Raw genomic sequence first — 266,928 nt, forward strand, 5'->3', positions numbered from 1 at the left:
AGCCTCCTGAAGCTGTTGCCATTTCTCAAGTCCAAAAAGTGACTAATGTCTCCATAGACTTGCTGTCATGTACTATGTACATTCTGATATCCTGATTCTTTTTAAAATATGGGTGTTTTGGTTGGCATTGGATGATGTATCTTTGAAGGAAATGTGAATGAAACCAGGTTTTGTTTACTGACCATGCTGTATGCAAATGAGAAGCGAGTGAAGTGTGGTTTAAAACTGCTGGATACAGACCTAGATGGAAAGCAAGGACAACCTGGTGGTTGGGTATGCTATTGACGGAAAAAGCTTGGGCCCAATCCTCAGCTGCCACTGAGGTAGGTTTGGCTCTACTGAATAAGAGATGGGCAAAGCTGTTCTTTACAATCCTAGAATCGCAGAAGAATGGGGCTGGAAGGGACCTTAGAAGGTCATCTAGTTCAACCCACTTCTCAAAGTGGTATTATTCCTATATAAACCATTCTAGCCAACATAACCTGCACTTAAAAACTTCCAGTGATGGAGACGCCAGAGACTCTCTTTTAAGTAATAATTTCAGTGCTTAAGCATTAGGGCTGTGCAAAAAGGCACTGTTCTGCTTCATTAAAACAGTGAGGCTGCCTGGTGCTGTTTTGACCATTTTGCTGGACCATGGGGCTGGGGAAAGGAACTCAGATTAGCTGGGTTGAGTTCCCAACCCCAGCCAGGGGCAGAGAGGAAGCCCAGCTGGGCTGCCTCACCACTCCCTGCACTAGATCTAGCGTGGGGGATGGGGAAGTAGCCCAGCTGAACTGACTTCCCTATGGTCGAAACATTTCAACTAACCTTATTTTTGTTTCGAGGCTATTTCAATGGCCTTTGTTTCATTTCCATTTTGCTGTTTTGACCTCAAAATGAGTGAAAATGGTATTGAAATGAAATGGCCATCAAAATTTTGCACAGCCTTCTTAAGCATCTTCATAGTTAGAAAGTTTTTTTGCACTATCTAACCTAAATTCTCCCATATTGCAATGTAAGGTCTTTACTTCTTGTCCTAATCCTTCTGTCTTAGATCCAGTCTGCACTGGGCTGCCTCCATGGAACAAGATGCAGCCATAGCCAGCTCTAAGTTGTTTGGGCTACCAGGGGTCCTGAGAGACTGTCATGGCAGCTGGAGGTCACTGAAACATTGTGTGTGTGTGCCTGTGCCTCTGAGCTAGTAGCTGAGGGGACTGTATACCCTGCTTCAGCACTGTAGGTCGCACAAGAAATGTCCAGCTCAGGAGAGATTCCCCCAGGGTTGCTGCATCTGCTAGGTTTGGGTGCACTTTGTACTGGTGGAGGGTTCAAAAGCAGCCAGGTGGTCAATGCAGCTTAGAATGACTTCTCTTACATTTATTTTTGTAAAAATAAATAGTGCTACCACAACCTTTGCTTTCCAAAGAATCCTCCCTGTGAGGAGGGAATAATACATGTAGAACATTAGAGATTTTCATGAGTATATTTATCCTTGAAACTAGAAACTGAAATGGGAAGAGGGAGCTGCTTGGTCTCTGGTCTTTGAGCTTATGACAGCTCTGCACAAAGGTGCTTCCTAATGATGTTAAGAGTGTCCCTTTTTCTTGTCTTTGCATTGTCCAGGACATAATCTCAGGTCTCATTTTGTAAGATTAGCTAGCAATTTTAACACATGTTCTTGCTTCTTATTTTTTCCCCTTTGTCAGCATTTAAGCAAATTTTCATTTCATATTTATCTCATATGAATTTCCTGTAATGCATCCTTGGTACTTAAGATGCCAGGTGCTAAATAATACTTTCACGTACCTAGACATTAAACTTAGAGAGCACGGTCCTTTGTTACCATCAGCTGGTTAGCTCATATCATGTGGATCTAGAGTTTAACTTTGTTTTTTGTAATTTTGTTTTGTTTGTATTTTGGTGACAGACTGGTACCACTTGAGACAAACAAGTATGCTGTAAATGCTTCCTTCTTTCTCCCAAATATGTAATTCATCCCTGTCAGAGATCTGGGACAGACAATATATTTAGCTCTGTTTTATTGACAAGCCTGAGGTCTGCATCACTTGAAATAATTGGAAAAGGGAGATTTGAAACTTCCCAGTGGGACTCCACACTTGTTCCTATGCCTGGAGCATCAGATTTTAATCTTGTACTTAAAACAGTTTCTCCTTTAATATTTTTGGTGCTTTTTACAAGTTTTCCATCTGCCTTGCATCAATGGATTCATGATAACAAGGCATTTGTTTTAAGGATAATGAAAGCTGTTCCAGTGAAAACAGCCCAACACTGAAATGGGTTACAGCAGACTTTCTGTAAGGTAGAAAATGTGTGCAATATACAACACCTAATGGGGGTAACATTTGCTGTCATTTGGGGAGATCTGCATAGCTCACAAGTGGTAAAGCCATTCATGAGAAACGTTGTCACCCTAAACTCCTGTAATAAAATGTTACACAACATCACATCATCCGTCTCTCTCTGGACTATGGCAAAGCCAGAGGATTGAGGGCCTGTTTAGATATAGAATTTTGGCATACTGTATCTCAGACAATTCTGTTTCTCTGAGTGTTTCCTACCAAAAGATAAATCTAATCTTTGGAGCAAGACCATGTACTGCAACAAAACCATTTCTGCTTCCTCTCAGATTCTCCTCATTTGGCTGCAGAGGCACACCTTCCATGCTTAACCATGCTACGTTCAGGGAGACAAACATACTATTCCTTAGAAATATTGCAGGAGGGAGAAATTATTGACTATGGTGTGTCCTGATTCATCAAGGACATATCAACAGTTAGGGAGGGACTCTGACTCTATTAGAGATGTGATCAATCTGGAAGGATACTTTAATGGCATGAAACTCTCTCCTAAATTTGCTGAAGCCTAGCCTTTCCTTGGGGAGCCACGGTATGTTCTGGGGTTGATAATGACATTTAAAACACTGAAAATTTTTCCATCCTTTGTGTTTCTTTTCTCATTTCCACCAGCTTTTATGAGCTGAGAGAGTACAACACTTGAAATACGTGCTAACACAAGAGGCAGGAATAATTGCTTCTGTGAATGGAACATCTGAAAGAGCTTTTCTGATATACTATCCATTCTTGCATTTGAAGGAGGGTAAAAGTTCCATTGACCTAACAGAAGATTTTTCTGCTGCCATGTGACTTCTGTTCAAAAAACAGCACAAATTGCCAAATAAAAAGTTAGAGATGAGTTTATAAATATTAATACATTTGAAACACTAGAAAACAAATTATAGCAAGCATTTGAAATTGAGGAAATTTGTAGTTTGGTGTTCTATATATGAATTTGCCTCCATATTCCTTTCCAGCCCTGACCTAGAAACCTTTATATCTATTCATCATTCCTCAAATGAACACTCAGTCTTGGCCACAAGCCACAGCCCATTTGCCAGACATGGCCCACAAAATTGTCTAGTTCATCCTCCCATCCTGAGCAATAAACACCAGCATTTGGCTTTTTTTGTTCCTGTTGGGATAAATGAGGACAAATCAGTGGAAGTTGCATGCACTTCCACTGGCAGAGAACTTTAGAGAGATTCAGCCCTCTCTCATCCCAACTTTCTACTGTGTTCAAGAGACTTTAGTACATTATGCATTTAATCTTCTTAGACCAGAAACAACATAGTCCCCTTCCCACCATTCTACTATGAACCAGATGCCTACCAAACTATTAATTATATGCCTTGGAAACCTCGCTGTGTTTGAGCACCTGCCCCACATGAACTGCCTCTGGACCTCCACATCCCTCCCCCCAGAGGACCATGAGGTCACCAACCTCCTTCTGGCTCCAGTTGAGGACCTGTGTGAAAGGCCCAGGTGTGCACATGTGGGCAGGGGTGGTCCTCAATGGGGACAACATAGTGGTACCTCCTGCACTGGCTCTCTGGGCCCCTTTGTGGCTGTCCCTACATGACAGGTCTTGCACTGTGGCCAGCAGTGCTCAGCAGAGGGTACAGCCAGGGACTGGGAGCCTCACGGCAAAGGCAAATGTACCACAGCACCTGCAAGCACAGGAGACAGTGCTGGGGGTGGGCAGCTGGGGGCAGTTGCTGGCTCTGCTGCTAAAGGCAGCCAGGCAGCAGCCCTGAGGAGGATGTCAGGGCTGGGCAGGGGGTGCAGCAGCCTACATCTCTTTGCAACATTCACCTGTGGCCAAGCAGGAGCTCTGGCTAGGGGACAGCACTGGCAGAGTTGGTCTGGGTCCTGTCCAGGGGCACACTGGACCTACAGTGCTCCAAGGTCTTGGTGCATGTGCCCCAGGGGACAAAATAGACTCCAGCTTTAATTGCCTGTAGGTAGGGGCTGCTAGTTCAGGAGAGGCAGCCAGCCAGGAGTCCTGGGGCTGGGCTTAGGGTGGTCTCCTAGTGGCTAGGCAGAACCGGCACTAAGTTTGGTGTTGGGTCGCATCTACACCTGCAATAATGCACTTTAACTAATCGCGCCTAACTTTGCTAAATTTAGGGGTGACTAGCCACTTTTACTGTGCAGTAAGGGCATACATGTGTAGACACATGCCCATACTATGCAGTAAATTAGGCTAAGGCACATTATCATATCTTGTGTAGATGCACCCTCAGATGCCCAAACAAGGAGAGAATATTCTGATAGAAAAATGTGACTGACAGACAACTCAGAGCAAATATGGTACCTGAAAATGCTTTTATCTTTTTTTTTTTTTTCAATTTGTCTAGACTTGTATTAATATTGCCCTTTTAAAAATACTTGAAATCGTGGGCTATAAGTACATTTTAAAGTTAAAATCATTAGAATATAAGTGTATGCCTGTTTGGTGGAGATGGAAATTTGAACAGGGTTATGATTCTTTGTGGAACTTTGACAGTGACTGACTTTACTTTTCAATGTTTGCTTTCATAAGGATAGTGGTCTAGTAAGGTTATTGAATTGATATTTATTTATAACCATCTCTCTTGAAAAGATTTGGAACTGGTAAATCTGTATTACATATTTTTAGAAGATATTTCTAGGTAACGAAAGTTGTGGTTCTCTGCGTATGAGTAGTAACTTACTATTACTAAGATGTTACTATTTTTTAAATGCCTCTACTAGACTGCAATAAAGAAACTGTATTCATCAAGGGAAATGGAAAAAACAGAGGTATACCCAGCAAATATTGTTTTAGTCTACTTTACTCTTTTGAACTGAGTTTATACTAAGCCAATGTTCCCCAATTCACAAAAAGAGCATGCAAGCCAGTACATTACACTTATTGTGCATGTTTTGCCTTCTCGGTGTCCCAGTTTTAAATGCTATACATTATAAATAGCTTATTCCACATTATTACGTAAATCTTAAAGTGTAGATTTTTTTTAAAAGCCACATTTTTATATTTCTACTTATAAATCTTCAGTATGCCATTGAGCTAGTTGAACAAATCTCTGCCTTTCTTCAGCAATGCATGCCTGCAGACAAAAACTCTCCTTACTATAGTGTCTCTGATGCCTTTTGATTCACAGAAGCTATGTCAATTAAGACTGACATAGGTACCCAAGTACTTTTGAAAAAGTCTGTCACTTGAGGTAAGCCTGAATCAGCTTGAGGACGTGGAAGAAAACTAGCTAACTAACTAAAAACTAGCTAACATAACTCAATAAAAATCAAGAACCTTTTTTTCTGTTGTTCCTAGGGGGACAAAGTCTAATCATTACAGCAGCATAGTTTATAGTGTAATTACAAAGATAATGAAAGTTCTGAAAAAGTTATTGCATATCAATATACATTCAAAATGAATAACTTCCTCTGTTTATGTGATCTTGGTGCATGGGAAGTTAGGCTTAAGAGCATTAGTAAGTTACATGATTAAGCCCTTGCAAATAGAGAGGAAACTCTACCCTATGTTAATATGCTGTATCTTAAAATGTTTAATATAATAATGCAGGCTCAATTTTACTTTACCTTTCTCTGAAAACCCCCAGATTATAAATTTATTTTGTCTTATTCGTTTCGCTTTCCATGCCCAGCCTTCTATTTATCCACTTTTATTAAAAGAAACAAAAGTTACTTCTCATAACCAATATATCAAATGACTAAAGAAGCATTTCAATGTGTTATTTAAACAAAGTTTATGAATAAATTGCTAAAAGAAGACAAGTAACAACCAACTACTAGTTCTTATATTAGGAATAGGTAGCACACTTTTAATTATTTACAACCTAAACACTAGAGCTGCCATAAGAAATTAGCTACCATAGTTAATCCTCATTGGCAAAACTGTACCTTGAGAGAGGATTCCTCTGGGGTAGCAGGTCTGTTCATGGAAGTGTTTACAGTATATTACTGAGGGGGATGGAAAAAAAACCTGCACCTGCTCAGTCCTAATATAGACAGAACCTTGGCTTATAAGCAAGAATTTAAAGCAGTTAAAAAATTATTGCTACTTTCCCCGCATGGAAGGCTTTCACAAGTTTTCCATTTCACCACCAGATGTCGTCCATGAGTAGGAAAATATGATGATCTAAAAGAGAGTCTGAAGCCTGAATCCACAGCGTTTTTGATGCTATGACAGTGAAAGGAAAGTTTGAGTGAAAGCAAATGTTACCACAGAGTTTTGGATGGTGTTTGTGTTGTGGAGACTCTTTGGCAGGTGAAAAATTCTTTCAGTAGCACTACAGTATTTGTTTAAATTAATTTTTTAAATGTGTGTCATGGTCTGCAAAAAATTACGTAACATATTTCTTTTGCATTTTCCCAGAGAAAGAGGTATTGCTCTCAATTCAGACATTCAAAAATCCATTTTTAGAAATGTGCAGTTTCAAATGCCACAACATTTGAAATTTATAGCTGTGGAACAACTTCTGTAAGGATACTTAAGCCTTTCATCTCTTCAGGTGAGTTTCTGAGGAAGCAGAATATAATGCACTTTTTTTTCTAGATCAAATGACATGGTCAGAATCCAAAGTCAGGCACTCTCACGTTGGTGGTGGTAGTTTTTCAGGGACACTATGGCAATAATTGTTGATATCCATAGCTAAGAAAAGGTCAGAGAATGACCTATAGCACCACGGCAAAGATTGTAAGTCATTTGTTAGGGAGAAGGACTCAAATGTCTATATAAACAAACAGGAAGATTAATTTTAAGACTGAGGTAATTTAGTACAGAAGTGTTGGAAAAATTACTCCATGTCTATGTCCCCACACTGCATTAGCCCTGGGTCGCTCAAATGCTGCCAGTTCTATAGCTGCATTGCTACAATAACACTCGAAATGGAACATTTCAAATATTTTTCTTTGAGAACAGAATACTTCTAAATGATGCAGCCCCATTACTGCTCAGAAAAGCAGTATTCAGTACCACAGCAGCTGTCTGACAGTGCCAAGCACTTTTCCCTGCACTTGTCTTCAAAAGGAGTTGACAGCACCTACATAACATGAATGTATATAAAAAAAAAAGTATATTTTTTCTGGTATAGAGAAGACATGGAGCAGAATCAAAAGGGCTTTTCTGGGAAAGTAAGGCAAACTTCATGTACACTGTGTAGATTATCAGGCCTAATATCTTAATGCTATAATATCAACTACTCCCCTTTCAGCCCATTTTCCCAATAGTTACCTGAATGGATGGTTTTCTAGGTCCTAAAATTTGGTTTGGGTGAATATACAAATATATCAGGACTTGTAGTAGAGATGGTAGAAGATACAATTTCTACTATGAGTCCTGATTGTCTTTTCCTTCAGACCAATACAACTACAACCTGGATACCTATACAAATATATTACAGCCATAAACCTCCTCTTCTTTCCCTTAGAAACATTCCTCAGCATACCCTTCGATAGTTTCATCTGAGCTTGGACGTGAAAAAACAATTGGAATGGAGAGCTTCTATTCTGCGCTCATTTCCATGGAACATAGGTTTTCTAATCCACTTCTACCCCAGACATCTACCAGCATCTATTAGAATTTGGCTCTTGGTTCCTATTGTACCTCTGAAAGCCAGTTTTAAGTACTGTGTAAAATCAGCATCGTTACTCTAAACCAAATTTACATTGAAAAATAAGAAAGACATTAATAAAAAACAGAGTTTAAAAACAGATGCATGACGGTGCCCCGTCATGCCCCATCAGTCTTTTGTGACTGCTGTTGCATGTGCTAGCTAGCGATGTGAGGAAAGAAAATGCTCAGATCATTGGGAGAAATAATCCCAACCTTCCAGCAGATGTGAAGGGGGGAATTGAGAATCCTTTTTTGGGGTTTCTGGGCAAGGGGAGTATGATTGAGAATTTGTACCACCACTGGAACAAAGCTGCCTAAAAATTTTAGATACAGCAGTTTTTAGGGTATTAATAGGAGGCCATTGGTTTTGGTCCCTACCACTCTGACTCCCAGTCCAACTCCATGGCAGCACAGCTCCATGTTTCTAAAGATTAATTTAACCCCAATCTCTTTCATATTTTACAAACATTCCACAGAACCGCTAATAAACTCTCCAAAGGCAGAGAGAATATGGGGTGCATCTTGGGTTGTGCCTCCATCCAACACATGACTGCCCATTTTCCAGAGATTCTGAAATTCCTTAGGATTCTGCTACAGTTCTTTAAAAAGAGGGAGTGTGCAGTCCCCCCTTTGGTACAGGAATGAGGAGGTCTCTGCATGGACCTAGTTAAGAACACAATCTTTTTGTGGGGGGAAAAAAGATCTTTAAAAGAACCTGTGTTAATATTGGATGTTCTCTGATTAGTCATTAAAATACCAGTGTATAGCCTCGCCTTCCTCCTGAATAAATATTCAAAGTCATCTGAACTTTTGAAAATAAGTCTTCAGTATTGAATGTTCTCAGCTAAGTCTCTGAGAAACTGAATGTCAACATAAATGTCAAATTCTGATTCTAATAAAGTCAGCAGATATTTTTCCAGTAACTCCCAATGGGCCAAAATTTGCCTATTAGGACCAAGTTCTATGCATTTACCCCAGTTTAAATATAGGGTAATTCCAATGATTTCAGGGGATCTAGCCTGAACGTTCTAGTAAAATGGAAGGGTATGCTGAGGAGTGTTTCTAAGGGAAAGAAGAGGAGGTTTATGGCTGCAATATATTTGTATAGGTATCCAGGCATGATTTAACCCAGAAGGATAGCTGACTAGCCACAGAGGCTTGTTCATTTTTCTCTCTGCTGAAATTCTACAGCTTTTTGCCAAAATTTGCTCTTTTCATAACGTTTTCTTGGGTTTTCAAGGTGGTTTGTACACAAAGTAATACAGCACTTGTTCACAGGGATTGCTTTGGCCTTAATTTGGGATGATCCAGTTTGACCAACTGCACGATGCTATATACTCACAAATCTCTTCCTACATGGCCCATGCAATATTATACCTTGTTAAAATTATCTTGTATATAGTATTTAGAATGAAAGTGCTTTAGAAGTAAATATAATTAAGGGTAACATAAATGTGTTCTAGGTGTTTGAAACAGGTTGGCAATGGAAAGCATCTAATGGTTTCAGTACCCAGACCCATTTGTTTCTTGTTATAAGCCTTCCAAGTCTGCCTATTATACTGAAATAGCAACAAAGCAAACTGACAACTTGGTTTATTTTAACAACTTGTTGGAAGTGCAAGGACTTTCTGTTAACCTATTCACAAGTTATTCCGTCTGAAATAAATTCTACTTGTTTCTATAGTGCCCTTCATATAAAAAAAAAAATCGTGGGAATCACAACTACCTATGCAATTATGGAGGTAATGCATTATGCTTGATCTTATGATGTGCGCTCCTCAGCCTCCTGAATCCTGTGGAAGAGGTTCATCAAACTTAGAGAGGGGTTCAAAATGCCCCTTGATTTATACTACTAACATGGTGCCACAAGCCGTTTTACAGAGGAAGATAAAGTTCTCAGCAGGGACTCAGTCTCTGGTGCTTGTGTGTTTTATGTGAATTAATGACGTCATAGACTCATAGAGAAGTTGGGCTGGAAGGGACCTCTAGAGCTCACCTAGTCCAACCCCCTGCCTGGGGCTGGATCACCCTTATCCAAACCATCCTATTATACAAATCCATAACCTAACTTCTTAGTCAAATGACTGTCACTAAGTTCAAGTCAGTGGTGTAATTCAGGCAGAAAATCATGTCTTCTGTAGGGCTCTGTGTGCATGAAGTACAGCCTGTGGGGATCACACTGCAGAAGGGAGGCTTCACTAAAATGTGACACTTCACGTAGCCATCAGGACGCAGTGAGGAAAGGACTGAGAAAGGGTAGCATGACAATGAGCTAAGGTCCTCTTGCCATCCTACTAGAACATAAGAACTGCCATTTACTGGGTCAGCCTAAAAGTCCAGTCTTCAGTGGCATACAGGGGTGTCCTCAGCCAGAGCTGCCACAACTCTTGTGCTCTACCTGAACAGGAAGGAGGCAATGGCTGCAGTGTTGTGGGGCCATTTTCCTGTCCCTGGTCTATTTGCATCTCTGGGCAGTGAGTTTCACTGGGCAGTGTCCACTGGCTCCTCAGAAGTATTTGGCTGTGTCCCACCAAAGGCCTGTGTCCCACCCTGGCAGAGAGTGCCTGCTTTCAAGGAAGAATGAACTAGGTCTCAGCAGGGCATCCCACCCCTCCCTCTCCCACTCACAGCCTCAGCTCTACCCCTCAGGCCTGGCCTGGCACCGTTTCAAGGGCCTTGGGCTCTTGAGGAGACCAAAGAGAAAGCTCCAGCCGCCTCCCACTCTGTCTCCCAAGGCCAGGGCCACCACGCTCCCCTGCAGGTCTCCAAACCAGCAGGGACCTGAAGAGCAAGGCCTGGCCGGGGGAGAGTAAAAGCCCCGCCGGGAATCAAGTCCCCCCCACCTCTGCCTTCACCCCTCACACGCGGCCCTGTCCTCTCATCCCACCCACACTTTCCACAGCGCCCTTCCGGCACGGCCCCCGCCCCGCGCTACTGAAGGAGGGGGGGGGGGGCATAGCACCCTCTTTGATGATGGCAGTGCTGCGTGGGGCAATAGAACCTGCTTCTATGGTGGAGGAAGGGGGGGCAATACAGCCTGTGTCTATGGGGGGGGCAAATCAATAGAACTAGCTTCTATGAGGGAGGCGGGGGCAACAGAATCCTCTTTTACTACAGAGGCGGGGCGGGGGGGCAATAGAACCCGCCTCTATGACGGAGGTGGGTGGGGGGCAGTAGACCCCTCGACAACAGCTGCGAAGGGGCCGTGGGGGGCAACGGACCCGTTGTGTGACGGCGGCACCGCCCCGCAGCTGCCAGCGCTGTCAGTCAAGGCGGGGGAGGCGGTGCTGGGCGGGGGGGCGTGTGGTACCTGCTGGCGTCGCGCAGCGCTGGCGGGGAGCGGGTGAGTCTTTGCCGGCCGCCGGGCAAAGACCAGCGCTCGGCTCCTCTCTGACCGGCTGCAGCTACTTCCGTCCCGCAGAAAGTTTGATTCTCCCCAGGCCAGCCCATCCCTGGCCCGGCCCGGCTCGGCCAGCTGCTGCGATCCGACGCGAGCGGGGAGCAGGGGCGCTCCGGCTGCACCTGAGCCGGGCCACGGGCTGGGCGCGGCGGGGCGGGGCGGGGCAGGCGGGCGGGGGCCATGCGGGAGAAAGGGAAGCGCTGACCCCCCCGCCACCCATGAACTGAGCCGAGCCGAGCCGAGCGGCGCGGGAAGGGAAGGGAAGGGAAGGGAAGGGCTGGAGGGGGAGCGGCACCAGCACGTCCCCGGGGAGCCCAGGCAGAAGCCGGCCGGCTCTTCTCCGCCGCCGCGGCGGGCAGCGATGCCCCCGAGGCTGGGCTGGCTGTGGTGCTGGGGGCTGCTGTGCGGCTGCTGCTGCTGCTCGCCCCCGCCGGCCCAGCTGCCCGCCGGGGGGCCGCTGCTGGCCGGCCCGCCGCCGCCGCCGCCGCCGCCCTCGGGCTTTCTCTACCGGCGCCTCAAGTCGCACGAGAAGCGGGAGATGCAGAAGGAGATCCTGTCCGTGCTGGGGCTACCGCACCGGCCGCGGCCGCCGCGGGAGCAGCCGGCGGGGCCCCTCACCTCGGCGCCGCGCTTCATGCTGGACCTGTACCATGCCCTGGGCGGCGAGGAGGGGCCGGGCGCCGCGCCCAGCCTGCAGCGAGGGACCCTGCTGGCCCCGCCGCGCCCCGCCGCCTCGGCCCTGGCCAGCGCGCACGACAGCGCCTTCCTCAGCGACGCCGACATGGTCATGAGCTTCGTCAACCTGGGTAGGTGCGAGGCGGGCGCGGGACCCCGCAGGAGGAGGCGCCTGCCTCGGGACCCGGCGGGGGCTGCACCCCACAGGGTATCCCCTCTAGACTGAGGGGGGTGATGATCTCCTGTGATCCCCTCTTTTGTCCCTGCAGCACCCCCACAGAGCATCTGCTCTAGGCAGTGGGAGGTGATGACCTCCTCTGATCTCCTCCTTGGCTCCTGGTGAGGGGGGTGATGATCTCCTCTGATTTCCCCCACCTTTGCTCCTGCAGCACCCCCCCCCCCCCGCAGTTCCCCCTAGGCTGCAAGGAGGTGATGATCCCCCTCCCTCCCCTTTTCTCAGCTTGGTGCCTTAAGAACCTAGTTCCCAATCAGACTTCAGCAGGAGCCAGGCCCTGAGCTGCTCCAGTTAGCGCAGTTCTGGAGGGTCCCCAGAGAGTCCCCTGTCTGGGCAGATCCAGAGGCTGGTCGGTGTTAAGCAGATGTTTGTGTGTTCAGGCATTTTTGGGTCCACTAGAGTGTTTGCTTTGTTCTCATCCAAAGGGACCTGTGTAGCTCTGCTAAGAGGTCAGTCAGTACGGGATGGTTTGGGATAGGGATGATCCTGCCTCAGGCAGGGGATTAGACTAAATCAGTGGTTCTCGATATCAGTGAGACTAGATCAGTGGAACTCTGCTAGCTTGCAAGAGAAAAGCCACGCTTTCCCACTTTTTTTCTCATTTAAGGAGAAGCCAGTTTTAAAGTTTGTTGATCCACTTTGAAAGGTTGTTTGTGACACTTTCATATGTTCTTGTGACCCACTTTTGGGTTGCAACCCACAGGCTGAGAAATGCTGGATTAGATGACCTCTCAAGGTCCCTTCTTGTCCTGTTTCTCTGTGATTCTACAATTCTCAGGCTGCGCTCTGTTGCCTCCCTATCTCCAAACTGCTTGAGACTAGGATTTCTTAAGGTGCTGGTTTTTATGGGAGCAGTTGCATGGCTGGGCTCATGCCAGGCAAGCTTTTCAATTCAAGACATTCTGCCTCCAGTCTCGGGGAATACAGGTTGAGGGGCTGCAGGAGATTCCCAGGGGGAGCCCACACACTGTGAGCACAAGGATAGATGCCGAGGGCTGGAAGATCGAGGCTTATGGAAAGGGGGAATGCATCACCTTCCTTGTGTGGAAAGTGTTCTGAAGCTGGATAAATTATAATGGGCCATATGGCCACTATCAGTGTTGAGTCCTTTGTTTCATAGTGTCCAGCTAGCTTACAATGTTTTTTTTCCCAATTTATCTTTGAAAGGTGTTAGGTAGGTTTCCCAGACAAGTGTGGCTGTTCTGTGAGAAATAGGATGCTCTGGTGAGAAATGTGCTTGAAAGGAATCAATTCTGATGAGGGATGGGCTCTCTGACAGCCTCTTTGGACAGCTGGAGCTACAGGTGACTGCGCATACATGGTTTGCCATATGAGTTTACCTTTCCAGCAGATCTCAGAGAGATGACGTGTGTGTAGTTATGTTTTTTCCAGGGATCCACAATACTTGTTCTTGAGTCACTGTTCAGTAACTCTCCCTGTTCCCCACAACCTCCTGCAAGATGGGTCATTAGGGTTCAAAGCAATTAAGGAAGAGAGAAAAAAAGTTGTGTTCCCCTGTATTAAAAAGCCATTTTCCCCTATATTGAATTACCTTTACTTTCCTGCCATACAGCCGTAAAGGGTAGAGGTAGAAAGGTCCTAATAGATCAGCAACTCATCTCTGTTACAGAATGTGCTCCTTTAAAGAGGAGCTATCTTTTTCAATTGCTGTCGTATGTTATATTATTCCCAAAGGCACTGTCACTCTTATTTGTCAGATCAAGTTAAACAGGACTTTGCCATGTTGCTTGTTTTTTAGGATTTTTTATTGCACTTGCAACAGTTTGATACCCACCCCTCCAGCTTTATTTGGCAATGGATGATTGTTTTTAATACATGGAGGATGATGTGAAATAGTAGACAGCAAATAAGGCACCTTCTGTGCAACTTGGCTCTCAGTTCAGTATGGCTGTTCCAGAAAGAGTTACTGTGCAGGTTAGGGAATGCATTGGCAGAGATGTGGATTGCTGTAAAGCCATAAAACACCTGCCCTGTCCAGCATAAGTTTTTATCCAGGGATGTAACTCTGTTTCATTGTGCTCCATGAATGTTAAGAATCATCCCCATCCTTTCATCTCCCATGAATAAATAACTTCTAATTACTAGCATTTATGTTATGATATGACTATAAGTCCTCAGCATGGATCAAGACACTTTGTTCTGGATGTTGTAAAGTACATAGTTAGAGCTGGTTGTGGAAATACATGCCTGCCCATTGCACTTGATTTGTGGCAAAGTCTAGTGGTGTGAACTTAAGCCTGGAAAGGAAGCAAAGAGTGTCTCATACTGCTGAACAATGATCTCTCTCTCTCTCTCTCTTAATGTGGAGTGACTTGGTACTCTTCTTAACTAGACCTTCTGTCTGAAGCATGATGACTGACACTTGAAACACAGGTGTGTCACGGGGGAGTGAATTTGGTTACATATCAACTTGGCTCTCTTTTTTTGAATGAATGCATGAATCACACTTTCAGAGCATTATTAATGACAGTGCAGCAAAGAGAGCGTTTCAACAGAAAACAGGCATTATACCCTGGACTGCATTTGTAAGAAACCTGGTATTGTGAAAACTCTGTATTGTGGAGAATGAAAGTCTGATGGTATGCCAAAGCATGTCAGCTTGCAAACTTAGATTCTGTTTTTTGTGAAGTTCTGCAAAGTCGGGACTTAATAATAAGAAGGTTCAAAATTATATCTTAAAATATGTATTCTGATAAATATGTTGGGCCGAGAGTTGAGCAATAGAGCTATGATGACTATGCAGGAAGACATTGCTTCAAAAATTGAATTGTCAAAGTACAGATTGTTAAGCATTCCATGAGTTTCCTAATCTAGTAAAGTATTATGATACATTTAAAAATCTAGTCGGCAGAACTCCTGCCATGGATAGTGCAATATTACTGACTGACTATATCAAAGGCAAATTTAGGTGAGGCTGTTTAGCCCAAAGCTTAAATGACAAACATAAAGGAAAAAATCTCTGGGCATAGGACTGTGGGGATTTGGGGCCATTAAGCATTTGCTTTTTAGAGGAGCTGTATATTGCAGTTAAACGTGGCTGCAGTTTATGTAGACATACTTTAGCTACCTTAAACTAGATAGCTTCGGCACTAATATCAACTTAGGTATGGCTGCATGGAGCTAGGAAGTGGATCTCGGAGCCAGTTGAGAAGCTGGGTAAGTATTCTTTTGCTGTCACAGCTATACTTGAAATTAGCTGACTTGTGTATGGTTACACAAGTTCTTGTCATAGCTTTGACTCCAGTGTAGACATACCTAGAGTCCAGTCAGCAGTGGAGTCCTTGCAGATCATACACAGAATGAGAGATATGGGGAAAATCTGTAATTGAGGCAAATAGGCAGAGCTTGCCTACATCTCCTTGCCCTCTGCTGTAAAAAGATAGAGCAAGAGTGCTTTGTTGTCCTGACCACCCCCTTTTGGCATATTTTTGCCTTAAGGGATTGATTCTGAAAGGTGCTGGCTTCTGTAGGAATCATGGGTGCTCGGCACTTTCCAGTATAAAGCCTTGGGGGAAATACTAGAGAGTAAAAGTAAAGGTACTGATTCAAAATGGTCATCAGATTCAAATTGATTCAGATAATTTGGATCCAGATGCTTATGTAACCACAAGGAAAATTATTTATGTAATGAATTAGAATAACACAGCTAAAATTCTAACTATGAGGAGCAGGAAGTATGAATCAACATTAGAAACTTCTCACCAACATCCAAGTTGTTGGGCATAAAAAATTATGTTACTTATACCGATTATTTCTTGATCTGTCAACAGTTTAAGAACAAACCAAGACTATCCAACTCATTTGTACTTCGTGTATCTTAACTGAACTTTTTGGGTTTTTTGGTATCCTAAAACTATACTACTACTTACTCTTTTCCACTCCCCTACTGAATTCCCCCATCTTTTCCTCTCTGATTCATGTGAGAAAACTGGAGAAAGGCTTGGTGTATAGCTCAAGCTCTAGACTGAAATGTTGATGGGGGGGGAAGGCAGCCTGAACTACTGCCTGTCAAAATGGGATGACATGGTATATCCTAAAAAAAAAAAGTAGCAAAATATATAGGATCTCCTTATAAAGGGACTGTTCTTTATCTTCCAGGGCACTAATTGTTCCTAGGAAGTATATGTTAACTGCCAAAACTCATAACTGAAGTGTCCTCACCTGCAGAGGTTGCCAGGATGATTATGCTAATGATGTCTGTATGCCATCAGGACTCCTATAAATAAAAAGGATATTTACTCAACGTCTGCTTCTTAACAGCTATTTTCTGTTAAATAATTGTGGGAAAGCAGACATTTTTAAGTAGCAGCTACCAAATAAATTGGTCTGTCCTGCTGTTTTCATAATAAAAACTGAAATAGAAATTCTTCTTTGACTGTATATCAATGTAGCACCTACTGTACCTGTGGATGGGTCTCAAGCACACACACCTGAAGTTCTGAGGAAGTCTTTCCCTTAGTTCTCTTACAACTCTGGGAGAGATGAAGACTCCTAAAAGCAGGGACAGGAGAGAGAGTTCAGGGATCCCCGGTACAACAGTTGGCAATCTTTTTAGGCTACAGTTTGGTGCAATGCAGTTCAGTTCAAGTCTAAGGTGGGTGGGAGGGCATACTAGGACTTAGCTATCATTCTCACTTCTCCCTGCTGTGGCATAGGGAAAGTGACTGCTGCCATCACTTCTCCGTAAAGTGGCACAGGGAAAGCGTATGTTGCTAAAGGGTCCCACTGCCAAATTCTACCAAAGGCCCATGTCCAGGAGCTAGGCCATTGGATCAGATGGCTCTGCAAGCTGAATCCATAGGCTGACCCCCTCCCTGCTGTAGAGTAACCAATGAAGTTCTTTCTTCAAGCAGCTGTCAGTGTATGTACCTCTCACAGTACAAGATTGACATTCTCAAGATGCTGGGAATGAGATGTTTCAGCTGCATCAGCTGAACAGTGATTGTTGTACTGCTCTCTTAAAGTTGGCATGTGCACTGGCAGCTAGGTATGGGATGGAGTATTTGAAAAAAGTTGGTTTACTTCAGGTGGTCGCCTTATGGATCTCTGATGCTGCCACATTGCTGAGACAGGTGGAAGATGTTGCTTATGCTTCATTGGACTAGGTCTTGATGTTCATTGTGAGCCAGTTGGCAGCCCAGTGAGAGCTATATTGTGTCATTCATTTTGGTTATTCTCTGAAGGAGACGGGTATGACCTCAAGAACACTCAGCTATGGTGACAGACAGATGGGCCAATACTCTGAATAGTATGCCCCTGTCACAATAATAAAGCAAAATCCTGGATGCACTGGGGAAGTGTAATTTCTTTTCTTCTGGCACTGAGTGCAGTTTTGGGAAGGAGACAGTAGGTTGATTGACTGGTTGATATGAAAAATGTCAGCTCACTTCAGGAATGAACATCAGGCATGGTCTTAGCACCATATTGTTCCATTAAAGCATTCTGTACGGGGAGCTGGGACGGGTGGGGATTAGCCCAAGGGCTTGAAGAGAAGCAGATTCTTTGACCAGTGGGTAAATGTGGAAACACCAGTTATACAGTGGGGTGACAAAGAGGTAACTAGGATTGAACAGGCAGAGGACATGTTGAAATCCCCACAAGGTGGACTTTAAAAATGACTTGCGTTTAGCCCTATTAAATGTAGTAGATAGTTTACAGGGGTGTAAGTGTTGGTCTCAGGACTTAGTCAGACAAGGTTCTTTAGGTGACTATGATATTTTTTATTAGAACAATTTAAATAGTTGGGAAAATATTATAGCAAGCTTTTGGGTTTAAAAACCTTTGTTAGGCTGAGGAAGTCTCTGCCTTTGTGTGCTCTTTCTGGATGGAATGAACAGTAAAGAAGCCCTTGTATTCATTTTATTTATTCCATCCAGGAAGAGCGCACACCAAGTGCAAAGACTTCCTCAGCCTGACAAAGGGTTTTTAAACCTGAAAGCTTTCTATACATTTTTTTTCCAACTATTTAAGTTGGTCTGATAAAAGATATCATAGTCACCCAAAGAAAGTTGTCTGCTGTAGTTTCCTATCTTGTTATCAAGGTCTGAACCAGGGCCAGACATATTTAGAAGCTCTTCCCTTCAGACAGCTATGCTCTTCTGAAATACCTCTTCCTGGTTTAATCAGGATTTCTAGGACCTGTAGAAAGTATCTAACAGCCCTGCTGTCAGGTTTAGAGACTGAGGCAGAGTAGGGTATGGCAGTTGTGTTGCAAGATCAGCTCTGGGGCATACCTATGGCAGGCTCAATCTTTCCTCCTCTCAGACAAAAGTTCTAATGTTTGTCAAACAGGTCTATAAGTAGGGGGTCTTCAGTGTCAGACCTCTGCAAGGAATGTTTGTGGTTGGTTCTGCTTGCTCAGGAAATCCATTGGCTTGTTGCTCATTACTAAGGTGTGATGGACCATTGGGGTCACTCTAATCAGAAAAGTCCCAGTCTGGAACTCAGTGGCTTATGGACAGAGAGGTGAAGAGCCAACATCTTATTTTCTTACGTATTTGCACTGTTGGGTACCATGAGGTACAACTGGGTACCATGCCAGCCAGACTGATAGCTCTGGGTTTTAGTATATTCACATGCAACTCTGTGTTGTGTGGAGGTAAAGCTGTCAGAATCTGTCAGTGGTCCAAGAAACTTAACAGCCTATTTAAAAGCATCAACTGGCAGGGGAGGGGATGGTGGTGTGTCTCTTGTGGTGGAAAGAGCAAAGTGAATCCAGTGGCTGGATATGATGCTGTTCTTCCATGGCTCCCAGTTCTTGGGTGCTGATCTCTAGCTCTACTGTTGGAACCTGGGTAACAATACTTTGAGGGAACACCCTTCCCACCTCCTCTTTCTAGAGCAGAAGGAGGGTGAATCTGCTGTGGGAAACCTAAGGTGACACTCCTCAGTATGACCAAGGCCATGTAAAGTACGGACCTGGTTAGAACTAGTCAATGTGATGCAACTTGCATTATCTTTGTAGTGGTGCCCTGAAAGAGGGACTCCTAGTACCAACTCAAATGCCCCCCTCAGAAGGGAGTGGGGAAAGATCCCTGCTTGATGCCAAGGCAAGGTGTAATCCAAAACCAGTGCTGAAGAGTAATACTTAGAATAGCAGCACTATGGGGCTGACTTCTTGGCTCCAGATTTCAGCACTACACCGATAGTGAGAATGTCCCAGCAATTCCAGGAAGGTGTGTTTTCTTCCCATAACAGTGCAGCTATAGTGCCTGGAGCATCCTTCATGCCTGTTTTAGCCCTATTGGCTTACTTTGTGCCACTCTTTTGGCAAAGGACTTGGGCAAGGTGTCCTTGGAGATGTGATGGCTTCCCCCCATTCTTTTGGCATCCAGAATTGTCTTGTCTTGGTTTGTCTCTTCTTCCTGGCGTTGCTCTTTTGCTGAGGTACCAATACGGCCCCAGTGATGATGACATGAGTGCTGAAGAAGCAAGTCAGAGTCTGTCTGTCCTTGTGCTGGAGTGGTTGACAGTATAAGTATTTGAATTGTGGTGGCCAACACTGAGGGTCCTACTGCCAAGGTAATCTGTGTCAATATGCTCAGTTTTCTTCTTCTGTCCTCCCTTTCTTTTACTATTGGCCACTAGGCTCCATTGTGTATTAAGTAGGTAGGGTGCACATTGCAGATGATCCTTTAGATTCTTTCAAGGCAGATGTTTACCCTGATTCAGGGATATGTACAAGATCACTTTTGTGGTTTTGGCTGTACTTCCCTCAGTTTGGGACTTTTCATTGTAACTCTTCCTCTAGACAGAAAGGGCATTCACTGTGCCTTTCCACTGAAGGAATAAGTCCATAATAGGTCAGGCAGGGCTGGAGAATGTCTTCATTGACTTTTAATTACAAAAATCAAAGTGGCTGAAGAAGGGTTTCTCTTCAAAACTAGTTCTGAAGGATGTTCAGAACTTGCAAATAAATATTGTGATGGATACATGCTAGGTTATCTCTCAGTGTTGTGTAGCAAGAGGAAATCATGGCAGGTCCACAGTTTTCAAGCAGTAGAGCTAAAATTTAAGAAAATACCTGAAGTACAAGCTGAAGTGGATGATGGCTTTGTGATGGCCTGTGGCCATCTTCAACTTGTACTTGTCAGTGGAAAAAAAAATGGAATAGATTTTTATGTCCTGTAATAAGAGCTGCACAGGGTCTAGATAAGCACAGTGGAAACGCTCTCAGAACTGTTGGTTCTAGGGTTTGTGCTGTTAAAATACTTGGGACCAGCTTCGTTAAAATGCCTTGTGGAGTATTCCATGTGTGGACTGTGCCTTGAATATGCCCTTTAAAGCTGAAACTTGTGAGAGACTAGAAAAGGGAGGGAAATGCTTTTCCCATCCTGAGAAAATTTTTGAGCTTTCTGAACATCTTTTTTTCTCTTGTTTTGGGCTCAAAAATTGAAATCTTAAAGGGGAGAGGGGTGGGAATCTCCATGAATAACTGAGTATTTTGGTTCAGGCCAATCAAAACATTTTGTTGGTTATGAACCGTTTCAATTCAGTCACAAAAGTTTTTTATTGCATAATTACATTTTTAAGTAGAAAACCAAAATGAGTTTCATGCAAATATAGAACATGAAATTCAAATCTTTTCAAGTAAAAAAACCAAACAAACCAAAAAACACAAATACCAAAAAAACCTGTCAAAGCTCACTCCCCCCCCCCCCGGGTAAAAAGTTGGTTTGGTAAATTGGAGGTTTTAGTGAAAAATGTCTGGTTGAAGAATTGAAGAATTTCTGGCCATATTTATCAGGGATACCTTGATTTAAAGCTATGGAGGTGACTAACCTTTTTGGCAGATGTGCCACATATTAGCCCCTCACTCTTCCCAAGTGCTACATTGATCCTCTTCACCTGCCCGATTTGTTGCTGTTGTCTGATTCCTGCCCTATCTGCTGCTGTGCCATCTGCCCCCTCTCTGATCTGCTATGTGCCACACACACAAGCTGTCTGTGCTACTTGTAGTGCACATGCCACAGGTTGGCCACCCCTGCTGGCCACCGCTGAACTAAAGCATACTGGCTCTGCAGATAACTCACTGCTGTGGGGACCTGCACAATGATTTATACAAGTGCAAGTCTTTGTTGGGGGTTCTGGGATCCATTCAAAGTGCACATTCCTTTATTTGGTTTACACTTTTAAAAAAAAATAGCTTCCAATGTGCGTGAGGGAAATGAGGGAGTAGATTAGCCACATGATGGAGACGGGATTAGTGCCCCATTATTGACTTGTACAGTTTATAGTGTTAGAAGAAAGTACACATTCATTAAGAGAGAACGTAACTCCATTGTTGATTCCTATGATTTCCCAGTAGTTATACAGTAACCATTATTTGAGTAGAATTCATCTACAAACAAACAGCACTTATATTTGATTATAATAATGGAGTTGTGTAAGAGCCGACCACAAAATTTTGTGCATCTAGAACTACCTGAGCAAATTGCCTGTGATGTTTCTCAAGTCTTGTCTATGTTTGTCGATTGTTCAGAGCTGAAGTAAGGAGCTGCCACAGAAAAGAGCCATTTGCAAGACAGCAATTTCTATTGAGCTCATAAAAGCTATGAAGTATGTTACATCAAGGGTGCTCAACCTCTGGCCCATGGGCCAGATGTGGCCTTTAGAACCATGGCATCAGTCCTGTGGGGCTTCCCACAGGTTGGGAAATTTGGCAGCAGGAGTGGCAATTAATACCATCACCCTCTCTGCTGCCAAATTCCCAATTCTGGTGTGATGCATTGGAGCTAGGCCATGCCCTCTTCCCTTTGTGTGTTTGGGTTGGGACTGGACCATACCCCCTTCTGCCTGCAGGCCTGTGTTATGCCCCCTCCCTTTTCATGACTTATTTGGGGTCACGTCACACTCCCTTCCTCCCACGGGGCTGGGTTGTACCCATTCCCCTCTGTGGGGCTAGGCTAAGTCCTCTTCCCCTGTGTGGCTGGATCAGATCTGGGCTACTTCTCCCCCCCCTCCTTCCCCTAACTACCTACACAGCCAGATGGGTCCCACTGCACTCACCTTGGGTGCCAGATTGGGACTACGGGCTGGATCCAGCCCACAGATGAACCAGGCACTGCACATCTAGCCAACTGGGCAGAAAGTTTGAGCACCAGTGTGCTACATAGTTTTGACCAACTGTAAACGGTACCTGGTAGATCTTTACTTGCATACTGACATAGGCTACTCTCATTAAAAGAGTGTTCTCAGCTCCTACCTTTGTCTACAGCTGCGGTAACCATACCACTGCTGACCTCTAATATCTGGCTATCGATTTGAAGTGGAGCTGTTTCCAGTTGAGATTCCCCTTCCAACTCTACTTTGGCAAGATTTGGGCTAAGGTTCCTGAATTGCTGGCATTTATTTTCCGCTGCAAGTTAGAATGATCCTGTCCTTTATTAAGTTGCCTCTGAAATGTTCTTGCTGGATGACAGGAAACAGGGCTTGTTATGATTTAGCTTTTAATTGCCTCAAAGTATTGGTTCAATGTGGTAGGCTTTCCTGGTTTGTAGCTTGGAAGGATAATTTCCAGTGCTGATTCTACTGAGTTTTAGGATTGGAGGATCTAACTCCAAGTCTTTATGGAAATGGCAGCTAGCTGAGGGGAGATGGAGGAAAGTAATAATTTTGAAACAAGTCAGCTAGACAACTGCAGAGAAGTATTGTGTTTTTGGTTTTAGTATTCACTGCTGCAGGTACTTCTTCACAGAAGCCGACACAATATTGTAGAAGGGGTGAAGTGGTATAGCCATGATGGCTCGGGGAATATGTGAGAAGCAAAGACTTTTTTGGTATTATCTTTTATTGGATCAACTATATAACTCTTGTTGGAGAAGATGTTAGACAAACTTTTGAGAACAATGTGGTCTAAGACCCAAAGTAGAGGCACTTTGTGCCTGGAAACTTATCTAACATCTCTCCCAACAGTACACTTGGTTCAATAAAAGAGGTTACCAGAAAAACCCTTACTACTTTCTTGTTACTTTAGAATTTTTATTCAAAAAAATCTGGTTTGCCCATTCACAGGCTAACATTCATAGGCTGTGTTCTACATTTTGACTGGTGCCAAAACATTAAGGGTACGTCCAGATGACCGTGGAATGCCCATGCCACGCATGCTTTAGAGCGTGGCAAGTTACCTCAGGTGGGGTAGGGGAGGCTGGGGCCAGCACTGAGCTGGCCCCAGTAGCCTTACCTTGGGTCCTCAGAGCCTCCTGGGGCTGCAGCAGCAGTGATTCTGCCGTGCAGAGCCTGGCCAGCAGCTGCAGCACAGCTCTAGGTGGTCCAGCTCCACCTTTGAGCAGTGTGTGCTGCCTCTGCATACACTGCTCTGCTTTTTTTTATTTTTGGATATCCAGGAGTCAAAAAAAAAACAAATCTGTGGGGGGAAAAAAACACGGAGCAGCACGTGCAAGGGCAGCACTCCCTTGCAGCGTGGAGAACTTATCATGTGTAGTATGTGGTGCAGTGTATGTGTTTGTGGTACCACATCCTGCACAGCTGTGCTTGTCTGGATGTGGCCTAAGGTGTCATCGCACAGATATGTGGCTTTTAGTTCTCAAAACCAGACTCTTGACATTTTGATAACTGTGTTTTGCTTGCCTTATCTCTCCTCTTATTCAGGAATGTCTCCAGAATCAAAATGTAAATGGAGAGAGGCGCGCGTGTGTGTGTGTGTGTTTGGGGGGGGTGTGATTTCTGCGAGAGTACTCATTCCCCTTTTAAAATTCAGCTTGTGTAATACAGAAGCATAGTATCATAGAAAATTAGGGTTGGAAGGGACTGCTGGAGCAGGACCATCCTCAACAAGTTCATTCCAGCTAGGACTTTGTTGAGCCAGGCCTTAACCTCCAAGGATGGAGATTCTACCACCTCTCTAGGTAACCCTTCCAGTGCTTCACCACCCTCCTAGTGAGAAAGTGTTTCCTGATATCCAACTTAAACCTCCCTTGCTGCAACTTGAGACCATTGCTCCCTGTTCTGTCATCTGCCACCACTGAGAACAGTCTAGCTCCAGATATGTAAGCATCTTGTTACTTAATAGGCCTGTTCACTGTGCATTTAAAGCTGTTTGCTTGTGAGACACAAATTTGAGAGGGACTTTTAAGAAATGCATAAGATCCACTTTCAAGAACTCTAAACGTGTGGCCTGAATCAAAAACCCATTGCACTCATGGGAAAGATTCCTGTTGACTTCTTACGTCCCTGATCTGAAATCCACTGGAGCCTATCAGCTATAGCCATTCTGAGATCTAGCTTCTGGAGCCTGTTTGTTGTAGCAGAATCTACAGTCCCAACTGAGGCACTTAATCCTAAGCAAGACCTAAAAAGAGTTGAGAATAAGATTGACAGAGAGAGAAATGAGAAGACGACGAGGGAGATACTTAAGCTAACCAGTAGGCAATGCTGGTGATAGGACTGGGTCCTGCGTCCTGCCCCTCTTAGAACCAATCAGGTTGGTTTGACGTGACGTGCCCCTAATGAAACCGTGCTGGTTGCCCTTGAGCATCATCCCTGAAGCCGGCCCATCGCAGAGTTCTAGTTACCTGTTGGGATCCTCCTACTGTTTGAGTATCTCTAAGCAATTCCATGAAAGAGGCTGAGTTACAGCTCTAACCTCATTTAATTTGGCCTCATTAGTAGCAGGAATGGTGGGAGGACTAAGTACACAAGGTGCTGGCAGCCACAGTGTTTTAATCCCATGTTGTCTAGACCTGCTTTGAACAAGGTTAATCAGCATCATGGCTGACATGTCAGCAGCTGCCTGGAGCCCTTTCTACATTAGAGTGCTGCTCATCCTGGCTGGCAGTGATAGAAACAGTGGTCGAAACAGCGTGGAATTTTTTGGCAAAGAGGAGGCTAGGATAGACAGAGCCTAAGTGTTCTGCAGATTGAAACAGTAGCTGCATTTTAAAAGCTAGACATGACTGTTTTGATCCAATGTGCCGTTAATCACAAGAATACATAACCACTTTGCTATGAACTTTCCTCTTTAAAACATCCAGTGATATCACCTGATGTTGTGTACTAATACTCACTATAACCAAAATCTGGAACAGCTGGCTCCTTATAAACTCAGATTATAGGTGAACCAATACTTTCCATTTTTAAAAATGGATACAAAAGTACAGTATGTGAAATATGTTCAGTATGTGGCTTTAAAAATTAATCAAGATAATGCGAACTTTTGTGTTGCAACACCAAATTTCCCCAGTACTAAAGGTGAAAGTTAGTTAAATGGTACTCCAAAGATGTATTGTATAATGATCCTTTATAATGGTTCATTTTGCCACTTTACTGTAAAACAATCAGTTATCAACAGTGTTGATGGAAATATGATATATTTAATCAAGTTAAACCTGTGCTTTTATCAAGCGGGAGTTACAATTTTTTTAAGTGTCTGTTTTTAAATGCCTACAACCTAAGTGGCCATGTTAGAAGTATACTTCTTTATGCAGGTGCACATACAGTATACTTATCTTGTCAGTTTTTGCATTACACTTGCCTTGCATATACTGTAAAGGTGTTAGACACTCTGTTTACATAAGGGCTAAAGGGTGACATAATGTCTATTGAAGCAAAGCCACTTAGCTCTGCACTAGGCAACAACGAGCATTTAAAAAATGAAAACAGATTAAAGCTTATAGGAAGGTTGTGATATTCATGCCCATGAGCAAAGAGGTGTTGGAGAAAAGTTCTCAAGTTTTTCTGAAACAGAGGTGCATTATTGCATCATTCTCTCTCTCTCCAGAAAGTTAATCCCTTGAGTTTCCAGGCCATTTGAAAGATGAATCCAGGAGAAGAAAATCATGTGCAGCCACTCCAAGGAGCCTGCTTAAATATGACTGAAATTGTCCAAATGTAGTAAACATGCAAGATGTAAAAATGCCATCTCCTGGGTCTTTGTAAAACTGCGTTATAAAATTTGTGCAGAACTGAACAATTATTATAGTCAGAGTTCAGTATATCAGGCATGCAGCAGGAACTGGGTCTTGGAATGTGGAAACAATTGCTGTTTTAATCCCATTGAAATTTGACAGGATCAGTCAAATTCATCTCAGAGGTGAGAAGCTTAAGATTTCACTTCACAAATTTTGAGTGTTGAAGGAGCTCAGGAATGAACAACTTCTTCCTCCAGCCCTTACATTAGTGACAGCTCTTGAATGAGGAGGGCTCAATAAAGCTTCCTACGGGACCTTAAACAGGATGTCTTGTACAGTCCCTACGCAGCTGAGGAGCAGTATGAGGAACTTAGCTTGGTGTCATAGTGATGGTCCCAGTCCTTGTTGAACAGTGGAGGAAAATAGATCAAATCTCTGCGACTTTTGTACAGCAGCAAAGAATGCTAAGCACAGAGCATGGAAGAGAGCCTTTTTAATGTATACCTTACATTAAGCATGGGGAAAAATAGAATTTTCAATCCCAGTTCTATATTTGTACCCCAGTACAAGATATGTGTTCATATCTTTAAGCATCCTTTTTTAGGCTGGACTTGGAAAAACTGAATTAGTAATGCCTAAGAGTGAAGGCTGGGCCCTTTACCAAGCTGTGGGCTGGAACAATCCAGTTTCAGTTTGATGTAGGCTGGGTTACTATAATGATGCATCAGCAGCAGGGGGCTTTGTTTGCACCCGCACTGGGTACAGGCAAGTGGGAGCTGTGCCTGTGCCAAAAGCTTCTCCAGCCCCTTGCTCCCTGGCTGCACTGTGGGCACAGCTTTCGGCTGATGGGGAGCTGCCCTGGGGCTAAGCAGCTGGAAACTCCATCTTTGCTGTTGCTGCTTCTCCCTGCTGCTCTGCTCCATGCTTCTTCCCAGCTGTGGTGTAGTTCCCTGCCCTCAGGTAGAAGCTGCACCCACACTGCTGCCAGGGAGTGGGGGACTGGGGAAGCAGCAGTGTCACAAGTGCAGCTTCCAGCTATCAGGCCCCAGTACAGTTTTTTGCTACCTGGACCTGGCATGGCCACAAACACAGACAAAGCCCTCCAGCTCTGTAGGCCAGATGCAGCCTCACAGGCAATCCGTTACCAACTCCTGCTTAAGATCATCAAGTGTGGTTATATTACATACCTGGTCTGCTTATGATTTCATGCAAAGTACCACAAACCCGGTTCCAAACTTTGAGCTGGACATGCTAATCAGCAGTTTATACTACAAAGCTAGTATATAATACCTGAACCCACATTTGCTCCCCAGATAAAGCAGCTGAGTGCCTAATTTTAAATGATGAAGTCTGAAAAACTAACAGCCTTGCTTGCAAAAAAGGCATTTTTTTTTCTTGTTCACAAGCCCCCAGTCTCTCCATATCCCCATAACCAATTTCCAGAATGCAGAGCTATGGATTGAGTTAATTATTATAACATCAAAAGTTTTTGACATGGGAGAGGAACTAAGCAGTGGCTATATCAGATAATGATTTGTTTATAAAAATAATTTTAAACAGCATATGAAAAGGATAAACATGTGTGTCCTGCCAAAATTTCCTTTATGTTCTGCAAGCATCAGTGATTGTGACCCTTGGCTTCCCATTTCAAATTTTCCTCCCTTCAAAATTAAGACGTAGAGGGTGAACAGACAAAAAGGAAGGTGAAAAAGCTGCCACATATAAGGAGGTTACTATTTAACATACTCTGGGGGTTAGCCAGCAAGAAAATACATGCTTATAAGGGAAAAGTAGCATTTAAAGATGTCTATATTTTGTCTCGTGTGTGCAATGGTTTTTACTCTCTAATGACTGTAACAGCCATCTAGTCCAAAATGTTCCACTCTGTGGTATGTGGAATGTTTAGTACTTATTAGAAAATGTAAAGATATTACTTAGTCCTTCATCCAAGGTTCTCAAAGCACTTCATAAATGTGTAAGCCTCACAATATGCTTTGAGGAAAGTAAATACCTATTATACTCATTTTCCAAATGGTTAAACAGAGGCATTGAATTCATCACTTGTAAGAGATCATCCAAAGTTGGGGGAAACCCAGAAATCCTAACTTTTGGTCCTCTGTTTGAAGCACCTAACTACATTCCCCATTACTGTATTGGGCACGAATCCAAAATACTTACAAGCACTGAAGAGCCAGTGGAATAGTGGAATCTTATTCAACAAAATCAGCCTACCTTCCCGTCCTGATGTTACTTAATTGGAAAGTGATTTAAAACCCTCCAAAGAATTCTCAATAGATTTATTCTTAGAGCTGAGAAGGCTAAAACTTGTTGGCATTATTGCAGAATGTATACACTGTACTGCCACTCTGCATTAGAGCTATATTTTGGATCTACCTGAAAATGGAAGCTTATTTGCTTAATAGGAGTGAAGGGTTTCTTAAGAGGACTTTAGTCCTCAGGTATGATGCTACTGGGGCACAGATGGAATATCAATTGTCTATGTCTGATTATTTCTACTTGCTGAAAGTGCCAGGTTTTTATAATAAGCTACTGTGGTCTGTAGGTCTTTAAAATTAAAAATAAAACCCCACAGTAGTATAGATTCTTATAAACTAGTGGTGATAGAGTTTCAAGGAAGCTGCCTTATTTTATCTACCAGCTCATGAGCTGCCTGGCACAGTAGAGCCCTGGCCTTTGTTGGGAGCTCTAGTTGCTACTCTAATACAAACAATAGGGAGTCTTACTTTTCAGGAAAACCTGGTAACAGTGAGTACTATGATTTTTATATGGTGTCTCACATCTGCATTCCATACATCCCGTAGGAAAATCTGTCCCCGGCACAGTCTACAGATGTATTTCAGTTGCAGGATCAGCAGCTTCTGCTCTATGCTCTTCCTGTTGTTGATGGAAGTCTTGGTGCATATTAGTGTGTAGAGACCTAAAATGTGGCTCTGTTCCTGATATGAAATTACTAAACTGTAATTCCCACCTGGCCTGTTTTTTGCATTTTTGTTAAAATGTAACTTTCTATAAGAGACAGTAGCTTGACCTTTAAGAAAAGCTCAATTAGGAAGTTGAAAAGATCATTCTTGCATTCCACACACCCCCAAATAAAATAGGCACCTTGTGTTTGGAAGACAGGATATAGAAAAAAAGATTTGGCCAGTCATGGCCTAGAGCTGACAGTTTTCATGAAGACACTGTTCTACAAGATGGCCTCCAGCTTCTCTGTCCCTGCCAGCAAGCAGGAGGGGCCCAGTCCAATGTTAACCCTTTCGCAGCTGCTCAGCCAAAAAACGATTCCAATTTAAGAGTGGCTGTGAAAAAGTTAACACTAGATATACATCCCTTCTGTTTGCAGGCTGGGAGGGGAACAAAAAGCTTGCAGCCCTCTTGAAGCACAGTGTCTTCATGCTTGTAGTCCCCTGCTTCTATTCTGGGCAAGAAAATTACCTTCTCTAGGTAAGATATGCACCAGTTTTGGAGGGCTGATTTTTTTTTTTTTTTTTGGGGGGGGGTGTGGAAATGTGTATGTGGTAAGTATGGTATCAGTGAAACTCTGAGTAAGAGGTTGCATGTCCTGTCCATTGAAGGTGTTGGTAACTTCTGATGAAGCGAAAGTTGTGTCCATGTTCAAAGAAGCATGGACACTGCTGAATATGTTGATTGTTAATTTTTATGTTAAAAGATTTTGAATGAAATGTAGCATAATGACTGCAGTCAGTATAATACTTCCTTTATATTGCAAGAACTACTGGAATTGGGGCTGTCCGATTTACTTTCATTATCATCTCTCTCAGTAAAAACAATTTTATGGGGTCCCAAAAACATTTTGTTGCTCCTGGCAGAAGTTTGCAGAGCTGGCAGTTCTGATTCAAGAAAACCTGAAGAGATAATTCATTAATTCATGGCACTTTCCAGAATAAACACCACAAACCTCTCAAAAAAATGTACAGTTAATCCCAGCTGTCATTCAAGACACTACGTTTGTCTTTAGAAAGGAATTGTAAGGGTAAACGTCCACCTTGAATGAGAAAATGAACAGAAGGTGAATTATTCATTTTATCTTACTTGAAACAATAAAACTCTTAGTAGAGAATAATATCGAACCTTGAACGATGTATTTTATTGCTGTTAAGTGTGGATACAATCCAAGTAATGGCCTAAGGGCAGATCATCAGTTGGTGTAAATTGTCATAGGTCCTGTGGGGGGTCTGAGAGCCTGTGCCCCGTTCCTGAGAGGTTTGGGTCATTTAGAGGTTCAGTTTTCAGTTTCTCTCAGGACTGGGGCTGTGAAGAGCAAAAATCTTCATTCTCTGTGCTGTACAAGACTTCTTAAGAGTTATTACAAGTTTGAATTGCTTGTAGTACCCAGATGTTTTGTGAAGCTTGTTATTTTCTATGTTGGAGGTTATGAGTCAGATTACTGTTACCAAAATGTTTATGTGAAATCATTTCTGAGTCATATATTTGCATCATATACAACCTGTCTGACAATCAAAACATTCAGCACTCAGCTAATGATTATACTAAGTTTTCCAACACTCTGCTCCAACATAACATAATTACACAGAAAAGTGTAATATATTACTTTGACAGGGTTCACCATGTGTCTTGTAATGTCAGGACATTGGAATCGGTATTATTTGAAATTATTGGATAAATATGCCCCTCATTGTATGAAACAAAGTTAAAAAATAGCAACACACTTCAAATGGAACTAAATATCCCGTAACTGCTCCTGAGAACCTGTGTTTGCAGTCCTCAAATAAGTGATGAATCTAAAAAGGTCAGTATTAACTTTGTTTTTCCATACCAAATAGGTATTTGATTAGGTTCTAGTAATGAACTAGTGGAGAGTCTTGTATATTTGTCTGGAAAAACTGCTTGACTACCAAAATCCTACAGCTGTCCAGAGCCTGTTTAGTAGTTTCTGCACAATACAATTTACAAGAGGGAAACTGGAGTATTTTTAACAGCTTGGAAAACATAAACAGCCTGTAAAACTATAACTTAATGCACACTGTGTTTATCTGTTGTGTAACTTGTCGCATAAATAGGAATTGCTTGCAAAAATACTTTGAGTAAATTTGACAAACATTTTAAAATATATTTACCTTAACTGTATGTGGAGATAGTGGCTTGGCTATTTGATTATATTTTCCTGCTCTCAAAGATGTGAAAACCAGTAACTCCTCTCGATTTTTTTTTTCCTAAGAAAACAGTCTTTTTCACTGTTTTACAGAGTGCAAATTGGAGATCCTTGGAGAAAACCTATGTAAATACATAGATAGAAGTTCCCGTGGTGGGATGGGGTTGTTGGTTGGCATGTGTGCATTTTACATATCTATTGAAAAAAAACATACTTGGATATAAATGGAGAATTATTTTGGGAACAGCATGTCAGATGCAGCCTGAAAGTTTTTTGGTTTATGCTTTTTTAGAATTGGAGCTGTTACATGTGTGAAGGGCACTGGCAGGTCCTTTTAACTATAAAACATAACTGGATTTCATCACTTTTACTAGACTGGCACAGTGCAAATGGCGAGATGGGTTATGATGACATTCTTTATGTCTGTGGTGAACAAAAATCTAGGATGGACAATACAGCAATGGCCTTTTCTAACTGCAAATGACTAGACCAGGTTTAGTAATTAATGAGTCTGCATTTGGAGCAATAAAAAAGCTTCCCCATGTGGTACCAGTGAGCACCGTCTTTGCTTATCCACTCCTTTTGGCTAGCGTCAGTGGCAAATGTATAATTGGACTATGAGGACCAATATATTGTAAAGTGTAGTGGAAAATGCCAAAAAAATCTATTGGATGGAGTCCATTTGTTCTGTGTTAATTTCTAGCCCTGTAAACAAACACAGCTGCTGAGTGTAGGATCAGTGCTCAAAGTGGTAAAAAACAGTGATGCATTGCTAGTGAGATCACAGCAGAAAAAATATGTAACGTATGAGGCTGCAGCAGGGCTCCAGACTATCCTCAGCTCTGATTAATTGTTTCTGTTTTTATGTTTTCATATATTTATGACATTATAGGGTAACTTGAATGTAAAGATGTTTTACTTCTAAATTGTTCAACTGAGACTGTCAGAGTATTAATGTATTGACAATTCTGAAGAAGGGTTTGAATTGGGGTCTGTATATATAACATACTGATATGATATGATTTGTTGAAAAAACAGATCGTTCTTTCTTATACCAATATATCATCAATTCAGGCTTTATTTTTTTTTTTTAAAGAACCAAAGTGTGTGTAGGGGGGGCATTTATCTGTCATTTCACCTTTAATAAAATGTCTTGTAAAAATCTGTGTCACTGAACAAATGACATGACGGTTAGAACATTAGAAACCTTGGGGCCAAGTTTGCGAGGTCATTGGCAAATGCAACAGCACTCACACTGCAATTTGTCATACAGCCCAGTTACATGTTTTGACATCTCTGAACTAATTGCTCTGAAAAAAAGTTGAGGATGGTCTTCAGTTATTATTGTAGAAAAGAGCTTCCTTTATCTCTGCACCCTCCCTACCAAGCCACACCAGCTTTTTCAATTGTTTTAATATAACATAGCACAATATGTTTACATAATACCAGTTACATAAGGCCCCCTGGTGGCCTTCACCTCCATGCAATTACATAATATTAATGTGTGTGGTATATGATAATGCATTATTTTTTATTTCAGAGAATTAAAGATGTTATGTTGTCTCTTCAGTTTTGTTCAAGAAACCCTAGGGTTGTGGTACTAGATGCCTTATACACCAATTTACAGGGAGCAGATGTGGCAGATTATAAGTCACGAAGTCAAATACAGTTGGTAGATCTGAAAGAAGAGCACTGGTTGGAAATTTTCTGATGGAAGGGGGTCGGTCCTCTTTTATTAGAGAACACCACGTTATCAAAAATCCTAAATCTTTTGCTGTAACAGTACAATTTTGACAAAAGTTATGGTAGAACCTATATCAGCTTCTGTTGGATACCTTCCTGGTTCCTCTGCAGCTCACCTGGCAGGCATGAACCAAAAGTCTGAGAGCCCCGGTTTCTTCCCCAGGCTGCCTGTTTTTTTTCCACAGCTTGACAGGCAGGCTACTGTGGAGCAGACTTTCCTGACTTAATATGGACCTGCTAGGTGACATATGAGAGAGCCTAAAAGCCCTGGGAGTGCAATCTCACAAGCTGATGATGCCTTAGCAGCTGGAGTTTCTAGGGTACAGGGCAACCTACTAGGTACAGTGTCTCTGAGCTGAAGACCTCAGTGGTTTGGGTGCCTGGAGGTCCAGAGTTGTGCACGAGGTAAATTGTGCCAAAGCTCCATTCTTTTTCACAAAGAGCCTTGATTTTTAAATTTTCATTCCAGTTTGGTAGGGAATCAGATAGTGGAAGGTCCTGTGAAATGGATATTGCCTTTCTCCACATAGCGTTACTCTGAAAGCTGTACCCCTGTGATGGCTGTTTTGCATTTGGTGGTTTCATTCCAGTCTCATTGATGGCATGAGTCTGCATTGCTGCCCTAACTGACACCCTCTTTGGCATTCCAAAAAATGGAGACAGAAGCCGGGATGAGCACAGACTGAACTGAACTGATCCCTCTTTACCCCAGTGGCTGTACCTCCAGCACCTGGGGGAGGCATGTTAATGGGCCAATGTGACGAAACTCATATGGCTACTTTTGTTGTGCTGTTCTGCATATATACTGACTGATGTACAGAATTCAACTCTCCAAGGCTGTCCAGAAAGGCTAAATTGAATCCGAGTGGTTAGGTCTAGGACTATAAAGCATTCTCTTTAGTTACTGTTGCCAAAAAAGAGAGAAATACCTGCATACAGCAGACGTAAAACAGTGGAATTCATTCCTGTGATGATGCCTTGTACATTTCCGTTTTTATACTAGTTTGGCAAGAAGTTAATCTAAATGGCAAACTGAAGTATTTTTTATGTAAACATATGTATTATTGCATCTTACTCATAAAGCAAATACAACTTTAAACCCACGCAAAATAGCCGACACCATATATATATTTTCTGAGTCTGGCTTTTAATAACTTGGAAGCTGAGTGTCTAAAATAAAGGCAGGAATCAAGATACTTTATTTTCTGGCTAGCAATGCATCTGTTCCTGCATTTGGCCCTTTCAAATTTGGGATGGAAGTGACTGACTGGTTTTATATTCTGGATCCTCTTAACACTTGATTAAAAAATATATAGGCTCTGATTCATAAAGAGATTTAGGTGCTTGCCCACTCTTCCCTCTCTCTAGTGGAATTTGCACTCATGACTTAGGTGTCCATGGACCTTACCCAGTGTATGGGGAAGACTTCGGGGGGATGTTTAAATTAGCCAATATGAAGAGAAGAGAAGTTGAAAAGAAGGATGCGTGTGATAGCTTGCCTCTTCAGAACACAGGTGTAACAAGATGAGGCCCAGTTGGGACAAATCCAGTCTGAGGCCTCAGGAAATTAGGCTGAGTCAGCCCCTCAGGAAGAGGGCCCTGTTCATACTGGCCTATATGAAGTCAGACCAGATGGCAGCAGGCTGCCTGGGTAGCAGATTGTGTTGCTGTGCCTCTAGCCTGCTTGGAACTTCTAAACTCAATTCCCTGCTCTGAACCACTGATTAGGACCTTCCTGATTACTCCTGCCTTGGACCTCCTGGCCTGGATCAACTGTTTGCCCTGACCACAGCCTCATCTCAACCCTTGGCTTTCTATCCTGAGTGAGGGTTGACACCCAGTATTGACCTTGACTTGTGCTCTGGTAAAGCCTTGATTTAGTGTGATCAATTTGGACTGACTGCCTATGCCTCACTCAACCCTTACATCAGCAGCCTTTGAGAGATTAGGATTTGTAGCCCTAAATTCCCTCCTGCATTTAGGTGCCAAGGCCATCTCTGATGCAGTTGTTTATACCCAATCTTTGGTCCTTAAAGCATATGGATCTCTCATTTATCTCAGCAGAACTGTTTTATGCCCTCCTCAGCCCAAGGGATTTCAAGCCCTTATCGTCAGTGTCACTGTGAAGTGCTCTAAGCACCAGCTGCCAGACTAGCTAGGAGTTGGAGCACTCGCTATCTGTTCTGTTGAAACTCTGCAAAGACAAATGAAAGATTTATAGACCCAGGGGGAGAGCACTGTGCTCCCAATATTGTTTCTCTGTTTTATATAGCAACTCTGTTTAATGCAAAATGCATCAGCAGTTTTCACAGGCCTATCTGTGGGGTGCCCACAGAACCCTAAGTTTTTTCCCCACTGTCTTGCTGCTTGTCTTAAGGAACAGACCAGTGTTTTCTCTGGGATAACTTCTTATCCCTGCAAGCCTCAGCTCCACCACTTTTGTACTGGACTCCACAGCTGTAGCAGGGGAATCTTTCCAAGCTCTGGGTAGATACCTCTTGAGTTGTGTGAAAGAACTCTAGGTTCCCTCTTCACCACCATAAAAGAAGCTAGCTTTGATATCACTTGCCTTGGGATCATGTTTTACCACAAGCAATTAGTAAAGTGACAAAACAACACAAGGATTGCATAGAAAAAAATTCAACATGAGAAATTGACCACCTGGTTTGAAGACGGAAGAAAAACAAGAGTTCTTACGCTTTCATCTGGCTACAGCATAGTCCTTCAGAGAATCCTGCCAGTATTTTCACAGATCTGATGATCCTGCCAGACATGACCGCTAAGGATCTGGACTTGCCCCAAGGCCTGGGATAATGCAAAGACCACTGCTATGTCATAGATAACTCCTAAATACTGCCTGCATCACTGTTTACATAGTTATGGCTGCTTCTTGAAGCAAAGCAGTACAGATGAGAAGTGAAGACTGTCCCCAGCCTCGCTTTGCCTGTAGCTAATGATTAGGGCATTCTCACCTAGGAGGTTGGAGGTGGAGGGCCTGAAATTCTTCAAGGTGAGGAGGATATAAAACCTGAGTGCTTTACTTTCTGAGTTCATTCTCCAAGCTCTTAAGTGATGGCTGATGGGTAACTGGTGGGCTGTTTTTGAACTAGTGTGTCTGTGGTGGCTGCTTTTTACACTGAACTAAATGCTCAATGTATGCTCACAGCAAGACATATTGGATGAATTTAGGCGCCTTGTTTGTAAATACTATAATGCCTTAGGTGTGAGATGGACAGTGTCTCTTGATGTGAATGCAAGTAGAACTTTAGGTGTATAAGTCATCTGCCTGGTAAACACTAAGGTACTTAAGGGTGGCAGAGTTTAGATGTTTTTGAAGGCCATCTGCTTGGACTTTGGGTCTCTAAATTACATTCAGGTCTCATTTTAGGCACCTAAGTCCTTTTGTCACTCTTTGCCTTAATGACTAAATCAGGCCATTGCTATTTAAAATATCAGCTTTTTCATGTTTTTTAAATTAAACAAAATGAGCAGATGAAAAAATCAATGTTAATAAAAGCTTGGTGGACAAACAGTCTAAAATGTGTTTTCTAATGTGTATTTCTGGCTTGATAAAAATAGGGGTAGATTCTGGTACCAGAATCTACCAGGGGTAAAGCAGGGGTACCCAGGTTGTGGCAGCTTTTATTCTACAAATAAGAGTGGCAGAAATCTGCCTTCAGGATATGCAAGCAAAAGCAGGTAGGTCTGCTTCCAATTATATCCACCCAGGAAGAATCAGTTCTTCTCATACTCAAAATTCATGGCCTTTAGTTGATTCAGTTTCTTTATTGTTGTTGGGACTATATAGTGCAGACTTGTGGGAGGCAGATGGGTTTTCAGCTTTTGATTCTCAAGAGTACTTGTCTGGAATTTGGTTTGATATCCTAGCAGCACTAGTTTTAGTACAACTTATTGTGCAATCAATTTTAGAGTATCAGTACTATCCCATTCACTTGATTTTTGCTTCATTCTGCAGCAAAGGTGGGAGGACTGAGGAAAGCCTCCTATTTGGTTGTTGCATAAGTCTCCAGGCATCTAGACTAACTGGAGATCTGAAGAAACAATTTAGAAGCGTGGAAGAGCGATTCAAAATATAGTCTGTTAACTACATAGTTTCATAACTGGTAGGGTCAGAAGGGACCCGAGCAGATCATCAAGTCCGACCCCCTGGCATGGGGAGGAAAGAGTGCTGGGATCAAACGACCCCAGCAAGGTGTTCATCCAGCCACCTCTTAAAGACCCCCAGGGTAGGAGCCAGCACCGCTTCTCTTGGAAGTTGGTTCCAGATCCTAGCCGCCCTGACAGTGAAGTGGCGCCTCCTGATGTCTAGCCTGAATCTATCCTCTGCCAGCTTGTGACTGTTATTTCTCGTCACTCCTGGTAGTGCTCGGGGGAACTGGGACTCCCCCCAGTGCCCGTTGGTCCCCTCTGACTAGTTTGTAAATGGCCACTAGATCCCACCCCCTGAGCCTTCTCTTGTGAAGACTGAACAGATTCAGGTCCCTCAATTTCTCATCGTAGGGCCTGCCCTGCTGACCGGGGATCATGTGAGTGGCCCTCCTCTGGACCCTCTCCATGTCATCCACATCCCTCCTGAAGTGCAGCGCCCAGAACTGGATGCAGTACTCCAAGTGTGGCCTGACCAGTGCCGCATAGAGGAGGAGGATCACCTCCTTGGACCTGCTTGAGATGCATCTGTGGATGCATGACAAGGTGCAGTTGGCCTTCCTGACCACGACCCCACACTGTCGGCACATATTCATTTTGGCGTCAATGATGACTCCAAGATCTTTTTCTGTCTCTGCACTGATGAGAAGGGAGTTCCCCAGCCTGTAGGTATGCTGCTGGTTCTTCCTCCCCAGGTGCATCACCGTGCACTTGTCAGTGTTGAAACCCATCGTGTTCTTATCCGCTCACCCCGTAACCTGTCCAGGTCCGATTGCAGCCTATTCCTCCCTTCTAGTGTGCCTACTTCTCCCCACGTCTTAGTGCCATCTGCGAATTTGAACAGGGTGCTGAACTTCTCTCTCTTTCCTTTTTCTTCTTTCTGTGATTACCTGCCAATGGATAGAGAAGCTTGGAGGGTGTCTCTCCTCCCTCCCCTTTGGCAGTGGCTGGCAGGCATGCTCTAGCTCCCCCCACCAGCTTCTGGCTTGAGCCACTGCAGGCATGTGAATGTATGTCCTGATTTTTTTTTTTTTTCTCTTCTTCTTTCTGGATAACCTACCAAACAGATCCTGGTGGGGTGGTTTCTAATCAATTTCTTAGTTGTTTGAAACTTTCCAAACAGTACAAGTTATCTCATTTCAATCTGAATAATTTGTAACCAGTTCCCTTTAGCCATTTATGGTAAGGTATGCAGCTGCCTATCCAAGATGCATGTATCAGTATGTCTACAACCTGTTTGGGCAACCAAAATTTTACTAGGTAGATAAGAAAGAAGTCAAAAGTGTATTTTGGAGGCAGCTGGACTGTGAAACAACCTCAGTTGTGTAAAGCCAAAGTTGTAGAGCACAACTGGAAAAACTATATGGAAAAAGGAGCAAAAGCTCATCATAACACATATTTATAAGCATAAGAGTTGATTCCATAGCAATATCCTATCACATACTGAAATTGATCTTTGATGTTCAGGGCCTAGGGACAGGCATTACACACAAACCGGTTCAAGTGATCAGAAACTGGTTTAAACCTGTAACAGAACAGACATTCAGATGTAAATATCACGGTTCGTTTCTTTGGAGGCTCATTGAATAACAAATCCTTAGGCACACATTGTTGGTGAGACAAAAGGTATATATTTGCAAATAGGGTCAGAGGGAGAAGACAAAAGATCAAAACCCTCTGCCCCCTAGCACAATCATTAGCAGGCTTTTATCCCCTCTCTTCTGGCACGTGTACAGAAACAGGAACTCTTACAACTCATTTCCGGTTCATACAAACATGCATGAGAATACGTCAGATCATGCATCCCATGTGTATTATAATTAACTACTTAAGTATGCAGGGCGGATAGGCTTAATATGTATTAGGTTATTGCGCGTGCTTAGAAGGGACCCAAGGTTACTCAAGATTCAACCTGAAGGCTAAAATGGCAATTACTCTTATCTTAGCCTAAGAACTGTGGGAGCCATGAAAGAAAGTGTGATTTAGTGTAACAAAGAGATAGTAAATTTGCAGAACAAAGAGAGAGTGATACCTTAGTACAAAGAGCTCTTGGAGTTTTTCCTTCAGTTTCCAACCCCCCCCTTCCCTCTCTCATTAAGGAGACAAGGAGGGCTGGCAGCCGTGCTTATTCAGAGGACAACACTATTGATGGGAGCTAACAGCTATTGATAATGCATTTTTAATAATATTTCTAACAACATACTGAAATTGATCTTTGATGTTCAGGGCCTAGGGACAGGCATTACACACAAACCGGTTCAAGTGATCAGAAACTGGTTTAAACCTGTAACAGAACAGACATTCAGTGCACATGAACCAGTTTGAAAAATAGCCAAAACTGGTTTGAGGTAAACGTAGTTGAATGTAGTACCAGACTTAACTGATTTGGATCAAACCAGTTTATGCCAAGAAAGGCAAGCTAGTCCCCTGCGTATAGATCCAAGCCCTGCACCTGTGAGCCCAGAGCTAAGAGCTGCAGGATCAGACTAAGAGGTGGGAAGTGTTGGCAAAGACCTGACAACCATCACATGTGCTGGAGATGTAGGTAAAGAATGCAGAGAGCTACATGTACATTATAAAGCAGAATGTGTAAAAGGTGGGAATACCTAAACAAAGGCTTTCTGAATGCCTGGCTGTAAGAAGACTCTTGCCCTCAGGATTAGTAAAACTAATTCTTGTCTTCCTGGTTTACATTTTAAGTTAGACTAAGTTGCGTATGCTGTGTTTTACAGGTCCGTTTACTAGCTAGTGCCTGGCTATGCCCCCTCCACTCCAGCAGGGAGGGGTGATAACCTTGGAGGGTGCCTCTCCTCCCTCCCCTTTGGCAGTGGCTGGCAGGCATGCTCTAGCTCCCCCCAGCTTCTGACTTGAGCCACTGCAGGCATGTGGATGTATTTCCTGATTTAACAGAGAATGTCTGTCCAGTTATTAATCAGTGTAGGCTGTGCATCTTGGACTAACCTGCAAAGAGTGAATCAATTCAGGCTCAGGCTTTTTGAATGTTTGTCCCTAGCCTATATGTATAAATTAGGCAAACTGGAATGGCTGGATATATTGGATGTTATAACGAGACTTTCAGGTGACAGTAAAAAAGAGGAGAAGTATCAGGGAGTAGGGAGACTGAGTTAAAAGTAAAGGGGCTGGGGGGAGGGGGGGTGCACTCTTGCTCTCTCCCACGCAGGGTGACTATTTATATTGGTTTCAGAGACAGAAGTGGGGCTGTACGATTTCTAAGGATAGTTTTAAAAAGATTTTCTTTCTCTAAAATGAAATTTTCAATAGCATGAGGATATCACACTTCTTAATAGAGCTTCTGTGTATTCTGTGGTTTCTGTGTATTTTGCTCTTCCTTCATAATTGCTGTCTTACATTATTAAGGTAGAAAGTATCTAAATGCTAGTTCTCTATTGGCTTTACATTTTTGAGGGCTTCTTTCAGAAGGGTGTCCCCTGAAAAAGAACCACTGCTCTGGGGATCAAACTGTGCATTTTATACCTCCTTGCAAAGCGTGATTGGACAGTGGCCTCATTCCAAGGCAGCCAAAGGAACTTGTCCAATAAAGGTGAACCCCAGGGCAGTGTGCCCTCAAGCTTTTTAGGCTGTTATGTGAACAAATGGTAAATAGACTCTGTTCTGAGGTTTCTGGGAGGGAAGTCTGATGGAACTGTCTAAAAGGAAATGATGTTAATATGTTTTTCTCAGGATGACCTGTCTTTTCAGAAACTGATCATAATATTTGTTGTTCTCACTCATTAAACTAATATTTCTGGGGACGAACTGCAGAAGGAAGAACATATTAAAAGGCTCTTGAAAGGTGCTAGGTCTGGGTTGCATTAAATGCAAGCTGAAAACTGAAAAAAAATTAATAAAATGGCCATGGTTCAACTTACACCAAAATTACTGTTTTTCTTTTCAAATACTTTTTTTGGTGAGGGAAAGTAATTGCTACTGGGTCTAAAGCATGTATACCTTCTTATATATGACTAACATGAACAATATGACTCGGCTAACTTTTTTTTTTTTACTTTGTATTCAAGTACTTTTGCTTCTGCAGTATTCATTCCATTGGCTGGCTTCATTTTGCTAGCCGTGTTACCCTAATAAATTGAATATATCTTTTTGCCATGTTCCATTAGCTGTATCCTGCTAGTCAAAGTCAGGGCATCTGTTACTTCACCTAGTTCTGAGCAAAACAATTGTAACCCGGGTGGTACTCCAGGAGGTACCCTCTCTCCAACTGAAGAGATCAAAGCAGGTGCACAAGCACTGTGGGAGGTATAGGGACACTCCTCCCCCTGTAGAGCAGAGCCAGACCACCACTGGGGACTTAACCGTATACTTTTAATGACAGAACAATACTGGGAACATAACAGGCATAAACGAGAGGGTATAGGGGACACTACAATGCCTTAAGGGGGTAGGAGTCAACAAAGGTTAGATGCTTACAATCATTGACAAAAGACAGGGTTAACAAAATATAAAACACAAACAGCAGAACAAACAATACTGAAATATAAAAGGCACAAAATACAAAATGTCAAATAATAAGGAATATAGGGCCTAGGTACCTGAAGGTGGGGAAAGAGGGAAAATACAACAACCTCTTCACTGCAGCAAGGACTTCTCCCTGTTACTTCATTCACCCCAGCTGGGACTTGAACTTAGCTCTCCCACATGGTAGCTGGGACTTGAACTTGGCTCACCCACATAGTGGGCAGAAACTCTACCACACAACCACTAATACTGATGCTGCTCCAAGCTGCAAGAAGTCTTGACCTTCCTGGAGCCCTGGCTTCACATTGAGCTGCCTGGCCTCTTATTGGAGGAGCTGGACACAGGGCTGGGAACCTTTCCGGTCGCTGCTCAGATCCTTGCTGGAGCTGGGGAGCCTCTCCTGCTGGCCACAGCCTCTCCTAGAGGATCCTGGAGCCCAGTGGGGAGCCTCTCCTGCCAGCCGCATGCCGCACTGCTGAGGGTCCAACTGCTGCCCACTCCTTCAGGTGCTTCTGGGGCAAGTGCTCCCGCCTCGCTGGCCCAGCTCTTGCCAGCTCTTTGAAGCTCCTTTCTTGTGGTCCCTTGCTGGTCTCTCTTGAGTCAGCCACGCTGCCCCTTTTATCCCCCTCCAGGTGACCCAAGGGGCCAAGCAGGGGACATGGAAGGTAAGTCTTTGGGGCCTGATTGGTGAGGAAAGGGAATCCCAAGCCCTCCAATCATCTTTTGCCCTTTTAAAACCCTTGGGCTAAGTCACTGCCAGCTAGCCCATCACACTATATATTAGAAGAATCACCAAAGGGGAGTATATAAATATCCTTAAGAATCCCCCCTTGTTTCTGTCTAATTATACTGCTTATAATAGAGACTTCACTCTAAGCACAGTGGTAATGAGCCAAATCAGAAAACTTTGGCCTTGATCCTACATGGCACTTATGTAGCTGCATAACTGCAGTTTTGGGCACTTGCACAGAGTTTGGGTTCTATGTCATTAGGTATCCCCTGTACTTCCCTTCTGAGAGCATGTTCTGAAGGATGCATTACAGCTGTATAGGTGACAAGGAGGACAAGATCAGCTGTGTGAACACGCAATGCCAGGTAAGTGTCAGAACCTCAGTTGCAGAAAAAAACATGACCAGTGGGTTTCAGCAGTGGGTGAAGCTACCTTTTAGCTTGATAACCTAATGGTTAGGGCACTTGTCAGGGGGAGGAGGAAGGGAGATATAGCTCTACACCCCTCTTCCAGATGAGATTTGAACCTGTTTCCTGCTTCCCAGCAAAGTACTGTAACTACCAGGCCAGATGGTGTATTACCCAGAACAGGGTTGCCCAACTGGTGGCCTTTGGGCCACATGTGGCCCGTGAGGGGTTACAGTGTGGCCCCCAGGCTCCTGCCCAGCTGCTGCTGCAGATGTAACCGTAGCTTGGGTGTCCAGGCTCCCCCTCATCCAGCCTTTGCTGCCTGCTCCTGCCTGACAGGTGATGCAGCTCAGCATGGCATATCTGACAGTGAGCCTGGGGCTACACAGTGCATTGCTGGGGGGGTGGACCTGGGTGCATGGTGCAGCAGTGAGGAGGGGGGGAGGATCCATGTGGACATATAGTAGCAGGATGTCTGTGCAGCCTGTGAGGCCCGTGGCTTACTTTGATGTGGCCCATGGGTGCATCCTGCAGGGCTTTCAGCCCTTAGCCGTTTAGAAGTTGGATAGCCTTGGCCCAGAGCATTCTCGAAGCTGACTTGGGAAGATGAGAACACACTGGGAGAGGAAGGGCAGCTCAATGAGACAGTTGTTACCCTGGAAGGGGGGGCATCACGGCTTCTGGCCCTGGCACCTGTCCCACTGGCTTTTCTGATCCTTGCATTGAATAAGCAGCTGTTTTTGCCTCTTCAGCTGCCAGGCCCAGGAACAGAAGCCAGGGCCCATGTCTTTCAGCTACCTGTTCTCACTGAACCACACTCTTTGGTTTGTTCTCATGTTACTAGCATCCAGTATCTTCCTCCTGGCTGGCTAAATCACCTCTAGGTGAGGGAGCCTAGAACCCTAGTCGCCTACACTTTGGGCAGTGCCTTAGGCTATTGGGCTAAAAGGTAGGAGGGCTCTTTTCCTCTTCTGTTTTGATTCTGTATTCACTTAGGTGATTCTAGTCCTCCATAAACAGAAGTAATATCTAAAAAGTGCATTAGTGCCAGAAATTGCAATTCCATGCTTACGTAAGTATTGCTTTCACACATAAAAGTACAATATGATTTAGCTTTTAGTGGGTGCATCTACATGTGAAATTAAGGAAATACAATGAACTCTGGTGCACAATGTGCCAGAGTTTATTACTCTCAGGCATGCTGTCTGAATGTGTGCCTAGAACCACAGCACACTGAGCTGGGTCAGAGAAGCCCTGGTTGGCAGGGGGCCTGAGTGGTCAGCACAGCCATCCCTTGGGAAAGGGGGGGGGTCGGCAAATCAGGGCAACCGCCCCAGGCCCTGTACTTTGGAGGGCCCCGTGACAAGGGCAAGGGCACACCATTTCACATACCACTGGCTTTGTGCTCTGGTTGCTCGCCACCCGCTTCCCTTTCCCCTGCACATGCCCCACACAGGCTTATATGCCCCAGGCCCTGCACACCCCTACGGTTGCCCCTAGTGGTCAGCCTCCCAGCCCAGCACTGCTCTGACCTGGCTCAACATGCTGCAGAGGGGCTGGCTGGGGCACAAAGGTGCTTCAGTGCAGGGCTAGCCAGCAGGCAGGAACCCACTGCACTGAAGCACCCTTGTGTTCCAGCCAGCCCCATCAGCATCTATATGTGCATTGCTGGAGATTAAAGAATGCTGCCATAGGATAGCACTTCTGTTTACAAGTACTAACCTATGGTGGGGTTAATTAGTTTATGGTGATCTAATTGGGCCCCACATATAGATGCTAAGACTTTAGTGTGGAGCTAATTAGGCAACTGCAGTAAACATCTTGCGTAGCTGTGCCCAGTGTTTTGTTAAAAACTCTGCTCAAGATGGTGTATGCAAAAACACTTTTAGACAAGAAAGGAAAAGTTTTATACTAAGGGTGTGGGAGTTAATTAACAGGGCAAAATGTATACAAATTCCACTCCTGTTCTGCATATGCCTGAATGTGTATACATACAGGCAACCCCCCACTTAGCACTCTTAATTAGTTCTGGAAAAACCCAGCACTAAACAAAATAGCATTAAGTGAAACCCATTTCCCCATTGGAGTTAAACTAAATAAAGATTTAGTTTAGTGGCCAGCCCAGATCCCACACTCCTGCAGCCCCACCCTGGGCCCTGCCAGCCTGGGCCCGGTGCTCCTGCTGGCCCTGGCTGGGCCACTCCCAGCAAGGCACCGCGTGAGCTCTGCCAGGGTAGGCATCAGCTCCTCCCGGCCTTATTGTTCCCCCACTGCAATGACCCTGCCAGCCCGTACCTGCCAGCCACCAGTGCACCTGTGCACAGCCCCAGCTGCCCTGCCAATGGGGCCTGAGTTGGGGACCTGCCTGCCTAGGGATTTATGGTGAGAAGGCAGCAAGGCTCTGGGGTGAGGTAAGCAGTGGGGCTGCCCATGTCCTGCTTTGCCCAGCAAGGACTCCTTCCAGGGCACCCAGCACTAGGACAAGCTGCCACCGCCAGATCACTGCAGGGGGTGGGGGAGCTCTGTGGGCTTGGCTTGCACTGGCCCAGGCCCTGCAGTCCTGCTGGCCCTGACCTTGGGCCCTGTGGTCCTGCTGCCCCACTGGTCCAGACCCTGTGCTCCTGCTGTCCTCCCGCCCCTTCTCGCTGCTGCTGCTGCTCCTCCCCGCCTGCTAGCTGCTCCAGCACCACATGTTAGAGCAGACCCTGTGCTCCTGCCTCCTCTCCCTGGGCTCCCCCTGGCGGCCACTCATCACTTCCCTCGCCACTGCCACGGCTCCTCCACACCCCTGCCCTGGGTTCTATAATGAAACCGTGCTAAGCAAAACCACGTTAAGTGGGGGTTGCCTGTATACACATACACTCCTATGTTCACTTGGTGAAAACGACTTTTTCCATGTGAAAGAAGAGCACTTCCTAGGAATTTGAAGTTTGCAGGTCAAGTTATTATGGCGACTTTGTAGGAGTTGTAAAATACAGATGTACATTGCCTGTCTGTGATAGTAGTCTACAAATGTAGGAGCTCAGCTTTTTAGTCTGCCATGTACCTTCTGTGAAAATATGGTGACATCTGGATTAGCGACATATGGGGAAAAAAAAGAGTCACGCTCCAATAAATTTCAGAATTTTTCAATTTTTTTTTGTTAATAACATTTTGTGCAATGTATAATATGTACATAGGGTTGTTGGTTGTAGCTGTGTTGATCTAAGAACATAGGAAGACAGGGTTCTTCGGGTAAATGTGGTATCTTTTATTAGACCAACTAAATAGTTGGAAAAATTGTTCTTTGGAAGCTTTCAGGCACAAACACCCTTCTTCAGGCACAGAGAAATTCTGCTGGTGTTTGTGTTCTCCCTGGTAGAGAGAACACTCTGTTCTACCGTGGAGAACACATAACACCAGCAGAATTTCTCTATGCCTGAAGAAGGGTGTTTGTGCCTGAAAGCTTGCAAAGAACAGTTTTTCCAACTATTTAGTTGGTCTAATAAAAGATATCACATTTACCCAAAGAACCTTGTCTGTCTAAAATCTATATGGCACCCATCCTTCAGAATGATCTCAAGGGAATGTTAGGTTCTGTGCAAACTAGTTTTAGATTATATGTTGTCACTAGATTCCTTGTATCCTAATGGCAGCCTTGACCAGAGAAGCAATGGAGAGTGTATGCTTTGTGGAGATGCATTCAGCAAATTGGAAATGAGATTAAATAGAAATGAAATGCAAATGCCGATTAGTCTCTTAATACAGAAACAGCCAGATATGAAAATAAAGAAGGAAGTAAAAATACAGTAATCTTTATTCAGGTTATATTGTATTTATATGTTTATATTACTTATTACATATATTTATATTGACATTTATATTACTCCATTAAGCATGTGAATAAGGATGGACTCAAGCATATGCTTAAGTGCTTTCCTTAATAGGAGCTGAAATCTTTTAGAGAGTTCATTTTAAAGCTGCGTTCCTTAATTAATGGACTTTGGTTGAATTTAGCAATTAGGTGTCAATTTTATGTCTGCTGCCACACAGCAACTCCCTCACAGCAGGCAGTAGCCCTACACAATAATTAAGGCCAGGAAGTGAAGACTACTTCATCAGTTGACACTACAAAAGGAAACTTAATTTTATAGGCCTCCCAATAGATCCATCTGGCAAGCTCTGGCAATTTAAAATAAATGGAAGAAGCCTGCCAAGAAAGGGGCCAGAATTGTTTACTGAATTCAGTATGGAACCAGTCTGAGCTTGACCTTTCCCCATTGTAATCATTTGAATAGTGTTGTAACTTGTACTGGGTTAGTTAATTTGTGGAGTTGAACAGACTGATCTCAGCCAGATGTTTTGTTTGTGTAAATGTAAAAGTTTTATTTGATCATTCTTTATGAATGTCCAGCTAGTTTTTTTCTTCTTCTCTCTTGTGGGTTGGAGCCAGTTATACTAACAGCATTATCAGATGATCTAGAAAAAGTGGAGTCATAGCTCTACAATTTTCTGAATGTTGGCTGTTCTCTGGTTCATGGGATTTGAATGTTACTCATCTATGCTGCTTGCTGCTCTACCTGACTTTTAGCACTTGCTATCTTTTATGTAAAGGGAATAAAGATGCTAAAGGGATTGTGATGCAGCTATAATAAATGGGAGAAGCAAAAGGGACCCCTTCTGCACAGCTTTTAGAGAGCATGGTTGTTTCAGTTTTCCCATGCCACTTATTTTTGGGTTTCTTTGCTCTATCAAATGAAGTCTGTAGGTGCGGAAGTTGTAAGTGTACATGTGTGGGGGTTTTGGGGGGTTTTTTTCCCCCCCATTAAGTGATTAACATTTGGGCCTTTTTATTTGACTGTAAAAATATCTGAAGTTACCTAACCAACAACTTCAACCAAAATAAGCTGATTCACTGATATCTTAGAAATACTAAAGCTCAGTGGTATCCTTAATGACTTTTTTGCAGAGAGATAAGGGGGAGGGAGTCCCTTCTGTTTTTTAGCACATGAACAAAGAGCCTAAAGTGAAAAAGGAAAATGTAACGATCTTGAATTGCTGATGCATAGTTTTCTGGCACAAATCTTAATATGTGAGTATGTGCTTCATGCCCCACCCATTACTTTTTTGCCTCCCCTTCCTTATACATCTTTTCTCATAGGTTGAGATCCTGAGGTAGGGGGAGAAAGGGACTGTTTGTTTTTGTTTTTTTTAGTACAAGTATATACTTGGCACAATGGAGACTCAATTTTAGGCCTTTTAGACATTACTGCAACCAACTTGTTAAGCCCTTATGCATGTACGTGGAAGTATACAAGGCCAGGAGACAACTGGTGCCTGTCCAAAACACTTGAGAGCTTGAGAGTTGTAGAAAACCTGACACAACTATCCACAATGTGCCAGTTCATCATTTGAAAATATTTGTTATTTCTACTCTGTTAATGGGGAAAAGCATTTTTTCTGGTTTGGCTTTTGCAGAAGTGAAGGCTGAGCAGGGAGTTTTGAAGAATATTAGAGTCTTGCTCATTTGTTACTGGGTAGAACATCCAGCAACTGTACATGTCTGGTTTTGCGCTGAAGGATGATGTGTAGAAAGAAGATAGGGCCAGAGGTTAGTTGAAGTGACAGAAAACCAAATCTATTAGCATCTAGCTAATAGAGGGGAGAATGGTCAGGAAAAAATGACAACTGGGGTTAAGAGAAAATGAGGATGAGTGTAGAAGGGGGAGAGAGGAAGAGATACCTGGAGAAGTAGGTTATGATGCTAAGTAGGAAATGAGTTGTATTTGAAAAAAGAAAAAGGGACCTGAGACTTGGTGAGTAAAGAATGCAGAAACAAGCCTCTGATGAGTAGGATTTTTTTATGGAAAAGCAATGCCAAAGCATTACAATAAAATACATAGTTTTATTTCCTTTGCTTTTTCATTGTAAAGCCATGGGGTCGTGGCATATTGGCCAATACCAGGTACATCCATTAACTTTCCATACTGTGAAGTAGTATTGAGTGGGGTCAACCTGGTATTAATAGGACTATTCATCACAATGAATTTTTCCTTGTGCATGTGGGTGGGTTGGAGTCTATGGAAAAAAAGCTCAGAAGTTGTTATTCTCCACCCAGAAAACCAGGACTCCCAGGAGGGAGTGTCCTGCATATCAATAATATGCAAAGAAAATGGTGAAATGATGAGTCAGCTCATTTGGGCTTTCTCCAGAGTTTATCTGAAATTCAGGTGTGTTAAGATTTGCTAAACATTGTCACTTGTTTTTGCCACATTTTTTTTCTAATGCGATCTGCTAATAATTAATATAGTCACCCTGTGAGTCTGCATTTGATTAAGAGCCTTAGTGTTGTTATTCTTTCCCTCTTGCCTCAGTCTGTCATTTTTACTGTTTTTATTATAGATTTTTTTAAAATATGAAGGCTTTTTATGAGTTTAGCACATGCACACTGGACAATTTGAAACTGGCATTTTACATATTTGTGTCAATATGTACATAGGTGGGAATTCCTTAACAGCCCCCTACTGGCCACTCAAGTCAAATTTTGTATTGCCAAGAGCCCAGGAACAGCTTCTTGTTATTTCATTTCAGTATTATACTGTCCAAAATCAATGGGATCAGGCAGCAGTGCAATTTAAAAGAAAACATGCCTTCATATTTTATGGCAAGACTAGGCCCAGGGTCAATCTCAACTGAATTTCCTGACTTTCGGGTATAAGCAATACTTATAGAGAATTTACAGTCTTGCCAGTGTGTACATGGGACACAGCTCAGGGTCAGTAAACAGAGGCTGTGGAGTGGACACAGTTCTGGAGAAATCTACGAGGCTGTACAACATGTGGTGCCATTATTGTCTTGTGTGTAAGGAAGCTGGATTTGTTTACAGATTATATAGTTTCCAATGTTTATCTTGGTTCTAAGTGCTGGAAGTGAACCAGAGGACAAATAGTGCCTTTGGGTATGAGGGAACCCCCATACTTTTGTGAGCAGGTGCACTTACAGAAAAATCACTTCTAGCTTAGGGACAGACATTACACACAAACTGGTTTAAGTGATCAGAAACTGGTTTAAACCTGTAATAGAACAGATGTTCAGTGCATATAGACCAGTTTGAAAATGGCTGAAACTGGTCTGAGATAAACGTGGTTGAATGTAGCATCACGCTTAACTGATTTGGCTCAAATTGGTTTATGCAATGTCCTTCTCAGACCCCTTGCTGGTTTAAGTTAAATGCATGTAGTATGTACCCTAAGGCAACTCTTCCTTCATCACAATTTGGTATTCATTCAATATGTGCTGTACTAGGCGTGCTGTACACATTTTCTGGCCTGTACTAAGTGTTGGCTCCTGTGGCCTACAGGTAGAAGATTAGTAGGCTGTTCTAAACTGTTTCTCTAGAGCAGAAGCTAGAAGAGCCCAGCCAGTGAATCTGGTCCAGAAGCTTTAGTAATACAGAGGAAGCTATAGTGAACTAGTCTAAAAACATAGCGCAGGGAGTTGAAGCAAATGAGTGAACAGGAAAGCGTGTAAATGTGTACATGCATGTAGGTTTGGTAAACTGATGAGTAAATGGATGAGACAGACAAATGTTGCTGAGTGAACAACGTTGATGACTAACTGGGTGAAAGGATGAGTAAGGTGGCTGAGCTGACTGGTGTGTCTAGGCAGGTTAAATTTCAAACTACATGTGTAAGAGAGTAGCTGTCTGTCTTGTACTTGGCTGCATCCTCTACCCCTGGTGATTGTTACTCAGTATAGAAGAGAACTTGCCTGTGCCCATACTAGAGTGACATGCATATTGACTATACTTTTTAAAACTTTGAATCTACTTCTTAAATATGAAAGGTTTAAAGAAGTTATGACTCAATCATTGAAATGCTAAACAAGGTACTTAGAAAACATTTTTAGTTATAGGGCCAGATTTTATTCCACCTATTGGGGTGTCTTAGCAGACGTAGGTGTCTAAGTGCAATTCTGTTCTCTTCTGTTTAAGTCTTGAAAATCCAGTAATTACTTTTGTAGTGCACACTCATCAGGCCCTTAAAACTTAGTCACAAAAAAGCAGTGAGGAGGAGAAAGAAACGCACACCTTTTGCATTAGCTGTTTTATAGTGACTCAAGCAGGGTGGGATAGATTTTCATATAGGTGTCAATGTGCGCAATAAGTGGAAGAGAACTTGACTTGCATGGTGCATCTACACAAGGCACTGACTGCTTAGTAGCTGGATACTACTCCTCAGTAGTGTCATGTGGCAAAAACCAAACCAAAACGGTACTGCACAGTAGTATTAGGCTACTGTGCAGTAACATCACTTTAGGAGGCAGTTGCCAGAACTACTGCACAGTAACTACAGTTACTGTGCATTTATTTAGTACTTGCATATACAAGTACTAAATAAATGTGCAGTAACCACTCCTCAGTAGCATCTTGTGTAGATGTGCCCACAATGTATTTAATCAGTAACTTACAAATAAAGAAGTTGGAGAATACACTTGTTTCCCAGTAAGCCGCTCTTTTTTACAGTTCTGGTATTAGTCACTGTCATCATTAGAGTTGTGTCTGGCAGATGCAACCTTCTGCGGGGGGCAGTGTGGAGTCTTGATGGGCAACATTCTGCTTGGGAACTATGAATTTAGTATACCTGACCAGGGACTGTAGCATGCTTTCTTCTTCTCCCTACACGCTTAGCCAGCTCTGTTGGCACAAGCCAAAACCTGACTCTGCCCCATCCCTTTTAGAGCACTAGAAATCTGAGGTAAGAGCAGGAAGAGAGCTTCATCTTTTTGTGTTTAGAAACTACAGTTTTCCTTGGTCTTTGTGGATGCATCTACATGTGTAGTAAGCATGTAGCAATAAACTCCTGTGCTGTTCACACCAGAGTTTATTGCTCCTGGGCACGCTCTTTGAATGTATGTCCAGAACTGCAGCATGGTGAGCCTGGTCAAAGCAGCCCAGGCTGGCAGGAGGTCTGGGGGGGTCACCCTGCCAGCCTGGGGCTGCTCCACCTTCGCTCAACGTGCTGCAGACAGGATGACTGGAGCACAAGGGGGCTACAGAGTGGGGCAAGCAGCCCCCACACTATAGCATCCTCATGCCCCAGCCAGCCCTGGTCACCATCTACATGTGCAGTTCGGTACGTATAACTAGCCCACTGTAGGATAGTACTTGTCCCTGACAGTACTATCCTATAGTAGAGTTAATTAATTTACTGCACCCTAACACTGGCTTATGTGTATGGTGATGCTTTACTGTGGAGCTAATTAGTTACACGTAGATGCACGCACTCTGTACTACACAGGTTGTGACGGTTGGCTCTGTGTAACCTTTCCTTTGCCCCATATACACCTGAGCTAGAACCAGAAACATCAGTCAGTATTTTACTTTGTATGGCCCTAAGTTCATACTTGTTGTAAGTGGGTACAGTGTCAGTAAAGCTAGTGGCATTCAGCTCTAGACCTGTTTTGCATTAAATTCAATGTTGATACTAGTTGTTGTTTCCCTTTTCTCTAGTTACTTAACAAAATAACTTTGGAATTTTAGATTCTAGGGGGTTTTACTTCCACATCAGTGCTGACAATGTTATATTAGTAGCATCAGTTTCACTTAACATTATTCTTATTCACATATGGCTTTCTAATGGCCATCTTCAAGCTCAAATTTTCAGTCAGGTCTAGAGCTGAAAATTAATTTTTATGTATTTTAATTTTTACTTAAAAAATTATTTTTATTTGGAATGTTTAACCAAAAATTAGTTTTTTTCCCCCTAAGAACATGGGATTGAAAAATACTTATGATATATTCATGAGTAGCCCCAGTACTTAAACTGCTAGTGATAGAAAGTTTAACATTTGGCTCATAAATAACCCTGGTGAGTAGGAAGTGCCTTTTAAAAAAGTTCACTGTATCTGCTAAGTATTTAAGCTGGTCAAATCCAGTATTATTTAAAGAAAAAAATGTAAAAAAAAAAAAAAAAATTAACAAAAATATTTTTATGTGCGTGTGCTTTTTTGCTCTTGATGTTTGGAAATGTAGTTTGCATGTCTAAATGTAATGATTTATTTTTACCAAGAAAAACACTTGGTCTGCTTAGGATATGTTTGGATACTTTTTTGTTGTCATGGTCCAGATCCTGCAATTGGATCTATATAGATGCTGCCTTTGGAATGATGCCATGATTCATTTATGTCAGTGGACTTCTGTCCAATCATAGAAGTCCTTAGGCATTTGTTTGCAGGAATGGGGCCATAGGGCGATTAATCATCTAAAGGAAGGTTGGCCAACCTGTCTCACATGCCACAAGTGGCATGCAGACAATCAAGGAAGGGGCAGGGAGCACAGCAGGAGATGAGGCAGCTAGCAGAAAGCAGAGGATCAGATCAGATGGGAAGGGAATCGGAATGGCACTTACAGAGGCCGTGGGGCTTCAATTCTGGCAAGCCTGGCAAAACATTGGCCTCCACTAATCCAAAACAAGTCTACCACCTCTAGGATGCTACAGGGGAACAAGGATCTGCCTGCAGGGGTTCAGTTGCAGGATTCAGAGCTAAGATTTGAAGTGTAGTGCATGTGTCTAGTGCATTGTACAACTCGGAGCAAAACTACCTGGCAGGGTTATACTGGGATTGACTGTCTTGTACAAATGCACTGTAAGGAACTTCAGTGTACTGAGGCAAAGACTTTAATTTAGGGAAAGTGTCATTTTTTGAATCCTTTACTTAAAATAAAATGCTTTTTTTTTTTTTTGGTGGAATTTCTTGGATCATTTTCAAAGCCCTGAAAAATTGTTCTTTCCTAGACATGAACTTGTATTTCACAGTACTGATAGCATTGTAACAGTATTTCCCACATCTTGGGTTGAAAATTTTGTTGAACTCTTTCTCAGAATTTTCTTAGCTTGGAATTACTGATTTCAGTGATTAGCAATTGCCTTACTGCCTTTTTGCTAATTTATCTGCATGCAAGTCTTAATAGTGGACTATTTGTGTGGAAACTGTATTTATAGACATCTGAGTATTTACTTTTGAAATAAATTTGGTAATGGGGACATGTTAAATGGATTGGTCTGTGCACTTATTATGTCTGGTTGGTATTCTTTAATTGAGAGGTCTGGGACTCCCTCTAGTTATGTAGTTCAAGCCATGCAGTTCAGGAGTGGTAGGAGAGGCTTACTGGACAAAAGCTTGTAGGGCTATGCTCTGAGCTTCTCTGTTTCTTAAGCACCAAATCCTTGCATTTGGGAGAGAGGGAGAGAGGCTAAAGTATGTTTTATTGGTCAAAGACTAGAGGAAGCTTAAACCTGTAACAGTTTTTACCATAGGAATCTACTCTTAGGGATACATTATGCCCTCAGATACTCCCAACATAATTTAATCCGGTGCTTCATTTACATAACTGAGAGTAGAATGTACGGTACTCCTCAGTACTCCTTTGTCTTGTGTGGTTCCACATTGTTGCTTAACAAATGTCACTGGTACTTTGTATTTGCAAAGTATCCTTTATTCTGAGATCTTGAAGTACTTTCCAAGTAACTGATTCTCACCAAGGCCTGAGTGGTAGATATTTACTTAAACTAGTTTTGCAGATGGAAAAACAAAGGTTGCCTGTAATTGACTTGCCCAACTGCACACAACAGATTGCTGTTAGAGGCAGGTAAAGATCTCGGGGATCAGGCCTGAATCTGCTCTGTTTTAACTAGTAAAGCCCATTCAGTAGAGGAATATTTATTTTTAATAGAGGTATCAAAACAGGTAAGGTCTTTGGACATCTCAGCAGAGGCTGACTTAAAGCTCAGCCTTTCAGCACCCTGTTGCTTCTCCAAGTCTTATATCACACATTGTGTGAGAGTAGCCCTGCCTTACAGAGCTGAAGTGACTATAATGGCTGATCATGAGAGGAACAATGTTTGCAACACATGCACACTTATTCTTTTGTCTTAACCAGGAGTCTTCCTCTACTGTGTTGGCTGAAGGGGGCAAGGTTTTCAACCTTAAGGGTATGAACGCACAGGTGGACAGCAAAGCAAGGAGTGGCAGGACTTTCATTTACCATGGGATAAGTACTTGCTGGTTGCTGCAAGGAAGATGCAAGAAAAGCCCCACCCTCCTTTGTGTCTCAGGCTAGGGACAAAAATTACACGTAAACTGGTATAAGTAATCAGAAACCGGTTCAAATCTATATAACACAACAGAAGTTCAGTGCACATACACTGCTTTCAAAATGGCCAAAACTGATTTAAGATGGATGTAGTATTAGACTTAACTGATTTAGGTTAAATCAGTTTATTGAACTTCTGTCCCAGATCTGCTCTAGATTCAAGTTAACTCATGGTCCCCTAGCATCCCAGGATGCTTTGCACCTCCCCTGCAAAAACCTCCCTCAGGGTGGTGGACTAGCCATGGCCCAAGCTATCTGCTCCAGCCAAGCAGGGAGGCATGCCTTAGCACCCCTGGGCTTCTGGCCTGGGCCACTTCAGGCATGTGGTTGCATTTCCAGACTCAGAAGTGAATGTTGATTCACTTGCTTATCGATTCAATGTACGCAGCATAGTCTAACCTGCGAAGATTGAATCAATTCAGCCTCAGGCTTTTTGGCTATCTGTATTTAGCCTCAATAGCTTGTTTGTACTTCCATGCCCCAAGTAGTTTGAAAGAATCATGAATTCAGCCACCAAATTCACATGACCTTCTTTAATAATTATGGTTACTTTATTTCATGTTCCTTTTTTATTTGCCTTCTCGTTTGTGACCCTGTAGGGTTTTCTCATTGCAAAGAAAGGCTTGAATAAAGACGAGAGACATTTCTTTAATGACAGCTGAACTTCTTACACAACTAACTGGTTGATTCCAGGAGCTGGATCTTTAAAGTAAAACCCCAGCTATCACAAGACTTATGATAAACTTGCTTGAACAGCATTGGGTGCAGCTTTATGGTGTGTAAGCACCTATATCAGCTGTATACTAGTGTTGGACTGCCTTTGCCCTTGGGTAACCCCCCTGGGGTTTCATTTCTCCAATTAGGTTCTGGTCAGTGCTTATAAGTGCATTTGCTGTATAGGAGCATTAGCACCCAATATTTAAATGTTGAGACCTAAAGGCTCTTTTATGCTGCGTTTTTTTTTCCTGCAGAAATATACCCAAGTTATAGGCTATAGATCTGTACAATTCAAGTCCATCCAATATGAGTTTTGTGCTATGAGAATGCACTGAATTGGTAACCTTCTGTGGCTTGTTTGTTTAGTTTGGATACTCCTTGACTAAAAAAACATGCAAACAGATGTTTTATAGGTTTTTGTGTTTGTTTAAATTTTTTAAAATAAAACTATCCAGTTCTGGGTTAAGATTTGTACGTGCCAAATTGTAGTTCAGGGGTGGTGGGAGATATTGCAGCTGATTTAGAAAGCCTGGAAAATGTTTTGTAACTGTAATGCCAACACAAAGCATAATGGCACCAATAGATAATACTCTCATGTGGGTGCTGAACAGGCGGCACTTGGCCAGATTGCACAGTAAATGGAATTTTCCCAATATCTTTGCAAAAGTTGTGATTTTGTTTTAGACTCTACAACCATGAATTTAGACCATGCAGAGCAGTCCCAATTAGTCTGCAAAGTTCAAACTGCATAGTAGAACTGTTTAAACTGGCCTCAGTCCACAAAGGGTGCATCTACATGAGACGCTTAACTGTGCAGTAGCGTAGTTTACTGTGCAGTAAGCATGTGCATCTACATGTGTGCATGCTTACTGCTCAGTAAAAACCCCTAACCATGAGTAAATTGGATACCTGCAAATGCAAGTACCAAACTTGCACACAGTTAGTTACTGAGCAGTACTGCATGTGTAGACACAACCTGGGAGCAAATTTACTTTTGGGTCAGCCCTCCCACTAAGGGTCAGCCTGAGGCTAGCCCTAGGGTGTTGGCCTGGAAGCCTCTCCTGCCCCAGGGCTGGGCTGCCTCTATGGCAGCCCCAGCCTCAGACCTTTAAAAGCCTGCAGGCACTCAGTGCCCTGGGTCACTCCAGCATGGAGCCTGAGGCCACTCCAGGCCCCTGTGTCCCCCTGGGCAGGCTGCAGGACAGCTGTTTGAGCCTGCCTGCACCCCAGTGCTGCTGCCTGGCACCACACTGCTGTGGGGCTGCCAGGCCCACACTGTCCAGGCCTGCTCCAGCCAACCCTGTCAGCCCCCAGGCCCAGCTGCAGGCAGCTTCTGGTTGCTGGGGCCAGCTCCACCTGCCTGCAATCCACCTCCAACAGCCTGCCCTGAGTTTGAAGGTGCTGTGGGACATTGCCTCTGCCATGCATCTGCCTGTCCTGTGCCAGACCCCTGCGCTGGGCACTGCAGGCAGCTATCCAGGTTTGACAGCACAGAGACAGCAGTGCAGGGGCCCAGAGAGCCAGTGCAGGACCCACGATGGCGTCCTCCTTGTCCGCAATAGTGTCCATGCCTGTGCCTACCACCCAGGGCCCCAGTTGGTCACAGGAGGAGACTGGCTACCTTGTGGCACCGTAGGTCAAAGTGGAGGTGCAGTGCCAGTTAGAGCGGGGTGGGCACTCCAACACCCACATCTGTGAGGGGCTGTCAGCCTGGATGTGGGAGTGCAGACACAACTGGTAGACATGGCAGTGCTGCATACAAGACCCTGGTGGCACAGCAGGCTTCCATCACCAACCACAGTCATTGGTCAGGGAGTGCCCACAAGACCATGCCGTTTATGTGGCAACTGGTGGGCATACTCATGCCACAGGACCCAGGCCACAGCCGTACTTTCTATGGAAGCATGGTTGGCCTGCCTGAGCCCCCGCCCCAACCTGACACCCTAGTGACTTGTCACTGGGGGAGGGCTCCTTGTCTGACTGCAGCAGCTTGTCTGACTGAGCTCTCCAGCTCCACCCTCCACCAGCAGCTCAGAGAGCCCGGGCTAGCGCTTGCTGTGCCAGCTCCGCAGCCTGAGCCCCTGTCATGAGGCATGGCTGGCCATGATATGCCGGCTGCCAGCAGTGCCAGCTCCTCCCCACGGGGGGAGGGGCAGGGGTGGCCAGGCACCTACCCATTGCGCCCCACATCTGAGGACACCGCCCAGAGCTTAATCCCATTGCTGACAGTAGTGACCATGTGAAGCTGCAAGGCACACCAGTCACAGCCAAATAGCAAACCCTGCTGGGAGTGGGGGGCGGCCCTCTCCCCCTTACCCCTGGGCCTCAAGGATGTTATGCAGCACACAGGCTGTGACAATGACCCAGGGGAGGTTGTCCTTGGTGAACTCAAGGTGGGTGGTAAGAGTGCACCAGTGGCCTTTGAGGTGGGGCCTTAGCTGCTCCAGATGGTCCCGGAAGGTGGCCTGGTTATGTGGAAAGCCTCTAACCACAGCTCGTCGTCCCAGGTGTGCTGGAAGACCTGCCACTAGTACTGTCTGGCCCAGCAGGGGGGCTGGAGGCCCAGGAGAGTGATGGCAGCCCCAGTGGGGGCCTCTTGGAGTCTGTTGTCAGCATCCTTGCCGGGATCCAGCCAGGTGGATGAGATGGAGGTGGTAGATGTGTAGCAGTGGCTCTGGGATGGCTCGCAGCAGGCAGGCAGGTAGTTGCTGCATGTTGGGGTGCTAGGAGGAGTGAGATGGTGGTGAGCTGTGTGGCAGGCCAGCTGCGCCAGCGTGGTGGCCAGCAAGAGTGTGGGACGCTGGTTATTGCTGCCAGGGGCAGGGGCTGGAGCAGCCATAGCACAGGAAAGCACAGGTGGGGAAAAGAGCACAGCTGTGTAGGGCCTGGATCCCATGAGATTTAACTCATTTCTTGTTTCATTATCTACTGAGCCAACAGCTGGGCCATCAAATGCTACTGCTCTGGTAGCTACTCTAGGAAAAGTGTCAGCCTTGGATGTCATGCATCACTAATTATGGTATCTTTTAAATACTTTGCCATCAACAAAAATGGCAGAAAGTGGAGTTGTGTGGAGGTGCAGGACACAGTTTCACAAATATTTGTTTGCATTTTTTAAAACAATTTGTTTTAAGTATGCATGATTTTCAATTAAGTTGGGAGTACACACATTATCAAGCCAGTTTATAAGCAGGAACCATGTTGGGGAAGGTGAAATTTAAACAAATATTGGAGAAAGAGTTCTGAAATTGAAAGAGTACATATCAGCATAGGAAATATGAGGTCTTTTCTGAAGCAGGGTTACAGAAGAATTCCCTGTTCATGAGCCTGTAAAGACTTGAACATGTGCTACTGTTAAGCATGTGATTTCAGTGAGAGGGCACAGATAAGTAAAACTAAATGATATGTATTTGTTGGTTCAACATCCATTTGACCTTTGTATCCAATTAAAACAAATAGATACTCAATTGAAAAGAGCTGTCTTGGCAATTAGCATCCCAGGAATTACTTGCAGAAAATGTGTAGTTTTTAATTATGTTGAATAACATTTTGAGATGGTCTCAATCTATTCAAGGACAATTAGCAAATGAAGATGGGCAGATTTTTTTCCCTGTCTCTAGGTTAATCACAGTAAAGTCATTGGTGCTGGTTATAGAAATACTTGGAAAAAATTCCGAGAATAAATGTGTTCATTACAGGCCACTAGATATTTTTTTTCTCTTATAAGCCAAAAGTTACAGACAGGTCGGTTTAGAGTGACTTTCAGGAAAAGCAATTCTGTAAAAGTGGAAGAAAGATTAATTCAGGGGTAGGCAATCCCTGGCCTGGATGCCAGAGTGCGGCACACAAAGACGTTTTGCTTGATGTGCACCTCAGGGCGGATGGCAGGAAACAGGCTGGGGCTGCATTCTTATAACAAGGAATGGACCCCTCACAACTTCCCTGCCATTTGCCCTTGGCACACCAACATCTTACAGGTCAAGGTCAAGGTATTTTGGTACTTTGCCAAAAATGTTGCTGACCCCTGGGTTATTTGAACTTGGGGAGACTTGGCTTTAAATAGTTCAGATGCATCCTGTCTATAGGCAAACACCTGACAATCTCCACTTTTATCAAGACCCAATCCTATGAAAAGCCTGTATTAGAGTGGTTTATTCTATTTCCTCACCTGCATTCACTTGGAAGAGTTCAGTACATGCCATCGTTGTCTTGTGCAAGTAAACAAACATTGCACATTCACTTTGCTGCTACTGAAGTCCCAGATGACAAGAATTACTTCCTTTATCTGCTTGCTAGTAAAGAATGTTTGGCTGTTTCTCTCACAACCGCATCTTGTAGTTATTCTTGTTGCTGTGAGCTCAACATTGATGCCTATCCCATGTGGGTTATCTGGCTCCATCCTTGGAGAGATACAGATCATAGCTGCCCACTGTCATGCTGTGGGTTGTGCGAAACCTCACTGATGCTGGTAGACATAATAGCCAGCCCTTATTTATTTTGGAGTCAGATAGCTACACTAGTAGGAGACCCCACCACACATTATGACAGCCTGATGCTGAGCAGTGCGGGTCTTCAAAGGGTTTAATGGAGATCTGAACAAAGATGCCAAGGGTAGGATATTGTTTTAGTGGAAGATTGTGTTTGGGCAAAAAGCAAGGAATAGCCAGAGAAATATTTGTAGTGTGACTTGAGAGAGAGAAACAGATGGAGAGAGGTTGGAGCTTCTTGGAAGTGTTACCTGGAAAAAAAAGGCATGGAACTGCCTCCTATTTTATCCCTGCTGTGCTCAGGCAAACAGGTTTTGTGTACATTCTTTGTGCATAAATGGGGTTGAATCAAGACATGCTGGTTTGGAGCTAGTAGGAAGTTTTCAGACAAAACAAAGTTCTGTTGAAAAGTGCTGGTTCATTGTTCCAAACTGTTTTTGTTTGTAAACATACTGTGTTCAATGAACTTTTGCTGAATCCAAGGTAGGAGTTCAAGAGAATCTGTTTGCATTCCTCCTGGGTCTAGGGATGCTCAGAGATCCAAGGTATGCAGTGTTGTCGCATGGTTTTCCTTTGGACAGTGTTGTGTCCCATTCAAACCAGTGCCTAATTTCAAAGCAGCAATATTTTCTTTGAATGGAAGTCCTGTTATTCTGGTCAGGTGCATGGTTTTTATTTTTTGTGTTATCCTCTACTGGACGGACTGCATAGTTGACAGAGAGATTGACAAGTTTTGGGGAATACAATGCCCTTCGTCAGGTCTCAAGGTGAAGCAGATGCAGCTTATGCTAAATAGCAGATAGGGAGTAATACAAATGTTTTTGCTCTATGTAAATGAAAACAGCCTGCTTAAAGGAATGCAAGGCGAAGCAAGGAGATGTTAACAGGAACATTGGGTGGACTGGATAAGATAGGGCAATGAGTGCTCACAAGTTTGTCAAACCTCTCTCCCAACTATTCATTTGATCCAATAAAGGGTATCACAAGACCAAAAAGCCTTGCCTTTCATGAATTTCCTGGACCATGGCTATAATGACACTCCAGCCTCACTAATACCTGAAGTCTCCAAACATTGGTTAGTTGCTTGGGGAAATATTGTTAGATGAATAGAGTTGATTAAGACAATCATTTGTCATCTGCTTTAACAACCTGTTCACTTTGGTCTGTAAGATCATAGATTCATAGATTAAGGGCTGGAAGGGACTTGGTAGATCATCGGGTCCAGTCCTCCTACACCAGGCAGGAAAAGACAACTGGGGTCAAGTGACCCCCAGCGAGGTGACTGTCCAGCCTCCTTTTGAAGATGTCCAAGACTGCACCACTGGAGGAAGTTTATTCCACAGTGTGGACACCCTGACTGTGAAGGAGTTTTTTTTCCTGGAATTGAGCCTGAAGTGGCCTTCCAGAGTTTGTATCCATTACTCCTGGTCAACTCCAGGGGTGCCCTGGTGAAGATTGAACAGCTGTTCACCAAGTTCTTGATGTACTCCCCTGATGTAGCTACCAAGTCCCCTCTCAGCCGTCCCTCACCCACTCTTCGAAGGGCCTGTCTTGCAATTCCTTGATCATACAGCTGGCTCTTCTCTGGACCCTCTTGAGTTTTCCCATGTCCTTCTTGAAGTGCAGTACCCAGAACTGGACTCAGTATCCAGCTGTGGTCTCACCAGTGCAGAGTACAGTGGGAGCATCACTTCCTTAACCATTGCATCTCATGCAAAACTAACACAGGCCAGCATGTTGTTTGCCCTGCTGGCCACAGCATCACACTGCCGGCTCATGTTCATGCAATGGTCGATCATTACCCCTAGGTCCCTTTTGGCTGTGGTGCAAGTCAAATTGGTGCCACTGAGCCTTTAGGTATGTTGGGGATTGCTTGCCCCCAGGTGGAACACCTTACACTTCTGAGTGTTGAACTTCATCTGGTTCCAGTCCACCCAACACTCCAGCCTGTCCAGGTCTGTCTGCATCTGCAGCTTATCTTCTGGTATGACCATAGTCCCCCAGAACTTGGTGTCATCTGCAACTTGGCCAATGAGCTTTTCACCCCCACATTGAAATCATAGAATTATAGAAGTCGGGTCGGAAGGGACCTTGTAGATCTTCAAGTCTGACACCCTGCCTGGGCAGGAGATAAACTGGGCTCAAATGACTGCAGCCAGGTAGGTGTCAACCCTCTTCTTAAAGACCCCCAGGGTAGGAGCCAGCACCACTTCCCTTGGAAGTTGGTTCCAGATCCTAGTCACCCTAACTATGCAGTAGTTCTTACGGATGTCTAATCTAAACCTGCTCTCCAACAACTTGTGGCCGTTATTCCTTGTTATGCCAGGGGGCGCTAGGGGAAACAAGGTCTCTCCCAAACCCTTCTGATCCCCCCTAGTGGGTTTACAGACAGTCACCAGGTCTACCCATAGCCTTGTCTTGTGAAGGCTGAACAGGTTCAGGTCCCGCAGTCTCTCATTGTAGGGTCTGCCCTGTTTTCCCCGGATCATGTGGGTGGCCCTCCTCTGGATCCTCTCAATGTTGTCCACATCACTCCTGAAGTGAGGCGCACAGAACTGGACACAGTACTCCAGCTGTGGCCTCACCAGTGTCGCGTAGAGGGGGAGGATCACCTCCTTGGCCCTACTTGAGATGCACCTGTGGATGCATGACAAGGTCTGGTTAGCCCTGCCAACCGTGACCTCGCATTGTCGGCCCATGTTCATCTTGGAGTCAATAATGACTCCAAGATCCCTTTCTGCCTCCGTGCTCTCAAGAAGGGAGTTTCCCATCTTATAAGTGTGCTGCTGGTTACTACTGCCCAAGTGCAGCATCCTGCACTTGTCACTATTGAAACACATCCTGTTTTTGTTAGCCCACCCCTGTAATCTATCCAGGTCTTGCTGCAGTCTTTCCCTCTCTACTAGCATGCTCTCCTCACCCCAAATTTTGGTACCATCAGCAAATTTAAACAGGTTGCTTTTCACGCCATCGTCCAAATTGCTGATAAAGAGATTGAACAATGTGGGCCCAAGGACCGAGCCCTGGGGGACTCTGCTGCCCACTTCTCCCCAAGTTGACCCATCCACCACCACCCTCTGAGTATGACCCTTCAGCCAATCTGCAATCCGGCACATCGCAGATGTACTCCATGATGATCTTCTCAAAGAGTTTCCCTAGGATTGAGGTAAGACTGACGGGCCTATAGTTGCCCGGGTCCTCCCTCCTCCCTTTTTAAAGATGGGGACCACGGTGGCTATCTTCTAATCATCTGGCACCTGGCCCGAGCACCATGAGTGCTTGTAAAGCCGTGCCAGGGGCCCTGCAATAACCTCTACTAGCTCCCTCAGCGCCCTGGGGTGGAGAGCTGAACACGTCCAGCCCTTCCAGAAGCTCTATAACCCGGTCCTCCCCAACCTGAGGTCTGGAGGCATTCCCCCCCGAGTCCGTCCTGCATCATGGTGGGGAAGTCCCGGTCCCTGCACAAGAAAATGGAGGTGAAGTATTGGTTTAAGAGGTCTGCTTTCTCCTCTGGCGCAGCCACCAAATTGCCCAGAGAATCTTGCAGGGGCCCCACATTTCCTGGTACTTTCTTCATCCTCCCTATATATTTGAAAAAGGATTTTTATTATCTTTGATTTTGGACACTAGTCCTAGCTCTGTTTGCCTTAGCTTTCCTGACAGCCCCCCTACAGGCCCGAGCAGAGAAGGTATACTCCTCTTTGGAGATAGCACCCCCTTTCCACTGGGTGTACGCCGCCTTTTTGGCAATCGGGTATTCCCGGAGGCCTTTGCTGAGCCAGGGGAGCTTTCGGGCACTCTTGCCCCCCTTGCTTCTTGTTGGGATGGTCACCCCTTGATAAAGATGTTGAAAAGCACTGGTCCAAGTACGGACCCTTGAGGGACACCACTGTTCACTTCTCATGAGCACGACAGATCATTCGTGAGAACTCTCTGGGTCTTACCATGCAGCCAGTTTTCCACCCACTAAACTGTTGAGCAGTTGAGCCCACATCTTCCAATTTTTCACAAGGATATCATGGGATACTAGATCAAAAGCATTTTTGAAGTTTAGGTGTATAATGTTGACTTTCTCTGCCATATCCAGGTGGCGAGAGACCTGTTCATAGAAGGAAATGAGATTGGTAAGACAAGATGTACCTGTGACTAAGCCATGCTGGCTGTCATTCAGAATCTTACCCTCAATGAGCGCATTGCACATAGATTCTTTAATAAGTTTTTCCAGGATTTTCCCTGGGCTGGAGGTTAGGCTGATTGGCCTATGGTTGCCTGGGTCTTCCCTCTTCCCTGTGTTGAAGATGGGAACAATGTTGGCCCTCTTCCAATCCTTAGGACTCTCCCCCGTGTGCCACAATTTCTGAAAGAGTTTTGCCAGGCATTCTGCAATGACCTCAGCCAGCTCCATCAGCACTCTTGGGTGAAGTCCATCTGGTCCTGATGACTTATAAATGTCTAGCTTTTCTAGTTGGTTTTTGTACCAGCTCAGCATCGACAGTGGGATGGCTACTATCATTCCCACAATGCCCCCTGTGATTCTTATCTTGCTTGTCTTTCACCTTGGTCCAGTGAAATACGAAAGCAAAGTGGGCATTCAGGAGTTCAGCTTTTTCCTGAGTGTCTGTTACCAGCTGTCCTGAGGTGTTAAGCAGGGGCCCCACACTTCCATTTGTTTTCCTTCTGCTCCCTGCATACCCAAAGAAGGACTTCTTATTGTCCTTGACTCCTTTGGATAATTTAAACTCAGTTGCTGCCTTGGCTTTCCTAATCATTTCCCTACAAGTGTGGACTACTGTTGTATAGTCCTCCTTGAGGACTGTCCGTAACTTCCATTGTATGTATGCATCTTTTTTTAATTTTTCAAGAGGACATTCCTGTTGAGCCAAGAGGGCTTGCCAGCCCTCCTGCCACCTTTGCTCTTCATGGGAACAGTTCTCTTCTGTGCTTCAAGGATCGTGTCCTTGAGGAACAACCACTCTTCGTGCACCCCATTCACCTTCTGTCCCTGGCCCCTCATTGCCTCCCCTAATAATACTCTGAGCCTGTTGAAGTCAGCATTTTTGAAGTCCAGGACTTCAGTCCTGCTAGTTGATTTGTCATCTTTGTGGCAGATAGTGAACCTGATGAGTTCATGGTCGCTGTCACCTAGGCTACTCTCAATGTTCAAGCCACACATCAGATCATCTCCTTTGGCCAAGACCAAGTCTAGGAGAGTGTTACCTCTGGTTGTCCCTTGCATTTCCTGGGTCAGAAAGAGCTCCTCAGTTACACTTAAGAAGCTATGTGACCAATCCAACCTAGCCGAGTGTTCTTCCCAATCTGTGTCCGGGTAATTGAAGTCGCCCATGACAACCAAGTCCCTTGCACGCGCGGCCTCTGTCAGTTCTCAAGAGAACTCCAGATCAAGCTCCTCCCTTTGGTTCAGTGGCCTGTAGTAAATGCTCACAGTTTGGTCTCTCTCACCTTGCCCTCTGCCCCCGAAGCTTGACCCAGAGGGTTTCAAGCTGCTTATCTTTGGAGCCAATGTCAGCCTCCAGAGAGGTGTACTGCTCCCTCACATAGAGAGCTTCCCCCTCCGCTTTTTCCCCCTGCTCGGGCCCTTTTGTGTAGGCTGCAGCCCTCCATGGCTACACTCCAACCATGCAAGGAGTCCCACCAGGTCTCTGTGATCCCCGCCAGGTCGTATTGCCCACAAGACAGCAGGAGGGCTAGCTGCTCCTGCTTGTTCCCCATGCTTCTGGCATTGGTGTACAGGCAGCTGAGGCCCCCAGCTGACACCCTCGATTTCCTGAGGTGCTGTGGGAGAACTGTATGGTTAGCAGTTATCTTAGTGTCCTCCACGTGGGAGTTTTCCTGTGTACCAGTCCCTAGGCATGCTCCACTTGGAGTTTCCCCATCCCCCAGCAAAGTCAGTTTAAAGTCCTGTCTAGTAGATCAGCCATCCTGACTGAGAACAGGGACTTACCTCTCCATGTGAGATGGATGCCATCTCATCCCAGGAGTCCTTTCCCTCTGAAATGTGTGCTGTGGTCAAAGAAACCAAAGCCCTTGCAGTAGCACCTCTGTCGGAGGCATCTGTTTGCTTCTTCCACACAGCCTTTCCCTCTTGGGTCGGGGGCCTGCAACAGGGAGCACAGAAGAAAAAACTACTTGAGCCTCCAGCCCCTTGAGCTCAGAGCCCTGTAGTTGCTCATGACCCGGTCCAGATTACTCCTGGCCGTGTTATTCATGCCCACATGGATGAGGAGCATGGGGGAGTAGTCGGAGGGATGGACAAGCCTGGGGATCCTCTCTGCAATGTCGCAGATGCGGGCCGCAGGAAAGTAGCAGACCCTCAGGCCAAGGGGTCCAGATGGCAGATAGGCCGCCCCCCCTGGCATTCCCTCCTAGGGGTAGGAGTACTTACCTCCTCCTGTGGTGTCTCTGTCAGGGTCTCCTTATGCGTGATGAGGCACCGTACCTGTTATGCAACGTCAGGAGAGGAGTAGCCCTAGCTCTGCATGCTCTGGATCTGGCGACTACTGTGTAGGCTTTGATCTTTAAAACCCTTACATACATTTGATCCTAGCTCTCCCATAGCTTGTACCTCTTCCCATTCACTAACAATTTTAGGATTACCTCAGAGGTCTTTTTAGGTGCTCACTACAGTGCTCTTCAAAATATAGCTTTCCTTTTCTCTTCCTTTCTAAAGTTGTGCTTTAAAAGTTTCATTTTCTGATGGAATTAGTGGCATCTCTGTTCTTCGAGTCATAATTTCTCTGTTTCATTTGAAGTCCAAAATTTCCATTTCTCTCAGATTATAATAGGGATTTTGAAAGAGTTTATACCTCCTCCAACGCCATATTCCTGCTCATTCTTTCTCTGTCTCTCTCAAACAAAATTTACAAGCAAGAAACAGGATCATGTTTAGTAGGATTTCTTGGATTAGCAGAGTATTCATGAACTTATTATTAAAAGTTCTGTTATGAAATAAAGTTGTGTTCCATAAGAAAGCCTAAGAAGTTAATATAATCATACAAAATCCCATTGTATACTAAATGGAAAGGTAAGAACCTGAAGAGCATGGAAAGCAGGCCCTTGCTATGTCTTAATAAAAGAGCATTGGGAATAAGACTATCAATTTGGAAATGGATTTAATGGATTGGTGATATACCAGCCCTAAAGTGTGAAACCTTGCACTTTGTGTCCTCTTCCTCTCCAATTTCTGTCTTTCCAACAACAATTATGAGCCATCAGAGTAGGCCAAGTTAATATAAGACTTTCAGTTTTTATTCTGAACCCTTTGAACTGAAAATGACAACATTTATTGCCAAGAATCACCCCCATTTTTTCCTCAATTTTAAGATATTACAAAATTGTAGTAAATGTGGGTACTGTACACTCTTACCCACTCTGACTCTTTCAGGGATGGAGTGGGTTCTATTTCTTGGGCAGAATGCTGCTTTATTTTATTTAAGTATTATTGCAAAGCATATACCTAGTAAGTCATGCAACTGAAAGACCCTCCAGTTTTTACCCACCTCTATACCATAGAGCTGGGTGAGAAGACGCTCAGTGATTTGTTGCTTTTCATTCCTTTAAAGAGGGTTTCCTTTAAAAAACTGTTTATGGTTGGGGAGAACATGCCTGAAAAAACATTTGTACATAAAACAGCTGTTAAGCGAATCTCCACACACTGAGATCAAGAGAACGTGAAGAAATATGTACTTCCAAGGACCTCTCTGCCAACTTGGAGCCTCCTTCAGAAAATAAATACAATCTTGCTACAAGTTCCTGGTAACTTAGTTACTGAAAAATAAATTGAGCTACTTAGACCCTTGAACCTTCATATTTTTCCCAAAAGTCTCAAGCTAATGTATAAAATTGTGTTGGAATGATGCGTATTGGAGCCAAATAAACTGATTTTAATGTTTCTTGGTATGTTGTCAATTAATGTAGTCTGCTTCGGAGTTCATTTGTGTGTGAACTAACCACTTCCAGTAGCGCAGAGAGCAGCTTCTAGGCAATAACAAATTAAAAAGCTTTTAAGACCACTTTAAGGCTCCTCTCTATTACCTAAGCGCTGCAAAAGAGCTATGATTTAAAACAGGACTGGGGTCAGTTTAGGAATGTTGCCATGTTTAAAAAGAGACTGCTTCATCTGTAGTTACGTCTCTACCTTCTTTTTCACGTCTACACACGTGTATAAGACGGCTTCCATGCAAAAAGAAGTCCATTTCCTTTCTTTGTTTTATATGGAAGTCTTTTCAATGAAGTTTTATTCTGGTGTATGTCTTACACTGGAGAAACTTCTATCAGACTACAGCAATGTCCCTTTAAAATTCTTAATGACTGCAGTTAGAGAAGGTTGATGGTATACTACAGATGTTTTTACAGTTCATTTCCAAACAGCTGCTTTTCCCTTCTTTAGTCTGTTTTTCCTTTATTTATCAAATCCCTTAGGAAGGCTTTCAGCTCTCACAACCCTGGCAATTGTTTCCTCAGTGAAAGCCTTTGCATACCACACAGTGACATGCTCATAGGCAACACCTGTTACTACACTAGGTTTATCGATTTAACAGGTTGCTGTACTTGGGAGCTGGAGGGATTTTTGTGTGAATGTGTGTGTCAAGATTCTGCGGTTTCGATCAGATTCAGGACTGTCAGCCCCCAGTGAAAAGCTTGATATATCTAGTATTTCATAAAACAACCCAGAAAAAAAGATGGAAAAGCACTCATTCACAAATGGAGAAAATGTTTAGTCAGTATAGCAGACACTGAGGCCCCACACCCCCTGTACAGGGGTTCAATCCAATCTTCTCCTTAAGGGGACACCATTTAAATAACATTTATCCCACTTCTAATACGTGAGCTAGCTAGCTAGTTTAAAATATTGAGATGTCCTCCACATCTGTCAATCTTTTGTTGAAAACGTATTCTCTTACACTGCCACAGTAAATCTTTGGGTGTTCCCTGAAGTGCAGATATTAATCCAAAATTGATATAAAATGTTTCAAATTCAGGTAATAAGAAGAAAGAAAACAAGACATAAAGTCTTATTTGGCCACCTGTCAAAAATCTGAAAGCAGTTGCGGCTGAGTCCTTGGCTCATATTCTGGATTCTTCCCATTCATATTATTTTTTTTCAGTTTGAGAAAAGAAAAGAAAAGATGAGTCTCTGCACCTGCTCCCATTCCTCTTGACAAGGTTCTGTGTGCTGCATGCTCACAAAGAAATGAAAATGAATATGCTCTGTCTACTATCCTTTCTAGTTTTATCCTACAATTTAAAGCCATGCAGCTCAGTTGTTATTTTTGTTTTGTTTTGTTTTCTTTTGTTTATAGCCTTGCCACGCAAGATCATTAAGCCTAGAGACAGGTTTAATTTTAAAACTTGGAAACATGTTTAAAATACCACCAAGATCTGAGTAAGCTTGGACGTGTGTTTTTTTTTTTTTTTTTTTTTTTTTGGGGGGGTGGGGATCAGATCTACCTTTGTTATTCTAAATCCCTTTTGATTACTTTGTGACCTTCATGATGCAGGGCAGGTATCATTGTGACAGTTTGATTTGAATTTTGATTGTAAAATTCTAGCAGTCAGTATTCAGAGTATGCCTAGTTTCTATCTGTAATTTTTTGCCAAAAACGCGAACACATTTCTGATATTAGCTATATAATGGATAAAGCAGCAAATGATTCAAATACTTGTAATCATTACATACAAGTCCTAAATTTGATATTGAATTTTATTACTAAATTCCCACTACACATCAACCACACAATCCTGTAAAACAGAACATTAAATATTACTGCTCTTTTTATATATGCTCTTTCCTTTTTACTGAGAGGAAATCTAAAAAGCACTGAATGGTGTAAAAATAAGAAATAGAAACTGAAAATATAACACTATCATAGAATTGGCATGTGTTCCCCCCAGTGTTGTGTTAGAATGATCAGAACTTCCCTTAGAAAGGAAGCCATGAAAAAGGTGTCCAGGAAGTCATGAAAAAGTTTCCATTTAAGGAAAGACTAACAAATTGTAGGTGTTCTTGGTTGAAAAGGCCAAGAATAGGAGGGGTTGTGATTAGATTTGTACAGTAATCAGTCTCTATGGAAAGCTAATTTACCTGTTCCTATTTATCTCACTCTCAGTATAAAAACAAATGAATGAAAATGAAATTTATCACTGATGAGATGAGATGCTTTTTTGCTTAGTGTAGTTAATCTATGGAATTTACTGGCGCAAGATATTCAGGGAATAGATTTTGTAGTAGTTAAAGCAGTGTGTACAACACGGGCGGGCAATTCTTTTGGGCAGAGGGCCGCTTACCGAGTTTTGGCAAGTTGTCAAGGCATGCCTTGCCCCTTGACAGGTGCCCCACCCCCTGGTCGCCATCTTGTGACCAGACGCCCCCACCCCCTAACTCCCAACCTTTGCAGAAGTTCCCTTACCCTCCCAGAAATACTCCTTTCAGCAAAGGGTTTTGCCATCTCAGAACCGGAAAAATACCAATTATATTCTAAAAAGTGATTATCTACATAATTAATTAGATTTAAAAAAGTATTTTTTTCTTGATTTACATGAGTTTGTGTTGTGTATGCAGAGGTGGCTGAACAATAGCTTAAAATGAAGATTTATTTTTGTATATTGTGGGGTGTGGGTATAAGTTTGTGGGGGCTGTGGGTATGTGGGGTGTGGGTAGGTATGGGGGGAGGATGGCTGGGGTTTGTGTATGGCAGTGTGAGGGAAGGCATAGGTGCACGTGTATGGAGGGGTATGCATGTGGGACTCACCCTATGAACACACACACTGCCCCTGTGCCTGCAGACATGCACATACTCTGCCCCTGTGCCTGCCAACACACACGCACCCACACACACCCCTACCAGCACTGTTCCATGCTCTGCAGTCTGGGGATGCAGCCAGGAGCCAGAGCCAGGTGGTGCTGGAGCAGGCTGGTGGCAGGAAAGCTGGGAATTGGCTGGGGGTGGGCGAGACTGGGCCACTCAAGCCTGCTGAGGACTACCTCGGGGTCCTACTGCCCCTGTCTCCAGTCAGCTTTGAAAGGGAGCCGGGGCGAATAAATACTAATTTACTAAATTTTTTTAGGGGCTCCATGGGCCAGATAGAATGGCCTGGTGGGCCGGATCCAGCCTGCGGGCCATATTTTGCTTGCCCCTGGTGTGCGACATGCAGTATTTTGATTGATTAAATAGGAAGGAGATTTATATCTTTTCTAAATAGTTTTAATTATAAAGGCATATACTAAGCACTGACTGATACGGAGGATGAGGAATGGGAAAGCCCCATTTGGGTGCAAGTTATAGCTTAGTTTGTTGCCACATTGTTTCTTTCTTCCTTTTCTGGAGTATTTGGATAATATTAAAGCTATTAGAGGCAGTCTTGTGGAGAGAGAGTTGGACTGGAACTTGGGAGACTTGGGTTTTATTCCAGTTCTCTCACTGGCCTCCTGGGTAACCTCAGGAAAGTCATGTCTTTTCTTTCTGTAGTATAAAATGGGATGGCGGGGAGGGCAACGATATTCATCCCCTTTGTAAAATATTTTGTGGTCAGATAAAAAGTGTTTTAAGAGATTGTTCCTACTGCTGCTGCTTCATGGACCATAGTCTGATCTAATTTAGTAATTCTTGTATCTACATGTTAATTAATGCACAGTGGTTACTGCACATTGCTTCTTGGCCTCTTGAAGGCTCAGATCAAGTGTAGTACTTGTATAACCAAGTACTAAATAAATGTGCGGTAACTAGAGTTACTGTTCAGTAGTGCTGGCAAAGGCCCTTTAAATGATGCTATTGCACAGTAGCCTAATAATCCTGCACAGTAGTATATTAGCACTGTCCATGCTTTGATGTGCTACTGCACAGTGTTATTAGGCTAATACGCAGTTAGTGTCTCGTGTAGATGCACCCGCTATATATTAATATTGGCTTCTTCCAAGTAAGGATTTTTTTTAAAAAGGGTGAAAATCTGCTTTAAAGCTGCCTTCACTCTGGTAGTGTATGAGACAAGAACACATCTTAAACCTATGTTACTGTAGGGTTGAAAGGGGTCTGATGCCAACTAAAATTGAGAGAGGTGTAATGGGAAGCATGATGAGTATTCAATTTTTTAAATCTTTTCATAGCACCCACGGCTGGGTATCTATCAATGTAGATCTTGCGATTCCTGTTGTGAAGAGTTTCAAATAAGATGCAGTCAAGGCACAACTGAACAACAGGGTGAGGATGCAGAAGTAAACTTATTTGACTATGTGGCATAAGCTACGAGTAGAAAAATATGTCACACGAGCTGCTGCAAGTCATCTCGGCTCTTGAGAGAGCCTAAAGGGGAAATTAACTCTTCACATTTCTATATAAGGTGATGGAGAAGCTACACAGGTCCGATTGCTGATGGAAAATTATTCTGAAAAGTTCTGTAATAGGAAACTTATGTATGTGATGGTAAAGCTAGAGATGACGGGTCAAAACTAGGTATATGCATAGCCTTGGCTATGGGGAGCCACAAGATTTGCAACTTATTTCATACTTTTGTATGAAAGAAGTCTGCCTCACTCTCCAGTGATGGGAAGGCAGACTATTGAACTGGTCAGGCAAACCTATTTTCTACCTCTGGGAGAGACCAGAGAAGAGCACAGTAACCTCATAACTTCTTTGGACTTCCTGCTGGCTTGATGAGAAGGATGAGTAGCTAGCACAGCCATGCTGTGGTATTATAGAGCAAAAGATCATGTCATCATAACCATACAAATATTTCCTTCTGCCACTTGATAAATTGTTGCCTGTCTGAGCAGGCATTTACAACAGAGTTTACTGCTATCTGTAAAAGGAAACCTTGCTGAGTTGCCGCAGTTTTGGTTTCCACTAAGGCTTTGAGAAACTGTTGAGCTGACACTGAGCATTGAACTTTTGCCTGGAATCTGGTTGAATTCCTATCTGGTGTCAAATTGCAGTTCAGCTTTCAAAACCACAGCTTATAAAATGACCACAGTAACCAGGAGTGGACTGGGACTGATGCATCTGAAATATCATCTCTTCTATTCTCTGAAAAATAAAAAAAATTTTGGCCTTCTCCAGCTGCATTGAATGGGGACATTCAGTTTGTGTATGCACTCCTGCCAGTGTCCTCATTATCTGTGTTTCTGAATATTTAGTATTTGGAAGGCTATGTAGGGTAAGAGAAAAGGCCGTAAAGGATAGGATCATAGGAAAGAAGGGGAACATCATGAGCTCATCTAGTCCAGCCCCCTATTCAAGGAAGAATCATCCCTGACTAAACTATCTCATCTAAGTGTCCATCCAATCTATTCTTGAAAATTTACAGGGATAAATATTCTATATCTTCCTTGGGTCACCTGTTCCAATGCATAACCACCCTCATAGTCAGAAAGTACTTTCTAATCTCCAACCTCAATTTCTTCCATTTCAGGTTGAGGCCATGGCTGCTAATCCTCTACGCTCTAGCCATGGAGAAAAACTTATCTCCATCTTCTCTGTAATTGCCCTTCAGGTTACTGAAGGCTTATCAAATCCACTCTCATTCTTCTCTTCAAACTCAATTACCCTAGTAGTTTCAGCCTTTTGTCATAAGTCTTGCCCCTATCATTTTTGCTGCTCTATGCTGGACTCTTTCCAAACTGTCCACATCCTTCTTGAAGTGTGGGTCAAACCAGTGCTGAATACAGTTGAAGAATTACTTTCTTTGGTTTGCAGGCGACACTCCTGTTAATAGAACCCAGTGTGCTGTAGACTTGCTTTTTTAAGAATACACTTTGGCTCAAATTCAACTTATGGTCTACTATAACCTGCAGATCTTCTTTGCAGTACTGTATCTTAGCCTAGTCTGTATCTGTGCATACAATTATTCCATCCTAAGTGCAGGACTGCATTTGTCCTCATTGAATTCCAACTGATTGACTGTGGACCATTTTTCTAGTTTACCCAGATTGTTCTGGATCCTAGCCCTGCCCTCCAGAGTGTCTGCAACACCACTCAATTTGATGTCATCCAGAAATTTGCTAAGCATGCACTTAATCTTATTGTCCAAATGAAGATGTTAATGACAACGTTAAACAATACCCAGAGCAGGATGCTGGGGAACCCCTCTTGATACCTCCTCCCAACTAGACATTGACTTCTTGTGGGCACAATGATCCAACCAGTTATGTATCCACCTTTTGAGTACTTTCATCTGGTTTGTATTTCCTTAGTCTGTCAATGAGAATGTAATGGGAGACCATGTCTTGCTAAAATCAAGGTGTATCACATCCATGGCTCTCCCCCTCCGTTCACAGAGCCCATTACCTTATTATAGAAGGAAATCATGTTGGTCAGGCATGATGTGCTCTTGGTGAATCCATACTGGCTGTTCCTGATCACCTTGTTCTCATCTAGGTTGCTTCACAATAGATTCATTGATACGCTTGGTTCTTTTTTTCCTGCCTTTGTCTGCATCCTGCTGCAGTCAAGACTTAAACACTTACCACCATGTGCATCTTTCAAAGGACTTGATCCAGGATCATTCCCAAATGCATTCTAGGAAGGTCTAAGAGATTTAGAGATTGTTAACTTGGTTTTTATAGAATCTTAGAAGGGTCATTTAGTTCAGTTGCCTGTATGAATGCAGGATGCACTGCTCTTAAGCCATCACAGGTAGTTGTCTACCCAGCCTCTTCTTGAAAACCTCCAATGAAGGAAACTTCACAATGAAGGAAACTTCTTGGCAGCATGTTATATTTTCTTCCTCTTCTTACAGTTAGGAAGATTTCCCGGAACCTTAATCTAAATCTAGTTTGCAGTTTAAATGCATGTCCTGTTCTTTCTGGCAAGGGAGACCAGTGGTTTACCATCTTCAGATGTTTGACAACTGTTATTCTGTCCCCTGAGTCTTCTTTTTTTCCAAGCTAAGCATACCCAATTCCTTCAGCCTTTTCTCATATGATTTGCTTTCTGACCCATTTTTTGTCTGTTACCTTTTAGATCTGCTCTAGTTTCTCTACAATGTAATGAGGTTTCTGAAACAGTACTCCAAATGAGGCATAACTAGCTCCAAGTCAAGTGGTACTACCTCCTCCTGTGTTTTGAATGCAGTGCGTCTGTGAATGCAACCCAGAATTACATTTTGTGGTTTTTTGTTGGACTGTATGACATTGCTAACTCATGTTGAGTGTATGATTTACCATGAATCCCATATTCTTTCTCAGTAAGGTTACTCCTAACCCACGTTCATGCCAGGCTGTAGGTGGTGAAGTTGGGGGTGGTGCCTCAGGGTCAGGAGAAGCAGCCAAGATTTGAGGGGAGTATGCAGAGTCTGAATGTAGAGCATCTAGGAAACCAGAAGTTCTGTCAGGGCAACCAAATCAGAGAACCAAAGGGTCAGGAAAGAATGATGGCAGGAGGCTAGCCAGGTCAGGTATCCAGGAAATGAAACCAGAGTCAGATCAGGTATCCAAAGGGTCAGGCCAAACGTGGGGTCCGTGGCAAGCCAGATTGGGTATCCAGAGGATCTGTTAGAGAGTCACAGCAGCATGAGCCAAGGGTACAGCAGCCTAGGTACACAGGTGGGCTTTGTTACCTGGACACTTCCTCTTCCAGGTCAGCAGTTTATATTATAAGGGGTTACGGGTCAGCTGACCTAGGTTGGCCAAGCCAGTGGCAGGGAGTGGGTGTGTGGTTTGGCTCAGATGGAGGGTTCTGGCCACCTGAGTGTGCCCCATGTTCTGTTGAGGTGGTGGTAGACCAGGATGAGCAGGCAGAACAAGTCCTTGGGTTCAAAGCAGTGGCCTGACATCCATCACCTCCATTCGATACTTAGACATTGTTTTGCTTCTCTCCCAACATGTAGCCACTTAGAAGCAATGCTAAATTAAATCACTCAAATGATTCATATTGGTGTAGCCTAGTTCCCCAAATTATCAAGATTTCTCTTCAGTTCTAATCCTGTCTTTCATAGCAATGGGAACGCCTTTCAGTTCTGTCTCATCTGCAGATCTGGATTAGTATATGCTCTCCCCATGCATTAGTAAAAATGAGAACAACTTTGGACTCAGAACAAACCCCCTGCAAAATTCAACTTGAGGCCTCCTGCTACTCTGACACTGAAGGTCTCTTTTCTGTAGCTAGCCAACTAATTATGTGTCTGCCTAACATTAATTCTGTATGCCAGGATTTAAAAAAAAATCACAGTAGGCTTATTTGGTGGTGTCCCACTCCTAGGTCTGCATTAGTTTTTCTTGCCTTCTGTAGCTGGCTTGCTGTTAGCATCTCTTAAGGTGGCTCACATGTTGAGGTTCCTGGTGCAAGCTGCTGTCAACATTATGGGTCTACATTTCAAATCTCATTGGTATCAAACAGAGCCAGGGCACAATCCAGAGCTGCTGCAAATAAATAAATACAAACAAATACAACTCTATTTTGCATATTTAGCCATGAAATCTCAAAATGTTGCATCGTCTTGGTAATTATTTCAGGTTTGTATTTTGAATGAGTAGGTGTTACTTTTTACTCTCTGTAGGTCTGTTTCCCCACTATAGTAGCACTTTATAGAAATACAGTTTTGCTTCATAACTACTACCTGTGCTAACAAGTTTAAGAGTTGGCATAACCAGATCACCTCATTGATCTTTTCCGTCTGGAACCTCTCTTAACCTTATGGTACTTGGAACATTAGAAGACTACAGGCATGGAAACTCTTTTTAAAGAAGGATCATATGCTTAAAGTCTTGTTGAATAAGAACTTGGACCAAGATTTTTAGAAGTTCTAAAGTAAGGCTTCCAAATTCAAATTGACATGTTTGAGCACAGATGATATCTTGGGCAATATGCTGAGACTGCAGAGTTCTAATCAAACTATTTCTGATTTAGGTTCTGATTTCCAAAAAGCCTTAAGCATTTGCTTAACTTTGAGTAGACCTATTGAAATTAATGAGGATTTTGTGCATTGTATAAAGAAAAAGCATGTGAGCAAGTTTTTGAAGGATCAAGGGATTAATTTACTAAAAAAGCAAAACTGGGTATTCTGTTCTGCTCTTGGTATTTTTTGAAGCATCTCCTTGGTCCGTTGGGAAACAAAATGTGTCTTTCTGAGGACCTGATTCTGAAAAAATTCCTCACAGAACTGCCATTGATAGACTGTGTGTATGAGATGTGCACAGAAAGTTTACATGCCTCAATATTTGCTTTTCACAAGCTTAAGAAAAATACTATTATATGTAAGCTCACCCTTACTGTAAGCGATGGGAAAGCAATTAATTTCACTTCTGTTTGGGATTTTTTTTGGCCAAGCTCTAGACCAAAATGGGTTTAGTTTTAGAATACTAAATGTGAAAATCTGCAGTGCATGACTTCAGATATTAACAACATAAAAACGATCCCATATGCTTTACTGGCAGAGAAAATTTATTTTTTATATAATAGAATTAGAGCAGAAAAATATTATTCCCTCTTGGATACACTAGAGTGTATTAAATATGAACTTGGAAGCTGTATCTCCAAACTATTTGATTCCAAAACCTCATTAAAGTTTGATGGATACCCTGTTACCTTTGATTTATGATGGAGTGCATCCATCCTAATTAGCTAAGAAAACTTCAGCTGACAACTGTACAATTATGAATGTGTAAAATTGCCACTCCCAAGTCTTCAAGCAACTGTTAGGAATACCTTAACTTTTATGAGGCATACAATTGCAAGTGCAGAAGTTTTCCTGGCTAAATATGTGAAGGAAGTTTGTGTAAATGACTTTCCCCACCTTTAGAACTAAGCCATCTGTTCAGTCATTACTCATACCAATGTAAACACTCACACTTGCAAACATTATGTTTTGTTCATATTATGGTAGCATCTGGAAGACTTGGTCATCAGGATTGGCACCCCAGTGTGTTAGGTGCTGTATATGCACAGAGTTAGAAATAGTTCCTACCTAGAGGATTTTACAATCTAGTTAGAACGGTTAGTTAACAGTTAAAACAAAAAAAACAAAAAAATGTGAGAGGGGAGGATGAGGTAAATGATAATACAAAGTGCTTTATCATCTTCAACCTTAATACTTCATCCAAAAAAATCTAAAAAAGAAATGCCCTGTACTTTAAGATTTGATGTTTCCTACTGTGTTTTGGAGTTAATCTAGGACCAGGACTGGCCTGGGCTATATTGGCAGAAGGATTATCTCAGCCAGCACCAGGCAACTGGATACCTCTTTATTAGGGTTTTGTAGCAAGACAGCAGCCCCTGAAATGATTATCTCATTGAAGGAGCTGGGGATTAATGTAACCTTCTGTCTCTGATAATGGCACTCTCATGGATTGCTGAGCATTAAATGGCTCTTCTTCCAGATGTGCAGCCCTCATCCAGACTGCAGTAGTTTTTCCTGAAGTTCAGTTTACAGTTGCTAGCACCAGCAGGAATGGATCAACTGCAAATTATCTGAATGATTCCATTTGTCTGAAAAAACGTATGTTTCCCAACAAAGTTACTGAAAGAAATTAGCAGCTCCAAGTTGCTCATCAGTCTGTAGAGCAGGTATGGCCTAGGTTGCTATAGCACAAGGGTGGGCAATTATTTCAGGCGGAGGGCTACTTACCAAGTTGTGGCAAGCTGTTGAGGGCTGCATGGGTAGCTCCGCCCCTTGAAAGGTGCCATGCCCCCTGGTCACCATCTTGGAACTGTCCTGGGGCACAGGCTGGCAGGGGTCTGGGAGCCAGGCTGGGCTGCACCAGCAGGGAGGTGGGGGGGAGCTGGCCAGGCTCCACAGAGCCCCTGTTGGCCAGGACCCTGTACCCCTGCCGCCCTGCTCTGGGCCCTGGGACACATGTGTGGGCCTTGCTTCTGCACCCACCCACTCACTCCCAGTGCCCCCCCAGTCCCATGGTACAGGCGAGGGCAGCATGCAGCCCTGACCCCCTGCTTGCTGGCAGGGAAAGAGATGGTGCAGAGCGTGCGGGAAAGCAGCCCCTCCCCAGCCCTGTGGCCTGTGCACCCTGCTGCACTTGCTTATAGCCCATCTGCAGCTGTCCTGAGCAGGCATAGACAGCCCAAGGTGGGGTGCTAGAAGCTGCAGCACAGAGCACTGGCCACAGGGCGGGCGAGGGGCCACTTTTCCCTGGCACTCAGCACCAGCTTGTAACCCCTGCAGCCAACCTGGGCCCTGCACTGGCTCCGGGCTCCCCCATCAGGGCCCTGGTGGCAGCAGCTGCGGGCCCCCCACTTGCCGTGCTGGGCAGCGTTTGCTGCTGCTACCCACCTAGAGCTTGCGCGCTGTGCAGCAGCAGCAAACAGTGCCCAGAGCGGCAAGGGGGTGGTGGGCTGCAGCTGCCACCGTGTGCTGGCCTGACGGGTGAGCCCAGAGCGGTGTGGGACCCAGGCTGGTAGCAGGGCAGGTTATGAGCTGGTGTTGAGTACAGGGGAAAAGCGTCCCTTTGCCCCCTCCACACTGCAGCCGCACGCAGCCTGCATGGGGCTGCCTGTGCCTGCTCAGGACAGCTTTGTGCAGGCTGTGAGTGGCTGCAGCAGGGAGCACCAGCCACAGGGTGAGCGAGGGGCCACTTTTCCCCCGTGCTCCACACCAGCTCCTTCCATCCCCTTTTCCCCCAGCCCCCTTACCTGAGTTTCCCACGCTGGGGCAGCCACGTGGTCCCAGGCCAGAAGCCCCTGCAGGGGGGCTGTGGAGGCAGGGCTAGGGAGGTCCTGCTGCTGCAGGAGTTTTCCAGGGCTTCCCCTGGGCTCTACCGACCATGATTCCTGTCATCTTTGTCAGGAACCAACGACAGGTAAATTTTAATTTTCTAATTTTTTTTTAGAGGCCTCACGGGCCAGATGTGGCCCGCGGGCTGTATTTTGCCCACCGCTGCTGTAGCACAAGTTTCTGTGCACTGTTCCTCCCTCCAGCATTCTGTAAAAATTGGCTGGAGAGCTCACTTCTAGAACTCAGCTGGTAGCTGAGTCCCTGTGCTGTACTATTCAGTAGCCTTTTTGCTGAGATTGGCAGCAAGGATCTCATCTGTGGTTGTTTCCAGATGTTGACATTTCTTTTTGAACCTGGACTGAGAACACCAATTCCATTTCATTTGCTATATGCTTTATGAATGGATGCAAACATTTTAACTTCAAGTTATTAATTCAGGACATGATTTAATAAAGCAATGCCAATTAGGATGCATATTTGTGAGGACTGCTAGAAACTTCCCTGTAACTGCAGCACACTTATGTCACAACAAACTATTTGTAGATGATGTGGGAAATTTCATGAGACTCTTTATTATATGTCCTAAATTTTATATTCATCTTAACTTTTATAAAACAAACTTTAAACATAGCATAATAAACTGTTGAGAGAGAAAGCTCTTTTCAGGGAGATGCCTCCAGGTAGTAACTAGACATCAGGAAGATATTTTAAAACTTATGCAAGCACGTTTTAACAATACTAAAAGAAACCAAAGTAAAATGCTTGGCAGTTGGCACATACTTTTTCTTTTGTTCATTTTTTTTTTTTAAATAGAATTTCTCTGGTCACATATCTCTTCCCATTCATTCTTCTGGTAGGCAGAGCAAGAGCAAACTTTTTGCCCCCAGTCAGGACACTGTTCCGGTACACTTTATGGAAATTTCTAGTCAGTATCTTGATATGAAGTTGGTCCATGCTCTTGACTTCTGCACATTGCCGAAGTTCTTTTATTTCACCTGCAGAGTGGGATTTTCAAGACCACCTGCATCCCTTAGGAGTATAATTCCTATTGACACGAACATGGGGGCTTCTGAAAATCCCATCTGTAAACTAAGCCAACTCTCCTATATCCATGTAATGCTTTATTTTATCTCAAAAAGCCTGTTTTGATATATAAAAGTATCACTTTTGAATATACCTACCACATCTTTGAGCCAGATTCTGACAGTATCGCTTTTTTTATTCTCTTCTGTTGAATAGTAGCAGTTCTGTTAGTAGTTCCTTTGGAACCAACAGGAATACTCATAAGAGCAGCTAACTAGAGATGTATCCACATTTGGCCTTTTTTGGCATGACCCTGGAGTACCAGTATTGTTGCTGTTTTCAGATGAGGACTCGGAGTGGCTGCCACCTGTCAAGATGTCACCAAAAAGTTTGTAATAAAGTCCTCATTAATCCATGGCTAAGACTTATTAAAGTCAATAGAAGAACTTCCCTTAATTTCAGTGAGCCTTGGCTTAAGCCTTATATTTGTAATTTAATCATATTCGCATTGAAGAATAGTAAATCTGTCCTTAGTGTCTCTCTACCCCTGTTGGAGATTAGAAATGCATTAATCTTCAGTCTTTTTGACTTCCTGCTATGCCTTGTCTCTTCCTTTAGCCAAATCCTCCCATTTCAGATCAGTGAGTAAAGTACAACCAACAATTAGACTGAAATGGTTTCTCCTCTGGAATCCAAACCTGACCTTCCTTGGCCTTCTAGTAGCCTGGAGAGCTTCATCCTTCCCAGCACAGCACTCAGTTATGGGTCAGCTAAAACCCTAGGAAAATAATCCATCATAAAAGTACCACATATCTTTGTATCATACACCATCCTGAAGTATGTATTTTACATGCACTGCATTTAACTGACTGATAGTAGAATGTTTAACAGCATTCCATATATTAACCTGTGGAAAAGAAAAGACAGCATCTTCAGTTTCTAAATAATGACACCAGAAAATATATTTGATCACATTTTTCCTTTTTCACAGTCTATCTCCTGAATGCCAGATCTGGGACTCTTTTATTTCTTCCCCATAATTCCTATTTTTAGTTTTTAAAAAGTGACATAAATAGGTTTTTTTCATAAGAAATCAATTTTGCAGCACTTCATGTAACGAAAATGGGAGAGGCTTGCAAATATAATCCTGTGTAGATAAATTTAGGATGGCTGATTTGCTTTGGTTCATGAAAGCTCATGCTGTACATCTCTGATTAAGTTAGTCTATAAGGTACAAAACTATCCTGCCTTCTGCCTTGTCGCAGACTAATAGGGCTAACCACCTCCTTTTGCTTCCTTCAGTCTTATAATTCTGTGTATTGAAATGACCAGAAAAGTATCACTGTTAAACCTGGTCTTGCAAGTGTTGAGTAGCTTTTTGTTTTCCTAAAGCCTTAATAGTCTTATTGTTGGCATTATCATGCATTGCTAGACTTAAATCATGCTCTTTAGCACTGGTTACTGACGCATTGAAACTTGATAGAGACACACCTGCAAGAACTGACGCTGTAAAGTTGGACTCTGCCTACTTGGATCTAAATGTATCTTGATGAGAAACAAATCCAGGTGAACAGGAAATAGTTTTCTCTTGGTCAACATTTTAGGATTAAATTTTACCTTGAGATATGCATGTCCAAATTCCCTGAAGCCAAAGGGAGTTGCATGCATGTCTGAGGGCAGAATTTAGGCCTCTGCTGAGATCCAGAGTGATTAAACATTAAGAGAGAGTACAAACGGATATTGCCAAGTCACACTTCACCTATAGACTTGTTTTCTTTAACGTTCTCAAGTGGTTTTAAGAAATGACTGAAAAACTCCTAGAAGACAACGTTCTGGCAGTTTGTACGAAAACACAAGCTAGAATTCAAAATGTTACTACTCGGATCTCTTGCCTGGTTGCCTTTTTATCTCACCTGAGCTCGGAAGGAAGAAAAAACTTGTTTGTAGTGGTTTCCGTAATATAAGTAGAATTTGTAGTCTCAGCTTATCCTGTGACTGCTGCCCTCAGCATTGGGTGGCACAACAGGACCAGGATATACAAAATACTTTGGGGCATTTTTACACAGGCTCTGGGATGCAGACCAGGCACTTTAATTAGCGAACCACACTAATTAAAAGTGCCTGCACATCGTGAATATCTGCATCCTTATGTGTCCCTGAGCTGAAAACACGGTGGTGGGGCACTTTGAACTAAAGCTCATTGAATGTGCCCTGCTGTCGGTTTTTTCAGCTCAGGGATGCTGATGCACATCATGTGGAAGGCTACCAGAGTGCGTCAATTTCCGTGCTCTAGTAGACTCGATTAATCAAGCCTGCTCTAATGCACTGGATTTCTAGCGCATCGGAGGAGGCTCCGTGCGTGTCTGTTGGAGCCCCTAGGTCCCTGCAGTGGCTTTAGTAATAGATATCTGGACAAGGGATTATTGAAATGGTTGGACTTTGAATCAAAAAGAAGCACTTTGGGGATCTTACTTTGGATAAAACTATCTGGAATGACTTGGCTTTGTTTGCCTGAGAATTAAATGGAGGTTTTGGTTGAATTCTGGATGTGGTTTAGATCAGTATTTCCCAAACTGTAAGGTGTGCCCCTCCTGAGGGGACCATAGCAGGTTCCTGGGGTTGAGGGTGAGAGTGAACTATAACAGCAATCAAAAGGGCAGCCCTTCTTTAGCTGCTGCTGCTGCCACTTCCTGCACTGCTTATTGCTGCTGGCTGGGGGAATTGGCTGTAGGGTGAATCAGCAGCAGTCTGTGACAAGGTAACTGGTAACAATGGCTGAACACAAAAGTGCCCAACCTTACTACAGTGGGGCATAAATGCACAAGGTATAGAAAATGCTGATTTAGATGCAAAAAATATCAACATTGGAAATTCCATGTTTTTATGGAATACCTACTAAATATTGTACTTTGGATAGAGGTTTGTAATATGTCACCTTTGGTCTCTGGAGATTATCCAGCTGTCATACAGGTGAAAAAAATGAGAAGAGAAATGCAAAGGATTTAGAAAAGAAATACAAGCTGAGAATAGAAGTACAGTGAGTGAAGTTCTTTTAGACCAGTGATTCTCAGCCAGGTCACTGTGGCACCCTCGGGTGCCATGAAATCTTGTTAAGGGTGCTGCAGGGTGCAAACACCTAGACATGATTCAGAAGATAGACCCTGATGTTTCAAATCCAGAACTCCAGTGTTAAAAAACATTCTGACTTGTTCTGATGTTTCAGAATTCTTTGCAACAGAAGAATTGCTCTATTATTTTTCCATAGTCAGAAAAACAAGTGAAAGCTAAGAGCTGGGAATTTCTGAGGGGTGCCTTGAGTCTGAAAAGATGGATAACCACTGTTGTAGACAATGGTAGCGTTCAGAGAATGATATGTGGGGTGATGGGTGGATGACCCAGTAAATCTGTTTTGGAGATTGCATCATAAGGCTATTACCGAATGGTTAGGTTATATCAGCAGATGAGAAATAATCACAAAGAGAGTGGAAAATCACAGATTGCATGGGGAAGTTTCAGTGTCAGTAGATTAGTGTTAATGCAAGGTCTTAAGGATTTCATTGGCAACACTGAGTAAGTGAAGCTGGTCAGAAATTACCCCTCCTGCAGGGCAGATTAATTCAATCTTGAATAAATTTATTATGGGATTAAAATAGTTCAAATTTAGACAGAGACAAAATAGATCATTTATGTCACCTAAAAAATCTATTTTCTTTCTGTCCAAACTGGAAATATTTCAGTTTATTAAAAAACTTATTTGAGAGTGACTTTGCCTGCCTTACAGGAGAGGTAAGACTGTCTTTAAAAGCTTTTGTTAAGGATAGAATTAAATATCAAATTCCCCAATGAATCCTTGTTAAAATGGTGCAGTGGTGTCTTTAATTGGTCTTGATAAAAGGCATCAGACACAACACTGTTAAAGTTGGCTGGTTGCAGCATCTGAGCAATAATTTAATGTTTCAGAATGTGGTTGTCCTTGAAGGAAATGCTAAAACCTTTGTTGTGTCCAGTTCATAAACACTCTCAAGCACAGATGGAAGCTTCATGTAGCCTAATAAAAGTGATCTGGTAACACTGTGGGAAACACATTTGAGTACTCTTATGTCATTCACATTCTTTAGTCATTCATTGTAGGAACTGATTATAAATATTTTTGCTGAGAGTTATGGTTTTGTTTCTTCGGAACAATAAAGAAAATGTTATTCTGTGGCTATAAGGCTAATTTCATGACTAGTTTTCAAGAATTTCAAAGACGCTAAAAGGACATCTGATAAAAGAGCTCAGATAGGCAAGTTTCCTCAAATGGAGAATTATTTTCCTATTGTGGTTATAAGATAATGTCTGGCACCTAATCTGACAGAGAGAGAGAATTTTTTGTTCGTCTATAGCGGTGTTTGCATGGTCCCAGAAAAAATAACCATACGTTAATATCCTAAATCCCTGTCACCTTTGAACTTGGAAATTCTGTACAGCTTCTCTTGTATGGATGTTATGAGTAGATGGTGCCATTAATGTTAGGATCCCTCACCACCACCTCCTGTCTGCATGGCCACAGATGAACCATAAAAGTGATAACCACTTCTTGAAAATTTCTATGAGTATAATATTCCTGCACCTTCCTTCATCTGTCCATTTCTCTGTCTCTCCTTCATCTCCCTTCTGATTTAAAGATGGCAATGTGAGATCTTCTTATTGTGTGTTTAACAAAGTCAGAACAACAGAGGCTAAAGTAAGGCAATAAACATTTCTGTCAAAGTAAAATGTGTAGGTTGCTACAATCAACTGTGTTTTAGCTAGCTTGTCTGGAAATTGCAGGGCTGAAAGGTCACTCATGCCTTTTCTCCTCTCTGCTTCATTCTGGTCAGGGAAATATAATTACATGGCATCAGTTTCCTTAGTGTTATTACTGTGACAAACTTAAGAAAGGCAGAGCGTATGCAGTTGTAGGATTTAAAGTGGTTTAACTTTTTTTTTATAAAAATGTACTGAGGTGGAATCTGGTACTGTATAATCCATCCTATCAGTCCAGGATATTGACTGGCCTTTTGGGTTGAATTGTCTTTGTATTCTAATTGATTTTGCTCTTAGACATAATGTACTTTGGTTCTTCCGTTGATGGGTGGGGTCAGTTTAAAATGTGTTTTTCTGAATGACTGCTACTTGTTTTAACAGTCTTATGGAAGGAGAGACTTACCCATCCTACCTTACCTAGTGATTGACCAATTTTGGTCATTGTCCACCTGGAAACATGGCAAACTAACCCAGTTCTTCTATTGTTTCATAATATGGGACAAGAAAAACTTGAAACTAATTTGAGAGCTAGCACATCTTGACTTTAAATTCAGCACCAAATAGGGAGGAGTGCCTTCTCATGTTTGGGGGGTTCAAAAGGGTACTCAGCTCATGCTGCATTTTATATAAGAATGAATGATAGCAGGGAGTCCATTATATTGTCCTAATTATGGAGGCTCTTTCCCAAGGGTTTTGGCACAGACCACATCTATCACATCCATAAATGGGACATTTACTGGAATAAATCCAAGAGCAGAAGGAAGGGAGCACCACTGTTACATCACACCCAAAATATGCATTAAGTGACATACAGACAACCCTGGCTCCTTCAACCTTTTTCAAATAAACAGACCAAACAGGAAGTAAAGTCTTAATCTTAGAACGTGAGACACCAATTTCCCTGAATGGTGAAGAAAAAGACCATTTAAGAGTCGGATCCCTCACTTTCATACTCTGAATTTACATTAGAGGTAAATACCATGCTGCTGTTTCTGCTGCTGGTAGATACCCTAATACAACATGGGATGCTAAATGTAGCCTCAAGTAGCCTGGTTATTTTAACCCCTTAAAATAAATGCAGATTGTGAGACCTTGAATTATAATTGCTAAAAAGTAAGCAATAGATGCTATGGACTAAATCTGTTCCTTCTCCACCCCCTCCCCTCCCCACTCTTCCTCTTTCCCCTCCCTGTTCACTAACTCCCAGTCTCCTCACCTAAGTGTAGAAGAAGTATAGCCTGGAGTGGCTGGCATGGGCACTGCTAAAACTGCAGAGATTAGTTTTTTCCACAGAGACTCATTTTCCACTTTATTAAATTCTAGGAAGTCTTCCACATCCCAAATCCCTTGCAGGGTGTGAGTACTGGTTTTTCCAGTGGTTTTTTTTGCAAGTAAATTCCCAGAAAAAAAGTTTTCTTTCCAAAGTTCTGGATTTTTAGCATGCTGAGGTTTTAGCAAGTTACTAACTCCTGGCATGGGCAAGGTTAGAGTTCCAGCTTATTGGGCTAAATGCCTACTGCTGTATAAAGCCAAAGTGCATGGGTGCATATGGAAGGGCTTTGCTGGTGTCTGGAATGGAGAAGAACTCTTTCTTTTCCCAGTCTTCCAGGCCAGAAACCTGCTCTGCGATGCTGCAACAGCAGTGGTGGGTGGCCAGTGCAGGCCCCTGCCTTCTCATGGGCATGGGAACAGGATGGTACAAAGCAGTGTATTTGTCTGAGGGCTTATGACAGGGCCCATCTTGCACACATTCCCCATATTTCTGAAAGCTTAGAGATCATCTCACAGACACCCCAGAGGGGGTCTGTATTCTTATCATCCTGTGTTTCCCAGGGTGCAAGGGAGCTGCACCAGTCTTTCCTTATTCATCCTTCATGTGTGTGGGGAGTCCTGAGGATACACTGAGCCTTGCATGCTAGAGGGGAAGGAGACGAGGAATGCAAGGTCCTGTATGTCTCTGCCCCTTCTTTAATTTGAAAACACCTCAGAAGCAAAGTCATAGTGGGGGTGGGTCTCATCTGATCACTGTACTAAACTTATTTCAAAAGAGTGGGAGGCAGGAAATGCTGATCATGGCTGTTGTATTGATTCCTTCTGTGGCCTTGAGTAAGTTGACCTAAAGTGCACTAAGAAATGCATGAGGCTTGGCCTTTGAACCTACATGTGTCAATTTGTCCCTCTTCTGATTTCCAGTAAAACATTTTTGCATTTGACTTGGAAAACTGGTCACTATTGCAGGAATGATTTACAAAAATGCAGGGTTCGTCACCCTGCTCTAATTTTTCATCCCAAATGCTGTTATGCTTTGACCAGAATCAAGCTGTTGCTCTCTCTAGCTTTGGCCCTGATTTGACATCTTAGGAGGTCAAGGGTAGTTAAACGTTGTAGAACTGAATGCCTTGACTTAGCAGGTGATCAGCTTTTTTTTTTTTTTTGTTGGGGGGAAGAGATTTCCCAAAACCAGTTGAGTGATATAAAGGGGAATGGAGCAAGCTACAGAATCAGTCCTGGAATCTTTAAGAATCCAAAGTAGTATATCAGATGCATAATCCATAACCTGAACTGTGGACAGATCCAGGATTTCAGACATGGGGGGGTGAAGAAACAGCAACCTGTATTACAGGGTTGTCTGTACCCTGGCTCCCAGCCTCCCCCCCAGACACCAGGGCAGGGAGATTGTACCACAGGGGCACCAGCCAGGGACTCCTTAAAGTCCATCAAGAATATAAGAATCTTCCCCCACTCCTTCCCATCTATGCTCAGCAGTACACATCTTCCCATTCACTCCTTTCCTCCCTTTTCCACCTGCTGCTGCCCTTGCCGCTGTCCCCATCTGAGGGGACTCCAGAGCCGATCCTGCCCTGGAGTAGCCGGGCAGTTCATGGAGCCTGGCTGAGCTAGAAACAGCAGGGGCAGCAGCAGGCATCAGGCAGGTTCCTTTCCCCCACATCTGCTCCAGAGCCGGCAGGGAACAGCAGTGGGACTAGGCAGGGAGGAGAGACCCACCTGCCACTGCTGTTGTCTTTGACTGAGCCCAGCTATGTGCGGCCTGGTTGGAGAGGGCAGGGGTAAGAGTGCCTATGGAGCTTCCCCCACTGGTACCCCCAAGGCAGCTGCAGACAACTGCAGCTGTGAGCAGTGGAGGGGGGCAGGGATTCTTACTTTCTTCAGGGACTTAATAAATGTCCCCAGTTGCTGCTCCCATTGGAAGGAGGGTGCATTCATGCCACTGCACTGCCTCTGGATCCAGCCCTGATCTGGACCATGCACTTGTGTGTGTGTGTGCGTGCATCAGTCTTGTAAAACAAACTTTAGTATTGCATAGATTGACACTGTACCCCATAAGCACACCAAAAGAATTGGATAGAGGAAAATAAGTCCCCTCCATTTAAATAGTTCATTTCTATGGAATAAGAGCAACTCCTCACTCCTTCCTGGAGGCTGTGGCTGTTCTGATGGTTATTTATTAGATGTAAGCACTGAAGCAATTTCCCATTTTCTCTGATGATCGTAAAAACTTCTTGTCTCTTAAAACATGTATTGTACCTAATGCCATTGAAAGCTGGCGAGGGCAAATGCATGTTTCCTTTTGAAACAAACAAACCATTGTCAAGTGCTGAATTACTTCACCTTATTGTGCTGAAATGTTACAACTGAGTTCTTTGTAAATGTCTCAACAATACATAGTTCATACCTCATTTTTTTGGATTATTAACTAATGCACTGGTCTTCAGGTATGAGATGTACTCTTTATCTGTTAACACAGATTAAATATATCTGGTCAGCAATTAGTTTGAATAATAGACTGGAATTAACTAGTCTCCCATTACAGCTTTACACAGCTGGGATATGCAGATGCTAATATTTCTTGCATTCCATAGTTAGGTTTGTGTTTTTGTATAACATATCTCTATTTTAAATGGTTTAAGATAGATGGAATTTTATTTGTTCAGATGTATCAGATATTCTGGAAAGGAACCAGGTCTTTTGCCAATTAGTGTTTTTGTTGAAATTTCCACGCAACAAGAATGAATGTGAATCAAATACAAGATATTTCATTATGACTGAAGAAAACAAACATGGCATCAATACAGGGTTCAAGACTCCTTTGTTTTCAGAAAAGGATTTGCAGAGCCATGTAAGGCAAAATAAAATCCCAGAGAAGATCATCAAAGAGCTCAGCTGAGAGTATAAAATATAGTACAGTGAAAAATGTCACAAGGGTTTCAATGTCTTAGATATGTTAGTATGTGAAAAATTTCCCAGTGAGCCTTCCCACACTATGGGAGGTCATCAAGTAAGGCAAAGTTAGGTCTGTTTATCTCCAGCCAGAGCAACACATGACTTCATTCACATTTAGTCTCATTACTGCTGAAGTGTAAAGTGTCAGCTTTAAAAGGCTGCATGCTTTTCACCCATCAGAATTGCTACACTTTAATGGTTCAACTCAGCCTTATGGCTCAATGCATTGTACATGATTAATATTTTAATACTTTTTATTGCTAAGCCTGTGAAATTACAAAATTAACCCTCTTGTCAGAAGCTGGGACTTCTTGGGATTCATCCAGTGACAAGAGGTGGGATGGGCTGCCAATGCTAGCGATGGGGATCTGAAGCCAGACCAAAAGGGTATGTTTTTTCCTCAAATTCCATTGTTCTTCACATGGTAGTCCTGGCATTTTGTGTGCTTGTGTCCTCTTACTGCCAGGATGCATATGTGCCAGCAAGTAACAAATAAGAGGCTAAATAACAAAACAAGTGCTGCTTTTCAAGTGATTCTTCTTAATTACATAAAACTTAAAAGGAAGCTGTAGAGAGGAGGACATTTCTAGAGCATGTTTGCCTGCACTGCTCATTGGAGACTGCTTCTAAAATTGGTGGTTAGCAGACCAGTAGGGCTCTGAGGTTGCTATTGCAGCAAATTAACTTTTAGAATGGAGGAAAAAAAAACTGGTTCTTAAAACAGCTGGAAGGCACATTATTGATTGTGTGAAGAAGGAAAAAAGATTTAGAGGTTTGTGGACAAATTGGAGAGTGTCCAGCAGAGGGGAACAGAAATGGTTTAGGGACTGGGGTATGTGACTTATGAGGAAAGACTGAGGGAACTGCGCTTATTAAGTCTAGAGAAGAGGAGACTAAAGAGGGGATTTAATAGCAGCCTTCAACTACCTAAAGTGGGGTTCAAAAGAGGATGGAGTTAGACTGTTCTCAGTGGTGGCAGATGACAGAACAAGGAGCAATGGTCTAAAGTTGCAGCAAGGGAAGTTTAGGTTAGATATTAGGAAGAATTTTCCCACTAGGAAGGCAGTAAAACATCGGAACAGCTACTTGGAGAGGTGCTGAAAGCTCCATCCTTGGGGGTTTTCAAAATCCGGCTAGATAAAACTTTGGCTAGGATGATCTAGTTGGGGATGGTCCTGCTTTGAGCAGGGGTTGAACTAGATGACCTCCCCTAACTTTCTATGATTCTGTGCTATGTTTCAATATTCTTTTCACATTTTTTAGACCATGGGGTCCTCCGGGCTCTGTACTGCTAAACACCTTGTTTGGCCAGTTCAGACCTAAAAAAGAGCCCTCATTTGGATCTGGAGGGTTTCAGCACCCACCTAGCATTGGTGGATATAAAGATGCAGAATCAAAACCATGGTGCTTTTTGTTTTATCTTTTAAACTTAGTTTAGTCTGTTTATATTCTGTCTGTAAAGGGGTCAAATACACTCAAGATTTTTAGCTGAAATATGAAGTGGCACCTTATGGATTTAGACGTAGCTGGAAAATTAATACAATAGACTAATTAAAAACAGGAAGAAAAAAGTTGTAGGATTTCCTTAGATAAATAAGGACCTAAATTCCACCACCCACATGCATATAGAATAGCACCTTCTTCCATGAATAGCCCTCTTTGAAAGCAGTGGGCAGCTTGCAAAATAAGCTGCTACTGAATAGCTGCAAAGGTGACAGGACGGGCTGTAAATATTTCTGAAGTCAGTCCAGTAAGTGTCTCTAATCTCTAGATTTTTTTTTCAAGTGTAAGGCTTTCAACAGTGTCAATTAATTTCAGCTGCTTAATTTGAGGTCTCATTTTTCAGGAGGTTGAGTGCTCAGCCCTTTCCAAAAATTGGACCCTTTTCAAGCACTTCCATTTGGACAGCAGGGGGAAAAAAAAGCGCCCAAAATAACTAGTGACTTCTGAAAAATCTAGGCAAGTTTTTTTTATACACCTAAAATGGCAAGCTAAAAGGAAGTAACTATAACATCCTTTTGGTGTGGTATTAGCTGAGTTACTTAAGGAGTTCATTAATCACCCCGCGGAGTATTGTTGATTAAGAAAAACCACTTGAATAAGAACCCATTTAAACTTAAGAGTTCACCTTTTTGAGAGGCAGTTGAGAAAGGGATTTGCTTTGGTCATAATTTAAAAAACTTTTTTCTATGGAATTCAAAATCTTGAGAAGCAGTATGTATGTATATATATGCATGTGTGTATGTATGTATATGTATATATGTATAATTACAGTTATGCATTTCACACTGGGCATTCAGAAATGGTTTGGAAAAATTTATAAGAAATTGGCATTTGGAATTTCCTTTAAAAAAGCCGTAGCATGTATAACTGGCAGGTCCTGCAGCTCTTTAGATGAAGGGAGTAATGAGTTAAGTGACTGTATATTAAGATGCAGCTTAGTCTTAAAATAAAAGCAAATGTTGACTAATCAAAGATATTCTTTAAATTTAAGATTTGATGTTAGCCTTGTATCCGGAAGCAGATTTTTTTTGTATGAATCTGAGTTGGTTCCTATATGCCTTTTGTCATTGGCATCTGTGGCAGGGGACTGTGTGTGCCTGCCACTTTAAGGCCCTGGACTGGCAGCCTCCAGGTGCCTAATGAGGGCAGCCATTTAGGTTCAGGGCTGCCTATATAAACAAGGCAGTTTGAGTGCTGGAGGTCAGGCAACAACATTGCCTGGCCAGAGGGCTGCTGAGTTTCATCCAGAGGTAAGGGAGGAGCTGTAGGGGATGGTAGGAGGCTCCTGGTCCTGGGCATGACCTAAAACTGCACCCTGCTGGGAATGGGTGGCCTGGTGGGGCTCTCAGTGGTGTGGGAGCCCCCAGGAAATGCCAGGCCAGTTACCACCCTGGTGAAAGGTGGGTCGAGGTGCCTTAACCCCTAGCCCCCACCACCGGGTCGGTTACCCCTTTATGTGTAGGGCCCAGGGGGTGGACCCCTAGAGAGAGTGAGGGGATAGAGACTCAGTGCTGATCAAGAGAGTACCCTCGACTGGCCCATGTTGGGGCCAGGACCAGACCGGTCAGAAGGGCCAGGGACCCACCGCAAGGAACACCTGAGAGCAGAGGGCCAGGGCTGGTAGCCAAAGGTCCTGTGGGGGACCACACCCAAGAGGGGAAAATGGCTTCAGGGAGCTACGTAACCTGTATGAAGGCAGATGAGACCACCTGATGAGAGGACTCTAGGTTGGGGTTCAGCTAGAAGGATTCTGGGGCCCAGGATGGGCCCGGTGATTAAAGGAATACCTAGATGCCATCTGGGAGGCTTGGGCTGCGGTGTAGGGGAGGAAAGGAGCCTCAGAGCACCCCCTTGCATCGGGGCAGCAAAATGGGTAGCCTCCCGCTTAATTAACATCTAATTAAGCAATTAACAACAAGGCATGGCAGGAGAGAAGGTGGGTGGTTGGCCCATAACAGGTGGGCAGGGTCACCAGTGGACAGACCCTGAAGGGGCACACCTGTTACAGCATCTGATATCACAAGGAGTATTTTGAGCACATATGCCTATTAGAAGGGTTTTTTCTGAAATGGAATTGTGAACAATGTGAAGCTTCATTTCAGAAATGTTGATTTCACTTAGCTATAGCCAGCATGTCAATGCATATTGCCTGGAATCTAATACAGTGAATACACCTATTTTGATATTGTGGTTTTTTTGGGTTTTTTTTAAATTTAAATCTAAATAGTTGTTCTTGAGAAACCAGGCTAAGACATTTTGGTATTTTCCCCACAAGGCATCAGGGTTGTCTATCTTTTTTCCTATTTACCTTGAGAGGCAGAACTGGGTAGCTGGCTGAACCCACAGTAACCAGTGTCATCCGGTCTGTATTAATTTGATGCTTCCTTAAACTCCTGAAATCTTGAGACAATAAGGGAAAGTTTATAGTCATTTTTGAAAACCACACAGTATCTGGCAAACATTTTGGTTCTTTCTAACAATTACAGGATATACACAATCCTCTTTGATGCACACACTGGGAAAGAAAGTCTTTCGTCCCCCCTCTCCCTACTCCTCTTCTTTAGTTTTAAATTGGGCTTTTAGAAGTGGTTTAAATGTGTAACACTTTGCAGACTGAGGAAATAGTACTTGTGGGGATGTAGATCTAAGTTGGCGTGTGATCCAAAAAATGCCCGTGCTCCTGATGTTAATGTCTTAGCCTTGTTATATTATCATAGCGTTATGTTTTGCTATAACAAAACATATCCAGGTTTGCAGAAGATAAGCTGTCCTTTAGCAGAAATGAAAGAATAACTCAAAAATCAGGAAAAGAATTTACTGCGTGGATCTTGTTTTTCTTTGTGGTTGTGTGCAGGCAGAAGAGGATGAAATGTGGTTCAAAAATTAAATGCAGACAACCGCTGTTCTCCTCTGAGAACCATACAGAAAACATTAATGCAGGAGACACTGCTCGCCACTGAACACATTCCACCCACCACCCACGAGGAATTTTCAGAATCTGTATGAAAGGCTAAGACAAGAGCGTTGTTTCCTGAAAGGCTATTTATTACTAGTGTCATCTTATGCTTTTGCAGCTGATTAATTGATTTGTGTGTGAACTAGGAAATTCATCTGGGCTACAGGGAAAGGGGAAGGAGAATTGATATTCACCAAGTGGCCAAATTTTCTTGAATGTTTTGAGATTGCTCCTAGGGATTAAAACAAAACTGTTTATAGAAACAAAGGTCAACTGAATCAGAGGTTATAGAAAGGATTTTACCTTCTCTACATCTCTGCCTCCAACACCATCAATTATTTCTGCACTGATGGCTCTGAAGTCAGTACGTTAAAGGTTTGAAATGCTGTTGCATATTGTTATACCTAATTTTGACTAGATTTATTTTACTCTGTAATGGTCACATTTTTTTTTACCACAGAGCCTGATGGAAGAAAAGTTCCCACCTACCTTGTGTGATAATATTGTTTGTTTGTTTTAAAGAGGACAGTAATGCCTACTTTTTTTTTTTTAAGCAACTAACTTTTGAGAGCCAAAGTGGTGCATACTTCCAGATCAGAGTTTAAAAGCAGATACATAAATACCCACCTCTGAAATCCAGCTATCACTAGCCTTGCTATCTCAAAAGTGTGTAAGTGGCAAAGCAAGTTTCTTTGTAAGAATTTAGAATCATACTAAAGTGGTAATGAGAGAGGACATAATAATTGCCTGGGTTCTTAGGATACCCAGAGGCAAACTGGGTGTCTCCCAAAGCGGAATGAAGGCTTGCTGCCTGGCCCCAAATCCTTACAAATTTAGGACTGGATCCTGCAGACACTTAAATGAGTTATATGAGTAAATAACTTATTTTGTTTTGCTGCCCTGATTGCTTTAAGTTATTGAATCCAGTAAGGATATTTATGGTTTCATAGTTTCATAGTTTTTAAGGACGGAAGGGACCTGAGTAGATCATCTAGTCTGACCCCCTGCCATGGCAGGAAAGAGTACTGGAGTCAGACGACCCCAGCAAGGTGTACATCCAGCCTCCACTTAAAGACCCCTAGGGTAGGAGCCAGCACCACTTCTCTTGGAAGTAGGTTCCAGATCCTAGCCGCCCTGACAGTGAAGTAGCGCCTCCTGATATCTAGCCTAAATCTACCCTCTGCCAGCTTGTGACAGTTATTCCTGGTCACTCCTGACAATGCTGGGGGGAACAGGGACTTCCCCAGTGCCTGCTAGTCCCCTCTGACTAGTTTGTAACAGGCATCCCACCTCAGCCTTCTCTTGTGGAGGCTGAACAGGTTCAGGTCCCATAGCCTGTCCTTGTAGGGCCTGCCCTGCTGCCCCCAATCATGCGGGTGGCCCTCCTCTGGACCCTCTCCATGTTGTCCACATCCCTCCTGAAGTGCAGCGCCCAGAACTGGATGCAATACTCCAGCTGCGGCCTGACCAGTGTTGCACAGAGGGGGAGTATCACCTCCTTGGACCTGCTTGAGATGCATCTGTGGATGATGCATGACAAGGTACAGCTGGCCTTCCTGACTGCATCCCCACACTGCCGGCCCATGTTCATCTTGGAGTCAACGACGACTCCAAGATCCTTTTCCGCCTCTGTACTGACAAGAAGGGAGTTCCCCAACCTGTGGGTATGGTGCTGGTTGTTCATCCCCAGGTGCATCGCTTTGTATTTGTTGGTGTTGAATCCCATCCTATTCTCATCCACCCACCCCTGTAACCTGTCTAGGTCTGATTGCAGCCTATTCCTCCCTTCTAGCGTGCCCACATCCCCCCACATCTTAGTGTCATCAGCAAATTTGAACAGGGTGCTTTTTACCCCCTCATCCAAGTCTCTGATGAAGATGTTGAACAGTGCAGGCCCGATGACCGAGCCCTGGGGGACCCCACTGCCCACATCCCTCCAAGTTGAAAATGACCCGTCCACTACCACTCTCTGGGTGCTGCCCTCTAGCCAGTTGGCAACCCAATTGACTGTGTGGGTGTCTACACCACAGCCCTCCAGTTTCTTAATGAGAACGGTGTGAGAGACACTGTCAAAGGCCTTCTGAAAGTCCAAGAAGACTATGTCCACATTGAGTATAAGCAGTGGCAATTGTGAAGCCTTAAAAAGGAATATTGACACAAAAACAGAAAAGTCGAAAGGGGCTAGTAAACCAGTGGTTACACTTAGTCAGAAAGTGCTAGCTAGCACACGTGATGTGATGGAGTAAAGAAGGTGTGAGGCTCTTGGGTATTTTTTTCTTTTAAAACAAATTGGTAAGTTAGCTAATTTTGAGAGGCATGGAAGTGGGTCTTACAGAGGAATTTGAATTCAAGAGTAAGTTGTGTCCTGATTCCCTTTCCACTGCTTTGGTACCTAGTCAGCATGTCAAGTTCCTTGCCTCTGTCTTGTCAATACAGGTAAAGGGAGGCTCATTTTCTTGTGAGGTCCAAGCCTCCATACACAGTTGTTGTGCCATCTACAAAACAAATGGGAAATCTGTTCATAAGCAGAATCTCCCATGCTTTAGCATTGTTGGTTGTAGCCATGTTGGGCTACGGACATAGGCAGGCAGGGTTTTTTGGGTAGATGTGGTATCTTTTATTAAATCACCTAGATACAGTAAAAGCCATGTTACCAGGCATTTTACTAACTGACATTTCTATTAAGTAGAATTTCTGGCCGGCCAGCTGAACACAGGAGGGGGGGAAGCTTGCACACACGGGCCACTGCCACGCCTTCCCTCTTCCCCTCCCCCTCCCACTCTCACTCTGTGTCTGGCTGGAAACCCCTATGCCTCAAGTAACTGGCATTTTTAGATTACCACCACCCCCTTATTCCCTACTCAGGAAACAGGGCTTTTACTGTAGTTGGAAAAATTGTTCTTTGCAAGCTTTCAGGCACAAATGCCCTTCTTCAGGCAGAGGGAGAGTCTGCTGTTGTTTTACATGCTCCTGGGTAGAAAAGAAGCCAATATGCAAAATGCAGGTCTGTGAGAATGCAAATACGTGACAGTGAAGATCAGAGGCTGTGGGAGACAATCAGTAGGTAGGGAGAAAAGGGGCGATGTTGACTTGGTGATAGAATGTAGCTGGTAAAATGCAGGCAGGTTAAACCTGGGATTATCAGAAGGCAGGTAGGTTGTAATGTGCCATAAAACCAATGTCTATATTTAGCCCATGGTTTTTTGTATCCAGTGAAGTTCACTTCACTTCATAAATCTAGTGGATACAAAACATCATGGACTAAATATAGACGTTCTCACATGGAGGCTAGGGACAGAAGTTGCACATAAACCAGTTTAAGTCTTCAGAAACTAGTTTAAACCTGTAACGGAACAGAAGCTCAGTGCACATAAACCAGTTTCAAAATGGCTGAAACTGGTTTAAGATAATCCTGGTTGAATGTAGTATAAGACTTAATTGATTTAGGTCAAATTGGTTTATGAAACTTCTGTACCAGACCCCTTTCTGGTTCAAGTTAAATTGGAGACCCCCAGCATCTGAGCATAGGCTGCGTGTTCACTTTCTTTTCCTACTGCCCCTGAGGTCTCTGGGATTTGCAGTCCAAACTCACAGCAGCAGAACTCTGCAGCTCATCACTTCCTTTTCCTGCTTCCAGGTGCCTATGGGATTTGCAGTCTGTGATGACAGCCAGCAGGACTCCATAGGGTTGTTCCCTTCTGTTCAATACATGCTCACTTCAGAGAAAGGACTATCCTTGTTCAAGTTTTTATGACTTCAGTGCCACTACCTTTTTAACTACCCACCCCATCCTCAACCTGGTAGAAGCAGCTCCTCCCCAACCCACCTGCCCAGGCAGACCTTCCAGCTAGTCTGGGCTGAGGTGTGGCCATGCCCCTTCTGCTGTGGACAAGGTTTGTAAATGGAAGGTGTGTTTAAGGAGTAGAAGGGGGACAGGAGAAATATACTATACAGAAGTTGATTATCAAATATGTTTTTCTTTTTAAACTGAATGTTGGTTTCTACAGTTATTACATTTTGATTGACATAAATATTTGGGATGAGAATTTTATCTCCTGCCCGTCCAAGATTTTGTTATGATTTTTTAAAATAAACACTAATATAAGTTGAAATGAAATGAAATCCTTCCAAAACTGCTTGTAGCCCACACAGCTCAAAAGGCAGATGTCAAGCATGACTTGGCAGCTGCATGCGGTGATGGTAAACTCTCATAAAGATCTGTTCAGCCAATTTTGTTGGGTGATGTGAGAAATCAAGTAAAATATTCTCCAGCTTTAAACTGTCCTGCTTACATGCTACTAGTGTTTAAAATATAGATTTGTCACAGTTCTCCAACAAAATATTTCCTTTTTAAAAAGGCAAAGTATAGCAGGAAAGCTGCAAAACACTTATACCACATACATTTCAATCTGAACTGCAGATTTTTTGGACATCCAAAACAATAAGCAACTAAGCTAGAATTCCGCATCTGATCAGTATAATTGGAGAAGCTGAGTTTCAGTAAGTGTCTTGGGTTAAGTACAGATAGTCAAAAAGCTTGAGGCTGAGTCAGTTCAGTCTTTGCAGGTTAGTCTAAGTTGCATAGATTGAACTGAGAAGCAACTAAACAGACATTTACTTTTGATTCTGGAAATGCAGCACATAACTGCAGTGGCCCAGGCCAGAATCTGGGGAACACTAGAGTATGCCTCCCTGCTCTGCTGGAGCAGACAGCTTGGACCAAGGCTAGTCCGTCCACCCTGCAAGAGCGGGGGAGGGTCAGGGAAGTGAATTCTGGTATGCTGAAGGACTGAGAGTTAACTTGAATCTGGAGGGGATCTGGAATAGAAGTTCAATAAACTGATTTAACCTAAATCAGTTAAGTCTGATACTGCTTCCATCCAGGTTTTATCTTAAACAAGTTTTGGCCATTTTGAACATGGTTTATATCCAGTGAACTTCTCTTGTTACAGATTTGAACTGGTTTCTGATCATTTGTACCAGTTTGTCTAGTTTCTGTCCCTAGCCTTGATACTTCCATAAAACTGTGTCCATTGCACTATTTGCTGTCTGAATGCTGTAACTAGACACCCACGTTCTTTGTCAGGATGTCCTGATGGCTGAGAACTGCTTGAATTAATGCACTAAAACCTTTCTGATCCTGCAGCTCTCTTCAGGCACACTCTGGTGCCCAGTTTGTTGGTATTGGGTGCATGATTGAAGTTAAGGAAAAACCGAGGTTGGGCCCTGAGAGGTCACCAACTTAAAAAAAAAAAGTTGACATGTTAAAAAAATTAAGCACCTGGTCCCAGAAGGGTGATTCAGAGAAACAGAGTGAGGTGTTTTGGCTCCTTATTCCATCTGTTCTAGCAATAGGGAATGTTGGATGCCTCTGAATAGCAGGTCAGGTGGCCTTGGCATGGAAGAGGAAGCCAGGGAGAGGTAGCCAGTAGGAAACACTGTCCTCAAGGGTGTTTCTGAACTCCTGTCCCTCTCCAGAATTTGGGTACACACGGGTTTTCTGGCCAGTGGAATGTGTGCGTGTGTCTGGGAAGGGGGACATACTGGATCAGTTTGGAGGAACTGGGTGCTTAAATTTGACTGAATTCCTATTGAGGCACCTGCTTTACTAATCTGGGTCTGGCTCCAAGTCTTCCTGCATTCCTACTGTCAAGAATGCTGGTAGTTATTTAACAAATTAATGTGGAAGGTTTTGCTATAAAGAGACTTAAAAATAACCTTATCAGCCTAACTTCTGGGTTCTCTCCAAAAAAAAAAACACTTGTTGAAACCAGAGTGGGCTGTTTGCATTCCATGATTCTGCCTGCACCACAACATAATAGCCTGCTCCACTGGATGTGCCCAAACTGTATGGACATCCAAGGATTCTGTTTTAAATTACCCTGTGCAAAACACAGGTCATTTCTTTGGTGAGGCAGCAGATGGATTTCTCCCAAGGTTTCCTGACTTCCAACACAAGACGACATTACTGGAGAAATGTAGACTATGCCCTTCAGCTCTTCAGACCTTACTTAGTGTTCTTGTTTTGGGTATACACGACAAGAATTTCAAAACCTGGTGTTACCAGAGTGCCCTTTCTACACAAAGGTAAAGAGTTATAAGCCCAGTAGATGGTGCTCAAGAATATGTAGCCTAGGGTTTAGGTAGAACTGGAGGAATTTCTGGTTAAACTTGGTTTTATTTAAAAAAATAAACATGATTTTGTTCAAAGAAAAACTTTACAAGCTCATGTTGGTTTCATAATTTTTTTTTCATGAAAAGTTTTCTGAATAACATGAAGTTAAATAAGGAGCCTTATATTTTGTGTTTTCCCTTTTAATTTCAATGATGGACTTCTTGGTGGCAATCGTGTTTTCTCCTATCCACAGACTCATGTAACCTACCTTTTCCTTCCACCTTCCCTATCTGGAATGATCCAACAAAAATTAGGTGAGAAACATTTATGTGGGCCTTTTTGTTTGGAATGCTTTTTAAATATTTTTTTTATTTGGAAGGTATTGCTTAAGAGTTTTGGAAACTATTTTTTAAAAGAATTTCTATGCCACAATTTTGAACTGTTGCATGTGTTCCGATTTGGGATGAGCGAAGATTCACACAAAAATTCATGCTTTTGAAATATCCCCTTTCTTGCACAGCTTTAGATGTGGCTTTTTCCAAAGCAATACATTTGTTTCTGTGTGCTACAAATGTCATATTGGATGCAGCTCTTTACATGGAGTTTTTAACACTGGAACCCAGGTCCTCAACGGTATTTAAGTGCCTTCAAAGTAGGCATTCCAATTCCTTTGGAGGTCTGGACCTGAATGCCTACAGTTATACTCCTGTGTTGGAAGTTGGTAAGAATTGTCAATGCTTCCAAAACCTTTAAATGCCTGAGTGTTAATTTGGGAGCCTACATTGAGATACTAGTTTGTTTGTTTTTTAATCGTTCGTATCATTAAGATGAGTTTAGTAAATAAAATATTGCATTGTTGGATCTAATGTTCAATTACAGATAATGCCTTTTTAGGTTTGTAAAGTGTTTTAAAGCATTATAAACTATTTCTAAAGTGCATGCAGATTTGTTATGAACTAACAGGAAGAAAATAATAAAACAGTGCATGGTTTCTAATAATGTAGAAGCCAAAGAAAAAACATTAATTCATTCAACACAGGAAGCTAAATTGGAAATGAGTTCAAAGAACAATTTATTCTAGTTTCTTATTGCTAGTAGTTATGACTTTTTACTGAGGAACACAACATACAACAGAAAACTATATTTAAACTCTAAATATTAAAACATATGCATTTCAGTGGGCTTTGGTGTCATAAGAACTTAAAGAAAATACTTCAATTAAGTAGAAATTAAGGTTGCAGATGCATTATACACTCAATGCATAAATACCTTTCCAGAATGCTAGATTTAAAAAAGGAGAAGTTACAAGCCCAGGAAATTCAAAGTTAAAGTTAATCTCACAAACAATACAAATCTCTTGGGGTATGGATATTCAGAGTGAAGGCAGTCAAACTCTCTTAATCCTGCCTCCAGAGAAATCTCAAACTAACCTATTGCCCTCCTTTGCATGCACAGTATTTGAAAATGTGTCACACAGCATTGGTTTTATAATTTTATATGCATTCATAATTCTGATAGCAATAGCAAAACACTTTACCACACTGGTTTTTGTTAGTCATTTTGTTTTGCTGTGATGTCTGTTTCTGATCTTTGCTGTGGTTCTAGGATTCTCGAGTAAGACAAATTCTTAAGTTTATTTAAATCACGATCCATAAATTTACAAAGATGTTAAATGGAAACAAACATTTCCTAGCTGACTAAAATCAACTCGGGTTTTATTCTTTCCTATAAATATTGACTAAGGAAGTTCAGTATGGTGAATGTGTCTGTCTTTTTTAATTCTTTTGCTTCCACAAAGCAAAATGTATATAACATTTTCTTGCATACCACATGCCCCCAGATAAGACATGTATCTTGTTTATAGGAAAGCAGAAGGAAGAAGAAAACCTTTTTCTAGAATTATGGCTGCCTGGAGCAGGGACAGAGCCTAATCTTCACCACACTCGCCCTTCCTTTCCTTCTCAGGAAAAAGGCATAGTTTTAACTTTTTTTCATAGATAAACTGTCAGCATCTCTTAGCTGTGCAGCCAAAAGCTGAAACTGTAGCTGCAGATGAAGACTGGATTCCATGGGTGGATCCAGGATTTTAAAAAGAGTTAAAAGCAGTCTGGAGGGCTGCAAAATAGGAGAAGGGAGCCCAGGAGTAGTTAAGTGACACCTGTTAAGTGAAGAGCACTTAGCAGGAATCAGGTAGATTATAATGAACCATGTAGTCAACTGATCAGCAGCTGCCTAAACAGACACATCACTGCTGTTGCCAGGCAGTTGGTTTTAAACTTTGGGTGGAGCAGGAATGGTCCTAAAAGTACACACTCCCACCCCTCTCCCCGAAATTGCGCGTGCTGGACTCTACTCTTCCCCTCTATGGAGGAAAAGGAAAGAAAAGGTTAAACTCACAGATGACACCAAAGGTCTGGTGTTGTTGCAGATGACACCAAACTATGGGGTCACGTAAACAAACTAGAGGGCAGGGAGCAAATCCATGCGGATTTGAACGGGTTGGGGAAATGGGCAGAACAGAATAGGATGCAGTTTAACAAAGATAAGTGCCATGTGTTGCGCCTGGAGAGGAAAAATCATCAACAATCCTATAGCCTGGGAAGTGCCATTCTAAGTAACGCAACTGCAGAAAGGGATCTCGGAATCATAGTCAACTCCAAAATGAACATGAGTCTCCAGTGTGATGAAGTAATAAGTAAAGCTAATTGCGCTCTTTCTTGTATAAGTAGCTCTTTCTTGTATAAGTAGGTGCATCACAAACAGGTCTAGGGAGGTGATACTTCCCCTCTGTGTGGCACTGGTCAGGCCACAGCTGGAGTACTGCATCCAGTTTTGGGTGCCACACTTCGGGAGGGATGTAGATAACCTGGAAAGGGTTCAAAGGAGGGCCGCCTGTCTGGTTAAAAGCCTACAGAAAAAACCCTACAAGGACCGATTTGAGGGGCCTGAATCTCTTCAGCCTCTGTAATAGAAGGCTGAGAGGTGATCTTGTGGCTGTCTACAAACTCACGGGGGGCGGGGACAGCAGGAAATAGGGGATATGATGTTTACCAGGGTGCCCATCAGGGTAACTAGAAACAATGGCCACAAACTGAAGGAGAGCAAATTTAGATTGGACATCAGGAAAAAATAATTTACAGTGAAGGTTGCTAAAATATGGAATACGTTTCTAAGGAAGGTAGTGCTGTCCCCTTCCTTGGAGGTATTTAAGAGGAGACTGGACAAACACCTGGCTAGGGTTATCCAAACCCAGCACTCTTTCCTGCCCAGAGTAGGGGGTCAGACTCTATCTAATAGGTCCCTTCCGACCCTAAAATCTATAAAAGAAGTTGCAGCCATCTACAGTGTCTCCATGCTTTTATTTTGGGCAGAAGAATCAGCTTGCTGCTCAAGATGTGGAAAAAATGGTGAGTGTGGTATGCAAGTAAATAGGGTAATTTGCTTATAGAATGGATTTATAATGGGAAGTCGTTTGCAACTTTAATTTTGCAGTAGCTGCTGCAGCTGTTCTGTCATATAGTAGCATAACAAAAGATTAATTTATTTTCTTTCACTTGTTTAGGTAAAAGTGTGAATAAAAGTATGGGATTTGCCAGGTTCCCTGAAGGATAAATTTGTGCCATCCCAGATATTTAGTTTAAGTAGTGTGTATTTTAGCAGCTCTCAGGCACTGTATTGCTGAATGGAGAGAACAGTTTCCTGGGGAGATGGGGAAGGGAGATGGGACTCAATCTATATAGGGCTTCAAAGATCAATATTAACACTTTTTGTTATGCATGGAAGGCAAAAAGGAGCTGGTGTCGTCTGCAGGAGTATTAGAATAATGTAGGTCTGGCTACAGGGCCTCTAAAGAAGTGGATCATTCACTTAAGCTATGTAAAGTAATTAACTGGGAGGTCCTTTGCCAAGGCTTTCCCCATGTGGAATATAATCAAATGAAGCCATGTTTATAGTAGAGCAGCTGCTCCATCAAAGCTAGATTTTAGTACTTTCTTTAATGGAAACTTGTTTTTTGACTAAACCTTCTGAGGAACCTGGTTACTATCCCCCATCGCCCCACCCTTATAATCTTAGTCTTTGTCAGAAAAATGGAAATTTTGAACACTGAAAAATCAGAATGTGGGGAAAATCCTTTTTTTTTTTTGGGGGGGGGCAGTCAGTTTCACTGTTCTCAAATAGTATGGGTAAAGCACCTCAACAATCCTCCTTTAGTTCTCACTGTTCCAAGTAGCCGTATAAAGAGAGTTCTGCTTACAATACTCTTGCCACATCATCCAGGCAGGGCTCAGTTATACAAGCCAAGGCAGACACCTAATTTATGATTACTGTAAATCATAGGTGGTAATAACTTTATTCCACACTAACCCTTGGTTAGTTCAGGCTGTTCAATGCATCTGCCCAAACCCAGTGATCTTGGAATGAGATGAGACTAGTGAGGTCAGAGGACAAACATGACGTATCTGGCTTGTGTCCAGAGATTTTTTTGGGTTTTTTTGGCCCAAACATGTTCCTATGAAAAATCACTTTTTGACTGACTAAAACAAAATTTCTGCGTGTGTGTGTGTGTGTGTGTGTGTGTAGTGGGGGTGTTGGGCACTATTATTAAGAAAAAAGATGACATGGAAGTTGGAAGAGAGAATGAAGAAACCCTTTGGAAACAATTTTTTTCCAGTTTTCATGTATGTTTATTGATATTTTTAATAGACAGTATATAACATTTACCTGTGTCACAAACATCTTGTACCTCTTCTTCTGTGCTTGCCACCTGAGATCCCTTCCATGCATCCATTCATCCCATGAATCTTTTTTGTTAGACTCTAAAGTTACGTTGCTCTACCCTTTTGACCATTTTACAGAGTAAGCACAGCTGCTTTAGCTGAGTTCCAAATCAAAAGCCTTCTAAACCTCCACTTATGAACTGTTGACAATAAGGGGGGCCCTCAGTCATGAATGTTCCCAATCCAATTTGAAACAGGTCAAAAGATATTAAGCAATTTGGTCATCTTTTAAGTTAATGGGGTTGGTATTAATGATTTCTGAATCCCCTCCCCACCCCCACTTAAAAAAAATAGTTTTTAAAATGTGCAGTGAATGTTAATAGCTCTTAATGGTGTTTTTAGGATATAAAGTCTAGGCCAATAAAGAGCCTAAAAGAGGGTGTAGATCAATACTTCATTGAAGCTCTGTGGATATGGGATTCTTTACTGCCATGGCCCACTAACAACATTTAAAAGATTCTTCCTAGATGACACAAGTGCGCATACATCAGGCAGTAACGGGCTTCTTAAGAAAACAAAACATGTCACTGGCCTACTTCCTGTAATTCTTTAAATAGCATAAAATAGCCAGATTCTGTGGTCTAGACTGCTTTGCTCTGCTGACTTTTTTTTTTTTCTTGGGGATTTGCAAACCACAAAGTGTTGGATTGGATCAGGAGTAAATATTTGCTTATACACCTACCGATTAGAGCTTGCATAGTCCCGAGTCTTGTTACAGCACAAATGTGTTCATATTCGCACAAGTAAATGTAATTTCTTTCCTGTGTAATGGACAGCAGTGTGGTTTTAGTTTTGGGATCCTGTGGTGTGTTCTTACGGGCAGAGACAATTGTGCTGGAGAGCATTTTTTTTAAATCCTTTCTTTACCCCCACTTATCAAGTGCATAGCAGTCACTCTCTGAGTACTACATGATTTCCCTTTCTTAGCTAGAAGTTTCTCCAAGCATGAGTGTAGCTGGAGCTAATAACATCAGTTTTAGTAGTTGCACATTTTAAGTTGATTTTCCCCTATGCTAACTGGAGAAAGTTCCTCAATGTAGCATGCAGTGTAATCCACTATCTCTTTGTGAGAGGCAAACGTGAAACTGAGGATAGCAAATACTTCTAGAGGCTCTCTAAATGAGCAAACATGGTATTAACCTGCAGTTCCACTCTCCACAAGTGTATGCTTTTATTGCAGCTCTCAAAAGTGCACACATGCCAAAACACCACACATTAAAGTTAGTTTTAATAAGACTGAGTACACAGAGGTAAAGAGAAGTTAATACATATGCATTAGAGACTCCTTTTAATTTTGCTTACTTAAACTCTACCACATATATCTTAATAAAGAGGTGAAACAAGAGCTCTTCTTTTTTTATCAACAGTGGGAGAAGCTGGCCAGATAATCTGGCTTTTAAACCCTGGATTTTTCTAAATAGCTCTTTAAATTAACAAATAACAACAAAACAATCGGGTGTTGCATATCATTCTCCAATCTTCTCATCTCTGTCAGTCAGTTATAGCATGACTCTGTTGCAATACTAATTATTTGTTAAGAAAAAAATGCAAAACTGTTTATAACTGCAATTGAGTCATAAACTAAAACCTCTGTTCTGCATGGTTTGGTTATTGACATCACTGAAAATGCTTCAAGCTTGACAACACAGAAATAAGTTTGAAGTGTGTGTCAGTCAGGTATCATTGTATTAAAAAAAAAAAATTTAAAGTGGATAGAGCCTTAGAATTATTTCTCAGAGGATGGCATATAACTAAGGCAAGAGATGAGGGCATTATTAGGAGAGGGAGGAAAAATAAGATCAGTGATGACCAGGGCTGAATTATAAGCATTTGGGTGTGGCAATGACCGCTCAAGTCACCAAGCACTGGAACAGAAAAAACAAGAGCCAACACTATAGAAAATATCTAAAACTTAATTTTCAGGCAACCAGCTCTCTGGTGACTTTGTGATGAATGCTGTGTGTTCTGTGAGAGGTTGGTCATCTTAATTTAACTTCAGAAACCTGATAATTTGAGGCAAATGATCTAGATTAGCTGAAAGCCAGGACAGGCTATACTTTATTTAAAAAAAAAAAAAAAAGCCAAAGCACAACACTAAGGTTTATTCATTTCCCATTAGCTGGCCTGAGATTTTCCATGGCCATGTGCAGTTTACCTCTACTTTTAATTGTCTGGCTTCTGAGCATAACTTGTATATTTGGCGAATGCAGTGAGAGACAGAGAAGGAAGTTGGCAAGGGATATTCCTTTTCCTGCTGGATATTACTAAGGTGTCTGCTGAACTATGCTACTGTGTTAAAATTTAACACCTATTTGGACTATGAATATGTTCTGCAAAGCCTATTTAGTAACATTTAATGTTTATTTTTTTCCAGATGCTGTTCTATCCCATAACTTTTCATCCAAATTAAGAATCCCCATCGCTTCCAAAACATTGTGTCCCTGTCCGTCCCCACACCCCAAACACTTTCCCTAATGGAGTTGGGAGTAGTGAGCTTCAGTCAAAAACCCAAACTGCAAGCCTTACAAACAGATTTTAAAATTGAGCCAGTGTCCAGTTCCTTTAACAAATGGACATAAGCATTCTAAGTAGGTTTCTAGTCACAGGGGGGGACGTATTTTTAAGAAGTAGAATAAAGCAAAGTTATTGGTAAAGTTGGAAGGTATTTCCAATTGGAAGGTATTCACCCTAGGCAGAGGCCATGCTTGAATCTCAGTAGGGGATAAATATCATCCTTATGATGCAAAAATTTGCGGTTTGTTTCTTTTGGAGGCTCGCGAATAATAATTTCTCAGGCACACACTATTAGCAGCACAAAAGGTGTATTTGCAAATAGGGTCGGAGTGGAGACAAAGGATCACTCCGCCCCCAAGGAAACCTCTCAGCTGGCTTTTATCTCTTGTCTCCTGGGCACGTGTGCAGAAACAGGAACTCTTACAACTTATTTCCGGTTCATACAAACATACATGTAATGACGTCACGTCATCCGTCGCATGTGCATTATAATTAACTACTTAAGTATGTGGGGCGGATAGGCATATATGCATCAGCTAATTACGCACGCTCAGAAAGCTCTCTAGGTCACTAAGAGTTGAAATCCCCCCCTCTTCCAAGGACACAGTCAGCTGAATTACAGCTTCTGTAATTTGCATGTCAATTGTCAGGGGGAGAAGAAAAGAGAGTGATTTAGTATAGGAGAAGAGATAGTAAATTGGCCAAGGGGGGGGGATGTCCTTGGTGGTGGTTCTTCTTATCAGGTACAAGATACAAACTGTGCAGTTCTAACAACACTTTATTCATTATGCGTTTCTAATAATATTTCTAACAATATCCCCCCTCAAGATGCTTTCTGCTCCTCACTTCATTTAGGCAAATCAAGATAATTACGAGGAATTTTTCTGAGGACCATGACTTTTGCTGCAGTCTGTGCTTTAAGGGGGACTGCTGCAACTTGCATCCCTTCTACTGTGGTGGTTATCAATCTAGTAAAACAAGGAATAAGGCAAGGGATAAAAATCAAACCAGTCAGAGCACACAAAAGCACAAACCCTACTTTTTCCCACCAGGGTCCTCCAAATAATTTAAACCACCAGTCTTTACCCCATGTGTTTTCCCACATTTGTATTGGTACATGGGCTATTTTCCTGATCCCTTTGGCAATCTCTAAGACTGCTTTTCCATTGTCGTCTATTTGGAGGCAACAATTAGAAAGGTTGAGCTTTCCGCAGACTCCGCCATCCTCTGCGAGTAAATAGTCTAAGGCCATCCGATTTTGGTATATGGCTGCTCTCATCTGAGAGCTCTGTCGGGCCAGTAACTCGAGAGCAGTGGCAGTCTGGTTAGTAATTATTTCCAAGACTGCCTGTAACCTGATAATTCTATTTAACATGTATATTGGTGTCCGGTATCCCCAACTTCCATCATTAGCCCATGTAGCTGGTCCATAATACTCAATAATCCTTTGCGGAGGCCACTCATCCTCCTTCCACTTTTGGGAGCCACCCTGTGTCAGACTTACATCAATACTTCTCTTGGCCCTTTTCTAATCATCATACAAAGAGACTCCCAACTCATTTCCAACCTCAGATGGTAGCAAAAAGAAAGCTGGTACAATCACTCCAATATAGCAAGTTCCTGTCCACCCTTGTGGTAGTATCGTATAGGCCCGTCATCCGCAAATCCAATAGTATCCTCTTAAGGCCCTATTTTCTCTATTAGTGGCATTTGGAGGGGCCCAACCATAGGGCATCTCGGGAAACCCCAAGCCTCCTTCTGGACCCAAAGGACCAGCGGCTGCGAGGCCTCCTTTCATGGAACATTCCCATAGCCCATCCTGGTTCTTGTCTGTACAATCTGTCCAAGCATTACTTTGATTTGTGGCACTCCAATACTTATTAAACCACGCAATTGTTCCATTAGGATGCTGCCACTCTAGCCGATTATACCCTGGGCTGTTAGGATAATAAAGCTGTTCTAATTTTGTAAGGTTCATCCATCTTACTTTTAAAGTCCATATACAACGGCTATGTCCCAAACTTTTTCCTGTACCATTATTACTGATGCAGTACTCTCCCAATGCCACTTGGGAAAGCTCCCAGCTGTGGTTCTCATCCCATTTTTGACTAGTACTCTTAATATCTGCCTTACTACTCACTAGCCACTTTGGGGCCAAAGGAAAAGCCCTCCAAGGCCACCGGCCTCTCGGAGCCCCCCACAGGCCCAGCAGTTGGTAAGATTAAAAGTACCTGCAATTCTTTCCATCATGTCAACATACAAATTTGTCCCTAGGGGAGCAATGGGGGAAAGCGGGGGTATAGGCCAGCGGCTAAGGCTGCTCAATCCTGCTTCTTTCACTATACAGATAACAACAAGGCATATTAAGATTCCCACCATATTTTCCCTTTCATGAGATCAAACACAGCCTAAATGTTTCCCTTTTTACTTTCTTGTCTAATTTTCTGAACTTTGATTAAGCCGTCTCAGGCGCACTTGGAGATCATCAGTAGGTTCACAGCTCCACTTGCTGGCTTCTTGTTCCGAAGATGACTCAGCTTCCAGAGTGAGCTCGTCTTGGGAGTTGATGTCCTCTGACGCTCGTGGATGTCGTTTCACACGGGTATGGTGTATCCAACGGTCATGGCCAGCAATCTTTACAGTGGTGTGGGTTGTTAGAAGTACCTGAAAGGGGCCACTCCACCTCTCAGTCAAAGGTTCCTTTTTCCACCGTTGCACCAAGACCCAGTCTCCCGGGGAGAAGTCATGTACCGGTACGTCTAAAGGCAGGCGCTGAAAGGAGGCTGCATACCTGTGAAGAGAAGACAAGACAGACTGCAAAGCAATAACATACATATGAAGCTCACTATTACCTAATTCAAAAGTTACATTTTCTCGCATCCCAGGGGGTAAGACTCGAGGCGGTTTGCCAAACATAATTTCATATGAGGTCAATTTGAGGCCCCGTCGGGGAGTGTTTCGAATGCAAGTAAGAGCTAGTGGCAATGCTTGAGGCCACTTAAGGCGTGTTTCAATACAGATTTTGGTGAGCAGAGTCTTTAAAGTCCTATTCATGCGTTCTACTTGTCCTGAACTCTGTGGTCTCCATGGTGTGTGTAGTTTCCAAGTAATCTTGAGAGTTTGCGCGACTTCTTGAACCACTTTTCCCACAAAGTGTTGTCCTTGATCCGACTCAATGGACTCAGGCAGGGAATACCGGGGAATGATCTCCTGCAACAAATACTTCACTACTGTAGCCGCAGTGGCAGTCCTGGTGGGCCAGGCCTCGACCCAACCAGAGAGCTGGTCTACCATGACAAGTAAAAACCCATGATGTCCGCACTGTGGGAGCTCGGCAAAATCAATCTGCCATGCCTGTCCAGGGTACGCTGCCCAGGGTCTACCTCCCATTGGCACAGGGGGTTTCCTTCGAGGGTTTACTTTCTGGCATGTGATGCACTTGGTAGCAATGCGCTGAGCTTCTACATATAGCCCTGGGGCTACTGCTTGGCGGATCACTAGATCACCCATGGCCAAGCCTCCCATATGGGTTCTTGCATGGAGCTGTTGCAGCACCTCCTGAAGCAATGGCCTGGGTATCATGACCTTTCCTCCTGGTACTATCCACCACCCCTGGGAGTTCTTTTCTGCACAGGCTTTCTGTGCAAATTTATCTTCTTCAGGGGAATACTGCGGGACTAAATCCTGGACGTATGGCCATATGGCATGGGACATGGCCTGCCTGGATACCTCCTCCGCTTCTCCCCCAATAAATGCGGCTTCTTTTGCTGCCGCATCAGCCTTTGCATTTCCAAGCTTATGCTTTTCCTCAGCAGCCTTCCCATGGGCCCGCACATGAATGACTGCTACCTCTTTAGGTTGGTGGAGTGCCTCTAGTAGCTTGATAATCTGGGGGCCATTAGCAATTTTATTCCCAGAAGCTGTAATGAAACCCCTTTCTTTCCACAATAGTCCGTGCGCATGGACTGTAGAAAAAGCATAGCGAGAGTCAGTGTATATATTAACCTGCTGGTCTGTCCCCAGCTGTAATGCTCAGGTGAGCGCAGTGAGTTCCGCGGCTTGTGCTGACCATGAGCTCGGCAATGACTGTCTCCATACTACCTTATCCAAGGTTACCACTGCACATCCTGTTCGTCTTTTTCCATCGATGACAGAGCTGGAGCCGTCTACGAAGTATTCAACATCTGGGTCTTCAATTGGGTCCTCAGCAAGATCAGGCCGCACCTGTGTGGTTTGATTCAGGACCTCAAGGCAGTAATGCATCGGTTTCCCTGGCTCCGGCAGCAAGGTTGCAGGGTTTAAGGCTGTAGTATATTTGAAAGTAAGTCCTGGATTGGAGAGCAAAAATATTTCATACCGTGATTGTCTGGAGGGGTTAAGAAACTTTCCTCCCTCAGTCCCTAGAATCTGGGGAACTCCATGAGGGGTGAGTATTTCCATATCCGCACCCATGACTATCTTCTGGGCTTCTTCAACAACCACTGCTGTGGCTGCCACAGCCCGAAGACAGGCTGGCCACCCGAGTGCAACTGGATCTAGAACCTTTGAGTAATATCCCACGGGTCTCCAGGTTGGGCCTGATGGCTGTGTCAGCACCCCTGATGCAACCCCTCGATTCTCATGAACATACAGTCAATATGGCTTTTTACTATTTGGGATGGCCAGGGCAGGGGGCTGAATTAATGCTGCCTTAAGCAGATCAAAGGCATGCTGCATTTCTTTATTCTACTTCCATTTAGTGAGACTCTCCTTAGTCAGTGAGTCATACAGTGGTCTAGCCTTCCCACCATAATCCGGTATCCATAGTCAACAGAACCCAGTTAGCCCTAGGAATGCCCGCAACTCCTTGGATGACTTAGGTGAGGTTAGACCTTGAATTGCCTGTATGCGATCTGCACTCAGGGCTCTGACTCCTTTTGAGAGCTTATATCCCAAAAATGTGACTTCAGGCTGACATATTTGGGCTTTCTCTCTAGAGACTTTATATCCTTTTTCCCCCAGAGTGTTTAGCAATGACCTGGTGGCTTCCTCGCAGAGCTGCAAGTTTGGGCTTGCAACTAGCAGGTCATCCACATACTGGAGGAGAGTCACTGCGGGCTGTGATCCCTTCCACTCCTCCAAGTCCTTCTGAAGGGCAAGTCCGAAAATATGGGGGGCTGCTATGAATCCTTGTGGAAGAACTGTCCACATGAGTTGGGCTTTATGGAAAGTATCTGGATCCTCCCATTCAAAAGCAAACAATTTTTGACTCTCTCGGTGAAGGGGAATGGAGAAGAAAGCATCTTTCAGATCTAGCACTGAAAATATTTCAGCTTCCCCCGGTACTTGTGTCAAAATCGTGTGAGGGTTTGGGACTACAGGATGGTCTCAAAGGACCTTCTTATTTACTGCTCGTAGGTCTTAGACCAGTCTGTATGAGACCCCATCTGCCTTCGGCACTCCAAGAATGGGGGTGTTATAGGGTGAGGACCCTTCCACTAGCCATCCGCACCTCTTGTATTTCTCTATTAAAGGCTTGAGTCCAGCTCTGGCCACTCGGCTGAGTGGGTACTGTTTTACCCAAATGGGCCCCTCCCCATCCTTGAGTATGATCCTTACCGGGGAGACCGACTTAGCTCGCGCAGGGGTTCCATCAGCCCATACCGAAGGGTCTACTCCAGTCATGTGATCTTCCAAACTTACTGCAGGGCGTCGGTCCTCCAGGAGAGCCATCTGATAATTCGAGCTCTGCTTGACAGGTAGCTGGACCACCATCTGATCGTCTCTGAAAAAGATCTCAGCTTGCAATTTTGTGAGTAAGTCCCGCCCAAGGAGTGCAACCGGGCAACTTGGAGAATATACAAAGGAATGCTCGAGCAAATGGTCCCCCACTTTGGTGAGGAGTGGTTTACAAACAGGGAGTCGGGATTGCGTTCCCTCAATCCCTTCCACAAGTACATGCTGTTCACTAGTTCCTGCACGGGGTGGGGGGTTTCTGGAATCATTGAAAATGTAGCCCCAGTATCCACCAAGGCTTTAAAGTTTTTGCCACCAACCCTAATGGTTACCATGGGATCTTCTCGGGCTCCAACCCGAAGGGTAGTGGTCTTAGATCCCCATCCCCTTCATTCTGTGTCCTCACCCTTTTCCTCTGCCCGCATGAGGTGACCTCTCGGTTCCCCCTCTCTCTTCTCCTTCAGCTTTGGGCATTCCCTCTTCCAGTGTCCTTTCTCTTTGCAATAAGCACAAACGTCTGCTCCCACTCTTTCTCCTTTCCCCTTCTGTATCCCAGCCTTTCCAGGGTTACCTCTAGTTATAGCAGCTGCCAGTGCTGTCATCTGTCGCTGAGCCTTTTTATCCTCCTTGCGCTCCTGCACTTGCTCACGATTCCCATATACCTTATATGCAATTTCCACCAGCTCTGAAATCGGTTTCCCAGCACCTCCCTCAGTTTTCTGTAACTTCTTATGGATATCAGCAGCAGATTGACCAATAAACATAAGATTTACCATGCGTTGATTATCTGGGGCTTCTGGATCTAGGTCCAAAAACCTGTGAAACGCCTCATACAGCCTCCTGAGGAAAGCTGAGGGATCCTCCTCTCTTCCCTGTCTCACTTCATACAACTTAGACAGATTAGTAACCCGAGGCACTGCCTTCCCCATTGCTTCCACTATAATCCCCAGATACCGTGCACTCAGCTGTCTTCCTTCTGCAGTATGATTATCCCATCTCGGTTCCTCAACAGGACAGGTATCACGCAGGGTATGACCAGCAGCCCCCTCTGCCTCTACCCTGGCTGCTGCAATACGCTCTGCTGTTCCCAACACTAATCTCCTTTCCTCCGGGGTCAGGAGGGTCTGGAGCATCATCTGGACATCAGCCCAAGTGGGTCGATGAGTCTGCCCAATAGATCGAAACAGGTCCCTCATCTTTTCAGGGTCTTCACGAAAAGAGGGGCTCTGATTCTTCCAGTTAAGTAAATCTGAAGTACTAAATGGGGTGTACACAAAGGTTGCATTGCCCCCCTTTCCGATAACCTCTCGCTTCGGGCAGTTCAGCACCGGCTGTGACTCTACAGGCTTGCGCAAATAATAACCCTTATTCCCTGATTCACATAGGGCACTTGGCTGAGGCTCATGCTCTAAATCATTAGGTATGTTTTGATACGCCGGTGGTAGTCTCCCTGAGGGAGGGAGCAGTGGTGCAGAGGGACTGGATCCCGAGGAGTTGTCTGATTCATCCTCACTACCTGACAGGGCAACCGGAGAGCGGGTCCAATACTCAGCCAATTCAGAATCCACCCCCCACCTCATTAGACTCAGGGAGTACAGGCGGTCCTCCTCGAGTCTTTCCTTTAACAATCATCACATGAGACTTTACTAAGCATTTTTTAATCCAAGGTGGTTGATTTTGAACCACCCACAACCAACAATCAATATAAGGAAATTGATTCCAATACCCGTTCTGCATAACTATTTCATGGATAGCTATCACTTCTTTTACGACAAAGGATCCTTTCGGGGTCCAGTGGACCCCAAATGTTGGCCACTCAAGTTGACAAAACTTAATTAAATCACCTTTTTTCATCTTCACTCCATAATCTGCCGGCTTTGCAAATTTATTAAAATTCTATAACATGCGTTTTAAGGGTGTATCCGGGATTTCTACACGGGAGCTACCCGCACCCATTGCCCACAAATGTGCACCCAAGGCACACCAAATACCAAAAGATCCTTAACAACAGATGATTTACAATGAAAGCCAAGCCAAAAATTTCTCAGCAGCCATTCACATCCTTTGTTTTTGGATCTGGACACCAAATTGGGCAAGGGAATTCGTATACTCACTCAGATACCCCAAAGATTTCATAGATTTCATAGACATTAGGGCTGGAAGGGACCTCGGGAGATCATCGAGTCCAGCCCCCTGCCCAAAGGGCAGGAAGTCAGCTGGGGTCATAGGATCCCAGCAAGATAAGCATCCAATTTACTCTTGAAGGTGTTCAATGTAGGTGCTTGAACCACCTCCGCTGGCAGACTGTTCCAGACCTTGGGGGCTCGGACAGTAAAGAAATTCTTCCTTATGTCCAGCCTGAAACGGTCTTGCAGGAGTTTGTGACCGTTCGACCTCGTCATCCCTTGGGGCGCTCTGGTGAACAAACGTTCCCCCAGATCCTGGTGGTCACCCCTGATAAACTTATAGGTGGCCATCAGATCACCCCTGAGCCTGCGCTTTTCCAGGCTAAAGAATCCCATGTCTCTCAGCCTGTCATCGTAAGATCTGTTTTCCTGACCTCTGATCATGCGCGTGGCTCTCCTCTGGACTCTCTCAAGCTTCTCCACATCCTTTTTGAATTGTGGAGCCCAAAACTGGACGCAGTACTCAGCTGCGGCCTCACCAAGGCCGAGTACAAGGGGAGAATGACGTCCCGGGATTTACTCGAGAAGCATCTATGGATGCACGCCAGCATTTTGGTCGCTTTACTAGCCACAGCATCGCATTGCAGGCTCATGTTCATCTTGTGGTCAATGATGACCCCCAAGTCTCTTTCTTCTGTAGTGCTAACCAACGTAGCATTGCCAAGCCTATAAGGATGCTGCAGGTTTTTCCTCCCAAGGTGGAGAACCTTGCATTTTTCGGTGTTAAACACCATCAGGTTCTCGTCTGCCTATTTGCTGAGCTTGTCCAGGTCAGCCTGGATCACCCGCCTATCTTCTGGCGTGGATGCTTTGCCCCAAAGTTTGGTGTCATCTGCGAACTTGGCCAGTCCACTCCTGACTCCAATGTCCACATCGTTGATGAAGATGTTGAACAGTATGGGTCCCAGGACAGAGCCTTGAGGGACCCCACTGGTCACAGGGCACCACGAGGAGTGACTGCCATCAATCACAACCCTCTGGGTCCGACCACGAAGCCAATTTCCCAGCCAGTGGATCGTGGTGGAGCCAAAGCCACAACTGGGCAGTTTGGTCAAGAGGTGATCATGGGATACCAGATCAAAAGCTTTTTTGAAGTCAAGATATATGACATCAATCTCTTCTCCCTTGTCCAGGTGATTGGTCAAACAAGACCTACCCGCAACAAACCTGTGCTGGCTGTCCCTTAGAACGTTAGCCTGGGCCAGTCCCTCAAGGATGGCCTCCTTAATAAACTTTTCTAAGATCTTCCCCAGGATAGAAGTCAGGCTAATGGGCCTGTAGTTAGCCGGATCCACTCTCCTCCCTTTCTTGAAGATCGGCACCACATTGGCCTTCTTCCAGTCTTCGGGCACTACACCAGAGCGCCAGGAGTTTTCAAAGATCCGTGCCAGGGGCTGGGCTATTACGCTCGCCAGCTCCTTGAGTACCCTGGGGTACAGGTTGTCAGGGCCGGCTGACTTGAAGGTATCCAGCTTCTCAAGGTGTTCCTTCACGAGGTCAGCATTGATGGAGGGTAGGGGATCCCACTCACCCAGATTTCCCTGTCCCATAGCAGGCATGGGCATCCCGTGTGACTGATGAAAAACTGACGCAAAGTACCTATTTAATAGGTTGGCTTTTTCCTGGGCGTCAGTTGTCAGTTGCCCCATCTGGTTTAGCAGGGGTCCAACATTGCCCTTGCTTTTCCTCCGGCTCCCCACATATCTGAAAAAGGACTTTTTGTTGTCCTTGATGCCTGAAGCTAGTTGGAGTTCAGTTGCAGCCTTGGCTTTCCTGGTTTGCTCCCTGCAGGACTGGACCAGCGTGGAGTAATCCTCCTTGGAGGTGAATCCCATCCTCCATCCTTTGTAGGCTTTCCTTTTTAGCCACAGGAGGTCCGCTAGGTCTCTGGAGAGCCAGGGGGGCTGCTGTGCCTTCTTGCTGCCTTTCCTCCGTGTTGGAATAGATTTAGCTTGTGCACTGAGGATCGCTTCCTTGAGAAGCAACCACTCTTCTTGAACTCCCAACTCCCTGGGGTCATGGTCCCTGAGGGCCTGACCGACTAGCCTCTTGAGCTTGTCAAAGTCAGCTTTTCTGAAGTCAAGGACTTCTGTGCTGCTGACTGACTTGCTAGCTTTACGGCGGATGGTGAAGGTGATCAGCTTGTGGTCGCTGTCACCCAACTTCCCATCTGATCTCGATCAGAATACCGGAATGTGTGCCTGGCGACTCCAGAAACTAAAAATTTGCACAGGAGCCTTTAACTTCCCGAATATCCCGACTCACGTCTCAGACTTCAGGGCGAGCCCAAAAAGTTGGCTCAGTGTGCACTCCCTGTCGTGCCGGAGGCGATTTGTCACTGGATTTCGGGGTCGTCCAAAAGGCTCCTGCCTGGCTCGCCAAAATTGATGCAAAAATTTGCAGTTCGTTTCTTTTGGAGGCTCGCGAATAATAATTTCTCAGGCACACACTATTAGCAACACAAAAGGTATATTTGCAAATAGGGTCGGAGTGGAGACAAAGGATCACTCCGCCCCCGAGGAAACCTCTCAGCTGGCTTTTATCTCTTGTCTCCTGGGCACGTGTGCAGAAACAGGAACTCTTACAACTTATTTCCGGTTCATACAAACATACATGTAATGACGTCACGTCATCCGTCGCATGTGCATTATAATTAACTACTTAAGTATGCGGGGTGGATAGGCATATATGCATCAGCTAATTACACACGCTCAGAAAGCTCTCTAGGTCACCAAGAGTTGAAATCCCCCCCTCTTCCAAGGACACAGTCAGCTGAATTACAGCTTCTGTAATTTGCATGTCAATTGTCAGGGGGAGAAGAAAAGAGAGTGATTTAGTATAGGAGAAGAGATAGTAAATTGGCCAAGGGGGGGGGGATGTCCTTGGTGGTGGTTCTTCTTATCAGGTACGAGATACAAACTGTGCAGTTCTAACAACACTCTATTCATTATGCGTTTCTAATAATATTTCTAACACTTAAATGATACATTGTGGGAACATGATGAATAGCTGCGGAATAGAAAAAAAGAATAGTGATCTTTTTACCTCTGCTTTAGCAAATCAAAGCAGTTATGTATGACTGAAAAATTATTTTGTCTATGAAAATAATTTTAGGTTGTCTTCATTTGGTCCTTGTAGACAGGGTTTCACAGAAAAAACCCAGCCCACAGTCTACCTCCCATTGGCATAATTGGCAAGTGAGTGAATAACAGGAGGGGAATGAAGGCTGAACTCTTGAGGCGCTTGCTAAGAGAAGCAGAAGGAAATGTTGAATGATGTTGGCCACATCATTCCTATTATGTTTATAAATGGAGAATGTATGCGCTTAAGTGCTTGTTTTTACTACAACATTAGTTGGACTGAAATCTTCTCAGCTAGCCTAGCTCAACTGAAAGCAGCCATGTGCAGTGTAAAGCAACCATCAAGCAGCAGCATGTTAGATGCACAGTGTAAGTGAGTATCCAGTGCTTCACATGTACCAGCATCAGCAGCACTCAATTTTTAGGGTATTTTCCTAGATGAGTGAGCTATTTTTGAGTTGGTTTTAAACTCAAAGCCAGACTCTGTTGTATGCATGGGTTAAAGTCCAAATTGTATTTTGAGATAGTATTGTTTTAAAGACAGACTCTAAAGGCACTCTCAACTTACCACTTTCCAGCACTCAAAATTTCTATTTGGAACTGTATTAGATACAAAGCAAGGTCCTACTCCTGTAGACAGATGTGTTCAGAAGTCAGTGGAGGCTCAGGGGTCTGTTTGTGCTGTAAGCGAATGCAGGCCAGTGAGCAATCTGCATAGACTAATGCTTTCATGGGGAATTGTTGTTCTGTAAGTCAAGGAAATAACTTCTAAAACTTTATGTGAATGCAGTCAAAAATTGCAGAAAAATAGGGCTGAAGAGACTTCAAAAGATCATCTAGTCCATGCCCCTGCTCAAGGCAGGATCATTCCTGTCTAAACCATCCCAGACAAATATTTGTCTGACCTGCACTTAAAGCAGTGACAAAGATTCCCCAAGCTCTTTAAGCAGTCTGTTCCAGTGCTTAATAACTCGGGGAGTTAGACAGTTCTCCCTAATATATAACCCAAGTCTTCCTTGAGAAATAATTGGAGGACATTACTTAATCCAAGAGTGATGCATTCTAGAATTTGTAGCGCTCTCATTATTTTTCTACTGATCCATTACATTGCTATTTCATGTAATCAGGGCTGCAGGATGAGGCGCGTAGTGAACTAGGAGTCCTCTTCCTTTGCTGGCAAAGGAGGTTATGCATGGGTTTTCTCTTCTGCCCTCCATTCCCAATTTCCTTCCTTCCTTCTCTCCAGTAAATTTGGCTGTAGCAGCAACATGTTGGTGGGGAGAATGTTTTTTTTGTAGTGCCCATTGAAAGTGATCAAACTCTGTGTTAAGGCTGACCTCAGGAGGCAAACTGTTCAATACCTAAATCTTTGTGACCAAGACTGATTTGTCCCCACATCATGATTGCTCTGTCTTGAGCTTTGTGAATGGTGGTGATTCTGTAGCCTTTAGATGACTTGTCTCTAGTATAAAGAACAAGACCTGCTGTGAAAGCATTTAATCTCTGCCATGTGAGTCCAGTGACTTTCATTTTTTATTACTCCCATCACATTCTGCACTTCAAGGCAACAGTTCCTGCCTTTGGAAGAATAGCTATTTTGTATTATTCTATAGTTTTGTCTCACTTTCCTCTTTCTCTTCTGATACCTACCCTGTTTCTTCACTATTTTCTTTGACATCCTCCCTCTCTCTTATTGCTATCTTCTACAAAACATCCTACTGCTTCACAAGATCCTGTGCTCACCATCTTGTATTACTTGGATGCATCTCTTAGATGAGTTGAAAACATTTATAGTCAGTCAACTTGGAATTGCAGTATTATATTGGATGGGCCCAGCTGTAAGGATTAATCATGTTTAAAAAAAAGCCAGGTGTGTGTGTGGACTGATGGGTCAATTCTATAACATTATTAATCCTGGCTCAGCCATATGGGAGACTGAGATGGCAAAGCAAATTTTGTTGAGCAACAGCCTATCGCTATGCTGTTTTTGTACTCTATTGAGTGACAATTTTTCTTGAATGCTGGATTAAACATTTGCAATAATTTTATAAAATCTTAAATGCCCTGAACTACAATTTTACAGAGTGGGACTGTATTGTGTTCCAGAGTGATCTCTCTCAGCTGGCCTATAAAACAAAAAACTAAACCTGCTTATAATGCCAAGAGTTTCACGCTCAAGAGAATGAAAGCATATAACCTAATTTGCAAACATTTTTAACATTGCTGGCTTTCCTATTTGCTGCTGATTGATTCACAGTCACATGTATAAAATTCAAACTCCTTAGTGAAAAAGGGGAGAAAGGGGGAAAAGGACACAAACAAAAAAACAGTTTCTACTTTGCATGACTTTGTTTTGAAATTTAAATCAAAACTGCAGTGGAATAGTTTGGACTGCCTTAAATTCCTACAGAAGGAGACAATTTCATGAGACGTTGTGAGATAAGCCAGGAAATTGCTACGCCGGATTTAAAAATTCTTGAAAATGTTTCAAAATCTTATTGATATGACTTGGGCAGCTGTGTAATCCCAGGGAGCTGCCATTTTAATGATGATTCCAACAGGAAATATGGCATGACCCTGCATCCAGCCTGGAGGATGAGAACTGCAGGGAACAGCAGGAGACTGCTTTAAGTGAGAGATGTAATTATTATATGGATAAAGATATAGGTGCAAACAGGCAAAAATATCAGGAGAAAGAGGAGCGGTAGAAAAGTCCACCTACTCCTTTGTCTGTGGCTGCAGCTTTGTCTACTAGTCTTGATACGTTTCATCAAAGTGACAACATGGATCTTTCTAGAAACATTATCTACATAGGCCTGAAACCTAAATCTGAAATACAGATGTCATTTAAAAAGAATCAGAGTACTTTAATAGCATTTTACCTGGACACCGAATATGAAACATTTCCGTTCACTAAATCCAATTTTCCATTTTTAAAATATCTGTCCTAGGTTTATGGGGGAAACAGCATTGATAGAGAGGCAAAAAGGCAAACAATCATTCTATTGATATACCATTTTAGTTTCTCTAAAACAGCGGAATATACATTCCTTTTAGGTACAAGGGTGTTTTTTCTGTGTTGGTGTGACAGGGTCCACCGTAGGTATGTGATCATCAGGATCTGTAAAAGGTACTCATCTGAACCTTGTGTTTAAAAGCTGCAGAGGAACTGCAGTGGAATACACAAGGTCACTGTAGATGGAAAGTCTTCTTAGGACCGAACTGTAGTGGTTCCTAGCGACTCCCATAGGTCTAGCTTTTCTGGGCTAACTACAGTCAAAGAGCTTGAGGCTTTTTGCAGGTTAGTCTAAACTGCAGAGATTAAACTGAGAAACAACTGGACAGACACTCGCTTTTGATTCAGAAAATGCAGCCACATGCCTGCAGTGGCTCAGCCCAGAAGCTGTGGTGGGGAGCTAGTGCATGGCTCTCTGACATGTAGCCAGCATGGGCTGTATGTTCACTTCCTCTTCCTGTTGCCCCCAAGAGCTCTAGGATTTGCAGTCTAGAATCACAGTAGCCGGGCTATGCAGGGTTGCTCATCGCTTCCCCTTCCTGCTTCCAGATGCCTCTGGAATTTGTAGTCCACAGTTGCAGCCAGCAGTAAGTTTAGCAGGGCAGGGCAGCTCCATACACAGGGGAAGGGAAGTTTAACCCTCTCCATGGCCCAGACCCCAGCTGGGGTTTGCTTGTGGGGGGCAGTGCCTGCCTTCTACTCCCAACCTTTCGCTGCTGGATCAGACAGCCCAGCCCAGCCCAGGGCTGCAAAGCATGCTGGGAGACTATGATTTAACTGGAATCAGCAATGTGGTTTGGGACAGGAGTTTCATAAACTGGTTTGACCCAAATCAGGTAAGTCTGAAACTATATTCAACTAAGTTTATCTTAAACCAGTTTTGGCCATTTTGAAACTGGTTTGTGTGTACTGGTTTGTGTTCTGTTAGAGGTTTAAACCAGTTTTTGATCACTTAAACCAGTTTATGTGTAACTTTTGTCCCCAACCATAGAGTCCCCCCAATAAGTTACAATCCTGGTTATCCTGACCTCCCGTATTTCATCATTTATATCAGGACTGTACAATTTCTGAACCACCAGGGCTGCACACAATGGGCACCACACCAACAGGGCCTATCCTCTCTGCACACACCCCCGCCCCTTCCCCAGCTGAAAGCTTCCCTTACCACTGTAGGTTCTCCACTGCTGCTCAGTACACATGAACAGGCAGCTTCCCTGTCTTCTCTCCTTCTCGGCTGCAGGATCCCCTGCTGTTCCCCCAGTACTGCAGGTTGTGCTAAGCCATGCTATCCTGCTCTGCCCCACTGCCTGGTGGAGGACAGGAACGAAAAACTAGAGAAGGGAGGGAGCCTGCAGACCCTGACTGCAGTAGCGGCCAGAGCAATGAGGGGAGCAGCGACCAAGGGGAGCCCAAGGACTGCAGATTAGCCCCCCCATAGGCTGAGTGGGGCCATCGGCTATTTTTGTCTTTCTGTGTCAGTATTAGTGAAAATGAACGAAGATGCTAATAGGATTTTAACATGCAATACAGAACAAAATTACTGACTATACAATAAGCATCTCTGTCCATGCTATGCAAATGGATTTTAGCACTTTCTTGTTTTGTGGGTGCTACATGCACGGTACTTTTGTGATTTCTGCTTTCAGAAATGTCTGTGGTTCAGGAATCTTGGAAGTAAGATGTTACGCAATTATCGGTCTTAATCTGATTTTACTAGCTAGTTCCAGCTTGCTTCCCAGCACAAAGAATAGCTTGATTATGTTTTTAAGATAAAAAGGCCCTTTCCCCTTTTAAGATGTGTCATAGAAGGTTATGCTTAGAGATCAGTTTGCTGTTGTTTACATTTCATCTCCATAATTACACTAGGATTGAATTAATGTGTGATTTTTCCTGGATCATTTTTTTTCTGGCACCCAGAGCTTATGTGTAGACTGCCAGATCTTCATCTGGTGTAAATTCACCTGATAAAGGGGATTGTGTGCCTGGAAGTTTGTCTAACATCTCTTTCAACTGTGTGGTTGATCCAAAAGACATGGTATTGCAAAACAAGTCCTGGATCCTGTTCAAATCAAGGCAGACAAGATGTGACATAGGAGACATTTCTAAGAAGGAAAAACACAGAAAACTTCCACTCCCTGTATTTAGATCTGTTTTATTTTTAAGGCTATCACTGTCTTTAACTCTCCTGGTTGTTGGATAATTGTTATGCTGTATACTACTGTCATGAGTAATTCTCCAGTGTTCAAGACTTCCCAAGCCTTTCTCCATGGGGTGCAGTGGGATGGAGGTAGAGACAAAATAGAAGATTGAACTCCATTGCTTTTCTCAGTTTAAATGTAGGGTGTCTTAATTGTCATGAACGTGACCAACATTAATGAAAGGTTTATGACCAGCATTCCCCTCCCCCCCCTCCCCCCGATTTCACTTGGATAAATGTTTTTAATCCCATAGTATTGAGGCTTTATTGTTTTCTGCTTCAGCGAGGTCATAATCTCCTGTCTGCCATGGACATCTTTTTGAGGACAAAGTTTCATTTTCATTCACAGCATCTGACAAAGTAGGCTGTTGCCCACAAAAACTTATGCCCCTGTGGAGCACTTAGTCTCCAACAAGGTGCTACCCTGTCCTGCCTTTGCAGGATAAAGGCAATGATTTTTTAATTCAGGCTTGTCCAGTTTCCAGGGGCCACAACACTGTGGGTTGCACCAGTGCAAGCCACGGGCCCCCTGGGCTGCATGCCATGAGTGCCCTGTCTGCACCTTCAGCTCCGTGGCCAAGGGCTCCCCCAGCACTGCAGGCAGTGCCGTACCCTTCAGGGCAGAACAGGAAATGTAAGCCACAGGAGGAAAGGGGAGTCTGAAGGTCCCCAACTGCTGCTGCACTCTAGTGATGGAATCAGGTGCAAGCCCAAGGGACCACAAGTTAACCCCTTATAGCCCTTACGGGGCCTGTGGGCTGCCAGTTGGACAGCCCAGGTTTAATTCAAACTAAATGTTTTTGAAATACAGTGTAGACTTATAGAGTTGGATGGGGACTTGGGGACTTCAAGGGTTATTCTAAAACCCTAAAAATTTGCAGTAGCAAGATAAAGGGTAAGTGGTGTGACTTTGAGCCAGGTATTCAAAATAGCCTGTACTTCTTTGCCTGTGGTTCCTGTAGTACTTACAGATGCAATTAATAAAAGGGATTTTTCATACACAGTAGCCACATCTATATGAGATGCTGACTGTGCAGTAGCTTGTTACTACTGCACAGTAATACCATGTGGCAGGAAATGTGGCGTGATGCTGCTGTAAAGGCATAACAAGTTAGTGCACAGTCAATGTCATTAAAAAGCTGTTCAGCGACACTACTGCACAGTAACTCCAGTTACTGCACAGTCATTTAGTACTTGCTTATACAAGTACTAAATGACTGCACAGTAACAACTGGTCAGTTAGTGTCTTTTATAGACGTGGCCACTAGGTATTTCTTAAACTTATTGTAAAGGACCAGGTTATAGGTGGTCTGGCTTAGTGGTTAGGCCACTGAGGAAAAGCAGAAGCTAAGGCATAGTTTACAACATGGGCTGAGTCAGGGTTTGGGAACCAAGTTACCAGATCCAGAGGGAAGTTCAGAGGTAGCGTGCAAAACACAGGCAAGGTCAGGGTCTGGGAATCAGATACCAAGTTACCAGATCCAAGGGAAAATCTACAAGCTAGAGTCTGAGAACAGAGACCCAGCGGGGTCAGGAACCAGGAAAGCCAGAGAACACAGGAGCAGAGAGGCTTACTAAAGCCAAACTTAATCAAAACTGTTGGCTGGACTGTTGCCACAGCTGGAGCCAAATGGGGAAGCTCTCCCTCTGGGCAACCAGACAGTGGCCAGCTGGAGTCATTTGCTGGGTTAGGATTGCCAGTCCATGCCCCAGGAAAGTGTGGCCCGCCAGACAGTTAGTCCAGGCTGGGCTGCCTGTTAGGTCCCCTGACAGTTATGGGTGTACAAAAATTTCTTAAATGTCAGCTTGGCTGTGGATAGGATGAATATCTTGCTATCAACCATAAACATTCATAAATCTCAAGTTTTCCCTCCTCACCCCTCAAAGTAATTATTAAACTAAAAGATAAATTTTGAGTCCTTGTGGTTTGCCTTTGGAATTTTGTCTTCAGCAAGTGCTCACATTCTTGTTTGCAGGCTTTTCCTGTGCAACCACAAAAGCTAAAACTTTCTCTGAAAATATCCAAGTTGCCTCAAACCCTGAAATTTTCTCAGACAGTCACCTAACTTCAGGATCTTGAACCTTAAGAACCTTAAGTCCTGCAAAACGTGATAATAAAATTAGGAAAATTGACAGTGGTGGATTTTCTGAATAAGGGCTAGTTCTTTGTTTTGTGCTTAAGTAGCTTTATGAAGGAATAAGGAAAAGAAAAAAGTCTACAAAAATTAAGAAAATATCAGTAACTGGAAGGAGAATTATAGTTCAATGACCATATCACTCTACTATACTTGGATATCCTATAATTCAAGATGCATGTGACACATGTCAATGAAAATATGATAATAGGGTCACTGAAATAAACAGTTCATGTTTAATTTCATGATCTGTTTTTCATTTTCGCTAGATTAACTTTTGTCCAGTGCCTTTAAAAGTGTTAGAAGTGTTTTGGTTATTATTTTTAACCAAGGATATTCCGTGCCAAAAACAGCACTGCTTGAGAATTAAAATATACAAAACTCTATAACCACAGTAATCTTAACTTTTGATTTTCCTGTTTTTTAAATCCTCAGCCACAGTGTTACATTCACACAGTATTTTAACTGATATTGATATTTGTTAAGACCAAATGCAAAGGGCTACTGACATGCTCTCTGTGAATATTTTACATATAGTTAGACACCTAACTTAACAATATTCAGACCCAGTAGTGAGCCCAAATTAATTTCAGGTCCAAATATCCTTACTCTTGATAGCTCAGGCCCATCTTCATTTGTAGCACTACAGGTCAGTACTGTTTCTAAGAAGCTACTACAGTAAATGAATACTATTCAGCATAACATACTCTAATGTCTGTAAGACTATAACTTTTTGTCACAATCCCACGGTATCTGCTTGTAGACAGACTTGGTCTTCTCTGCTAGCAAGTCAGTGTCTGGGGCTGAATGAAAATTGGCATCATGCTTATTTTCAACCTGCTGACTATAAGGCTGCCTTGTTTGCTCTTCTGTCACTGGCTGATAAAGTTGGGAGGAGCACACAGAAGCCTCATGTTAGAAATTGGTTTATGGCTTTTGCAAATCACTGATCACACCAACCTGAACAAATTCACATTGAGAAGAAAAAAAAATTGGTATGCAGCTTGAGAAAAGAAGGAAAGAATCCTGTTCTTGTCTTGAGTTTTGGCATGTCCTACTTGCACTCTGAGTGGGAGGTCATCAAATACAATGTAATGCTGTAGCACTATAGACTGAGCAGTCCTGAGTCTTATTTTTTTGATTAAACAACTTTATTCCAGCAGGGTGGGTAGAAAGCAGTATTAATAAAAACAAACAGAAACCTGCGGAGACGAACTGTTGCAATTGTATTTTTTATATTTTGAACTTAATGGGGGGGGCAATGAGTATATACATCTTAAATATTTCACCGATCTCATGAGGAAATGAAAAATACCTTCCTTTGTATCATGGGAAAATCCATACCCAGAAGCTCTGCTGCTTCATTCAAGCTTCCTGAGGCTTTTTTTTCCCCATCCTCTGATATTCTAGGAAGCTTCCATTGTTTGTCTGGGTCTTTCACACAGTGACTGGAGTAGAGGAAAAAACATTTAAAGAAAATAGGAAGGTGTCCATGAAGAACACTAACCACTCATGAACAGGTGTTTGACCTGCAACTGCCTTTAATTGGACTGGAACTCAAGTTAATACCCCTTTAAACTGGACAATGTGGACCATGCCTATCCCATACCACAGCACCTCTCTTACTTAGAGTCCAGATGCATCTTTATGCCAAACAATGTGATCTTCCTACACTTTCCTTCCTCCTTGCCCCTTTGGTTTTTGTTTTGTTACTACCACATGTCAGGTGGGCCTGTACTCTTACTCCTGCGCTTGTGGATACTGAGTCAGATCTTGAGTGTGAACTTCCTGTCTGTGATTGGAAGGAGTCATAAATTTTCCTGTTATTATTTCCTATCTAAATTTGAGTTTTATTGTCTCCTACTTGTTTTCCTATTGTCGCTCATATGCCTCCATCACTTTTTCCCGTGGCTGTTCTTTTTTTTTATCCATTCTCTCTTTATTACATTCCTTTCCTTGCTTTTCCCAGTCCACCCTTGGTCATCCATGGTCCAATCCCATCTTCTGCATAAAGCCTTAGTAAAAGGGACCACAGTGTTATATCCTCACACTTGTTAGGCCACCTGTTAAAGTAGAATCTAAGAACAGCTAGCAGCATAGGAGCTGCAGGTACAGCATGCCTAAATAAGGGCAGTGTAGGTCTGGCTGATTCACAGTCTTGAATGATCACATCCTGCTTTCTTCTCCTTACCCAAAATACCTGGCGTAGATACTTCACCTTTCACAAATAAAGACAGGCCTGCTTATAGAAGCACATTAAACTCCAAATCCTTTATCTTTGGAAGTTGCTTCTAGATGGAATGCTTCTGGGGCAGTATGGACAGTTGATGAGAGATGATGATTATAATCCCATATAAAGTGTAACAAAGCCTTTTAAAACAACAATTGGTAGTTAGATGATGTTCTTCATGCTGTATAGTCATTGTGTTTTAGTTATGATGGTCCAAGGAATATGTGAAAAGCAGGATTTGATTGGTAATAATTTTTATTGGGTAAACTGTAGAATGTCCTTCCTCAGGTCTGGGAAAACAGCAGATGCAACCTAGGTTAAATACTAGGTAAAAAATTATACTCATTTAACACTAAAATTTAATTGAAAATATACACTTAAAGGAGGGGCAGTATAAACCCATTGAGCACTTTGTGCCCAAAAACTTCTCTCCCAACTATGTTGTTGGTCCGGTAAAAGATATGTTTTCATGTACCCCACATACCCTCAGATATAGCATGCACATTGTTTTTGGAAGGCAGCTTATAGAAACAACATTTTTTTTTCCATTTGTGCCCTAGAGGTAGCTTTTTTCATGAAGGCATTGTGCTTCAAAATAGCTGATAGCTTTTCCTTCCCTGCCAACAAGCAGGAGGGGCATAGTTCAGTGTTAACCCTTCCACAGTCATTCTGAAATTGAAAAGCTACTTCTAATTTAAGAGTGGCTGTGAGAGGGTTAACGCTAGACTGCACTTCTGTTTGCTGAGAGAGAAGTTGGCAGCCATTTTGGAGCACTGTGTTTTCATGCTTCTACTCCTCCATGCCTCTATTCTAGCAAAGAGAATTGGCTTCCCTGCTTCAGGATGGATCAGACCTTCTTCCCAGGCCAGATTCAATCTCTTTGCAGTCAGGGATCTGCTCTTTCACTTGGTTAAATTTCTAAACTGCTCAAATTAGTTTTTAATGACACTGAGAACTTGGGCAATTTTAGCACACCAATCCATGATCACAGTTTGCAAGTTCACCTACTCATAACATTCTTTCTATTTAGTTTCTTTAGTGCAGAGGACCAGAACATTTTCCACAACAGTCATTTGGAAGTGAAAAGATTTTCTGGGCAAGCTTCAAAGAGAAGAAAGTGACTAAGTGTCTTGAAGGGATCTGGGCTGGAGTTCCAGCCAGATGAAACATCTCAAAAGAAAGAACTCCTCCCAGCTGCTGAGTAAGAGGGAGAGGACAGAGGGGAAGCCAGGATTGCAGGATGAGGGTAAATAAGGAAAAGTGGAAGGTAGAGAAATGTTTTTGCATGGCTAATTTGTAGGTGTTTTTCTTAGGAAGAGGGAGCTTGAGATATTGGAATGAGACTCAGGACACATTGATTCAAGTCTCTGTTCTGCCACAAGTGTCCTGTGTTCCTCAGGCAAGCCGCATAATTTGTCTATATGTGAAGTCACCCCCATTTCACAAGAAGGGAGCTATGTCCTGTATCTGCCAGGATGTTATGAAGATAATTCCATGGAACTTTGAGGCCTCCAGATGTTATTACAATGAATTCCTAGATGAATAAGAAATCAATTAAATTGATGGAATATGGGGTGGTAGAAGTGGTACAGTGTCTCTTTTGAAGTAGAAGCAAGTGGACATATTAAAAAGAAGAAAAAAAATTGAGTGTCATTTTGAAAAATAACCATCCCTGATCCATGGTTACCATTTCCACACAGAGAACATTACATTGACTTCTTTATTAAAGGCATTTCCTATTTCAGTGCCACCAGCCAGAATCATTCTATTGGATGCATTTTTTTAAATCTTTGTAATTTTTAAGTATTTTAAATAAATTTATCATAGTAAATCAAGATCTCAGTGCTCAAACAAAATGGATGAATTTCAGTCTCGCATAAAACATGATTAAGGTATCCAAGGTGTCAGAGCATAAAAATGTAAAGGGAACCCCACACTGCTATAAAAGCATATCCAAAGGCACAGACCAGTATTATACCTAAGGGGGAAGCGGGCAACCAGGGTACCAGTCCCAGGTGCTGAGTTAAAGGTGTGATGCAAAAATTTTAACCACTGTGCTGCTGGCCTTTGCTGCTGCCCACAGCCCAGGCATTGATGCTGCCCTATGCACCTCTACAGGAGTGCCTAGGTACCAAGAAGGACACTGGCTGTCTGCTCCCTCATTGTCCACTTTACACAAGTCACTTAATTTAATCTATGCCTTAATAACCCCATCAACAAAATGGAGAGAATTATCTCCTTTCCCTGGGATGAGGAGGTGGTAGTGAATCTTAATGAATGTTGTAAGGTGCCTTAGAAAGTGCTGTAGAAATTGAAGGTCACTTAAAACAGGGCTACCAACCTACAGGCCACATGTGGTCTCAGGCTAGAGACAGACATACACGTAAACCAATTTAAGTGATTAGAAACTGGTTTAAACCTGTAACAGGACAGACATTCAGTGCACATAAACCAATCTGAAAATGGCTGAAACCACTTTGAGATTAACCTGGTTGAATGTAGTATCAGGCTTAACTGATTCGGGTCAAACCAGTTTATGCAATGTCTATCCCAGACCGCTTCCTGGTTTAAGTTCAACCAGGCTTCCCCAGCATCTGGGCATGCTCTCTGGCCTGGGCAGGCCCCTCCCCTCTGATCCCTGGCTGTAGCTCCAGCAGACTCTTGCAGGCACAGCTGGATCTGCCTGGCTTCCCTGTTCTTTCCCCCTTCCACCCTTCCCCCACTGTTTAAGCAGGGATCCCTTCTTCCTCTTTCACACAACATGGATTGTAGCCAGCATGTGGTATGCTTGATAAGGCTAAGACAGACAGGACAGTGTCTGCTTAGAGCTTTTTGGAGCTAATTAACAGGTAGCTTGTAATGTCCCTGCTTTCCTTCCTTTGGAAAAAGCTGTTTAAAAAGAGCTTGAACTAATGAGCAAGGCTTTGTTTTCTGATGGGCTGATAAATGCTGATAACAGAGCTGATAAATGCTCTGTTATCAGGGGGTGGAGCCCCTCCCTAATCAGAGCATCCTGCTGGAGCCTGGCCATGCCCCCCTCAGCTCAGCATTGTGGAAGGGAAGGGAGGGCTTCTCCAGTGCCCTTCCCTGGCTTCTAGCCTGAGTTACTGTAGGCATGTGCCAGCATGTTTTCAGTCCAGAGGGGATGTCCGAGTGGTTACAAACTGATTCAGCATAGGCAGATTAGATAAACCTGCAAAGACTGAATCAATTCAGTCTATCCCTAGCCTGAGGGAGCTCCCAGTTCAGTCCCCTGCCCGCTACACTTCTGTTGCTGCTGCTGGAGTCTCGAAGCTCCCCATCCCTCCTTCAGCTTCTGCTGCCTACCATCATCTGAGAGGTGCCGTGTGGCCTGCAGGGCTGAGGGAGTCCATGGCCAGGAGGTTTGGTGGACCTAGTACTTCGCATGTGGTGCGCTGGTGTACACAATGTGGCTGTGAGGGAGGGAACCAAATCAGCACCACATGCAGCTGTGGCAAGCAGCCCATAGGATATACCACTGCAGGCCTTCAGCCACTGAGAAGTTAAGAGAGCCCTGACTTAAAGGATGCTTTAAATGAGGCTAAAATGCAGTTACACTTTTTTTGTCAAAGCTGATTTTATTTAATAAGTGCAGAAATTTCCAAGACTTTGGTCAGAGAAAGGGGTTAGGTTTTTTTTACTGAATGTTGTAACTGAAATATTTGCAAAACTTAGGATTTCCTGAGACATACTTACTAAGACCATCTTTGGAAAGTAAATTACATGCGTTTTTTAAAGGAGTAAAAAGCAGAATGCAGACATTATTCACGTTTTTAATTTTAATGTGTCAGAATCCCCATGTCTTTCTTTTGCAGTTGAATATGACAAGGAGTTTACACCTCACCAACAGCACCACAAGGAATTCAAATTTAATCTCTCCCAGATTCCGGAAGGAGAAGCTGTCACAGCTGCTGAGTTCCGCATCTACAAGGACTGTGTCATGGGCAGTTTTAAAAATCAAACTTTTCTTATCAGCATCTATCAAGTTCTGCAAGAACATGAGAACAGGTACCTAAAAGATGATTGCTGCTTTTTCTGTTAACCAGCATAACTGTCAGCCTTGGGAATGGAGTGCAAAGGCTTTGGGAAGGTGTTGCTGCATTAAGCAATATATTATTTTACAAGATTAATAAGGATTCTTACCATTCAGTTGTCTTTTTTTGGGAAGCTGATTTGGTGCACTGCAAAATGGACTTGGATTGAAAAACTCCATAGTATCTGCCCTGCCCCCAGACAATATAAATTTGTCATCAAATAAACCAATAGTCTAGGGTGAAGCTGTGTAATTAGTCCAAAGATTTTATAACGTTAACCAGAAAAGCTAAAATGTCCATATTCCCTTTCAAATAGATACTAAAAGGATACATGATATACCCTAGCTTGGACATCTGAAGTAAAACTGCCAGAAAAATATTGATATTCAATATGGTCCTGATTCTCCTCTGGCTTGCACCTTCATAAAGCCAAAGGAAAACAACTTGATTGACTCTCTGGAGTTACACTAAGGTAAATAAATAAGAATGAGCATCTGCAGTTCTGGTATTCCATTTATGTTTTGAGAGGTCAAAAAATGAAAACGTTCTATTCAAAAATATTGGATTTAGATACTTGGAAATTTTATCTAGATTATGTTCCAGGAATTTCCTTTCCTCTAAAGTTCAGGTAGCTGATGATTGATAATGAGGGTGATGATGATAACAATAACACTTGCAAGTCCAAGTACAGCTATGCCACCGACCTACATGTATATGTTATTCATATAATTCTACAATACATATGTAGACAGTTATATTTAAACTGGTTTTCTTTCCAGGTTTTCATATCATATTCTTTGAGCACAATTCAGTGTTATCCCATCTCACTCCTTCCAAACCTCTGTCTTTCATTTGATTCATTTTGGGCTGACTTTAAACTTCTGGTTGTTTCCACTATCCTAAAAAAGCTAGAGATGAGCCTGAGCCATGAATTTCAGATTTAGGGCCAAACTTTCCTAAGAGTCAGAGGGATTTTGATTCAGCTTTTAGGATATGCTTACTACCCAATAAAAACTAAACGAAAATGTAATGAGAAGTAGAGCCTGATAAATTGTTTCCATTAACTTTGGTGAGAAAAGTTAGATTGGGGTGGGCAAAATATGGCCCGCAGGCCGAATGCAGCCTGCGAAGTCATTCTATCCAGCCAGTAGGGCCCCTAAAAAAAAATGTAGAAAATTAATATTTTTCTGCCCTTGGTTCCTGTCAAAAATGACAGGAACCAAGAGCAGTAGGACCCAGGGGAAGCCTGGTGGGCTCCAACAACAGCGGGACCCGCCTGGCCCCGGCCCCGGCCCCGGCCCCCAGCCAGCAGACCCAGCTGCGATTTCTGGGCTGGGAGCATGTGGCTGCCCCAGTGCAGGAAGCTCAAGTAAGTGGTGGGGGGACCCTGGACAGGGAAGGAGTGTGGGGGTGGGGTGGGGAAGCGGCCCCTCCCCGCCCACACCCAGTGCCCCATGCTGCAGCTGCTTACAGTCTGCGTGGGGCTGCCTGTTCCCGCTCCGGACAGCCCTGTGCGGGCTGCGAGCACCTGCAGCCTGGGGCACCAGGCGTGGGGTGGGGGAGGAGCCGCTTTTCCCCTGCGCTCAGCTTTTCCCTGGGCTCCTTCCCTGTGCGGAGAAAAGTGGCCCTGTGCTGCAGGCACTCACAGCCCATATGAGGCTGTCCAGAGCAGGCATGGGCAGTCCCAGGCAGGCTGCGAGTGGCTGCTGGGCATGCGGTGGGGAGGGGCTGCTTTCCCCATCCCACTGTGCTCAGCACCACCTTGTAACCTGGCCCCACTGCCAGGCTGGCAGTGGGGTGGGTTACAAGCTGGTGCTGAGCACTGGGAAAAGTGGCCCCTTGCCCACCCCATGGCCAGCACCCTGCGCTGCGGCCACCTGCAGCCCACATGAGGCTGCCTGCGCCTGCTCCAATCAGCCTTGCATGGGCTGCCAGCAGCTGCAGCGTGTGGCGCCAGCCATGGGGCAGGTGAGGGGCCACTTTTCCCCATGCTCAGCACCAGCTTCTTCCCTGCTGGTGAACAGGGGGTCAGGGCTGTGCGCTGCCCCCCGCCTGTATCGCAGGATGGGGGGTACTGGGTGTGTGTGGACGGGGAGCCAGTGGGAGCACAGGGCCCGCACTGGTGTCCTGGGGCCAGTGCCAGTGGGGCCCAGAGCAGGGGTCCCAGCTGGCAGAGGCTCTGTGGAGCCAGACCAGAACCCCACTCCTTGCTGGTGCAGCCCAGCCTGGCGCCACAGACCCCTGCTGGGCTTGTACCCCTCTCTGGGCCCCACCAGTGCTGGCCCTGGGACAGGTGGTCGCAAGATGGTGACCAGGGGGTGGGGCACCTGTCAAGGGGTGGAGCTCCCCATGTGGCCCTTAACAGCTTGCCGAAACTGGGTAAGCAGCCCTCTGCCTAAATTAATTGCCCATCCCATGTTAGATAGATACTGCAACAAAAAAGCATAAGAAATATGAACAAATTTGATGCCTTTTAAGGGATAATACTCAGGGATAGGGGAAGGGGAAAGGGAGATGATGTGGCAGAAAAAATGCATATTGTCTTTGATGATAAATGCCAGCACTACAAGTGCTACTGCTGTTACAGGAAAAAAAGAAACAAAAAGATATTGCTTTTAAAGGCAACATTTTCACTCCTTTGTGCTGGTTTGCAAGATGTTTTGTTTTCTAATGTTCCTTTCTCAGATTCTCCACTAGTGTTATTTTTTGGGACATGCCTTAAATGAATAATTTTTTTGTGAGTGGGTTTAAATAGTACATGAGAGTTTGGAGGGGTGTAACATTTGTGGAAAAGCAGTAAAATAGCTGGAAGCCCTTTCTCAATGAAAGCATCAAAACACTTGAAAGGAGTAAGATTGGATTTTCTGAATTGTCCTCTTTTTTGGAAACTGATTTGTCTAAGAAATTTGCTAGCTAGAATTAAGCAATCAGGGCTAGTGATATCTTTTATTAGACCAACAAGATGTATGCAAAAAAAATTCTTTAATTGAAAGCTTTCGGGCACAAATTAAAGATTTAAGCTTGTAATTAAAGAGGTTTTTTTGCAAAAATCTTGTTGGTCTAATAAAAGATATCACCTCTGTCCATGAACCCTGATTCCTTCTTCCTCTAGACCAATATGGCTACAAACTGGATACGTAGCTAGAACTATGCATTTACTGATACTGGAGGCTCTAGTAGAAATCTCACAGCCATGGAGACTTCATAGGTATCAAATACCGTGTTCAAATTTTAAAGTCGATCAGAACTTGGAACTCTTTATTCTACAAATACAAGTTCCAACACTGCATCTGAAGGAGACTCTCTATTAAACAAGTGTTGTTTTAAACCTTAAATGTAATACTTATGTAGCAGGGACCAGAATGGGCTATAGTATCATGTATTTAATCAAGTCTGACATTCCTTCTGCTAGGTAGCACTTGTAACTTTTATGTCTCGGCGGCATTAAGTAAAGTAAAAGCTATCGGTGAGAGAGTAATAGGAGTTCAGTCCATCCTGTAGTAATTAATACCACTGGTACCTGCAGGTTAGCAGCCTGTTTTAAAGCAGTTGTTGAGTTTTAGCTATGATGTCAACACCGGCATATCCTGTTTTTGTTCCACATTCCACTGTGATTTAATGACATAGGGTGCATCTACACATGCAATTAATGCAACACATTAAACTCCAGAGCAGTTCAAGCTGGAGTCAGCTTTGCCTGGGTATATATGTGTGCCCAGAAGAGCAGCAATGTAAGCTGAGGTAGATGAGACCCTTGGCTGGCTGGGGTGGTACTGACACTATGCCCACAGTCAGCATCTACACGTGTGTTTTGGCACAGTAAGGTACTCTGCCATAAGATAGTACTGTCCCTGACACTACTATCCTACAATGGAATTAATTAGTTTACTGTGCCCTAATACCAGTGTACATGTAGACTGTGACACTTTACTGAGGAGCAATTAATCTACTCTGCAGTAAAGCACACGTATAGATGCACCCAAAATGTGCATGAAAATAGATTGCTCTGTTAAGTTGGGAAATGCATATACATTTTTTTTATAAGTTTATGATGTCATTCAAGTTTGAGAACACTGGGAACTACAGACTTCTGTTCATTCGCAGAAGAGTTAATGGGAGCAGCAATTTAACCTGAAAGTGGAGAAACCACCTCCAGGGGTAGCCTTTCCCCAGTCTTGCCATTCAGACTTTGGTGTCCTTGCTGGTACTACAATCGATGGTGCCCATAATGAAGGAGAAGCTCAATTCTGGACTGAGAAATCTCAAGGAAGTTCATCTCGGCCAAATAGCCAACAATTTTCAGTCTCTACTAACATGGGGCTATGCTTGAACTAGTGACCCAGATATGTCTTTCTACAGCTCATTACTAATCTCTGACTCATCCTTCACAGCACTTTTTTTTGGGAGAGATGTGGGATGGATGAGAGAGTAGTTAGCTAAAGAAGCATGAACTTGGGAAGCCCTTATGGTTTGTGTGACTGGGAGCCTTGTCTGTGCAGACAAGGGCAAAATTTGGCCCATAAATTCTTGAAATCACTTAAGAACTTGTGTCCCTCTCTTTTCTAGTCTTTAGTTACATGATTGCTATGGGCTTTTTTATTTTATTATAAATAGACTATTTCTTGCTTGCACGCATGCATGCACACACACAGTCATGGGGCTGTCTGTTCTGCACCATCTTTGTTTTGACTCTCTAGGATACAGTTGCCAGACTTATCTGCATGACCAAATTGGTGTAAGAGTTGTAGTTTTTGTCCCTTGCTTCTCTTTATACTTCCACGCAGTCTTGTGCCAACATCTGTGCCCAGAAAAGTCTATGAATAAACACACATATACTGTATTTTTACAATAAATTCCCTTTTTGGATGACTTAATGAAGTATTAAAGCACGCTTTCTTTGAGAACGGCTTTATCCTTTGGTTATCAATCCACTTTTAATGAAGAAAAATCTTTTTTTTTCATTTCAGTGAATCATTTGAAATACATTGTTTTCTTTTCCTGTTGGGAACAATGTTTGAAGTCTCAAAAGCTGAAAATTACTACTTTTTTAAAAGAAGCAAGCAAAATGTTTGTTGGATTTGTATGGGGTTCCAGCAGCTATTCTATTAGCCAAAAAAGAACAGCTGCCTTTTACTTAAAAGACAGTGTTGTGTCATACTTCCTTTAGACTAATCGTTTGTATAAAGGCCTGATATTTCCTGACATTTGATGATGTTGTATTAAATGAGGAAGTCTGGAGAGATTCTGAATGCTAGCCAAAGATCTATAATTCAGCTAAACTGAGGAAAAGGGAGGGGAAGTTCTAGTTGGATTTCGGGTGAGCTAAAGTGAATTTAGTGTTTATGAAAAGTGATGGATTCACGGTATTATTGGTTGCTGTGTCTCCCTTCCTTCCCGTCTCTGTAGAACAGGTACAGATTAAGAAACTGCAAGACCACCTTTCTCATACTGTTCTACTTGCAGTTATTACTCAACCCTAATAAAAAAGATTCACCCCTAGACCCAATACATAATTCTTGTTTGGTCATTAATTTTCTTCCTCGAAGTGCCAGTAAGAGATGCCAATTTAATGGTTTTACGGTGCAGACATTTATCTTATAATAAAACATGTGAGCCGACCAGTCCTTTGCTATCTAAAAGAGAGATTCTGAGTGTGAGTTTGTACCAAAAAAACACAACCAACTAACAGTGAATTACCCGAGCACAAGGGGGAGAACTGGATGAATTCGGGAAAGTAAGGAGAGAGGACCTCAATAACAGGGCAGAGCAGAGTGGTTCTCAACCTCTGGAGGTTCAAGGAATCCCTCGTTAGTTAGACTCAGGGCAGCCTTTGGAAAATGCCAGCTTTAACTTTCACTTGTTTTTTGACTATAGAAAAATAATAGAGCAAGTCTTCTATTGAAGAGAACTCAGAAAGGTCACAAAAGGTCACACTATGGACTCTTGTTTGAAATCTCTGGGTATATCTTGTGAATCATGCACGCGCGCACAAACTAACAATGCCTAATATTGCATGCCACCCTGCAGCACCCTTAAAAAAACCTTGTGGCACCCCAGGGTGTTGCAGCACCCTGGCTAAGAATCACTGGAGTAGAAGGTTGAGAAGCATCTGAAATAAAAGAGCTGGAAAAGAAGCAAGAAGGGATAGAAATAAGAGAATTACCTCTTCACAAAGTCATCCTGAAATTAATCAGAGGGTGCATGAAACATTAATACTCCTCTCCTCTGTCTGAAAACAACCCTTCAGATAACCACCCCTATAAGGAACGAGATTTGGTATGGAGAAAGATGTATGGGGCTCAGTGTGTATGTGTAAGGGGCTGGTATATAATCATAGAAATTAAGGGCTGGAAGGGATCTCAGAAGATTGAGTCCAACCCTCCTGCTAATAAAAGTACTGTCATTCAGAACTTAAGGCAGGAAAAAAAACTATATGGATTTTAACAGAGTCATAAGGTGCTGATAACTGCCAGAGTGTGGTTAGATGACATGACAGTAAAAAACACACTTGAGCCCTGTCCATACTGTGGTTGGTTTTCTGTCACTACTTTACCAGCATTGACACTGCACTAGGGTTCAGTTATGGTTCCTATTTTTGCATGAAAACAGGCACTCAGAGCAATGCCACTGAAGTATAAAAAGAAAACTTTTTTTTTATACTCACTTGCTAGTGTCAGTAATGTTTTTAACTCCCCATTGCCTAGGTGTTGAGTTTTTGTTAAAAATCAAATCCTTGTGAAAGGCCACAGTTTGTCATTACAAAAACACAGATATTAGCAAAACATGAAATTCTTGAAGACAGGTTAGCTTTCTAGCCAGCCATACACATCTTTTGAAACACCACTGAACCCCAGTGCAGTTGCATCATACAGCCTTTCTTAATGTTTGTAGAGAGAACAGCCCTGTTACAAACTGAGATAATGTTTGACTGATTCTAAGTGGAGCAGTCTTAAGAGTTTGAAACAAATTATAGGAGGGAAAATTGGACATCCATTGGATCCTCCTTCTCTTCAGCACTATCTTTCCAAAGACTAAAGTGTTATTGTATCTTGGTTGCCACCGCATAGCCATAAGGGCATTCTTTTTTAATCTCTTTTTCTTTTTTAACTACAGAATGAAGGAAAGGTTTAAAGCCAAAAGAATTTAAGAACACATTGGTTTTAAAGAGCTTGTGATCATCTTCATGATAACTAAAGGGTGACATTTCACTTCAGAAGGCATTGTAGGCTGTAATATTGCAACCTGCTCCTTTCCTCTTTTTATAATACTGGTGTAGACCGAAGGGAATTCAATCCTATTTACACTGGGTGTGTCTACACAAGATGCTACTTCAAAGTGGTTACTGCGCATTTATTTAGTACTTGATTATACCAGTACTAAATAAATGTGCAGTAACCAAAGTTACTGCACAGTAACAGCAGTGAACACCTTTTTAGTGATACTACTGCACAGTAGCCTAATATTACTGCACAGTAGTATATTAACACTGTTGGTGCTGTGATGCTCTACTGCGCAGTATTATTTGGCTACTGTGCAGTTAGCATCTCATATAAACACACCCACTGTGTTCCAAATATACAGATAATACTGAGTTTGTGGAAAACTGGCTAGGGAACTTTAGAGGTCTGAAACTTAGGGAATGGGCTATACATTTCAAAGACACCAGAAATGTGAAGGAAAGAAATTGATTTATTTCTGGGAACAGATCATTAAGTTTGCTTCAGTCTGGAAACTTTCTTGCTTTCACCGAGTGAGGTGTCAGGTCAGGGGTGGGGAAGGAAGAGGCTGTGGTTGATCAAAGATGTCAAGCCTTGGTTGGGACAATTATTATGTTTTCAAGTGTAAATATCCTGTTAATACAGGCCTCAAAACACTCCTACGCTGTCCAAACAACTAATCTATAAAAAACATGAAGTAGTGGCTTGAGCTGAAGATCAAAGGAAGATACGGTGCCTTAATGGTCAACGTTTATTAAACAGTTTCATTTACACTGGGAATGAAATATCATGGCTTGATATGTGTAGAAAGATTCCTCTTACATGATAAGACTGAAGGTAGAGGGACATGTCCTCCCTATCCCCCATTTTTAAAGTGTGTTCTGTAGTTGAACGTAATTCTTTAAGAGTTAAAGCTGGCATTATTTTTAGTTGCCAATTACAGTGGTAATAAAGCCTTCCTCTCTGCAACAGGATATTTATACAAATACCATCTGAGTTTCTAATCTACAAGGGCAATTTGATTTACAAGCAGTGTTTATAGCTTAGAAAATAAATAATGGTGTCCAACTGGATTGGAGTTCGGTTGTGGAAAACACGGCAGAGTTTAAACATCAGTCTGTTCCAGGCTAAGGTCAGATTTGTATATAGCGTGTGTATATTTGTATATTATAAAGCTATTTTTGTGATGCTATAGATAAGTGTCAGTCAGGATTTCTACTTAAACTCCTGGTATGCCTGTGCATTTGTTTAAAGTGGTTTAAAAGTCAAAGTTGTTCTGGGGTGAGTTTAGTAGATAAGTATATTCAGTCCTGCAGTGAAATTATCTTTTCCTCCAAAATCTGAAGGAAACTGTTTTGGCTGTTTTTAAGGGCAAAGAAACCCCCTATTTCTGTTTCCATTTCCTCCTTATGGTGGAAACCAAAGCCAATTCCAAGATATATCCAGAGCATGTCGGTTTTGTGATTAAGTCTTTTAATAAAGAGTTCGAGAGACTTTTGCTGTGACATTGGGCACCTTCTTTTGGCCATTTGTCCATCTATAAAATCCGTTTTTGTTTTTGTTTTGTTTTGGGGGGGGGGGTTTGCCTCATAGGGTTATAAGGATTAAGGTCTTGATTCTATTAAGAGTTTGCTGTGCGGTTAACCCTCCATCCACAGGTAAACTTTGGTTTCCTTGGAGTTTCTCATAGATCCATGTGACAATGTTGAAACAGAGAGCCTTTCTCTTTTAGTGTTAGGCCTTGAGCTTTCATTTTTTGTGAACTTCCCTGCTCAAGAGACTAGGCTTTGGCCCAGAGGTATATAGCAAGGCAACTCTATGCCCTGGGAAGTGGCAGTGCATGGTTGCTGGGCTGCAGCTATTGGGCTACCAGCAGTGGCAGGGCAGCTGGTCAGCACCTGCCATTTTTCCTCTCCCCCAAGTGGGCACCTGGGGCTGCTTCCCTAATTGTCTCCCCACCCCACTTAAATTATGCTACTGTCCTGGCCCAAAAACTATGGCTCTCTTTATCAGGTCTGGAAGAACTTAAGCAGCTGCAGACTTCACCCATGGGGAGGTGTGAAATCAGCAGATGTTTGCAGTATCACAGGACAGCTGTTTCAAAACAAGACAGCTTGGGTACATGCAGAAATTACATTTAGACTGACCTAACTGTAGTTAGATCAATGTAAATGCCAGTCTGTATATTCACTCAGGAAGGTTAGATCGGGCAAGAAATAATCTAAGTTCACCTGAGGAGGTACACTAAGTTATATCAAGCATGGGTGAGACTGATTTACTGCCTATACACATTCAGAGCACAGCCCTAGGTCTGTGAAAGCCCAGCTGTTCACCCCAGCCCCCTGAGGATGTTCTTTTCTTAACCTCCCCAACACGGACTGGGCTATTTTTAGCCCCCCAATCCCCCCACCCCCAGACAGACAACCCTTCCCCACCAACAACAACCATAGACCTGCCAGCTCCCCCTCTCCTCCCAATCCCATCTACCCTTCCCACCACCCCCACTTAGATCATATTCATGGTGCAGCTCTCAGCACCAGCAAATGCCTGCACAAGTGGGACCCAGTCTACGATCATGCAATTTAAAGTAAGCTTCATGATTGTAGATGGGTCCTAGGAATGTTACAGTGTTCTGGGTCCACCAGTTAAACTGGAAAAGCAAAGCTCGTGTCTGTCCAGGTAGCAGTTTTACCTGCCTCTTTGGATCAACATATCAAGGATTTTCATGTGTTTGATTACTGCACATGACAGCAGAGTTCTTTGCACTACGTCCTGATATCTCAGTTCCCTGTTTCAGGAGTTATGTTCTTCTACCTCCCATGACTACGAGTCAACTGGCCTTCCATTATCTCTCTCTGAGGTAACACAACACCTATCTTAACAGTACTTGATAGGTTGTTGATGCCAACTCAGACTTCTCTATGTGACCAACATCCATTTTTTATTTCCTTCAGTTGAAAAATGAACCCCTTCAGTTCCAGTATGTCCCCAGACAAAAATGAGTGGATAGACTGAGTTGTACGTCATTTTAATAAAAAAAGAATACATTCTATATCTACCATGGGGTTCTTCACAGTTGCATGGTTTCTTATTACGCAGCTCTTTTCAGGAAGGCATGATAAGCAAATAAAAGTGATCTTATTGTTGTTAGACGTTCAAAGTTGTTAATATTTCATGGCTTATCTCTGTATGCATCAAGTTCTGCGCACAACATATATAGTATGTTTTATTGATAAACTCTTACGTTCTTATCTAGTTAGCACTACAAATCCCCATGAAACAAGCTGATCTTGTGTTGTTCTAGGCTGAATCTTCAAAATCTTATCTCTGTGAAACCACATTTTGTTGGAGCAGATGTTCAGAGTTATTCTGATAGATATAAATTATTCTGATAGATCATACCAAGAATATTTTTTATGGAGAGCTGATAGTAGTGCATCCCATGGGTGGGAGAGTGAGGTACTCAAAAAAGTATTTATAAAGGGTTTTCATAAAAAAAATCAAGAAAATAAAATAAAGCTGTAGAACTCCACACACTTTTGTGCAAAATTAACTTTTCTGAAGTTGCTGTTATGTAGAGTCTAGACTACTATGTCAGCTTGTCTTTGAAGAAAAGTATCAAAAGGTTCAGCTGAGGAAAGTTTTAAGAGACTTAAAAGTAATTAATGCCTCAGTTAGTGGATGTTGAGATGTGTAACAATCCCTTAAACACCTGGCTAATTGTGAGCTTTAAAGTTAAGCCAAAAATGTTGTTCCTAGATCTGTAATTAAAATAAGATGCCTTTAACATGGCCATTAGAAGTTAAGAATTCTGTTTATTCTTACTGCCTTCTTGGGAAAACTTGTGACTAGTTGTGAAGGAAAAGAAAATAAGGCAGGACAGGAAAGTAGAAAACCTTTTTCAATATATACTTTGAAAGTTTAGGTTTTTTATAGCTCTGGTGTTTTCCTGTGGCAAAATTCCATGTTGTAATGTGTACCCAGGACGTAGAGAAATTATTTTAATCTAGAAATGTCACTAACTATCATAACAAAGGTTAACCACTAGACCTGATTGCTAATTTGACTAAACTGTAATCTAATTAGCATTCAATTAAATATTTAAGATCAACAGTCATAGAGATTTTGTTGAAAGGTTTACATGGAGGAACAAAATATATAGACTACAAGGGAAAGCACTATAATTAGATGCAAGCTATTCCTTCTATAAATATTCTGAATATATGGTCAGGATGTTGCTTTTTAAGCAAAGTAGCTATATTTGATATTCATAGCGGACAAATAAGCTCTCTTTTTTCCCAAAGTCTTAGAGTTAAATTCTGCTCTCTGATTCACACAGACAAGTCATAATTCTACTTTAGTTTGTGTGTGTGTGTGTGTGTTTCTATTTCTTTCCTTCATCTACATGTAATTGCTCCTGTGACCTTTGTTTGGAGATCCAAAGTCCCTCGAAGGGTATGAAAAGACCTTGTAATTTAGTTTGCTGGGCTTTGGATCAGACCCATAAGGTGTGGTCTGGAGGAAAGAGCTCTTGTTTTAGTTGGGACTTCCTGACTCTTCGCTTTCCAGTTCAATTACTGTGCAGTCTAAGATAAATCACTTCTCTACCTTAGTTTCCCCCATTACTTCTCTGAAGTAATAGAAATTTAGAGTGCATCTGCACATTAATTAATGCACTTTAAGTAATGCACATTAAGTCTAGTACCTACACTTGTGCTTTAATGCACATTAGTCTATTTCAATGCATGTTAAAGCATCACAAAAAATCGTGCTCTTTCACTAATGCATATTAAAATAGGCTAATGCACCTTTTTATGGTACCTCACAATGGAGGTACTAGATTTAATGTGCATTACCTAACGTGCATTAATGAGTGTGTAAGGGTATTATTATGCAAGTAAGTGCTGCAGTGTTTTGAAAAGTGTCCAGTGCTGCGACATTTACAGATATATAAGTGGTGAAATGTGCTTCAGCACTGAGAAAATGGCAGTGGCGCACTTTTGAACTAAACCACATGGGAAGTGCTTTAGTTCAAAAAGCACACCACTGCCATTTTCTGTGTGCTAACACACATTTCCCTGCTTATACAACTGCACATGGCGCAGTACGGTTCTCCTTGGCTCGTGTGTAGAGCAGACTTGATTAATCAAGTCTCCTCCAAAGCGGTGGATCTCCAATGTGTTGCGGGACAAAAAAGTGCATGTATAAATGCCTATTCTAATATTAAAAAAGCCTTAGTCTGTCTGTCTGTCTGTCTGTAACGCTGTGGGCCTACTACGCATGTGCTGCCCACAGGTTGGGGACCAGAGAGCAAGCTAGGTAGTCGGGGGCATAGTGCATTATGGCATGCTTCTTGCTGCGGCCTTCTGCTCCCTGCCACTTGCTGTCAGGAGGCGCAGTGCAGTACACCCCCAGACCACAGCTGGCAAGGAGCAGGAGATGGCGGGGAGGGAGAGGAGGGGAGTGGGCAGGGTGCACTGTGTGGCCCCACAGCAGCAAGCCCCACCCTGCCTCACCATGCCTCCAACCGCCTGTCCTGCTCCCTGGCCCCCAACCACCTCTACCCATGGAGGGGGAGTGGGGAGGGAGGTGTGGGGGTGGTTGCACGTGGCTGGAAACGAAATGGGGGCAGCGCAGGGCATGGCCCCTTCCTGGGAGGTGGCATGGGGTGGAGCAGTGGGAGGTGGTGGTGGTGGGGTGCACAGGGCCAGACATGGGAGGAGCCGGGGTGGGGGGGAGACTCACTCCTCCTTTGGCTCCTTCATGCCATGCCCCTGGATGAGCCACAGGGCTCTGATTGCCCCATGATCTGGCTCAGGTAGGGCCCCATTCACAGTGATGGGGCCCTGGTCAGGCTGGGTTGTGAGACAGTTAGAGCTTGGCGGCTCCTCCAGAGCCACAGTGCTGGGGAACCAGGAGTGGGGGCATGTGGCCCCCCGGTCTGTGCACAGGGCAAGGGCAGCCTGCAGATGTGGGTTGTGCTCAGCCTCTGTTCCATGCCTCACTGCTGCTGCTTTGACAGTGGCGCAGCGCCATGTGAGTCCCAATGCTGGGTGGGGTGGCCAGCAAGGCACATGGTGCCGCGCTGCTGTCAATGCAGCGGCAGCAAGGCACAGAGCAGAAGCTGAGCGCAGTCCAGAGCTGCAGCCTGCCCCTGCCCTGTGTGAAGATTTGGAGGGCCATGGGCCTCCACTTCTGGTTCTCCAGCACCGGAAGGGGGCAATTTGCTAGTAGGTACTAGAAATAGGTGCATTAGCTTATTTTAATGTGCATTAGGTAAAGAGCACATTTTTTGGTGACACTTTAATGAACGTTAAATAGGCTCATATGCATTAAAGCACACATATAGATGCACTTTAACTGCAAGGGCAATATTTTACATAGCTGAAGTGCTGCACAAACATTGACAGGTTAATACTGAAACTCTGACGAATAGTAAGAGATGATTAAAATCTTAATTGGACTTCCACATTGATGAACACAAAGAGAATTGTTTGTGGACATGAAATCCTGTAGACAGTTTTAGGCGGTACTAAAGAATGCTGAATTTTGATATTGCAACCTTTTTCATTCCCTGAATTTAGGAGTCCTCCAAGTAGGCCTGAATCCATATAGTATCCTTGACATGAAGGTTGAAGACATGGTTGCACATAAACTAGTTTAAGTGATCAGAAACTGATTTAAACCTGCAACAGAACAGAAGTTCAGTGCCCGTAAACTGCTTTCAAAATGTCTGAAACCTTTTTTAGACAAGTCTGGATGGATGTAGTATCAGACTTAACTGACTTATGTCAAACCAGTTTCTGGAACATCTGTCACAGATCCCCTCCTGTATCAAGTTAACTCAGTCCCCTAGCATGCCAGGATTCTTTGCAGCCCAAGGCTATGCTATCTGCTCCAATGGAGCAGGGGTGGCTCTGCCCCCCCTGCTTTAACAGAGCTGAAGTAGTAAAGCTTCTGATCCCTAGCCTCTGCCTGTGCCTCTCAGCCCAGCTTGGGGCCAAGCCATGTGGGGCCATATTGAGGAGTGATAGGGGGGAACCTGCTCTTTGCACCAGGGGCAGGGAACTGCCAGTGAGGCTGGGGGATCTGGCTAGTCCCAGTTTAGAGAGACTATTCTCTGTGAGTGGATAGCAAGGGGTTGAGGGGCATGTGCTGGGCAGCCAATCAAGGATGGTTCCTGCTCGGCTGCATTTGCGCGCCATTAGCAGTGACCAGCAGGCTTGGAGGCATGCTTTAGTGCCCCATCCCCCAGCTACTGGTGTGGGCCACTGCAAGGATCTGGCTGCATTTCTGGTTTCAAAAGTGAACATCAGTTCGCTTTAGTGTTAGTTCAATCTACGCAGTTTAGATAAACCTGCAAAGATTGAATTGATTCTGCCTGGGGCTGTTTGATTATCTGTACTTAGCTGAAAAGAAGCTTTTGAATAAAATTTTTAAACATCAGTGATCATTAGATTCTGAGCTTGTCTTCAGTCTCTGTTCTAGAAAGTCTTCCCTCTCTGGTCATTCTGTACTCCACTGCAATGTGCTTCCAGCATCTACAGTAAATGAGACGTGGAATGTACTGAGAAGTCTTGCACAACCCTGATTTGGTCTCTGAGCAAAGATTTTATTTGCATTACTGTAGCATCTCTGGTATCCAGGACTAGAACTCATTGGGTAGGCACTGTGCAAAAACAAAAGAAAAAGGTAGCCCCCAGCCCAAAGGGCTTACCGTCCAATGATATGGACAAGCACGATGGTAATCCACATGTACCAGGTGACAGACAGTTTTAATTCTGATGTTGCCTATCTTTCAAGAACTTGACTTTGCAACTTTAACATAAGAAAATACCTTTAGAACAATGCCAAGTTTTGTTTTAAAAAAGCAAACCCAAACTCCCAAATTCCATCCAGTGGATCCATATTTATTCTCACAGGGTTAGAACCTACATAGTTTCCTCTCAGATCTCTGGCATTTGAGCCAAGGAACAACTAGTAGCAGTAATAGCTTGTCATCTTCTGTGTGAACCAGTTGCTAAAGAGAAATGGTTTTGCCAGTGGCTTCACTGCTATTTTCGGACAAGAGAAATGTTGATTCTCAAGAAAGCTGAGCTCTATTCCCAGTTCTGGATGGGGAGTGTTTTCTATTCCTTTAGTCCTTACTAGGGCATCTATTAATACAAAGGAATAAACTCTGTTGCATGTTGCGCTGGGGTTTATTGCTCCCAGGCACACTATTTGAATGTGCACCTGGGACCTCAGCACATTGAGCTAGGTCAGAGTAGCACCAGTTGGCAGAGGGCCCGGGGGGTCAGTCTGCCAGCCCAGGACTGCTCCAACATGGCTCATCATGCTGTGGAGGGCTGGCTGGGGCACAAGGGTGCCCCAGCATGAGGCTAGCCAGCAGGCGGCCTCCACACCAAAGCACCCCTGTACCCCAGGCAGCCGCATCAGAGTCTATACATGTAGTGCTGCAGAGTAAAAACTGCAGCATGGTAATACTTGTATTTACAAATACTACCCTGCTGCATTTTATTAGTTTAATAGGGCTGCATGTGTAAGCATGAGATGTTTACTGCAGAGCTAATTATTCTGCTCCACAGTAAATTTCTCATGTAGATATCCCCACAGAGTCCTTTATTTCATTTCTCCCCAAGCCAGAAACCTCCCACCTATGTGCCTTCCAGCTTGTCCCTATCTCAGTCTTTTTACCATTGCACTGAGTCTTTTCACTTTCATGGTCATGTCTGGTGACACTTGTAATATCTATTGAGTAAAACGTCAACATTTGGCTTTATATACTTATGTACCAAAAGGAAAGCTTAGGGGGAGTTAGTGAGAAAATAGTGAAAGCTTTTAGTGAAAATTGTAAATTAAAAAAAAACAACCAAAACCCTGACTTGATCTGTTGAGTAGTGTATGAACCTGCGTGTCAGTTAGATGACTCAGTGTAGGCATTCGGTGTAGGCACTTCATGTAGCATTCAGTCCTGTGCAAAATGGGTTATGAGAAGATAATTTTGGTTTGGTAGCATTCTGCACCCACTTTTCACTTATTTCACGCTAACTTAAACCACTTAACAAAGTACCAGACAATGAAGAATTAGGCTATGAATTTCACCCTTCACCTCTACTTAATCTGATGCTTGTTGGCATTCATGAGCGCATTAGCTTCCTCGTATGTAGTTGCAAGGGCAAACAGTTTTTGTTGTTGGGTTTGGTTTTTGTTTTTTTCCAGGTAGAAATAATGTAGCAGTCAGTTTGGGCTTTGGTGTTTAGAGGAAGGTAGCCCTGAAGAGAGCAGAGCCAGGGCTTGCGGAGAAAAGACTGAGGAAGGGCCTCAAAATCTGCTTGAGGAGGAGAGACAGGGATGGGACTTAAAACACCCTTTTGCATCCCTGTGACTTGCATCTCTGGCTGCCAGAGACCACTCTGGCAGATCTACTAAAACTTTGGAATGATTCAGCAGTTAATTCCTCTCCTGACTTTCTGGTACTGGGGTCTCAGCTGCAGCTGCGTTTTGGAATTTCCTTAGCAGTAGTGCTCCAGAGTTTACAGTATGCTTGGGAAAGCCCAAATCTTTCAACCTTAATGTTTCCCAAATATATAGCAGCTGGCGAGCCTTACCACACACTGCTGCTGGAGGTGAAGGTCACAGGGTCTCTCCTGAAATACTCTTCCCATTGGAAGAAAGGATGCAAAGACTCCTGTGGGAAAGGCTGCTGAGTCAACCACAGAATGTGCTACTACCAAAGCGGGGGGGGGGGAACCTTCCCACTGTAAAAATAGCTGCACTAAAAGCCCTAATATACTTAAGTGCTTATTTTTCCATGTGTCATCTCATGTAAACCAAACTTCTGGGTATTATGACATAGCATTTGGCCAAAAATAAAGTATAACTCAAACAAAACTCATTCTGAAATTAACTTGTGATGGGAGGAAGGGGCAGGTATCCTGTTTTCTTATTTTCATTATGTTATTATTACCAACGTATTTCTGCAGGAAGACTAAAGACGGGATTGATTTCAGGTCCCCATATTAGAACTGTAGTATTGGTTCATCTAAGACAAGTGTTGTACTCCTTTACTGAAAGAGTACTCCCTGTTATGGAAGAAATGGAACTGATTGCCCAGAGAGGTTGTGGACTCTCTATCCATGCAAGTTTTTAAGATCCAGCTCAACAACAAAGCCTTTGCTGGGATGATATAATTGGGAATGGTCTGCAGGGGGTTGAACTAGATGACCACCTGAGGTCTCTTCCAGCCCTAATTTTCTATGATTCTATTATTTTAATTATGAAGGGACTATGAACAAGGAAGGAATGTATATTAGAGAAAATTTATTCAACACATTTCTTCGAGACAGTTTTTTTTTTAAATTTATGATCATATTTATTTAGTCCTAGAACATGTGTGACAATCTGGAGACAAAAGCCTGCCATTTATCCACAAAACAGATGTGGGAGATTAGCTGCTGGAGAACAAGATTCTCTGTTTGTCCTGCTGCTCAGGAGCGAGGTGGAGGGGATCCTCTGTCTTGGGAGTTGGGTAGTTCATTTTCTAAGTCTGTTAGGAACTTGACCTATAGATTCATTTGTAGGGGATTTATGCTAGAAGAAATGGTTGGAGTCATGAAAATCATTTCATAGCAGGCATGGAACAATCAGCATACAGCCTAGACTGGCTACCATACAGTCTAGTCCCACTTTACACCCAGGCTAATGTCAGTGGGACAGTGTTAAGATCCAGTTGCCAGTCAACCAAGATGTTATCTTAACCATTAGCTTCTTTGCAGCCACCACCTTTTTATGTCTCTGTAGCTCTCATTGGTTCCACAACTTTAAACAGCATTGACATTTTTGAAAACCAGAGTTTAGCTTTTTGAAGGCAGACCTTTGTTGATGAATTGTTGGTGACAAAGGGGCAATATTTTAATTAGTTTCTCCAGGTAACATATGGTGAAGGCATTAGGAGGGACAGTTTTGGAACAGGATAATAATGCAATTCTTCCCCCTACCCCCCCTCATATTTTGTTCTGCTTTGCAGAGACTCTGATCTGTTTTTGTTGGATACCCGGGCAGTGTGGGCCTCGGAAGAAGGCTGGCTGGAGTTTGATATTACTGCCACCAGTAACATGTGGGTGTTGAACCCTCAGCACAACATGGGACTCCAGCTTAGTGTGGTGACCAGGGATGGTAAGTTAATCACCAGTATGCTGAGAATCATGCAGCATTCTTGATTGGAAATTGCAGCATTTAGTGGCAAGGCTCAAGGTAACGTCCCCGGCTAAACAGCTGTGATATGATAGCTGAAACTCAGCCTGATACAGACTCTACAGCCTAGTACAGTCAATCTTGGCTCCTGGTCTTCCTTAGACCTAAAATGCTTTAAGTACTCGTTTTTCTTAATATATGTCTGCACACAAGCACAGATTTTGTCACACTTTACCGTTGTTCCTGAAATGGAAAGCACACATGCTCCCATTAACTCCAGGACATCTGGAAAACAGGCCAGCAAAGCTACCTATTTCCAGACCAGGGAAGAAAATAAAAGGTGGTGTTTGCTTCCTTCCCCCTTTTCCATGTACCATTTTTTTAAAGAAAAGAGGCACATTTATGATGTGTTGTAACAGCTTTAAAAGTCATGAAATAAATCAATGGCAGAAGGAAGGGCAGATCCCATTAGTCTCCATTTGTCAGTGAGATGCTCTCTCTGGTGGATGTAGTCCCTTAGATTCCATGGGTGGGAATAGCTTTGCAGACTGTGAGATAAACAACAACGCTTCACAATCCATAAAGACTTCGGAAAAAGATGGAAGAAGGCAGGCTGAGGGGAGGGAAGAGAAGGAGGAAGAGGACAAAATCCTGTGAACCTGAGAAAAAGGTAGAAAATACAGTAGTGAAGGAGGAGAGATAGGAAAATTTAAGAAGGGAGTAACACTAAGGAGGAACCTTGCCTTCCACCCCTTCCATTTTCTGCCTCCTATTGCTGGTAATTTCATAGAAATCAAGCAAGAGATCAGAGGGTCCGCCTTGTCTTTTGACTAGAGATACCCTTTTGGTATGAACTATTGATGTGACCACACCCCATCTCTAAGCTCTTGGTGGCAAAGGTACATCTTTCACCTCACATTTTCTTTGGCTATTCTCCCTAGTGCCTTCAGTTCTCCATCGTCTCCAATTTTGAAGATTTAGGTTTTGAATTTATCTATATCTGTAGCTATATTTATCTATACTGTATGGCATTAGAAGAGTGCATTCAGTCCCTACCTTGAAGTGTTCATATTTCACATTAATTGGAGACCATCAAGAAATAGGCCTGTGCGAAATGGCTAGTATTTGCTTCGGATTTGGCCGATTCGGGGGAGAGGGATTCGATTCCGCCATTCGAATCACTGTCCCAAATCGATTCGGCCAAATCTGATCAGGCAGGCCCATTCCCCTTCCCCCACCCCTAGTACTTACCAGCTCGGAGTCGGCTGCAGCTCCCTGCTGCAGCCACTGGGGACTGCCCGAATCATCAAAGCTCTCTGAATCTTTTCCAAAGATTTGGAGAGCTTTGAATCGATTCAGGCCTTTAAATTGGTCCCCTGATTCGATTCAGATTCAGAGATTTGGCCACCAAATTGGGCCAAATCTCCTCTGAATCGAATCACCACCCAAAGCTTTGCACAGCCCTAAAAAGATACCCTCAGGGCCTGCAGTCAAGTGTAGTGTGGGCAAGAAGAAAGGCGAGACAACAGAAAATGAGGAGGGAACTTTGCTTTTGGGGAGAGCAGCTGTGTCTGTTGCTAGCAAACATTATTCTGTGGGTTCTTCCCCACCTAATGTACCTGTTTTGTTGTTGTTGTTTAATTTGAAGGTCTCAGTGTAAACCCAAGAGAAGCAGGTCTGATAGGGCGAGATGGCCCTTATGACAAGCAGCCTTTCATGGTGGCCTTTTTCAAAGTGAGTGAGGTCCATGTCCGGACCACCAGGTCAGCCACAAACCGGCGCAGGCAGCAGAATCGAAATCGCTCCACTCAGTCTCAGGATGTTTCCAGGGTGTCTGGTATCACAGGTAATTTTTGCATCCTCTCTTTCATCTAGAGATCCTTTTTTATCTGATACTTTCATTTGCTTTGATAGATGAAGGCAAAGAGAAATATTTGCAAGGGTCTAGAAGAGGAAGGTTCAGGTAATATTTATTTTTAGTGGGGTCATTCTAAATCTAAAGTGAAATCCAGGTACCGTATAATTTCATGGGGTCAGAATTTGACCCCAAATCTTTTTACTACTTGTTTGCTACAATTTTCCTGGAACAGTATTGCATCTTTGATGTGTTAGATCTGTGATTCTCAAACAGGGTGATACAGCACCTTGGCTGCTGTGAGATCCTTTTAAGGGTGCTGTGGCATGCCATGCAATATCAACATGGTTAGGTGTGCCAATGCACTCCTAAGTATGCCAATATGTAGACATGATTCACAAGATAAACCCAGTGATTTGAAACAGAAGTCTGGAGTGTCAGATATTTTGACCTGTTGTGGTCTTTCTGAGTTCTTTGCAACAGAAAACTTGCTCTATTATTTTTCCATAGTAAAAGCATGAGAGAAAAGGTGAAGAGCTGGCATTTTCCAAGAGGGTCTTGAGACTGTAAAGGTTGAAAACCACTGTGTTAGATATTTAAAGTGCATCACCTCTACACGCTGGAATGCTGTTACTGAGTGCATCGTGTGTGCGGCTATTTAGCGTAGTCTTGAAAGCAATGATGAATTTTCGGTTTAACCTAGAGAAAACATGGTAAAGTAGTTCAGTCCCCTTCCCTTGCCTTCTAGAATAGTATTATCAAGGCAGACTTCAAGGCAGTATGAGGCTAGATTTGTCCATATAGGATGCTACTGAAAAAGATATTTCTCGGTCCATTGTTTAGATTGTGTTATCTCACCCATGAAATCCCTCCACTAGCTTCCCCATCTCCAATTGTAATCCTTATTTTCACTCCCTGGTTTATCCCCACCCTGACTGTCACCTTTTGTCTATTCTTGAGGTGTTGGCTTTTGTCTCCATTTAGTCTAGGGCACCAGCCTCCACCACCACCTTGTTTAGATTTGAGAAATACTATTTATACTTTATCCTTTGCTGCCTCTCATTTGAGAGGAGCTACCCACAGGATTGGATCCAGGATACAGTTGCATCAACTTTTGATTCCTGCTTCACCCACAGTTTAAAATAAAACTACCTGGCAGTAGCAGGACCATTTCTATTCAGGCAGCAGTGAGGGAGTCACTTGACTTCATGGCTCATTAAAATCTATCTTCTAAACTCTTCATTCCACAGGTGGTAATGACCCTCTCTTCCTTTTTAATCATCTTACGTTCTGCTAATTAAGCTATTCTTTGTTTTGTGATTCTGCTGTCTTTTAGCTGTTCATGGTAATATAGATCCTATTTCACAGCCCTGTAGACAAAAACAGTAACTCAGGTGTGGAAATAACTTTCAGTGAAGCATTGGATGCACTGCCAAGATGGTCAAGAAGGCTTGATTTTGTTTTATGAATCTGATATTACATTTAATACACTTACATTTAAATACAGTTAATACTAATGACTACGAGACTAAAGAAACAACAGCTTTTGAGTATTTTTTGCCTTGTTTGTTGTACTTTGGAATACATAAACAAAGCAAATGAATGCGCATTCCAATAAGATTATATTTATTTTTGCTTAAATCATAAAATGAATAATATAACCCTACGCCCCTAGTGTATTAGTAAAGTTTATGGTTTCTTTTTACTGGAAAAAAAATGTGTGTTGTGTTATACATGATGCACCATGGCATCTGTACCCCGCTTTTCAAAATCCTAAATCCACCTATGGCTGACCAATATTGCCCAGTTTCCCTGCACCCTCTCAAATGGGCAATACTGCCCAGTTTCCACTGCACTCTTGTGTTTGTCAAGAGACAAGTACAAGAGACAGTTTTTAGCACAAGTTGCTGGTTCTCTGCCCCAAACAGCTTGCCATTTTTGTATAGTACTTTGCCTACTGGGCCCCTCAACAAAGTTTGGGACTTATAGAGGCCACAATATTATACATAAGTAAAAGGGAATAGTGCCCAGGGATAAAATGCATCTTTTGAACTCTTGACATGAGCACAATGAGATGAAGGCATAGCTGATAGGTAGCTGGTTTACATTCTTTATGCTTATTGCTTTTCAAAGCCAAATATATGTAGCTCATAGATATAGTTTTGATCTCAGGTAACTTATCACTGGACCTAAATTTTGCTTATCCCTATTTCTCTCCCTCCGGTCTGTTCATTAAAAATATTTAGCTTATATCCTTTTGTTAATCATACTTTTTTGTCCTACCAGTCTTTCATATATCTGAAGCCATACTGAGTTCTTCTCAAATGCATAGGTACATGTAGTTTTAGACAAGATATTCCTGACCAGACCACATGAGAGTGACTATTAATTTTTTGGACTGAGTTCCAGAGCATACAGGCAGGCTTTCCTGCTGTCAGGAGTCGCATTGGTTGAAGAACAGGGTTAAGAGTATAGCATTTACTTTCCCATGACAGCTGGTTGGAAAAGTCTGAAATGTGGACAAAAATGAGAAAATATGTTCTGTTTTCCAACAGTTCTGTATTACCTCATGGAGCCAAAAGTCATTCATTCACTAAATGCCTGTTCTTTTTTCTGCATAAGATGTTTTTAGCATTCCTGAAGTAACAGACTGGGAGTATTTTGCTTATACTGCCCCCCTCCTTTGGCAATAAACTCCTAGCCTTTTCTGTATCTGCAGATTAAGGTACTAAAAAAATTAAGACAGTACTTTCATATATCTGTGGTGAGACAAAGACTGGAATAACTGAATATTGCTGCAACTGAGCTAATGTCGATCAGTATATTTGGAGATGTTAGTGCACACTGATGATAACAGTGGTGTAGGAAATACTGGTATACTCCATGCTACGCTGTAACAGCTAGATCAGGTTTTGAATGTGTGTTTAAAATGTAGTTCACAGAGCTGAAGGTAAGGAGAGACAACTAGGTCATCTAGATCAACCACTGAACCTCACCCAGAATCTCCCTCTGCTGAGCCTAGTAACTTGTGAAAAACAGTTAAACTGACCCCCTCACCCCTCTCAATGTCACACTAAACCTCTTATATTCTCCCATAATGGTGCCCTCCCATAATGGTGACCTGCCATGGAAAACAATGGAGGAATCATAGTTGCCGTTACTATCAATGACAGTCGGCTGAAGTGGAAAGATGGTTGCTTTTCCGTAATCAGATGGGGTTTACTTGTAGATGGGAATTTCCCTTTCTTTGAGAAGTCCAAAATCTATGCAGAAGCCCATAAAGCCAGCAGGTTGATATCAGTCCTGCAGCATTGTTTGAACCATGGGCATTCCCCTTCTTTTGCCAGTAATTGAATACCCAAGTCATTTACTCTGTTCTGTTTCTGTCTTAAAGATCAAAAGTCAGCTTCCCTTAAAGAGGGGATATTGCAGCAGTCAATACCTCTGTGCATTACCTCTGGCTGCCTATACTAACTGGTGTAAATGAACTTGACATTTATTCTGTATAAATAAGGAGACAAATTCTAAACACCACAAACGAAGCAGACAAACGCTGTCACTATCACTGTGAAGAGCAGAGCTAGCTGGACTCAGAGGTAGCTTACCGAAATAGAAGTTGGGAACAAAGAAAGCTTTACACTTGAAGGTTAGAAAGTTGTCAGTCTCAGCTAGCTGTCTCTGTATTATCTGATACCACTTTATTATTACTATTATTATAATTTAGATTTATATCCCACCCTAACCAAAAGGCTCAGAGTGGCTACAAGGAATAACAAAGAAAACACAGATAAGAAACAACAGTAGACTCCCTGAAGGATGCCCCTCACTCTTCCCTTGCGTCCTATTCTTGCTTCCCTGCTCATCACCCGTAAGAGCAAACCCTTTGGCCAGTCCCACCTATGCTCCCTAACCTCCATTCACATCTAGGTATAACCTAGTTCCCACTTCTCACCCTCATGCCCATCCACTGCCACTTCCCCTATAAGACATGGTTTTCTGTGAAGGTAAGAGGATGGGAGCTGGTGTTTCAGGAGCTTCCTTCCAGTCTTGGAAGAAAAGGAGGAGGAAAGGAAGAGAGAGAGTGTGTGCGTGTGTGCCCGCGAGTGACAGGCAGGCAGACAGAGGGAAAGACAGAGACAATCCGGAGATTCTTTCTCTAGGATTAACTGTACCACTTCTATACTGGTAGTATGTTAGCTCTGATTATTACAGCTTGCGAGAGTTTAGTGAGTGTACTTCACTTTAGATCCAAACCATGTAGAATAAAGGCCAGAACCTTTTCCCGGCCTTCAAGGGTGATTATTTTTCTTAGTTGGTCTTCACTAGGTTCAGCTTAGTTTTCACAGTGACTCCAGGTCCTTGTTTCTAAAGGTGTGGGTCTTGATTACAGATAGACCCTCGAGATGAACTGGCCAAGAACATGCCAGTAAGTGCAGTTTATTCATATAGACATCACTATAAGTGGTTGGCTGTGCTATTCCATCCCAAACGTTGAACTTGTATATTGATATGAAGCCAGTCTCCACTCTCTCAGGTTGGTGATGCGAGGGCTGATTTGCTAATGTTTTTACAGCACTTTTGAAAAATTAGTTGCCAGGTCTCATTCTTGAATTGGAAAGTGGATGTTTTGTGTTGATGACGCTTGAAGGAGAGATTCCAGCTTTCCCTTGCTTTAACTCTGCAAGCCTTGCTAAAAAAAAATTACAACAGTTAAATCAGAAGATATGACTCAAAGCCCCAGAGGGAGGAGATATCTTGGGTAAAAAGAGGCCATTTTTTTGTTGTTGCTTTTCAACCACAGTTCAGATTATAAAATTATAAAATGACAAAAGGAAAAAATAACTAGTAGTTTGGTGGTTTCAAGTGCTTTTTTGAGCCCCTTTAACTCAAAGCCAGCTTTAATTTAAAACCTGGAATTTGGCAGGCTTGTAGTCAACAAGGTATAGTTGAGCCTTCGTGGGTTTTCAAGAAAGGAGAGTTTAAAACTGAGATGTTTATTTCCCTGGTTTTTTTTAAGTGAGATAAATTAGCCAGTACAGTCTCTAAGCCCAGCACACTACTAATTTCTCTCCTCCTTAGTCCAGGGTGGATATAACCAGGGATCCTAGTCTTCTCTGATTAAAAAAAAAAAATCACACATTTTCTGATAAAACCCCTAAAATCCATTATTAAAATTAAAAGCTCTGTGAAGTCCCTCCTAGCCTGCTGGTGCCCCTCACTTGCCCCCAAAGCCATCCCAACCCTGCTGGTGCCCCTCATTGCCCCCACAACAGGCTCCCTGCCCTACTTGTGCCTCTTGCCCCCACCCACAGCCCCTGCCCCCCTGCTGGAGGGGGACCCCAGCTGCCAGGGCTATGGGGCTAGGGCCCTAAGTCTGCAGCTCCCTGCCCCGAACAGCAGGCAGCTGCAGCAAAAGTAGCATGGAACCGGCTCCCCCACTGCTCCGCCTGCTTGGGTGGGGGCGAGCTGGCTCCTGGCTCCCCCAGCCCTGCCAGTGCCCTCCAGCCGTGATTCACAACCCCCAAGCCCTGCCAGAGGGGCCCCAAACCCTCTGCAAACCCCACCTACCTCAGGCTGCAGGAGCAAAGAGTGAAGCTGAGCTGAGCAGAGCTGTGGCTGACTGAGGGCCTCAGGCCCTGCCCTTCCCACTCTTCCTTCCCCTCCAGGCAGGGCTGGGGGTTTCCCACCCTGTCTGCAAACAACTCTTGCAGGCTGGAGCTCAACCAGCCTGCAGAAATGTTTGCAAAAGCAGAGAATCCGCGGGTTTCTCTGCTAAGAGGAGAAATCTGCATTTTCTCTGATAAAAAGGGGAAATCTGTGGTTTTCTATTGTTTTTCCATGGAAAATGGAAAACCAGGATCCCTGGATATAACAGTGTGCATTAAAATGACAGGCTCTGGTGACTAACCAGAGACTGCATTGAGAATTGGTATGTCTGGGATCAACATTAAGCAATTTCAAGGATTTTTGATGCTTTAGATTTTCAATCCATGCTGTGCTATGCTGTCCTTGTATGTTGACACACAAGCAGAATCGGAGCCTTTTCATGGGCACTAGAGCAGAATATAGCCCTGGCAATTCTGCCAGAAGCTAGGGTGACTGTTCTAGTTGGAGAACTCCAGACTCCCTATATTACTGAAACCTACTTAATTTAGGATTGTTTTACCTCCTCTTTCTAAAATCTCTGTTATGTGGATCACTTAAACCTGTTGAGGGGAGAACAGAAGGAAATAAACTGTCACCAAACCAAAGCCTATGGTCCAGGAAGGTTTCTGAAGCTAACTGTAAATGATCTTAGTAACTATTCAGGGTGCTGGGTCCCTGCTGACATACCATGCTGAATTAAGGCCTTAAGATTTTGACCAAGATTCAAGAAATTTCAGAATCACCTCTACTCTGTCTCCTGCTATGCTCAGATTCCCTAGCTTCATTGATCCTCGCAGGTAAGCAATGATGTTGAGGTACATTGGCCAGCTCATGTCAGCAAGATCCTATCTTTTCCATTTTGAAGCTAAGAAAAAAGATGTAAGAGGAGAGTAGAAATCTCTTTGCTCCCTCCCTCCTTCCCCCATGTATATAGTTTCTACCATTTCTGTCTCTAAGGTTTTCTTTCCTTGTTCTCCCATTTGGGTTTCTCCTCTTCCCCTGCCCCATAATCACTGTTTCTAATCAGTTGCTGAGAAGGCAGCTGACAAGGTGCAAGATCTGTTGATCTGGTACCTCACTCAGGGTATGTGTGGACAGACATGCCGCTTGAGGGCAGGTAGAGCACTATGGCCTTGCTGGAAGACCACTGATGTTTCAAACAGAGTTCCAAAAGGAAGAACTCCAAAGATGGTCTCCTTTTTTTAAGTTTCATTATTAAAGTGCTGTTTTGGCTGCATCCTTCTTGCTTGGAGTGCTTCAGAGGCACTTGGTGGGGCTTCAACCAGTACATCTGTCCATGGCCTCGACACAGTTTTAAAACAGGCCGGGTTTGGGCTTTTATAGTGTGTTATATCCCTCCCAGTCCCCCATTCACTCACTGATCCCTGCCACTACCTTGGTCCTTCTCGATTTCTGTCTAAAATTGTACATGTGCAATTGTACAGCTTCATTGGAGACTGGCTCCTATTGCATTGATGCTGAGCTTTGAAAAGTTACTGGAGCTCCATGAAGGCCCAACAGGGCATCCACATGCTATCACATACAGGATTCTGTGCTTAATGCTCGTTTTCTTTTGTCTGTTTGTTGTTTGGTACAAGGCTCAGGTGCCAGGGTCATGTAAGGAGATTAGGGAAAGTGGGTATCTTTTTGCCAAGCATTTTTCCTACATTAAAAGTACATTGCTATAATTCATTTATAGTCAGGCAAAAGAGAACTTACAAACTTTTAGTCCCAGCATATATGGATACAATGCTTTTATTGATGTAAGATCCTGTATCAGAGCTTTTGGCCAAACTGTCTCTTCTCCAGAAGGAAAGATATATTAGCAAAAAGGGTGTGTGGAAGGCAGAGATTCCAGCTACATCACCCTGGAAAAATGTAGGGGAATGTATAGTCTCTGTGCAGATCTGCCTATTAGACCCTTCCATCTGATATGCAGTTTCATCTGTCAGGGTCAGATTCCAAAGATGAGTAGCTTCTTACAATGCAGTTAGCTCTGGTTTGCAAAGGCAATGCAGACTGTCTAATTTTAAAGCAAACTTGTACTGCATGTCCAAAGCAGGGTTATGTTTCTGCTGTACAAAAAGGGCCCCAGTGAACAATATAAAACAATATAAAGCATATATTCCACGATGCATCTTCTGAGGGCAAAGTTATCTTGGTGTTCTCTCTAATGAAGGATCTCCATTAACAGTAAATCCATTCTTGCACTGCTCTCACAACCTCCCTTTCCTGTTTGGTAGCTTACACAACTCTTCAGGTTTAACCTACAGTTTCCATTTTGCGTTTAAACTACACTGCTCCCCTTTTGAGGTTCCTCTCTCCAGGTTTGGGCCAGGAGGATCTTCTGGTCAGCATTCTCCTAGCAATGTTGAAATCTCAGAGAAGACTCCCTCCAGCACAATGTCCTTGAAATGCATAACTCCTGTGTTTCTTACACCTTTGAGAACCCAACTTCATGCTTAATCTCTAAAGCAGCATGGAAATGAGCAAAAAGAAAAGCCAAGAGCAAGGACAAGTGTTTCCGTGATGACCCAGACCTGTCACCTTGTCCCTGTAGCACATTTGCCACCATGGACCCAGGCAGTTTCTGTGGGGGATGCACAACAGATCAGGGAGGGGACTGGCATCACTGTGGCAGGTAGGGCAGGAACCAGAAAGAAAAAAAGCAAGTTGGGTAAGGAGAACAGGGAAGGAAAAGGACAGCAGAACAGCTGATCAGGCAGAGAGCACAGGGCTGTAACAGAAAGCAGAATCATAGAGAATTAGGGCCCCTCCATGATTTTGATTCCATAGGTCATCTAGTCCAAATCCCTGTCTGAGACAGGATCATCTCTATCCAAACCATCTAACCTCTTAGCAAAACTACACAGTCAACACTGATATGACAAGAGACATAACACACCCTAACCTGTCACAGGTAAAGCAGGGGGACCATGGCAGCCAACGTCCTGCTTTTGTAAAAGTTGTTAATACATGCTTAAGAGAGCCTAGGCAGGCAGCGACGTCCTCCACTACAGAGGAGGCAAAACCCCCCCATAAGCCATAACAATCTGACCATGGGGTAAAATTCCTTCCTGGAAATATGATGATCAGTCTGACCCTGAGTGGAGGGGCAAGACCTTCTAGCCAGGTACAGGAGAACAGCAGCTTGGGCAGAGGAATGGGACTTGGGGAATGTGTGGAGTTCATTTTTGGCATGGCTACACAGTTCATTTTTGGCATGGCAAACAGGTTGACCCCCCACAGAATTACTTCTAACATTCAACCATTGTGCCAGGCTGGAGCAACACTGCCGACTCCTCTGCGCATGCGTGCTTAACCCTGATAGCTCTCCTTCTCCCACCCAAGCAAATCCCTTTTATGTTAAGTGGGCTGTTATTAACTGCCCGATCAGTTTACACCAGCTGCAGACAAGCAAATTGCCTAAGTCAAACACTGAGAGAAAGGGGCTGGCCTGGAGACCTCTGTCAAAGAAGTTTAGAGGTATAGTGGCAATTAATTACCCAGTGGAATCCAGTTAACTGGCACCCTAGGAGCAGCCAGAGTATTCTTAGAAGGATTAACCTCAGTAAATATTTAGATACTCTTTGCCAGCACTTAATGGGGGGAGAAGTTATAGGAAATCTAAGATTGGTACAGAAATAGCTGTAGGAGGAAAGATCATTAGGGTCTGACTCTTCTCCCTCCCCTTGAAACAACAAAAGGCCAATGTCCAGCTTTAAGAGAAACATCTGTGCTCACAGCAAGCTGGTGCTGCTGAAGGCCAAGAGTGCTCAGTGCAAACAAGCTGTTCTAATTCTACTGGTCACCTTTTCAGTCCTGGTAACCTCATTCTTAAATGAAGAACTCATTCTTAAAATGTCACTTTTGGCCAAAGCTGCTTTCTGAGTGTCTAAAAACAAGACAGTGGCAGAACTGGCATTAGCCTCAACTATTAAACTATAGCACTAGGTTCACTAACCCCATCATGTGATAGGAAAGAGACTTCATAACAGCATGTGCTTTGTTGAAATTTTTTGGCATATCTTGATTCTGCCTTCCACTCTACCCAAACGTCTGCTTAAATGTTTGTTACCTTCGGTCTTTGACAGAGATGCAGAAGAATGTGAACAGAAACATTGTCATAATACTATTTTCATTTGGACATATCTTGTCTGTATTTCAAATCTATTTCTGGCTGTCTATTGAGGTCTCAAAATTGTGGCCTTCATGCGCTCAATATTTTAACTATTGTGAGTCTAGTCACTTTCAAGAGTTTTGGCTGGTATCTATTTGTAGATCAATAGGGAACCCATTTTCGGGTATTAAACCACAGGTTGGAAATTATTTTGGCTGGAGGGTCACTTAATGAGTCTTGGCGTCCTCTCGAGGGCGGACCACACTTCTTTCTCTTTCTCTGTCTCACTCACTCTCACTCTCAGATCCCCACCCCACCAAAAGTGCAGCTTGCCCCAATCCACATCCTGCCCAGAGCTGCAGCACATACTGATCCCTACACTGCCTGGAGCTGTAGGATGCCCCAATCCCAACCTAGAACCTGCCAGCCATGTCCACAGCTTATGCCAGCACCTGCCCAGCATGCCAGAAGCAGCACTGTGCGGACACTGGCACCAGCTCTGGATGGACTAGCAGGTTGCAGGTGGGGTTTGGGATGTCTGCCTGGGTCCACAGCTGATGCAACCTTATCGGTTCTGGGGAGAAGCAGTCCTGCCCGCCCAACACAGTGGAAACAGTACACACAGCGGCTGGAGTCAGAGCCCATGGATGCCCCATGAAAGCCCATGAGTTTGCAATCACCTGCCCACCAGATGCAATCAATTGGTGGGCCGGATCCAGCCCATGGGCTGTATTTTGCCAACTGGGGCAATTTGACTGCTAAAGTTTTATTAAAATTCATGGGCGGGGGGCCAGGGGTGTTCTTATTGTGACCTAATTTTTTTTTTTTTGTCTAAAAATTTATGCTGAGCCTGAGCCTAAAAAGATTGGTCATGAAAATGATCTATTTTTACTGAGGTTGTCTGATTTGAAAATAAGAGGCTTCTGTAGAAAGACCACCACAATCTTCCCTATAGCGTGTGTTTGAAAGATTGTGTTTTTCCTACAGAAGCCAGTTAACCAGCCCTGCTAACTTGATTTAAATGATTTTATTTGAAGTGAAGCTATTGAATGACTGAAACTTAATCCTTAAAACTGAAAACCCCAACTGCTTCTAAAAACAACTCTCTAATCGTTGGTGTTTTGGAAGTTAGCTTTGTTTGAGGCACAGGATTTTGGAGACCACAGTGTTAACTGTACCCAGCTGTAATCCTGCACTGCCTTAATGTCATTTGAATGTGCTTTTAGTATTATAGTTTTCCCTTTGAATAAATATTTGTGTTTGTAGTTTCAGACTTAAAAAATAATAGAAGAAAAGGCTTATTTAAACCCAAGGCAACAGTAACCAAATGCCATGCACAGAAAACTATACTAAGTGCATTTCAAGCAGTGTTAGTGGTGTCTTGATGGTGGAGCTGGGGAAATCAGGTACAACTAATAGAGTGCATCTACATGTGCAAATAATGCAAAACTAATTTACTCTAGAATAAACTATCTTGGGCACATGTCTACACTTGCAGGGACATGAGAGCAGATTTGCTGCTCCTAGCACCAGACTGTTCCCACGCCCTGCACCAGACCCCTGCAGGAGACAGGGGGAGCTCTAAGCTCTGCAGTCACAGGGCTAGCACTGGGAGAGTCTTATCTCCCAGCACCAACTCTGTGGACATGGGGCCAGTGCTGAGAGACAAGAATCTCCCAGCACTGTCCCCATGACTGTAGAGCAGCACAGGGAGACAAGAATCTCCCAGCCCCCACTACCTAATCACGATTGGGAAGTGGGGACTGGAAGCTCCCTGCTGCCAGGGCAGGGGACATTGTCCCCACCTGAGCTCCAGTGGCAGCTCCCAGGGGCAGGGAGAAATCGCCTGCTGCCCAGCTGACCAGGAGCACATTTGCTCCCAGCTGGCCATCAACACATGTAGATGGCTAACTACATAAGGTCCCAATAAGTAATCTAGAGTAAATTTGCTATTTGTATTTACAGTAGCAAATTTACTTGTGATTAGAGCAGATTACTGCGCAGTAAGCATCTGAACGTGTAGACAGTGACACTTACTATGCTGTAGTTATTTCTAGTCCAGAGTAAAGCATCTCGTGTAGACGCACCGTTAGAGGGGTAAGAGCTATTTGCAGCAGTGCTAGAACAATACTTGGGAAAGCTTAGGAACAAAACTTGGCGATAAACTACAAGGATGCCCCTGTGGCTAAGGCAGTGGACTGGGATTTGGGAGACCTGGTTTCAGTTTCTGGGTCTTCCTTTGTGACTTGGACATACCACTTGGGGTAAGGTTGGCACTTAAGAAGCCAGACAAACCTGTCACAAAATGGGAGGGGCAGGTGATGGTAACAGGAGGGTTAAGGAAATACAAATGGAACTTTTCGAACAAGCAGATATTAAGTGGGATATTTTAGGTATGTTATAACAGGGACAGTTTTTGGGCTGTGAGAGCCTGCTCAGTTTTTGCAACTTGACCCTTGGTCCCATTCCCTTTGCCTCTCTTGACTATTAAAAGCTTTTTTATAGCAACTGTCTTCATCAGGTTGTTACACAATCTCAAGCTCAGGCCTCTGTTGTGCTGGGGCTAGTAGCTGCTGTTGTTTAGAACAGGCTTAAAACTGTGTGTTTTTAATCCTTCTCTGTCCCCTGAAATGAACTGTATCTGGACATAGAAGAAAACAGCAGCCCTTGGCTCAGCCACGTGCAGTCGTCACTTCAGAATATGTTGCTGCTTAGGCAGAGCTGGATCCTGAAGTGCAATGTTTACCCGGGTAACTGGGGCAATATATGTTTCCTCAACAGCTCACTTAGGTGACATGGAAAGACCTGCCCTTTCTGTATGAAAGGTTAGTTCATTTTCCATGGCCCATTCAGGCTGATGTCACAAGTGGAAATCTCAGCAGTGCCAGTGGTTTGTGTGGTATGGACACCCAACCAGCAGGGCCAAACAACCCTCGGGAGGTGATGACATTCCGTTGCTACCAATCAAGGCTGGGTTTGTGCTGGCGACCTGGAAGTGAAAGGGCCCTCTGTCCCAGCTTGAATTCTGAGCTCTCTCTTGAGCTGTGGTTTCAGCTGCTCTCCTGCTGAGCAGCACTGCTTGCTAAATATAAATGGGAAATTCCACTGGAAATCAAAAGCTGCTTTTTGTAGAACCATCTGAACCTCCTCAAAGGAGACTAAATGATTGAAAGGTCACCATATTGGTATCACTGAGAGGAAAGTTTGGTGTCAGAAGTATTCCGCTTTATATCCTTAGCAGTTGGAATATGGTTCATTTTATAGTTTATTCAATACCATGTCATTTACAACTAGAGGACTGTTCTGAAAAGCATTCTGAGGCCTGTCACTGGTTTCAGACAATTGCCATATGTCCTCGCATACACCAGCCCCCACTACTTTACAGTAAGGCACAGCCCTCGCTTTGGGAAAGACCGAATGACGAAAAAAAGATTTTTACAGGGTTGTGACTGCATGGAGCTGGACCTAATCTTCAGCTGACTTACCCTTCCTGTCCTGCTTAACTAAAAGCTGAAACCCTAACTGCTGCTGAAGACTGGTCTCCATGGGTGCATCAATGATTTTTTAAAAGAGCAAAAGAGTCTCCAAAACTGTGAAATAGAAGAGAGGCTACAGCAGCTAGCAGAAAGCAAAATTGCAAGGTTAGCTTGATTAGTGGAATATTAAGACCATTAAAAATGAGAGAACAAGACACAAAATGGTGATCTCTGTAGTCAAGGACTTTTCTCACCTGGCTTATTGAGCTGAACTTATTATGATCATGACATATCTATCACCAGCAATTTCCAAAGCTTGCCACAAAGTGCATGTGTGTCTGTATACTGAAAAAGAAAGTTGAACATACACAGGAGGTGCATATTAAGTGCAGTGGTGTTTACTTGTAGGAACAGGTATTGTTACTAAAACAGTTTACTAGGTGTGTTCTTTAGTATGATGCTCTGACCATTTAAGATTTACCTCTAAGACATGGCTTTTGTTTCTTTTAACAGATTACAACAGCAGCGACCTAAAAACAGCTTGCAGAAAGCATGAGCTTTATGTTAGCTTCCAAGACTTAGGATGGCAGGTGCGTGCAGTTTCTTCCTAAGCAGACATTCATTCTGAAATGTTATCTAAACAATGTCATGGTAATTTCAATAGAGGCTCCCAGCACACTTTTTAAAATGTCCTTTGTGCCTGCGCACTAAAAACCAGCCAGTGAGGAGGCCAAATAAATATTGATAGCCTGGGAAACTCCTGGAACCCACTGGTAGCTGAGATTTTTAAGATGCTTAAATGTGCAGTGATTTTTTCATAGATGCTAGAAGGCAGGGTAGTGCTGAAGCCTGCATAAGGTTATTTAGCTAGATCCAATTCTGTGCCCAGCATGCATGCATATGCATACATGCTTGCACTGGTCTGAACTTCTACATGGACACCTTCATGTCGTTTTGTAGACGAGCTGCAAAAGCTGGTGATTCTGGCATGTAAGGTGTATACCACAGCTTCTTCCTGTTATCTGACAGTGACGCCGAAGAAGAGGCAGAAACTGAGCCCCCAAAACTCGGCCTGGCTTGCTGCAGTGATGGGGTGGGGTGAACTGTAAAGACTGCTGCTGCTTCCTCTACTACAGCTGTTTAGACTCACATTGACACCACTGCATCCATTTCATTTAGTTCATAATTCAACCTTTTCTTTGGGAGGCAGAGGGATACAAGGTTGCTTTGAGATAAGAAAACTTTTTTATGCTGGTTGCGTGATGGTAAGACCCAATCCCCTATGCCTTAAGTGCTAACTGGACTTATATCTGAACTGCCCTGGGGGAGGCAGAGAACAAACCATCAAAGCATGCTTGACCATCCTCTTCTGTATTACAAGTGCCGTCTCAAATTAAAGAAATGTTTGGAAGACCATCACTACTTTTATACCAAACTTTGAGCCCAAGGTTTAACTGCAAATATATTCTTGGCAATTAAGCATCTAGGAGTCAAAATTAAGAAATGGCTCCTAGAACACCTATAAATGTCCCTTTTAGGTAGGTTCTGTGTATGGTATACCTACAATTAAATTGTACATGGCACTGTTAAGATTTCTACAGCACCCAGCTCCCAGCTTTCTTGATTCCTATGTTTAAATTCAAGGTCTGTACTTAATTTTGGTGACAGTCAATGTTAAGATGCTTTCAGGAAGTGACAGTTAGTCCAGCTAAAGTACCATTGTAGCCAGTATATAACTTGACTCTTTTTTTATATTGTGAGCTCTAAAGCAAACTTATTTAGGTACTTATTTAGGTAGGAAGCAGCAGTTTTTTGTATTCCAAACCACATTTCTACAGAGGCAGGGGAATACTGATCGTTCTTCTACAGTACTATAATTATGTGCTGCTACTTTAATATTCCAGGCATATAAACTGGCAGTTCTCAAGTATTATAACCGGGATTATGCCGAAAGGTAGTCAGAAAAGATGTTTTGAGGCTGCTTTTTGGGGGTTGGTTGAATGTTTGAGAACATCACATAAAATTAGCCTTTTATGCACTAAGTCTGGTAAAAGTATTTCAGATAAAACCCAAAATGTTCAAGTTGGTGCCTACATGAACTGTATGTACAGTTGCCTTCTGCTTTGTTACTTATCTGGAGGACCTGCCTAGCTGGACTGAGTTGTTCAGCTGTGCTAATTTCTTCCTTCTCTTGATAAGGAGAGGGAGGCTGGGTTCTTAGCCGCCCTTGCTGCTGTGGTTCATTGTATGAGACCACAAAGTTCTCAAATGAAAAATCCTGCAAGTCACCCCACTGCCCATTTTTGAAACCCCCCAGATTTTGGTTTACAGCCAAAATGTGGTGGGTCTTTGGCCTTCGCATTTCCTGAACCCTTTTTTTTTATTCTAACCCCATTCACAAAAAAGTTAATGGAAAACTTTAGCTAGGCCTAACGGCTTGTATAAATGACATTATGAAATCTGCTACTAACATGCAACTTTGACTTGCGTCACTTAAATCATATCTGTTTACTTCCTAACAAAGGACTGGATAATTGCACCAAAGGGCTATGCAGCCAATTACTGTGATGGAGAATGCTCTTTTCCACTCAATGCACACATGAATGCTACCAATCATGCCATTGTGCAAACTTTGGTAAGTATAATGAAAGATGTGTGCTGAGCTACAGGGGAAAAAAATGGAGAGCAGGGTTTGACTGTCCCAATTATGTCTTCTTTTTTTGGAACAGGTCCATCTTATGAATCCTGAATATGTTCCCAAACCCTGTTGTGCACCCACCAAACTAAATGCCATCTCAGTTCTTTACTTTGATGATAATTCTAATGTCATTCTGAAAAAATACAGGAATATGGTGGTAAGAGCTTGCGGGTGTCACTGACATCTTCCACACAGACCCACTGACTCACCTGGAACTCCTTGGTTACATCTACTGGATGTTGGGGAAACTCCAACAAACACTCTTGTGATACTCCCAAACCAATACTTGTGCCTTATGAAAGGCAGCTGCAAGAGAACCTCACTGATACCTACCTACTTTGGAACAGGAGAAAGTGTTGGATTTGTCAAAAACCGAATCTATAACACAGTGGCTATTCTGATCTACAAAATTCTGACTTGTGAGGTGTACAAAAGAAAAGTCTGCGCATACAAGTTTTGTTGGCTTGGATCAAGCTTTGTGCATCTTAAACTCCCTGAAAGAGCAGCAGAAACTTAACTAGCTGGTTGATTTGCACTTCATTGTTAAGAAACCACCATCTGCTACATGGAAACAGTGAGACTTGAAGACGCACATACTATATTTAGGTTCACCAAGACAAAAAGCAAAGTGATGCTGTTGTACTTTAGTGTTAGGACTGTGTTTTATGCTGGATAATCTGAATTTCTAATTAAGGATAGGAAGTGCCTTCCATCTAAAAGAAATTATTGCATCTCTCCGATTGAACTCTTCCAAAAATCTGAAAGATGGAAAACAGCTGCTTCAATTGTGCCAAAGCAAGCCCCTCAGACCATGTGTCCTCCAACCACACAGTAAAGCATAGACTTAAACTGTATGTTCTGAGTCTGGCTGTGCTATGTACTGCATACATAAAAAGAATCCCAGACCCAATGTGATCTTTTGAGTCAAAAGTTCAACTGGGGAATTATCTTGTAAACTTGTCAAGTGCCTTTTTTTTAGGTCCTATACCTCCTGAAACTGCTATGTCTGTCCCTTTTTATTGCAATGACATCCACTGCCTCTCACGTATACCACCAGGGTATTTTTGTATGATTTTAGGTGCAATTTTATCCCCTCAGCTGAATAGCCACTCCATTGCTGAAGGGGTAATTTTTTGTAAGCTTTCTACAGCAGAGGTTCCCAACCGGGTTGGCTGCCAGACTGAAAGTGACAGGTATACCGAGGACTGGCAGCTAGTCCTTTTTTATGATACGTATAAAAAAGGGTTGGCTGCTGGTCTGCAGTATGCCTGTCACTTCCGGACTGCAGTTTGCCACTCCCAGTCGCTTCTAGTCTGTGGTTTGCCGATCCTTGACCTAAAAAGGTTGGGAACCCCTGGATCTATAGTATTATTTGGCCAATCTCCTCAAATGTCACTCTAACAAACATTGCATTGAAAAAGTTAGATATATTCACATTTTGGTCGTGCTCCAACTATAGAAGTTTTATACCCAAAATTAACAGTAACAGCTAATTATTTTTGATCAATATTAATCTTGTATTAAATGCACTTACCTCTTAAGCCTTGCATTTAAAAAGAGGCATTTTGTAAATACAAGCTATAATTTATTGCACTTGTCACTGTATATTCATTGTGCTGTATCATTTATAGAAAGACCGCTTTTTTAAAAAAAGTTTTTATTTAGAAAATCTCAGTGTAAACAATTGTACCACTTTGATTTTATACAAGAAACTCATGAGGCAAAGGTTGGGCCACTCATGAGACTGTGCTTCACTAGAAATGTTGTTTTGTTTAATATGGTTAATAAAGGCTTCCTTTTAAGACAGAAGCGTACACTCTGATCGAATATATCTGCCATATAAGACTGAGCTCTTATTGTAAACTTTCCACCCGTACATTTTTCACTCTTGACAGATAGCATAAGGTGAAGTCAAAGGAGTAATTTAGTGATTAAAAAGGTGACTTTCACTGCTTCATACGATGGACACAAAGAGTGTCTTGACTTAGTCAAGCGTTGCCTGTAGACACCTGTAACTGAGTTTCTGTATATATGGGAGGGCAGCATTTAGCCCTTGATTTGCAGCTGCACCTTTTTCCTGCATTGTAAATTCTTTGGCTTATGTCTAACATATGGAACATCTTACATCAGTAATTTCATTCGAGGCAACACAACGGGAAAGACCGTAACATTCATATATGAAGCAACAATGACATTTTGGAAGAGATGCTTAAGGCTCAAAAGGAACTGGAAAAATGTTGTAGGCAAGTTCTGCTTCTCATTACTGTGAGACAACTGCTCAAAAACTAAAGCATTGTTCCACTACATTAAGTAGTAAAAAATAAGCAGCAGGAGGGGAGATGAATTCAAGATTTTGGGGCAGGTGAGTTTAACAAATATGGTACAAAAACCAGAACTGTTTCTAAATGCATTTCTGCTTTTCTAGGAGATGTCATCAGCTCTAGCTGATCTATTCATCCTAAGGAAGTTAGTTACAATAGTTCATTCATTTTAGCTACATGTAAAAAGAGCATAAACTCAAGTCTCCAGCTGAACAGGAGTATCCTGCTTGAACAGTTATAAAAATCCACCTGATGTACATGTACACTATGGCATCAGTAATATTCAGGCACGTATTAAAAGTACCATTACTTTCATTATGGCTAGACCTCCCAGGATGAGAGAATATTACCAGGAAATGAGAAGGTAATAATGGCCTGGTATCTTCCAAATGTGTGTGTGTGTGTGTGTTTTCTTTCTCAACCCCCTATTACTTTCCATTTCTTAATCAGCAGCTATATTAAGACAAATTAAGTTTTTAGCTTCAGTTGAAAAGGCAATGTTTGTTAATATAGCTGTGGCTTTCACCTTTCTAGTACTGGTGGGCAGGTTGTAAGGGGTAATTGGGTAGCAAGTTTTTAGCCAAATCCAACCTGAAGACAAAAATAATCTACCAGTTCCCTTAATTTGATTTTCCTCATCTATTTTAGTCTCAAAGAAAACCATTTACACTTCATCACAGGAAGACAGAAATGCACTAATACAACTGATGCTAAAAATATTCTCCAGTTGGACAGTAACTATTTGTTACGAGTTTTCCTCAACAAACATCACAAGAGTCAGTACAGTGGTTTTAAAACACACACACACACACACGCACACACGGAAGATACCACAGTTCAGTACATTTGGTTTTCCAAAAAAAAAACACTTCGCAAATCAGTACTATGGACGTGATTTAACTCCCACAGCTACTGTACGAGAACAGCCAAGGCAGAAGTATCCAAACGCGTTTTACAATTCATCTCTTGCCTGCCGCAAGACAAAATTATGCAGCGATTTAAGATCTCTGGCTCCGTTGTGTTCACTGACTTTCTGTCCACCTCGGAAGAGCAAAAGTGTTGGATAGCCACGTACCTTTAAAGGAGGGAGGAAGAATAAATACATGACTTCTCAGTTCAGTGACATCATTCTGACACTAAACTTGATTTTAAAAAACCCCAGGGTGTACAGAAGGCTGGGCTTCTTGGTGTAAACAAAACCAGATTCAAAGACAGCACCATCCCATTACTACTGAGTGGTAAAATCAGTTAGGAGTAAAGTGCCCCTACACACCAGCAGAAATGCCAGCTCTAATGGTCTGTCTCAGAGTAGTAAGGGCAGTATGTTCTTAGAAAAAGTTTTGCCACACAAATGCAATGGCTACTACATTTTTGGAGGGTTTCCCACTAATAAATTACAAACTCCTAATGCATCAGTTATCAATGTGAATAGAATCAAGCACAGTCCAGCACAAACTGAATTTCGCCATCCTCACATTGCAGGATTTGGATTAGTGACAGAACAACTCGGCCTATACTGAAGCGTCATAGAATCACGCTGGAAGGGACCTCGAAAGATTGAGTCCAACCCCCTTGCTCTGGGCAGGAATACTGCTGAGATCAAATTATCTCAGCAATGTGCCTATCCAGTCTCCTCTTGAAGACTTCCAAGGTTGGGGACTGCACCACCACCTTGGGAAGCTTCTTCCAGATTATGGTCACCCCTACTGTAAAGAAGGTCTTTCCTTGCATCTAACCTGAAACCATCCTCTACAGTTTATGGCCATTGCACCTCGTTCTCCCCTGAGGCGCCCCGGTGAACAGTTTTTCTCCCAGCTCCTGATATTCACTCCTTATATTCTTATGTTGGAGGGGCCACGTTCTGGAGACTTCAATTTGGAGTACAAATGTATCTAATTCATTTTAAACCTGTCTTCACACACTTACAGAAAATCTGCTGCAGACGTTCTGTTCAGCAGTGCAGTCTACTTTGGCTATTTTAACATCATTCAAACCTGGAAATTGCTCTTTGGAGAGCTTCTCCCAAGTTGGAGCCAAGTTCTTACAGTGACCACACCTATAAAACAAAAAAAAAAGTCATTTGTTTAGCAAACGTACCTTCCTGCTTAATCGCCAGCATCTTTGGGATATCTATAAACTGTGCTCTAGTTGCCCTTTCCTCCTTGCCTAATGTATAGGCCAGAAAAACCCTGTCCAATTGTGCCAGACTGACAAGGCAAACCAGGGGCATATTTAAGATAAGCCAAGTGATTGGAAAGTGTCTCACTTGTACTTAGTTGCTTCTGGAACAGGATTCAGTGGATTGATGCAATAAAATCTCTCATTCATCAGGAAAAGGTAAAGCAAACAGCAGAGAGACTGCCAATATTTAAAACAAGTTGATTTAATGCCTTGTATTAAACAAATGTTTTGCTGCAACATGATCTGTCAGGCTGTAAAAAAAGTTGCAATTAAGGTACTGCCCTGTGTATATATACCATAACCCCCTTCTCTACAAACTAATCTTATGATATTGCTTGGTCATTTAGCAAGAGGTGTGGATCTGCTCTGCTTTTAAAGTTGATTATGATGCAAGGTACACAGCACAAAGTTGATGACTTAAATATGACTTCTGTTTTATTGTTAAAATATTATCTCAACCCGCCTCCTTGCTTAAACCCTGGTGTCCACTTTAAAGAGGCACTCATATATTTTAACAGACTTCCCCTTTCCAAATTTAAACTTTCACCCATTAGTTGCTGCTCTATTTATCAGATAGATCTGGGAGTGTCAGAAGGCAGGGAGCCAGGGGAAAGGCTCCCTGCCTTCCCAAGATTAGGGTCATAGAATTATAGAATCAGAGACAGTTAGGGGTGGAAGGGAGCACAAGAGGTCATCTAGTCCAACCCTCTACTCAAAGCAGGACCAACCCCAACTTGATCATCCCAGTCATGGCTTTGTCTGCTTGGGTTTTGAAAACCTCCAAGGCTGGAGTTTGCACCACCTCTCTGTGTAACCTGTTCCAGTGTTTTACTACCCTCCTGTGGGAAAATTCTTCCTAATATCTAACCTAAACTTCCCTTGCTGCAACTTGAGACCATTGCTCCTTGTTCTGTCATCTGCCACCACTGAGAACAGTCTAACTCCATCCTCTTTTGAACCCTGCCTTCAGGTAGTTGAAGGCTGCTATTAAGTCCCCTCTCAGTCTCCTCTTCTCTAGACTAAATAAGCCCAGTTCCCTCAGCCTTTCCTTATAAGTCACATCCCCCAGCCCCTCACCATTTTTGTTGCCTTCCACTGGACTCCAATTAGTCCACATCCTTTCTGCTGTGGTTGTGGGGGGGGAGGGGAGAGGAGGGGGGGAATGAACACAGTAGTCCAGATGTGGCCTCACTAGTGCTAAATACAGGGAAATAAGCATTTCTCCTTGACCTACTGGAAACACTCCTATCAATGCAGCCCAGGATGCCGTTAGCCTTCTTGCCACCAAGAGCACACTGCTGGCTCATATTCTGCTTATTGTCCACTGTAACCCCCAGGTCCTCTTCTGCAGAGCTGCTGCCCAGCCAGTCAACCCCCAGCCTGTACTGGAGCATGGGATTCTTCCATCATAAGTGCAGGACTTTACATTTATCCTTGTTGAACCTCATGAGATTCCTTTTGGCCCAATCCTCCAATTTGTCTAGGTCATTCTGAATCCTAGCCCTACCCTCCAGCATATCTACTACTCCCCCTAGGTTGTTAATAAAGGCATTGAACAAAACCTACCCCAGGAGTAACTCATGGGGCACTCCACTTGATACCAACTACCAACTAGACATTGAACCACTGATTACTACTTTCCGAGTCCAATGCTCCAGCCAGTTTTCAATTAACCTTACAGTCCATTCATCCAGTCCATACTTCTTTAGCTTGCCAGGGAGAATGTTGTGGGAGACCATATCAAAAGCTTTGCTAAAATCAAGGTACACCACATCTACCGGTCTTCCTGTGTCATCTCATCATAGAAGGCAATCAGGTTGGTCAGGCATGACTTTCCCTGGGTTAATCCATGCTGACTGTTCCTAATCACCTTTTCCTCCAAGTGCTTAGAAATGGATTCTTTCAGGATCTGCTCCATGATTTTTCCAGGGACTGAGGTGAGACTGACTGGTCTGTACTTCCCTGGATGATCCTCTTCCCCTTTCTTAAATATGGGCACAATGTTTGCCCTTTTCTGATCATCCAGAAGCTCTCCTGATTGCCATGATTTTTCAAAGACAATGGCCAGTGGCTCTGCAATCACATCAGCACTCTCCAACATCTTTCTGGATTGCCTGCACACTGCTGTACTGACCTCCCAGCAGATGTCAGGGTGAAGAACCATGGCCTGTGATCAGGAAACTTCCACGAGCTTTGAAGAAAGCCTCATTCACCACTTCCTCCTGATCTGGTGGTCTATAGCAGACCCCCACCATGACATCACCCTTGTTGCTCTCCCCTCTAACCTTTGCTATATATGCCCTTTGCTATCTACAGAACACAGGTACTGGGCCATACTCTGATCTTCACTACATATTAGTTACTGTTGTCAAGACACTATGGATGCTTTAAACCAGCATCTCTAGAGCTATATAAAACGTAAGAATATGGGGTAGAAGGGTCATATTGAAGAACTGACTCTCAAGAAACAGAGCTAATGAAATAAGAAAAATAACCACTGCCACATTAATTCTGCTATTTTGAGTTTTTATCTTTAGTGCCTACAAGAAAAGAATTCCTAGGCTACACTTTATAATTATTAAAGATGATGGGCTGCTCATTTTATTCTGCCCCAGATGCACCTAAGTCTGGCCTTTACATACATACAAAAATATCCTTAGGCTTGATTCAGAGAGAGCACTGACAAAGATAGTGAAGAGTTTGCCAGTGCTTTCTTTCTACAAGTTAAAAAACAAGTATATTATTAAATTACTGCATTAAGATTATGTGAGTGTAAAGGCGCTACTGACCACACACAAAAACAATTAAGACAGGATGGGATTGTACTTACCATGCAACCTATGCTAATATTTACCCAAAACAAACTGGGGGGCAGTACAACTCTACAGAACACTGTTTGCTTAACCCAACACAAATTAGTCCACTTGAGGAAAAAAAGGTCATTTATATACAGTGAACTATAACTGTATATACACAGAGATGATTTTTCAGGCTAAGAACAGGAGACAAACTATGTAAATATACTGAATATTTTCCTAAACTACAGCTTTTTGATAGCTGCTGCCACAGAGAATATACTGGTTAAAAAGCTTTTTTTTTAAATGCCCTCTCTCAGTTGTCATCTGTCATTCTTTGGTTTGTATAAAGTCACCGTCACTCTCTCTTTTTCCATCTTCCCTCCCCATTTCAAAGCAGAGTGAGCCCAGTGTGAACCTGAGGTACAGAGTAAAATGCCCCAAGGGAGCTTCTTCAATAGCAAGCTGTGCCCTGGCTCACCCCCAGATTGTGAAATATGTCCTAATATCAGTGCCCCAAGGTACATGAGGAAACAGATGAATGAAGGGAGGAGACCTCTCCAAGGTTGTACAGGCATCCCTGGCAGAACCAGACTACTTAACTCCTGTCACGCTAGGCTGCTGACTCCAGATGAGTGACTCTGTTGTCTGGAGTTCAGCTAAGCTGGGAAATACTTCCATTCCACGTGAGAGCAGGTCTTGTGGCCTCATAAGAAGCAGGGAAGAAGCACTGCTCTTTAAAGAAGTCAGTTTGGTTCCTCTTCAAATCAAGAACTGCCATGGCCATCAAGAACATGACTCATCAGTGTGACGAAGTCATCAGCAAATCTAACTGCACTTTATCATGCATCAGCAGATGCATGGCAGACAGAACCAAGGAGGTGATACTTCCCCTCTATCGGGCACTGGTCAGACTACAGTTGGAATACTGCACCCAGTTTTGGGTGCCACACTTCAAGAGGGATGTGGATAACCTGGAGAGGGTCTGGAGAAGGGTCACTCGTATGGTTAAGGGCTTGCAGGCCAAGCCCTACGAGGAGAGACTAGGGCACCTGGACCTCTTCAGCCTCCGCAAGAGAAGGTTGAGAGGTGACCTTGTGGTTGCCTGTAAATTCATCATGGGGGCATGGAAGGGAATTGGTGGGGCTCTACTCACTAAGGCGCCCCTGGGGGTTACGAGAAATAATGGCCATAAGCTAGCAGAAAGCAGATTTAGACTGGACATTAGGAAAAACTTCTTCACGGTCAGAGTGGCCAAATTCTGGAATGGGCTCCCAAGGGAGGTGGTGCTCTCCCCTACGCTGGGGGTCTTCAAGAGGAGGTTAGATAAGCATCTGGCTGGGGTCGTCTGAACCCAGAACACTTTCCTGCCTATGCAGGAGGTCAGACTCGATGATCTATTGAGGTCCCTTCCAACCCTAACATCTATGAATCTATGAATTCTTTCGGAGTTGGCCCTATACAGCGCTTCCGCTTCTAGATAAGAATGCGCTGAAAGTGTCAAGCAATTCTGAAAAGCCCACTATAAAAGGATTTAGTGGATCACATCTTTCCGTTTCTTCCCATATTATGCTCAGTAGCATAATATGGAAAACCAATTCCTAACACTGCAAACTTTGAAATCTGTATTTTAACTAGGCTTATTACCCACTATGCATCACCATTTCTGACAGGTTATCCAGGCTAGATTTGGGCCTGTATAATCTTAACATCTGCAGTGACTGAACACAGGTATAAACTGAACTTAATGATTCCACACAAGAACTGAAATCCACCCCATTCTCCCTTACCTATGTTGAGTCTACAAGGGTAAAAGAAATAAAAAGCAATAAACTTATTTATGATCATCAGATTGGCACACTGGTATTTTACAGAACCCAGTGCATGCTAAGCATATGATGAAAAGTTTCACTCTAGTTTCAGCAATGACAAAAGAAAGGAGAACAAAAGTAGGTTGAGAATGAGCATTAAAGGCAGTGGACTTTTCTGTGCATAAATATCTCCATTAAGTTACAAAGGAAGCGAGCCAGGTAAGAAAGAGTAGTGAGAACTGCTAGGAAAGGCACTGAAGTCGCATTTTCATTTACTACTGCATTTCTCTTCTTCCCCCAAAGAAGCCTGGGCACACCTCTAATAGACATAGCTAAGTCAATCTCAGCTTGGTTTGGCAGACTGTAGGATCCAGGTTCATGGACAGCCCTTAATGCAATGCAAGTGACGCAGCCATACCAAAAGGGGCCATCATTCAAAGTCAACAATGCTAAATTTAAAAATCTGTGGTACTTTTAGACAGTAGCAATATCATTCCTTCCTAGTCTCAAAATAACCCAAAGTGATATCATTTTCATCCTCCTAAGCATATTAAAATATACAATGCATTTGCTTACAGTATTGGTGTCCTACAAATGTCAAACTTACTGCTTTGAAACACTGACAATATAACATCACATATAAGTAATTTTATATTCTGTTACCACTTCCCGTTCAATGCATATGTTGGGTTAGAACAGCTAATGATGAAATCTGAGTTACTTTGTCCTCTGTGTACAATGACATCCAGCTTTATTTCCACCTCTCCAACATAACCAGCATGATATAACTAATTAAGAGACTGGGATAGAGAAGAAAGTATTGCTTCTCAACCTAGGTACAAATGAGGTGAAGTGCATTTATCTTCAGTGCATGGTAAGGAGGGATATTTGCTATCTGTCATATAACACAGGCATCCCACTGGACCCCCAAATGCACTGGCTATTCAGGAAACATGAACTATTAAACATAACCATTGAGCTCTTGCAACTTTTTCCACCTGAATACATGATTCAAGACCTCAACACAATCATCCTTTCTCATTTCAAAGGTGGGCTACTATAAAATGCACTACATGTAGCTTCAATAAGATCACCGAGAAACTATAGCTGGAACAGATTATCCTTTCCAGTTACCATATTTTCTTGCATACAGCATGCACTTCACCCCCCACCAACTGCCTACTGGAAGTTGCCATGTGTATTATATGCAACGAAATACAGTAACAGCAGTTTCTGTGGCATAAACTTCAGCTGGGAGAAAATGAGAGTGAAGTCTTAACTCCTTCCAGGAGGAGAATAATGAGCAGGCTCTGCTTCCTCCCTAGCTGCTGCCACTCAGTTACTTACTACAAGGAAAGATCCTTTTTTCTTTTCTTTTTTTAAAGGAAGAATGAAAAGCTGTGCGTCTCATTCCAGGGCATGTTGTATGCAAGAAAACGAGGTGTTTACCAAGGCTCTGATAGTAGTATAGTACACCCTTTTTTCCATTATCTCTACTGACACCTTACCTGGATATGTAGGTGTAGTTTCTAACCTCCAGAGCCCTTAATAATTTGGGACCTTCCTGGTTACAAAGACTACCATTTACTTTGTGCAATTCCCAGGTAGCAGTGATCACCTGAGATAACTGGGGACAGCATCTCACTGTCCCCCTTCCCTGCTTAAATCAAATCAAGGCATCTTTGGATGGTAAGTCTTCAAGGACATTTCACAGCCTAAATCTCCACATGTCTGCAGGAGCCTGGCTTTGATTCAGGCAAGCAGCAAGGCCTGTTTTGTCAAGCTTTTCTTGGAGACCACTGTCAAGGAGTGGGTTGTAGTTTACTTAGTACTCTTCCCTGTTATTTAATGGTAAGGTTTAATTTGTCTAAGTTTTGTGTAGCATTTAAGATATAATACGTTTTATTTACCTACTTCAATTTACACTGGAGTGCAAGAACCCAAAACAAATAATGAATAAAAAGCTAATAATCAATCATTCAAAACCATCATTTATAAATCTGCTTACCACGGAGCGTAGAACTTAATAAAGGTGACCCCCTTTGCAACAGTTTGGTCAAAGTCTTTTTCAGAGAGAGACAGGACTGTAGGCTGTGAAGAAAGAGACAAAAGCCAAACCTTAAAACTGGCTAAATCCTCTAAATTTCTGAAATATGTTATAGAAAAATTCACCAAAGTGCCACTGTTAGTATGTCTAGTCAGTATATCTGCTATGTACAATTATCAGGATCTACCCCTTCTATAACTTAACTATTTTCTCTCCATTTATATGCTAAGGAAAGAAATACTATGTGGTCAGTGTTGCTCGTTGTAGAAATAAAAGTGTCCCCATAGGTACCTTTACAGTATCTGAATGGCATAGTGCTTAGTAATTGAGAATCCCTCTTCATTTTTCTACATTTTCATTCATCTACTCATTAAAAATCTCTCATGCCTGTTTAAAGCAGATATCGTAGCCACACAGGTAATATCTTCAACAGCAGCTCTCCTTCCACTAATTTGTTACATTATGTGATTAAACACTGATTTGTTACCAGAAACAAACATTTCATGCTGGATTTTCGGTAAATGGTATGAGTGGTGGGACAAAATGGCAGTAACATTTTGCTTACATGCAGATTTGGTATGTTGGGTCATCACAGAGAATTACACCAAGTAAGCAAAACTTCTGCTCTAAAACTCGTGTGTAGGAAGGGGAAGGCTTCTAGTGAAATACAAAGGTTATTCTGTCAGTAGTAACAAAATCCACTTTCTAGAGAAGCCTCAAATTACAACCAGGAAAATTAAAATAAAGGAGAGAATTGACTCTGCCACCCATACTACTTTTACTGCAATAAACGATAAAACATTAATGCAATCCATGAGATCTAAACTGAAAGTTCACTACAAGAAGTGTCCAAACCTAATCAACCTTGTAGATGATCTCCCGAGGTCCCTTCCAGCCCTAATGTCTATGAAATCTATGCCTAAGGAGAGCATAGGTAATATTTAGATACTTAAGTCACAAAGAGTAATCCTAAACAATTCTGTTCAGCAGCCACAAAACCATTTAGGTGCTTAAGTCCCTGGCGCATTACATTTAAAACATGATTAACCTGTTGATAACATCTTAAATGGCATAGCGGCCTTAAATAGTAACCTGGCCACACATTCAGGTTAATTTATGGCTGGTACTTGCTGGTACAGGGGGAGCCTGGGATCACGATCCTGGGCTCTGCCCACTTTAGCAAGTAAAGCACAACTAGGATCTACTCCCCAGCTCCAAAACTCTGTGCGCAAAACTTTACTCTAGTGTTAACTATTTTAGTTTAGCAGTGGCTATATAGCTTCTAACATGCGACATGGCGTGGCATGGCAGGAAGCATGACTGTTGAGATCACAGATCAGATCACACCTTTAAGTTAATGTTTGCTAGGGGCCTTAGATTCACAAAGCACCTCCAATATGGTCTGAAAATATCTACAGAGTTGCTACATATGACACATAGGTCGCACAAAGCAAAATTTATCTACTGTATTATGTCAAAGTATTTTTTACTGGAGAGAACTTACCTAAAAATTCGATAAAAACTTTTATCTATGCATTACAAGAGGCAAAACAAATTTCTCATTTAGTTTCTCTACTCGTTTAGAACAGATACTGATCAAAACATCCTTCAAAATTGCAGATAGTTGTTAGGATGATGCTATGACTCAAGTGACCTCTATTTTAATTTTGACCACCTCCACATTGTGACAAGCCTAAACTACTAATTTATATTTTCCTTTGTAATTCTTTTACTTTTTCCAGTCTTGGAGCTTCTTCCTTCCCTTCCTATATATACAGTATCCTTTTTCTTCAGCTGCTCTATTTCTATCTTTTCCCTTTTTCAGCTCAGAATGCCATTTGTGACATTCATCTCAACAGCTACCAAATGTGATGTCACAAAGCCTGATAAAATGAGCAAAGCAGCAAGAAGTTTCAAAGATCAAACATGAAGATCATATTGTAAAGCTAAACAACTTATTGCGACAATTATGACATGTTAGTTACTTATTATTACTATTATTCTTCAAAGTTTTCCAACTCCTCAGGTTAGTAAAGGCATCATGAATGCTTACGGTTATATAAGCTATTCAATAACTGCTACACTAAAATAGTTAACAGTAGACTAAAGTTTTGCACACAAAAAGTTTGGTCCAATTTACAATTTAAGTTTTTGTTTATAGATTGTTAAATGTTATTAAGAAGAATGTTAAAATTAAAATCTTGACATGGTATGGTAGAGCTAGAAAACAAACAAAACCCTGCACATGGTAGTCGCATAGAGACATAGTTATGGGGTGTTAAAGCAATTTTAGTTATTTAGTTAGTCATGCAGTCTACGTTAGCCCAGGGTAAAATAATTAAGAGATTTACAGGCAATGTTATGGTTTTAAGAGAATATTATACTATTATTTTAGCCATCAAACCCTATGGGACAGAAGGAGATCTGTTCTTTATGTATCTTTATGGCATACCGGCACTTACATCAACATGGATGGGTCCTGGAGGCTGCTGTGGACCTTCAGGTGGTTTATCAGCAGCTGGTGCCTTCTTGGAGTTCTGTAGTTGGGAATCTACATATTCCTTTAAGGAATCCAGATCTCTCTTTCCTTTATACTGGTCAGCCTAAAATTAATCAAGTCATTTGTGAAACTACAGATTGTCAGTTTAATATTACCAAAAGTTTTTCTTTAATTAAAAATGGTAAATATAGGTTTCCCTTGCTTTATGCAGGTTCTGTCTGCAAATTCACTCTTATGCTATGACCCTTTTTATACCAAAAATTCATTGTATGCAAGGTAAATTCACTCTTACGCGATCAGTGTGGTGGAAGCCCGCGGTCAGCTGCTTTGTGTGGTGCATTGTGAGAGGGGCACACACCAAAATATAGTCTCCGGTGTGGATCTGTGCTCCTTGCTTGTTGTCTGCGACGTGTTTTTGTAGTTGCCATCCCCACTATGGCTTCTAAGTGTCACACTAGCTTATCTCCTACCCTTCTACCTGGTCCATCAATGAAGCTTTCATCACCTTCTCTTCACACCAACTAAACATTCACCACCACCCCATGCCTGTGTGTACTGTCTGCTGTTGGTGAGTACCAAAATTGTCTTGTAAAAGTGGTAGAAATGAGTCTGGGGGTCAGTACAGTTGAGGTCTTGGAACATATCCCTATTTGTTACATTGTAAAGTGGATTTACATTGTAAAATATCCCTTTACATGAATTCAAGTTATGCACCATTTTCCAGGAATGCATGTACAGCAAAAAACAAGGGAAACCTGTATGAAGAAATGCCTGTATTCTGCATGCTCATAACAAAAACTCTAATTAATCTATAAACCTACCTGTGAGGCTTCAGAATTGCCATGGACTCCTTCCCTTGTGCTTCAGAGCACCTGACTGTTCATTTAAAAGAACCACTACTTTAAAAAATAGATGCCTAGAGCCAACCATGAAATTAGAAACACAGCTTTAGACATTTTTTTCCTTCAAAATTCACTTCAATTGTTAAGAAAATAAAAAGAACAATAGGATTTCAACTTCCATCCTGGTCCAAACTGTTGTCATCACTGTGGTTAAATCTAATACTTTGGCATTGCTAAAAGAAAAAAACAAGTGGTTTTGAGAGGTGCGTCATGATGTTCAATCATGACTGCCTCTGCACTTTGCCTGGAAGTGCCCTTATTGAAGTTAGTTCTGGGAGTGCTGGGGTTCAGCTAGAAGTCATAAAGGGAAGACAAACTCTGACCTGCTTGCAACAAAGACAAAAGAAGTGATCTTAACATTAGGAGTGTTAGCTCCAGTTCTGAAACTCTACCAGAAGCCCACACCCTGATTTGGTACAGATATAGTTAGATCTAAGAGCCACAGTACTGGTTCAAACACCTCCTCCAGTCACAGGTCTTTTAAGAATCCTAAATGACAAGGATCAGAACTCTTCTGCAGCATTTGTGGTTTCAGGCCCAACCCCTGAAATGACTGGCTCCACCTTGGCAATACTTGTCAGAAGCTCTTTTATGGAGCTGCAGTATTCAGTTCTGGATCTTGGATCTCAGTATCAGCCTCAGCAGGTGTTTGGCTCTGAAAAGTCTTGGATTTGGAACACCTATTGAAGTGTGTGTGTGTGTGTGTGTGTGTGTGTGTGTCAGACAGACAGACAGACAGACTGCTTCCTTAGTCTTTTCCTGTCTTTTGGATCCCTTCTGGTCTAAATTATAAGGGGAGATCAAATAAAATGAACCTGGAAAGTCTGTACCTGCTTATTCCTTTCCATTTCAGCAGAGCAGAAATCATACCCATTCTACCTCCACCACTTTATTCCCTCTTTTCAAGAGCAGTGATGCAGGACCAGATTTCAATTATGAGGAAAAGGATGATGCTGTTAGACATAACAATGCTAAACCTCTCTTAATGGACAGCATCATAACCACCTTTCTTCCACATGGGACAACTATAAATGATTCCAAGAGCTGGTAGGTCACAACTGCTGAAGGTTTTACTTATGCTGCATTTGTCCACGAAAGAATGTCTAATACTGAGACATGAAAGTCCAGCACAAGAGACCATCATATATGTTGCTAATAATATCACCAGAAATCTTTAGGTCACTGTTATTTCACCAGAGGTGGCTCCTCTTTATCAAACACAACAACAAGAAGTTAGTTCTTTTTCTTGTTTCATCTTTTCTCCTAGCACCTGGTTTTGGAAGTAGCTGGACAGTCCAAAGGAATCAGAGCAACTTCATTCTCATTAATGGAGAAATCCAAGACATAGACCCATACTGTCAAGAAAACCTACTCTGAAGCAACCTCAGCTTGTTAACATGCAGGAGAGTCCTGAAAAGATACCACTTTTTTGGAAACCACCTCATGTATAGAGCATCAGCCATACATCAGCATTAAGCAGCTGAAAGGGATTTTGGAGAGTCAGCCATGTTCCCACTGGTCAACAGCTTTCAGGCCAGATCCAAGTAAGGACACAGGGACTTGAGTCCAAAATTATGATCCAAAAATCTCTTGCTCAGTGGCTACCTAGCTCTGGGAATTCCTAGGTGTACTAAGTCCCTCTCTGTTTGATGTAGAAGTGAAACTATGCAGAAAAGAAAGCAAGATTCATGGGGCCACAAAAAGAAGGATCATTAATCAGCCTCGGGGATAGTTCTAGATTCTGGTCCCTGCTCCCTAGACCATTATTTCATCCAATGAGTGTTTGAATGAAAATAAAAATACTACTTAATGCAAGGCTTATTTGCTGCTGGCCAAGTACACTGCTTCTTCAGATTCACTCTTGTCATTTCCCTAACTTCTCCAGAGTCATCTTTACATTTTTTTCAATTAAGGGAAAGAAAATAAGTCAACTGGGGCCACAAGATTCAATCTCAGCTTTGTAAGGAGGAATACATGTGGCCTCAACAGGCACTGCTCTGCTGGATGAGTTGGCCACTACTCACACATTATTCTGCCAAAGTAATCTACTCAGGAGGAGGTACACAGCTTTTTACCATGACTATTTCATCAGTACTTTCAGACACTTAATAGCACATATGGATAAAATGAAAACACTCAAAGACACACAGAATTCTCACACGAATTGGTGTATTCTGAGGTATCTGTCTCTGGATCACAAACATGCTATTGCTTTCGTTATTTGCAGAACAGGTACTCCATTTGAAGCTTTATGTGTGGTCCAAACAAGTTCACATCCGACACAAACTGACCTGTCTGCATCTCCATCTTTCTCTCTCTTGCAATGGAGCTTTCAAATAAGCCAGCTTAAAATCTCCTCCCAACTTGACAACACAAACCACCCACGTACTTTACAATGGAAAAAATGATGTTGATCACATGCTGAATTTGCAGACTCACCTTTTCACCATTCGTAAACCAGAGGAGGGTGGGATATCCTCGAACTTGGTTCTCAGAGCAGACTTCAGAATGCTGAGTACAATCAACCTGAAGTTTAAAATAATTAAAATTATTTACATTCATAAAATAAAATCAAGTGTTTTCATACTCAACTTCATATCCCTGAAATTTGGTATCTTACAATATATACCAACAGAAACCCATGGCTTGTCAGAAGATAAAAAAATGCAAGTCTTGTCTTGAAAGTCTGTCAGTGTTCCACAGTATCCCTCAAGTTGATTTAGGGAGAGTATGGGGAGAAGCACAGAAGAACAAAAGGTCTATCATTACCTGCTCTCATTAAAACAATTGCTCAGGCTTTGCAGAATGAAAAATATAACCCAGGCAGTAAAAGCACACAAAGCTCAGATGTAAGAACTTTAAGGCTTAATTTTCAGCACATGGATTTCCTGGCTCACCCCTTTTTAGGAAATTGGAGCTGTCTTTGAAATCAGAAATTACATCAAGTTCTAGCAACTTGATTTTAATACGAGGGAAATTCCACATGCTAGTAAAGCGACTTTAAGGCAAGTTCAACTGTAATTTTGCCAAAAGCCAATCTATTAGGAAACTGACTTAGAAATATGATCCACGATTCAACATCTGCTTGAGATAGCGCATTGAAGTTAACATTAGGAATTATTTGTCACAGGTCGCTGAAAACAAAGTGAGGTCAACCCCAAAGACTGCACACAATCTAGTCACAAGGTGGTAGTGCTACTGAACATTCTTCATCTGGATTACATGTCGGTCTTGCTTCAACCTATGTCAAGGTCATGTTTCCCCCTTACTTAGAGAATTACTTTCTTAGATAAAATATAGTCTCAGCTCAAAAATGTCATGATATCCAATAAAACAAAACTGGCTAGACATAAGACAAAATGTCTTGCTTTTATCAAGGAACAAATGCCAGAATACTGCTCAGTGCAAGACCACTAAACTTTTGGAAAGCACTAGATTTTCTAACTGAATGAAAACACAATGGGTAACTTTTTAGCAAGATAGTTAAGCCAAGTAAGGCCTGTCCCTAGTTGTTTCCCCCACCCCACAACCTTTTTGTCCCGATAGGTCAAGCAGGGGTTCCAGGCATGCTATTTACATTGATGCATTTGATACAGAACAAAACATTTGATACAGAACAAAAAAGCCAAAATCCTCTGGTACTTTTGTACTCAGAAATCAAAATTGTGTTTACATTTCTAAGGAGAAGTTATTCTGACCTACAGGACCCTAAAACCTACTCTTCCAAATTTAAAGAATTTTTCAAAATCATTTCAAATAAGGAGAAGCTAACATTACCAGTAACAACCCAAAACGCTACTGAGATAGCGAAAGGAGAGACTACTTATTGCCCCTCTGTAGCATTCACAATGTCAGTAGCAGTTTCACTTATAAATTAGTGCCATCTATCTACTATCAATTTAAACCTTTAAAGAGGTTAAGAATTTAAAAGGTAGCCATTATTTTCCATTGGATAGCCTGGAGGGACTGAGACTGTTAAGCCACCAGGACTTCAAGCATGGGTCAGCAAGTAAAGCAAGTAACTGCAATTGCCAGACCACCTGCATACCTCTGCACAGAAGTCACGCCAGGTAAAAGTAACAAGCTCCCATGGTTAATACACCACAGAATCTGGTTATCATCCCTAAGGAAAATAGTAAAGCAAGGTAAGATATCAGTTTTTAAGATGGAAGACCCTCAGAAAGCTTAAAACAGTTTTGTGGGGTGAAGAAAACAGAAAAAAGCTCTTCACAGTTTCATAGTTGTTAGGGGCTGGAAGGAACCTTACAAATCATCAGGTCTAGCCCCCCCTGCACTTGGGCAGGAAAGACTGCTGGGGTCAGATGATTAAGGGCTTTATTAGATCTAAGATTTACCTTGGTGTAGAGAACAGAGGGACAATAATTTTTACTCCTCAAAATAAATCTTAGCTATTTATCAAGCATTGGCAACAGACAAATGCAACATAATAGAAAGCAAACTATACATATTCCTCCCAACACCTACATTTCTTGACCTTTATATTTTTGCTTCTCTACAACACACAGGGAGTTGTTGTTTATATAATTTCCGCTAAGTTTTTGTTTAAAATGAATAATCCTGACAATTTAGAACTGTCCTTCTCTTCAAAACAAACATTAGTGGGTATATACATGGATATATGCAAGAAAAATATCAAGTTCAAAGTTAAAATGGATCTATGAAGGTAGACTGACTTACCAAGTGCTAAACAAAAAATAAAGGAAGACTTAAGAGTGTTCACAATGAATTACATTATACTTGGCTAATATATTAGTCCAAATGATGTGTAATTTCTGTTTGGTAAGAGCTTTCCACCTACCTTGCCAACTTTGACAATGTCAGAATGTTCAAAGACTGACGCCAGCTGTTCCCAGGTTGGGGCCAAGGCCTTGCAATGGCCACACCAAGGGGCAAAGAACTTGATAAAGTGATTGCCTTTAAAAAAAAAAAAAGACAGATTCAATTCTCATGTACCTGAAACACTGAGCTATACACCACCGATTAGGAACATATCAAGGTATTTCCAAATGAAATGAGGGGTATGCTGAAAATATAATGGTAAGGATAAAAGACTGATATTATTTTAAATACTGCCTGTTTAAATTTGCATTCACCTCTGAATGTCTCAGACTAAACACAACCAACGAAAGCAGCCATTATTGTTTCAATATTCTATCCAAAGTGTTTTATTCACCTACCCATCTTCACCAAAACTAACCTCTCCACATACAAATCAGTGAAGTCGAAGGGTTATTAAAAGCCTATTATTCTTACTGTAATAAGTCACATGGCTGACCTGCATAACTCAAAAGTGGAAATCAACGAAAGGGAGAAAGAAATTAAGTAAAATAGCATAATTTCAGAAGAGGGTTTAACATTAAGCACATTTCTAAAATAAGACCATCATATAGCTATTTCACTGATTATTTAACTTGCTCCTCATTCCTTATCATGTTCCTCATATATTCCTGTCTACGTTTATCTAACTCACAAACATAATCTCTTTGGCAAAGGGATTTTTACTGCTGTGCAGGGCATCAGACAACCTACATCTAACGGTCTATTGAAAAGGTACAATAACTATTCCATGGTAACTAAATGAAGGAAGGTCCACAAAAGACAAGTTTTTGCTTCAGATCTACAGAGTTTAACAGGCAGAGAAAAAGATTAATGAGGCAAAAGAAAATAAATTACTGGCACCAATTTTTTGACTGGGATTACTGCCTCCATTTTTACTCAGTTATTAGCCCCAGCATTATTTCATGGCTTAGTTTCTTAACCAAGTACCACATAAATAAGAACATAACAAGTATGGAATCTATTGACTCAGTCCTGTGGTTTTTAATCTCTGATTAACCTTTCAATTGGCGAGCAGGCCCATAACTTCTACAGGGTGTGTCATACATCAAGACCACCAACCTTTTCTGATGTGGTCTAAACATTAGCTACTGGACATTCTGCGCTACAGAATAATCAGCATCCCAAAGAAGGGGCCAACGTAACTTGGGTTATGACACTAACAGCAGTGGCAGGCCTGACACAGGAGAATGTTGTCCCAGAGGGAGACAGGGTTCAGGACTGCATGCTAGGTCTAAGAAGTGACCAAGGGAGCCCAGTCTGGCTTTCCATGCCCCAACTCTGGAGCTGAGGGAGTTCCTGTCCCACATGACAGCCACAGAGAACAGGGTAGATCCTGGGGCCTGAGAAGTCTGGCTTCGCTCTCTTTTGTGGCCACCTTCTACCACTGCTACTTAAAAATAATTTCATAAGACAAGACCAAACCGAAACCCAACAAAACAGACGTGTGTAGCCACACAACTTGGTCGCTACTGAATTTTAAAGGTCAGTTGTAGAAAATGGCTAGAAAATGGCTGTAGGAATCTTTTATAATGGTAAAAATTAGAAAATATAAATATAAAGATCTTTACCAACTCACCCTATAAACTTAATAGCAAACTTTTCGTGACCAAAGGGAAGAGATACCTCCACGGTTCAATGATCAGAGCATGTTTGCAAATGCCAATGCTTAAAGTGAGAGCTGTCCCTAGGAGTTTGCAGGGCCTAGGACATATCAGCACGTGTGGAGCCAGGGGGTGGCGAGCGGCCGGAGTGCAAGGCTGAGGGTGGGGGTTGGTGAGCAACCAGAGCACGGAGCAGGGAAGTGGGTGGCAAGAGGCTGCAGTACGGAGCCAATGGTGTGCAGCAGCCACCCCAACTTACCCCACCCAGAGACAGCCCTGCTAAGGTTTAAAAAATACCCACATCCAATTTAAAGATGGTTAAAAGCAAGTTTTGATACTGACAGTGGTCATATAAGTTGTCAGTACCCTCTAAAAAAGGCTCAAGGTGAAGTTACACATTACATTTAGATCATACTGTGGGTATTTAAAATGCAAGAGTCTGCACGTTGAAGTGTGTTAACTTGTGCTAAGTGCCCTCTGAGCATCTCAAAGTTATGCCACTTCAGGTACAGGTTAACGAGCAATGTTCAGTCTGCCAGTATCCCAGGATGCCCCTCCACCCCACACCCAGAGCAGGGATAGAGCCCAGGTCTGGCTCCTTGCTGTGCCCCTGCTCTCCAGTCCTCAAGAGGCAGGTGAGATATGTGCAGGCAAGAAACTGTATTAATCCTTAACGTGTGACTGTCCACAGCAAGCTTGAACTTGAACACCACTTAACTTTCCACAGATTTAGTACAGTCTAAGGTAAGGGTAATGTGTAACTTCACCCTCAGAGAAGAATTCTTGATACAGTTCTTTTTTTTATTAAGCCACCCCTACAGAGAAGCATTTTAGGAAACCAGAAAGTGGGAGACTTAAGTTTGGATGACGCAATCTGTAGAGCCATCTGGAAATTCTTTCAATTTAATCAACACAGATCACTTTTAAAAGTACTAGCAGCTGTCTTGTCAGTGGTGTTACATAGGCACAAGAACAAAAAACAGACTAAACTGTGACCCTTCAGAAATGCTATCTAGGGAAAGGACTGCTATCATATGTGGATCTACTGGTGTCACCTATTAAGTATGCTCAACACTTCCCACTTTAAAGCTGGCTACAGCTTTACTAAATTAACCATTTGGAATGAAACTTTCCATGCTGGGTGTTCTTTGTTGAGCTCAAGAGAGCTCAGCTGTCTCTGAGAATAAGGGGAAAATACCTTGTTTTGCCCGTATGCTCTTGAAACCTTTTCTTTGAAATGCTGTACAGCAGCGACTAGAAATTTAGCAATAGCTGGGCCTTTGTGTCAAGGGATGTGCTTTTTCTCAGCATCACAAACACCTTAACAAACTTGGCCACATAATAGGCTTTGGAAGGGGTAGCGGTGAAGAGGGAGTTTCTGTACACTGAAGAGACTTATTAGAGTAGGGGTCAGCAACATTTTTGGGCAGAGCACCAAAAAAATCCACAACCTTGATTTGTAAGGTGCTGGTGTGCTGGGGTGGACAGCAGGGGAGCTGCAAGGGGCCAATTCTTGTTGTGGTAGTGCAGCTCTGGCACCTTCCCCGGGGCACACATGCCAAGCAAAATAGCTTCGCACGCCACGCTTGTGCAAACATGCTGGGGGTTGCCTACCACTATATTAGCGCTTACCAGTAAAACTTAAAGATTCAATCTTCACTAAGCCTTTTAACCTTTTACAACTTCCAGTGCTGACCAGACTGTGTGAGATGCTCCAGCCAAGGGCTATGAGGTCAAGGAATGGCTAATCCTATAAGCATGGGTGTCAAACTCATCATGCCCCAAGGGCTATGAGATGAGTGGCACTGGGCCAGTCCTCAGGCCGAATCAAGCCTGTGGATGGGCCCTGCATGCTGGATCCAGCTTGTGAGCCCAGTTCAGTGCAGTGCCACCAAAAGCATATACCCTACACTGGCCTGGAGCATAGAATGTATCCCTGAGTGTCACCCACAGTGTGCACCAGAGCTGCCCCACACTACTCATGCAGGATATGGGTCTGGTATGGCCAGTGGTGCAGAAATCCAATCCAAGACCCATGGATGGCACCAGGGGCCAAATGTCAGGAATCCATAGGCTGGATATTTGACATACCTGCTATAAAGGCTTCTCACAGATGCTCTGGGATGGGGACCAGAACTGCATGGCTGAATCATGACCAATGCTGCTCTAGCAAAAGCTAAAATGTAAACTCTTGCACAGCCATCAATGAACTGACAGCAGCTGTTGACTACTCAGCCAAAAGCTATTGCCAATTCTGCAACAGCTATGAAGGAGTTAACATTGTAGCCTGAACCCTGAAGAGTGAACTCCACCCCCGCCCTCACTAAGGCCAGCAGGGGAAGAAACACAACAGCCAATTTACAACATCTCCATGCTACCATTCCAGCTTAGAAAATCAGCTTCCCCGCTTAAGACATGCACCTGAATTTTTTAGGGCTGCTTTCGGTGGGGGAGAAAGGTACACAGAGTATGAAAGTAAATATGGGATTTTGGAATCAGTGGTTTGGTAAGGCAGACTGAGGGGAACTGTGTGTGTAGACAGGGAGAAGAGTGACTGATATCTAGCCCTGTGAGCTTGTGGAAGATACAGGATGGAGAGGCTGAGATCAGGTAAAGAAGTGAGAAAACTGGAGTAGAACTAGAAACCTAGATTAATGAATCAAAAAGGGAGAGGGTGGAGAGACAGAACTGACAAGGAACTGGGTTGCATAGGGAGACTGACTGGTTGGGGAAAAAACATAAGGTGGAGCTGAAAAAATAAGGGTGAATGAGGAGCCCCGCAGGAATCAGTTTGCAGAAAAATGGAATCAAATCAGAAGGCAACTAGGAGAGGAAAAAGGTGCAGACTGAGCAAAGGGGCCAGGGTGCAGAGCCTTGACAACTTCTAGCATTTTGACTGCTTCACTTTGTCATCTGAACCCATTCTTTTAATGTAGTTGCACGTGCTATAATAAAAGTGATCAGTTTTGTAAGCAATATGTAGTGCTCTCTTTTAACTTCTTATAGATTTGGGGTGAAAAGATGGGAGGAACCTGAGTTTAAAAACTAATCTCCCTGTTGGAGACTTTTCTAAGTGAAAGCCTACCTTGGTTACAGCTACAGAAAATCAATTAAATTACCTTCTGCTACATGCATCTTGAAGTTGCCTGCTGAGAGTTCATACAGTCCTTGTTTAGGTTCAGGGTCTTTTGGTGGTTCCAGGTCAGATTCTTGTTCCTATTAAAAAAAGAAATAAAATGAGTGCCATTTCTGCCTTATACATCAAATGTACAATGATTGAACTGCACACCTCAAGTAGATCTCTCACTTACATAGTGCTCTGTCTATAATACTGCTGCATGGTAGAATAAACTGATCTATAATCCCTATTTTAAGTTTTTCAAATTCCCCAAATGTTTCCAAATTCAGCTTTATACTTGATACATCTTAATAAATAGTATTCAAAATTAGTGTACACTAACAAATCTATTATACAGAAAGCAACTATCACCATTACCAGGATAACTGCACTTCAGACCATCCTGGCCTCTGGAAGTGTACCCTGCCACTGTCCCCTCCCCAGCAGACCTCTGGCCTCCAGCTGTCACTTGGCTCAAGGTGGAATCACGGGGTTCTTGCTCCCAGACTGGGCCTTGGCTACAGTCCCTTGTCTTTCTACTCCAATTACCTCAGCAAATCTAGCCTTGGCTTGGACCCTGTGCTTTTATTCCCTGAGAAGCAATGACAATGGTAGTCAGCGAAGAGACAGCTTCTTTAAAAGCAAAGTTTTTCAATTTATCACAGAAAGCATTTCAGAAAAAGTACAACTTAAAAATAATAAATCAGCCTTTGTATGCATGTCTGCTTTTCCCTGGATCTGGAAGGGAGCAACTCCTTCAAATGCTTTCACAGATCCAGTCTTTCAGCCTTGTCTCCATGTCAAATCTCACTAAAGACTAACTTACTTTCTTTTCCTTAGGTCCCCTTTACACATGCAGGTAAAGGCACAATGGAATCCAATGTGTGACTTGCAAAATCACACCACAGGAGGTGTGATTGTAGGATCATGCATTATAGATTTCATAGTTTTCATAGATATTAGGGCTGGAAGGGACCTCGGGAGATCATCGAGTCCAGCCCCCCGCCCAAAGGGCAGGAAGTCAGCTGGGGTCATAGGATCCCAGCAAGATAAGCATCCAATTTACTCTTGAAGGTGTTCAGAGTAGGTGCTTGAACCACCACCAATGGCAGGCTGTTCCAGACCTTGGGGGCTTGGACAGTAAAGAAATTCTTCCTTACGTCCAACCTGAAATGGTCTTGCTGGAGTTTATAACCATTTGACCTAGTCATCCCTTGAGGCGCTCTGGTGAACAAACATTCCCCCAGATACTGGTGGTCACCCCTGATAAACTTATAGGTGGCCATCAGATCACCCCTGAGCCTGCGCTTTTCCAGGCTAAAGAGCCCCATGGCTCTCAGCCTGTCGTCCTAAGGTTTGTTTTCCTAACCTCTGATCATGCGCGTGGCTCTCCTCTGGACTCTCTCAAGCTTCTCCACATACTTTTTGAATTGTGCAGCCCAAAACTGGACACAGTACTCCAGCTGTGGCCTCACCAAGGCCGAGTACAAGGGGAGAATGACGTCCTGGGATTTGCCTGAGAAGCATCTATGGATGCAAACCAGCGTTTTGGTTGCTTTACTAGCCTCAGCATCGCATTGGAGGCTCATGTTCATCTTGTGGTCAGTGATGACCTCCAAGCCTCTTTCTTCTGTGGTGCTAGCCAGCGTAGCACTGCCGAGCCTATAAGGATGCTGCAGGTTTTTCTTCCCAAGGTGGAGAACCTTGCATTTTTTGGTGTTAAACACCATCAGGTTCTCGTCTGCCCATTTGCTGAGCCTGTCCAGCTCAGCCTGGAACACCCTCCTGTCTTCTGGTGTGGATGCTTTGCCCCAAAGTTTGGTGTCATCAGCGAACTTGGCCAGTCTGCTCCTAACTCCAATGTCCACATCATTAATGAAGATGTTGAACAATATAGGTCCAAGGACAGAGCCTTGGGCGACCCTACTGGTCACAGGACACCATGATGAGTGACTGCTAGTTTCGCCAAGAGGTGATCATGGGATACCAGATCAAAGGCTTTTTTGAAGTCAAGATCTTCTGCCTTGTCCAGGTGATAGGTCACCTGGTCGTAGAAGGAAATGAGATTGGTCAAGCAAGACCTACCCACAATAAACCCATGCTGGCTATCCCCTAGGATGTTGGCCTTGGCCAGTCCATTAAGGATGGCCTCTTTAATAAACTTTTCTAAGCTCTTCCCCAGGATAGAAGTCAGGTTGATGGGCCTACAGTTAGCCAGATCCACTCTCCTCCCTTTCTTGAAGATCAGCACCACATTGGCCTTCTTCCAGTCTTCAGGCACTACACCAGAGCGCCAGGAGTTTTCAAAGATCTGTGCCAGGGGCTGGACTATGACGCTCGCCAGCTCGAGTACCCTGGGGTGCAGACTGTCAGGGCCAGCTGACTTGAAGGTATCCAGCTTCTCAAGGTGTTCCTTCATGAGGTCAGCATTTATGGAGGGCAGGGGATCTCCCTCACCCAGACCTCCCTGTCCCATAGCAGGCACAGGCGTCCCATGGGACTGATGAAAGACTGATGCAAAGTACCCATTTAATAGGCTGGCTTTTTCCTGGGCATCAGTTGTCAGTTGCCCCATCTGGTTCAGCAGAGGTCCAATGTTGCCCTTGCTTTTCCTCCGGCTCCCCACATATCTGAAAAAGGACTTTTTATTGTCCTTGATGCTCAAAGCTAGTTGGAGTTCAGTTGCAGCTTTGGCTTTCCTGATATGCTCCCTGCAGGACCGGACCAGTGCAGAATAATCCTCCTTGGAGATTAATCCCGTCCTGCATCCTTTGTAGGCTTTTCTTTTTAGCCTTAGGAGGTCTGCTAGATCCCTGGAGAGCCAGGGGGGCTGCTGTGCCCTCTTGCTGCCTTTCCTCCAAGATGGAATAGACTTAGCTTGTGCATTAAGGATCGCTCCCTTGAGGAGCAACTACCCTTCTTGAACTGCCCTCTCCCTGGGGTCATGGTCCCTTAGGGCCTGACTGACAAGCCTCCTGAGCTTGTCAAAGTCGGCTTTTCTGAAGTCAAGGACTTCCGTGTTGCTGACTGACTTGCCAGCTTTATGGCAAATGGTGAAGGTGATCAGCTTGTGGTCGCTGTCACCCAGCTTCCCATCAATCACTAGGTCGTTGATTAGGTCATCCCCTGTAGCCAGTACCAGGTCAAGCAGCGCTTTGCCTCTCCTTGGCCCACAGACTTCTTGAGTCAGGTAGAGGTCATCCACGCACGAGAGGAAGCTTTGCGACCACTCGGATTTTGCTGAGTGATCCTCCCACGAGATGTCCGGGTAATTGAAGTCACCCATGACAACCATGGTCCTGGAGCATGCTGCCTCAGCCAGCTCCCAGGCGAACTCCTGGTCAAGCTCAGGACTTTGGGTGGGAGGTCCATAGTAGACTCCCACCGTTGTGTCCCCTATGCCGTGTTCCCCATGAATTTTAACCCAGAGGGTCTCTAGCTGGTCACCAATATCAGCTTGCAGGGACATGTACCTTTCCTTAACATAGAGAGCTACACCCCTACCCCTTTTATCTACACGATGCCTCCTGTACAGGGTATAGCCATCTATACCTGTGGTCCAATCATGGGTGGAGTCCCACCAGGTCTCCATTATCCCTATGACATCATAATTCTTTACATTGAGCAGGAGGACGAGCTCGTCCTGCTTGTTGCCCAGGCTCCTGGCATTAGTGTACAGGCAGGCAAGTGTCCCCTTGGGGACTCTTGCCTTCCCCACAGATTGTACCAGGGCTGAGGCAAGGGTGGGCTCCCTTAAGTGCCTTGGCCTGCTGGCTTTGCAAGGGTTGCTCAGCGGGCCAGCAGTGGCAGTAGTCCCCGTGTCCCCCAGCGGGCTTAGTTTAAAGCCCGGTGGAGCAGGTCAGCCAGTCCGGCTGAGAAGAGTCTCCTTCCCAGGGGAGAGAGGTGGAGGCCATCTCTTCCCAGCAGCTCGCTGCCTCTCTCACCAAAGAACGGGCTGTGGTCATGGAAGCCAAAGCCTTCCTGATAACACCAGCGCCACAGTCTTTGGTTGACTACGTGGATCCCATCATTTTTATTATTGCTGGTGCAAGGGGAGCCTGATCCCAAGTTCCCTGTGCACAGCAAGCTCCCGCAACTGGGAGCCCCATGCATCCCAACTGAGGGGCTTTCAGCTGCAAGGGTGCCCCACACCCCGGGAGTAAAGGATCACCACTGCGGCGATCTCCTTGCCCTGGGGTTGCAGGAAAACCCCATGGCTGAAGGATCACTGCAGAGGTGATACCTCCACCCCAGGGGTGTGGGAAACCCCTCAGGCCAGAGGATCACTGTGATATAGGTTAATTATGCAATACCTGTAACATGTAGAGTGGGCCCTGTCTGTTTACCACCCATCTGATTTCTAGTTTCCACCCTAGGAAAACAGCCACGTCACTTCAACCTGGAACCTGCAAGCATGACCATCTTTTATAATTGCCACCCATCTGGCACTGCATCAGAAGTTACTTGATCAAAGGTTACTTATTAAAGGGTCACTGTGTTGCCTTCCTGTTTGTTCTTTCCACACCCCATATCAAGCTGGAGCAATTCATTCATACAGGAAAATCATAGCCCAATAGAGTATAATTTGCCCACAACCTTATACAATGTTTGTAAAAATAGTACATCACAGCATTCTCAGACTGTTGAATAGTAAATCCAATAGCATTCATAACATCACTATCTCTCAATATTCTTAGATCACGCTGCAGTTTATATCACGCTTATAACATTACATAATAACTTTATTTCCATTTTACAGCAACCTGTGCCTCACTAACTTAGGAGGTCTTTAGCTATATGTAATATAAAAACTACTGAAGGTTCCACACACCTCTCCCATTCCCACACAACTGGAAAAAGAACCAAAACTGTTTTATCACTAAGCTGTAGCAACACAAACCCATGTCCACTTAGCAGGAAAGAAACTAGATATTTTGTAGACACTATTGAAAAGTTGGAAAAAAATCGCAAAATACATGGCTAAAACACCTTTAGATTTGGAGTTCAATTTTTTAAAGAGAGGCAAGGATTTCTTACAGTGATATCTTTTATTAGACCAACTACACCATTACTCTTATACTACTGTATTTTTAAAAAAAATAATACAATACAGAGTTTGTTTAAGCAGAACTGTGCTTCAACTCACTAAGGTAAGTAATTATTTGGCTCTGTCTTCGTCAGGAAAAGTAATTAAGTTTAGGCCAGGTTTAGGCAATGTGGTAGTTAAGTCCTACCCTTAAAAAATGTGACATTTTTCCTAGGTAACACCTTGCTGTTCAACTTAGCTGAATGAGTTATATTCTGAACACCCCGTTTAGACTACAGCATGACCAGTTATAACTGAACTAAAGGTATTGTCTTCATTTTGGTCTTAACTACTTTATATTAGCTAAACCACTTTTCCTAGTCTAGGCAAAGCTGCTGTAACCTAAACTTGTCAATTAAATAGGTACCAGGAAATCTCATCTTAAATGTCAGTTGAAATGCCATTGTGACATGTGGTTTTATGAAGAGGAAACAAAAGGTAAGTCAGACAACATTACTGTAATTGCTGTCCTGATGGTTATTTGGACACAGTTCCATTTTATTATTACAAATGGGTTTCTATTCCCAAGGTTTTATTTTTGAAAAGCAAATCCTAACCCCTATGAGACCAAAGATTCAGTCTGTGTCTGGAGCACAGGAATATTTCCTGTTTACTTACAACTGGTTCCTCATTTAGTTTCTGCAGCATCCAGTTTTCCAGTGTCTGGAAGTCTCTAGGCCCCTGGTATTTCAGAGGTTCTTGACCTGGCTGAAGCAGCTTTAGGCTGAAAAATTAAAATGGTAAAAAGAAGTGAGGCAAATCTTTTCAAGTAGATATGCATAAAATATTTTCTGAAGCAAAAATCCCTTTTGCATTTATTTTTTGGTGATTAACGTTATGACTGAGCTCCAAGTATATTCAGAATGACCCTCTAGTCTGCTATCATTAACATCAGGCATCCATTTGACTGATAAAGTAGGAACAGGCTCTATAACTGAATTATCCTATTCTCCAACAGAAAAAACAGCACGTTGAATTTAAGATTTAAATGAGTCCTTTGATTAATATGCAACAGTGAATGGAATGCTAGAAAGTCTGAGATTAACCACTGTTTATGCCTATGAATCTTATTTTTCAGCCTGCCAGAAAAGTGCCATTTCTTTCAGCAAGCAGAAAACTGCAAGGCTCATTTTCCAGGAATGTCTCTGTACTTTTAGAGACAGGCCAAATATGGATGCCCCTGGCCAGAGGCCACTTGTTATCTAGTATCAAGCTGATAAAAAGCATCAACAAGTGCATCAAAATGGATGCTTACAGCCACCGCATTTTTTTTGTGTAGACACACAATCTTTTCTTATACCACTTGATAAAAGTCTTCAACTCTACTCATACACACGTTAATCTTTTACCATTAAATATATGATGAACTTAAGTCTAGAAATCATATTTGTTAGATGATGAAACTTCTAAAGGAAATGATCCACTTATGACCTACTCTTTTTTTTTTAAAAAGCCAGTTAAAATTAGTTTCAATGACTCTGCCTGCCCTTGCTGAGCTGTGGTTTTACAAGTACACATATGGTTCTTCTGTTGCTCTCTGAATAGTCTACAGAGCTTGGGAAAATGGCTATATGAAAGTGTTGTCAAATGTACAATGCAAATCAATTAAGAAAAAATCCCCCTATCTTCTTTATTTATAGCATTCTTGGATACTGCATATACCAACAGTAGGTAAAAAGTCTTCAAAAAGACATGCAATTTTTAAATTTGTAGTTTCCCTTAAAAAGGCAACAAAATGAAAGAAAGTACTACTTTTGAAGAGTGCTTTGGAATAGAAAATAAAGAAAACAAATAATCAGTTTAAGTGAGCCTTTAGTTACAGTAGCAACTGTTAAGGTTAGGTTCAGCTATTTCCACTTAACCTAAACAAACAACTTCTGGTCTGTATGAAGAATAATGCATCTTCCCCATATGTACAGCACATAATTAACAAGTAAAGACTAAGTTTTCTAGCAATTTTCAACCAAACTGTTACCTCCTTGCAGTTAAAGTAATTTTGTTTCAAAATTAAATGGAGATTATGGAAACATCTCCGTTAGTTTCTTAAGAACAAGGTGAACCAGGAGTGTCAAAGGTACGGCTTATAGGCTGTCTCCAGTTTGTGGAACCATTTTACGTAGCATGGGGCTCCTAGAACAACTGGGAATTTGGGGCTGGGATCTGCCACTCAATTATCCGCTACAGATCCCCAGTTGGCACACATGTCAGTGGTAGGGGGACAAGCAACAGAGGCATGCACAACTGCTCAGCCCACCAGGTCCAGATCCAGCCCAGAAGCTCCTTGCAGTGCAGATCTGGCCTGGGGGACACCCGCAAGTTAGACAAATGTGTCAGGGATTGTTTAGGAGGAATAACTGATCTTGCCTCAGAGCGAAAAAAGAACCCTTCAAAAAAAAGAGTATTATATTGTTCTCTTCCTCCTCATACCAACACTGAAATTCTTCCTTCATAGAAAACTCTAGGGAAAAGCTCAAATGAGAGAGAGAGAGAGAGAGAGGGAGAGAGAGAGGGAGAAAGCTCTCCTTTCTCTCTAAGTCTCTAGAAATGGGGTGGAACGTCAAGATTTTGTACATATTACCATATTTACTCCAAGCCAAGACAAGGTATTTTCCCCCAAGCAACATGAGGGGGGGGGAAACCCTCGTCTTAGATTCAAGCTGGCTCAGCTCTGACTTTGGCCCCAGGCTCAGAGCTGAAGCAAAGCTGAGCCACTGCCTGCCTTGGTTTTGGGTGACTCATGCAGCAAGGGAGAGAGCCCACGGCTGTGGGAATTTGGAGAAGATTACACAGTGGGATGCTGGGTGTGCAGGGAAGACCTGCATGTGAAGCCTGGGGGAGCCTACGCTGCCTGCCTTCCCCGTATGCCTCCCCACACCTTACCTTCTGCTCCAGTTGTGGCCCTTCCAGCCCCAATGCAGCCAGGTCCAAAGCTACCATTACTACTTCTGCCTGGCCAGGCAGGACAAAGCCAGACTGGGGCCACCGCTGCCACTGCTTCATAGTTTCATAGTTTCTAGGGTCGGAAGAGACCTGAACAGATCATTGAGTCTGACCCCCTGCCATGGCAGGAAAGAGTACTGGGGTCAAATGACCCCAGCAAGGTGTTCATCCAGCCTCCTCTTAAAGACCCCCAGGGTAGGAGCCAGCACCACTTCTCTTGGAAGTTGGTTCCAGATCCTAGCCACCCTGACCTAGTAGGCAGAACAGAGCAGAACGCAGCAGCAGAAAGTAAGTGGCAGAGGGTGCGCAGGGAGCTAGGGGCTGGCACAGGGAAGAGCAACAGGAGGCACAGATCAGGCACAGGCATGGGGCGGGGGACAAGGGGTATGGGAGGTGGGCAGAGTGGGAGGGGGTTAAGCAGCAGGGAAGCCAAGCAGAAGTGGGGCAACATGGCAGGAGACAAGTGAGAGGGGAGGATAAGCACAGGGAGGGAGGGGGGTCCAAGCAGGGAGGGCAAGGGGTAGGGTCTGACTCCTTGGTGCTGCTTTCCCCACCACAGCAGCACGGGCATAAATTTAAGACGACCTTCCACTAACTGGATTTTTTACATGGAAAATTATAACAAATGTATACATTTTCCATGTAGCAAACCTAATTATGGGAGGGCTGTCTTAAATTCAAAGTAGTCCTGGATTTGGGTATACACAGTAACTAGTACTCAAGGGCTGTCTAAATCAGTGTCCATTCTGGCTCCTGGTACAAACAACAACAGTTGGGCTAGCAAGATATGGACTTCTTATTTGCCATACAGGATAGAGAGAATAGATTTAGGTGACTTTCTAAGGTAACGTTCAAGCCTTATATTAGCAAAATGGAGTATGGAAGTCTACAGAACACTAACACTGTTATACTTACAGCATGCTAATAATTGATCACTTTTAAAAGAACTTAGATTGATTCATTCAAAAGTCTGTACACATTATGCCCCACACAGTTAAATAATTGATACATTTTTAAATAGTCAAGAAAACTGTAAACTATTACCTCACTCTTGTATACTGAGTTACTGCCTGAAAGATGTTTTCTTACAGAAGAAAGCAAGCCAATTTTAGACTTTGTTTAATCACAACCATCTTACAAGATATAAGACAGTGTTCAGAAAAAGAACACTATATATCATCTTGTTTGGCAGCATGGTGAAAAAACTTAAATTTAGCACCCAGAATCTGAAGAGTTCCAAAGGAAACCACCTAAAAGCATAACTGCAAATTGGCAGAGGTCTGTGGAAATACATAAAACAAAAATAATAAGCACACATCCTTTTGCACTCACGTGGGGTATCCTCGGATATCAAATTCAGAGCACACGGGAGTATCTTTAGTACAGTCCACTTTAACAACATAGACCTGTGGAGTTTCCATGCTGTTGTATTTGTCTGCCAGATCATTCCATGTCGGCTGCAGACGTTGACAGTGGCCACACCTGTGACAGGATGAGCAAGCAGACTGAATAACCTTCAGTAATGCTAAAAATTGGAACAGGCATTATTCTTACTCGTGTGTGTTAGCATGCTCTGTTTCCAATTCTTACCCTCACACATAAAAAATGAATGTATGGGAAAGTACATGCAAACATGGACATGGAGTTCTCACACGCCTGAAATATCGTAGAGGACTGAAAATCAAAGACTTTCCATCTAAATATCAGAATACATTAAGAAACAGTTAATACAGTCAAGACTACGGCAGTACAGTTTTGTCAGTGGTTTTGTCAAAAGAGCCATAAAAAATCCAGACCCAGTTCTTATCCTCCAACCCGTACTTTTTCACTGACAATCTTTTCAAGACTATGAGTGGGTGCCTTGATTAAACATGGATTAGAAAAAAAGTGTGCTCAACTGCCCAGCTGTATAAGAACCCTACAACAGGATGCCTGGCATTCTTTATGCTTTTATTTTGGAAACTCCTAGTAGTGGGATAAGTACCTGGTAGTGGGATAATGTTGTTTACTCACTCTCTTTTAATAAGGGCACCTCTGTTTAAGCAAAATATTAGAAGTTCATCAGACCCATGGAAATTTTTCAAGGTCAAGACAGTAAAATTGAACAATATAAATACATGCAAACTTGACTTAAAATAACTTTAAGAATGATTATAAAGTTTCTCCCTTTCTTAAAGGATTATTCATTATACATATCATCTTGCATACTGCATGGAATCCCAAAGCAGTCTGTCAAACTTGAAATAGAAATATTCAACCAATCAATAAAATCATCGCACATTTAAAACAGCACTTAGCCAGCTCCCAAACTTTATAACTGTATGTTATTCTACAGGTTGGTACATTATGGTGTTGTCACATAATCTATTATAATAAATATGATAAACATGTTTTGAGGACCCAATGCTAACCTATCTTAATAACTAATGTTGCATCTCTTCAGAGAAATTCTAACAATGTCAAGAGATTTCTTAGAAACATACTCAGCCGGGTAACATGAAGCTCTGTTTGCCCTGGATGAACCCTGCAAAGTCTAGTTCTTGTGGAACGTTACTCTTTTAAAGGAAGTGGTCTCATTATTTAGGAAGCTTCCATTTAAAACAATCTCCCTTAAAGAAAGCAAGCTCTTTAAAAAGCTCGCAAGCAACCATGCATATAATCAAAGCATGATCCTTTTATATATAAGCTAAAATTTTATATTCTGATGTTTTCCTTTCAACTTAAAAAGCAGCTTGCCCCCCCTTCATAAGGTCCTGTTATAACAAATTGCAATTAAAAGAACTTGTCTATTACACATTTAGCAAAACTGCAATTTAGACTCCTGAAATATGGCTTATAACATTTGGGAGCTGGCTAAGTGCTAGTTTAAATGTGTGACAATGTTATTGATTAGTTAAATATTTCTGTTGCAAGTTTGCAAAATGATGATTGAATGATGTGACGGGTTAGTATTCAAGTCCTAAAGTTAGCAGATTTTCTTTTAAATATTTACTTAATCTTAACCATAGAGAGACTGTGGTTTCCCCACAGTTCCCTTTAATGCTGCAAACAGAAGGATGATCGCGAACTCAACTGCAAAATCATTCAGTACAGATCTAACACCTCATACAGTGAATGAAAGCTTGGGGTTAAGAGAGAACTGTGTGTGGAAACCAGTTCAGATCCTCAGACAACTTTATCTTTGTCCTCTGCTCCCCGACAGCACAATGCATTGATCCTAGGCCTAGGCTACTGATTCAACTAGAGATCAATTACTTGTGTCTAAGGATACTGCTGAAGGTCCAGGTGTTTGTAAAAACTGACTGGATTTGATGAGAAGGTGATTCTTCTGTAGTTCTGAGGCTTGCCAATGGCTAGAGTTGTGTACAAACTCCACAGAGAACACATCCCGTGATTTCTCATTACTAAGAAAGGCTGAGATTGATTTGGATGTGGTTTAGGGGGCTGAAAAGTGACAGGATATTTACTGGCGTAGTAGGCTTATGTGGAAGTAGTAAGGCTACTATGAATTTAGTGGAAGGCACACAGGGACACAAGGACAGAGTTGTTACTAAGGTACTGTACGTCTATCCTTCTCTTCTCCAAACGTTACCAAAGGAGCTGCAGGGATTTGTGGCTGTTGCAGCCAAAAAATCCTCCCCTTGAGAAAGAACAACTCATTAATGGATTTTAATTATCCCCAGGTCAGATATTCCCATGAATTCTGAAATGCTTTTAGTGTTGGCTCAGCATGTAATAGCAGAATATGTAAGGACACAGAAGCCCACAAATTCACCCTGATCAGAAATATGCCTAACATGTAAGACCTTCTAACATTACGTGGCCTTCTCAAACCCATGCATTTATATGCTCACCTGTGCCTTTGTTGCTTTCAGGCTTGGTTTCTGAACTGTACTCTATTTTTTTCTACTACACAAACCACTGAGAAGTTTCAGTGGGTGAAGTATGCTGCTGCTCATTTCCTAAGTAAGCTAGGATGGTATAAGCTGACCTATGCTCTGCAACAACTAGCTATTTATTTAAAAATCTCAGTTAAGGTCCTATTCATAGCTTATTAATCATTACACGGTCAGGGTGCTGGCTTCCAGAATTGCCTCTTCCCCTTGTACACTGTTTTTGGGGGCAAGGTTAAAAGCAACACAGATGCTTCTGTTCGCTGTTTCCCAGTGTGAAAACTAAGACCCACGGCACAACACCAAGTCGGCCAAAGATCCTTCACCTATGGCATGCTGTTCTTCAACAGGTTCATTAGAGACAGAATTTGGTGACCTTCAGAGAACTGTGCCAGATGTCTGTTCATTCAGGCCTTCAGATGACATTTTTGTATGGCATCAAAGAAGGCAGTCACTAACGAAATTCCAGACGGCAAGCCAAAACTGTAGCAGTTTGGCAGTTCTGAAGTGTATTTCTTCCTAATTGTTGATTTTAAAGATAACGTGGTCAGATGCCATAGCAAAGGATATCACAAGAGACCACGTTTAAACACACATACTCTTTGACCAGAACATCAGGCACATTGTACAGACATCCATGCTCTAACTTAGGTTTTTTTCTGATTGTAACCATTTTATGAGCAATTTAAAGCAGGGGGGATTTGGTTTAAATCGCCTCGATTTAATCACTGTTTTCTACAAAAAGTGCAATCTTGTGTGATATCCTTTATTCATTTAACTTCTGGAAATTTTGCACTTTTAGAGAAAGGTATGGGCTTGACTGTGTGCACAAACTTGTGGAGAAGGCTGATGAGTAGGTAATCATGGCTGTTATCTCTCATATACTGCTGTTAACAAGGATGTTATTATCTCTGGAGATGCAAATCCACAGTTTGAGAACAGAAACTGATCATCACAGAGATGATTAACAAGATCTTCTGGACCAGTGTTTCTCAACCTGTGGATCATGATCCAAAAGTGGGTTGCAAGAATATATGAAAGGGTCGCGAAAATTGATCAAACTTTAAAAATGAGAAAAATGTGAGAAACCATGGCTTTTCCCTTGCAGGCTGTCAGAGTTCCAGCCTGCGAGGGGCTCCCCCATGCCCTACACAGACCCACTCCCTGCCCCTGCCTGGGGGTAGGGCACAGTGGATCAGGAATGAGGGGCACTGGGTCAGTATTGGCCATCAATGTTTATAATGGGTCCTGGTGCAAAAAAGGTTGAGAACCACTGTTCTAGACTGAGCGCTGAGTCCTATTGGGTAGAGTGGTTTTATTTAATCTTTATTAATCTACAGAGCAGCCTCTGCAAACCCCATAAGACTAGGCCCCTAATACAGTCCATGTCCTGTTGTGACCTAGTTATAAAACTTTTCTAAAAGGGTTACATGATTATATGGTCTCAAATAGTATATAATTAGAAGTTATAATCCCTGTTCCATGATGATATCTTTGAGCTTTAACGTATCTTAAATTAAATCTTTATATAGGTTTATTTTAAAAAAAACCCTCAATTACATTTTAGAAAAATCTGATTTAAATAAAAAGTCCATTTTTAATTAAAAAAAAAATCATTGATATTTATCTGCCCTGATTTAAAATAATTATTTCAATTTATAAAAGGCACAAACCACATAGTTCAGGGATATACTGCACCTGGAGTATAGTATACTTGATCATAAACACCAATATCTTACAAACCATCCTAAAGTGACTAAAGACAGTGAACAGGAAGTAGATTCACACAGTTCCTAAGTTGGCACATGATAGAAAGCATGAATACAGAAAAGAGTCTTACAGCAGGATCTATGGTTAAGACAGGGCTCCTAGAAGCATTCCTGCTATGCCCATGCACAATGTACAAGGCAGGTGTCATGATGGGACAAATGGTTAGAAATAACTGGGGCTTAAACAAGTTGGGCCTTCCTAGAAGACAACCAGCACCACAGATTTCATCTGAAGTGAATTGGTAGAGATCAGATATAGTTCTGTATGTTCTGAAAAAATGCTGCTGCTTTGTACACTCATTGAAGTTTTTGAACAGCCTTCAGAAGTACTGCCAGATTGAGCACATTACAATAGCCAAGCTCTGAAGTGACAAAGGCATATAAAAATGCTTGAAAAATCTGCTGGACAGATAAAAGCTAGAGATACACACACAAGAAGGAAAGTGGACAATGATGGTGGACACCCACCAGAAAGTCCAGGGGCAAAAATCTGTACTGTGAAGTACTGTGAACTTAACAGCTGGGATTTCTATCAGGGCTGCTGGGTCCTGCTTAAGGACTTCCTTTTGTAGGTGCTGCTCTCTAGTATGAACTAGTCTTATAAAATTGAAATTCAGTCAGTTTTGCTAATTTTTGGCACAGCTATATGTATACCAGAACCATTAGGTCACTCCCTCTGCAGACCCAGAAACTCCCTCTGCAGACCCATACAACACTAATCCTACATTTTCATTTCCCATACAAATTTTCTTTACAGTTTTGAAGAGAAGAGAAAAATATTTTAATTGTTAAAGAAAAGCTTAAGGCTTGCAGAAAGTAATAGTGCTGAGCACTTAACTAATCATCCCATTAGTTAAGAACAAGGTGGATTTTTAGACCCTATGGATTCCTATGCTTGGCTTAATCAGCATCGCAGCTCATGCTGATGATGAAAGGTGTTTCTAACTTCTGATGCTTTGACATGTTGGAAAAGAAATTACTCTAGCAATGTTCAGAGATTGTGAATCATTTTCATGGTAGGCAGGATGACATTCTCAAACAGAGAACGAGGTCAACTTCTTCTAGTTCCTTAAGATGCTCTTTCAGGCTGACAAACATCTGTCTTATTCTGAACAAGTCTAAGCCAGATGTCTCATCCAGGTGTCAGACAACCACCAATAGAAGGCATACCACACTGGGAGGAAGGAGACATGAATGTATTCTGAGATCTACTTCTGCAATCCTTTGCAACTGGGAGAAAATAACCTGATGCACCAAGAGGTTGTCTAATTGTGTAAAATAAGCATAATTTGTAATAGCTTTTTCAAGTTCTTCAAGATCCAGTAATGAAGAGAAAAGTGCTAATCATCATTACCAGCAACAGTACTGCCCAATCTCAGGCTGCAAACAGACATCACAGGTATCCAGGGACAAAGTGCAAGGTACGGATACCCAAGTCCTTTATCCTGGGATAAATCCAAAAAAATTTTTTTCCACATAAAGGGTGGTAACAGTTTATTCCGGGATACTACAAAGTACATTTGTACAGTTATCCTGGGAGAGCATCACTGAATCAACAGCAGAAAAGCAGCACTACATTTAGCCACTCGCTAAACCCTGATTAGAAGGATGATCTGTGAACATGCCAGTCCTGGGATATTTTTGTTCCAGGATAAACAAAGGCACACCTTATCCAGGAATAAATGCAACATCTGTCCCCAGCCTCAGTGACATGAAAAGAAAGAAATCTGGGCTTCTACAAGTGAAAGCTGTTGGGGGCTAGCATTATGATCACCTCATAATGATTCCTGGAATCTCACTCATGGGATCTCTAGCAAATTCATCTATGCCAAGTCCTGCAGAAAAGTTAGGTTTTGTCAGCCTGGAGTATCACGAAGAGGTGTTAGAGTTCAGATTAATCTGCCCTACCCATATAGCTAAGCTGGAAGAGGATTCTGCTATGGAAAAACTGGAGAACCTATGATCTAGCAATAAAACTACATGAAAAGGGACATTTGATCTGAGAAGCAGATGCCTACTGACTTGGGGCAACTGTCAAAATGAATATTGGTTTCATATGATCTCCAAAGGTGAAGTCTCTTTGAATAAGTGAAACGATGACATCCTACAGAACCAAATTAGCAAACATTAAAGAAACTGGAATCCAGAATTTATGAACTTTCCAAGACCTTAGCCTTTAGAGTCACTTTTTTTGTGAAATCTGACGCATCACTTTGTTTCTGTAACTGGTGGCTTCTTCCACGAATGTGTTTGGGAATGTCTGCTAAAACATTCATATGCAAAGGATGATCCAAATTCATTACTCATTTTTTGAGAAAAAAGGCTCTTTGATGTGTGACATGTCAAAAACTCAAGACAAAAAACATTAAACCAAGAGAGGCCTGGGGTGAGTCATGAGATAAAACTACCTCCAAATATTCCACTACAGAGTTGAGACAACCTCTGCACTGTCTGTCCCTTTCCAGCCTCTTTTATCCCAGTTATGAGGAACAGCACAGATCACAATTATGATGAGGATCCATTGCACAAAGGGAGAGAGAAGTTTGGCTCAGACACAAGGTCTCCTGAGACCTGAAGCAAGGTCAGCATGGGAAACCCCTCCCTGCACTTAAGGAGAGCTATACTGAGTTCAGGGGAGGGCTCACTCCAAACTCAGCATGGTAGCTAACTGCAAACAGCAGCCAGAGAACTGCAAATAGGTGACTGGCTAAGCCAATCAAATATTAATACCCAGCAAGTCCAAAATCAAAAGCAGATGTGGGCATCCCATTGAAGGCACTCAGACAAGGCAGGCTAGTAACATGTCACTTCCATAACATTCTCAACCTGGTTCACAAACATTAATAGCCCTTCAAGGCAACAGTGAGGGAGGCATTACTCACCCTTAACCTTTAGGATTCAAGGCACTGCTCCATAACTTTTGTGAATTGACTGGCACCCAGTCAATTCACAATTTAAATTTTAACAATATTAAAATGTTCACAATTTAAATTTTAACAATATTAATTTTAAAAACTAATTTATAGATTATAGTGATTGCGCCCAAAAACTTACAAACAACTTTTTGCCCCAGCTACTCAGTTGGTCTAATAAAAAATATAACATGTACCCAAAGAACCTTGCCTGTCTAAATTACAGTGACTGTTTCCTTACAGACAAGCTTGGCAGTAGGGATGAGGGATCGTCCAGGCATGAACAAGTCTGACCTTGCACTTAGGTACCTAGTTATCTGCATATCTCCTAACACCTCACTTATCTTCTCACACCTCACAGCACCCTTCAAACCACCTGGCATCATCCTGGGTGAGAATCGCTGGTCTAGTGAGTAAAGAGAGACACAGGAAAGCTGAGGGGCTGGTTTTCAGGGGTGTCAATCCCAGAGGCAAATCCAAGATGACAGCAGCTGCTCAACCACCTCCAAACTGGACTCTGATATGACTTGTCCTGCGACACACAGTGGCACCTTGGGATTGGAGTTTACATGTCCCCAATGGCTAAAACACTCTCAGCACCATGCCAGCTGCCCTTGGAAGTGATGGTGCCACGTGCACCACAGCTCCATCTGGCAAGGCTGGCGGGGGGAGGAAAGCTCACAAGCTCCATCAGTGCCTGGCAAATAAATCCCCCAGGTAGGTGATTCCCTAAGGGTGTGTTGCCGTGCAGCAGCAAAAGCACATTATGGAAAATGATGCTTGATTAATATCAGATGTGGCTTATGAAGCCACGTCATCCAGGCTGCAGGGTTCCCCACGGGTCCAGAAATTTGGCAGTGGGGAGTGGTGACAATCAACACAGCCACTGCTGCCCCCCTGCCAAATTTCCAAGCCCCCTACCTCCATCCAGCCTGTGGACCAGACCAGCACAGCTCATCTCCCCCATGGGGCCAAAATCTTGGATGCCACTGCGTAAATCCTACTTGCATATTATCCATGACACACTTTTCTCTGGATTAAGGCTGGTGGCACACTTCACTCTTACACCTGAAAAAGGTGTGCGGGAAGGAGGTGTGCGCACCTGCATATATAGACGCTTATGTATACATGCACTTGTGAATGGATATATACATGTGTAAGTGCTACATATACATAGATCTACGTGGATACTGGTATCCACACCCTTCTGAAACTGGCACAGCTCAGTTGGGCCAGCCACCTGTCGAGGATGCCCGACACTCGCCTGCCAAAGAAAATCTCCTATGGAGAGCTGTTAAATGGAGTATGCTTTTGCAAAGCAGCGGCACAAGGACACCTTAAATATGTCCCTGAAGAGTTGCAGCACCGACCCAGGGTCGTGGAAGCAAATCGCTCGTGACCGTCCATCCTGGAGGTCATCGGTCCCAAGCAGAGCACTGGCCTTTGACCAGCGGCACGCGGCCAGCAAACGAGGACCTATCGTGTCCAGTTGTCACTTTCCTGCCCCCGCCGCAGCAGACTGTCCAAGGCAAAGACTGGGCTCATAAGTCACTTGCATACCCGCGGGACCTAGCCTCCATCCCCCCACTTCCTCCCTTCCTCTTTTCTCCCACCCTTCTTCTTTGACGGGGATGCATAGCGTACGTGTATACCCATGCACGCGCGTACCCATATGCAGGCGCACCCCCCGCCCCAGCCCCAGCCCCGTTTGCAGGAGCTGAGCCGCCGCCGCCCCCACCCCCGCGCGGCCCGGCCACGTCAGCGGGGAGGGGGAGGGGAGGGGAGGCGCCGCCCCCCGCCCGCCCGCGGTTACCAAGGGGCGAAGAACATGACGAAGTGCGGGGCGCTGCGCGCGCCGTGCCGGAGCATGTCGGCGCTGTAGACGTGCCGGGAGTGCGGGTCTAAGCCCGCCGCCGCCTCCTCTGGGACGCCGGGCTCGGCCCGCGCCGGGGCCCCGCGCAGCAGCAGCAGCAGCAGCAGCGGGACCGGGACCGGGACCGGGAACGGGCCGGGGCAGCGTGGGGCCATAGCGGCGCTTTCCTCCCTCGGCGCGCAAGCCAGAGCCGGCCTCGCCGCAGCCCCCGCCTCCCGCGGGTCAGAGGGCGCCGGGGAGGGGCCGCCGCCGCCTGTCCCGCTTCCCGGCTCCTCCTGTGAGCGCGTGTCCGCGCTCCTCGTTTCCCCCCTCGTGCGGCTGGTGGGAGGGAGAAGGCTCCGCGAGCGCGGGGCGTGTTGAGGCAGGTCGCTGGGGCGGCGTTACGGAAAGCCCGGTCGCTCTCTGAACTGACTTTGGGGCTTGCCCTCAGCGCCCTTTTGTGACTGCTTCATAGGCAGTGGGGCTGGAAGGGACCTCGCAAGATCCTCGCTTGCCTCCGCATAAAGAAATGCTTCAGCTTGGGTGGCCCCAAAGGCAACACGCAAGGGGTGCCCCCGCTGGGAGCGCTGGTGCCCCTCGGAGAAGTCCTGCTGGCACTTCCAGCCACGGGAGGACACCCGCTCACCCCCACCAGCACCACCGCAGCTGCTTGTGGACAGTCCCCATGGCCACCATCGCTGCCGACACCTGCACTGCTGCCTGCAGGCGGTCCGACCCTGCTGGCCACCAACACACCCCCACCAAAACTGGCGGGTGGCCGCCGTGCCCCCACAGCCTCAGGAGCCATGTGTCGCCTATGGATGACCCAGTTTTCACTCCCTCGCTGGTGACTTAGTGAGCAATAAAAAATAAATTAGAAGACTTATTGGGGTTTTTTTTCAGCATACAGTAGTTTTTCAGCATTTTGAGCTTCCAATACAATGATTTCCTGTTTAAGACCTGGCAACGCTGGGCCCATCCGGCTCTGGGTGTGGACCTGCAGAAGAGCTAGGAGCAGGGTTCAAGCTCTGGAGGGGCTTCCCTGTCAGCAGAGCGGCCCGGGCCTGGCCTCGGTTTAGACAAGAAGGGCTTGAGGGGGGACAGGCAAAGGGTTTACAAAAGACTAAATGGGGGTGGAGGAGAGTCCCCAACAGAGGGGATTGTTCTTGACGGTCTCTCATGAGACCAGAACCAGGGCTCACAATGGAACTAGAGGGCAGTGAGTTTAAATCAGACAACAGGGAGCTCTTGTGCCCACAGTGTTTTGGTCTAATGTGGACCTCGTTGCCACGTGATGCGTCAGGGAGCTGGCCATTGAGCTGATCAAAATGGGATTGGGCAAATTCTTGGAGGAAAGGAAGCAGCAGAAGCTACTAATTGTGGAGGTCGGGGATACGGCCTCTGAATCAGAACTTCCTAGACCTTCAGTGCTGGAGGCTGTGTGGGAGAGAGGAATGGGGGGTAAAACCCCTAGACCAGTTTGCTTTCCCTTTCAGCACCTGCTCTCTGCTACTGTGTGACTTGGGCCTATTTGATGGGCCATGAAATCATGGGTTTAGGTACATCACGAATTATTGTAAGCTGCCCTTAGGAAGGGAGGCCAATGGATGCATATCAGCTGATTGCTTGGGACACAGAAGAAAACTGGAAGGAGAATGAGGTTTCAGAGAATTCTGGGCTTCTACAAGTGAAAGCATTATTATCACCTCATAATGATTCCTGGACTCTTGGGATCTCTAGCAAATTCATCTAGGCCAAGTCCTGCAGCGAAGTCAGGTTTTGTCAGCCTGGACTATCACAAAGAGGTGCTAGATTAATCTGGCCTACCCACATAGCTAAACTGGAGGAGGTGATAAGACAAAGGATCCAAAAGGGGACACCAAGCAGAGTGCGCCAGCCCATGCCTGCTGACCCCCAAATCTGCTGAGAGAGCCTGTGGATGCTGACGAGTGAAACTCCAGAGATGTGAGCAGAGAAATGACAGGAAGACAGCCCACACTCACCTGGATTCCCCTGGCCAAAGCCTCCTTCCTGGTCTTGTAGATGGCCAGCTTGGCTGGAGCCAGGAGGAGATTGACCCAGGGCTTGGTGGAGACACAGATAAGAGTGCATAACAAAAGGTGCAGGGAGAAGTGCAGACAGAACCTCATCAGGAGGCATCAGTGTCTGGTGCCTCTTGAGATGGGGTGGGGGAGGGAAGGGGGAGGCACGTGCCCCCTCTGACACCAGTCAGAGACCAGGGGTGGGGGGTCCCCTGGCAGCCAATCCCACTGACCTGGGGGGAGTCCACTTCTGCTGACGGCCCCACTCCCCAGCCAGCGCTTGCAGGGGGGGCACTGGTGCTCCCACCTGCCCCCCCGCCTGCTGGCTAAACAGGGTGTGCAGCCTGACAGGGTTGCACTTGCATCCCCTACCCATCACCCCTGACAGGAGGTTCTGGAAGAGGCAGAAGAGGGGCTGCACTTGAGGTAGGCACTAGGTGACACAGGAGACTGGGCAAAGTAGACTTAGGAGCTGACCCAGTAAATGGCAATTCTTATATTTTTAGGATGCTGGTGCCACCTCACTGGCACCCAGCACAATTCAGTCACTGTCCATGATAAGGCCCCCGGTGTTGGAAGGCTTCATTTCACTTTCACATTAACCTGCCAGGAATTGGCTTTGGAAGGGCCTTTAGTCCCATAGCAGTCAAGCTTATCATTGCAATAAGCTGTCATATGGGCAAGCAAGGTGATACATTGTGTCCCCCCAGTGCACACACCCCTGCCAGCTCTACATGGGGAAGACAGGCCTGGAAAATACAGTAACCCAAGGGTAGACAACCCCTGGCACATATGCCAGAGCATGGCAAATTAAGGCATTTTGTTTGGCATGCACGCCTCAGGGAACAGGCCAGAGCTGCACTGCCACAACAAGGATCTGGTCCCTTGCAGTTTTCCAGCTGTCTGGCCCTGACACGCAAACATCTTACAAGTCAAGACAACAGAAGGGACACAGGAGAGTGGAAAACTTTGTTTCCTATTGCTATAAATTATCCTCACTGAGGGCAGAGAAGATATTTTAAGTGAGTTCACAATTCAGTGATCCATGTATGCTTGTCTGCAGACCTGGCCAACACAGGTTTTGACAGGCTCACTCAATACTACCTCCTCCTTTCTCAGAGAGGAGAAAGCAGGGATCTGATAGATGAGGTGTGGGGATGTGCATGTAAATTTCCTCATCCTATACTTTTGTTCCAGAAAAGAGCAAACTATAGGTTTCTATGTTTTTCTTTCAAACCTGATATTCTGAGTTCAGAATGGGCTGAATTTAAATTCCTTTTAGATCATACTTTTGACATGTATGACACCTTGACTGAACCTTTTTTGCTCAAAATCACTATTGCAATCTACTGATCCTGGAATTGAAATTAACTCTGTGTTTGTGATTTGTATTACTTCCTCTTTTATGCATCAGTAAGATTAATGATGAAAAATCAGCTATATGGTAAAAGTGGATTTTTTAAAGGTAAACTGGCTTCTTCTGGCTGTTTCTGTAGAACAAAAGCATAACATTTTCTTTTTCCTACACAGATGCCTCTGTTTCAAAAATGATTCTTGCTGACAGAAAGGTAATTTTGCTTGAAAATACAGCCTTTGATTACAAGACAGCATTCTCCACTAAATTATAACAATTTAAATTCTACTACAATTTAAATACAGTATACTATTTTAGACTCCAAAGTGTTATCCATTCAAGGATTTAAAAGCACTTTACAAACATTGACAAATGCAGGTTCACAACACCCCTGTTAAATTGTTAACTATCACCATTTCACAGATCAGAACACAGAGGAGCAAAGAGATTGAGCTATATGGCCAAAGGCATGTCTACACAGAGGTCACACATGCAGGCAACAAAACAACAAACAAAACCCCAGTTCACTTAATTCTCAGCCTTAGTCTTATCTTCTAGTTTTTTATTTCTGCATCAACACTCATTTTGCTAAAATTAGCTTGACACCTTTCCATTCTTGACTCTCATTCAGCTTTATCTGCATGAAAATGCTGCAGCAATTTGAGTCTAACTAGATTTTTTTAAATCATTTTGGTTCAGCTGATGTAGCTTCTATATTCAAACAAGACTACGTTGTCAGTATGGCTGTGTGGTACTAAACTGCTACATGTAATTAATGCAAGAAGCAGCACAGGAGACACAACTGAATTGTTCCTATAATTTAACCATGGAAATTACATTTGAATGAAATGCACCATATATCAGGTGAGCCAAATATGAGCCCTTATTCTGACCCCACAGTTGTATGTTGGCACCTGTTTTCCTCTTGGGTTCACCATTGATTGACATATTTAGACTCGTATGCAAACTCCTCAACCATCAAGAGCACTCTGCAGCCACAGGATTTCAGTCCCTTATTTTCAAGTCACCGATTTTATTTCTTTGCAATGACACCATCAAGCTTGGTTTTCCCCCCAGACCACACTCGCACCAGGAACGCATCCACACCCTACAGGTTTCATTTCGAAGGTCATCTTCTTGGGTGTGTTAGAGAGTGTCTGCTCCCTTGTGGTGAGGCTGATCTCCAGAAGACTTATTGCTACTCTGCTCCTGACAGGATTGGGTTCCCAGTACATGCAAGAAATGCCTCTTTGCTCCCTGAGATCAGGCTGCTTTCTATGTCCCAGCAGGTCTGGCTGTGAGTGACAACTTTGTACCCTATGACTCTATGACATATTCCCTTCACCTGGAAAACTGGCTTGTGCCTGACAACCTCCACAAGCACCAAACCTTTTGAAAAAGGCCACATCTGCCTCAAATCAAATGAATTAACAAAACAGAAGAATATTATGTTACTTAAATTATGTATTAAATATCAATTACAATACTGTCTTTCAAACCACCCTCTTTCCCAAATCTCTTTCCTAAAGCCCTGTCCAGCTAAAGTGTCTTCTGTTCTCTGCAATAGGGCTGTGCAAAATTTCACCCACCATTTCGTTTCGACACTGTTTCGAGTGCAAAATTGAAACAAAGGGCTGCGAAACAGCCTCAAAACAAAATGAGGCTAGCCAAAATGTTTCGACCATACTGCTGGGAAAACAAACTCAGCCCAGCTGGGCTGACTTCCTGTCCTCAACGTGATCTAGCAAAATGTCAAAACAGCGTCAAAACAGCCTTTCTGTTTCAATGGAACAGAACGGAACAGCTGTTTTGAATCAAAATGAAATTCGAAACGAAATGCTGTTCCATCGAACCATCAAAACTCAAGGCGAAGCGGAACGGTGCCATTTCGCACAGCCCTACTCTGTAAGTATCCTCCACCTAACTTGCTCACAGAATAGATTCCCTCTTATAGGAAGAGCTGTCTCTGGTCACTTCTCCTAACTTTAGGTTGGAGCCTTGAAGCATGGGACTAAGACATGCATATGTATCTTAGAATCAGCATTGGAGTTACTGCTATTATAAGGATGATGGTATTTATTATTATTAACTTAATTCAAATGAGTCTTCTTTCGGAAAATAAACCTATTTAAAATCAAACATGGAAATTGACCACCTATGTAAAGGCATACTATACATTCATCTATTAAAATGATTTAAATTAAATTGAATGTTCAAGAGGCACAAGTTTATGGCTTAAGTTTTAAATAAAGTTAATCATGAACTTTAATTGATGGGGACCATTAATTAATGAACCATTAGTTAATTGATGGAGACCATTGTTTAAAGACCTAGAACCATAGTTTGACAAAAAATAAATTAAAAGTATGAAAACTTGCTTTCATTTTCTAATCAATGAATAAATATGAAGCACAAGAGGATTACTCCTACTAGTTCTAACATCATGAAGAGCTATATAGAGCTATATTCTAGTCCACCTATGATATGGATAAGTGAACTTAGTGCATTTACATTCCTCTCTATCCAAACCCCTTAAAATGCATCAATGCCACTACTTTTTATAACTGACAGTCAGCTTATTCTTAAAACTGAACCATAAACAAGTAATAAGGAGCAGGAGAACCCCTCCCCTCCTCCACTTAGTTTTGCAGTAAGTATTTTTCAGGGACTTGAGCAAGGTAGAATAGAATTGTTTGCAGATGTCCAAGTCCATTTACACACCTAACAGATGGGCTTGAATCCCCAAGGACCATGGTGACCAGATTCAATCAGTTCAGTTTGTTATTGATCAATAATACCTCCACTATTTAATAAACCAATTAGTTTTAAATAAAAAAATATTTTGATATAGTTTTCCCACATATACCCAGTGCATTTAAAGTAATTGTATTTAACTAATAAAAAATAAAATTAAACTACCATTTTATACATTTTAAGCATTTTATATATTTTAACTGTTTTCAAATTTCCAAGTAAATGCAGCTTGACAAGTAAAAAATTAAACCTTTAAAAATTAATAAAAATCACTTACTATTTTATAACACATGAGAAAAGCATAACAATTAAGTACCTGAGTAAAAGTAAGTTAAACTACATATAAAAAGTTAAACTACAAATAAAACCATAGAGATGTTGTAAATAACCCAGGTTACCAAAAAATAAAAATAAAAAAAATCCCAAATTAAGCCAGCTAGTGAGAATGAAACTTCCTTTAGGAAGATGTTTTATCTCTTTTCAGGACAAATACAACACAAGATCAACACATGCTGCTTTAAAGCAAGATTAAAATTGTTTAAGTCACATTGATTCAAAGCAGTCCATCATGACTAACTCCTTGCTACAGTTTCCTTAAGCCTCCAGAGATTTCATAGACTTCATAGATTTCATAGACATTAGGGCTGGAAGGGACCTCAGAAGATCATCGAATTCAGCCCCCCTGCGCGAAGGGCAGGAAGTCAGCTGGGGTCATAGGATCCCAGCAAGATAAGCATCCAATTTGCTCTTGAAGGCGTTCAGAGTAAGTGCTTGAACCACCTCTGATGGCAAACTGTTCCAGACCTTGGGGGCTCGGACAGTAAAGAAATTCTTCCTTACGTCCACCCTGAAACGGTCTTGCTGGTGTTTATAACCATTTGACCTCATCATCCCTTGGGGCGCTCTGGTGAACAAGAGTTCCCCCAGATACTGGTGGTCACCCCGATAAACTTATAGGTGGCCATCAGATCACCCCCGAGTCTGTGCTTTTCTAGGCTAAAGAGCCCCGTAGCTCTCAGCCTGTCGCCGTAAGGTCTGTTTTCCTGACCTCTGATCATGCGTGTGGCTCTCCTCTGGACTCTCTCAAGCTTCTCCACATACTTTTAGAATTGTGCAGCCCAAAACTGGACACAGTACTCCAGCTGTGGACTCACCAAGGCCGAGTACAAGGGGAGAATGACGTCCCGGGATTTGCTTGAGAAGCATCTATGGATGCAAGCCAGCATTTTGGTTGCTTTAGTAGCTGCAGCATCACACTGCAGGCTCATGTTCATCTTGTGGTCAGTGATGACCCCCAAGTCTCTTTCTTCTATAGTGCTAGCCAGTGCAGCACTGCCGAGCCTATGAGGATGCTGCAAGTTTTATCTCCCAAGGTTGAGAACCTTGCATTTTTTGGTGTTAAACACCATCAGGTTCTCGTCCGCCCATTTGCTGAGCCTGTCCAGGTCAGCCTGGATCACCCTCCTGTCTTCTGGTGTGGATGCTTTGCCCCAAAGTTTGGTGTCATCAGTGAACTTGGCCAGTCCACCTATGACTCCAATGTCCACATCATTAATGAAAATGTTAAACAATATGGGTCCAAGGACATAGCCTTGGGGCACTGCACTGGTCACTGCCAGGGAAAATGGTTGAGCACCACTATTCTGTGTACTCTATTTTTTTCATTCTTCTTAACTGGCTGGTTATATTTTTTCTATACCTCTCATTCCTCACTTTGTTTGTTTTTTAAAGTTATCAAGGGCTTCACTAAAAGTCAGGATTATATTTTCTTAATGGTTCACCTGTTCCTGATTACTTACTTGACATTGCCTTAGTTTTTGATATTAACAGATGCTGGTATTTGAAAGTGGATAGACATAACAGACAGAGGTTCCTGAGCCCTTGAAGAATAGATTACCTTGTCTGTTATCCCACTGACTTAGTAACACATGAAGGTCTTCATCTCAAAAGTCTGTTTAAGACTTCTGATTTGTTTTCAATGTTTAGAAACATTTAATTCAATGCTTCTGTCCAAAAAACATAGTGGGAAAAATTAGTGATTCACAATTTGTATCCTATTTTTAAAAAAGAATCCAGTTGCTCTAGATCCTGCTTATAAATCACATTGTTTTGTTAAAGTCTGAAACAGAAAAGTGAACACCTATTTGACTTACCAACACTGAGACATTTTCCTTCCCACTAATTCCTGTTTCACCATGTTGAATATCCTCCTTGACTGAGAAAAAACTATGCCTTTTCCCTTAACCTCTCCCAGGTTTTTTTTCAATTCTAATCAGTTTCAAATAACTGTACTTAATTTTCTTTGATTTAAAGTTTCTTCACAGCAAGTGACAAACCCTCAGAACTAGTACACCAGTGACTAAATATGACAGTTTATCAGACTTCAAAAAATAGACAAAATCTATAACCAGAAGAACTCCCACTACATCATAGATGGCTTTATAATCTTGTATAAACCTGTTGATATCTGTAGAGTTGTGCCACTTACATCAATCCTGAATTTGGCCCCAATAATTCATAGGAAACACTATTTATATTAGTGTGGTATCTGGCACTGTGTATTATATAACTTGCCATTTGCATGTAGAATTGCAATTTGTGTTTCACTTTTAACTTTCCCTGCAAGCCACAGTTACTTAAAAAAAAAGAAAAAAACATGTGTAGGTCCCAAAAAGATTTTGAAAGGCCAAAATACAGTGTATTTTATTTTGACAGCTGTCCCTTGAATCCTAAACTATGACCCCTTGGGGACATAGTATTATGTAATTTTAGTGACAGCACAATTGTCATTCTGCTAGAAAGGAGGATATTGTGATCTCAATGGAAAAGAAAAGTGATACTGCCATCTGTAAGCTTATATCCCACTTTCTTCTGTAATTTGTACCTCTCATGAAGGGTTGGGAGTGGAAATTACTACAAGCTGTTGAATAAAATGACATCATTTTGCCACCCACAAAATGTTATGAGTTTGACAGCCTAGAAAATGTCACAGTGGTGAGAAAGCACAACCTCATAGCAACCGAACACTTTCTTTTTTGGCTTTTAGTGGGCTTTTATTTCCATTATGATTGTAGTTTTCACCATTTTTTCCACTGGTTGCTGACCACCGCTTTGTGGTACTTTGACCCCTATGGCAAAAAATTAGCCTCTTCTAAATCCACTTTCAACAACTACTCTCTTGATAGGCTGCTGCATGGCAATATGTAATTTTTGGAGCTGGTACCTTTTCCATAGTCTTTGCAGCTATTCAGTTTGTTATAGCTACATCTGATGATCCTGAACTTGCTTTCAAGCAATTTACTCTCACTTGTAAATTACCATGCTATAAAATTAACAAACAAGGCCTTTCCATTATACAATTAGATGTTGTTACAAAGGTTAGTATAATATAGATTGAAGATCTCATAGATCATGAAGAGAGAATTTCCTGTCTACTAATTTTACAGCTGTTCTAAAGCACTTCCCTTAATGATGGAATACTGAAGAATATTTTTCCATGGTTACATTCTCTTCCATTAAACTGAACACACCCTCCCTAAGAAATCTGCATGCTTAGCACTGATTTTACGTGCCAGTACTGCATGTTGGTCCATTGTGATCTCTGATACATTAGTGAGGCCCTGCGACTGCTCAATAGACCTTAAATATAACCAAAATGAAGTGAAAGAAACTAGGCTGGCAGGTATGAATAGCATTTAAGAAAATATCATAAAATCCTCAGAAAGTGAATGAAAATAGCGCTTGTATGGACCCAGTTATTCATTTGCAGTTACTAGCCAACCTCACATGCGGTTTTGCAGATCACTGGTTCTAATTATTTTTTAATCAGCTCTTTCTCTCTGCACTACCCTATACCCTTCTAGTGGCTCATAACAAATGTGCTACAATACCCACCCAAAGAGCAGTTGGACTCAGATATTGCTGTTTCAAAGCCAACTATAATTTGGGGACCAATAACTGTGATTTCCCCCCTCCCTTTCCTCTTCTGAACAGCGGCACCACTTACCTCTCTTGGGTACATGAAGATCCAAGACTATGGCTGACTATAATTCTAACTGACAGAGCTGCCATTACATAATGCTTATGTGACACTTGCAGAGTGTCACATAAAATCATTGGATGTTATTGAAACGATCAGAGAGCTCTCTCTCTCCCACCCAACACAGACAATGTCAAGTACAGTATTAATGGTTTATGGAAACAAAAAGGAACACTATAACTTGCACATAAACAGAGGGATAAATAACTTGTCATTGGGATCTGGAAAAGAATGTTTTCTCATATGTTTCCGTCAGTCTGAGCTTGTCTCTGTTGTCCTGTCTGCCCACAGTTTTGTGACTGCTAGTGTTCCAGGATGGTTTCCTCTGTACCTCTTAATAGGTGAACAGCTTCATTGCATCTATTACGACTAACTCTCTTTCTCATCATGCCTTTACTATTTCCCTTCTTTCATTATGAAGTTTATAATTAGGAAACCACTGCTCTAAGATGCTGCAAGATATACAATACATGTGGTATTAACCAATATTTATATACTGAGTACATCTCTGGTGTCCACATTTTAAGAAGAACTGTGGAGAGGATAAAGAGCCTCTGAAATAATTCAGGGCACAGACAGAAGTGACAACTTTCATCCAGTCTGGCCACAGAAGGTGGTCTATAGCTGCGACTGAACACCAGTGCACAGCTGCACACCACTTCAAAAATTGCCAATCAGGTGAAAATCTGAAGGTTTTCAGATGAAGATGAAGGGTTCAGATGAAGATGTTTCAAAATATAGTGTCTTCTGCAACTTCTGTTGGCCTGCCTGCCAGGCTCTGAGCTGTTTTCAGAATGGGAGGTGGGAAAGGAAGTGTAGGGATTTCAGGTTTTATTTTCGGCCCCTGGTGGAGGGTGGGGTGGGGGTATTGGAGCTGCCCACCAGGTGGGGGGGGGTTCCAATACACCCACCCCATCCTCCAGAGAAAGTTGGGGAACCCCTAAAATAAGCTCCCTCTGCTCCCTTTCCCCCTTCCCATTCTGAAAGCAGTATAGGCTGGGAGGGAGGAGGGAGCACTGCTAGGGGAAACCTGCTGCAGGCTGGCAGCCAACAGCTAGATTCCCCTTCCCCCTGGAACCAACAGTGAAATCCTGTTTGGTCCAGGGCGCCATTGTAACTCAAAATGCTTCCTGAAAAGTGTGCTGAGTTACAGCGGGGAGCTGCACTTCTGTCTGCACCTTCACATGTTGTAGAAAATGCCTTACAATGAAGGCCCCTCTAGGTGTACAGGTGTGATGGGATCTGATGTGTGATTCATACAAACGTACCTCTTGCCACATCACATGTCCATAACAGGAGGCATGACAGTGGGATTGCAAATCAGATCCCATCATGCCTTATTGCCGGTGCAGGGAGAGCCTGCAATCACAATACCAGGCTCCCCCTGCACTGGCAAGTAACAAACTCCTGTGGCTAGGAATCCCCTCAGGTGACCAGGTATCACAGAGCACTAAGGTGCCTGCTCCTTTAAGGGCAGAAACTGCCTAGGGAGAGAGCCCTAGCAGTCAGTCAGTCAGGAACCCCCCAGCTGCAAGTTACCATGGCAGCAGCAATGAGGGAATTAGCCTGCACCTGCAGGCAGTCAGCTGACCGGAAGAGGCAGGGTCTGGGGCATCTACAAACCCCAGGGCTGGGACCAGAGGGTCAGTTCTCTGCCAGCAGCCAAGGGGGAAGGAGCTCTCCTAGAGGAAGCTAAGTGAAGAGGTGTGACTGCCTGTTCTGCTCCTGGTAAGACTAAAGGACTTTACCAGACACCTGGCCTACAAGGCATGTAGTGCTGGGGGGAAGGGTGATTTGTTTAAAGGGGCAGAGCACACCCTGAGCTGCTTGGGTTATGTTATAGCCCAGGGGCTCATATTTTGATTTCTGTTTGTAAACTGGACGATTGAGCTGAGGCTACTGGGGAAGGAGGAGGTCTTGCAGCATGGGGACCCCAGTGCCAGTGTGGGTGCAGTATTTAGGGTGAACAGACCACAGCGCCAAGGGGCGCTGAGAGACACGGGGTTGTGGAGAGCCCAGTGATAACCAGAGGCCAAGCTAAACTAAGGCCTGGGTGGGACAACATGTGAATACCATGCCCCAAGCCTTGCAGATGGCAAAGGGGTGGTTTGGAGCTACATATCTAGCCCCATAAGGCTGAGGGTGTCTCAAGAGGCATCCATTTTGGAGTGGGACCCAAAAGGGGTCTGAGAACCCACAGGGTTCAGTGGGGTCCAGCAGGACCATGCCCAAAATACAAATTTGATGGTGGCCTCCCTATTTATTATAGTTGCAACAAGATGTGGCAGGAAAGAAAGCAGGTGCCTGTTGGGCAGGATTGGCGTGTTCAAGGAATCCTAGGGGTATCCTGGCCATCCCTGGAGATGCCATCCCGTGACACAGGGTTCCCAGCTGTCAGGGCAGTCCAGGCACCCCTGAGGCTAGGAGACTGCAGCTGATATGGTCTTCCAGCCATGAGGGCAGTCCAGGCACACCTGGGTCTGGGAGACCATAGGGTTGCCTGGAATGGCCCCATAGCTGGAAGTCTGCATCAGCTGCAGTCTCCCAGCTGTGTTTGTGCCTGGAACACCATGATGTGGGGGAACTCACATCAGCTGCAGAATCCCAGCCATGGGCATGCATGGGGCACACCTACAGCTGGGACCCCTGTCAGCTGATGGAGCTTCCAGCTGCAGGGACATGTGCTCCTACGGCTGGGAGCCAGTGTCAGATGGGATCTCCTGGGCTTAGGGGTACACATGCTTCCTTGGCTGGGAGCTTTGATCAGCTGACAGCTCCCAGCCACAGGCCCCTCTGGCCACATGTTCAATTAATGGCCTGATGGGGAAAGAGCAACAGAGTTATTGCACACATTTTGTTAAGTAACTTCAGAGCTTATTCCTCTTTTTATCATGCCACTATTTGATTGAATGTGTGGCTGGGTGACCACTTAAGCCATTACTAGTCATGGCTTAAATCTAACATGTTCTGAGAGACTTTAAGATGCTAACCAAATTCAGATTTAAAGAGAAAATTGAGAGTTGACTTGGATTATATCATAGATTGTAGAGTCGGAAGGGACCTGGAAGGATCATTGTGGCTGACCCCCTGCCCCAGGCAGCAAAGAGGACTGAGGTCAGATGACCCCAGCCAAGTGCCTATCTAGCCTCCTCTTGAAGACCTCCAAGTTAGGTGATAGTACCACCTCTCTTGGCAGCCCGTTCCAGATTCTGGCTACCTTTGCTGTAAAAAATTTCTTCCTAATGTCTAACCTGAATCTACCCTCTGCTAGCTGGTACCCATTATTCCTTGTTACTCCTAGGGGTGCCCTGGTAAATAGCACATCTCCAACTCCCTGTTGTCTTCCCTTGATAAACTTGTAGGCTGCTACAAGGTCTCCCCTCAGACTTCTCTTGTGAAGGCTGAAGAGATCCATATCCTTCAACCTCCCCTCACAGGGTCTTGCACAGAGGCCACTAATCATATGAGTGGCCCTCCTCTGGACCCTCTTCAGATTCTCCACAGCCCTCTTGAAGTGCAGCGCCCAGAACTGAACACAGTACTCCAACTGCAGCATTGGTCAGGCCACATAGAGGGGGAGCATCACTTCCCCTTGATCTGTTGGTCATACATCTGCTAATGCACAACAGGGTGCAATTGGCTTTGTTGATGGCTTCATTAGACTGCTGGCTCATGTTCATCTTGGAGTTAACTATGACTCCAAGATCCCTTTCAGCTACTGAGGAGGTTATCCCCCAACCTATAGGTGTGCAGGGGATTCCTCCTACCTAGGTAGAGTACCTTGCATTTGTCTTTGAATTGCATCCTGTTTTATTCTGCCCATTGCTCCAACCTGTTCAGATCTGCCTATATCCATCCGCTCCCTGCCCTCCAGTGCGTTAACTTTGCCCCATAACTTGGTGTCATCTGCAAACTTGCTCTCCACACCCTTGTCCAAATTGCTGAAGAAGACACTAAATAACACTGGTCCAGGGACTGAACCCTGTGGGACACTACTGCCCACCTCCTTCCAGGTTGAAAATGACCCATCCACCACCACTCTCTGGATGTGGTCCCTAAGCGAGTTTGCCACCCACCTGACTCTAAGCATCCACTCCACAACCTGCTAGCTTCCTTATTGGAATAGGGTGCCAAATTGCATTGAAGGCCTTCTTAAAGTCCAGGTAGATGGCATCTGCCTTGGCTTCAGTGTCAAAGCAGTGTGTTACCTGGTCATAAGGTTTGTCAGGTGGGATCTACCTATGATGAACCCATGCTGGCTTCCTTTCAGCATCAGTTCCCCTGCTGGGCCTTCACAAATGTGCTCTTTAATGATTTTTTTTTTTTCCCACCGCCCCAGTGTTTTCCCAAGGAGAGGTAAGACTGACTGGCCTAAAGTTACCTGGCTCATCCCTTCTCCCCTTTTTAAAAATGGGCACCATATTGGCCCTCTTCCAGTCCTTGGGGACCTGGCCAGAACACCATGAGTGCTCAAATAGCCATGCCAGCGGCTCAGCTATAACACCAGCCAATTTCTTCAGCACCCATGGATCTGGGCCTGCTGACTTGTACCCATCCAGCCCCTCCAAGTGCTCGTTAACTAAGTCAGCACTAACCATTGGCGGTCTAGAGACTCTAGGACATCTACCTATGTTCAAATTGAAGGAATTGTCTTGGCCTGTACTCAGGAATACAGAAGCAAAGAACTCATTGAAGCTTTAGTATAATAAATATTTCTAATATCTTATTAGAACTGATACAGGGAAGAAATGTTGGGTACTAAAATGCCCTTTAAATCAATATAACACCGATTCAGTTTATATCTTATTTGATAGATGTAGCCATATAAATACAAAATGGAATTAATTCTAGTATAAATAAATCTAGTATCTTATTCAAATAGGTATCTCATTTCAAACATCTTTGGAGTGCTTCAAAAGGGTTGTGCATCTACATAGCTTACTCTGTGAAGCATTTCAAAGGTGTTTTGAAATGTTTCAAATACAGCGTCTGTCTGTCTTGTAGGATGCCTTAGTGGAAAGATGCATCAAATCTTCATTATTTAATCTTTCATTGTATTTTATGGGAATTGAACTACCAGGCTAACTCCCTGGCACAGCCTTAATTAAGACTATAGAGAAAATGTCTGTGATGAGCAAAAACTTGCCCTAAATATCATGCCATTACTGAAAAAACTCGCATTACAGATGTGGTAACATTTAAAGTCTAAATTTCCCTTAACCTACTGAAAACAATTCACTGAGTCAGCTACACTAAAACTTATAAAAATTACACATACATTGCCATCCTCCGACTTTAGCGCAAATGATAAATCAAGAGACTATCCATGCCAGACGTAGTTATGTTTTAATCATTCAGTCTGCTGCACAGATTTGTTGGTGGAGAAGTGGGAGGATAGGGCTGCTGGGATGGGTCTAGTTTTTGTGGAGATGAAGCACTTAACCTTAATGTTAGTGAAAGGAAAGGGAGGGAGCAGGAGGGCAGAGCGAGAGGACATCTTTTCACACTAATTTTGCACATTCCCTCTTTGAAGAGGGAGGAGGGATTAGGGAGTGAGTTGAAGGCTGCAAATGAGTGCCAAGGCAGGAAAAAGAAGAGAATCAGCAGTGGTGGGAAAGTAGAGCTGTTTAAAGAATCTGGCAGAAGAGGAGGAGGAGGAGAGAATGAATTTGTAGTGGAGGAAGGTTGTATGGTTATAGCCCTTTGGTGTGGGCATCGACACCACAGTCTCTCAGCTTTTTGATGAGGACAGGGTGAGAGACAGTGTCGAAAGCCTTCCGGAAGTCCAGAGTTACTCAGTGATGAGAGTAACCAATCAGATGCTGGGTTTGAGCCACGATAAACCCATGTTGGTTGGCCCTGAGCATGCATTCCCCCGCAAGGCCCTCCTGGATGTGTGCCAGGATAATTTTTTCAAAGAGCTTACCCGGGATTGAGGTCAGACTAACTGGCCTGTAATTTCCCGGGTCCTCTTTTTTTCCCTTTTTGAAGATAGGGACCACATTGGCCCTCTTCCAGTCCTCCGGCACCTCGCCAGAGCACCACGAGTGCTCATAGAGCCGTGCCAGGGGTCCCGCAATGACCTCAGCCAGTTCCTGTAGAACCCTAGGGTGAAGATCGTCCGGACCAGCGGACTTGAACACGTCCAGCTTCTCCAGAAGTACCCTAACTAACTCCTCGCTAACCCTTGGCCCAGGCGTGTCTCTCTCGGGGCCCGAGGGGGGCCCAGCGGTCTTGTATGGTGGTGGTGGTGGTGGTGGTACTAGTTAAGTAGAAAGGCTTCACTGTGGGAATATGGTGGCTTTGCTTACATCAGAAAGTTGTACCAATTTCAAGGCTTTCGAGCTGATTAAAGTGGTGCAAATTCTGTAAGGACGTACTTATTTTTATTTTGTTTTGATTTGAGAGATCTTACTTGTCTTATCTTCTGGTCAGTTTAAGGTATGTTAAAATAAGCCACTCTTGACCTGAAACAACTTTTTATTTTAGTTAAAGTTAAAATTGATTTTAAAATCAATTTTAAGTTAAACTGCTGTAATTTTCTCAAATATGTAGGGTACAAAATCAAGGATGGGGAAGCAAGAGATGAGGAGGAATTCAGAAACGGGGTATCTACATATGATGCCGCATCACTGTAGCGATGCGCTGCAGCAAAGTAGCATCCACAGGTGTCTACATGTGACCTGCAAGTACTTCACCATAGCAGTGCGCTCCCCTGGTATAGCAGCTACTTCGCCATAGTGGTGTGCTAAAAATAACCACACGTCGCATGTACAGCGCAGTACAGGCGGTTACTGGAAGCCAAAAGGAAGTACTAAAGCACAGCGCAGTAACAACATTGCCATAGGGCAACGTGTAGACACACCCAGGGTGAATCAAATAAAAAGTGGGGAGAGAAGTCATGGAAACTGACAGACTAAAGTGGTAGGGTGGAGACTGGTTGCTGTTGGGGAGCTAGAAAAGGAGATGTGTAGAGGGACATTGGAAACATAGAATGAGCAGTTTTTAAGCAAAAAAGTCCAGTAGGTAGTCAAACTGAGAGAACAAATCTAGGAGTACAAACTTATGACATTGCTTTTACACTGGTGAGGTGATTCTCAACCAGGGTGCAGCAACACTCCGAGACCCTTTCAAGGGTGTCACACACGTTAACAGTTAAGTGATCAAACACGATTCACAAGATAAACCCAGAGATTTCCAATAGGAATCCAGAGTGTTAAAACATTCTTCAGTCTTTCTGAGTTCTTTGCAACAGGAGAATTTGCTCTGTCAATTTTCTGTAGTAAAAAAAATGAGTGAAAATTAAAAGATAGCATTTTCTTAGGAGCACCATGAGTCTGATGAAGGGTACTTTAAGCCTAAAAAAGCCAAGAGTCACTGTATTAGCATAAAGCTGAAGTGCATACACTCCTACACTAGTGAAGTTGCTCTACGGCAGTGTAAAGCTACTCTTTGGAAAGTTGGGAAGGATTACACACTGGTGTACATGTCCTGTGTCCTCGGGTCTAGCCAGGTTCATTCCAAGAAATGAAATGAAATAAAGTATAACTTGCTCCCCTGCCACCTTGTGGTGAGGTATAGTAATAGCATGTACTCTAGAAAGGTATCTTGGGAGACCTGATTCTCTGTCTGCTTTGGACATCAATGTACAAAACTGATGCAAGTTTCACCCACATCAGAGCACTAAAAATCAGAAGAAAGATGAAGGAAATAAGAGGACACCTATGGCTTAAGTGGGACACAAGGCAGAAAGTGAAGTCACTGACTATGCAGGCTGGAAAGCGGTGTAATGAAGAAGAGAGCAAGGTTTAGGAAGAATTGGGCAGATTGTAGGGTGTGTATAAATGTGGAGTATGAAAAAGTGAGGAGACTGATGAGGAGGGGTGAATGAGGATTCAGTTGGAAGGGGCACTATCTTTTGGACAAATGATGGCAAAAAGGCAAATATCTACTGAGAGAGACATTGGATGCAGGCACAGATTCAGAAGGGAGCATCCACTTTTCCATGAGTAAATGGAGATGGAAAGAATGAGGAAAAATAGAAAAATACCTACCACAAATGAGGGCCAAGACTCGGGCAACCTCAGCAAACAATCCATGACTTATTGCCTGGTTGTTAAGGTACAAAATACCATAAGAGATTGTTACAGCAAACAGACTCTGCTGCCAAGTCCAACATACTATAGACTGTTTAAAATTTAGGAGTGGCACAGGATGCCTTTGTCTAGAGGGCTTTAATCTTTTTGATGCCGTAGTCCACCTACCCTGCACTTCTGCTGTCCTTGGGGCCGGTGCCCATACATCTGGTCCAGAAAAAAAATGATACTAATACTTTTCATTATCAGTTTCATATAACTTTTATATGAAAATTGGAAAGTACACAGAGCCAAATTCTGTTTTCATTTACACTTCATTCAAAGGCATTTCTCCTGAATTGCACTGGCATAACTGAGAGCTTGCCTTGTTTCAGTACACAGCCTGCCAGTGATGACACCCAAATGTGAAAGTACCTGCATCAAAAGCAGAAATGGAAATGATGGAGTTCAGTCCCATGGTCATGCACTACTTTGTGAACCCCCAAAGCTCTATCCCAAACTCAGTTGTACCAAGGCTATGCAATACTAGGTGCATCTATACATTGTCCTATGGTGATGTAGTGATGCACTACATCACCTTCTGTTGTGCTATGGTGATGTAGCCATCACACAGGTCTACACATGATCATTAGCTATGTTGCTGTAGCAGCAGCCTGCCCACTTATAGTGCACTGCTATGGTGTCATAGCAGGGAAATTTAAGCAAAAGGAAGTACTAAAGGACAGTGCAGTAACTATGTCACCATACAGCAATGTGTAGATGCACCCACTCAGATGTAAAATCTACAACTTTGGCACTGGGATTCTTAATTCTGCAATAAACTGGAAATCCTGCAGTAGCTTTGGAGAAATGCAAGAGTTGAGACCCCCCCCCGCCGAATTAAAATGAAATGAATGACAGGATCAGTTAAATAGTCTTTGTGTTATTTCTTTCTGCTAAGATGCATTTGCATGAAGGCAATGTGCCTGAAACACTGTACTTGAGGGGAAAAAGCACAGGTGGGCAATTATTTGGGTTCGCAGGCCACATAGGGAGTTTTAGTGAGCTGTTGTGGGCCAGGTTAGTAGGGGCATGTGAAGTGGGCCCTACTTGATTTGGATTCAACCCAAATCAGGGACAGTAATTCGAGTCATTGATTTGGATCACTGTCCCTGACTCAATTCGGCTGAGTCTGAAGATTTGATACTGTTTTGGAAAATCAGTGATTCAGACACAGGCACAGCTTTAAATGTTTTTTTTTTCTACACACCTCGAGCTACCAGTGCGACTTGTGATCACTGTGATGCTGCGGCGCATGGAGCCTCCCACAGTAGTGTGTGTGGGGGGACCCCCCCCATGTGCTCAACGGCAGACTGAACCCCAACCCCATGCCTTCCCAGCTTGGCAGTCAGCCGCAGGGGGACCCCAGGTGCTCCCTCCCCCAGACCCAGGAGGCAGCACTCACTAAGCCAGCAGCAGAGGGTGCGGGGGATTCCCCAGCTTGTTCCCCAGCGGACCCAGAAGTGGACTGGAAGTGCTTCTGGTCCACTTCCAGGTCTGCTGCTGAGCATGCTGGGGACCCTGCCACACTTCTGTGCGACCATGCGCCCCAGCATTGATGAACCGCCTGTTACCTAGAGGTATGTAGAAAAAACATTTAAAGCTGCATCTATGTCTGAATCGTTCCAAATCGATTTGGAGGGTTCCGATTCTGTTTGGAGAGATTCAAGGGTCCTCCAATTTGATTTGGAGTTGGAGATTCAGCCACTGAATTGGGCTGAATCTTTGCTGAATAAAATCAGGGACTGAAGCTTTGCACAGCACTACAGGTCAGCACCCCCTTCCCCACACAGCAGCTCACCAAAATTCTCTAAGCAGCCCTATCCCATCTGCCTGGCAGGTCCTGGCTGGTCTCCACAGAGACCCTAGGATTGCAGGGTGGTGACAACATGGGACTGGGACCCATGGCAGAGCTGTGATCTGCTTCCTGCATGCTCCTGCCTGCACAACCAGTGCCTTTTCCTGGTGCGTACAGGCAGTAGATCATAGCTCTGCTTTCCGCTCGGCTAGGATAAGGCCGGGGCTGGGATCCACGGGAGTGGCGTCTGGGAGTGCGATGGGCAGGTGGGTGGGATGGAGAATGAGATCATGGGGTCCCAATCCTACGCTGTCACCACCCTGAGATTCTGGGGTCCCCATGGAAGCCTGGGCAGAGAGTGCAGCCAAGTGGATGGGATGGGGCTGTGGGTGGGCAGGGAGCTGTGTCCAGGGCTGGGTCTAGGATTTTGGAGAGGTGACAGCATGGGGCTGGGGCTGAGTCATGATCTGCTACCTGCATGCCCCTCCCATGGAACCCACACCTGTTGCAGGGGCATGTGGCAAGTGGATCATGGCTCTCCCCCATGCCCTAGCCCCACACTGTCACCACCCCATAGATTTCAAATACATTAAGGCTGGAAGGGACCTCATGAAGTCATTGGGTCCAGCCCCCTGCCCAAGGGGCAGGAAGTCAGCTGCTGTCAGATCACCCCAGCAAGATAAGCATCCAAGCTTTTCTTAAAGGTGTCCAGAGTAGATACCTGCACCAGTTCTGGAGGGAGTCTATTCCAGAATCTGGAGACTCGGATGGTAAAGAAGTTTTTTCTTTATGTCCAGTGTAAAATGGTCTTCCAGCAGTTTGTGACCATTAGACTTTGTCTTCCCTCGGGGTGCCCTGGCGAACAGTTATTCTCCCAGATCCTGATGCACACCCCTTGTATACTTATAGGCTGCCACCAAGTCATCCCTGAGCTTTCACTTCTCCAGGCTGAAGATTTCCATGCCTCCCAGCCTCTTCTCATAAGGCCTTTTCTCTTGACCTCTAATTATTCGTGTGGCTCTCTTCTGGACTCTCTCAAGCTTCTCCACATCCTTTCTAAAGGACGGAGCCCAGACTTGGATGTAGTACTCCAGCTGCAGCCCCATCAAGGCTGAGGTAAGGTGAGAGGATGACTTCTTGGGTCTTGCTTGAGAACTTCTTGGGTGTCCCATGATCTTGATCCCAATCCCTGGCCTCGCTCACTCATCCCGCTCCCAGTCATGGCTCCCTGCCCACCCATAGCCCCATCCCATCTGCCCAGCTGTTCACCCTGCCCACGTGGCCCCCATCCACCGCTGGGATGCTTGGGCAGCAGGGTCAAATCCAGCAGTGGCAGCAGCCAGAAGAGCCACCACTGTCAGGGCTTCTGGGAAGGAAGTACAGCCACGACACCACCCCAGCCCCACTGCATGTCTGGGGGCAGCGGGACCAGCCACACACACAACATGGCCCAGGGCTGTCCCCTGTACCTAGGCTGGACAAAAATCCCTCGATGGGCTGGATGCAACCCTCAGGCCATATTTCACCCATCCCTGGGTTAATGTGATGGTTGCAGGCTGGAACAGACCACATGTTGATTGTTCTGCTTGCCTATCAGTGCTTCACCTGTGGGAATTCATCAGCCATTTGGGAATTAAATTCACAGTTTAGGGATCCTTCTTGATGCACAGTTGTTTCTGTGTGATCCAGTAGCAACTGCAGCAAAAAGCAGCAATTTTAGCTGCAGAGCGGGAAAGTATAATTGATACTTTCTGAAGCAGACCTTGCCGCTGTAAGCCATTCCCCTACTACCTCACCTCAAAAGAAGAATACAGCTGTTCAGACTAGAGAAGGTTACATGTTCTGACCCTTCAGAAACTGAAGCCAAACGAATGTGAAGGTCTTCTGCGTGAAGATCTTCACTGGCTGCTCAGTAGCTTCTTTGTGCGCATGAAGCATGAATTAGTGCCTAAAGGCCCTAGTAGTCTGGAACTTGCCTCTCAAAAACATTGCTCCCTCCCAATACAATTCTACCTCAGCTACGTTAGGCTGACTTAGCACCTGTAATCCAGCTCAGATATAGCAATACAAATAAATAAAAGAACATGGTAAAATATTAACAAAATGTTGATAGTAAAATGACTCAAGGCTCCAAGCATTCAAAAATGGATTTTGAATATATTTGCATATGATCAAGAAAAGATGAACAGTAAGGCAGCAACACTTACAGATGATGCAAAACCTGTTGGTTAGTGAAAGCTAGAGAAGGTTGTGAATTACTTCAGTAAGCACAGGGGTTACTAGTGAAAAACATTCAGATACAACTCCATGGGTTTTATTTTTCTGAGTGGATAGTATAAGTCTCTTACTTCTGAGGGGTCTGTACATCCCTGCATTTGGTGGGCCTCAACCATGGTTTTCTTAAGTTAAAAATAAGTTTTAAAATGCTATTAAGAGTAAAAATAATAGTGGCCATAAATACAAAGAAAAATAATTTTTATACAAGGTAAATAGCTAAATATAAAATGAAATACACTTATTTTTATAATTTGTTAATGTTTGCAGTGTTTTAATGTTCCTTTGCAAGGTAGATAACTGGCACCTCAATTTATATGTAGGGAATTGGAGGAAAAAAGTCAAGTCTCAGTTAAGGCATTAAGTTATAGCTTGCAGTAGGAGGTGACAGACCCAATGGAAGCTCTGATGGGTACTGTGCCTCACATGATTGTTCCAGAATACCAAGTCTTGGAGAGAGTTCAGCATGTACTTCCCCCTGCCATACAAGAACATCTTTGATGTCCAGTATAGAGAGGCTCGACGTCATAGTCTTAAACGTACTATAAAAAGGGCTGAAGTCTTTCATATAAGAGTGCCATTGGATCCATTCCTTCAGAAGAGCACCAGAAGGCAAACTTCCAATGTCAAACTGTACAGCAAATCTATACAAGATGTGCCCCTAGCACTCCAAGGCCTACACCACATCCATTGCAATCCTGATCTTTCTCCTGGTGTTCTCAGTGTAGGACATGTATCCAGGTTGGAGTCGTATTGGTCTAGAGGAAAAGGCAATCAGGACTCTTAGTAGAGATGATAGCAGCTCTAAAAGATATCATCTCTACTACAAGTCCTGATTGTCAGTGTAGGTCATGGGGTCCCAGATGACATACTCTTGGAAAACCTCCAGCATCCCTTGGGTCCCCTCATAAGTCAGTCCCGAGATAGATAGGCTTCGCTCCTCCCTCAGCAGACCAGGTCACAGATGGTAGGTTTGGCGATGCCCTGGATGTTGTCTCACACCACCCCTCGCCCTTTCCCCAGCCCTTTGCACAATCAGACATCTTCATATGTACACTGCCTAGAAACTGCAATTAGATTTCATTAAACATTTTCAGAGGCTTCTTTTTTTTTTTTTTTTTAAACTTTCAATTACTCAGAAACAACTCTCTTTGTTATATATCATAATTTGCATTGTTAGGGAAACACACAGCCCTGGGGTAAGAGGACAGAATTTCATTAGTCACTGGAGTTGCACCCACTGTCAGCAGTACTAAATTTGGCCTGCAGCTCTGAAAAAGGCTTATTAAATTTTCAAAGTTTTGTTTGCAATTGTTTTAAGTAGCATCAGGTGTAATTGAAACAACACACCACACAGCTTCAGTATTATAGGTTCCTTAACTTCAAAAAGCAATCTGGCCTCAATGTAGAGGTGATATCTTTTATTAGACCAAAAAATTTTTTGCAAGAATATTCTTTAATTGTAAGCTTTTGGGCAAAAACTCCCTTCACCCAGCACTGGAGAAAAGATTGTAAAAGTTCTCTTGGATAGAAATGAAAGTTTATATTTCATAGAATTTCACAGAGGAGTCAATAAGACGGAAAATTCATCTGGGCAGGCAGGTCTTAGGCATTAAAGAGTCTCTTGCCTCTTGTGAGGTTCTGTGATGATGCAAATTAGCTTGAACAAATGCAGAAGCAGTATCTCAGGTTTCAGGCAGTCATAGTTGCTTCCTCCTTAGGAAAATATGAGGATTTCATTTTAAAAATGAACTTCAAAAAGACACAAGGAAGGTTTGCTTCAAATGTTAGCTGGTAAGGATACCATGGGAGCAATGGGGAACCACTTACAAATGCATGGAGAGAAAGGGTGAGAGGGCTTCTAAAAGCATTGAATTTTTTTAGGCAAGAAGCAAGGATTTTTGTGGGTGATACCTTTTTATTGGACCAACTACACAGCTGGGAGAGATTTAGGCAAGCTTTTGGAGACGAGGCATACTTCTTCAGCTTTGAGCTATATTTTTATGATCCTTTAGTTAGGGTGAGCAAGAAAAGTGACTGTACATATGTAGCTGGAATTCTTTGGGATGTGTTGTCCCAAGTGCTCCTTGCTCTACAGCAGAAAGTAGGGTACAGAGGCATAAGTGTAGGGCAAGTATGCACCCCAGGCAGAACTAGTACATGGAGTGCTAACCTCTGCACTGCTGGCTGCAGCCATAGCTACTTTTCCACCCTTCCTCTCAAAAGGCCCAGTTGTCCCCCATCAGCTCTTTTACTGGTTCCACATGCATCGGTGATGCTTGAGACTGCAGAATCTTTGTCATCAGTGCCCATTTGGCCTGTGCCTGTGCCTGTTCCCGGGCCCTGGATATTCTTGAGCACCATACTATAGACCTAAAATGGCAGTGTAGGAGCAAATTTCACCTCATCTCTCCCTTCCTGATGAATGTCTAGTGTATGGAGGGACCAGCTGTGGTAGAACACACAATGGGAACACCACATCCTGAAGAATCCCAGTTATTCTACAGGTGCTTGTCCTTGAATGGATTCAACTGTACGCAACTGCCAAGCAATATGCTCACTAAAAATGAGTGATCAGAACCCTCACTTTACTACAGCTGAAAGGCGAATTAAAGGCATTTGCTTTAGGCACAAAGTATGTATAGAACCCCATATTGCTGCTTTACATGTCAGCTAGGGAAATTAAAGGAAAGCTGCTTGGGTCTTGGTTATAGTTTCCCTGTTGCCAGGGTTGGCGTCTTAGGGAATTCACAGCATAGAACTACGTATGAAGAGATCTGTTTTGAGAGCGTCTGTCAAAACTGTTACATTTATTTCCTTAACAAGTAAAGCAGTCCAAGAGCTTCTCCAAAGGGCTTTGTTTTGAGGTCTACAAAATGTAATTTGTCTTTACTATCTATAGACAGTTTACAATGGAATAGAAGTACACATTCCCTGATTAAATATGAAATTAACAGAATAAAACAAAAAAGCAGTGCTGAAAAGGATGTCAGGTGATCATCTAGTCCGGCCCCTGTTCGAGGCAGGATCATCCCTGTCTTTACTAAATTCTGAAATTATTTTGGGTATGAACATGAAGTGTGATCCAAGAGAAACATATCAACAATGGAACAACTGTGCAGGGAGGGTCTGGCCGGAGCGTTCAGAATTCTTCCAGTCTCCTAGATAGCTGAAAAGGAAGACAGCCTTCACAGAGAGGTGGAGAAAAGAATATGAGGCCAAGCACTGAGTTCATCAAAGCTGTCAATACCATAATATAACACATGATGGTGCCAGGTTCAATACTGGTGGGAAGACTCTCAAGATCTTTGAGAAATCTCAACGCAACTAGGTGTGAGAATACAGTAAAACTTATCTATTGGAGAATGCAAACTATGAATAGATGCCAAGTGCAGCAGCTGCCAAGAGACAACCAAAGTTTTAATGAAAAAATATAGTTCAGTATTTCTGGTAAATGTGAGAGAACCACTGTTGTTGATAGCACACTTCAGATATTTTCCATTTTGAAATGTTTCTTTCCTACTGTTACTCAGGATTAGTTGAACGTGACCCAAGTCAGATGCCCATCCAAAAGCCACAACACTAACCATAGGGAAAAGATTGGGATGGTGAATTGATCATCTGCTTTGAGTAAGAAGACCTGACACGAGAAGTAGGTGAAGAGGAGAACAGGAAGATGATTGGAAAAACTGTGGGAATCAGAGTTGTTCTGTCCACATAGCAGCCACCAAGGCTAGGGACAGAAGTTACACACAAACCTGTTTAAGTGATCGGAAACTGGTTTAAACCTGTAACTGAATAGAAGTTCCATGCACATAAACTAGTTTCAAAATGGCTGAAACGGTTTAAGATAAACCTGGTTGAATTAGACTTAACTGATTTAAGTCAAACTGGTTTATGAAACTTCTGTCTTAGACCCCTTCCTGGCTCAAGTTAAACCACAGTCAGCATTTTGTAGCCCTGGGCTGGGTTGGGCTGTGCTGTCTGCTCCAGAGAGCAGGGCTGATCCTGCCCCTTTGCTCCCTAGCTGGAGCAGTGTGGGCTGGCTCATTGGCCTCAGTGGCTGGTTCACTAGCCCCCTGCCAGGCAAACCCCTGCTGGGGTCTGAGGCTGAGGGAGAGGGATGGGGGGGGTTACACTTCCCTTCTCCTAAGTATGGAGCTGCCCTGCCCTGCTTGCTTAGTGATGGCTGCAACTGTGGACTAAAAATCCCAGAGGCACCTGGAAGCAGCAAGAGGAAGTGATGAGCAACCCCGCAGAGTCCTGCTGCTGTAACTCTGGACTGCAAATCCCAGAGACCTCGGGGGCAGTAGGAAGAGGAAGTGAACACACAGCCCATGCTGGCTACCTCCCAGAGCAATGCACTCATGCCCCCCAGCTTATGGCTTGAGCCACTGCAGGTATATGGCTGCATTTCCTGAGTCAAAAGTCAATGTCTGTTCATTTGCTTACTGGTTCAATCTTTGCAGTTTAGACTAACCTGGAAAGGCTGCGTCAATTCAGCCTTGTGCTTTTTGGCTGTCTGTACTTAGCTCAGATGACTTGCTTTGTTCCACTGGATTTTCCTCAGAACTCTTGGAAATAGTAGTATTGGTGTGAAGGCATATTTTATCTACTCTCATCCTCTAAAGAATCTTTACTTCAACCTATCCCAGGAGGGAAAAAAGACATTTCTTGTTTGTATTCATTGCAGGAAGGTCTATAGATAAACAACATCCCATAGGAACATGACCCATATCTTCATATCATAGGGCTCCCACTCATGATTGCCAGAAAAACATCTGCTGTTACAGTTTGATCCACTGTTCTGAACACCAAGTGAATGAATCACTGACAGGATGATCTGATTAATTTGATGCATAGGAAGACCTCAGTTATTTTCTTTGGCCTATTATTGTCATGGAATACCAGCGTGGGTTGATTTCTAAGGAGTGGCAGAAACCTGATACAATGATTTTGGTCTCCTATCTGTGCTAACTTCAGGAGGAACATACCCTAGGAAAAGAATCGCATAATATATTCCTACCACTTGACAGCCTCTGAATCTAGGAGGAGGAACTAGAGTTATAGGGTACACTGAGACCTGTCTTGGCTCAAGAACTATACCAGTGAGAAACATGGTACCTATAAGGGAACAAACTCAGATTTCTATACAAAACAAACTCCCTAAAGGATACAAAAGAAGTAGGTAGTCTGGTTGGCAACCCATCAGTATCACAGACAGGTGGACAAAAGCAGCCCAGTCTGCATACAGTACCAGTGAAGATGCACTCATTACTGCTTTATCACAAACTGCTGAAATACTGTGTGCTGAAGGTACTTGATCACTTGGTGACCTCAGATTGGGTCCCAAGAGACTGGGGGGGGTGATACCCCCCCCCTTCTAAAACCAGGGAGCATTATAGGAGCTAAGTTAGCCTCATCTTAATATATGGGAAGTTACTGAAGCATATTATAAGCATCTGGAGAAGAAAAGGCTGATCATGAGCAGCTAGCATGGATTTACTAAGAACACATCATGCCAAACAAACTTGATCTCCTTCTCTGAAAAGATAACTAACTGGGTGGATGAAGGGAATGACGTGGATATAGTGCAGATGGATTTCAGCAAGACTTTTGACAAGGTCCCACATGACCTTCTCCTAAACAAATCGGAGAAATATAAGCCAGACAAAACTACTACAAGGTGGATAGACAACTGGCTTCATAGTTACAGTAACAAGAACAATGTAGCACTAAGCCCTAGAGGAGACAGCTAAGGGCCTCTATCTTTATCTGTCAGTGTCTGTTGTGTGCCTTGGTCCTTCAATAGTCCACTTTTAATTTCTGTAGGTCTGACACTACATCATCCAGACATCCTTATCTTGGCCATCCAGGCAGCCTTCTCCCTTCCAGAACCCTGAGGAGCACTTTCTTTAGTGTCTGGATTGCTTCCATTCTTTCCATACGGCCCAGCTGCTGTAGTTGTGCTTTAATTTCATGTGTCGGGGTTAGGACGCTGTACAACTAATGTAACTCATTATTGGTTCTTATGAACCTTTCTTGTGTTATGGGATCATACTGTGCACCAAAGATTTTCCATAAAATCTTCTTTTCAAAAAGATCTAGTACTATCTTGTTTGCTTGTGAGAGAACTCAGATTTCACTGCCATAGGTTATAATTGGCCTGGCCATGGTTTTTCAACAGCTTCAAGCAAAGGGTAATAATTAATGAATCCATGTTGGAATGGCATTTGGCTGCGTGGAGTCCCACAAGGACTCCACTCAGGTGCTATTCAGTATGTTTATTACTTATTTGGATGCTGGAATAGAGAGCTTCTTGAGAAAATTCACAGATGACATGACATTTGGAAGTAATGTTAAACACACAAGAGGATAGGAGTATAATCTCAACAGATTGGAAAGCTGGGCTGAAGCCAATAGGATGAAGTTCAATGATGACAAATGCAAGGTGCTACACCGCAGGAAGAATAATCAAAAACACAAATACATGATGGATGACACCTGGCTGGATAGCAACTCTATGGGAAAGGATCTAGAAGTCTTGGTGGGTCTTAGACTCACTAGGAACCTGCAGTGTGATGCAGCCATACAAAAGTGAATTCAGTTTTAGCCTGCATCAATATGAGCATTGGGTGTAAGATACAGGAAGTGATAGTGTCTCAACTCGGCACTGGCTAGGCCTCACCCAAGGTAGGGACTGGCAACTCTACCAAGCTGTGAGGTGGAACAACCTGGCTCTGGCCCCATGTGGGCCAGGTGGTCTTTGCAGCATGTCAGCCTCAGGGAGCTTTCTTTGCACCCTGACCTGAGCCTCAGAACTGGGAGTTATGCCCACACAATCACCACTTCTCCCAGAACCCTGTGCTTGAGCTCCAATCTGTGGGGAGTTGCATCAGGGCTGGGCATCTGCAAATTGTATCTGCACTGCCTCTACTTCTCTCCAGTCTCCCCCATGCCCAGTTGTAGCATTGGCAGAACTGGAACTGCCCAGCCACAGTGCAGCTTCCCATGGGCTGGAAGTTATGCCTCCCACTGCAGCAGGAGAGTGGGGGGCTGGGAGAAGCAGCGGCAGGATGAATGCAGTTGGAAGCTATTCAGTTGGGGCACAGCTCTTCATTGCCCATCTCCAGAGTGAACAGGAGAACAGGAATGCCCATTAGTTCCATGGGTTGGATCCAGTCCACAGGCCATATATATGCTGCTAACTTTTAATCTAATCTAGAGTATTGTGTAGAGTTTCGGTCTCCATATTTTAAAAAGGACATGGAAAAGTTAGAGAGGGTCCAGAGGCAGGTGACAAAAATGATAAAGGGATAGAAGGCAAGAGCAGAAGTTGAAGGAAATAGGCATGTTTAGCTTGGAGACAAGGTGCTTGAGAGGGGACACAGTAGCAGTCTTCAAATTTCTGAAGGGCTGCTACAAAGATGAGGAAGAATGCCTTTTCTCTCCTGCTGCAGAGAGCAGGATGTGGACCAATGGCTTGAAGTTGCAGCAAAGTAAGTTTAGACTGAATATCCAGGAAAACTTACCTCCATGTTAGAGCAATAAAGCACTGGGAATAGGCTGCCTAGGGAAGCTGTCACATCTCTTTCTTTAGAGGTGCTCAGGAAGAGGTTGGATAAGCACTGATCAGGGGTGATAGCTATGCTATGCTATGCTATGGGTATTTCCTATGCATCCTGGCTTTGCTGGATCCAAGAAGAATTTTTTTCCCCCTCCTGTTCCTACATGTGTCAGGGAGGTTTTTTCCTTTCCCTAGAAGCATTGGGTGCCTAGGCTGGCAATTCTGACTGGGGTTGGCTAATGTTCCTGCTGAGGCTAAAACCTGGACATTCCTGGCTAGATGGTCTTGCCCCTCAGCTCGGGGTCAGATCAATTGCCACATTTGGGAAAGAGTTTTACCCCATGGTCAGATTGGTACCTATGGTCAGACTAGGCAGTTTTGCCTTCTTCTGAAGTGGGGGACATGAACCTCTTCCTTGGATCTCAAGCATATTTTAAAACCCCTTGCAACAGCAGGCCATTGGCCACCATTAACCCCTTGCTTAATCTATGGCAGGTTAGGGTGCTATGCTTTGTGGTTGTGTGGCAGGGTTGCCTGTGTAATTCTAATTTAGGTTAGACAAGGGTCCTGCCTCAGGCAGGGGGTGTGGATTAGATGACCTCTGGATGTCCTGTCCAGCCCTGCTTTTCAAACCTCCTGTGATTTTTATGATGAGGTGTGAGTTTTGCGCTATTTAGGAGCCCCAGCCCTACCTGTACTAGGATGCAGAATTTCACTGGACTCAGTGGGACGGAGATTTTGATCTTTTTCTTAGAAGAGGATTAAGTTAGCAACCTGTCCTTTTCTTTTAGAAGGTATGTAGTCTTTCCCTCCCTCCTTTTCCCTCTGTGTCCTTTTTATTTGTGGATTCAACACTTTTGCCAAAGATTTATGGGAAGGAAGCCTAGGACTGATCAAAGACATGTTTGAAGGGACACATCTCGCTTCTGATGTCTGCCATATATACGTGGATCTGAAAGAGTCAAATATCAATTGGCCTTCATTGATCAGTCCAGTAAAACCATTTCTCAGATGCATTTTCCCTAGATGTTTTGGCCAACAGGAAAATACTACATTTATTTATTAATGTTCAACTGCCCCTTTTGCAATTGGCAAGCCAAATCCCAAATACAGAAGGGTTAAAATTTTTAAGTTTCACTCTACTTGTATTATTACAGTAATAGACAAACATTTATACTGGAACATTTTATATAATTTAATATTAGTATAACAGGTATGTCCACACCCATTATTCTTCCCAATCTTGTCCTAATTCTATCTAAATCTCAAAATATTATGAACAATAGAAACCTATTAGCAACATACAAACCAGAAGGTGACTAGGCAAGAACAAAGCTAATGCTGTTGACACTGGTCCTTTGTTCTAAAGCTAAGAGTGGTAAAGAGGACGATAAGTGGCAGTTGGCCTACACAATCCTTTTACACCCTTGTTATGGTGAATGAAGATAGTGATGAGCCATGAAGAGTCCAAATGGGAACCATTTGCCAAGTTACTTTAGTCTTAGGGACATTGAACATAGGTACAACCTCTAGTGGAATATATGTGGGACAAGCACATAAGAATGGCATTGAATAGTTCTTTGAAGCAGCCCTCCTGAACACTTCAGGGTATCACCAGTGCAATTCTGTATAGCGTTTTAGGCTTAAAAATACAACCATCTCAAATGATATTGCATAGTGTTTTATAGCAAACAACCTGCAGAGCGAGTGACATGTGAAGTAGTAGCTATGTAACAGGGAATCCAAACCTTGTTACCTGTGCACAATGGAAGGAGAGGAGAAAGGAAAAGACCCGCCTTCAGGAGGCAGACAGTGGGGACTTGCTTGTTATCCATGAACATGCCTCACTGATGGTTTCCCATTTGGCTTCTTTAGAACTTTCCTGCTTGCTTTCTCTCTTTCTTTATCGAGAATCAGCACTGGGCCCCTCAGGACCCAACTGTTGTCTGGGCTTCAGCTTCTTCGACTTCAGCCCCTTTTCTCTAGCTAAGACCCCTCAGGTCAAATCCACTGATCTGGGCCCTGGCTCTCTGGACTTCAGCCGTGCAGTGGAGGGTACCGACCAGGTACCTTGCTCATGGCCTCCTCTGCCCCTACGGCCACTTCATGTCCAGTCTTAACCTTAAATACCTTAAATAGAAAACCAGAACACAAAGGTTAACCATCCCGTTATAACGCAACTACAGGCTCCTCAGGGCCGTAGCGATTGTTGCCCTCACAACAACCTGCCTTAATTCTTCCCAACCCCAGGCTCCTTTCTTTTTCCTGTCAGTCAGTCCCATCCTCTGTTCCTTTCCCCACTGCAGGCCTGAACTGCCAACCCCAGCTCAGTGACTGGGCATATATATGTAGCCAAGTCCTGCCCCTTCTGGTCACCTAACTGCTGCCCCTGAAGATCGGCCCAGGTGTTCATGCTCAGAGCTAATAAACTGTTTGGCATCTCTTGCCCCACAGCCCTTCCCAGCTTCTTAGCAGTCCCTGGCCTCCAGCCTTGAGTCTTTTGCAAGTTACTTGGTGCATCTCCTTTCCCCTGTGAGTCCCCAGTTTGGCACCTGAAGGGGATCTGTTTATCTCCTTTCCCTCCATTGTGCACAGGTAATAATGTTTGGGTTCTCTGTTACAAGCTATTACTGCCTTAAATTTAGGGTGCTCACCCTGGAAGTAAACTTCAGTCATACATTTATAGTGAGTATATTTAATCAAAAGTAGTCATTTACTATTTATTAAAAGACATGGTAAGAAGTCAGCTCTCCTAGATTTTTATGGATTCTAATAGTTCAACAATTTTCCAATAGTTCAGTTGTTTATAACTATGGCTTATAATAGGTATCAAAGTGTTTATAACAAACTATAAGTTCCTACTACTCATTTATCTTTATAACATTTATTTATCACTTCTCTTTATAAAGCTGATACTATAAAAACATGACCAACTTCTTGATTTGGGGAAAAAGCATATAAGGACTGACGTAACATGTTGAAATCAATGGAATGACCCCCCACTGATTTAAATGGGCATCAGAGAAGGAGCCATTCAGGACAACTTATAGTAGTTCATGCAGAGCCTGTTGAGCTGTATCATTGCTGTAACTGTGGGTCAGCTCTGCTTCCTCTGCCTGGAAAGGGAACGCTAATCAGAGGGAAGAGGGCAGTCCTACCTTCAGTCACCTGGGCCAGCAGGGTGAACCAAATGGAAACCTGCACAGTTCAACAACCAATAGTGCCACCAGAAAGAGAGCATGTCAGATCCCTTTCAGTCAGGTATCAGGCCAAGGCCTGGTACAGACTTGTCTTCCTATTCATAGACAGGGGAAACATGTCCATACTCACTCTGCTGAATGAACTGCTGGTCACCAATGCTCTTATCCTTCTTCCAAAAGATAAACGAGTAAGTCAAAACACTTGAAATGACTTGAATTCTCTTTCAGATGACATCACAGGGGTTATGATGGAAATTTGTTTCACTACCAGAGCCTTGGGACTCCCACAGAGGCCAGCCAGATCACTCATCTAAAGAAGGTCTATGTTGTCACACAGGTAATATAACACTGTCTAGAGTACTAGTACCACACCATACTCTGGATTACTTGTATATCAGATGCAGGCAAGGCCTAACAAAAGTAGAACAGGAATGAAAATGGATGCCAGGTAAAATGAACTAATGCAAAAAAAGGAGAAAGCACTTGGAAAAATATTAAGCTAAAGGAAAAAAAGCATGGGAAAAGATAAAAGATGCAAATGAGATGCAATTTTAAAAATATTGTTTTGCACAAAATGTAATGCCCAAAAGGTATGATACCAATATAAAACCCACACTTTTGTGCATCTCAACAGTAGCCAGGGTGCATAACTGGATCAAAGACAAGTATGGGGAGAACTGACTGTGGATCAAAGGGATGCACAGGAGAGGGAAAGTTTTGGTATGGAATAAAATAGTTCTTTAACCTGTGCTTTGCAAAGCTGATATGGCTTTTTCTGTTGGCCATCCAACAGATGAAAAGCAACAAAGTCTGCAGGCCAGATGGTAGACCCACAAAAGTCTACCATGCTGGCAGCTTCCAGCTCACATCACGACTTCACCAACTTATCCTCCACCTTTGGGACCAAGAGGACATCCTTGGGGATCTCAAGAATGCAACCATTGTGACCATCTACAAGAAGAGGAATAAATCTGATTGTGGGAACTACAGGGGGATTTCCCTCCTGTCCATTTCACATAAGATCCTGGCCCACATCCTCCTGAACCACCTTCATCCTGTTACTGAGGAGATCCTTCAGAAAATTGTGTGGTTTCTGACCATCCAGGGGCACTGCGGACATGGTTTTTGTTGCCAGAAAAACGTTGGGAGCAAAATCAAGAACTGTACCTCCCCTTCATTGACCTGACCAAGGCATTTGATTTCTTAAATCGTGAAGCTCTGTGGACCATCCTCCAATGCCTTGGCTGCCCGCTGAAGTTTGTCACCATGTTGTAACTCCTGCGTGACTACATGACCGCTACCGCCCTGAATGGAGGATCTGAAATCAACGCCTTCCACATCCAGCTTGGGGTCAAACAAGGTTGCATGATTGCCCCCACCCTGTTCACGATCTACCTGACCATCATCATCCACCTCATCTGAGATGATCTACCATCCGGTGTCAGTATCCAGTATTGAGCGCACGGGAAGCTTTTCAATCTTGGGCGCTTCTGGGCAAAAATGAAACTCGCCACCAAGGACATCCACGACCTTCAGTTTGTGGATGATTGCTATGTGATGGCTCACTCTGTACAGGATGTGCAAATGACCCTAGATCCTTTCAGTGCTTTGTATAAGAGACTTGGCCTGTCCTTGAACATTGCCAAGATGAAGGTTCTCCACCAACCCCCACCTCAGCCAGCTAAACATCCCTTGTGCTATCTACGTAGATGGGGAGGTTCTGAAGTACGAGGAGCACCTTCCATATCTTGGCAGCCACCTCTCTCAACAGGCTACCATTGCTGGAGAAGTTCAGCACTGGGTCAGCTGTGCCAGTGCCACCTTCTTCAAACTGCAGCAATGTGTCTTTGAAAATAGAGATCTTCGAAAGTCAACGAAGGTCCTGGTTTATAAGACTTTTGTACTGACCACCCTCCTCTACTGCAGTGAAGCCTGGACCATCTACTGATGCCACACTGAGACTCTTGAGAGCTTTCACTAGTGGTGCTTGCGTCTAGTCCTGGGGATTAAACGAGAGGACTGCCAGACCAGTGCACGCATCCTCCATGAAGCTGCGGCTACCAGCATCAAAGTCTTGTGGGGCAGGGCACTGTTGGGGTCTGCCACTTTAAGGTCTGAGCCAAACAACCAGCAGGTGTTTGATTACAGCAGCCATTTTAGAACTCTGGCCACCCATATATACGGAACAGTTCGCTACTGGCAGGGCAGGCAGAAACATTGCCTTGCTGAAAGGCTGTAGGAAACATCTTGGATGTAAAGGCAGGAGCTTAAGGGGATGGTTTGGAGGCTCCTGGTCCTGGGCATGACCTAAAACTGCACCCTGCCGGAAGTGGGTGGCCTGGTGGGGCTCCCAGTGGCGCAGGACCCCCCAGGAATTACCAGGCCAGTTACCACCCCAGTGCAAGGCAGGTCAGGGTTCCTCAACTCCTAGCCTCAACAACACTGTGGGTACAAGGGGGCCAGGAACAGTTATGGCCACCTGAGCCCAAAGAGGATGTAAGACCCAGATGGGGCTAGGCATGGCTATAGCCACCTGAGCCCCCACCAGGGAGGGAAGCCCTGTGGCCCTAGTGAGGGGGTGGAGATGAGGAGCCCCAGTGAGGGGGCAGGTGTGGTGCCCCAGTGAGGGGGAAACCAGAACGCTGGGAGCCCAGTATGCATGTGTGAATGTGTATAGAGTTGCCCTGGGAGGAGCCAGGGCAAGCTTGGACCCAGTCGGGTAATTGGCTGGCCAGTACCCTGGTGAGGGTCCTAGAAGAGGCCCAAAAGACTGTACATCTGCCACCCAAGGTATGTGCTAGGTAAAGCCTATGGCTGAAGGGGCCCGCTCCAAGAGGGAGCAAAGCAGTACAAGTTGTCAGTGTGTGAAACAGACCCTGTGGAGCGCAAGAGACCCTAGTGAGAGGAGGACAGTATGAATGTGCGAGTGTCTGAGGCCTGACAATGAGGGCTGAGCTTCGTCTGGCTGTAGGACATAATGTTCCTGGCACCTGGATGCCATCTGCGAAGCTTGGGCTGTGGTATAGGGAGGAATGGAAATTGCAGACAGTACCCCCTGGCATCAGGGCAAGAATGGGCAGCCTCCCGCCTTATTAGAACCAATCAAGAAACAATAAGGTGTGGCAGGTGAAGAGGTGGGTGGTAGGCCCAGAAAAAGTTGGGTGGGACAATGGCAGACAGGCCCCGAGAAAGCCCCGTTACACCTTGCTCTTGAGAAATCAACTCCAGTGGATGGGCCACTACATCTTGGACATCTTGGACATCTTCCGAGAACTGCCTCCCGCTCCACATTCTCTGTTTGCCAACGCTGAAAGGGCGGCCAAAGAAAACAGTAGAAAGATGCTCAAGGAAGCCCTCAAGCACAGAAGCATCGACACCAATGGCTGGGAGGAGCAAGCTGCTGACTGTTTAGTGTGGCACCACCTGGTACCCCAAGGCCCACGCCACTTTGAGGCCCAATGACTCAATACCGAGGGAGAAAGATGGTGGTGGAGGAAGGAGAAGGAGATGAACCCGGGGCTGCGAACTCCACTCCCTGCACAATAACATGCCCCCGTTGACAAAGAATGTATTCATCCAGAATTGGGCTCCTCAGTCACCTGAGGACCCATCAAGCCTGATGGACGTCATTTTGGGCTTTGAGGGACTGCTGCCACTGCTGATGGCTTTTCTATGTTTTCAGATCAGATTTTGACAAGCCGTAAGGTAAATGTGCAAGTATGCATAACAGATTTGTCATCTAATGCAGTGTTTTAGAGTCCTTAATTTTCTCAAAAACAAACAAACAAAAAAACAAACTTTCCACTAACAAGTTCTTTTAGTACAGGGCAGGGTATACTTATTAGCTGAGACAGCTGCATTTTCAACATCTGCAGATCATCTAAATGCTAAGACACAGCATCTGATTTATCAAAAGTCCAGCTTCTTATTTTTTTTTAATAGATCTTAGAACAAAACATTTTCCTACCTGTTTAACTTGGACCATATATAAAAGGCTTTATTGAGTGGAATAGGCTTTATTTCAGTTCTAAATTATTAATACACACAACTCTGAAGTACTTGATATAACAAGGATAGGTACATAAAAAATACCTAATTTCAGTATTAGTATTTAGCTGTACAGCCTACTCTATCTAGAAAAACTCACCCCAAAACTAGACAAGTCCAAATCATACCACCCACTCCTGCTTCCCTGCCTGTCACCCTAAAGAGCAAACCCTCCAGCAAATTCCAATTGCCATTCACATTTGGGTATAAGAAACCTCCCCTACCGCCCTGTGCCTACCCACTCTCATTCCCGTCTTCCCACTCAGAGGAGTTTCCTTTCTCTCCCCCAACATCGGGGTGATGCGTAGGGGATGCACATGGGTGCATGTGCACCCCTTGAGTGTGACAGTGCACTCCCTACAAAAAGGCACAACTGACACTGTTGGCAGTGACTCCAGGTGGTCGCCGCTCACCACCCTGCTTCTGACACCTCCAGTGGCATCTGCAGGAGGTCCGCAACCCACTCTGGCTGCTGTCGCCACTGCTGGCAGTGGCTGCAGGTGGTCACTGACCCTTGGTCAGCTCTCGCCACCCCCTCCCACCACCAAAAGTGCTGGTGGCATCTACGGGAGCTCCCCTGCTCACCGCCGCTGAGCTCCCGCCATGCTCCCACCACTGCTGTGCCCCACCAGCCGCCAGGGGCATGAGTCATTCATACCCAACATCCTTCCCAAGACTGCACCCCCTTTTCTACATAGGGTTCATGGTTGTCCCAAAAATAGAAGAGGGAACAGCTCTTCTGCATCACCAACTCTTTCCTAATTTCCTATTATAGGCTCAAGGCACACCCACAACACATACAATAGTTGTGCACAGAGATACCCCAGCTAACTTGGCTACCAAAGTCTGGCCAGTTCCACCTTGGCTAATTTGTCCTACTGAGAATTAATTTGTATTAATTTTTGTGCTATCATAGCTATATACATTCTGGACCGCAGTGTACAAAGCAAACATACTCCAGGTATCAAACCTATAAGCACTGTTAGTGCTTAGGATGGCTGACCCCTTGGAAATACTTGGGAATAAATTTCTGTGTTGTTTCTTAGAACTTGTAGCCCTGGAGGAACAAGTGCCCCTCCACTTTTCATAACTTATTTCTCTCTTTTGCACTCTCTTATTAACTGAAGACTTTATTGCTGCATTAGTGTTTTAGTTTCTTAACATCTTAATATCTAAAAATTTGAAAAGCAGCCTTAATTCTGCTCCTGTGTGCAGGAAGCTCTGGAAGAAGTTTAAAATGGATGTGATAATAAATGGAGAACCAATGGATGTATTAAAATGGGTATCAAATAAATCAAGTAGATGGGAAAAGAATTTTATGGGTGCACATGCACTGCCCACAAAATGTTGTAGTACTTGAGGAAGGACATGCAGTGAGAACCTGAATGAAGTGATGGGAAAGAAAAAAAATCTTGAAAAGAAGAAGCCAAATTTGAATGAGACCTAACTATATCAGGTAAAGGAGAAGAGAGTGTCAAAAGTAACTTCCAACAGGGGCTATGTTAGTGCTTTTGGCAGAGAAAGAGAAGGAAGGGAAGTGGGAAAGGTTTTGGAAAGACAGATGAGGATATATTTTAAGCTAAATTGCCCTAATTTGTCTTTTACCTTATGGGTTTTCAGCAGTTTAACAGCCATCTATCATATCCTATTACCAGCTGGTCCTTATTTTACTTGCTTGTTCCCACTCCTACATCCAAGGAGATGTTAGGGAGCTTTGCTCCATCTTTTTTTAAAAAGAAACATTCTTTTGGGACCATGTTTCATGAACAGTAACATGTTTGGAGAGTCTTGCACAAACTCTCTCCACTGGTTTTAAGTTAGATATTAAATGCTATTAAGTAAGATGATGGCTTGCTCTGGGAGGCCAAGCATACTATAGCCACAAACACCTGTGATTCCATCATGCTTGAAAAATATGAATTTCATTCACTAGTCAGCAGTAGGATTTGCTCTCTCAAAAGTCATTCAGCAGCCAAGCTGTCATTCTGGGTCTCTGACTGTGGAAGCATAGTTGAGAAGGAGCTTTTGCCTTAGCTCGTCTTTAGAATGGTAAGAAAGCCAACGGACCTCTGACCGTCACTGACTGTTGATTTGAACAGGTGCTCAAGGTTTTGAAGAATGAGAGCAATGGAGTCTCTCTCAAGTGGTAAACAAATTATTAGGGCAGGATCTTAGTGTCCATAATACAGAAACCTGGAGGAGCCATCTGTCTGCCACAATTGTAAAAACCATGAACTAATTGTTTTCATAGAGTGCTAACTCATCCAAGGATGTGCTTGTATTCTGAGGCTAAAAACAGACAACTGGCTGCATCAGCACTTGAATGTCTTGTCTCAGACCAAACCCCAGACCTTATAGATGGACAAACCCATTTTCCCACATTAAGTACCCATGACTTATTCAAATGAATGTATTTACTCAAATACAAATGAGGTTTAAAAGCATACAAGAAAACCTCACTAAAGACATTATCTATCTACCTTTGAACTGTTGCTAAAAAAAAAAAAGGGGGGGGCAGATGTTCCTTTCAGGGCTAGAGTCAACCCTGACACCTTGTGCTAAAAACACTTGATCGTAGCCAAAAGACTGAGATGCTGATGGGATGGAAACCACAGAGATTTTTTTTTAAATGTAGGTATTCCAGGCCACATTAGCCCAAACTAATTCCAAATCCAAGAGTCCAGAACCGTAAGTGGCCCTACTACCAGCAAACATCTTCATTAAGCCCCAACACCTCAGCGGGTAATAAACCATGCCAGAAGAACAGTTAATCCCGGGAGGCATGGGAAAAGATGGAGACCAAGTCCAGACAAACTGGGGTAATGGCAATCATGCTACCTGTCAATGGGTTGGAGGCACATGGCACTGATGAAAGTGGTGCTACTGCTGATACTTCTACACACTGCCCTAATCTTCACCCCTGGAACAAGTTGTGCACAGAATCTAAAGTGTGTTTTCTTTTGGAACTCCACATGGGGAAAAGGTGGGAAGGACCAAACCCTACAAAGTGAAATAGTCTGGAGGCAGAGGCATGCCAGATATCCTTCTTTTCCTCTGGGACAAGCACGTGAGCCCGGCTTGCAAACTGGAAACAAGGGTGGAATCCAAAACATCCAGCTTTGTCAAGTATTTTGCAGGGCAGCTGCTACAACAGTGGCAGATGTACAGGATGACCAATGGGAGCCTGTGGGCCATGGTGTCCCCATGGTTCTACAAGGTCCCAAAAAGCTTCTGGGAGAAATACAAGCTACATAATGATCCTGGTGAACCACCGCAAGATATAGGAGGCGGTAAGGGCAAGAGACACTATATTGTCCATGAACTTTCTACCTACTGACAGCTGCCTGGCCGTGTGGGACTCAATCTTCCACAAGGACCTGCAGAAGGAGCACAGAGACCTAAACTGGCATGCAGCCCACCAGGCACTCTCTGTATGGGCATGGAAAAATGGCATAGGTCACAGAGGTCCATCGAACTGCCCAAGACAGACCTGCCACTGGCAGGCAGAAATAATTGACCATGTCTTCTGGTACTGCCCATTAGGGCGGTGCAAAATTTCAATGGCCATTTCATTTTGGAGGTGTTTTGGGCCATTTTGAACACCAAATCTCAGAACACCAAATCCCAATCGAAACGGAAGGCTCCAAAACATCTCCAAAATGAAATGAGGCATCCAAAATGCTTCAGAAACATTTTGGAAAATTTCGGAGTTTTGGTGCCAGGCTTGCAGGGAAACAACAGAATGCTGGGTCAGCAGGGAGTAGAAATCCATGCTGGAATCAATGTCATGTATCTCGACTTTAAAAAAGCCTTTGATCTGGTGTCCCATGATCTCCTCATTGAAAAATTGGCCAACTGTGGCCTTGGCTACATCACAGTGTGATGGCTGGGCAACTGGCTCCATGGTTGGACCCAGAGAGTGGTCATTGATGGATGTGAATCATCATGGCACTCCATGACCAGTGGTGTACCCCAGGACTCTGTCCTTGGACATGTACTCTTTAACTTCTTTATTAACGATGTGGACACTGGTGTTGGAGGCAGACTGGCCAAGTTTAGCAATGACACCAAACTTACTAACATACATCAATTCTGGATGAATTAAGTCTGTATACATATATACAAATCATTACAACTGTTTTTTTTTCAAGGTCATTTTTCCAAATTTGCTCCTCCCTTTCATGTGCTGAGGGAGAGTAGGGGGGAAGGAGCTGCAGGGGGAAGAAGGCAATGGGGTTATCTGACTCCCCAGATTTATTTTCCCTGTTATAGCAGTGGGGAAGGGAGGGTGGGGGGCAGTTCAAGACAAACCTCCGATAGTTAGATTCTAATACGTTGAAAATTATAACAAAATGTATCAATTTTCCATATATAGAATCTAATTACTGGGGGGAGTCATCTTATAGTTACGGTTGTCTTATACTTGAATAAGCAATACGGTACCACTTTGCCTCTGAAAAATCAGCCACGCTTGATCCCACGCAATCAGAGCCATATCAAACTGGTTGCCTGTTTTTAGCCTTGATATTCTAGGACAAAATATATCACAAGGCCAAACCATCCTTTTTTTAAAGAACGTAAGCCACTGTTTTAGATCCAGTCATGTAAAAACAATCAATCATATTAGTCTTTTCCATTTTACTCGAAAAACTAGGTTAACATGGCACCTTATGCAAGCTGGCTGTTTACCTCTCCACCTCGGCCAGGTAAAGCCTCTTGTACAAGCTTGGCTCTAGGTTGCATCCTGCTGTTTATCTGTGGCAAGCAACCGGCAAGCCTGTGCTTCCAGAGCTTCAGAGCCTTTCAGTGCACTGGTGATAAGTTATTCCCCGAGTCCTTTCTGCCAATTGTTTTTGGCAAATGGACCGGGGAAGACTATTGTTGTTACTGGCCGTTATCTCTGCCTGTGACTCCACTTGGCAGAGGTGCAAATCCATCTCTCTGGTGTGGAAACAAGCTGCTGGACACTGGATGAGTCAACTCATTAATAAACAAGGAGTCACAAAGGAAATGGGAACCAGTCTTAACAAAATATATGTATAAAAAGTTTATTGGATGCTATGTTTGTTCTCCTCAGCATGACACTGTTTTATCTCACTCCACAGCCTTCCTATCAAAGAAATGGGGAAGTTAATAGCTTATCAAATTTTAATCAGCTTAAATGTTGATGTATTACTTACATAGCATGGAAAGTATTTTCTGTGTTGTTGGTGGTGACGGTGGCTTAGTTTTAATTATTAATTTATGTCTGACCATACTTTTTATATTGGCTTTAGCTTTACAGAAGGTCCCATTGTTACCCAAAAAAGTCTAATGTAACCTACTGCTTAGCCTTTTGTGCTCAGAGGCCAAAGCCAGCTGCTGTGCATGAAGCTCAGGAGCGAAATATCAAATTCTTGTGAAGTTTCTCCTCTGTCTTGAAGTGCAAGCATGTGGTCAGTTCTTTGATTTGGAAACTCAGTCCTTGGTGTTAAAAAGTAATGCCTTCCCTCTACCCTGAGCCCAAGGTCTGCTTTAGTCAGTGAAGAGGGATCCCCTGGGATCAAGCATTCTGTTTTAATCCATGGAGCTCAAAAGTACAATGCTATTATTAACTGTTGTAACAAGGCTGAGAACCACACAAGTTGTTTGACTCCTAGTCTCTTCTCCGCAACAGCATGATCGGCACTCTCACAGAAGTGAGAAGACTCACAATTCCCCTGTCTGTGACCAACAACTCAAGGCATTCTCAGTCAAGAAATAATATTGTCTCCAATAGCAGCCCCAACTGTGAGCCCGTTCCCTCCCCACACAGAAAAACCTGTATCATCAATTCCAATTTATTAAAAAATAAAAGCAATATTTATTTTCCATGTCTGACAAAAAGTCATTAGCAAGGCAAACAGTAAACAGACAATAAAGGAACTAGTCCCTTGTTCTGCATCATTCCTGTTACCTACACAGCACAGATATCTTTCAGAAACTTTAACTCAGCTCCCAGCAGGCAGGGTCAACATTATCCTGGACTACCCCTTTTGGATCCAGCCATTAGTCTTACCTTCAAAGGCATCTGAGGAAAGAAAGGTGATTGCCAATATGCATTTTCCTTCATGCAGCATTTTCTGAAGTAGAAGTATGTGCTGCAAAAATTGCAAGTGTGAATTAAAGGAAAGAATAGGGGACTCTACTTAAAAAAGAGAGGTCAAGGTACTTTTCAAAAAGCTTAATCAAATGGAGCATTCAGGCTATAAAACTTGTCACAGAAAACAAATATGCTATATATAGACGATAGTAATTTGTGCATGACAAAAATATTCATATCAAAGCTGGCATATAGATAGTTGTGAATGATAATGGGTACTGCTTACAAAAAAAATCCACCTACTTTAAAAGCACACTGTTCAAGCCAGGGAAGCACTCAAAACTTATGAAATGCAATTCAAGAAACCCTGAAATCAACTTAGGTTAAGCAGTAGGATCATGGCTTCAATTATATAACCCTATACTACTTTTTTTACAGGGTTTCTTAGGAGGAAGATCAGTCCCAATCCAAAAAACTTCACTTCACAAGAATCAATCACACACTTGTAATATGTTCTGCAAATCAATAATGTTACATAAAAAAATTGTTTAATCTTTTTATGTGGGTCACCTTATTTGCCACCTTGAATCCTGAAAAAATAAAGGGTGAATAGATGATCATTTCATTTCTCTACAGTATTTGCTGTACTGTAACACTGAGTCAGCTCCAGTCCTAGTAACTGTCTTAATCTTTTAAAATTTCTCCCCAGATGCAAGTCTTTCCACATACTTTCACTGTCCTTCTCTAGACCATTATTATTTCTGGTACATTCTTGTTTGAGACGAGGTAACCGAAGCTGTACAGAGTATTCTAGCTGAGGGCACACCATCTATTTATAAAGTGGCATTCTCTATTTTAGTATTGTTCTGTAGGTTTTTTAATGGCAATCTAGCTTCTGGTTTGTTTTTGACCAACACTTGATGTGGAGAAGATACCTGTCTTTAGTTCTCTTCAGTGACATCCAAGTCTCTTCCCCCGTCTGGCTGTAGCTAATTTAGAATCCAGGTCCTGTGCATAGTGTGAACGGTCTTTCCAATTCCCCCTCCCTCGCTGTCTCACTTCTGGTTCCTTGATAACTCTTTTGAATTTCCTTCAAATCCTCTCAAAATCTGGCTAAATAATTGTGTGTCATCTGTGGATTTTGCCGCCCTACTGTTTTGCTCCTTCCTCCAAATCAAGTATTAAATAACGCCAGTTCTGGTACAAACCTTGGGGGAAACACTGCATAACCTTACTTAAACTCTATGAAAACAGCTCTACATCCACCTTTTTCCATTAACGTCTTACACTTAGTACCATGAAGTGAAACAAACCAACCTTTTCATATTTTGAAAAAACATACAAACTCAGCTATGCAACCTCTGATTTAGCCATGTTGAAGGAGAGCAGTCAGAGATGAAGTGGGTAAATGAGGAATGCTCGAGCTCAGAGGGCATCATTGTTCACTATGAAGCACAGTACGGAGAAGAAGTGAAAGCAGCAAAGGAAAGGCCAAGAGTAAATGTGCACCTCAGGCAACAGCTTGTGAGGGTGAGTCATACAGCACACATGGAAGGTCACAATCTTGATGCCCATTTTCATGGACTTACCGCTGCTACGCTGCATGATGAAAGAAGGCTGACCATTACTGGAAGTGTATCTGTCCTAAAGGATGCCTCTTTCTGTAAGGGCAAAGGCAGCTGTTGTATACATTGCCAACAGTTGATGAAATGCAAAACCCAAGTCATAAAAAAATATAATTAAATATAACGAGTGAAAAAAAATAGGGTAGAACTATCCAATCCACTCATGTGTAATTAAACTAAACAACAAAAACAAGGTGGCTGCTGGCAATTTTGGTGCTCTGAGCAGTTTACTGTTTTGAGTCTAGACTGCGGTAACGCGTAGGCCGGGTAAACAGTAAAGGTGGCCAACCGGACGGGGCATACACCCCGCTAATTGGGTAATGTCTGTTTTACCATCCAGCCACCAGTTGACAGGCACAACAGCTCCCAGGAAACTTTTAAAATTAGAACTAACAAATAAACTACCAAACCCAAATTTAACAACCCATTCTTTTACTAGGATGCCATAGAGCTGGGCTTGTTTGTTTTTGTTTTTTAGCTCCACCATCTGAAATAGCTGATATTAAAGAGCGAAAGAATCTAACTGCAAGTGTCACATCTTCATGCAGCAGCAATACCAGTCGTGTTGGCATTGACCCTGTAGCACACGTTACGTAGAACTACAAAGCAGATTCTCTTGGAAGTAAGATACCATAATACTATGCAAAATTTAGACAATTTAAGGAACAAATTAAGAATAGATTGCTTGGAAGCATATTCCAGTTTGTGGAAAGAAGTGCCATTTTAACTTGCTCTTTTTCTTTCAGTTCTACAGAAAAAAACCAGGGGTCATGCAATCCAGTTCTTCACAGTGCAATGGGCTGTGAAAAAGCTTCCCTACACCTCTGCATATGTGCAATAGATATTCCTTATGGTAAGCATGGTAAAACAAACCCCACATGTTCACAACTCTGACAACATGTCATTTCAAATACCATCTAAACATAACATATAATTTACACAACAGACACCATAGTCCTGGCATTTTAAGTTGTTTCTTCTTCCCCTAATAAGCATGTAAATTTTACTACATTTTATTCCTTTATGATTATCATCAACATAGCAATGAGCTGAAAATAAGTCAGTGGGACCAATAGTGGTGCTGAACATCTTCCAAATTGGACCATAGGTTTCTACTGTAGGGATAAATCCTATTGTTGATCACAACCGAGAGTCCCTCTGAAAGCAATAATTGTCTGTTAAGTCAGGTCTGGTGGATTGCACTAACATAATTATGGACAGTATTTGGCTTGCACCATTTTTATGGTAGTACCTAAGCCAGAAGGAACACAAAAACATCTAGACTTCCAGGTCCCAGTTTGCATTTGCAGGGCTGGCAACTAGGGAAGAAAAGATCTTTTTACTAGTACACCAAAATTATTTAATACAGAAAACATCTGACATACCACAAAACTGGAAACCTGTCATGCTGTTTTTGCAGAGTCATTTTTCAAATTAGTTACACTCAACTGTTTGACTACAGCTATGTTCTTTCATACTTGCCTCTGGTGTGCTTATGGATCAGGGAAAATGTCAAAGGTCTTCATGACAGAGTGCAAAGTGATAATAAAAGTCTTAAATCCTGGGTTAATCTGTGATGGAATAGTTACAGCTTAGAATAGCAAAAATACAAACTTTTAACCATTCCCAGAAAAAAGAATTAGTAATAACATATTAAAGCTTTCAAGAATATGTTTTCTTATGTTACTGCTAAAGGATTTCGAGAATGAAGGCTGGAAGGGATAGAAATGCTTCTCATCTATAACGATAAAGCTACCAGTCAAACAGTGTATTTTTCACTATATAAATAAGAGCCCAAAGTTTAGACTACTGTTCAACATTTATACTTTTAAGATTCGGGACCTGTTGATCTTAGACATGTGAATGAAAGACTGGCCTCATTGAAGTCAATGGGAATGCTGCTGCCGATTTTAATGAGACCAGGATTTCACCCGTCATGTTTTCCCTGGCACAACTGGAATAGGTTGTGGCTATATATCTGTAAAGGCATCAACAGAGGCTGGCTCTTGTTGGCCAAGGGATTCCTTGTAAATGATGAAGCAGCTGTTTCAAGATTTAAAATAAAGAGCTAAATGTTGTGATCGTTGCTCACACTTGTTAGTATTTATACAAATAGCCCCACTGGAGTGAGTAGGTAAATTTTCTCCAAAACAAGTCACAATTCAACATCTATTCCCAATTGGTTGCATAATATGCCTCTCTGCTTAAATGTGTTACTGCTTTTCTAAATGGTTCTTAACATAATTCACATAGTTTACATTTAACACGGTTTTCTTCAAAAGCAGCAAGCATGAGTGCAGGCTTCATTAATGGATGTTTGAATTTGTGTTTCACAGGTAGCGATTTGCTGTTGGTCTGATATGGTTGAAGGTTTTAACTGGAGCCCTGAAAATTGAAGTTCTCCCTTTATGCCCCAAACAGATTTGCACCCCATGGTACGGATCAGGTTGCACGCTCTGGTCCACAGCAGCAAAAAGTTGACAACCTGTTTTTGTCCATTCAAACACTAGAAGTTTATAGATAGTTAAAGAACTAAGAAAACAAGCAGCTCAATCTGAAATGAAACACAGAAAATAAAAATGCTGTGCATTAAAAGAATGAGTCAATATCTCCTTTTCTGCACGTGATTTAAATCAAAGGCCTATTTGAAAATGATTCAAATGCCAACTAGCTAACAAGTGCAATCATCATCTGGTCAACTAAACCTATGGAAGTAACCTGATTACAGTATTTTGATTCCTTTAAGATAACCGAATGTGCTTACACGTTCATAAAAACAGCAGAAGCAGCTAGATGTGATGGAGGATTGAATGAGATGAGGCCACTGGTGGGAAAAGTGGTATCCCTTCAGAAGAACATACTATTTCCTCTGCAAATCTCTTCTCCTGCCCAGTTGTGTTTCCCCATCAGAATGCAGTTCATAACCCATTTTATTGATTTAAATTTGTGAGGTCCAACAGAAAAGAGCCTCTCCCTATTACGGTTTCCAATCATGAAGCAAGTCAGGTTCCAAGTACTTTGCTATCAGGCTCCCTCTTCTTCCGTGCAGAGTTCACATGTTGCTGCTGAAAGCTCATCAAGAAAGAAACCATGCCTGTCACCATTCAAAGGAGGATATAAAAGCAGTTCATTGTTCCTGCTCTACAGAAAAACAATTTGCCACAGCCAGACCCCGTGCTCAGCAGTGCCAAGTGCACAGTAATTTATTACCTCTGGACATCTGATTCCAAGTGAAGGAAACTGAAATGTCATACCTTCATTCATAACACCGTCTCATGGAATTATTTTTTCCGGATTCCTGGGAAGTTGAAATAGTTGAGAAGAATATCAGGAACTGTTGTTTTAGCCTGTTTGGTGAGTAGATAATTGCCTTCCAACTCAACTCTTTCAGGAAATGATATGAGTGTTGCATTGTTCCTAGGCGGGGGGCAGCAATGTTATTTAGCAAGGCACATGCACATATATTTTTAAAAGAAACAAAACACAACACAACAAAAACACTGCAATGAACCCAGACTTTTGAACCTGGTCAAGATAACAGGCTGGCCCCAGACTATTTGTCCATGTTTCACTTAACTAAGAGCGTTCTTGAGAAGAGAGGTAGGGAGTCCTTTTTTTTAAGCTTCTGCCCCCCTGGCCTCCACTCCACCTATACAAAGCTCAGATATAAGGTGGGAGTAAAAAACTCATTATGTTCAGTGATAGCAAACATGAGACCCTGGGGAATTAGAGTTTATTTCATTTGATCCGTAGGGACAAATTAGCCTGGGAACAAACAAAAAGGCAGGTGCACATGGAAATCACATTGCATAAGAAAAATAATTTCTAATTGTGTGAAATTAGGAAATAGTTTCAGTTAAGGTTTCTCTGTAACCTTTTTAAAGGAGCCCATTTTGGTAATGACCTAAAGTAGTAACCATACAATAGCTCCTGGATTGTGGCTCTGGGAAAAAAGAAAAGGGTAAGTGATCTCAACCCAGTTCCAACTGGACAGCCATTTATGGTGCGAAAAATCAGTGCTAAGTGCAACCCAGGTACACTGCCTTATACTGGAGGAAATGAACGAGGGCCCAATACCATTCTGATTGAAGTCAATGGTAAAAATGTCCATTGCTTCCTATGGGAACAGAACTGGGTCCTAAATGAGAGCAAACTTATCTGGTCACCATTCCACCATTCAGTGGCTGACTATGCAGAGACTCAGAAGCAGCATGAAAAAGTTTGCACTGCCTTTGCTGTGACCTTGCTAGAGAATACGGTGCTCCAGAAGTTGTTCATAGCATCTACATTAGCAGCACCCCCCACCACGTTGAAAACAAAACCAAAGACCCCCCCACAATTACAAACACATTTCAATTTTCTGATTTTCTGAAACTTCTACTAGTGGAGGCTGCCCTTCTGAAAAGTATCAACAATATTATGGGAACTCAGAATAATCAGTTTCCTCCCTAATTTAGCGTCCGGTAAAAACAAGATTTTTTGATGTACAAATATACCCATTTCATTCATTTTAATGGGTGTTTGAGAGGAAACTACTCCTGCTGGGGGTGTGCCACCTGCAAATTACAGCTGGAGGAAAAGGATTAGCATAAAACCTCCAAGTGGGCCTTGATCACAGAAATCATTGCTATTATTGTAATGTATTGTGCTGTTTATTAGACACTTAGGGATTTTTGAGACCCCAAAGATACTAAATATTCCAAGCACTAATTACTTGTTAATAGTATTAGGCATAGGTTTGATCAATGGAGAATTGTAGCTTTATAAAATCTATTCAATAACATACTTGTAAAAAATAAGTTCAGACTTTTTGCAATATATTTTCAATCGGTGCATTACAGGGGTGTACAATATTTCTTGTTCCCTATTTATGTAATTCTACTTAGAAGCTTTTCCAGGGGACATAGTAAATATTGGAACAGATTTGGAACCATCTGAAGAGGGGATTTTCAGGAATTGGAATCAACTTAATGAGAGCTAAAGACATCTGGAAAAGACGAGCCTTGTGCACTCATAAAGGATTTCCTCCAGACCTAGCACAATCCGGAACTAACCTTGCAGAAGCTAAAGCTACTGCAAAACATGTTATGTGATCCCAACCAATCTAGAACAAAGATTGTAGCGATGGGTATATTTTACTTTGCTCTAGTTAAATGAGAACTCTGGGCTACTTCAAACTCCAGAATTGCAAAGCAAGTTTCCCAATTTCTTCTACAACCTCATTTGGGGAGAAAATTAAAAAAAAATGCTCTGAGTGCCACACTGTTTGGCTGCAGTTCAGTGTTTGCCTTTTTTTATTCAGATCATAGAATTGGGACTTCCTGTGTCACAAGAGACTGGAAATTGATTTCTAGATTAATCCTCTCTCAAAAAAATCAATGGGATATAGGAGTTGAATGTCATCCTTAAAATGCCACAGACAGCAGTCTTGTTCTTATCCACTTGTTCAGTTAAACTATTCCTGATGTTACTTTAAAAAAGAAGACAAAGATGGATACTCAGTGGTCAGCTCACGTCTCTCTCAAGCAATGTGGGGAGAAAGGATTAAGACAACAGCGGGTGCAGCTACACGACATGCTACATTGCCGTAGCATCGCCCGGCACGAACCGTGATGGTGATGCTACAGTGCAGTAGCAGCTAAGAATAACCATGTGGCCATGGGATTGTGCAGTAACGCTGGTTATTGTGCAGTCTTTTAGTACTTGCTTAAGCTAAATGACTGTGTGGTAACAACTGGGCAGTTGACTGCTGGTGTAGACACGCCCAGTAAGTTTTTGAATCCCACTCAACTAATTTAGTTTAAATTGAGGTATTTAAAACATTTCACTACCCCCTCCATTTTTGCCTGCAATTGTTCCATTGTTGTTGTGGTGCAAACTGTCTTATTTTTATCTTCTCTCCTATGCCATTGTATGCACAAGACTCCTATGTCAGCTTGCTACATTAGAAAGAATAGATGAATTACCAGAACATCAAGTTTGAAATACTACAATTCTCAAAAGTCCAGGTCCAAGCCCTAGCAAAACTGACTCAGCCCTTTCTTCTGCACAAGCAGCCACATGAATCAGGTAAGGTTTCTACAGAGAGGAAATTAAGGGAGCCAGGCTCATCTTGCAGTTTTATATTAAGCAGCCCCTTCTTGAGCTGTTGCAGAGGTCCGTGGCACTGGCAAGGAATGATGTCTCCCAAATCTACAAATCCCCAAGGAACTCTGGTGAGTTAGATCATAGTTTCATAGTCGGTAGGGTCAGAAAGGACCTGAGCAGATCAAGTCTGACCCCTGCCATGGCAGGAAAGAGTACTGGGGTCAAACAACCCCAGCAAGGTGTTCATCCAGCCTCCTCTTAAAGACCCCAGGGTAGAAGCCAGCACCACTTCGCTTGGAAGTTGGTTCCAGATCCTAGCCACCCTCACAGTGAAGTAGCGCCTCCTGATATCTAGCCTGAATCTACCCTCTGCCGGCTTGTGACCGTTATTCCTGGTCACTCCTGCTTGGGGGAACAGGGACTTCCCCAATGCCTGCCGGTCCCCTCTGACTAGTTTGTAAACAGCCACGAGATCCCCCCTCAGCCTTCTCTTGTGGAGGCTGAACAGGTTCAGGTCCCGTAGCCTCTCCTCACAGGGCCTGCCCTGCTGCCCCCTGATCATGCGAGTGGCCTCCTCTGGACCCTCTCCATGTTGTCCGTGTCCCTCTTGAAGTGCGGCGCCCAGGACTGGACACAGTACTTCAGCTGCGGCCTGACCAGATCATCTTTCCTTTTGTATCTCTAACTGCTTTTATTCTTTTAATCTCCCTAATAATCCTTAGTACAGGCAGGCTCTAAGTTAAATACAACACTTAGAACGGTTTTAATGCAATTTGAACCTGAAGCAAACATACAAGCCTGTTAAAGCAGCCTTGAATCAAATGCTGTTTTGAACCAGTTTAGTGTTATGTGTGGACTCCAAGGCCAGATACAGATATTACACTTTTACTGGCATAAGTGATTGGAAACCAGTCTATACACGTAACAGGAGTTCAGCATATACAGACTGGCTTAAAAAGGGCAGAACCTGGTCTATGCTTTGCGCCCCTACAAAGGGCAAATGTATGTTTTGTTCACTACAGATGTAAACTATGCCGCTTACAGAAAACCATGCAACTTAGATCGGGTCCACCTCGGGCTGTTTGAATATCTGTACCTAGCCCAAGCGTTCTGTGACGGGTCTGATCAGTCATCAAGGCATCCCATACTGCACTGCTATTCACCCACAATACTGCAATTGGCCGCTCTGGTACACAGCCAAAACTCTACCATTTGCCATTTCCCCCCTTTTGTTAGTAATTAAAAAAAGAAAAGAAAGAAGGAAAGAATGAGCTCCCTTACACTGCTTGTTCAATAAAGCCTAACAAGTTGTTTCCTCAATCCCTACTTGACTGCACTGTCCCCCTTATGTCCCCTCTGCCCCTGGGAACCAAAACGCATGGGTCCAAGCATTCTCTTCCCATCCTCCCAACTCAGGCAGGCACACTGCAGACTTTGGTTAATTGTAGGCTATTGAAGTTTTTTGAAGCCACGTTTAGGAGAGAAGGAAAAGCAGAAAAATGAAAACACTTCCAGGCAAAGGTAATCTACCCCCTGGGACACTCAAGAGCACTCTCTCCCAGCCCCCTCTACTGCAAGGCACAGTGGGCTTGGTACTTACTCATATCTCTTGGTGTCAAAGCCACAATATTTCACACAATGTGAACTGGCCCCCAATCAGTGACATTTGGCAAAGGTTCAGTTGTCGTGTTTGTCTGCACTCTGAGGCAGCACTATTTTCCAACAGTGCAGAAAAGAAGAGGGAAGAAGGTAGGCTCTTGCCCCATCCTCAGAGCCTTGTTCATGTGGACCAAGACAGCAGGAGAGCCCTAGAGAGGGCTCACTTACAGAAGAAGCAGGATCTCCATGTACAGCGATATAGAGGTATACTAATATGTTCATACAGCTTAACATGGAACGGGTAAAGGTGAAAATGTTAATCATCCAGATGCTGCTATGGTACCTGCAATGTAGTCCTCCTCTCTTCTCTAAAAGAAAACAAAAACACCCCCAAACACTCTACCTAAAGCACATGAAAGAAGTAGAAACATACTGCTGAGAGTGAAGGTCAGCACAAAAAGACACAAGACCAGAGGCTCAAGCAGGTTTTTCCATACCTCAGCAAGCCAAGGGATTCAGGTAGAAAATATGAACACCACCAAATACATCACTTGTTGCTTTTTTGTTCCTTAAACAAATGATACTTGCCTCTAAAAAGAAAAAAAAAAATTGTTTTAAATGGTAATTAGTAAAGTGACTTAGTGGCTCATCGTTCTTCACTCCACAGGTGTTAAGAATAATCTCTCCTTTTTTTAAGTGATCTTTAAGTCAATTTACTAATTCCTCCACACCTCCAAATTTAGTACCAATTTCTATAGCACATCTGACAGTTGCCAAGATGAGTTTTAAATAGACTGTTCAATACAAACCACCATCATGTGCCATCATTATCCTTCATTGTCTTTGAAAAGATACTTTTAAATAATCACTTATTAGATTATTTTTATATATTTTGTAGTACAGGCTGGCAATCTGGTTTGCCAAAATATTGTATAATCATACCATAACACCATGTGGGGAGGTAAAAAAAAAAAAAGCAAGCTTCTTTGGCCAATAAGCCTATGCTTTGCCGCAAGGGATTTCAGACAACTATTAATTTATAAGGAAAGTATGATAACAGCACAATTAGCTTTCAATACTCAGTTCAACCACAGAATTCAAGCTAACATAGCCTATTACAATACAAAACAACGATAAACCTATCCACATGTATCATGTCTTCTAGGCAGTATTACCCAGTCGGCACACCTCTTCTGAATCATATCAGTAAGCAGCAGCTGCCGCCTGCTTTTTTGACAACTAACAGGACAAGTTTGTATCAAAAAGTACTATCACTTTCTGGCTTAGAAATTTGTAGCTTGGTCCAACAAGTGATTTGCCTCACCACCACAAGGGTTTCACCTGAAATCATTTGGACCTGAAAATAACCATGCACACTCTACATTGTCTATTGTATCTACTACACTGGTCTGACTAAGAAAAATTTGCCTCACAGTGTGAAAACAGTCATACTCAGACTGACATCTACTGGTGAGTACCTGAAAACTTCAGTTTTGTGGGGCATATTGAGGCAGAGCTGGCTTTTGTAGTGGAGAACAGACGATGGATTATCTGAGTTAGGGATTTGGATTTCCATTTATATCTCCTTCAATTGGATATAAATTATTAGATGAACTTAACATCTGGTTAAGGAAGAGTTGTATATGTATCAGAAAGGAAAGTCAAGAGTGAAGGTATGATACTGCAACCAGAAATTATGGGATGGAAGACTTTTTAGGGGAATCATTTAGTTTTGATATCCTTAAGATAAAAAGACTGGTTTAAGACTTTAAAATATTATAGACTCAAAACTTTAAAGCCTCATACCAGTTTTTTTTATAGATTAAGGATGTTGAGACTAAATGAGACCCCTATAAAGTCTGCCATCAAATTTAAGTCAAACTTAAAAGAATTCTCTCTGTGCTATTTTTAAACAAGATAATGATAAAATAAATGTCATAAATAGTCAATTGCTGATTTAACCAGTTCCTCTTAATGTGGCAGTACAAGTTTTTAAACCTTCCCTCACAGGTGCTGGTTTCTTGCTATGTAGCCACCAAAACAGAAAACATCTTCAAATTTGAAAAGAAATAAAAAAACCCAGCAGGTAGACATTTTAGTTCAACAAAAATAAAATATTCTATAAACGTCTGATAATATTGGCAGGTTAACTGCAGTGTTGAAAACTACAGTCTTACTCTGAAAAAACAGCAGGATCATGAAGCCAGTTTCTGCAATGAGAGAGATAATCCAGGAGCAGATTCAACTCCCAGAAGAGTACACTGGACTCTGATTTAAATAAGAATCATCAATACTCAAAAGATTTTCAAATCTGTTGCAGATTTGAGTAACTTTGAGTAGTTTAAGCATTGTAAAATGGCCTTGAATTACTTGTGTGCGACTTACTATAACTTTGAAACTCCCTTATTTTTGCATTTTTCCCAAATGGTAAGCCAGATTCTCCAGATGCTAGACTAGCATCCCCTAAAACCCACAATGACTCAGACACCACCCACCCCAAAAAATAACCCAAACCACCCCATCCTTCATTGAGACGCATCAACACACAGCTTTATTCACAAAACAGACACTGAAGTGTGACAGTGTTAAAAGCTCTGCATTCATACACAATGCACTTATTGAGCTATCTATGCAATAACTAACCCAACTTTTCTTTTTGTTTCGCAGCAAAGCATTTTTTCATCCATTCTGCAAAGCCTCTCCCCAGTCAAAGTGTGCATACATTGTTAATCTGTTTCAAGAACTACAGCATGCAATACTCAAAGTTCAGTCAAGTAATTCAATAATTCAGTATTTTTATACAGTTCCCAAATGAATAAAAAAAAAAAGGAGGAGAGTCAACAAATAGGTATACTGCATGTTAAAGATCATCTGAAGGGACTTTTCTTTAACTGCAATATTCTCATAATTAAGATAAGAAGCAGATCTTCAGAAGCACCCATGGTCAGAAGCACAAATCCCATTGCTGGTATTTCCAAAGCATACACTAGACTTTCAACGTCTGTATCATTGCCAAGCCAGCCCTCAAATGGGAAGTATTAAAGCCACAGCTCTACTTGTCCTTCAATGAGGTAAAATAAAAGAGGCAAAAATTATAACTTTGTGCAGTTCTGAAAATCTAAGTGCATTTTGTCAGAAATATTTGGGAATTAAGAACATTT

The 266,928-nt window shown here is 43.2% G+C and overlaps 2 protein-coding genes and 2 long non-coding RNA genes across 4 annotated transcripts; 2 read left to right on the forward strand and 2 right to left on the reverse strand.

Annotated features, from left to right (window-relative positions):
* The first annotated feature begins 11,270 nt into the window (after positions 1 to 11,270).
* On the forward strand, positions 11,271 to 171,993 carry BMP6 (bone morphogenetic protein 6). The gene is made up of 7 exons (XM_090039168.1): positions 11,271 to 12,159; positions 132,171 to 132,363; positions 150,636 to 150,784; positions 152,451 to 152,648; positions 166,413 to 166,489; positions 168,424 to 168,534; positions 168,629 to 171,993. Exons 1-7 carry the CDS (start codon positions 11,715 to 11,717, stop codon positions 168,776 to 168,778), a joined length of 1,323 nt encoding a protein of 440 aa, XP_089895294.1. The 5' UTR covers positions 11,271 to 11,714; the 3' UTR covers positions 168,779 to 171,993.
* TXNDC5 (thioredoxin domain containing 5) lies at positions 171,714 to 211,594 on the reverse strand. Its single transcript, XM_090039169.1, has 10 exons — positions 211,147 to 211,594; positions 202,092 to 202,241; positions 198,438 to 198,543; positions 192,735 to 192,831; positions 187,974 to 188,089; positions 185,594 to 185,680; positions 182,215 to 182,355; positions 179,714 to 179,796; positions 172,845 to 172,974; positions 171,714 to 171,993 (listed from the first exon to the last, which is right to left on the reverse strand). Exons 1-10 carry the CDS (start codon positions 211,359 to 211,361, stop codon positions 171,871 to 171,873), a joined length of 1,248 nt encoding a protein of 415 aa, XP_089895295.1. The 5' UTR covers positions 211,362 to 211,594; the 3' UTR covers positions 171,714 to 171,870.
* Positions 211,595 to 244,575: 32,981 nt separating this feature from the next.
* LOC149868792 (uncharacterized) lies at positions 244,576 to 258,604 on the forward strand. The gene is made up of 4 exons (XR_016441030.1): positions 244,576 to 244,685; positions 256,560 to 256,703; positions 256,828 to 256,934; positions 258,418 to 258,604. It is a non-coding gene; the product is annotated as an uncharacterized LOC149868792 (long non-coding RNA).
* Positions 253,474 to 256,081, reverse strand: LOC149868793 (uncharacterized). Its single transcript, XR_016441031.1, has 3 exons — positions 256,046 to 256,081; positions 254,433 to 254,514; positions 253,474 to 253,505 (listed from the first exon to the last, which is right to left on the reverse strand). It is a non-coding gene; the product is annotated as an uncharacterized LOC149868793 (long non-coding RNA).
* Positions 258,605 to 266,928: the final 8,324 nt, after the last annotated feature.

Source organism: Crocodylus siamensis, chromosome 3 (assembly GCF_052110815.1).
Source record: "Crocodylus siamensis isolate JL-2025a chromosome 3, ASM5211081v1, whole genome shotgun sequence".
In the NCBI taxonomy this organism is placed as follows: domain Eukaryota; kingdom Metazoa; phylum Chordata; order Crocodylia; family Crocodylidae; genus Crocodylus; species Crocodylus siamensis.

Bases quoted from the DNA above. Each gene is read 5' to 3' on its own strand.
- BMP6 (XM_090039168.1), top strand. From the start codon at position 11,715: ATGCCCCCGAGGCTGGGCTGGCTGTGGTGCTGGGGGCTGCTGTGCGGC. The intron at 12,160-132,170 runs GTAGGTGCGAGG...TTTCTTTTGCAG, and splicing joins CATGAGCTTCGTCAACCTGG to TTGAATATGACAAGGAGTTT. The intron at 150,785-152,450 runs GTAAGTTAATCA...TTTAATTTGAAG, and splicing joins TAGTGTGGTGACCAGGGATG to GTCTCAGTGTAAACCCAAGA.
- TXNDC5 (XM_090039169.1), bottom strand. From the start codon at position 211,361: ATGGCCCCACGCTGCCCCGGCCCGTTCCCGGTCCCGGTCCCGGTCCCG. The intron at 192,832-198,437 runs GTAAGTAAACAG...TTTTTTTAATAG, and splicing joins AACTAAATGAGGAACCAGTT to GAACAAGAATCTGACCTGGA. The intron at 185,681-187,973 runs GTAGGTGGAAAG...TTTAAACTTCAG, and splicing joins ACATTGTCAAAGTTGGCAAG to GTTGATTGTACTCAGCATTC.